At 44.3% G+C, this 288358-nt stretch overlaps 2 protein-coding genes across 2 annotated transcripts; one reads left to right on the top strand and one right to left on the bottom strand.

Moving 5' to 3' along the window:
* Positions 1-136289: 136289 nt before the first annotated feature.
* On the bottom strand, positions 136290-257405 carry WDR75 (WD repeat domain 75). Its single transcript, XM_069733844.1, has 21 exons — positions 257114-257405; positions 238402-238531; positions 195667-195732; positions 195487-195580; positions 189178-189302; positions 187631-187701; positions 181590-181706; positions 179060-179148; positions 177906-178064; positions 172950-173009; positions 169401-169516; positions 167496-167674; positions 162880-163043; positions 161573-161753; positions 160093-160187; positions 151092-151187; positions 149342-149511; positions 145592-145651; positions 140183-140332; positions 139595-139686; positions 136290-136682 (listed from the first exon to the last, which is right to left on the bottom strand). The coding sequence occupies exons 1-21, from the start codon at positions 257197-257199 to the stop codon at positions 136478-136480; spliced, it is 2505 nt and encodes an 834-aa protein (XP_069589945.1). The 5' UTR covers positions 257200-257405; the 3' UTR covers positions 136290-136477.
* A 152-nt stretch (positions 257406-257557) lies between these two features.
* Positions 257558-264944, top strand: LOC138644917 (piggyBac transposable element-derived protein 4-like). Its single transcript, XM_069733842.1, has 2 exons — positions 257558-257636; positions 263051-264944. The coding sequence occupies exon 2, from the start codon at positions 263064-263066 to the stop codon at positions 264837-264839; it is 1776 nt and encodes a 591-aa protein (XP_069589943.1). The 5' UTR covers positions 257558-257636; positions 263051-263063; the 3' UTR covers positions 264840-264944.
* The last annotated feature ends 23414 nt before the right edge of the window (positions 264945-288358 follow it).

Here is a 288358-nt window from a genome sequence, read left to right as displayed (position 1 = left end):
GAAGTGATGGGCAATGATGGTGGGGGGAAGACAATGATGGAGGTGATGGGCAATGATGGTGGTGGGGAGGCAATGATGGAGGTGAGGGGAGGCAATGATGGAAGTGATGGGCAATGATGGTGGGGAGACAATGATGGAGGTGATGGGCAATCATGGTGAGGAAGGGAATGATGGAGGTGATGGGCAATGAGGGTGAGGGGAGGCAATGATGGAAGTGATGGGAAATGATGGTGGGGGAGGCAATGATGGAGGTGATAGGCAATGATGGTATGGGAGGTAATGATGGAGGTGATAGGCAATGATGGTGGGGAGGCAATGATGGAGGTGATGGGCAATGATGATGGTGGGGGAGGCAATGATGGATGTGAAAGGCAATGGTGGTGGTGGGAGGCAATGATGGAGGTGATGAAATGGGCAATGATGGTGGTGGTGGGAGGCAATGGGCAATGATGGTGGTGGGGGGAGGCAATGATGGAGGTGATGAAATGGACAATGATGGTGGGGGAGGAGGCAATGATGCAGGTGGTGAAATGGGCAGTGATGGAGGTGGTGGGGAAGAATGATAGGAGTGGCGGGGGAGAAGACAATGATGAAGGTGGTGATGAGGACAATGATGGGGTGGAGAGGGGCTGCATTATACTTTATGAGGGGGCTACATTATATACTCTGGGGGGACTGCAATATTTTCAGGGGACTACATTATATTATGGTGGGCAATATCATACTATGTGAGGGGGCTACAGTATACTCTATGTGGGTGCTGCATTATATTCTGTGGTGGCTGCATTATACTATATGAGGGGGCTGCATTAAACCCTATCAGGGTGCTACATTATATTCTTTGGTGGGGACTGCGTTATACTTGAGAAGGTTGCATTATATTTTGTGGGGTGCTGCATTATATTCTATGAGAGGGGACTGCGTTATATTTTATCAGGGGGCTAAATTATATTCTGTGAGGGGGCTAAATTATATTCTGTGAGGGGGCTACCCCAACCCTTGCTACATAATTAAGACATGAACTACCTTATATTATACCCTGATATTAGAGCTTTTTACCGCACAATTGGTGGTCTTGTATCTATTTCTATGTAGCTACATAGTGGGCCCCAAGAATGATTTTCTCTGGTGGGCCCAATGTGCTCCAGTCCGACACTGGTCAAATAGGAAGTAGAAACAAGCAAAGGAAGGGACCTGAAGATATAGAGGATCTTGGGAAGTATTATTGATTTTACAATAAGGCACCTTCCCCACCACGATAATACTTTATCATCAAAAAATCTAAGCTCTTTAGAATTGGAAGCAATAAGAGAATCCAAATAGCCCGGAATCTAGGAGCTAAGGTTTCTAGAAAATCTCAGACCCAAATAAACAATATCTGTCTCCGCCCAACACCAGGGCAAAATATCCTTTATACTCCGGATTTGAGAATCAGTGAGGTTAAATTGAAAAATTTTCGACTTGGACTTGTTTATTTTAAAATATGAAAAAAATGAAAATTTTTAAGAAGGGTTTGCAAATGTGGAATAGAACGACAAGGATTGGTAAGGGACAGGAAAATATCATCAGCATATAAACTGATTTTAAATTCCTTACTATCCGTGCGAACTCCCTCTATGGAGGGATTATCTCTAATGAGCTGGGCTAATGGCTCTATGGCAAGGGCAAAAACCAGTGGAGAAAGGGGGCAACCCTGCTGAGTACCATTAGAGATTGGAAATGGGAAAGAAAAGTGATTATTAATATAAATTTTTGCCTTAGGATCGGAATATAAAGCCATAATTTTATTTATAAAGTCCAAATCAAAGCCAAATTTTTGTAGGGAACATTTGAGAAAAGTCCAATTTAAATGATCAAACGCTTTCTCTGCATCAAGGGGAATTAAAGTGGAGTTAATTTTTTGGGAATTAATAAATTTAATAATATTTATCAGCCTCCTGGTACCTTCAATGGATTGCCGGAGCTTGATAAATCCAATCTGGTCAGTGGAAATTAATTTGGGCAAAATAAGGTTAAGGCAGTTAGCTAAGACTTTGGAATAAATTTTGAGATCAGTATTAATGAAATGGGACGGTAATTAAGTATTTGATCAGGACTAGTATAGGCTTGGGAATAAGTATAATTGTGGCATCCAGATTTTCCCTAGGGAAAGAACCAATGGACGCAGCGGCATTGAAAATTTTAACTAAATGGGGGACAAGAATTTCACGGAATGATTTCAATTATTGCTATAACCATCAGGACCAGGGGCCTTATAAGATTTCAATTGTTTTTTTGTGTCACTAATCTCTTCTGCAGTAAAAGGAGCAGCCAAAAAGTCTCCATCCATGGAATCAAGCTGTGGAAGATTGACAGAAGACAAAAAGTCATCAATAGATCTCGCACCTGGAATGGGAAGAGAGGGATCAGACCGCAAATTATATAATTGATTGAAATATTGTGCAAATTTATTTGCAATGTCCTGTGGGTGGGTGAGAGAAATCCTCTTAGGAGAAATGATCTTGTCGATTCGGTTACGTATTCTAACCTTTTTAATTCTATTAAACATAAAACGAGTGGGCTTGTTAAAGGGACATATAGTGATTGATTTTTGTTTGTTTGACCGCAGAGTCATAAAATGAAAAAATTATGGCCCTCAATTCATTCCTAAGATGGGATAAATCAGTCAACGTTTTGGAACAAGGGGTGGGGCTATTGGCCAATGCCAGCTCCAACTCCTTCTCTTTAATCAAGGCTTGTAAACGTTTAATCTTTTGGTGGTTAAAATTTTTAATACGGGAGGAAATATAAATGAGAGTGCCACGAAGAACCGCCTTGTGCGCGTTCTACTGGAGGAATGGTTTGGAAGGGTCATACACATTCTCAGAGAAATAAAGGTTAAGAGATCTAGAAATTTCCTCATGGTATTTAGGATTTTGAAAAATAGAAGCATTACACTTCCACAACGGTTTATTATTGATAGAGTGACCTTCAATCAATTTGGCAATGACAGGGGCATGATCCGAAATGGATTTATTACCAATGGATATAGAGGAAAATCTAGGGAGGGAGAACACATCTGATAATATCAGATCAATGCGAGAAGCTGACAAATAGGAGTCAGAAAAATATGTGCATTCCCTTGAAGTGGAGTTTAAACATCTAAAGATGTCATGAAGTTTGTGAGTAAAAAGCCAATTATTTAAGGAGGGGAAGTTAAGCCTATTTGAGGATGAGGCATCAAGTATATTATCAGGGACCAAATTAAAGTCTCCTAAAAGTAAAAGAATGCCTTTTTTAAGTGGTTCAATTTTTTTCAGCAACTTATCTAAAAATTTAATTTGACCCTTATTAGGAGCGTAAATATTTACAATTGTGTGAATTTGGGAATTTAACAAGGACATAAAAATGAGCCATTCACATCAACCAATTCCTCCAATGGTTCAAACGACAAGGAGTCTCTGATCAGGGTCATAACGGCTGCCCCTTTAGAGGGACCCGAGGCTTCAAAAACATGTGGGTAATGTTTTAGGGCAAATGCAGGATGATTATGTATCTTAAATTTAATCTATAGCAGGCACACCACATCCGCAACAGATTTATTAATTTCCCTCTGAAAGGAAAAACGTCTATTCGGGCTATTAAGACCCCTCACGTTATAGGTAACCAAAGTAAGCACCATGAGAGAAAAAAGAAAGAAAAAATTGGCGTTAGTAGGCAATCACCGACTATAAAGTAACAAGAAAAATAAATCACTACCAAGACTAAATAGACAAAGAAAAGCACAAACTTTAAACTTTACAGTACTAGAGCATTAGAGGGAAACCAAGAAAATGGCTCTCCTTCTTGTACCGGGGGGAAAAGTCCGTGCAGCGCAAGGCCAAGGAGACCCTCATAAGTACCAATAACAAATATTTAAGATTGAACAAATGAATAATAGAAGCACAATATCATACAATATTAGAAAACCCAGGTACGCAAATCAAAAAATGACAAATTGAGCTCAAGTGTCATGGCCTGGACCTGTGGAAGTAGATGCAGGAATTGTAGTCCTGTAGTTTATTTTACCTCAGAAAATTAGTCACTCACAGGGACAAGCCGTTTGATGATGCCATTTTAATTCTGTCATCTTCAAAACAGGATAAACAATCCTAGGATTATCCGATTAAGGCGAAAAATGTCTCAAACTGTGCACAATAAATTTCTGAATAAAAGTAAATATGAATGGAAGTAAAAATTTTCAAAAAAGATTGCGTTATATGTTGCATTAGAGGGTTACCTCAGGAGCTCGCATGTTTTGCGACTTACATCACCTGCGCCTAAGCCAAAAAACATGCATATGTTTCTTTATATATAGAGTATGAAAACTTCTAGATTCAAGTGTATAGGGAGCTCTGAGGTCCTCAATGTATAATAAAGGGCTTTGGAGACCATCATATTGTGTATTGGGGGCTGTAGGACCATCATTCTGCATATACAGATCTGTGTGTGCACTCAGAGGACAATGTTTGTTATAAATGGGGGCATTATTAGCGTTGATAGGGGCACTCAGGGGGAGCATTGTTAACTTTAAGTGGACACTCAAGGGTATTTGTTGCTGGAAGGGGGCACTTGGGATATTATATCCTTCAAAGGAGCATACAGGCCTTTGCACAGTAGAGGCATTAATACTTTATGTAGGACACACAGAAATGACACAATTTTTTTAAATTCCACACCACAGATGCATGCAGAGTGGGGAGTTTTTGTAGGTTGGGAATAGATGGAGACGGCGCTAGAAATATAAGTCAAATGTGTTTTGTATTGTAATCTGTGCAGACAAGTTGTGGCTGGAGAAGTTGTCATGTCGGTCTGGGCCACATGGAAAAAACGGGAAAAGCCAACGACCCAAATCAGAAAGAACGTCGGCTGCAAGTTACTACATATATCTGTAGTGTAATCACCAGGACTGGTATCTACCAATTTACATTTACTGTAAGGTGGGAATACTGCTCTTTTTAGTAGTTTTTTTTCTTTTCTTATTTAGTAATAGCTTAATATAATTCAGTCATAATGTAGTAGAAGGTGTATGGCGGTATAATTGGTCTTTGTATAGAGTGTTTTATGTAAAGGTAATGGTCATATTACAGTATGCATTTGATTTGTAGTGGTGATGGTAGTGGGCATGGTGTAGCCATCTTTTTTGGCTTTTTATAGTAGTAATTTTAGGAATATTGTTCTTTGCATACTGTGTTTTTGGTTAACAACAGTGGTATACTGTAATTTTAAATGGCTGTAGGGGGGGTCGGATGGGGAAAAATGCACTTTGACACTTGGGACCCTGATCTTTTAGGACCTTAGCAATGCCCCTGCCATACTGTGTGTTTACATGTCTGTGTTTCTGGAGATGTATGTATGTAAGATGCGCGTATGTAATAGTGTATTGTGGTGTATGTGTAAAACATTTGTATATTTAGGGCACAACACTAAATCTATAAGCACTTGTTCACATATGTGTTAGAGAATTCCATTTATCTTTGCATGTTTAGGAAAAGACAAGTGAAATTACCCCTTCTTGCATCGTGACGTAACTATATCACCATAAGGCCTCCTTCCCATGCCCGTGTTTCCGGTACGTGTTGTATCCGTTTTTTTTCCTGATACCACATGTACCCATTATAACCTATGGGGCTGCTCACATGTCCGTCTGTTTACATGAACAGCGACTCTATCTGAACCACACTTTTTTTAAGCAGCACAGATGTCAAAGGCCAGTTCGAGTCTATGGGTCTGTGAAAAACATGTACAGTACAGGTATGGTTCAGTACAGTCCGTGTGCTGTACATGTTTAGAAGTATAGGAAAAGCGTTGTAATGTTATTATCTATATACATTGTGGAAAAACACGGATGACACACGTTTTTATACCGTACACATGAATGGGTGTTAAAAAATAAAAACGGATGGCCAAAATTAACTCTGCCACACAAGTACGTGTTTTTATGCATAGTAACATAGTAACATAGTTATTAAGGTTGAAGGAAGACTTTGAGTCCATCTAGTTCAACCCATATCCTAACCTAACATGCCCTAACATGTTGATCCAGAGGAAGGCAAAAAAAAAAACACATGTGGCAAATAGTAAGCTCCACTTTGGAGGAAAAAATTCCTTCCCGACTCCACATACGGCAATCAGACTAGTTCCCTGGATCAGCACCCTAACAAGCAATCTAGTATATATAACCTATAACATTATACTTTTCCAGAAAGGTATCCAGTCCCCTCTTAAATTTAATTAATGAATCACTCATTACAACATCATACGGCAGAGAGTTCCATAGTCTCACTGCTCTTACAGTAAAGAATCCGCGTCTGTTATTATGCTTAAACCTTTTTTCCTCCAAACGCAGAGGATGCCCCCTTGTCCCTGTTTCAGTTCTATGATTAAAAAGATAATCAGAAAGGTCTTTGTACTGTCCCCTCATATATTTATACATTAAAATAAGATCACCCCTTAGTCTTCGTTTTTCCAAGCTAAATAGCCCCAAGTGTAATAACCTACCGTATTTTCCGGCATATAAGACGACTTTTTAACCCCTAAAAATCGTCCCAAAAGTCGGGGGTCGTCTTATACGCCGGGTACGGCTGCAGGGAGCGATCCTGGATGGTTCCCAGGGTCTGAAGGAGAGGAGAGTCTCCTTCAGGCCCTGGGATCCATATTCATGTAAAAAAATAAAGAATAAAAAATATGGATATACTCACCCCTCCGGCGGACCCTGGCTCTCAGAAAGCTCCCAGGCTCGAGTTCATATGAGGACAATCAGCAGAGGGCGCCTCATATGAACTCGAGCCTGGGAGCTTTCTAGGAAAGTTCCCACGATCTAGGAACAACCAGCAGAGGGCGCCTCACCGCAAATGAAGGTAAATATAGGTCATTAACCTACTTTACCTTCATTCCCCGGGGTTTTGCAGCCACGAACAACGTTGCATTAGCAAAGCTCGTGGCTGCAAAATATTTTAACCCCTTCAGATGGATTTACATCATTGGACATTACAGATCTTCGGAAGGTAAGGATATTGTTGGTTTATTTTTTTGTTTTGGTTACAGAACGAGGGTCTTCAGTGACTGGATTGGGCGTTGAATAAAATATTACAACAACCTTTGTGTTTATTTCATTAAAATAATTTTGAATAATGTGTTTGTGTTTTTTTAACCCTTTACTAGTATTGGATTAATAATGGATAGGTGTCATAATTGACGCCTCTCCATTATTAATTTGGCTTAATGTCACCTTACAATAGCAAGGTGGCATTAACCCTTCATTACCCCATATCCCACCGCTACACGGGAATGGGAAGAGAGTGGCCAAGTGCCAGAATAGGCGCATCTTACAGATGTGCCTTTTCTGGGGTGGCTGGGGGCAGGTGTTTTTAGCCGGGGGGGGGGCAATAACCATGGACCCTCTCCAGGCTATTAATATCTGCCCTCAGTCACTGGCTTTACTACTCTGGTGGAGAAAACTGCGCGGGAGCCCACGCCAATTTTTTCCGCCATTTAACCCTTTAATTTAGTAGATAGAATGGCCAAATTTTGCATATACACACTACTAACATTAGTAGTGTGGAATATGCAAAAAAAAAGATGATATGACATGGTTTACTGTATGTAAACCATGTCACAAATCATGTCGGGTTTAGGAAGGAGATAGCAAAAGCCGGTAATTGAATTACCGGCTTTAAAGCTATCTAGCGCCGTATGAAGTAATAATATATATACATATATGTGTCTAATGACACATATATATATATATATATATATATATATATATATATATATATACAGTATATATATATATATATTTTTAACACATGGATCCCTTGTATAGCCATATGTTGGTTTTGCAAGCCTGCGAGAAAAACACGCAGTACGGATGCCATACGGATTACATACGGAGGATGCCATGCGCAAAATACGCTGACACACCCTGCCTACGGAGGAGCTACGGACCACTATTTTGGGGACTTTTCGGTGTATTACGGCCTGAGTATACGGACCGTATTGTCTTACGCCAAGTGTGACGCCGGCCTAATTGTATTTAGCGGGTTCAGGAGCTGTAGTGAGCGCTGAATGGAACATCTCCTAAACTACCACTATGACTGAAAGCAATACGATGCCTAAACAGGCTTTAAACACTATTTACCTGCAGATTGACCCTACATCTGCAGATAAATAGTGTTTCTCAAGGAGACAACTTAACTTTAAAGAGGTGTCTAGAATATTTGTAAAATTTCACAGACTTAACATTGTATAATGTACTATTTGGATTCATCTGTTTTTTCTCTCTTTGCACTCGTCACATCTCATATGTAATTTTTATAGAGACAAGCACTTTCTCTTCTGCTTTTCTAATTGTTTCAGTTGGGTTTACCAGAAAAGAATGAGGTTGGCATGTGATTGTCTTTATGCACACAGCATATGGAGCTGTGATGTGACGAGCCCAGAGACTATGTAAACAGCAATATCCTAACACAGAATCTGAAAATATTTCTTGAGGGTGAAAATAAAGTTTCCAAAAGTATTATTTGTTTTTTTTTAAAGATGTGTTCAAAAAGGCCTCAATAGGTAACTTTTGTATATATACTGAGCTGGGTTATGATACGGTATCTACTGTATATAATAAGCTTAGTTTTTCTCCCGTATCTATGCAGTAAGCTTGGTTATGTTCACATGTCTATATAATAAGCTCAGTAATGGTACCATATTTAAGCAGTTAGCTTGGTTCTGATACAGTATCGATGTAGTAATCTGGGTTCTGGTATCATATGTATGCAGTAAGCTTGGTTCTGTTGCTGTATCTATGTACTATTCTCTGCTTTGCTCCCTTATCTCTTTTATAAGCTAAGTTCTGCTCCCATAGCTCTGTAGTAAGCTTGCTTCTGCTCCCATAGCTCTGTAACAGTACTCTAAGTGTGGTCAAACTAGTGACTTGTATAGAGGTAAAATTATGTTCTCCTCATGTGCATCTATGCCTCTTTTAATGCATCCCATTATTTTATTTGCCTTTGTAGCAGCTGCCTGACACTGGCCACTGAATATGAGTTTGTCATCCACCGATACACCCAGGTCTTTTTCATTGACGGTTTTGCCCAGAGTTTTAGAATTAAGCACATATTTATACATCTTATTACTTCTACCCAAATGCATGACCTTACATTTATCCCCCGTAACGGGGTCTACCAAGCTGGGATACCTCTTTCAGTACCACCCCATGTTTCAGGAGGTCCACTCTGCTTTGGCTGGAGTCTGAATGAAGGACGCTGGCTGGAATTCCTTGATTACCTGGGAGCATATAAAATATCACTGCTTCTCCACGTATTTCCAGTCTCACAACACTTTATTCACAGGACACAGAATATATCACACAGATACAGAGGGCAGGCCAAACATACATTACAATAGCCGCAGGGGGCTGGAGCCTGCCGATATTTACTGTGGGAATTACAAAGGTGGGGGGAGGACAGAAGGGGGATATCAGCCTGTGGGCTGATGCATCTCACATGGAACCTATTATACATACATCTAACTGCACAACATATTCTGGGTGCTGAGTGGTTCCGTAACACATAATATCCCCATTAAAGCTCATTTGCCATTTATCAGCCCAAGCTTCTAGTTTACGTAAATCATCCTGTAATATAAAATTGTCCTCCTGTGTATTGATTACCCTGCAGAGTTTAGTGTAATCTGCAAATATTGAAATTCTGCTCTGAATGCCCCCTACAAGGTCATTAATAAATATGTTAAAAAAGAGGGCCCAATACTGACCCCTGTTGTACCCCACTGCTAACCGCGACCCAGTCCGAGTTTGCTCCATTAATAACAACCCTTTGTTTCCTATTCCTGAGCCAGCTCTTAACCCACTTACACATATTTTTCCCTATCCCCATTATTCTCATTTTATGTATCAACCTTTTGTGTGGCACCGTATCAAAAGCTTTTGAAAAATCCATATACACTACATCCACTGGGTTCCCTTGGTCCAGTCCAGAACTTACCTCTTCATAGAAGCTGATCAGATTAGTGTGACATGAACGGTCCCTAGTAAACCCGTGCTGATACTGGGTCATGAGGTTATTCCTCTTCAGATACTCCAGTATAGCATCCCTTAGAATGCCCTCCAGAATTTTACCCACAGTAGAGGTTAAGCTTACTGGCCTATAATTACAGAGTTCAGTTTTTGTCCCCTTTTTGAATATTGGCACCACATTTGCTATACGCCAGTCCTGTGGTACAGACCCTGTTATTATGGAGTCTTTAAAGATTAAAAATAATGGTCTATCAATGACTGTACTTAGTTCCTGCAGTACTCGGGGCTGTATCCCATGCGAGCCATGTGATGTATGCCTAATTGTATTTAGCGGGTTCAGGAGCTGTAGTGAGCGCTGAATGGAACATCTCCTAAACTACCACTATGACTGAAAGCAATAAGATGCCTAAACAGGCTTTAAACACTATTTACCTGCAGATTGACCCTACATCTGCAGATAAATAGTGTTTCTCAAGGAGACAACTTAACTTTAAAGAGATGTCTAGAATATTTGTAAAATTTCACAGACTTTTAACATTGTATAATGTACTATTTGGATTCATCTGTTTTTTCTCTCTTTGCACTCGTCACATCTCATATGTAATTTTTATAGAGACAAGCACTTTCTCTTCTGCTTTTCTACTTGTTTCAGTTGGGTTTACCAGAAAAGAATGAGGTTGGCATGTGATTGTCTTTATGCACACAGCATATGGAGCTGTGATGTGACGAGCCCAGAGACTATGTAAACAGCAATATCCTAACACAGAATCTGAAAATATTTCTTGAGGGTGAAAATAAAGTTTCCAAAAGTATTATTTGTTTTTCTAAAAGATGTGTTCAAAAGGCCTCAATAGGTAACTTTTGTATATGTACTGAGCTGGGTTATGATACGGTATCTACTGTATATAGTAAGCTTGATTTTTCTCCCGTATCTATGCAGTAAGCTTGGTTATGTTCACATGTCTATATAATAAGCTCAGTAATGGTACGATATCTAAGCAGTTAGCTTGGTTCTGGTACCGTATCGATGTAGTAATCTGGATTCTGGTATCATATGTATGCAGTAAGCTTGGTTCTGTTGCTGTATCTATGTACTATTCTCTGCTTTGCTCCCTTATCTCTTTTATAAGCTAAGTTCTGCTCCCATAGCTCTGTAGTAAGCTTGCTTCTGCTCCCATAGCTCTGTAATAAGCTCGGTTCTGATCTCATAGTAATCTTGGGTCTGTTCTCGTATCTATGTAGTCAGCTTGCTTCTATTGTAGCATCTATCAAGGCAGTAAGCTTAATTATGCTCTTATATTTATGCAGCAAGCTCTGTTCTGTTCTCATATCTATGTACTAGTCTGTTTTTAAAGCCTGTTATTTCTCCTGCTTTAATGCAGCGGCCACAGATAAGCAGGCCAAAGGTGGGCCACCACAACTCAAGGGCCACTGCCTTGTATTTGCCCCACAAACTGAAAGTCCCAGCCAGCCCCTGTTAGGGACCATCCATATTTAAGGTAATCTTGACATAACTGGATGTCTTTTGCGCTCTTTGATCAAAAAACACTGAGTACCTTATGTTTTTAACATTTATAGCAATATTGGAGTTCATGTAGTTATTAATTTCATTATGCTGAAGCATTGTGTATGTACATGACTGGTATGAAGATGAAAAAGTTAAGCCAGATCACCAGGATAAGCATATAGACCAGGTTGCATGATTGCAATTGTTCCCCTACCACCCACTTCAACAAGTGTTTCACGTCTGCTTCATCAGGGAGTGGGAAATCAATCAATGAGGTTACTAATTGTTGTCTGCCATGATGAATGCTTCCGGGCATGCAAATCATCAGCAGATAGCTCCCTTTGCAATTTCCGACCATTGAAATCTAAGATGTGCTCAATGGGAGACCGAAAATGATGAGATTACGGTGGCACATTTAGCTCATGATGCATGCTGCTCATAGTTGCACAAGTAAAATGCAGTCTGGCATAGTTATATTGAAAAATAGCTCCTGAGACACTTTGGAAAATTGCCTGGTTCTGTGATCAAATTAATGTAACACAGAGCTGTTAGTGTATATGGAATGTAGACACAAGAGGTATGGCTACTGTACAGTATGCCACACCAATTCCTTGTGAATTCTTTTCTCTGGCATTGCCCACATGCAGACTCGGACTGGCCCATAGGGTAACAGGGGGATCCCCCGGTGGGCCCCTGTCTAGATCTAGGCCCCCAACCCCACTATATGGGCATAATTCACTTGATTCACTCTGTACAGAAAAAGCAGCCTCTCATTCATTTACCAAACTACCTAGTTTATTATTATATAGAGATAAAAGTAAATTTGTGAAGGAGAGTAGTGTAATATTTGTATACAGGTGAAAAGTGGACCCCCAAAATTACTGTTACTGGTGGGCCTTGAGCACCCCAGTCCGACACTGCCCACATGGTCTACAAGCCAATCTTCGGCTATGATTGTGTCCATGTCAAAAACAGAACTCCTCGCTACAGAGTATAAACTTCCATTTCATTCTCCATTGTGATTTTGATTTGCACCATGATAGCCTTTGATAAGGTGGCGTGAAGTCAATCGGAATATGGGCAACACCATGAAGAGGCGATCACAAGGGAACATCACACCGGTCCTAGAACAGAGATTATGGTGTGGGGTGGCATAATGTACGGAAGCCGGACCCCTCTACTCTTCATTGCAGATACACAACCAGCTTGGCATTACTTTCATTTGGTAATGGAACCAGTGATACGGCCAATAGTTCTTTCTATTATCTGTTCAGACACCATCCGTGAACTTAGCAAAAGTCCTTCTCCTCTCTGAACAGGGTTTTGGCATATTTAAACTCCCAGAGGTGCATTGCATGGCCTATAAGTCGCCGGTTAGCACACTCCACAAGGTGAAACGTTCGTTCTCAGAAATCCAGTCAGCGACCTGTTACCGAGCCAAATCAGATCTCCTGTTTCATACTTTTACATATCTGGACATAGTCAGATACTGGCTGGTGACTGCTTCATGCAGTTTTACATGATTACCCTTATTTATTTATTGTAAAAGATGGATAGACCATACAGTAAAGTCACGTCTTACCTTTTGTGTTTCCCCTATTTTCGTATAGATTGTAAGCTTTCAAGTCCTCACTTCTCTTGCTTGAATTGTTGAAGTATGAAATCTGTAATGTCTGATATTGTTCGTAAATGTCCCCTCTGATTTGTAAAGTGCTGCGGAATATGTTGGCGCTATTGAAATTAAATTAGTATTATTAGCATCTTCACCCACTATACTGTACTGTACTGCCATCTAGTGGTAATTCTATATATTTATAACATATTGCTTATTTTTCATTTTATTCCTAGCTTGACAGATTACTATTACTTTTCTTATTAGATTTTGCTATAGCATGGTGTGTATTATCTCCCAGTTTTACCTACTTTAAGATATCTAATATATAAAGTTGAGTGTATGTGTGTGTTTGTATGTGAGTATGTATGTATGTATCGAGCCACGCCCACTCCACATAGCCACGTCCACTCCATATAGCCACGCTCATTCCCGCATAGCAGGTACAGGCCCAGGGCCGGCGTCAGCACCCGGCGTACCCAGGCAAGTGCCGGGGCCCTGGCGAGATGGGGGGGTCAACTCACGCTGTCTGGGACACAGGTGGCTCACCCCCCGCCATATCCGACTCACCCCCCCACCAGTGGCGACTCACACCCCCTACCAGTGCCAACTCACCCCCCTGACAGCACTGCCACATTCAATTATGCCGGCGAGGTACAGTTCAATGCAATGATGGAGGAGAGAGCATCAGATGATGCTCCCTCTCCCATCATTCCCCTCTGCCACTGACACTGCGGGTGCGAGATGACATCATATCACGTACCTGCTGTGTGCCAGGCAGACTGCAGCCGCTGAGACCGGAGCCGAGCCTGGAGCACCGGGAGCAGCGCGGGGCACGAGGAGAGGTGAGGATTGTGTTTTTTTTTTTAAATCTATCAATGAGTGATAACTGGATTGTGGGGCCATTCTCGGGGGGGCTACATGATATTCTATGGGGGGTGGTATTATATTCTATGGGGTGCTATGCTGTATAATATTCTATGGGTGGTTGTATTATATTCTATGGGGAGCTGTATTATATTCTATGGGGGGCTGTATTACATTACATTCTATGGGGGTTATATTACATTGCATTATATGGGTGGCTGTATTACATTCTATGGGGTGCTGCATTATATTCTATGGGGTGCTGCATTATATTCTATGGGGGGCTGTATTATATTCTACGAGGGGCTGTATTATATTCGATGGGGTGCTGTATTATATTCTATGGGAGGGCTGTATTATATTCTATGGGACGGCTGTATTATATTCTATGGGGGGGCTATATTATATTCTATGGGGGGGCTGTATTATATTCTATGGGGCTGTATTATATTCTATGGGGTGCTGTATTATATTCTATGGGGGGCTGTATTATATTCTCTGGGGATCTACATTATATTCTATGGGGAGGATTGCATCATACTTTTATGGGGCTACATTATATTCTATGGGGAGGTAGGCTGTATTATATTCTATGTATTAAATGTATTCTATGTATTAAATTTATAATATTCTATGAGGGGTGATTGCATCATACTATTTGTGGGGGCTACATTATATTCTATGGGGGGCTGCATTATACTATATGAGGAGGGCTGCATTGTATTCTATAGAGGGGCTACCTTATATTCTATATGCAGGGGCTGCATTATACTATATGAGGGGGCTGCATTATATTCACTGGGGGGTTACATTATACTCAGGAGGCTACAATATATTCTGTGGGGTGGCTGCATTATACTCTGTGAGGTGGCAGCATTATACTATATGTGGGCTGCATTATACTGTATCGAGAACTATGGGGAATACATTGTACAATATAAAGAACTATGGGGTGCATTATACTATGGGAAGTGAATTGTACTACATGGAGGACTATGGCAGTGCATTTTGCTATATGGAGCACTATGAGGAGTGTATTATACTATATGGAGTACTAAGCAGTGTAATATAATATATGGAGGACTATAAGGAGTGTATTATACTATATGGAGGACTGAGGAGTGTATTATACTATATGAAGGACTGAGCAGTGTATTATACTATATGGAGGACTGAGGAGTGTATTATAATATATGGAGGACTGAGGAGTGTATTATACTATATAGAGGACTGTGGTGAACATTATAATATATGGAGGACTATAGGGTGTATTATACTAAACAAACAAAATGCTGCCTATTCATCAAGTTGTATGCATACAGGTGCTGCTCACAAAATTAGAATATCATCAAAGTTAATTTATTTCAGTTCCTCAATACAAAAAATTAAACTCCATATTATATAGTCATTATAAACATAGTGTTCTATTTCAAGTGTATATTTCTGTTAATGTATATTATGGCTTACAGCTAATGAAAACCCAAAGTATTCTACAATGTTGATTTGCCTCTAATATTACAGGTACTGATACCCTGAGACCTGTGGACCTTAGATCACCAGAGTTAGCCATCTGCTAAAGCACAGGATCTACATGTCACCTACTCCAAGAGTGACACAGTGCAGAAACGCCACTATCAGGACTTATTTTCCAGAACACACACGTGGACTAGTAAGTGACTAAGTGACCAATCATCTATATATATATATATATAAACGTCTAAGGTCCATTTCCGTCTGTTTGTCTGTAACGGAAATCCTGCGTCGCTGATTGGTCGCCCCCGGCTGGCAGCGATTAATCAGCAATATTGGGGCGGGATTTAAACACCGCTTCACTTTTTACTATTGATGCTGCCTATGCAGCATCAATAGTACAAAGATATAATATATATAATAATACAATATAATGTTAAAAATAATAATAATAATAATAATAAAAATTGTGATATTCTCATTATATTCTCATTCTTATAATAATATAATGTTAAAAATAATAATAAAAAAATTGTAATATTCTCACCTTCCGGCGTCCCCGGCAGCTTTTCCCCCTCCTCGCGATGCTCCAGTCCCAGTAATGCTTTGCGGTAATGACCCCAGATGACGTAGCGGTCTCGCGAGACCGCTACATCATCACGGGTTATTGCCGCAAAGCATCACTGGGAACGGACTTGGTGGGAGCATTGCTAAAGACCTGGACTGGATCCGGGGTCCGCCGGAAGGTAAGTATATAACTATTTTTAATTTTAATTCTTTTTTTAACAGGGATATGGTGCCCACACTGCTATATACTATGTGGCTGTGTTATATACTACATGGGCTGTGCTATATACTACGTGGGCTGTGCTATATACTACATGGGCGGAGTTATATACTGCGTGGGCTGTGCTATATACTGCATGGGATGTGCTATATACTACGTGGGCTGTGCTATATACTACATGGGCTGTGTTATATACTACATGGGCTGTGCTATATGTTCTACGTGGCTGTGCAATATACTACGTGGCTGTGCTATATGCTATGTGGCTGTGCTATATACTACGTGGCTATGGGCTATGTTATATACTACGTGGTTGTGCTATATACTATGTGGGCTGTGTTATATGCTGCGTGGGCAGTTATATACTACGTGACTGTGCTATATACTACATCGCTGTGCTATATACTACGTGGGCTATGTGTGCTCTAGAATAATTGGCATATAAGGGGTTGACTTATATAAAGCCCCTCTTCTGTATGGTATTGTAGAATTTACAATAGATATCACTCATGTAAGAAGTGAAATCTGGCATTGTACTCTACCTATATTTCTCTGCTGTATCTGTGCATCATTAATCGTGGTATGTGTTAAAGGGGGGGCCCACTGAGACCCTTTCGCCTGGGGGCCTCAAAAACCTGGAGCCGACCCTGCACAGGCCACATCTAGCTCTGTCGTGTCTAGAATGGAGTTGCTTCTGTGCGGCATGACGTGAAGGGAAAGGGAGGAGCCTCATGGATAGAGATGTGAGGGGCAAAATGAGAGATGTCAAGGAGAAAATGAGAGAAGTGAGGTGCTGCTGCAGTATGAGGATGTGACTAGAAAAGGCCGAAGTGCTGCAGGTGGAGGCTGTCTATAAGGCCACATTCACATGTTCAGTATTTGTTCAGCATTTTACCTCAGTATTTATAAGCCAAAACCATAAGTGGGGTAAAAATACAGAAGTGGTCACATGTTTCTAATTAAATTTTCCTCTGATTGTTTTACTCCAAGTTTTAGCTTACAAATACTGACCAAATAGCGTGTGAACAAGGTATAATACAGGACAAAATGACATACAGGTATATACTCTATAAAGGAGAAGATGACATACAGGTATATACTATATACAGGAGGTTAGGACACACATAGAAAAAAGAAAAAGGTAGTCAGCTGTTTGGATTTCTCATCATTCCTTCCCACACAGAAAAAGATTGAGCAACCAGTCCAATGTGCAAAAAACAGACGAATTTCAGCGGAAAAACAAGGATCTTGTTAAAAATTCAACATTTATTTATACATGGTTAAAATGTTATCACATATGGTGCACCACAAAAAATGCTTGAAACTAGCTAATACATCACCATGTACAATATAGCGTTAGGCACAGCATTTACCAACGCGTTTCGACATAGGTCTTAATTATAACCTGTGTCGAAACACATTGGTAAAGGCTGTGCCTAACGCTATATTGTGTATGGTGTTGTATTAGCTAGTTTCAAGCATTTTTTGTGGTGCACCATATGGGATAACATTTTAACAATGTATAAATAAATGTTGAATTTTTAACCCCTTTACCCCCAAGGGTGGTTTGCACGTTATGGACCGGGCCAATTTTTACAATTCTGACCAGAGTCCCTTTATGAGGTTATAACTCTGGAACGCTTCAACGGATCCCGGTGATTCTGACATTGTTTTCTCGTGACATATTGTACTTCATGATAGTGGTAACATTTATTTGATATTACCTGCGTTTATTTGTGAAAAAAACGGAAATATGGCGAAAATTTTGAAAATTTCGCAATTTTCCAACTTTGAATTTTTATGCAATTAAATCACAGAGATATGTCACACAAAATACTTAATAGGTAACATTTCCCACATGTCTACTTTACATCAGCACAATTTTGGAACCAAAAATTTTTTTTTGTTAGGGAGTTATAAGGGTTAAAAGTTGACCAGCAATTTCTCATTTTTACAACACCATTTTATTTTAGGGACCACATCTCATTTGAAGTCATTTTGAGGGGTCTATATGATAGAAAATACCCAAGTGTGACACCATTCTAAAAACTGCACCCCTCAAGGTTCTCAAAACCACATTCAAGAAGTTTATTTACCCTTCAGGTGTTTCACAGGAATTTTTGGAATGTTTAAATAAAAATTAACATTTAACTTTTTTTCACAAAAAATTTACTTCAGCTCCAATTTGTTCTATTTTACCAAGGGATACAGGAGAAAATGGACCCCAAACCTTGTTGTACAATTTGTCCTGAGTACGCCAATACCCCATAAGTGGAGGTAAACCACTGTTTGGGCGCATGACAGAGCTCGGAAGGGAAGGAGCGCCGTTTGACCTTTCAATGCAAAATTGACAGGAATTGAGATGGGACGCCATGTTGCGTTTGAAGAGCCACTGATGTGCCTAAACATTGAAACCCCCCACAAGTGACACCATTTTGGAACGTAGACCCCCTAAGGAACTTATATAGAGGTGTGGTGAGCACTTTGACCCACCAAGTGCTTCACAGACGTTTATAATGCAGAACCGTAAAAATAAAAAATCATTTTTTTTTCACAAAAATTATCTTTTCGCCCCCAATTTTTTATTTTCCCAATGGTAAGAGAAGAAATTGGAACCAAAAAGTTGTTGTACAATTTGTCCTGAGTACGCTGATACCCCATATGTGGGGGTAAACCACTGTTTGGGCGCATGGGAGAGCTCGGAAGGGAAGGAGCGCCGTTTGACTTTTCAATGCAAAATTCACAGGAATTGAGATGAGACGCCATGTTGCGTTTGGAGAGCCACTGATGTGCCTAAACATTGAAACCCCCCACAAGTGACACCATTTTGGAAGGTAGACCCCCTAAGGAACTTATCTAGATGTGTGGTGAGCACTTTGACCCACCAAGAGCTTCACAGAAGTTTATAATGCAGAGCCGTAAAAATAAAACAAAAATTTTTTCCCACAAAAATTATTTTTTAGCCCCCAGTTTTGTATTTTCCCGAGGGTAACAGGAGAAATTGGACCCCAAAAGTTGTTGTGCAATTTGTCCTCAGTGCGCTGATACCCCATATGTGGGGGGGAACCACCGTTTGGGCGCATGGGAGGGCTCGGAAGGGAAGGAGCGCCATTTGGAATACAGACTTAGATGGAATGGTCTGCAGGCGTCACATTGCGTTTGCAGAGCCCCTAATGTACCTAAACAGTAGAAACCCCCCACAAGTGACCCCATATTGGAAACTAGACCCCCCCCACAAACTTATCTAGATGTGTTGTGAGAACTTTGAGCCCCCAAGTGTTTCACTACAGTTTATAACGCAGAGCCGTGAAAATAAAAAATCTTTTTTTTCCCACAAAAATTATTTTTTAGCACCCAGTTTTGTATTTTCCCAAGGGTAACAGGAGAAATTGGACCCCAAAAGTTGTTGTCCTATTTGTCCTGAGTACGCTGATACCCCATATGTTGGGGTAAACTCCTGTTTGGGCACACGGGAGAGCTCGGAAGGGAAGGAGCACTGTTTTACTTTTTCAACGCAGAATTGGCTGGAATTGAGATCGGACGCCATGTCGCGTTTGGAGAGCCCCTGATGTGTCTAAACAGTGGAAACCCCCCAATTATAACTGAAACGCTAATCCAAACACACCCCTAACCCTAATTCCAACGGTAACCCTAACCACACCTCTAACCCAGACACACCCCTAACCCTAATCCCAACCCTATTCCCAACCGCAAATGTAATCCAAACCCTAACCCTAACTTTAGCCCCAACCCTAACTGTAGCCTTAACCCTAACTGTAGCCTTAACCCTAACTGTAGCCTTAACCCTAGCCCTAACCATAACTCTAGCCCTACCCCTAGCCCTAACCATAACTCTAGCCCTAACCCTAGCCCTAACCCTAGCCCTAACCCTAGCGGGAAAATGGAAATAAATACATTTTTTAAATTTTTTTATTTTTCCGTAACTAATGGGGTGATGAAGGGGGTTTTTATTTACTATTTATAGCTTTTTTTAGCAGATTTTTATGATTGGCAGCCATCACACACTGAAAGACGCTTTTTATTGCAAAAAATATTTTTTGCATTACCACATTTTGAGAGCTATAATTTTTCCATATTTGAGTCCACAGAGTCATGTGAGGTCTTGTTTTTTGCGGGATGAGTTGACGTTTTTAATGGTAACATTTTCGGGCACGTGACATTTTTTGATCGCTTTTTATTCCGATTTTTGTGAGGCAGAATTACCAAAAACCAGCTATTCATGAATTTCTTTTGGGGGAGGCGTTTATACCGTTCCGCGTTTGGTAAAATTGATAAAGCAGTTTTATTCTTTGGGTCAGTACGATTACAGCGAGGCTCATTTATATCATTTTTTTATGTTTTGGCGCTTTTATACGATAACAACTATTTTATAGAAAAAATAATTATTTTTGCATCGCTTTATTCTGAGGACTATAACTTTTTAATTTTTTTGCTGATGTTGCTGTATGGTGGCTCGTTTTTTGCGGGACAAGATGACGCTTTCAGCGGTACCATGGTTATTTATATCCGTGTTTTTGATCGCGTGTTATTCCACTTTTTGTATGGCGGTATGATAATAGAGCGTTTTTTTTGTCTCTTTTTTTTTTTTTCTTACTTTGTTTACTGAAGGGGTTAACTAGTGGGACAGTTTTATAGGTCGGGTCGTTACGGACGCGGCGATACTAAATATGTGTACTTTTATTGTTTTTTTTTTTATTTAGATTAAGAAATGTATTTATGGGAATAATATTTTTTTTTTTCATTATTTAGGATTTTTTTTTTTTTTTTTTTTTTACACACATGTAAAAAAAATTTTGAACTTTTTAACTTTGTCCCAGGGGGGGACAATACAGATCGGCGATCTGCCAGTTTGCACAGCACTCTGACAGATCACCGATCTGTCTCAGAGCGCTGCAGCGTTACCAAGTGCCTGCTCTGAGCAGGCACTTGGTAAGCCACCTCCCTCCCTGCAGGACCCGGATCCGCGGCCATCTTGGATCCGGGACTTGCTGCAGGGGGGAAGGTAGGAGACCCCCGGAGCAACGCGATCACATCGCGCTGCTGCGGGGGTCTCAGGGAAGCCCGCAGGGAGCCCCCTCCCTGCGCAATGCTTCCCTGCACCGCCGGCACATCGCGATCATGTTTGATCGCGGTGTGCCGGGGGTTAATGTGCCGGGGGAGGTCCGTGACCGCTCCTGGCACATAGTGCCGGATGTCAGCTGCGATAAGCGATCGCCTATGACGTACTATTCTGTCCTTGGGAAGTAAAGCCCACCCCACATGGACGGAATAGTACGTCTAATGGCAGAAAGGGGTTAACAATATCCCTGTTTTTCCTCTGGAATTCATCTGTTTTTTGCACATTGGACGAGATGACACACAGGTATATACTATATACAGGAGGAGATAACATACAGGTATATACTATATACAGGAGTAGATGGCATACAGGTATATCCTGAGGGGAAAATGACAGGTGTGAGGTCAAAATGACAGGTGTTAGGGGGAAAAATGAGAGGAGTGAGGGGGAAATGAGACGAATGAGGGGGAAAATTAGAGATGTGAGGGGGAAAATGAGAGGCGTGATGGGAAAATGAGAAAAGGGAGGTGTTAAAACTAACCACAGTTAGTTACAATGCCAAGGAAACGCCGGGCTCTTTAGCTAGTTATAAATAAAAATCCAAATTTCACATCTTATCTGTAATCCATATTTTTTATATATATATATGCATCACACTAAGGGCTTGCGCACATGACTGTATTTTCGGTCCAAGTGCTAACCGTTTAAAAAACACATCACACTCAAGTCAATGTTATATTATGTGGCAGTGCAGGAGAACAATTTTTTTCACTGACCAAATCTGCATGTAAAAAAAATAGATTGTTCCGTAAATTAAATGAGACAGTATGGCATCTGATTTTTACGGATACATTGGAGTTCTATAATATAGGAAACTGTAAAAGGTCTAGAGATGGTGATTAATAGATGCTGTAGAAAAAAAGGATTTTACACGCAGTGCACACAGATAGGAAAAAATCTGTAAGAAAAAATGTCTGAAGCACAAATAGCTGTTTTTGTACCTAAAGCCTCATTCACACGTCTTCATTTAACCCCTTAGTGACAGAGCCAATTTGGTACTTAATGACAGAGCCAATTTTTGCAATTCTGATCACTGTCACTTTATGAGGTTATAACTCTGGAACGCTTCAACGGATCCCGCTGATTCTGAGATTGCTTTTTCGTCACATATTGTACTTCATGACAATAAGACACACACTGCACCAGCACTCCTGTGCCCCCGCAGGACTACTGCGCCACCAATACATCCCAGTTGTCACGGTCAGGATAGCGCTCCCCTGGCTGGCTGCAAAACTCCTTCTGGACCATCCACTGAACTGGATATATGTCATCAATTTGAACAAAAACGGTGCCAACATTCTCTCGGTGACCTCTAAGGCGACTATATGATAAAGGCCGGAGTTCGGCCGAAACGTCAAAAATTTTTGTCGCTCCACCCATCACCGTTAATAAAATTTATTCACTTGAAAGCATATCTCTCTACTGAGTGCAGTGATTCTATATTTGATTTGTATTGTACTTCATGTTAGTGGTAACATTTCTTCGATATTACTTACTATTATTTATGAAAAAAACGAAAATATGGCGAAAATTTTTAAAATTTTGCAATTTTCAAACTTTGCATTTTTATACCCTTAAATCAGAGAGATATGTCATGAAAAATAGTTAATAAATAACATTTCCCACATGTCTACTTTACATCAGCACACTTTTGGAAACAAAATTTTTTTTTGTTAGGGAGTTATAAGGGTTAAAAGTTGACCAGCAATTTCTCATTTTTACAACACCATTTTTATTTTAGGGACCACATCACATTTGAAGTCATTTTGAGGAGTCTATATGATAGAAAATAATGGAGTGTGACACCATTCTAAAAACTACACCCCTCAAGGTTTTCAAAACCACATTCAAGAAGTTTATTAACCCTTTACGTGCGTCACAGGAACTGAAACAATGTGGAAGGAAAAAATGAACATTTAACTTTTTTTTGCAAACATTTTAATTCAGAACCATTTTTTTTATTTTCACAAGTGTAAAAACAGAAATGTAACCAATAATTTTGTTATGCAATTTCTCCTGAATACGCCAATACCCCATATGTGGGGGTAAACCACTGTTTGGGTGCACCGCAGAACTTGGAAGTGAAGGAGCGCCGTTTGACTTTTTCAATACAGAATTGGGTGGAATTGAGATTGGACGCCATGTCACGTTTAGAGTCCCTGATGTGCCTAAACAGTGGAAACCCCCCACAAGTGACACCATTTTGTAAACTAGACCCCTTAAGGAACTTATCTAGATGTGTGGTGAGCACTTTGAACCCCCAAGAGCTTCACAGAAGTTTATAACGTAGAGCCGTGAAAATAAAAAATCGCATTTGTTTACACAAAAATGATCTTTTCGCCCACAAATTCTTATTTTCACAAGGGTAACAGGAGAAATTAGACCACAAAAGTTGTTGTGCAATTTTTCCTGAATACGCCAATACCCCATATGTGGGGGTAAACCACTGTTTGGGTGCACGGCAGGGCTTGGAAGAGAAGGAGCGCCGTTTGACTTTTTCTATGTAGAATTGGCAGGAATTGAGATTGGACGCCATGTCGCGTTTGGAGAGCCCCTGATGTGCCTAAAGAGTGGAAACCCCCCACAAGTGACACCATTTTGGAAACTAGACCCCCCATGGAACTTATCTAGAAGTGTGGTGAGAACTTTGAATGCCCAAGTGCTTCACAGAAGTTTAGAATGCAGAGTCATGAAAATAAAAAAAAAACATTTTTCCACAAAAAAGATATTGTAGCCCCCAAGTTTTTATTTTCACAAGGGTAACAAGAGAAATCGGACCCCAAAAGTTGTCCAATTTATCCCGAGTACACTGATGTGCCATATGTGGGGGTAAACCACTGTTTGGGTGCACGGCAGAGCTCGGAAGGGAAGGAGCGCCGTTTTGGAATGCAGACTTTGATAGAATGGTCTGTGGGCATTATGTTGCGATTGCAGAGCACCTGATGTACCTAAACAGTAGTAACCCCCCACAAATGACCCCATTTTGGAAACTAGAACTTATCTAGATGTGTGGTGAGAACTTTGAATGCCCAAGTGCTTCACAGAAGTTTAGAATGCAGAGTCGTGAAAATAAAAAAATATTTTTTTTTCCACAAAAATGATTTTGTAGCCCCCAAGTTTTTATCTCACAAGGGTAACAGGAGAAATTGGACCCCAAAAGTTGTTGTCCAATTTATCCCGAGTACGTTGATGCCCCATATGTGGGGGTAACCCACTGTTTGGGCGCGCGGCAGAGCTCAGAAGGGAAGGAGCACCATTTGACTTTTTGAGCGCAAAATTGGCTGTCGTGTTTGGAGACCCCCTGATGTATCTAAACAGTGGAAACCCCCCAATTCTAGCTCCAACTCTAACCCCAACACACCCCTAACCCTAATCCCAACCCGATCCATAATCCTAATCACTAACCCTAACGATAATTACAACCCTTACCCCAAAACAACCCTAATGTCAACCCTAACCATAACCCTAATCAAAACCCTAAATCCAACACACCCCTAATCCTAATCTCAACCCTAACCTCAAACCTAACCCTAATCCCAATACACCCCTAATCACAACCCTAACCTTAACCCTAATCCCAAGCATAACCCTAATGCCAACCCTAACCCTAATATCAATCCTAATCCAAACCCTAATCCCAACTCTAACCCTAACTTTAGCCCCAACCCTAGCCCTAACTTTAGCCCCAACCCTAAACCTAGCCCTAAGGCTACTTTCACACTTGCGTCGTTTGGCATCCGTCGCAATCCGTCGTTTTGGGCAAAAAACAGATCCTGCAAATGTGCCCGCAGGATGCGTTTTTTGCCCATAGACTTGGATCGTGACGGATGGCCACACGTCGCGTCCGTCGTGCACTGGATCAGTTGTGTTTTGGCGGACCGTCGGCACAAAAAACGTTCAATGTAACATTTTTTGTACGTCGCGTCCGCCATTTCTGACCGCGCATGCGTGGCCGTAACTCCGCCCCCTCCTCCCCAGGACATAGATTGGGCAGCGGATGCGTTGAAAAACTACATCCGCTGCCCACGTTGTGCACAATTTTCACGTGCGTTGGTATGTCGGGCCGACGCATTGCGACGGCCCCGTACCGACGTAAGTGTGAAAGAAGCCTAACCCTAAAATTTAGCCCCAAACCTAACCCTAAATTTAGCCCCAACCCTAACCCTAGCCCTAACCCTTACCCTAATTTTAGCCCCAACTGCTCTTCTCCTGCCAGCCGGCAGATGGTGACAGATGGCGGGCGCACTGCGCATGCGCCCGCCATTTTCTTTTGCCAAGAAGATGCCGGCGGCCAGGAGGAGCAGCAGGAGGACCCAGGGACACTGGTGAGTATAACAGGGTCCCCGAATCCCCCTATTTCTCTGTCCTCTGATGTGCGATCACATCAGAGGACAGAGAATTACACTTTGCTTTTTTTTTGTTTTTTTTGCGGTCGCCGGTAAACAGTTAATTACCGGCGATCGCAAAACAGGGGTCGGTAAAACCGACCCCGATCATGTTCTTTGGGGTCTCGGCTACCCCCGGCAGCCGAGACCCCAAAGATTCTCCCGTGCCGGTCGGCGGGCGCACTGTTGTGAATTCTGTGGCTGAATTCACTCCTGTGGTCACAAGTGGTACTGCAGCTTCTGAGCTTCCTCCCTCAGGTGTTCTGGTGAGCTCGTTGGCTGCTTTGTTATTTAACTCCACCTGATTCTGTTTTCCTTGCTCCTTGTCAATGTTCCAGTGTTGGACCTGAGCTTCTGGATCTTTTCCTGTGGCCTGCTGCTCTGCTTAGATAAGTGCTTCTTTGCTTTTGTTGCTACTTTTTCTGTCCAGATTGTCTATTCGTTTTTGCTGGAAGCTCTGAGACGCAAAGGGTGCACCGCCGTGCCGTTAGTTCGGCACGGTGGGTCTTTTTGCCCCCTTTGCGTGGTTTTTTGCTTTAGGGTTTTTTGTAGACTGCAAAGTTCTCTTTGCTATCCTCGCTCTATCTAGAATATCGGGCCTCACTTTGCTGAATCTATTTCATCCCTACGTTTGTCTTTTCATCTTGCTAACAGTCATTATATGTGGGGGGCTGCCTTTTCCTTTGGGGTATTTCTCTGAGGCAAGTCAGGCTTGTTTTTCTATCTTCAGGCTAGTCAGCTCCTCAGGCTGTGCCGAGTTGCATAGGTAGTGACAGGCGCAATCCACAGCTGCCTTTAGTTGTGTTTAGGATAGGTTCAGGTATTGCGGTCTACAGAGATTCCACGTCTCAGAGCTCGTTCTATTGTTTTTGGGTTATTGTCAGATCACTGTATGTGCTCTGATTGCTGGCACACTGTGTCACTGGATTGCCTTCATAACAGTACAAGGAGCCCACCTAATGATTCTCAATAGAGGGAAAAAAGAAGTTCTGACATCATTTTTTTTTCTCAGCTCTGTGTTCAGTCTTTTTTTTCCCCTAGACATTTGGGTGTTTCAGGACACAGGTGTGGACATGGATATTCAGGGTCTGTGCTCTTCAATGGATAATCTCGTTACAAATGTACAAAGGATTCAAGATACTATTGATCAGAAATCTATGTTAGAACCAAGAATTCCTATTCCTGATTTGTTTTTTGGTGATAGAACTAAGTTTCTTAATTTCAAAAATAATTATTTCTGGCCTTGAAACCTCATTCTTCTGGCAATCCTATTCAACAGGTTTTGATTATTATTTCTTTTTTGCGCGGCGACCCTCAGGACTGGGCATTTTCTCTTGCGCCAGGAGACCCTGCATTGAGTAATGTCAATGCGTTTTTCCTGGCGCTCGGATTGCTTTACGATGAGCCTAATTCAGTGGATCAGGCTGAGAAAAATTTGCTGGCTTTGTGCCAGGGTCAGGATGATATAGAAGTATATTGTCAGAAATTTAGGAAGTGGTCAGTACTCACTCTGTGGAATGAATCTGCGCTGGCAGCTTTGTTCAGAAAGGGTCTCTCTGAGGCTCTTAAGGATGTCATGGTGGGTTTTCCTATGCCTGCTGGTTTGAATGAGTCTATGTCTTTGGCCATTCAGATCGGTCGCCGCTTGCGCGAGCGTAAATCTGTGCACCATTTGGCGGTATTGTCTAAGATTAAACCTGAGCCTATGCAGTGCGATAGGACTATGACCAGAGTTGAACGGCAAGAACACAGACGTCTGAATGGTCTGTGTTTCTACTGTGGTGATTCCACTCATGCTATTTCTGATTGTCCTAAGCGCACTAAGCGGTTCGATAGGTCTGCCGTCATTGGTACTGTACAATCCAAATTCCTTCTGTCCATTACCTTGATATGCTCTTTGTCATCGTATTCTGTCATGGCGTTTGTGGATTCAGGCGCTGCCCTGAATCTGATGGATTTGGATTATGCTAAACGTTGTGGGTTTTTCTTGGAGCCTTTGCGGTGTCCTATTCCGTTGAGAGGAATCGATGCTACACCTTTGGCCAAGAATAAACCTCAGTACTGGACCCAGCTGATCATGTGCATGGCTCCTGCACATCAGGAAGTTATTCGCATTCTGGTGCTACATAATCTGCATGATGTGGTCGTGTTGGGGTTGCCATGGCTGCAAACCCATAATCCAGTATTGGATTGGAACTCTATGTCGGTATCCAGCTGGGATTGTCAGGGGGTACATGGTGATGTTCCATTTTTGTCTATTTCGTCATCCACTCCTTCTGAGGTCCCAGAGTTCTTGTCTGATTATCAGGATGTATTTGAAGAGCCCAAGTCCGATGCCCTACCTCCGCATAGGGATTGTGATTGTGCTATCAATTTGATTCCTGGTAGTAAATTCCCTAAAGGTCGATTATTTAATTTATCCGTGCCTGAACACGCCGCTATGCGCAGTTATGTGAAGGAATCCCTGGAGAAGGGACATATTCGCCCATCGTCATCACCACTGGGAGCAGGGTTCTTTTTTGTAGCCAAGAAGGATGGTTCGCTGAGACCATGTATTGATTACCACCTTCTTAATAAGATCACTGTTAAATTTCAGTATCCCTTGCCATTGTTATCTGACTTGTTTGCTCGGATTAAGGGGGCTAGTTGGCTCACTAAGATAGATCTTCGTGGTGCGTATAATCTGGTGAGAATCAGGCAAGGAGATGAATGGAAAACTGCATTTATTACGCCCGAGGGTCATTTTGAGTATCTAGTGATGCCGTTCGGACTTGCCAATGCTCCATCTGTGTTTCAGTCTTTTATGCATGAAATCTTCCGTGAGTATCTGGATAAATTCCTGATTGTTTACTTGGATGACATTTTGATCTTCTCAGATGATTGGGACTCTCATGTGAAGCAGGTCAGAATGGTTTTCCAGGTCCTGCGTGCTAATTCTTTGTTTGTGAAGGGATCAAAGTGTCTCTTCGGTGTGCAGAAAGTTTCATTTTTGGGGTTCATCTTTTCCCCTTCTACTATCGAGATGGATCCGGTTAAGGTCCAAGCCATCCAGGATTGGACTCAGCCGACATCTCTGAAAAGTCTGCAAAAATTCCTGGGCTTTGCTAATTTTTATCGTCGCTTCATCTGTAATTTTTCTAGCATTGCCAAACCATTGACCGATTTGACCAAGAAGGGTGCTGATTTGGTTAATTGGTCTTCTGCTGCTGTGGAAGCTTTTCAGGAGTTGAAGCATCGTTTTTGTTCTGCCCCTGTGTTGTGTCAACCAGATGTTTCTCTTCCGTTCCAGGTCGAGGTTGATGCTTCTGAGATTGGAGCAGGGGCGGTTTTGTCACAGAGAGGTTCTGGTTGCTCAGTGTTGAGACCATGTGCTTTCTTTTCCAGGAAGTTTTCGGCTGCTGAGCGTAATTATGATGTGGGCAACCGAGAGTTGCTGGCCATGAAGTGGGCATTCGAGGAATGGCGTCATTGGCTTGAAGGAGCTAAGCATCGCGTGGTGGTATTGACTGATCATAAGAACCTTACTTATCTCGAGTCTGCCAAGCGCTTGAATCCTAGACAGGCCCGTTGGTCGTTATTTTTTGCCCGCTTCGATTTTGTGATTTCGTACCTTCCGGGCTCTAAAAATGTGAAGGCGGATGCTCTGTCTAGGAGTTTTGTGCCCGACTCTCCGGGTTTATCTGAGCCGGCGAGTATCCTCAAGGAAGGAGTCATTGTGTCTGCCATCTCCCCTGATTTGCGGCGAGTGTTGCAAAAATTTCAGGCGAATAAACCTGATCGTTGTCCGGCGGAGAAACTGTTCGTCCCTGATAGGTGGACTACTAAAGTTATCTCTGAACTTCATTGTTCGGTGTTGGCTGGTCATCCTGGAATATTTGGTACCAGAGAGTTAGTGGCTAGATCCTTCTGGTGGCCATCTCTGTCACGGGATGTACGTACTTTTGTGCAGTCCTGTGGGATTTGTGCTAGGGCTAAGCCCTGCTGTTCACGTGCCAGTGGGTTGCTTTTGCCCTTGCCGGTCCCAAAGAGGCCTTGGACACATATTTCGATGGATTTCATTTCTGACCTTCCCGTTTCTCAAAAGATGTCAGTCATTTGGGTGGTCTGTGATCGCTTTTCTAAAATGGTCCATCTGGTGCCCTTGGTTAAATTGCCTTCCTCCTCTGATTTGGTGCCTTTGTTCTTCCAGCATGTGGTTCGTTTGCATGGCATTCCTGAGAATATTGTTTCTGACAGAGGTTCCCAGTTTGTTTCGAGGTTTTGGCGAGCCTTTTGTGGTAGGATGGGCATTGACCTGTCTTTTTCCTCGGCTTTCCATCCTCAGACTAATGGCTAGACCGAACGAACCAATCAGACCTTGGAGACATATCTGAGATGTTTTGTTTCTGCTGACCAGGATGATTGGGTGTCCTTTTTGCCGTTGGCTGAGTTCGCCCTTAATAATCGGGCCAGCTCGGCTACCTTGGTCTCTCCATTTTTCTGCAATTCTGGGTTCCATCCTCGTTTCTCTTCAGGACAGGTTGAGTCTTCGGACTGTCCTGGTGTGGATTCTGTGGTGGACAGGTTGCAGCAGATCTGGACTCAGGTAGTGGACAATTTGGCCTTGTCCCAGGAGAAGGCTCAACTTTTCGCTAATCGCAGACGCCGTGTGGGTCCCCGACTTCGTGTTGGGGATCTGGTTTGGTTATCTTCTCGTCATATTCCTATGAAGGTTTCCTCTCCTAAATTTAAACCTCGTTTTATTGGTCCGTATAGGATTTCTGAGATTCTCAATCCTGTGTCTTTTCGTTTGACCCTCCCAGACTCCTTTTCCATACATAATGTATTCCATAGGTCGTTGTTGCGGAGATACGTGGCACCTATGGTTCCATCTGTTGAGCCTCCTGCCCCGGTTTTGGTGGAGGGGGAATTGGAGTATATTGTGGAGAAAATTTGGGATTCTCGTGTTTCTAGACGGAAACTCCAGTATCTGGTTAAATGGAAGGGTTATGCTCAGGAAGATAATTCCTGGGTTTTTGCCTCTGATGTCCATGCTCCAGATCTTGTTCGTGCCTTTCATGTGGCTCATCCTGGTCGGCCTGGGGGCTCTGGTGAGGGTTCGGTGACCCCTCCTCAAGGGGGGGGGGGGGTACTGTTGTGAATTCTGTGGCTGAATTCACTCCTGTGGTCACAAGTGGTACTGCAGCTTCTGAGCTTCCTCCCTCAGGTGTTCTGGTGAGCTCGTTGGCTGCTTTGTTATTTAACTCCACCTGATTCTGTTTTCCTTGCTCCTTGTCAATGTTCCAGTGTTGGACCTGAGCTTCTGGATCTTTTCCTGTGGCCTGCTGCTCTGCTTAGATAAGTGCTTCTTTGCTTTTGTTGCTACTTTTTCTGTCCAGCTTGTCTATTCGTTTTTGCTGGAAGCTCTGAGACGCAAAGGGTGCACCGCCGTGCCGTTAGTTCGGCACGGTGGTTCTTTTTGCCCCCTTTGCGTGGTTTTTTGCTTTAGGGTTTTTTGTAGACTGCAAAGTTCTCTTTGCTATCCTCGCTCTATCTAGAATATCGGGCCTCACTTTGCTGAATCTATTTCATCCCTACGTTTGTCTTTTCATCTTGCTAACAGTCATTATATGTGGGGGGCTGCCTTTTCCTTTGGGGTATTTCTCTGAGGCAAGTCAGGCTTGTTTTTTCTATCTTCAGGCTAGTCAGCTCCTCAGGCTGTGCCGAGTTGCATAGGTAGTGACAGGCGCAATCCACAGCTGCCTTTAGTTGTGTTTAGGATAGGTTCAGGTATTGCGGTCTACAGAGATTCCACGTCTCAGAGCTCGTTCTATTGTTTTTGGGTTATTGTCAGATCACTGTATGTGCTCTGATTGCTGGCACACTGTGTCACTGGATTGCCTTCATAACAGCGCACTGCGCGTGCGCCCACCATTTTGAAGATGGCGGCGCCCATCGGGAGCCACGAGGAGCACCGGGGGAGACAGGTAAGTATTGGGGGGCTACCTGGGACCCCATTTCTCTGTTCTCTGATGTGCGATCACATCGGAGGACAGAGAAATTAAAAAGAAATCGCGTTTTGTTTTTTTTTGCGATCGCCGGTAAACGGTTAATTACCGGCGATCGCAAATGCGGGGTCGGTAAAAACCCCCCCGAATCATGTTCTCTGGGGTCTCGGCTACCCCCAGCAGCGGAGACCCCGGAGAAAATCCGACTCTGGGGGGCGCTATTTACTTTTTCCACAGTGCCGTTAATTAACGGCGCTGTGGTTTAAGTACCCTTAGCGGCCGCCATTAAAAGGCGTATCAGCGGTCGTTAAGGGGTTAAACACATACATGAGAAAATGAAAATGGTAGTGGTGTCACCAGTGTTCGGTCCGTGTGTTCATTTTTACTTTCAGTGTGTCTTCAGTGTTTTCCAAGGAAGGGTAAATAAAAATAAATTACAGGGCTTCTCATATACTTTGCAATGGTAAATGCAGACAGCACACGGATGGACCACAGATGCCACCTGTGTGTTGTATGTGGTTTTCATAGACCCATAGACTTGTATTGACCCTTTTTATCTATGCTGTTTGAAAAAAAAAATGGGTATGTGTCTGTGAGTATTGTATGGACACAAAGTCCGAGAGAAAACACAGACATCTGAATAAAACTGCGATGCCCACAAGGGCCGTGGAGTACTCAGAACCGGGTCGGACAGTTCTTTGGGGAAGACACGAGGCTGTGATCCGACTCCGTGGCCCTGGGAGTGCAATAAAAATGATGCAAGGGGAAAATTTATATGGTTTGGATTCGTGACACCAGCCATGGTATTTGGCAAGGGATTCCCGACGCTGCGGTTCAGGTACACTGGGGCCGATGGTGACGCAGCAAGGATGTTTCAACTCTGTAGAGCGAGGCCCCAGGGCAGAAATAGTGTAGATTAGATTATGGGTACTGTTGCAGTACTGGGCTGGTGATGCAGTAAATAATTCTGAGGGCACAGCAGGGTGCAGTTTTCACACTTTACTCACAGTTTGTTTGGTACAATTGCGTCGCCCTGCCAGGGCCAGGGGGTACTCGGTACCGGGTCCTGCGGTTCACAGGGGGATGTCACGATGGCTGCGACCTGGTCTGTGGCCCTGGGCGCCCATGTAAAAGGGGAAAAGTTTTTAAAGGGAATAAAGTTTATGTTTGTGACATCACCTGTGGTATTCGGTCAGTGGGGATCGACGCTGCTTTAAAGGGTCCACTGGGGTGATGTTATGGCAGCTATATGGTATAGCTTCCCACAGGTGAAGTGTTTCCCCAGGGCTCCCGGTGTGTAGATGGAGGATGGTGAATGGTGCAGTAAAGAATGAGGACACAGGTTTTCAGTCTCTTTACCTTGTTTACTGTCGACTTCAGGCAGCCACAGTCCAGGGCACCAGATCATAGGGAAGGCAGGGTCCGGCCGGCTTGGAGGCAAGTTAGGAATCCCCTTATCCAGGTGGAAATCAAAAGCCTTTCTCTAGCACCATGTTGTAGTCCCTTGCTGCCTAGGGCTTCACATAAGGTCCTCACAGATGTTATCTTTCTCTCTCTGTCCCCCGGATAGGACATAACACATATGACTGGTGGCTTGAGGCTGTTTATAGGGACTCTAGCATGCCCCGGCCTCTGAGGGGTGCCACCGTGCCTCCTGGGTGTTAGGTCGGACAGGTAACTTGGAGTTCAGCTGTCCTGACGGTCTCTGATGTAAGTCATAGAGGTCCTTACAACCTCGGTGTTCCGGCTACCGGTCTCTGCGCCTCAGAAGGAGGCAGCCTGCTCAGGGCTGGTCTCCCCCTGGTATTCTCTCCTGTGCTTTGCTCTCATGTATGCTCTCTGCAATGTATTCTGCTTTCTGAATGTCTATATCCAGGAGCTGCTGCACTGCAGTTACACAGCTCCGTAAAACCTTCTTCTCTGCCTCAGACTGATCCAGTCTGTTTCCTGGCAAGAACTGACTCACTGGAGCTCTGTCAGGAACTAACTAATTTTCCCTACAGACTACCAGTTATATATATATGGGGAGTCACCTAGTGAATAGGATCAAAAGCTCCCCCTGGTGGCCTGGAGTGTGAATGTGTTGCATGTTTGTAGTACCTGGTTACAGTTATCCCTTCTTGCCTTCAAGCGTAACATCACTCTCCCCGTGAGGAAAGCAAAGCTACTGTGAAGACCAGGACCCTGGGGCACCACACAATCACCAGCCGGATACAGTGTCCTCTGGGTCAGTGGTCCAGCCAGTTCTCAGGTAATTTTGGGGAGCACTTTTCCGGTACCCCCTTCTTGTTTACCTTTCCGGGTTGTCTCTCCCTGCGTTGGCCCCCGCTCTCATGCCCTGCGCCTTACACACAGTGTCCCTAGCCAGCAGCCTCAGGTCCTGTCAGGCGATGTCCTCCTGGTCCCCTTGAAGGGTGAATGTGGCTGCCTTTTTAGCTAATGTGCGTAGATTTGGCTGTGGCACATACAGACACCACAGCCTCCGGTTTGCTAGCTGAGTTCTACAGTCTCTCCACTAGTCTGGGGCCGGTCCCCCATTGCGACCTGTTCCCTCCACCTGACTACGGTCGGCATGGAATTGGGCGCCATGGGTGGATTATTCACTTCCCTGGCCCCTAGGACCCCTTCTCTCTTGAGCTCTTCTCACTCCGTGGCTTCTCTCACTTCTTTCCCTCTCCAACCAACTGACTAACTCTGCCTCACTCCCGTTTCCATGGCAACTCCTCACTCCACCCACACCCTCTACCTAGATCCCCCTCCAGCCTGAGATGGGGACCTCCCTAAATAGGGTCCGCCCAGATTCCCTGGCCTGGAGTGGTATTTGGTTGGATGCTAGTATGTGGGTACCGGGTAGTGCCCCTTCTTACCTAGAGAGTGGTATACCACACTTCTGGCTGAGGTGCAGTACCTCTGTGGCGACTGGACCCTCAGGGTGCCACAGAACCATAGGTTATAATGGGTATGTGATGTATCACTGAAAAAAATGGATTCAACACGGACATGTAAATTAAGTCTAAGTCAGATTTTTTAAATGTTTTCTCTTGGTCCAATGTCTAACTGTATATAATGCCCTCCCATGTCCTCGTAAGGCTAGTTTCACACTAGTGTTCGGCAGGGCTGCGGATGGCAGCGTACTTTCTCCCTAAAATACCGCCTATGCTCCGCCTACTTCTCCTTGCGTCCTGCGGTGCCCTGCGTACCTATCTTTATCATTGGGTATGCAGGGACGTAAGCTGTTTTGCGGATGCCTCCGCATGCGCCGTTTGGACGCAACATGTTGCATTTTGTTGCGGTCGACGCAGAGTCCAAACGGCGCATGAGGAGGCATCCGCAAACAGCGTACGTCACTGCGTACCCAATGATAAAGATAGGTATAGTCCATATGTAGAAAAAGAAAATGAGGGCACTCACCGGTCTTCTTAGAATGCAAAACCTTCTTTATTTAACACAACATCCAGATAAAATCTGTGGTCGGGAAACGACGGAGCCGAAGCTAGTGAGCTTCGGCTCCGTCGTTTCCCGACCACAGATTTTATCTGGATGTTGTGTTAAATAAAGAAGGTTTTGCATTCTAAGAAGACCGGTGAGTGCCCTCATTTTCTTTTTCTACATATGGACTATATTATTGGATTCTATCCCACTTTGGGAGGAGCACACGAGGTTAAGAATGCTATGGCTATAAACACATCTGCAAGATACTCTAAGTGGGCTCGTTGATGAGTTTCGACCCCCGTACTAGAGACTGTGCCGCTCTGGCTATTTGATTTTTGATAAAGATAGGTATGCAGGGCACTGCAGGACTCAAGGAGGCATAGGTGGAGCGTAGGCATGGTTTAAGAGAGGAAGTACGCCGCCATCTGCAGCACTCCCGTACGCGAGTCTGAAACCAGCCTTAGATGTCTTGTCAAGTATCATTACTAAAGATGGGCGAACTTGGTCAGAAAATGTTCACCAATTTCAAAATCGTCACGAGCATAGCACATTCGTATTTGGTTTCCCGAGCATTTTTCCTCAAATTCTGCAAAATTCGGTCACAGTTTGGTAAATTATCCCCTTTCCACTAATGCTTTTGTTATGACTATGACTAGGATAGTGGTGCTGTATGATCAGCGGGTAGGACGTGTTTTATTAGGGGAGGGGTGGGGAGAGGTCAGAGGTAAATTTATTTAATTTTTAAAATAACTTACCGTATATACTCGAGTATAAGCCAACCCGAGTATAAGCCGACTCCCCTAATTTTGCCACAAAAAACTGGGAAAACTTATTGACTCGAGTATAAGCCTAGGGTGGGAAATGCAGCAGCTACCGGTTAATGTCAAAAATAAAAATAGATACCAATAAAAGTAAAATTAATTGAGACATCAGTAGGTTAAGTGTTTTTGAATATCCATATTGAATCAGGAGCCCCCTATAATGCTCCATACAGTTCATGATGGGCCCCATAAGATGCTCCATATTAAAATATACCCCATATAATACTGCACAAAGGTTAATAATGGCCCCATAAGATGCTCCATAGAAACATTTGCCCCATACAATGCTGCATAAAGGTTGATGGCACCATAAGATGCTCCACACATTATGGCCCCATAAGATTCTCCACACATTATGGCCCCATGAGATGCTCCACACATTATGGCCCCATAAGATGCTCCACACATTATGGCCCCACAAGATGCTCCACACATTATGGCCCCATAAGAAGCTCCACACATTATGGCCCCATAAGATTCTCCACACATTATGGCCCCATGAGATGCTCCACACATTATGGCCCCATAAGATGCTCCACACATTATTGCCCCATGAGATGCTCCACACATTATGGCCCCATGAGATGCTCCATACATTGTGGCCCCATAAGATGCTCCACACATTAGGGGCCCCATGAGATGCTCCACACATTATGCCCCATACGATGCTCCATACATTGTGGCCCCATGAGATGCTCCACACATTATGCCCCATAAGATGCTCCTCATATATGCCCCATAAGATGCTCCTCATATATGCCCCATAAGATGCTCGTCATATATGCCCCATAAGATGCTCGTCATATATGCCCCATAAGATGCTCGTCATATATGCCCCATAAGATGCTCCTCATATATGCCCCATAAGATGCTCCATACATTGTGGCCCATAAGATGCTCCTCATATATGCCCCATAAGATGCTCCATACATTGTGGCCCCATAAGATGCTCCATACATTTGCCCCATTTGCTGTTGCTGCGATTAAAATAAAAAAAATCACATACTTACCTCTCGTCGCTCAGGCCCCCGGCACTTGCAATAGTCACCTTCCACGATCCATCGCTGCACGCTGCTCTGTCTTCCATCCTCGGCACTGACTGTTCAGGCAGAGGGCGGCGCGCACACTTATCGCGTCATCGCACCCTCTGACCTGAACAGTCACAGCCAGAGGACGGAAGACAGAGCAGCGCGCAGCGATGGAACGTGGAAGGTGACTATCGCGCAATGCTCCCCCTCCCCTGATATACTCACCTGCTCCCTGCGCGGTCCCTGGCAGCGTCTCACTGTCAGATGGTCTTCCTGTGTTCAGCGGTCACGTACCGCTCATTAGAGTAATGAATATGCGTGCATATTCATAACTTTAATGAGCGGTACCACGTGACCGCTGAACACAGGAAGCGCTGCCCGGAGACCATGGGACATTCAGGGACAGCGCCAGGAGCAGGTAAGTATATCACAGCCGTCGCTCCCCCTGCTGTTGTGAATTCTGTGGTCGAGCTCCCTCCTGTAGTCATGAGTGGTACTTCGGCTGGTTCTGTCTATGAGCTTCCTCTGGTGGATGTGAGTGGGGCTGCGGCTTCTGAGTTTCCTTCCTCAGGTGACGAGGTTAAGTCGTTGGGTGCTGCTCTATTTAACTCCACCTAGTTCTTTGTTCCTTGCCTCCAGTCAATGTTCCAGTATTGGTCTTGCTCTCTCCTGGATCATCTTGTGGCCTGTCTGCCCTGCATAAGCTAAGTTCTGCTTGTGTTACGTTTGTTTGCTATTTTTTCTGTCCAGCTTGCTATATTGGTTTGTCTTGCTTGCTGGAAGCTCTGGGACGCAGAGGGAGCACCTCCGTACCGTTAGTCGGTGCGGAGGGTCTTTTTGCGCCCTCTGCGTGGTTGTTTGTAGGTTTTTGTGCTGACTGCAAAGCTATCTTTCCTATCCTCGGTCTATTCAGTAAGTCGGGCCTCACTTTGCTAAAATCTATTTCATCTCTGTGTTTGTATTTTCATCTTTACTCACAGTCATTATATGTGGGGGGCTGCCTTTTCCTTTGGGGAATTTCTCTGAGGCAAGGTAGGCTTATTTTTCTATCTTCAGGGCTAGCTAGTTTCTCAGGCTGTGCCCGAGGCGCCTAGGTCTGGTCAGGAGCGCTCCACGGCTACCTCTAGTGTGGTGTGATAGGATTAGGGATTGCGGTCAGCAGAGTTCCCACGTCTCAGAGCTCGTCCTATGTTATTAGTAACATAGTAGTTTTTTTTCTCTGCACTGTGTTTTGTCTTTCTTTTCCCCTAGACATTTGGATGGTTCAGGACACAGGTGTAGTGATGGACATTAAAGGTCTGTTTTCTTGTGTGGATCAGCTCGCTGCAAGAGTACAAAATATTCAAGATATTGTGGTTCAGAAATCTATGTTAGAACCTAGAATTCCTATTCCTGACTTATTTTCTGGAGATAGAGCTAAGTTTCTGAATTTCAAAAATAATTGCAAACCGTTTCTGGCTTTGAAACCCCGCTCCTCTGGTGACCCAGTTCAACAAGTTAAGATCATTATTTCTTTATTACGTGGCGACCCTCAAGACTGGGCATTTTCCCTTGCGCCAGGAGAACCTGCATTATGCGATATTGATGCGTTTTTTCTGGCGCTCGGACTGCTGTATGATGAACCAAGTTCAGTGGATCAGGCAGAGAAAAATTTGCTGGCTCTGTCAGGGTCAGGATGAGGTAGAGATATAGTGTCAGAAGTTTAGGAAGTGGTCTGTGCTCACTCAATGGAATGAATGTGCGCTGGCAGCAATTTTCAGAAAGGGTCTCTCTGAAGCCCTTAAGGATGTCATGGTGGGATTTCCCATGCCTGCTGGTCTGAATGAGTCTATGTCTTTGGCCATTCAGATCGATCGACGCTTACGTGAGCGTAAAAATGTGCACCATTTGGCGGTATTATCTGAGCATAAACCTGAGCCTATGCAATGTGATAGGACTTTTACCAGAGCTGAACGGCAAGAACACAGACGTCGGAATGGGCTGTGTTTTTATTGTGGTAACTCCACTCATGCTATCTCCGATTGTCCTAAGCGCACTAAGCAGTTTGCTAGGTCTGCCACCATTGGTACGGTACAGTCGAAATTTCTTTTGTCCGTTACTTTGATCTGCTCTTTGTCATCCTATTCTGTCATGGCATTTGTGGATTCAGGCGCTGCCCTGAATTTGATGGACTTGAACTTTGCTAGGCGCTGTGGGTATTTCTTGGAGCCCTTGCAGTATCCTATTCCATTGAGAGGAATTGATGCTACGCCTTTGGCCAAGAATAAGCCTCAGTACTAGACCCAACTTACCATGTGCATGGCTCCTGCGCATCAGGAGGATATTCACTATTTGGTGTTGCATAATCTGCATGATGTCTGTTATGATCTGGTAATTCAGTACCACAATGGACATAGAAGTCAGAGCACATACAGTGACCTGACAATAACCCAAAAACATAGAACGAGCTCTGAGACGTGGGAACTCTGCTGACCGCAATCCCTAATCCTCTCCAACCACACTAGAGGCAGCCGTGGATTGCGCCTAATGCTCCCTATGCAACTCGGCACAGCCTGAGAAACTAGCTAGCCTGAAGATAGAAAATAAGCCTACCTTGCCTCAGAGAAATACCCCAAAGGAAAAGGCAGCCCCCACATATAATGACTGTGAGTTAAGATGAAAAGACAAACGTAGAGATTAAATAGATTTAGCAAAGTGAGGCCCGACTTTCTGAACAGAGCGAGGATAGGAAAGGTAACTTTGCGGTCAACACAAAACCCTACAAACAACCACGCAAAGGGGGCAAAAAGACCCTCCGTACCGAACTAACGGCACAGAGGTACACCCTCTGCATCCCAGAGCTTCCAGCAAGCAAGAAAAAACAAATAAGCAAGCTGGACAGAAAAAAACAGCAAACAAATAGCAAAAGCAGAACTTAGCTATGCAGAGCAGCAGGCCACAGGAACGATCCAGGAGGAAACAGGTCCAATACTAGAACATTGACTGGAGGCCAGGATCAAAGCACTAGGTGGAGTTAAATAGAGCAGCACCTAACGACTTCACCACATCACCTGAGGAAGGAAACTCAGAAGCCGCAGTACCACTCTCCTCCACCAACAGAAGCTCACAGAGAGAATCAGCCGAAGTACCACTTGTGACCACAGGAGGGAGCTCTGCCACAGAATTCACAACAGATGTGGTCGTATTGGGGTTGCCATGGCTACAAGTCCATAACCCAGTATTGGATTGGAAATCTGTGTCTGTGTCCAGCTGGGGTTGTCAGGGGGTACATGGTGATGTTCCAGTTCTGTCTATTTCATCATCCACCCCTTCTGAGGTCCCAGAGTTTTTGTCGGATTACCGGGATGTATTTGATGAGCCCAAGTCCAGTGCCCTACCTCCGCATAGGGATTGCGATTGTGCTATCGATTTGATTCCTGGTAGTAAGTTTCCTTAGGATCGACTGTTTAATTTGTCTGTGCCTGAGCACGCCGCTATGCGGAGTTACGTAAAGGAATCCTTGGAGAAGGGTCATATTCGCCCGTCGTCGTCGCCATTGGGAGCAGGGTTCTTTTTTGTGGCCAAGAAGGATGGTTCGTTGAGACCTTGTATTGATTACCGCCTTCTAAATAAAATCACAGTCAAATTTCAGTACCCCCCCCTTGAGGAGGGGTCACCGAACCCTCACCAGAGCCCCCAGGACGACCAGGATGAGCCATATGAAAGGCACGAACAAGATCGGGAGCATGGACATCAGAGGCAAAGACCCAGGAATTATCTTCCTGAGCATAACCCTTCCACTTAACCAGATACTGGAGTTTCCGTCTTGGAACACGAGAATCCAAAATCTTCTCCACAATATACTCCAACTCCCCCTCCACCAAAACCGGGGCAGGAGGATCAACAGATGGAACCACAGGCGCCACGCATCTCTGCAACAACGACCTATGGAATACGTTATGAATGGAAAAAGAATCTGGAAGGGTCAGACGAAAAGACACAGGATTAAGACCCTCAGAAATCCTATACGGACCAATGAAACGAGGTTTAAACTTAGGAGAAGAAACCTTCATAGGAATATGACGAGAAGATAACCAAACCAAATCCCCAACACGAAGTCGGGGACCCACACAGCGTCTGCGATTAGCGAAACGTTGAGCCTTCTCCTGGGACAAGGTCAAATTGTCCACTACATGAGTCCAAATCTGCTGCAACCTGTCCACCACAGCATCCACACCAGGACAGTCCGAAGACTCAACCTGCCCTGAAGAGAAACGAGGATGGAACCCAGAGTTGCAGAAAAATGGCGAAACCAAGGTAGCCGAGCTGGCCCGATTATTAAGGGCGAACTCAGCCAAAGGCAAAAAGGACACCCAGTCATCCTGATCAGCAGAAACAAAGCATCTCAGATATGTTTCCAAGGTCTGATTGGTTCGTTCGGTCTGGCCATTAGTCTGAGGATGGAAAGCTGAGGAAAAAGACAAGTCAATGCCCATCCTAGCACAAAAGGCTCGCCAAAACCTCGAAACAAACTGGGAACCTCTGTCAGAAACGATATTCTCTGGAATGCCATGTAAACGAACCACATGCTGGTAGAACAATGGCACCAAATCAGAGGAGGAAGGTAATTTAGACAAGGGTACCAAATGGACCATCTTAGAGAAGCGATCACAAACCACCCAAATGACTGACATTCTTTGAGAGACGGGAAGATCTGAAATAAAATCCATAGAGATATGTGTCCAAGGCCTCTTCGGGACCGGCAAGGGCAAAAGCAACCCACTGGCACGAGAACAGCAGGGCTTAGCCCGAGCACAAATCCCACAGGACTGCACAAAAGAACGAACATCCCGCGACAGAGATGGCCACCAAAAGGATCTAGCCACTAACTCTCTGGTACCAAAGATTCCAGGATGACCAGCCAACACCGAACAATGAACCTCAGAGATAACTTTATTCGTCCACCTATCAGGGACAAACAGTTTCTCCGCTGGGCAACGATCAGGTTTATTAGCCTGAAATTTTTGCAGCACCCGCCGCAAATCAGGGGAGATGGCAGACACACTCCCTCTTTGAGAATACCCGCCGGCTCAGATAGACCCGGAGAGTCGGGCACAAAACTCCTAGACAGAGCATCCGCCTTCACATTTTTAGAGCCCGGAAGGTACGAAATCACAAAGTCAAAACGGGCAAAAAACAGCGACCAACGAGCCTGTCTAGGATTCAACCGCTTGGCAGACTCGAGATAAGTCAAGTTCTTATGATCAGTCAAGACCACCACACGATGCTTAGCTCCTTCAAGCCAATGACGCCACTACTCGAATGCCCACTTCATGGCCAGCAACTCTCGATTGCCAACATCATAATTTCGCTCGGCAGGCGAAAACTTCCTAGAAAAGAAGGCGCATTGTTTCATCACCGAGCAATCACAACTTGTCTGCGACAAAACAGCCCCTGCTCCAATCTCAGAAGCATCAACCTCGACCTGGAATGGAAGCGAAACATCTGGTTGACACAACACAGGGGCAGAAGAAAAACGACGCTTCAACTCTTGAAAAGCTTCCACAGCAGCAGAAGACCAATTGACCACATCAGCACCCTTCTTGGTCAAATCGGTCAATGGTTTAGCAATACTAGAAAAATTGCAGATGAAGCGACGATAAAAATTAGCAAAGCCCAGGAACTTTTGCAGACTTTTCAGAGATGTCGGCTGAGTCCAATCATGGATGGCTTGGACCTTAACAGGGTCCATCTCGATAGTAGAAGGGGAAAAGATGAACCCCAAAAATGAAACCTTCTGAACACCAAAGAGACACTTTGATCCCTTCACAAACAAAGAATTAGCACGCAGGACCTGAAACACCGTTCTGACCTGCTTCACATGAGACTCCCAATCATCCGAGAAGATCAAAATGTCATCCAAGTACACAATCAGGAATTTATCCAGGTACTCTCGGAAGATGTCATGCATAAAGGACTGAAACACTGATGGAGCATTGGCAAGTCCGAATGGCATTACTAGATACTCAAAATGGCCCTCGGGCGTATTAAATGCAGTTTTCCATTCATCGCCTCGCTTAATACGCACAAGATTATACGCACCATGAAGATCTATCTTGGTGAACCAACTAGCCCCCTTAATCCGAGCAAACAAATCAGATAACAACGGCAAGGGGTACTGAAATTTAACCGTGATCTTATTTAGAAGGCGGTAATCTATACAAGGTCTCAGCGAACCATCCTTCTTGGCCACAAAAAAGAACCCTGCTCCTAATGGCGACGATGACGGGCGAATATGCCCCTTCTCCAAGGACTCCTTCACGTAACTCCGCATAGCGGCGTGCTCAGGCATAGATAAATTAAACAGTCGACCCTTTGGGAATTTTCTACCAGGAATCAAATCGATAGCACAATCACAATCCCTATGCGGAGGTAGGGTATCGGACTTGGGCTCATCAAATACATCCCGGTAATCAGACAAGAACTCTGGAACCTCAGAAGGGGTGGATGATGAAATAGTCAGAAGGGGTGGATGATGAAATAGACAGAAATGGGACATCAGCATGTACCCCCTGACAACCCCAGCTGGACACAGACATGGATTTCCAATCTAATACTGGATTATGGACTTGTAGCCATGGCAACCCCAACACGACCACATCATGCAGATTATGCAACACCAGAAAGCGAATAACCTCCTGATGTGCAGGAGCCATGCACATGGTCAGCTGGGTCCAATACTGAGGCTTATTCTTGGCCAAAGGCGTAGCATTAATTCCTCTCAATGGAATAGGACACTGCAAGGGCTCCAAGAAAAACCCACAACGCCTAGCATACTCCAAGTCCATCAAATTCAGGGCAGCGCCTGAATCCACAAATGCCATGACGGAATAAGATGACAAAGAGCAGATCAAGGTAACGGACAAAAGAAATTTTGACTGTACCGTACCAATGGTGGCAGACCTAGCGAACCGCTTAGTGCGCTTAGGACAATCAGAGATAGCATGAGTGGAATCACCACAGTAGAAACACAGCCCATTCAGACGTCTGTGTTCTTGCCGTTCAACTCTGGTCAAAGTCCTATCGCACTGCATAGGCTCAGGTTTATGCTCAGATAATACCGCCAAATGGTGCACAGATTTACGCTCACGCAAGCGTCAACCGATCTGAATGGCCAAAGACATAGACTCATTCAGACCAGCAGGCATAGGAAATCCCACCATGACATCTTTAAGGGCTTCAGAGAGACCCTTTCTGAAAATAGCTGCGAGCGCACCTTCATTCCATTGAGTGAGTACGGACCACTTTCTAAATTTCTGACAATATACCTCTATCTCATCCTGACCCTGACACAGAGCCAGCAAATTTTTCTCTGCCAGATCCACTGAATTAGGTTCATCGTACAGCAATCCGAGCGCCAGGAAAAACGCATCGATATTACTTAATGCAGGATCTCCTGACGCAAGAGAAAATGCCCAGTCCTGAGGGTCGCCACGTAAAAAAGAAATAATGATCCTAACTTGTTGAACTGGGTCACCAGAGGAGCGAGGTTTCAAAGCCAGAAATAGTTTACAATTATTTTTGAAACTCAGAAATTTAGTTCTATCTCCAAAAAACAAATCAGGAATAGGAATTCTTGGTTCTAACATAGAATTCTGAACCACAAAGTCTTGAATATTTTGTACTCTTGCCGTGAACTGATCCATACATGAAGACAGACCTTTAATATCCATCGCTACACCTGTGTCCTGAACCACCCAAATGTCTAGGGGAAAAAAAAGGCAAAACACAGTGCAGAGAAAAAAAATGGTCTCAGAACTTCTTTTTTCCCTCTATTGAGAATCATTAGTTCTTTGGGCCTCCAGTACTGTTATGATCTGGTAATTCAGTACCACAATGGACATAGAAGTCAGAGCACATACAGTGACCTGACAATAACCCAAAAACATAGAACGAGCTCTGAGACGTGGGAACTCTGCTGACCGCAATCCCTAATCCTCTCCAACCACACTAGAGGCAGCCGTGGATTGCTCCTAACGCTCCCTATGCAACTCGGCACAGCCTGAGAAACTAGCTAGCCTGAAGATCGAAAATAAGCCTACGTTGCCTCAGAGAAATACCCCAAAGGAAAAGGCAGCCCCCACATATAATGACTGTGAGTTAAGATGAAAAGACAAACGTAGAGATGAAATAGATTTAGCAAAGTGAGGCCCGACTTTCTGAACAGAGCGAGGATAGGAAAGGTAACTTTGCGGTCAACACAAAACCCTACAAACAACCACGCAAAGGGGGCAAAAAGACCCTCCGTACCGAACTAACGGCACGGAGGTACACCCTCTGCGTCCCAGAGCTTCCAGTGAGCAAGAAAAAACAAATAAGCAAGCTGGACAGAAAAAAACAGCAAACAAATAGCAAAAGCAGAACTTAGCTATGCAGAGCAGCAGGCCACAGGAACGATCCAGGAGGAAACAGGTCCAATACTAGAACATTGACTGGAGGCCAGGATCAAAGCACTAGGTGGAGTTAAATAGAGCAGCACCTAACGACTTCACCACATCACCTGAGGAAGGAAACTCAGAAGCCGCAGTACCACTCTCCTCCACCAACGGAAGCTCACAGAGAGAATCAGCCGAAGTACCACTTGTGACCACAGGAGGGAGCTCTGCCACAGAATTCACAACAGATGTGGTCGTATTGGGGTTGCCATGGCTACAAGTTCATAACCCAGTATTGGATTGGAAATCTATGTCTGTGTCCAGCTGGGGTTGTCAGGGGGTACATGGTGATGTTCCAGTTCTGTCTATTTCATCATCCACCCCTTCTGAGGTCCCAGAGTTTTTGTCGGATTACCGGGATGTATTTGATGAGCCCAAGTCCAGTGCCCTACCTCCGCATAGGGATTGCGATTGTGCTATCAATTTGATTCCTGGTAGTAAGTTTCCTAAGGATCGACTGTTTAATTTGTCTGTGCCTGAGCACGCCGCTATGCGGAGTTACATAAAGGAATCCTTGGAGAAGGGTCATATTCGCCTGTCGTCGTCGCCATTGGGAGCAGGGTTCTTTTTTGTGGCCAAGAAGGATGGTTCGTTGAGACCTTGTATTGATTACCGCCTTCTAAATAAAATCACCGTCAAATTTCAGTACCCCTTGCCGCTGCTGTCTGATTTGTTTGCTCGGATTAAGGGGGCTAGTTGGTTCACCAAGATAGATCTTCGTGGTGCGTATAATCTTGTGCGTATTAAACAGGGCGATGAATGGAAAACAGCATTTAATACGCCCGAGGGCCATTTTGAGTACCTGGTTATGCCATTCGGGCTTTCCAATGCTCCATCAGTATTTCAGTCCTTTATGCATGACATCTTCCGAGAGTACCTGGATAAATTCCTGATTGTATACTTGGATGATATTTTGGTCTTCTCGGATGATTGGGAGTCTAACGTGAAGCAGGTTAGAATGGTGTTCCAGGTCCTGCGTGCGAATTCTTTGTTTGTGAAGGGGTCAAAGTGTCTCTTTGGTGTTCAGAAGGTTTCATTTTTGGGTTTCATTTTTTCCCCTTCTACTATCGACATGTACCCTGTTAAAGTTCAGGCCATTTATGATTGGACTCAGCCGACATCTCTGAAGAGTCTGCAAAAGTTCCTGGGCTTTGCTAATTTTTATCGTCGCTTCATCAATAATTTTTCTAGTATTGCTAAACCGTTGACTGATTTGACCAAGAAGGGTGCTGATGTGGTCAATTGGTCTTCTGCTGCTGTAGAAGCTTTTCTGGAGTTGAAGCGTCGTTTTTCTTCTGCCCCTGTGCTGTGCCAGCCAGATGTTTCGCTCCCGTTCCAGGTCGAGGTTGATGCTTCTGAGATTGGAGCAGGGGCTGTTTTGTCGCAAAGAAGTTCTGATGGCTCGGTGATGAAACCATGTGCCTTCTTTTCCAGGAAGTTTTCGCCTGCTGAGCGTAATTATGATGTTGGCAATCGAGAGTTGTTGGCCATGAAGTGGGCATTCGAGGAGTGGCGTCATTGGCTTGAAGGAGCTAAGCATCGCGTGGTGGTCTTGACTGATCACAAGAACTTGACTTATCTCGAGTCTGCCAAACGGTTGAATCCTAGACAGGCTCGTTGGTCGCTGTTTTTCTCCCGTTTTGACTTTGTGGTTTCGTACCTTCCGGGCTCTAAGAATGTGAAGGCGGATGCCCTGTCTAGGAGTTTTGTGCCCGACTCTCCGGGTTTGCCTGAGCCGGCGGGTATTCTCAAAGAGGGGGTAATTTTGTCTGCCATCTCCCCTGATTTGCGGCGGGTGCTGCAAAAATTTCAGGATAATAGACCTGACCGTTGCCCAGCGGAGAAACTGTTTGTCCCTGATAAATGGACGAGTAGAGCAATCTCTGAGGTTCATTGTTCGGTGTTGGCTGGTCATCCTGGAATCTTTGGTACCAGAGATTTGGTGGCTAGATCCTTTTGGTGGCCGTCTCTGTCGCAGGATGTGCGTTCGTTTGTGCAGTCCTGTGGGATTTGTGCTCGGGCTAAGCCCTGCTGTTCTCATGCCAGTGGGTTGCTTTTGCCCTTGCCAGTCCCGAAGAGGCCCTGGACACATATCTCTATGGATTTTATTTCGGATCTCCCCGTCTCTCAAAAGATGTCGGTCATTTGGGTGGTTTGTGATCACTTCTCTGAGATGGTCCATTTGGTACCCTTGTCTAAATTGCCTTCCTCCTCTGATTTGGTGCCATTGTTTTTCCAGCATGTGGTTCGTTTACATGGCATTCCGGAGAACATCGTTTCTGACAGAGGTTCCCAGTTTGTTTCGAGGTTTTGGCGAGCCTTTTGTGCTAGGATGGGCATTGATTTGTCTTTTTCCTCGGCTTTCCATCCCCAGACAAATGGCCAAACTGAACGAACCAATCAGACCTTGGAAACATATCTGAGATGTTTTGTTTCTGCTGATCAGGATGATTGGGTGTCCTTTTTGCCTTTGGCTGAGTTCGCCCTTAATAATCGGGCCAGCTCGGCTACTTTGGTTTCGCCGTTTTTCTGCAATTCTGGTTTCCATCCTCGTTTCTCTTCAGGGCAGGTTGAGTCTTCGGACTGTCCTGGTGTGGATTCTGTGGTGGATAGGTTGCAGAAGATATGGACTCATGTAGTGGACAATTTGACATTGTCCCAGGAGAAGGCTCAACGTTTCACTAACCGTAGGCGCGGTGTGGGTCCCCGACTTCGTGCTGGGGATTTGGTTTGGTTGTCGTCTCGTTTTATTCCTATGAAAGTTTCCTCTCCTAAGTTTAAGCCTCGTTTCATTGGTCCGTATAGGATTTCTGAGGTTCTTAATCCTGTGTCTTTTCGTTTGACCCTTCCAGCTTCTTTTTCCATCCATAATGTATTCCATAGGTCATTGTTGCGGAGATACGTGGCACCTGTGGTTCCATCCGTTGATCCTCCTGCCCCAGTTTTGGTTGAGGGTTAGTTGGAGTATATAGTGGAGAAGATTTTGGATTCTCGTACCTGGTTAAGTGGAAGGGTTATGGTCAGGAAGATAATTCCTGGGTCTTTGCCTCTCATGTTCATGCTGCCGATCTGGTTCGTGCCTTTCATTTGGCTCATCCTGGTCGGCCTGGGGGCTCTGGTGAGGGTTCGGTGACCCCTCCTCAAGGGGGGGGGTACTGTTGTGAATTCTGTGGTCGAGCTCCCTCCTGTGGTCATGAGTGGTACTTCGGCTGGTTCTGTCTCTGAGCTTCCTCTGGTGGATGTGAGTGGGGCTGCGGCTTCTGAGTTTCCTTCCTCAGGTGACGAGGTTAAGTCGTTGGGTGCTGCTCTATTTAACTCCACCTTGTTCTTTGTTCCTTGCCTCCAGTCAATGTTCCAGTATTGGTCTTGCTCTCTCCTGGATTGTCTTGTGGCCTGTCTGCCCTGCATAAGCTAAGTTCTGCTTGTGTTACTTTTGTTTGCTATTTTTTCTGTCCAGCTTGCTATATTGGTTTGTCTTGCTTGCTGGAAGCTCTGGGACGCAGAGGGAGCACCTCCGTACCGTTAGTCGGTGCGGAGGGTCTTTTTGCGCCCTCTGCGTGGTTGTTTGTAGGTTTTTGTGCTGACTGCAAAGCTATCTTTCCTATCCTCGGTCTATTCAGTAAGTCGGGCCTCACTTTGCTAAAATCTATTTCATCTCTGTGTTTGTATTTTCATCTTTACTCACAGTCATTATATGTGGGGGGCTGCCTTTTCCTTTGGGGAATTTCTCTGAGGCAAGGTAGGCTTATTTTTCTATCTTCAGGGCTAGCTAGTTTCTCAGGCTGTGCCCGAGGCGCCTAGGTCTGGTCAGGAGCGCTCCACGGCTACCTCTAGTGTGGTGTGATAGGATTAGGGATTGCGGTCAGCAGAGTTCCCACGTCTCAGAGCTCGTCCTATGTTATTAGTAACTATCAGGTCACTTTGTGTGCTCTTAACCACCAGGTCCATTGTGTTTCAAAACCACCAGTTCATAACACCCTGCCCTGCCGACCTCACACCGACACTGACTCGAGTATAAGCTAAGAGGGTCACTTTCAGCCCAAAAAAGTGGGCTGAAAATCTCGGCTTATACTCGAGTATATACGGTAATATGTGTGCATTGTAGCAACCAACCAGGGCGCAAAAACCATGACACAAGGGCTTCTGTGTTTGCCTGCAGAAGTCACATGTCCTTGTCCATAGAAAAAGCGGACATGTAGTTTTGCTGGCGCCATTTTCTTAATGTAACAGCGCAGAGAGGCTGATCCTGCTGCTGGAGAAGAACTTGTCATTTAGTTATATAGGATCCTGTCCTGTGTGAAATCAACCTTCCAGCACTTAACTAGATTGTGTTAACAGTGTTGTTCAGGCAGGAGTCCACATTTCCTACTCAAAATCGTTTGGGCTAAAAATGTGTTGCAATCAGATCACTGAGAGCCATACTTGCATAAACATGTCCACCTCTATCCGTATAGCAGCCTATTACTGATGCCCCTACTATTACATCAGGTGGGCAGCCAATACCATATGTGCACCCCCACAGGCTAGACACCCCACATTACCCAGCCACCACTAGAAAGACCCAGCCTGCACCCTGGATAAAAATGTGCAAAAAAGATGTAAATAATAGATGTGCTGCTATACGGATAGAGATGCATCTCACATACTAGGTTGAACGACACCCTATGCAGACATGTGCAACAGGAATACTAGACAGCTGCCCCACGGATGTTTGGTGGATGAGTAAGTGGCTTATTTTCAGTATTTTGCACCTGTGCTGCCCCTGCTTTTATCTTTTTTTAAATCAGATTAATTTTTATTAAATATAGCAAAAAAAAAGCAGATATTACATATCACATATCCTTACTCAGTTTACATTTTATGGTAAATTGTTCTGAAAAAGTTCACCAATTTCAAATTTGGTATGAAAATTTGGATTTGTGTTCGCTTTCACGAGCCAAATCATTGCATTTTCACTAATGCTTTTGTTATGACTTTGGCTAGGATAGCGGTGCTGTATGATGAGCATAGGGGACATGTTTGATTATGGGAGGGGGTGTAGAGAGGTTAGAGCAGCGGCGCACCCTTTTTTCCCCTTAACTTCATATGTGGTTTCTGCAGCCAATCAGGTCGCAGAAACCATCCACAATATCCAGACACATGGTGTCATTGGATGCCAAAATCAGATGTCCCTATCCATATAAAGAGCAGACATGTTGTTTTGGCGCTGTTTGGTCAGTGTAGCAGCGCAGAGAGGCCGCTACTGGATAGTCAGAAAGTTATTTTAGCGGTTGATTTTCAGTCAGCTAGTTCCGATACATTGGATCCTGTGTGGTTGTGAAATTGACCTTCCAGCAGATCAATAGTTGTTTGCTCAGTGTGTGTGACACCAGGGCACATTTCAGCATATAACTCTTTTGTGCTGCTAATATTGTACTTGAGCCAGGAGTCCACATGTGAGAATCTAAATTGGTTATTCTAATAGCGTGCTCCATAAAGCAAGGGACATGTCAGTATCTAACAATTTTTTGCTCATATTTTTGCTCCATTCATGAATCCACATGTGAAAATCTAAATAGTTAGTTCTAATACCGTGCTCCAGAAAGCAGAGAGTATGTAATAATTAATAATAATAATCCATAGGCGAAGCTCTCGACACAATGTGGACAGTGTCAGAGGACAGACTGAAGTCTATGTAAAACCAAAAAAAGTATAAAACTTACTTCTTCTAAAAAGTGTACATTTTATTGAACAAATTTAAAAATTGTAATAATCACGACGTAAAGACTTGAAAAAGACAGTAACCAGTATCAGGAGAATGGTGAAGATGAAGACACAAAGTATGTGACAGCATAAACAGGCAGCATTAAATGATAATACAGAGAAAAAATCTAATGTACAATTTTACCTGAATGCCAAGAAGATTCACATAGTTGAAAGTGGATATATGTGTTGCTGAGTCACAGCACCATACCCTGGGCAGATGCTGCTAAGTAACACATAGTAGCAGTATAAGCATTATTGCTTACCCATAAAGTGCAAAAGTTGCCTGTATACTCTGGTGAAAATATTAATTCTTTGTGCTAATACCTTGAAACAAGGCCAAATTTCAGTATATAAATGTCAGGAAAATATGAATTATTTTCCTTTGTTCTGGGGGACACAACCAGAGCTGGCCCACTACTCCTCCCACCATTGGTTTCTGTAGGACCAAATCCTACATACAGCCTCTCTCTCTCTCTCTGTGAATTTCCACCCCCCCTCAAGCAAATGGTCAGCTGGAATGCGGGTTTTATTGCCTGCTAGGACTAGCAGAGCTGAATGCGTTTTCCCTGCAAAAAACTCTGTCTTCTAAGCAAAACACTCAAAATCAAGTTCAATAATACACATTAATCACAGAAACATCAAGAGAATGCAAAGCAGTCATCAAAGCAAAAGGTGACTACTTTGAAGAACCTAGAATAAAAGACATAATTTGAGTTGTTTTACACTTTTTTGTTAACCCCTTTACCCCCAAGGGTGGTTTGCACGTTATGGACCGGGCCAATTTTTACAATTCTGACCACTGTCCCTTTATGAGGTTATAATTCTGGAAAGCTTCAACGGATCCCAGTGATTCTGACATTGATTTCTCATGACATATTGTACTTCATGATAGTGGTAAAGTTTCTTTGATATTACCTGCGTTTATTTGTGAAAAAAGCATAAATTTGGCGAAAATTTTGAAAATTTTGCAATTTTCCAACTTTGAATTTTTATGCAATTAAATCACAGAGATGTGTCACACAAAATACTTAATAAGTAACATTTCCCACATGTCTACTTTACATCAGCACACAATTTGGAACCAAAAATTTTTTTTTTGTTAAAGAGTTATAAGGGTTAAAAGTTGACCAGCAATTTCTCATTTTTACAACACCATTTTTTTTTAGAGACCACATCTCATTTGAAGTAATTTTGAGGGGTCTATATGATAGAAAATACCCAAGTGTGACACCATTCTAAAAACTACACACCTCAAGGTGCTCAAAACCACATTCAAGAAGTTTTTTAACCCTTCAGGTGTTTCACGGGAATTTTTGGAATGTTTAAATAAAAATGAACATTTAACTTTTTTTCACAAAAAAATTACTTCAGTTCCAATTTGTTTTATTTTACCAAGGGTAACAGGAGAAAATGGACCCCAAAAGTTGTTGTACAATTTGTCCTGAGTATGCCGATACCCCATATGTTGGGGTAAACCACTGTTTGGGCGCATGACAGAGCTCGGAAGTGAAGGAGCGCCATTTGACTTTTCAATGCAAAATTGACTGGAATTGAGATGGGACGCCATGTTGCGTTTGGAGAGCCACTGATGTGCCTAAACATTGAAACCCCCCACAAGTGACACCATTTTGGAAAGTAGACCCCCTAAGGAACTTATCTAGAGGTGTGGTGAGCACTTTGACCCACAAAGTGCTTCACAGATGTTTATAATGCAGAACCGTAAAAATAAAAAATCATATTTTTTCACAAAAATTATCTTTTCGCCCCCAATTTTTTATTTTTCCAAGGGTAAGAGAAGAAATTGGACCCAAAAAGTTGTTGTACAATTTGTCCTGAGTACGCTGATACCCCATATGTTGGGGTAAACCACTGTTTGGGTGCATGGGAGAGCTTGGAAGGGAAGGAGCGCCGTTTGACTTTTCAATGCAAAATTGACAGGAATTGAGATGGGACAACATGTTGCATTTGGAGAGCCACTGATGTGCCTAAACATTGAAACCCCCCACAAGTGACACCATTTTGGAAAGTAGACCCCCTAAGGAACTCATCTAGATGTGTTGTGAGAGCTTTGAACCCCCAAGTGTTTCACTACAGTTTATAACGCAGAGCCGTGCAAATAAAAAAAAAATTTCCACAAAAATTATTTTTTAGCCCCCAGTTTTGTATTTACCCAAGGGTAACAGGAGAAATTGGACCCCAAAAGTTGTTGTCCAATTTGTCCTGAGTACGCTGATACCCCATATGTGGGGGGAACCACCGTTTGGGCGCATGGGAGGGCTCGGAAGGGAAGGAGCGCCATTTGGAATGCAGACTTAGATGGAATGGTCTGCTGGCATCACATTGCGTTTGCAGAGCCCCTAATGTACCTAAACAGTAGAAACCCCCCACAAGTGACACCATTTTGGAAAGTAGACCCCTAAGGAATTCATCTAGATGTGTTGCGAGAGCTTTGAACCCCCAAGTGTTTCACTACAGTTTATAACGCAGAGCCGTGCAAATAAAACATTTTTTTCCACAAAAATTATATTTTAGCCCCCAGTTTTGTATTTTTCCAAGGGTAATAGGAGAAATTGGACCCTAAATATTGCTGTCCAATTTGTCCTGAGTACGCTGATACCCGATATATGGGGAGGAACCACCGTTTGGGCGCATGGGAGGGCTCGGAAGGGAAGGAGCGCCATTTGGAATGCAGACTTAGATGGAATGGTCTGCTGGCATCACATTGCGTTTGCAGAGCCCCTAATGTACCTAAACAGTAGAAACCCCCCCACAAGTGACACCATTTTGGAAAGTAGACCCCCTAAGGAACTCATCTAGATGTGTTGTGAGAGCTTTGAACCCCCAAGTGTTTCACTACAGTTTATAACACAGAGCCATGAAAATAATAAAAACAATTTTCCACAAAAATTATTTTTTAGCCCCCAGTTTTGTATTTTCCCGAGGGTAAGAGGAGAAATTGGACCACAAAGGTTGTTTGCCAATTTGTCCTGAGTACGCTGATACCCCATATGTTGGGGGGGAACCACCGTTTGGGTGCATGGGAGGGCTTGGAAGGGAAGGAGCGCCATTTGGAATGCAGACTTAGATTGAATGGTCTGCAGGCGTCACATTGCGTTTGCCGAGCCCCTAATGTACCTAAACAGTAGAAACCCCCCACAAGTTACACCATTTTGGAAAGTAGACCCCCTAAGGAACTCATCTAGATGTGTTGTGAGAGCTTTGAACCCCCAAGTGTTTCACTACAGTTTATAACACAGAGCCATGAAAATAAAAATAAAAAATTTCCACAAAAATTATTTTTTAGCCCCCAGTTTTGTATTTTCCCGAGTGTAAGAGGAGAAATTGGACCCCAAAGGTTGTTTTCCAATTTGTCCTGAGTACGCTGATACCCCATATGTTGGGGGGGAACCACCGTTTGGGTGCATGGGAGGGCTTGGAAGGGAAGGAGCGCCATTTGGAATGCAGACTTAGATTGAATGGTCTGCAGGCGTCACATTGCGTTTGCAGAGCCCCTAATGTACCTAAACAGTAGAAACCCTCCACAAATGACACCGTTTTGGAAAGTAGACCCCTAAGGAACTCATCTAGATGTGTTGTGAGCGTTTTGAACCCCCAAGTGTTTCACTACAGTTTATAACGCAGAGCAGTGCAAATAAAAAATATTTTTTTTTCCACAAAAATTATTTTTTAGTCCCCAGTTTTGTATTTTACCAAGGGTAACAGGAGAAATTGGACCCCAAAAGTTGTTGTCCAATTTGTCCTGAGTATGCTGATACCCCATATGTTGAGAGCTCGGAAGGGAAGGGCACTATTTTACTTTTTCAACGCAGAATTGGCTGGAATTGAGATCGGACGCCATGTCGCGTTTGGAGAGCCCCTGATGTGCCTAAACAGTGGAAACCCCCCAATTAAAACTGAAACCCTAATCCAAACACACCCCTAACCCTAATCCCAACGGTAACCCTAACCACACCTCTAACCCAAACACACCCCTAACCCTAATCCCAACCCTATTCCCAACCGTAAATGTAATCCAAACCCTAACCCTAACTTTAGCCCCAACCCCAATGCTAACTTTAGCTCCAACCCTAACTGTAGCCTTAACCCTAGCCCCAACCCTAACCCTAGCCCCAATGGGAAAATGGAAATAAATAAATAAATACATTTTTTAAATTTTTTATTTTTTTCCTAACTAAGGGGGTGATGAAGGTGGGTTTGATTTACTTTTATAGTGTTTTTTTAGCGGATTTTTATGATTGGCAGCCGTCACACACTGAATGACGCTTTTTATTGCAAAAAATATTTTTTGCGTTACCACATTTTGAGAGGTATAATTTTTTCATATTTGAGTCCACAGAGTCATGTGAGGTCTTGTTTTTTGCGGGACGAGTTGATGTTTTTATTGGTAACATTTTCGGGCATGTGACATTTTTTGGTTGCTTTTTATTCCGATTTTTGTGAGGCAGAATGACCAAAAACCAGCTATTCATGAATTTCTTTTGGGGGAGGCGTTTATACCGTTCCGCGTTTGGTAAAATTGATAAAGCAGTTTTATTCTTCGGGTCAGTACGATTACAGCGATACCTCATTTATATCTTTTTTTATGTTTTGGCGCTTCTATACGATAAAAACTATTTTATAGAAAAAATAATTATTTTTGCATCGCTTTATTCTGAGGACTATAACTTTTTTATTTTTTTGCTGATGATGCTGTATGGCGGCTCGTTTTTTGTGGGACAAGATGACATTTTCAGCGGTACCATGGTTATTTATATCTGTCTTTTTAATCGCGTGTTTTTCCACTTTTTGTTCGGCGGTATGATAATAAAGCGTTTTTTGCCTATTTTTTTTTCTTACGGTGTTTACTGAAGGGGTTAACTAGTGGGACAGTTTTATAGGCTGGGTCGTTACGGACGCGGCGATACTAAATAATTGCACTTTTATTGTTTTTGTTTTTTTTTATTTAGATAAAGAAATGTATTTATGGGAATAATTTTTTTTCTTTATTTAGGATTTTTTTACACATGTGGAAAAATTTTTTTTTACGTTTTTACTTTGTCCCAGGGGGAGACATCACAGATCGCTGATCTGACAGTTTGCACAGCACTCTGTCAGATCAGCGATCTGACTTACAGCACTGCAGACTTACCAAGCAAAAAGAGAGAAGCCAGCGCTGCTTGTGGTCAGAACGCAATTTGAAAAGCGCAAATGCGCATATTAAATTCTGACTGTATATCAAAATGAGATATTTAGCAAACAATTGATCAATTCTTTGAGCCACCCCGCCACGTCACGGCAATCTCTTGGGGCAGTCCTGCTCTACGATTTTTATATTCGCTGTGCCATTACGGCCTCCTTAATATGATGGGAGAAAGACCACATTAGTCCCGCTGTAAGTTTTTTTATGTTTTACTCACTGTGCCATTACGGCCTCCTAAATGTGTTAAAAGCGGGACCATATTGAATGCAAACCGTACCTGTAGCTTTTCCGAATCACTCCCATGGCGCCAGAAAGGGTATGCGACAATAACGGTCGACCAGGTCCAAGCATGGACATGTCAGATCTGACCTCCACAATGCCTGACCAGCACCATGGCTTAAAGAGAGAGACAGGCCCAGGCACAGGTGCACTAATTAAAACAGAGCCCGGGCATTCTTTCAGTTTTCATTGTGATTGATCTAGGCTGCTGTACACACTTACAGCAGCCCTGCCCTGCCCGGGCTCTGTTTTAATTAGCCCACCTCAAAGCAGGGGATCTGCCAGCTGACGTACTATTCCATCAGCTGGCATAAAGGGGTTAAGCTGGTGACCACTTGCACACCACTCAGCCTGGGGTCCCTTCAACTTCACCCCCCACAGCATTCTGACTGCTTTCACTGCTGCAATACTACTTCTTGCCCTGGGCATGGCTGCCCAGGCTCTGCTTACTAACCAGGAAGTCCCTTCACTATATCCCTCTGTCCTGTACTACACCCATCTGTAACTCCTCCCAGCCTGGAAAACCCCTTATGCTATCCCTAATCCTATACACAACACATTACAAGTACATGCACATTACAGCAAGATTACATGAATACTTTAACAGTCATAAACACTATGGAACCGCACACATTTATTGTGAATAATGTCCAAAGAGGGGGAGGCATATTGTCCCCTGTCACCTCCTTACACAGTCCGAAGACTCAATTAGCTACTCCAAATTGTTTATGATAAAACTGTTTGGGTATGTGCACACGTCAGGTTTTTTTCCTGACAAAATCCGGAGATTTCTGGCAGAAAATCGAGTTTTTTTCCGCGTGGATTTTTCGCGGTTTTTGCGCGTTTTTTGCGTGGATTTTTTGCAGATTTTTTTGCGGAATTTTTGCGGAATTTTTGCGTTTTTTTTTAAAATTTTCCTGAAAGTCATTTTGGCTTAGAAATTCGCAAAAAATCCGCAAAAAGAATGAGCATGTCCATTTTTTTTGCGGAATGCGTTTTTTTTGCGGTAAAAAACGCATCCATCTGAACAAAAAATCCGGAATGCATTCTAAATGATAGGATGCATATTGTTAGGACTGGCGGAACGCACCAAGACAGATGATAAAGGTGCGTTCGCAGTCCGGGGTCCACCGTGCAGGTGAGAACCTGCTGCTAGCAATTAGCAGACAATATGGCGGTACACTAAAGTATACACGCGTGGGTTAAACCTCACCCAGCGTGAAGAAAGCGATCCTGTTAATTCACAGGACCGCAGTACCGCACTAGTGCGCGAGCAAGTGGTCAGCGGACTTAACCCCAGAAGGGATTGGAGCCCGATTAGACCCTTGCTGGCGTAACACCGCAACTGGGTGTGTAGAGAACCTTAAGCAATCTGTGCACAAGAGTGCGAGCGATGCCGCACTAACGGACGCCACTAACCACCCAGACTCGGGTATGGAAAGCGCAAGGCAGGCGCACGGCGCCGTACTGGCAGGCACAGCTACAGGACGCTGTGATGTGTGTTAGTGCTGTAGGCTAAGTCGGGCGCTAGGTAGCAGCCATACACCTTCCGCGAACAGACATTCAATAGGGTAGGGGTTTCCAAGGACGACTTGCACTCACAACATACACACATAAGCAATTGTAAAACAATACTAGCGCATGGCCGTGCGGTCATGCGCAGTTTATATAACAGCAGCACAGGAAGTGGCCACAGCACTTTTGCCCTTCTAGGACCTGCCAAGAGGACCAATGGAATGTGCTGCAGAGCCTGAGCACATGACCCTCGATCTCCAACGGGAGACCTTACGCTGGGCATGCTCAGTACATGCAGACAAGGACTTAGTCCCAGAGAAGTCCGCTCGCTGCTGACCAGCACTGACTTTAAAGGCAGAGACTAGAGAAGCAGCACTAACTCTCAGAACAGAGTGAGAATGAGCAAGACGCTGGGACCGACGTCCTTGCTGAGCAGGCTCCACTGCGGCTGGACAAGAATGGGAGACCGCAGCGGAAGTGGCTCGAGATTCCCCCTGTGCAGAAGCGGGAACTCGACCCCTAACATTACCCCCCCTCCTAGGGCCCCCCCCTCCTTGGGCCTCGCTACATTCGAAGGCAGCAATGAGCTGCGGGGCCCGAATGTGCTCAACAGGTTCCCAGGACCTGTCCTCGGGGCCATAACCCTTCCAGTCCACCAAATAAAATTTTTTACCACGCACCACCTTGCACCCCAAAATAGCGTTCACCTCATAATCGTCCGTAGACGAACCCGATGTCCCAGCAGATGACTCGGAAAAGCGGGACATATACACGGGTTTCAAGAGGGACACATGAAAGGTGTCGGTGATACCCAGGCGTGGCGGAAGGGCCAAACGATAGACCACAGGATTAACCTGCTCGAGGACCTTGAATGGACCCAAGTAGCGAGGAGCAAATTTAGTGGACTCAACTCGCAGCCTGATGTTACGGGCGGAGAGCCACACCAAGTCGCCAGGAGCAAAGGTCGGGGCGGGGCGCCGATGAGCATCAGCGGAGGACCTCATTCTCTCCTTAGAGGCCCGAATGGCATCCTGAGTGCGGTCCCAAATATCCCGTGCCTCCACAGCCCAGTCTGCCACCCTGGAGTCGGCGGAAGACACGGGCATAGGCACAGGTACCCGTGGATGCTGACCATAGTTGAGGAGGAATGGGGTTTGTCCAGTGGAGTCGGCAACGGCGTTGTTCAGTGCAAACTCTGCCCATGATAGCAAGGATGCCCAGTCATCCTGCCTGGCTGAAACAAAATGTCGCAGGTATGTGACCAAGGTCTGGTTGGCCCTCTCTACCAACCCATTCGTCTCGGGATGATAAGCGGAAGAGAGATTCAACTCAATACTGAGAAGACGACAGAGCTCTCTCCAGAACCGAGACGCAAACTGGGGACCCCGGTCACTGACAATTTTGTCTGGCATACCATGTAGGCGGAAGATATGTCTGATGAACAACGCTGCCAAGGCCCGTGCAGAAGGTAACCGCGGCAGCGGCACCAAATGCACCATTTTTGAGAAATGATCGGTGATGACCCAAATGATGGTACAGCCGCGAGACTTGGGCAAACCCACAACAAAGTCCATCCCGACCATCTCCCAGGGCCTATCTGCCACCGGCAAGGGATAGAGCAAACCAGCTGGCCTTTGACGCGGAGATTTATTTTTGGCGCAGGAGACACACGCCAGAACGTAATCCCTGACATCCCGGACCATATGCGGCCACCAGTACGTCCTCGCCAGTAGCTCCGATGTCCTCTTTGTCCCAAAGTGTCCACCCACCCTGGACAAATGAGCCCAAGAGAGAACCTCCGGTCGCAAATTAATGGGCACAAAAGTCTTGCCCGGAGGCACAGACTCTAGCGATACCGGCGCCACGGTTCTCAGACTCTCGGAAGGGACAATAAGCCGAGGCTCCTCTTCCTCCTCCTCAGTTGACATAAGGGAGCGAGAGAGAGCGTCAGCACGGATATTCTTCTCCCCGGCGAGATAATGCAGGGAAAAGTGGAACCGGGAGAAGAACAGGGACCATCTGGCCTGGCGAGAATTTAGCCGCTGGGCTGTCTGCAAATAGACCAAATTTTTGTGGTCCGTGTAAACTTGGAAGGGAAACCGCGCACCTTCCAGAAGGTGTCTCCACTCCGAAAAGGCCAACTTCATTGCTAGCAACTCCCTGTCCCCGATGGAGTAGTTCCTCTCCGCTGGCGTGAAGGTCTTGGAGAAGAAGAAGCATGGATGCTTCCGACCTTGAGCATCCTTTTGGTAGAGGACTGCTCCAGCACCAACGGACGAGGCATCCACCTCCAGTAGGAATGGCTTATCCACATCGGGACGATGTAAGATGGGAGCGCTAGCAAAGTGGGACTTAATAGAAGTGAAGGCCTTGGAGACCTCTTCCGACCACAATTTGGGATTCGCTCCCTTCTTGGTGAGGGCTACCAAGGGAGCCACCAGAGTTGAGAAGTGGGGAATGAACTGGCGGTAATAGTTTATGAACCCCATAAAGCGCTGCACCGCTTTAAGAGAATGGGGCTCTTGCCAGTCCATCACAGCCTGTAGTTTGGCAGGATCCATAGCCAATCCCTGGGCGGAGATGATATAGCCCAGGAAAGGTAAGGACTCCTGCTCAAACACACACTTCTCCAACTTTGCGTAAAGAGAGTTTGCCCGTAGGAGGTCGAAGACTCTGCCAACATCTCTCCGGTGGGAGTCAATATCTGGAGAAAAGATGAGAATATCATCCAGATAGACTACAACCGAGGTGGAAAGCATATCCCGGAAGATGTCGTTGACAAAGTCTTGAAAAACGGCAGGTGCATTACAGAGCCCGAAGGGCATCACCAGATACTCATAGTGCCCATCTCTGGTGTTAAATGCCGTTTTCCACTCGTCCCCCTCACGGATGCGAATCAGGTTGTAAGCACCCCGCAGATCTAGTTTCGTAAACACTCTAGCTCCCCGAAGCCTATCGAAAAGCTCAGATATCAACGGCAAAGGGTACTTGTTCTTAACTGTGATAGCATTAAGACCCCTGTAGTCTATGCATGGACGTAGTTCTCCATTCTTCTTCTGCACGAAGAAGAACCCTGCCCCAGCAGGTGACACTGACTTCCTAATGAACCCTCTTGCCAGATTCTCTTGTATGTACTCAGACATTGCCTCCGTTTCCGGGAGAGATAATGGGTAGACTCGACCCCGGGGAGGCTCAGCACCAGGCAAGAGATCGATAGGACAGTCATAGGGGCGATGGGGCGGAAGGGTCTCCGCCGCCTTCTTGGAGAACACGTCTGCATAAGACCAATATTGCTTGGGGAGAGAGGATAGATCTGCGGGTACCTCAGTAGTAGCAACCTGAACGCACTCTCGGTGACACCTACCCCCACATGACTCACTCCATCCCAGAATTCTGCCTGAGGACCACTCGATGTGAGGAGAGTGGTACCGTAGCCAAGGTATCCCCAACAGGACCTCATCAATACCCTCAGGAATGACGAGTAGAGAAATAATCTCCTGATGGGATGGCGACAGGGACAGAGTAACAGGGATGGTCTGATGTGTTATCTGTGCGGGGAGTGTCGACCCATTCACCACTCGTACCGTTACTGGTTGGGATAGCATAACCAGGGGTATTGCGTGACGTTGGGCGAAGGCAGAAGACATAAAATTGCCCTCCGCCCCAGAATCCACGCAGAGGTCTACCGAGTGGGAGGATGAGCCAAAGGTAATTGTCCCCTTAAAGGACAATTTGGAGGCAAACGTCGCAGTGTCTAGTGCACCTCCACCTACTACCACTAGACGCTGACGTTTCCTCGACCGCTGATGACATCTGGTGGCAAGATGTCCTGACTGTTGGCAAACCTGGCAACCCTGGAGTGCACGAGCAGTCTGGGACTTAGATCCCGCTCGTGACACCACCTTAGGTTCCTGAACCTCAGGAGCCTGAACTGGAGATTCCAAAGGTTTGGCGAAGGTGGGAGCCAGCCGAAACCTCTGCCTACACTGGGCTCGCTCTAACCTCCGCTCGTGAAAACGGCGGTCAATGCGAGTAGATACTGCTATTAACTCCTCCAGTGTGGCGGGAATCTCCCTAGTGGCCAGAGCGTCCTTAACGTGGTCAGCCAGCCCCCTCCAAAATATAGGGATAAGGGCTTTATCCGACCACTCCAGCTCAGATGCCAGAGTGCGGAAATGGACGGCAAAAAGGCTGACCAAGGACGAGCCCTGAGTCAGTGCCAACAGTTGGAGCGCCGTGTCATGGGTGACACGAGGTCCAAGAAAGACCTGTTTCAGAGTGCTCAGGAATAACGGAGCACTCTGCACCACATGATCGCCACGCTCCCACAGCGGCGTAGCCCACTGCAACGCCCTGTCCGACAATAAGGAAATTATAAAGCCCACCTTAGCCCGCTCTGTAGGGAAACGAGAGGCCAGAAGCTCGAGATGTATTGAGCACTGACTCACGAAACCCCTACAGGACTTACTGTCACCAGAAAATTTCTCTGGTAGCGGGAGGCGAGATAGCGTCGGTACAGGAGCGGCAGTGGACAAGGTAGCTGCAGCCACACTTGCAGCCTGAACAGCGACAGCAGTAACATCCACAGCTGAGGTTGAACGCTCAAAAGCCGCCAACCTTCCCTCCAGCTGCTGGATGTACCGCTGTAAACGCTGATCGTCCGCCATTTTACTAGCCAGACCCTGGCGCTAGTATTCTGTTAGGACTGGCGGAACGCACCAAGACAGATGATAAAGGTGCGTTCGCAGTCCGGGGTCCACCGTGCAGGTGAGAACCTGCTGCTAGCAATTAGCAGACAATATGGCGGTACACTAAAGTATACACGCGTGGGTTAAACCTCACCCAGCGTGAAGAAAGCGATCCTGTTAATTCACAGGACCGCAGTACCGCACTAGTGCGCGAGCAAGTGGTCAGCGGACTTAACCCCAGAAGGGATTGGAGCCCGATTAGACCCTTGCTGGCGTAACACCGCAACTGGGTGTGTAGAGAACCTTAAGCAATCTGTGCACAAGAGTGCGAGCGATGCCGCACTAACGGACGCCACTAACCACCCAGACTCGGGTATGGAAAGCGCAAGGCAGGCGCACGGCGCCGTACTGGCAGGCACAGCTACAGGACGCTGTGATGTGTGTTAGTGCTGTAGGCTAAGTCGGGCGCTAGGTAGCAGCCATACACCTTCCGCGAACAGACATTCAATAGGGTAGGGGTTTCCAAGGACGACTTGCACTCACAACATACACACATAAGCAATTGTAAAACAATACTAGCGCATGGCCGTGCGGTCATGCGCAGTTTATATAACAGCAGCACAGGAAGTGGCCACAGCACTTTTGCCCTTCTAGGACCTGCCAAGAGGACCAATGGAATGTGCTGCAGAGCCTGAGCACATGACCCTCGATCTCCAACGGGAGACCTTACGCTGGGCATGCTCAGTACATGCAGACAAGGACTTAGTCCCAGAGAAGTCCGCTCGCTGCTGACCAGCACTGACTTTAAAGGCAGAGACTGGAGAAGCAGCACTAACTCTCAGAACAGAGTGAGAATGAGCAAGACGCTGGGACCGACGTCCTTGCTGAGCAGGCTCCACTGCGGCTGGACAAGAATGGGAGACCGCAGCGGAAGTGGCTCGAGATTCCCCCTGTGCAGAAGCGGGAACTCGACCCCTAACACATATTTTTAGCGTTTTTGATGCGGAATTATAGCGTTTTTATAGCGAAAATCCGCAAAAAAAACGCTAAAAATCCGGACGTGTGCACATACCCTTTCAGTGGCAAATCAGAAGGCCACATTTCCACTTAAAAAATGTTAGGTATAACTGTTGTTCAGGCACACTATCTAAGAAAATAAATAGTGCTTATTCATTTAGTGATAGGTGACTGACAGCTGTGGGCCTAAGGTTGTGAAACAGCAGGTTACAAGAGGGGAAGTCAGTCCATAAGGAAAATGAGGTAGATCCAGCACTTCAAATAAAATCCCAAATTTTTATTTTCATAGATTAAAACTTAACTCTAGGGAAAATTCACATTCAAAAATGGATTAATATAACGTTCGAGGAGAAAGTCCCAAAGAGAAATGTAATGTCTTGGTTGACATGTTTCGAAGTGATAGTTATTCATAACCTAATATGAAGAATGCAGCTCACACAAAATAGAAAACTCTCTCCAGGTAACCACCCTTATACACACATGATGCATTAATCTAATTAATAGGTGCAGCACCTGTACAATTGAAAAAGAACACACATGTTATGATAAAACCATATATCTAATAAAGACAGGAAAGAAAATATAAGTCATGGTTAAATTATACCCTTACTAGTAATGTAGAATCAAATCTGTTTGTTTAAGGCCGGCGTCACACTAGCGAGTTTTACGGACGTATGAGCGCATAAATTACATCCGTAAAACACGCCTAACAAACGTCCCAATTATTCTCTATGCCCCTGCTCCTATCTGCCGTATTTTACTGATCAGTATTATACGGCTTTCTATGGCCGTAGAAAATCGCATCATGCTGCGTTTGTCACCGTATTGCGCAAAAAAATGCCAATGAAAGTATATGGAAGCCCCAAAAATACGGATTACACACGGACCAGCAGTGTGACTTGCGAGAAATACGCAGCGGTGTTAGAGAGAAAAGCCGGCAATTCAGTGCGGTGTACAGTAAAATCACACTGACAGCTTACAGTGGAATAGGTAGAATAAATGTGTTCACATAGAATAGGTATATATATATATATATATATATATATATTTATATATATATATATATATATATGTGTGTCAGTGAGACACATATATGTATATATATTATTATTTCATACAGCGCTAGATAGCTTTAAAGCCGGTAATTCAATTGCCGGCTTTTGCTATCTCCTTCCTAAAACCCGACATGATATGAGACCTGGTTTACATACAGTAAACCATGTCATATCCCCATTTTTTTAGCATATTCCACACTACTGTTAGTAGTGTGTATATGCAAAATTTGGGCGTTCTAGCTATTAAATTAAAGGGTTAAATGGCGAAAAATAATGAAGGTAAAGTAGGTCAATGACCTATATTTACCTTCATTTGCGGTGAGGTGCCCTCTGCTGGTTGTTCCTCGAGTGTGGGAACTTTCCTAGAAAGCTCCCAGGCTCGAATTCATATGAGGACAACCAGCAGAGGGCGCCTCACCGCGAATGAAGGTAAATATAGGTCATTGACCTACTTTACCTTCATTCCCCGGGGTTTTGCAGCCAAGAGCACCGCTGCATTAGCAGAGCTCCTGGCTGCAAAATATGTTAACCCCTTCAGATGGATTTACATCGTGGGACGTTACAGATCTTCGGAAGGTATGTATATTGTTGGTTTATTATTTTTTCTTTGTTACAGAGCGAGGGTCCTCAGAAGGATTGAGCGTAGAATAAATTATTACAACAACCTTCGTTTTTATTTCATTAAAATACTTTGAAATAATGTGTTTGTCGTTTTTAACCCTTTACTAGTATTGGATTAATAATGGATAGGTGTCATAATTGACGCTTCTCCATTATTAATTTGGCTTAATGTCACCTGTTATGGACCTGATGGTTAAACTAACAAGGACAAGCTCTGGGAAGTGGGAGCTCTGCTGACCGCAACCCCTAATCCTATCACACACACTAGAAATAGCCGTGGAGCGTACCTAACTCTACCTAGACGCCTCTTCACAGCCTAAGAGCTAACTAGCCCTAGAGATAGAAAATAAAGCCTACCTTGCCTCAGAGAAATTCCCCAAAGAAAAAGGCAGCCCCCCACATATATTGACTGTGAGTTAAGATGAAAGTCACAAACACAGAAATGAAACAGGTTTCAGCAAAGGGAGGCCAGACTTACTAAACAGACTGAGGATAGGAAAGGTAACTTTGTGGTCAGCACAAAAAACTACAAAAGACCACGCAGAGTGTGCAAAAAGACCTCCGCACCGACTCACGGTGCAGAGGTGCCACTCTGCATCCCAGAGCTTCCAGCTAGCAAGGCAAAATCATGATAGCAAGCTGGACAAGAAAACAATGAACAAATAATTAACTAGCAGGGAATTAGCTTCTGCTGGAGTAGACAGGTAACCAGAAAGATCCAGGAGCGAACTGAGCCAGTACAAGAACATTGACAGCTGGCATGGAGTAACGATCTGAGTGGAGTTAAATAGAACAAGCCAGCCAAAGAATAAACTAAATCACCTGTGGAAGGAACCTCAGAAGCAGCAGCTCCACTCACAGCCACCAGAGGGAGTCCATGGACAGAACTCGCCGAAGTACCATTCATGACCACAGGGGGGAGTTCGATAACAGAATTCACAACAGTCACCTTACAATAGCAAGGTGGCATTAACCCTTCATTACCCCATATCCCACCGCTACACGGGAATGGGAAGAGAGTGGCCAAGTGCCAGAATAGGCGCATCTTCCAGATGTGCCTTTTCTGGGGTGGCTGGGGGCAGATGTTTTTAGCCAGGGGGGGGGGGCAATAACCATGGACCCTCTCCAGGCTATTAATATCTGCCCTCAGTCACTGGCTTTACTACTCTGGCGGAGAAAATTGCATGGGAGCCCACGCCAATTTTTTCCGCCATTTAACCCTTTATTTTAATAGCTAGAACGGCCAAATTTTGCATATACACACTACTAACATTAGTAGTGTGGAATATGCAAAAAAATGGGGATATGAGATGGTTTACTGTATGTAAACCATGTCTCATATCATGTCGGGTTTAGGAAGGAGATAGCAAAAGCCGGCAATTGAATTACCGGCTTTAAAGCTATCTCGCGCTGTATGAAATATTAATCTATATATATATATATATATATATATATATGTGTCTACTGACACACACATATATATATATATATATATATATATACAGTATATATGTTGTTGTTTTTTTAAACACATGGATCCATTGTATGTCCGTATGTCGGTTTTGCAAGCCTGCGAGAAAAACACGCAGTACGGATGCCATACGGATTACATATGGAGGATGCCATGCGCAAAAAACGCTGAAACACCCTGCCTACGGAGGAGCTACGGACCACTATTTTGGGGACTTTTCAGCGTATTACGGCCGTAATATACGGACCGTATTGTCTTACGCTGAGTGTGACGCCGGCCTAAACCTTCTGGGTAAGAAGTGTTCAACATTAGAATCCAAAAAGCTTCATGATTCAGCACAGCTATTTTGCAGGCTCTCCCTCTGGGAGAAAGTTTAACCCTTTCCAAACCAAAAAATTGAAAATCTTTTAAGTTACCATTGTGTTCCTTCAAAAAGTGTTTGGAAACATTAGATGGGTTAATTGCCTCAGGGTTCATGGAGTCACATATATCCTCAATAATTCCCTAACTCAGCTTACGGGTGGTGCAGTCGACATATCTACCATTACAGTCCATACATTGAACACAATATACTATAAATCTGCTACTGCAGTTAATGAAATGTCTATGTAATGCATCTTGTCTAATATAATTAAATTTAGTTCTTTAGTTTGCTTTGCATGTTTACAAGGGATGCATTTATCTATGCCGCATTTATAAAATCCTGAAAGTTTTTTGAAGGCTGTGTTATTTTTAGAATGTTCCAAGTTAGTAAATTTTGAAAACAGACCTTCATTCATCTCATCGCTCAGTCCATCAGATGAATCAAAAAAAGTTGAACTGAAACGGACGTTGATAGAACATTTCCTTTCCCCTAGTCTTAGGCTGCGTGTCCACGTTCAGGATGGCCGGCGGTATCGTCGGAGCGGCAAACCCGCTCTGCGCTAAGCTCCGCCCCCTTTCTGGGACGCGATGATGCCGGATGTGTTCATAGCACACATCCGGGATCACCACTCCCCACCATAGGGCCCTGTGCTATATCTTGCGTCGCCGCAGCGTCGCCGCAAGATATACGGACATGCTGCGATCTGAAAAGACGCGCAGCATGTCCGGAGTCGCAGGGCCGCCGCGTGCGTGTTACCACGCATATTGGAGACGGGATTTCATTAAATTCCCTCCACTATGCTGCAACATCTGGACGCTGCGTGTTTGACGCTGCGTCCCTATGCAGCGTCAAACACACAGCGTTTACTGCACGTGGACACATACCCTAATACTTGAGAAACGCAGGGCAAAAAACCTGGCTCACACCTACAGGATTTTATCAATGCAGCATAGAAAAATGCATGAAGTTTTTTGGATTCTAATGTTGAACACTTCTTACCCAGAAGGTTTAACCCCTTCATGACCTTGGGATTTTCAGTTTTTCCGTGTTCGTTTTTCACTCCCCTCCTTCCCAGAGCCATAACTTTTTTATTTTTCCGTCAATATGGCCATGTGAGGGCTTATTTTTTGCGAAACAAGTTGTACTTTTGAACGACATCATTGGTTTTAGCATGTCGTGCACTAGAAAACAGGAAAAAAATTCCAAGTGCGGTGAAATTGCAAAAAAAGTGCAACCCCACACTTGTTTTTTGTTTGGCTTTTTTTACTAGGTTCACTAAATGCTAAAACTGACCTGCCATTATGATTCTCCAGGTTATTACAAGTTCATAGACTCCAAACATGTCTAGGTTCTCTTTTATCTAAGTGGTGAAAAAAAATTTAAGAATTAAGAATAGATTGATCCCTGATATTCTTAAGATAAAAGTGTCCTAATCGACCAGTGTCCCCAGGATATTTATGCCCATCACATATAGTCCTGCATCCGTAACAGAGGGTTTCTCTACCGTCAAGTTTGTCAGACTTACAAGTACGACAGAACCCTACTGCACAACATTTGGACACACATTCTGATTGTAACAGTCATTCTAGTTAGTAAGCAGGCTTCTAACTTTGCTATCTGTCTTTTCTCAGGCTACAGAAAGTTTGTAGGACCAGTCTTCCCCAGTGTTCCTCCCCACCATAATCCAGAACTCACAATCAGACCCATAGTCAGTGTTGGCGACGGTGACACATACATACTTTTGGGTGAGTCTATAAGTGTCCCCACGCTACCACTCCACCCTAGGGCAGGAGACCATGTCTCACAGGTCAAATTTATAACCGATTACAGTGTCTGAGGTATTAAACTAGAAAGTGGTAACTGTCTCCCCATTCTTCAAAGCATAAAGGACAAGGCACAGGGAGTGTGTTCACATAATTTGTTAGCTTTCTTGATCAGCTGTCTTCCTGCAGTATGAGGCATGTATCCAGTTGGACTTTCACTCCAGCTTTTGGCCGTTGCAGTTGTCAGTGGAACTTGTAAGGGTCCATCAAATCGAGGCTCGAGGGCTCTCTTGACGTATGTTTTGATCGCCTGCCAGTCTCTAGGCTACAGGGGGTGGCTCCCTGCCCTAGAATCTGGAAGCAAATAGTAAACTCAAGAGCATATGTTAGACAAGCATTTTGTAAGTGTAATTACATAAGAAGCCAGCCTATCTTGTTGCATCTGGACCTGTTGTGGAAAATACAACCCTAGCCTTGGGGCTGACTCAATTAACACCTCATATGGGTTGAGGCCTGTCTTTTTGTTGAGAGTACACCTGACTGAAAAGAGTGCAGGTGGCAAACATTCTGTCCATGATCTGCCCGTTTCAGCCATGGCTTTCTGGATTTTCAGTTTCAGGGTCCCATTCAATCTATCTACTCTTCCACTACTTTGTGGATGGTATACAGTATGAAAGGCCTATTCAACTCCTAGAGCAGACATTATTTCCTGCAGGTGGGTGCTTTTGTTACTTGCTATGGTCAGAGGCACCCCATAACTGCAGACAACTTCTGAGATCAGTTTCTTCACTGTGGTTTTGGTGGTGGTTTTATATACACGAGCTACGCTTCTGTCAATCTTGAGTAGAGGTCAACACACACAGGTATATCCTTGGGAAGGTGAATGTAGTCTTTCTGAAAGTGCTGGAATGTGTACAGGGGCCTTGTTTTGTGTCTTATAGATGTCTTGGTGGTGCATCCCACATTGTTGAGCACACAGGTCAGAAAGGCGTGAATGTGTATGGCTGCAGGGACACTGAACCCAGGAGCCTACTAATGGCAGTGGATGAGCTCTGTCATGGCAATCTTTGATTGGTGGGTATGGGTGAGTTGAGCCATCATGGGATACAGAACTCGGGGAAGGCAAACTTTGTCCCCCACATACCACAGTCCTTCTGGTAATGGCACAGCTCCCTTCTCTTGCCATCTGGCAAATTCTTCAACACGTCAGTTTTGGCAGCTTCTGGAGAAGGTCGTAGGTCACAGGTGGGTGCATGAAGGAGGCCACTTGTGCAACTGCCACCTTGGAAGGGTAGTCACTAGGTTGGGCAGCTGCAGATTTTGCATTCTGGTTGGTCAGGTGTTGCCTTTAACAGTAGATAATTAATAAGCAGTAGTAATCTTGTACCTAAAGAACATCTCTAGAATCCACTCCTGTCTCCCCATGGACACAATAAAAACCCTCACTGTTGCCCTGATCCACTCACGCATTGACTACTGTAATTCTCTATCAATTGCCCCCCCCCCCCCCCCCCCTTCACTCTACTTTCCTCTCTCCAGTCCATCCTTAATGCAGCAGCCAGGGTCATCTATATGGCTACTCGGACGTGTCCGCTCTTTGCCAGTAATTGCACTAGCTGCCCATTCAGTATAGTATCCAATTTACACTACTTGTTCTCACCCACAAAGCTTTCCACAGTGCAGCACCCCTCTACATCTCCTCACTCATTTCTGCTTATTGACTTACCTGCATGTTACACTCCGCAAGCAACTTTCAACTAACATCCACACCAATCCTCCTCCTGGCTCCAAGACTTCTTCTGAGTTGTGCCAATACCCTGGAATCCTCTACCCCAAGAAATTAATACTAACTCCAACTTATTCAGTTTTAGGCACTCCCTAAAAACACATCTGTTTAGAGCAGCCTACCATTTTTCCTAATCAAAGAACTTTTATTTCTATATTATATATAGCCCATTCACTATTTCTCTGAACATAACTCTCTATCAATCTACACCGCACCCAAAAAGCACCCTGCAGACTGTGAGCCCTCGCGGGCAGGGTCTTCTCTCCTCCTGTACTTGTGTGTGCCTTGTTTTACTCATGTTTATTGTACTTGTCTATATTTGCCCCGTTCACATGTAATGCGCCATGGAATAAATGGCGTTATAAAAATGTATAATAATAATAATAATAAAAGCACCTCAAATATTGGCTGGTGACTAACTCATGCAGTTATCTATCCCCCATTCGCTCAAAATGGCTGGACCATCATTGTAAATATGCATCTGTACTTTGTCGCTCCCCTACCTCATTACAGATTGTAAGCTATTGTTTTTAAAGTTGTTACTTATAACTTGTATATGAACTGTTAAATTGTAAAGCGCTGTGGAATATGTTGGCATTATATAAATAAAGATTATTATTATTATTATTATTATTATTATTAGTTGAGTCGTCCTTTACATGGCCTTTGATTCACTATGGCAACTTTCCCTGGGAAAAATAGGGCATCCATCAGGCATTGGAAAAATATATAATTCCTGATAGGCTTAACTGCCTCTGCAAGGAATAATCAAGTTTGCCATGAAGGTCCATAGTCAAGAAAGCATTGCAGCTGTCTTTATAAATGGTGGCAGTCTGGTCTTTCACCCCTTTACCCCCTAAGGGTGGTTTGCACGTTAATGACCGGGCCAATTTTTACAATTCTGACCACTGTCCCTTTATCAGGTTATAACTCTGGAACGCTTCAACGGATCCCAGTGATTCTGACATTGTTTTCTCATGACATATTGTACTTCATGATAGTGGTAAAAATTCTTTGATAGTACCTGCGTTTATTTGTGAAAAATGGAAATTTGGCGAAAATTATGAAAATTTCGCAATTTTCCAACTTTGAATTTTTATGCAGTTAAATCACAGAGATATGTCACACAAAATACTTAATAAGTAACATTTCTCACATGTCTACTTTACATCAGCACAATTTTGGAACCAAATTTTTTTTTTGTTAGGGAGTTATAAGGGTTAAAAGTTGACCAGCAATTTCTCATTTTTACAACACCATTTTTTTTTAGGGACCACATCTCATTTGAAGTCATTTTGAGGGGTCTATATGATAGAAAATACCCAAGTGTGACACCATTCTAAAAACTGCACCCCTCATGGTGCTCATATCCATATTCAAGAAGTTCATTAACCCTTCTGGTGCTTCACAGGAATTTTTGGAATGTTTAAATAAAAATGAACATTTAACTTTTTTTCACAAAAAATTTACTTCAGCTCCAATTTGTTTTATTTTACCAAGGGTAACAGGAGAAAATGGACCCCAAAAGTTGTTGTACAATTTGTCCTGAGTACATCGATACCCCATATGTGGGGGTAAACCACTGTTTGGGCGCATAACAGAGCTCGGAAGCGAAGGAGCGCCATTTGACTTTTCAATGCAAAATTGACTGGAATTGAGATGGGACGCCATGTTGCGTTTGGAGAGCCCCTGATGTGCCTAAACATTGAAACCCCCCCACAAGTGACACCATTTTGGAAAGTAGACCCCCTAAGGAACTTATCTAGAGGTGTGGTGAGCACTTTGACCCACCAAGTGCTTCACAGAAGTTTATAATGCAGAACCGTAAAAATAAAAAATCATTTTTTCACAAAAATTATCTTTTTGCCCCCAATATTTTATTTTCCCAAGGGTAAGAGAAGAAATTGGACCCCAAAAGTTGTTGTACAATTTGTCCTGAGTACACCGATACCCCATATGTGGGGGTAAACCACTGTTTGGGCGCATGGGAGAGCTCGGAAGGGAAGGAGCGCCGTTTGACTTTTCAATGCAAAATTGACAGGAATTGAGATGGGACGCCATGTTGCGTTTAGAGAGCCACTGATGTGCCTAAACATTGAAACCCCCTACAAGTGACACCATTTTAGAAAGTAGACCCCCTAAGGAACTTACCTAGATGTGTTTTGAGCGCTTTGACCCACCAAGGGCTTCACAGAAGTTTATAATGCAGAGCCATAAAAATAAAACAACATTTTTTTCCCACAAAAATTATTTTTTTAGCCCCCAGTTTTGTATTTTCCCGAGAGTAACAGGAGAAATTGGACCCCAAAATTTGTTGCCGAATTTGTCCTGAGTGCGATTATACACAATATGTGGGGGGAACCACTGTTTGGGCGCATGGGAGGGCTCGGAAGGGAAGGAGCTCCATTTGGAATGCAGACTTAGATGGAATGGTCTGCAGGTGTCACATTGCGTTTGCAGAGCCCCTAATGTACCTAAACAGTAGAAACCCCCCACAAGTGAAACCATTTTGGAAAGTAGACCCCCTAAGGAACTTATCTAGATGTGTGGTGAGCGCTTTGACCCACCAAGGGCTTCACAGAAGCTTATAATGCAGAGCCGTAAAAATAAAACAAATATTTTTTCCCACAAAAATTATTTTTTAGCCCCAAGTTTTGTATTTTCCCGAGGGTAACAGGAGAAATTGGACCCCAAAATTTGTTGTACAATTTGTCCTAAGTGCGCTGATACCCCATAAGTGGGGGGGAACCACTGTTTGGGCGCATGGGAGGGCTCGGAAGGGAAGGAGCTCCATTTGGAATGCAGACTTAGATGGAATGGTCTGCAGGTGTGACATTGCGTTTGCAGAGCCCCTAATGTACCTAAACAGTAGAAACCCCCCACAAGTGACACCATTTTGGAAACTAGACACCCTAAGGAACTCATCTAGATGTGTTGTTAAAGCTTTGAACCCCCAAGTGTTTCACTACAGTTTGTAACGCAGAGCCGTGAAAATAAAAAATAAAAAACTTTCCCCAAAAAATTATTTTTTAGCCCCCAGTTTTGTATTTTCCTGAGGGTAAGAGGAGAAATTCGACCCCAAAAGTTGTTGTGCAATTTGTCCTGAGTACCCTGATACCCCATATGTGGGGGGAACCACCATTTAGGCGCATGGGAGGGCTCGGAAAGGAAGGAGTGCCATTTGGAATGCAGACTTAGATGGAATAGTCTGCAGGTGTCACATTGCATTTGCAGAGCCCCTAATGTACCTAAACAGTAGAAACCCCCCACAAGTGACCCCATATTGGAAACTAGACCCCCCAAGGAACTCATCTAGATGTGTTGTGAGAACTTTGAGCCCCCAAGTGTTTCACTACAGTTTATAACCGTGAGAATAAAAAATCTTTTTTTTCCCACAAAAATTATATTTTAGCCCCCAGTTTTGTATTTTCCCAAGGGTAACAGGAGAAATTGGACCCTAAAAGTTGTTGTCCAATTTGTCCTGAGTACGCTGATACCCCATATGTTGGGGTAAACCCCTGTTTGGGCACACGGGAGAGCTCGGAAGGGAAGGAGCACTGTTTTACTTTTTCAACGCAGAATTGGCTGGAATTGAGATTGGACGCCATGTCGTGTTTGGAGAGCCCCTGATGTGCCTAAACAGTGGAAACCCCCCAATTATAACTGAAACCCTAATCCAAACATACCCCTAACCCTAATTCCAACGGTAACCCTAACCACACCTCTAACCCTGACACACCCCTAACCCTAATCCCAACCCTATTCCCAACTGTAAATGTAATCTAAACCCTAGCCCTAACCCTAGCCCTAAACCTAGCCCTAACCCTAGCCCTAACCCTAACCCTAACCCTATCCCTAATGGGAAAATGGAAATAAATACATTTTTTAATTTTTCCCTAACTAAGGGGGTGATGAAGGGGGGTTTGATTTACTTTTATAGCGAGTTTTTTTAACGGATTTTTATGATTGGCAGCCGTCACACACTGAAAGACGCTTTTTATTGCAAAAAATATTTTTTGCGTTACCACATTTTGAGAGCTATAATTTTTCCATATTGTGGTCCACAGAGTCATGTGAGGTCTTGTTTTTTGCGGGACGAGCTGATGTTTTTATTGGTAACATTTTCGGGCAGGTGACATTTTTTGATCGCTTTTTATTCCGATTTTTGTGAGGAAGAATGACCAAAAACCAGCTATTCATGAATTAAAGGTCAGCGATGTAAGTGGGGACAGCAGTGTTAGCGAGGACAGCGTTATCTGTGGTGTCTCAGTGGGACCCCATTGGTTGTTTCCTGTCAGAGCGTCTTCTCGCCCCCGTCTTCAGTCAGCGCCGCCTGTTATGAAAGGCAATTCAGTACCACAATGGACATAGCGGTCAGAGCACATACAGTGATCTGACAATAACCCAAAATCATAGAACGAGCTCTGAGACGTGGGAACTCTGCAGACCGCAATCCCTAATCCTCTCCAAACAACACTAGAGGCAGCCGTGGATTGCGCCTAACTCTGTCTATGCAACTCGGCACAGCCTGAGAAACTAACTAGCCTGAAGATAGAAAATAAGCCTACCTTGCCTCAGAGAAATACCCCAAAGGAAAAGGCAGCCCCCCACATATAATGACTGTGAGTTAAGATGAAAAGACAAACGTAGAGATGAAATAGATTCAGCAAAGTGAGGCCCGACTTTCTTAACAGAGCGAGGATAGAAAAGGTAACTTTGCGGTCTACACAAAACCCTAAAGAAAACCACGCAAAGGGGGCAAAAAGACCCTCCGTACCGAACTAACGGCACGGAGGTACACCCTTTGCGTCCCAGAGCTTCCAGCAACAAATTAGACAAGCTGGACAGAAAAAATAGCAAACAAATAGCAAAGAAGAACTTAGCTATGCAGAGCAGCAGGCCACAGGAATGATCCAGGGAAAAGCAAGTCCAACACTGGAACATTGACAGGAAGCCAGGATCAAAGCATTAGGTGGAGTTAAGTAGAGAAGCACCTAACGACCTCACCAGATCACCTGAGGGAGGAAACTCAGAAGCCGCAGTACCACTTCCCTCCACCAACAGAAGCTCACAGAGAGAATCAGCCGAAGTACCACTTGTGACGACAAGAGGGAGCTCTGCCACAGAATTCACAACAGTACCCTCCCCCTTGAGGAGGGGTCACCGAACCCTCACCAGAGCCCCCAGGCCGACCAGGATGAGCCACATGAAAGGCACGAACAAGATCGGGAGCATGGACATCAGAGGCAAAAACCCAGGAATTATCTTCCTGAGCATAACCCTTCCATTTAACCAGATACTGGAGTTTCCGTCTAGAAACACGAGAATCCAAAATCTTCTCCACAATATACTCCAATTCCCCCTCCACCAAAACCGGGGCAGGAGGATCAACAGATGGAACCATAGGTGCCACGTATCTCCGCAACAATGACCTATGGAATACGTTATGTATGGAAAAAGAATCTGGAAGGGTCAGACGAAAAGACACAGGATTAAGAACCTCAGAAATCCTATACGGACCAATGAAACGAGGTTTAAACTTAGGAGAGGAAACCTTCATAGGAATATGACGAAAAGATAACCAAACCAGATCCCCAACACGAAGTCGGGGACCCACACGGCGTCTGCGATTAGCGAAACGTTGAGCCTTCTCCTGGGACAAGGTCAAATTGTCCACTACATGAGTCCAAATCTGCTGCAACCTGTCCACCACAGTATCCACACCAGGACAGTCCGAAGACTCAACCTGTCCTGAAGAGAAACGAGGATGGAACCCAGAATTGCAGAAAAATGGCGAAACCAAGGTAGCCGAGCTGGCCCGATTATTAAGGGCGAACTCAGCCAAAGGCAAAAAGGACACCCAGTCATCCTGATCGGCAGAAACAAAGCATCTCAGATATGTTTCCAAGGTCTGATTGGTTCGTTCGGTCTGGCCATTAGTCTGAGGATGGAAAGCCGAGGAAAAAGACAAGTCAATGCCCATCCTACCACAAAAGGCTCGCCAAAACCTTGAAACAAACTGGGAACCTCTGTCAGAAACGATATTCTCTGGAATGCCATGTAAACGAACCACATGCTGGAAGGACAATGGCACCAAATCAGAGGAGGAAGGCAATTTAGACAAGGGTACCAGATGGACCATCTTAGAAAAGCGATCACAGACCACCCAAATGACTGACATCTTTTGAGAAACGGGAAGATCAGAAATAAAATCCATAGAGATATGTGTCCAAGGCCTCTTCGGGACCGGCAAGGGCAAAAGCAACCCACTGGCACGAGAACAGCAGGGCTTAGCCCGAGCACAAATCCCACAGGACTGCACAAATCCCGCGACAGATTTGTCGCACATCCCGCGACAGAGACGGCCACCAAAAGGATCTAGCCACTAACTCTCTGGTACCAAAGATTCCAGGACGACCAGCCATCACCGAACAATGAACCTCAGAGATAACTTTATTGGTCCACCTATCAGGGACAAACAGTCTCTCCGCTGGACAACGATCAGGTTTATTAGCCTGAAATTTTTGCAGCACCCGCCGCAAATCAGGGGAGATGGCAGACACAATTACTCCTTCCTTGAGGATACCCGCCGGCTCAGACAAACCCGGAGAGTCGGGCACAAAACTCCTAGACAGAGCATCCGCCTTCACATTTTTAGAGCCCGGAAGGTACGAAATTACAAAGTCAAAACGGGCAAAAATCAGCGACCAACGAGCCTGTCTAGGATTCAACCGCTTAGCAGACTCAAGATAAGTCAAGTTCTTATGATCAGTCAATACCACCACGCGATGCTTAGCTCCTTCAAGCCAATGACGCCACTCCTCGAATGCCCACTTCATGGCCAGCAACTCTCGGTTGCCCACATCATAATTTCGCTCAGCAGGCGAAAACTTCCTGGAAAAAAAAGCGCATGGTTTCATCACTGAGCAATCAGAACCTCTCTGCGACAAAACAGCCCCTGCTCCAATCTCAGAAGCATCAACCTCGACCTGGAATGGAAGCGAAACATCTGGTTGACACAACACAGGGGCAGAAGAAAAACGACGCTTCAACTCTTGAAAAGCTTCCACAGCAGCAGAAGACCAATTGACCACATCAGCACCCTTCTTGGTCAAATCGGTCAATGGTTTAGCAATACTAGAAAAATTGCAGATGAAGCGACGATAAAAATTAGCAAAGCCCAGGAACTTTTGCAGACTTTTCAGAGATGTCGGCTGAGTCCAATCATGGATGGCTTGGACCTTAACAGGGTCCATCTCGATAGTAGAAGGGGAAAAGATGAACCCCAAAAATGAAACCTTCTGAACACCAAAGAGACACTTTGATCCCTTCACAAACAAAGAATTAGCACGCAGGACCTGAAACACCGTTCTGACCTGCTTCACATGAGACTCCCAATCATCCGAGAAGATCAAAATGTCATCCAAGTACACAATCAGGAATTTATCCAGGTACTCTCGGAAGATGTCATGCATAAAGGACTGAAACACTGATGGAGCATTGGCAAGTCCGAATGGCATTACTAGATACTCAAAATGGCCCTCGGGCGTATTAAATGCAGTTTTCCATTCATCGCCTCGCTTAATACGCACAAGATTATACGCACCATGAAGATCTATCTTGGTGAACCAACTAGCCCCCTTAATCCGAGCAAACAAATCAGATAACAATGGCAAGGGGTACTGAAATTTAACCGTGATCTTATTTAGAAGGCGGTAATCTATACAAGGTCTCAGCGAACCATCCTTCTTGGCTACAAAAAAGAACCCTGCTCCTAATGGTGACGATGACAGGCGAATATGCCCCTTCTCCAGGGATTCCTTCACATAACTGCGCATAGCAGATAACTGGTTCATGCAGCTTTACATGAACACCTGAGCCTTACACTATGGCTGGTCCGAATAACTAAAGCAATTGTTATCATCCACCTCTCGTGTCTCCCCTTTTCCTCATAGTTTGTAAGCTTGCGAGCAGGGCCCTCACTCCTCCTGGTATCTGTATTGAACTATATTTCTGTTATGCTGTAATGTCTATTGTCTGTACAATTCCCGTCTATAATTTGTAAAGCGCTGCGGAATATGTTGGCGCTATATAAATAAAAATTATTATTATTATTATAGCGGCGTGCTCAGGCACGGATAAATTAAACAGTCGACCTTTTGGGAATTTACTACCAGGAATCAAGTTGATAGCACAATCACAATCCCTATGCGGAGTGTTATGGCTGGCAATCAGGCAACACAGCGTGCAGTAATCAGCGCACATACAGAGATCTGGCAATAACCAAAAACAATAGGACGAGCTCTGAGACGTGGAATCTCTGTAGACTGCAGTACCTGATCTATCCTCACACAACTATAAGCAGCAGTGGATTGCGCCTATCACTACCTATGCAACTCGGCACTGCCTGAGGAGCTGACTAGCCTGAAGATAGAAATACAAGCCTGACTTACCTCAGAGAAATACCCCAAATGAATAGGTAGCCCCCCACATATAATGACTGTTAGCAAGATGAAAAGACAAACGTAGGAATGAAATAGATTCAGCAAAGTGAGGCCCGATATTCTAGACAGAGCGAGGATAGCAAAGAGAACTATGCAGTCTACAAAAAACCCTAAAACGAAAACCACGCAAAGGGGCAAAAAGACCCACCGTGCCGAACTAACAGCACGGCGGTGCACCCCTTTGCTTCTCAGAGCTTCCAGCAAAAGTTAATAGCAAGCTGGACAGAAAAAACAGAAAACAAACTAGAAGCACTTATCTAGCAGAGCAGCAGGCCCAAGGAAAGATGCAGTAGCTCAGATCCAACACTGGAACATTGACAAGGAGCAAGGAAGACAGACTCAGGTGGAGCTAAATAGCAAGGCAGCCAACGAGCTCACCAAAACACCTGAGGGAGGAAGCCCAGAGACTGCAATACCACTTGTGACCACAGAAGTGAACTCAGCCACAGAATTCACAACAGTACCCCCCCCTTGAGGAGGGGTCACCGAACCCTCACCAGAACCCCCAGGCCGACCAGGATGAGCCACATGAAAGGCACGAACAAGATCTGGGGCATGGACATCAGAGGCAAAAACCCAGGAATTATCTTCCTGAGCATAACCCTTCCATTTGACCAGATACTGGAGTTTCCGTCTAGAGACACGAGAATCCAAAATCTTCTCCACAATATACTCCAATTCCCCCTCCACCAAAACAGGGGCAGGAGGCTCCACAGATGGAACCATAGGTGCCACGTATCTCCTCAACAACGACCTATGGAATACATTATGTATGGAAAAGGAGTCTGGGAGGGTCAGACGAAAAGACACCGGATTGAGAATCTCAGAAATCCTATACGGACCAATAAAACGAGGTTTAAATTTAGGAGAGGAAACCTTCATAGGAATATGACGAGAAGATAACCAAACCAGATCCCCAACACGAAGTCGGGGTCCCACACGGCGTCTGCGATTAGCGAAAAGCTGAGCCTTCTCCTGGGACAAGGTCAAATTGTCCACTACCTGAGTCCAGATCTGCTGCAACCTGTCCACCACAGAATCCACACCAGGACAGTCCGAAGACTCAACCTGTCCTGAAGAGAAACGAGGATGGAACCCAGAATTGCAGAAAAATGGAGAGACCAAGGTAGCCGAGCTGGCCCGATTATTAAGGGCGAACTCAGCCAACGGCAAAAATGACACCCAATCATCCTGGTCAGCGGAAACAAAACATCTCAGATATGTTTCCAAGGTCTGATTGGTTCGTTCGGTCTGGCCATTAGTCTGAGGATGGAAGGCCGAGGAAAAAGATAGGTCAATGCCCATCCTACCACAAAAGGCTCGCCAGAACCTCGAGACAAACTGGGAACCTCTGTCAGAAACAATATTCTCAGGAATGCCATGTAAACGAACCACATGCTGGAAGAACAAAGGCACCAAATCAGAGGAGGAAGGCAATTTAACCAAGGGCACCAGATGGACCATTTTAGAAAAGCGATCACAGACCACCCAAATGACCGACATTTTTTGAGAAACGGGAAGGTCAGAAATGAAATCCATCGAAATATGTGTCCAAGGCCTCTTCGGGACCGGCAAGGGCAAAAGCAACCCACTGGCACGTGAACAGCAGGGCTTAGCCCTAGCACAAATTCCACAGGACTGCACAAAAGCACGCACATCCCGTGACAGAGATGGCCACCAGAAGGATCTAGCAACCAACTCCCTGGTACCAAAGATTCCTGGATGACCGGCCAGCACCGAACAATGAAGTTCAGAGATAACTTTACTAGTCCACCTATCAGGGACGAACAGTTTCTCGGCCGGACAACGATCAGGTTTATTAGCCTGAAATTTCTGCAACACTCTCCGCAAATCAGGGGAGATGGCAGACACAATGACTCCTTCCTTGAGGATACTCGCCGGCTCAGATAACCCCGGAGAGTCGGGCACAAAACTCCTAGACAGAGCATCCGCCTTCACATTTTTAGAGCCCGGAAGGTATGAAATCACAAAATCAAAATGAGCAAAAAATAACGACCAACGGGCCTGTCTAGGATTCAAGCGCTTGGCAGACTCAAGATAAGTAAGGTTCTTATGATCAGTCAAAACCACCACGCGATGCTTAGCACCCTCAAGCCAATGACGCCACTCCTCGAATGCCCACTTCATGGCCAGCAACTCTCGGTTGCCCACATCATAATTACGCTCAGCAGCAGAAAATTTCCTGGAAAAGAAAGCACATGGTTTGAACACTGAGCAACCAGAACCTCTCTGTGACAAAACCGCCCCTGCACCAATCTCAGAAGCATCAACCTCGACCTGGAACGGAAGAGAAACATCAGGTTGACACAACACAGGGGAACAGCAAAAACGACGCTTCAACTCCTGAAAAGCTTCCACGGCAGCAGAAGACCAATTAACCAAATCAGCACCCTTCTTGGTCAAATCGGTCAATGGTCTGGCAATGCTAGAAAAATTACAGATGAAGCGACGATAAAAATTAGCAAAGCCCAGGAATTTCTGCAGACTTTTTAGAGATGTCGGCTGAGTCCAATCCTGGATGGCCTGAACCTTAACCGGATCCATCTCGATAGTAGAAGGGGAAAAGATGAACCCCAAAAATGAAACTTTCTGCACACCGAAGAGACACTTTGATCCCTTCACGAACAAGGAATTAGCACGCAGTACCTGAAAAACCATTCTGACTTGCTTCACATGAGACTCCCAATCATCTGAGAAGATCAAAATGTCATCCAAGTAAACAATCAAGAATTTATCCAGATACTCACGGAAAATGTCATGCATAAAAGACTGAAAAACAGATGGAGCATTGGCAAGTCCGAACGGCATCACCAGATACTCAAAATGACCCTCGGGCGTATTAAATGCCGTTTTCCATTCATCTCCCTGCCTGATTCTCACCAGATTATACGCACCACGAAGATCAATCTTAGTAAACCAACTAGCCCCCTTAATCCGAGCAAACAAGTCAGAAATCAATGGCAAGGGATACTGAAACTTAACAGTGATCTTATTAAGAAGGCGGTAATCAATACACGGTCTTAGCGAACCATCCTTCTTGGCTACAAAAAAGAACCCTGCTCCCAATGGTGACGACGATGGACGAATATGTCCCTTCTCCAGGGACTCCTTCACATAACTGCGCATAGCGGTGTGTTCAGGTACGGACAAATTAAATAAACGACCCTTAGGGAATTTACTACCAGGAATCAAATCGATAGCACAATCACAATTCCTATGCGGAGGTAGGGCATCAGACTTGGACTCTTCAAATACATCCTGAAAGTCCGACAAGAACTCTGGGATGTCAGAAGGAATGGATGACGAAATAGACAAAAATGGAACATCACCATGTACTCCCTGACAACCCCAGCTGGTTACCGACATAGAGTTCCAATCCAATACTGGATTATGGGTTTGTAGCCATGGCAACCCCAACACGACCACATCATGCAAATTATGCAGTACCAGAAAGCGAATAACTTCCTGATGTGCAGGAGCCATGCACATGGTCAGCTGGGCCCAGTACTGAGGCTTATTCTTGGCCAAAGGTGTAGCATCAATTCCTCTCAACGGAATAGGACACCGCAAAGGCTCCAAGAAAAATCCACAACGTTTAGCATAATCCAAATCCATCAGATTCAGGGCAGCGCCTGAATCCACAAACGCCATGACAGAATACGATGACAAAGAGCACATTAAGGTAATGGACAAAAGGAATTTGGACTGTACAGTACCAATAACGGCAGAGCTATCGAACCGCCTAGTGCGTTTAGGACAATTAGAAATAGCATGAGTAGAATCACCACAATAGAAACACAGTCTGTTCAGACGTCTGTGTTCGTGCCGTTCTACTTTAGTCATAGTCCTGTCGCACTGCATAGGCTCAGGTTTACTCTCAGACAATACCGCCAGATGGTGCACAGATTTACGCTCGCGCAAGCGACGACCGATCTGAATGGCCAAGGACATAGACTCATTCAAACCAGCAGGCATAGGAAAACCCACCATGACATCCTTAAGAGCCTCAGAGAGACCCTTTCTGAACAAAGCCGCTAGTGCAGATTCATTCCACAGAGTGAGTACTGACCACTTCCTAAATTTCTGACAATATACTTCTACATCATCCTGACCCTGGCATAAAGCCAGCAGATTTTTCTCAGCCTGATCCACTGAATTAGGCTCATCGTAAAGCAATCCCAGCGCCTGGAAAAATGCATCAACATTACTCAATGCAGAATCTCCTGGTGCAAGAGAAAACGCCCAGTCCTGTGGGTCGCCGCGCAAAAAAGAAATAATAATCAAAACCTGTTGAATAGGATTACCAGAAGAATGAGGTTTCAAGGCCAAAAATAGCTTACAATTATTTCTGAAGCTCAGGAACTTAGTTCTGTCACCAAAAAACAAATCAGGAATCGGAATTCTTGGTTCTAGCATCGATTTCTGATCAATAGTATCTTGAATCTTTTGTACATTTACAACGAGATTATCCATTGAGAAGCACAGAGCCTGAATATCCATGTCCACAGCTGTGTCCTGAAGCACTCTAATGTCTAGGGGAAAAAAAAGACTGAAGACAGAGCTAAGAAAAAAAAATGATGTCAGGATTTCTTTTTTCCCTCTATTGGGAATCATTGGTGCGGGCTCCTTGTACTGTTATGGCTGGCAATCAGGCAACACAGCGTGCAGTAATCAGCGCACATACAGAGATTTGGCAATAACCAAAAACAATAGGACGAGCTCTGAGACGTGGAATCTCTGTAGACTGCAGTACCTGATCTATCCTCACACAACTATAAGCAGCAGTGGATTGCGCCTATCACTACCTATGCAACTCGGCACTGCCTGAGGAGCTGACTAGCCTGAAGATAGAAATACAAGCCTGACTTACCTCAGAGAAATACCCCAAAGGAATAGGCAGCCCCCCACATATAATGACTGTTAGCAAGATGAAAAGACAAACGTAGGAATGAAATAGATTCAGCAAAGTGAGGCCCGATATTCTAGACAGAGCGAGGATAGCAAAGAGAACTATGCAGTCTACAAAAACCCTAAAACGAAAACCACGCAAAGGGGCAAAAAGACCCACCGTGCCGAACTAACAGCACGGCGGTGCACCCCTTTGCTTCTCAGAGCTTCCAGCAAAAGTTAATAGCAAGCTGGACAGAAAAAACAGAAAACAAACTAGAAGCACTTATCTAGCAGAGCAGCAGGCCCAAGGAAAGATGCAGTAGCTCAGATCCAACACTGGAACATTGACAAGGAGCAAGGAAGACAGACTCAGGTGGAGCTAAATAGCAAGGCAGCCAACGAGCTCACCAAAACACCTGAGGGAGGAAGCCCAGAGACTGCAATACCACTTGTGACCACAGAAGTGAACTCAGCCACAGAATTCACAACAGCGGAGGTAGGGCATCGGACTTGGGCTCATCAAATACATCCCGGTAATCAGACAAGAACTCTGGAACCTCAGAAGGGGTGGATGACGAAATAGTCAGAAATGGAACATCACCATGTACCCCCTGACAACCCCAGCTGGACACAGACATGGATTTCCAATCTAATACTGGATTATGGACTTGAAGCCATGGCAACCCCAACACGACCACATCATGCAGATTATGCAACACCAGAAAGCGAATAACCTCCTGATGTGCAGGAGCCATGCACATGGTCAGCTGGGTCCAGTGTTGAGGCTTATTCTTGGCCAAAGGCGTGGCATCAATTCCTCTCAATGGAATAGGACACTGCAAGGGCTCTAAGAGAAACCCACAACGCTTAGCATACTCCAAGTCCATCAAATTCAGGGCAGCGCCTGAATCCACAAATGCCATGACAGAATACGATGACAAAGAGCAGATCAAGGTAACGGACAGAAGAAATTTTGACTGTACCGTACCAATGGTGGCAGACCTAGCGAACCGCTTAGTGCGCTTAGGACAATCAGAGATAGCATGAGTGAAATCACCACAGTAGAAACACAGCCCATTCCGACGTCTGTGTTCTTGCCGTTTAACTCTGGTCAAAGTCCTATCGCACTGCTTAGGCTCAGGTTTAAGCTCAGGTAATACCGCCAAATGGTGCACAGATTTACGCTCACGCAAGCGTCGACCGATCTGAATGGCCAAAGACATAGACTCATTCAAACCAGCAGGCATAGGAAATCCCACCATGACATCCTTAAGGGCTTCAGAGAGACCCTTTCTGAACATAGCTGCCAGCGCAGATTCATTCCATTGAGTGAGCACGGACCACTTTCTAAATTTCTGACAATATACCTCTATCTCATCCTGACCCTGACAAAGAGCCAGCAAATTTTTCTCTGCCTGATCCACTGAATTAGGTTCATCGTACAGCAATCCGAGCGCCAGGAAAAACGCATCGATATTACTTAATGCAGGATCTCCTGACGCAAGAGAAAATGCCCAGTCCTGAGGGTCGCCGCGCAAAAAAGAAATAACAATCAAAACCTGTTGAACTGGATCACCAGAGGAGCAAGGTTTCAAGGCCAGAAATAATTTACAATTATTTTTGAAACTCAGAAACTTAGTTCTATCTCCAAAAAACAAATCAGGAATAGGAATTCTTGGTTCCAACATAGCTTTCTGATCAATAGTGTCTTGAATCTTTTGTACTCTTGCCGAGAGCTGATCCACAAATGAAGACAGACTTCTAATGTCCATCGCTACACCTGTGTACTGAACCACCCAAATGTCTAGGGGAAAAAAAAGGCAAAACACAGTGCAAAGAAATAAAAATGGTCTCAGAACTTCTTTTTTCCCTCTATTGAGAATCATTAGTACTTTTGGCTTCCTGTACTGTTATGAAAGGCAATTCAGTACCACAATGGACATAGCGGTCAGAGCACATACAGTGATCTGACAATAACCCAAAATCATAGAACGAGCTCTGAGACGTGGGAACTCTGCAGACCGCAATCCCTAATCCTCTCCAAACAACACTAGAGGCAGCCGTGGATTGCGCCTAACTCTGTCTATGCAACTCGGCACAGCCTGAGAAACTAACTAGCCTGAAGATAGAAAATAAGCCTACCTTGCCTCAGAGAAATACCCCAAAGGAAAAGGCAGCCCCCCACATATAATGACTGTGAGTTAAGATGAAAAGACAAACGTAGAGATGAAATAGATTCAGCAAAGTGAGGCCCGACTTTCTTAACAGAGCGAGGATAGAAAAGGTAACTTTGCGGTCTACACAAAACCCTAAAGAAAACCACGCAAAGGGGGCAAAAAGACCCTCCGTACCGAACTAACGGCACGGAGGTACACCCTTTGCGTCCCAGAGCTTCCAGCAACAAATTAGACAAGCTGGACAGAAAAAATAGCAAACAAATAGCAAAGAAGAACTTAGCTATGCAGAGCAGCAGGCCACAGGAATGATCCAGGGAAAAGCAAGTCCAACACTGGAACATTGACAGGAAGCCAGGATCAAAGCATTAGGTGGAGTTAAGTAGAGAAGCACCTAACGACCTCACCAGATCACCTGAGGGAGGAAACTCAGAAGCCGCAGTACCACTTCCCTCCACCAACAGAAGCTCACAGAGAGAATCAGCCGAAATACCACTTGTGACCACAGGAGGGAGCTCTGCCACAGAATTCACAACAGCCGCCCCGTCGCCTCACAGCTGATCTACTCTGACAGGATTCTCGCACGTGTACCTTCCTGCCTGAACTGTTTGAATTTCTGTACACGCATTAACTGTCTGCTTAGCCATGCCCCCTTCTCTCGAGCACAGGGACACCCCAAGCTCTCCCCCCTGTATCCTAGGTGACAGAGCCAACGGTTCTGGACCCATTACAGATGAGGCAAACCTCCCTCATAGTTTCTCCACCTTACATAGGGTATAATATAATAATTTACAAATTGCCGAATGGCAAATAAACCCTAACTAAAGATTCTGATATTTAATAAAATATGTAGTTTATTTATGAAGATTTTAGAATAATACATTGAATACACAGGATTCGGCCAGCCACAACCAATTAGCGAAGAGTGGTTCAAATCCCGTGCCAATTCGCAGCCGGACTGTGCCTGTCGCTGATTGTTCGCGTCCGGCCATGTAGTATATAGCACAGCCACGTAGTATATAACAGCCCACGTAGTATATTGCACAGCCCACGTAGTATATTGCACAGCCCATGTAGTATATTGCACAGGCCACGTAGTATATTGCACAGCCCATGGAGCATATAGCACAGCCTATTGCACAGCCCATGTAGTAAATTGCACAGCCCACGCAGTATATTGCACAGCCCACGCAGTATATTGCACAGCCCACGCAGTATATTGCACAGCCTATTGCACAGCCCACGTAGTATATTGCACAGCCCACGTAGTATATTGCACAGCCAACGTAGTATATTGCACAGCCCACGTAGTATATTGCACAGCCCACGCAGTATATTGCACAGCCTATTGCACAGCCCACGTAGTATATTGCACAGCCCACGCAGTATATTGCACAGCCCACGTAGTATATTGCACAGCCCACGTAGTATATTGCACAGCCCACGTAGTTTATTGCACAGCCCACGCAGTATATTGCACATCCAATTGCACAGCCCACATAGTATATTGCACAGCCCACGTAGTATATTGCACAACCCACGTAGTATATTGCACAGCCCATGCAGTATATTGCACCGCCCACGCAGTATATTGCACAGTCTATTGCACAGCCCACCTAGTATATTGCACAGCCTATTGCACAGCCCATGTAGTATATTGCACAGCCCTCGTAGTATATTGCACAGCCCATATAGTATATTGCACAGCCCACACAGTATATAGCAATGTGGGCATCATATCCCTGTTGAAAAAAAGAATTAAAATAAAAAATAGTTATATACTCACCTTCAGTTGGCCCCCGGATCATGGCGAAGTGATTACCGATGCTCCTTGCGTGCTCCGGTCTCAAGAGTGCATTGCGGTCTCACGAGATGATGACGTAGCGGTCTCGCGAGACCGCTACGTCATCATCTCGCGAGATTGCAATGCATGGAGCGGTCACCGGAACGTCGCGAGCAGCGGGAAAGACCTGTTGTGCATCCGAGGGGCCGACGGATGGTGTGTATATAACAATTTTTTATTTTTTAAAATTATTTTTAACATTAGATATTTTTACTATTGATGCTGCATAGGCAGCATCAATAGTAAAAAAGCTAGTCACACAGGGTTAATAGCAGCGCTAACGGAGTGCATTACACCGTGGTGTAACGCAGCCATTAACCCTGTGTGAGGGATGACTGGAGGGGATTATGGAGCGCGCGCTGACTGCGGGGAGGAAGGAGTGGCCATTTTGCGGCCAGACTGTGCCCGTCGCTGATTGGTCGTGGGCGTTTTGCCACGACCAATCAGCGACTTGGATTTCCATGACAGACAGAGGCCGCAACCAATGAATATCCGTGACAGAGAGAAAGACAGACAGACAGACGGAAGTGACCCTTAGACAATTATACAGTAGACTAGATGGTAGCCCCATTTTAACGCATCGGGTATTCTAGAATATGTATGTAGTTTATAGGATTCGGCAGGCCGCGACCAGTTAGCGAAGCACAGCCCACATAGTATATTGTACAGCCCACGCAGTATATTGCACAGCCCACGTAGTATATTGTACAGCCCACATAGTATATTGTACAGCCCACGCAGTATATTGCACAGCCCACGTAGTATATTGCACAGCCCATGCAGTATATTGCACAGCCTATTGCACAGCCCACGCAGTATATTGCACAGCCCACGTAGTATATTGCACAGCCCACGTAGTATATTGCACAGCCCACGAAGTATATTGCACAGCCCACGCAGTATATAGCAATGTGGGCATCATATTCCTGTTAAAAAAAAAGAATTAAAATAAAAAATAGTTATATACTCACCTTCCGTTGGCCCCCGGATCACTGCGAAGCGGATACCGACGCTCCTCGCGTGCTCCGGTCTCAAGAGTGCATTGCGGTCTCGTGAGATGATGATGTAGTGGTCTCGCGAGACCGCTACGTCATCATCTCGCGAGATCGCAATGCATGGAGCGGTCACCGGAACGTCGCGAGCAGCGGGAAAGGCCTGTTGTGGATCCAAGGGGCTGACGGACGGTGAGTATATAACGATTTTTTAAATTATTTTTAACATTAGATATTTTTACTATTGATGCTGCATGGGCAGCATCAATAGTAAAAAAGTTGGTCACACAGGGTTAATAGCAGCGCTAACGGAGTGCGTTACACCACGGCATAACGCGGTGTAACGCAGCCATTAACCCTGTGTGAGGGCTGACTGGAGAGGATGGAGCAGGCGAAGACTGCGGGGAGGAAAGAGTGGCCATTTTGCGGTCGGACTGTGCCCGTCGGTGATTGGTCGTGGGCATTTTGCCACGACCAATCAGCGACTTGGATTTCCATGACAGACAGAGGCCGCGACCAATGAATATCCGTGACAGACAGAAAGACAGACAGGCAGACGGAAGTGACCCTTAGACAATTATATAGTAGATAATTATGGTTGTCCTAAAACGGGAAAGGTTTATTCTGATTTCATGTTATGTATTGGGAAAAACATGCCTATGTGTCTTTTTATATAGTGAATGTAAGCTTCTGGTTTCAACAGTGCATAAAGCCACACCATACAGGTCCTTCTCAAAAAATTAGCATATAGTGTTAAATTTCATTATTTACCATAATGTAATGATTACAATTAAACTTTCATATATTATAGATTCATTATCCACCAACTGAAATTTGTCAGGTCTTTTATTGTTTTAATACTGATGATTTTGGCATACAACTCCTGATAACCCAAAAAACCTGTCTCAATAAATTAGCATATTTCACCCATCCAATCAAATAAAAGTGTTTTTTAATAACAAACAAAAAAACCATCAAATAATAATGTTCAGTTATGCACTCAATACTTGGTCGGGAATCCTTTGGCAGAAATGACTGCTTCAATGCGGCGTGGCATGGAGGCAATCAGCCTGTGACACTGCTGAGATGTTATGGAGGCCCAGGATGCTTCAATAGCGGCCTTAAGCTCATCCAGAGTGTTGGGTCTTGCGTCTCTCAACTTTCTCTTCACAATATCCCACAGATTCTCTATGGGGTTCAGGTCAGGAGAGTTGGCAGGCCAATTGAGCACAGTAATACCATGGTCAGTAAACCATTTACCAGTGGTTTTGGCACTGTGAGCAGGTGCCAGGTCGTGCTGAAAAATGAAATCTTCATCTCCATAAAGCATTTCAGCCGATGGAAGCATGAAGTGCTCCAAAATCTCCTGATAGCTAGCTGCATTGACCCTGCCCTTGATGAAACACAGTGGACCAACACCAGCAGCTGACATGGCACCCCACACCATCACTGACTGTGGGTACTTGACACTGGACTTCAGGCATTTTGGCATTTCCTTCTCCCCAGTCTTCCTCCAGACTCTGGCACCTTGATTTCCGAATGACATGCAAAATTTGCTTTCATCAGAAAAAAGTACTTGGGACCACTTAGCAACAGTCCAGTGCTGCTTCTCTGTAGCCCAGGTCAGGCGCCTCTGCCGCTGTTTATGGTTCAAAAGTGGCTTTACCTGGGGAATGCGGCACCTGTAGCCCATTTCCTGCACACGCCTGTGCACGGTGGCTCTGGATGTTTCCACACCAGACTCAGTCCACTGCTTCCTCAGGTTCCCCAAGGTCTGGAATCGGTCCTTCTCCACAATCTTCCTCAGGGTCCGGTCTCCTCTTCTCGTTGTACAGCGTTTTCTGCCACATTGTTTCCTTCCAACAGACTTACCATTGAGGTGCCTTGATACAGCACTCTGGGAACAGCCTATTTGTTGAGAAATTTCTTTCTGGGTCTTACCCTCTTGCTTGAGGGTGTCAATGATGGCCTTCTTGACATCTGTCAGGTCGCTAGTCTTACCCATGATGGGGGTTTTGAGTAATGAACCAGGCAGGGAGTTTATAAAAGCCTCAGGTATCTTTTGCATGTGTTTAGAGTTAATTAGTTGATTCAGAAGATTAGGGTAATAGGTCGTTTAGAGAACCTTTTCTTGATATGCTAATTTATTGAGACAGGTTTTTTGGGTTATCAGGAGTTGTATGCCAAAATCATCAGTATTAAAACAATAAAAGACCTGACAAATTTCAGTTGGTGGATAATGAATCTATAATATATGAAAGTTTAATTGTAATCATTACATTATGGTAAATAATGAAATGTAACACTATATGCTAATTTTTTGAGAAGGACCTGTATATACATATGTATCAAATATAGAATATCAAATGCAAAATAAAAGAAAAGAAAAAAAGATAAAAATTAGATAAAAAATATATAAAGAGTGAAAAATAATAAAAACAAAAAATAAAATAACAAAAGGAAACTGATAAAAATACATAAAAGTGAATGGGAAATAAAAATAAATATATACTATACACAGAACAATATAGACATAAATCTCACATGGATATCATGAAAAGTAAATACATAAACACACCACCCAGCAACTATAGAGCAACAGATGTATGTAGAATAAAGTTGTGAGTCTTATACCCCAACACATTTGTCAAAAATACAACATATATTTACATTACATATGCATAAACATAGTCGACGTGTGCATATATGCAATTCAGAGACAAATCCATGTGACAAAAGAACAACACTGCCCACATGGGTCATCGCATATACAGGTCCTTCTCAAAAAATTAGCATATAGTGTTAAATTTCATTATTTACCATAATGTAATGATTACAATTAAACTTTCATATATTATAGATTCATTATCCACCAACTGAAATTTGTCAGGTCTTTTATTGTTTTAATACTGATGATTTTGGCATACAACTCATGATAACCCAAAAAACCTGTCTCAATAAATTAGCATATCAAGAAAAGGTTCTCTAAACGACCTATTACCCTAATCTTCTGAATCAACTAATTAACTCTAAACACATGCAAAAGATACCTGAGGCTTTTATAAACTCCCTGCCTGGTTCATTACTCAAAACCCCCATCATGGGTAAGACTAGCGACCTGACAGATGTCAAGAAGGCCATCATTGACACCCTCAAGCAAGAGGGTAAGACCCAGAAAGAAATTTCTCAACAAATAGGCTGTTCCCAGAGTGCTGTATCAAGGCACCTCAATGGTAAGTCTGTTGGAAGGAAACAATGTGGCAGAAAACGCTGTACAACGAGAAGAGGAGACCGGACCCTGAGGAAGATTGTGGAGAAGGACCGATTCCAGACCTTGGGGAACCTGAGGAAGCAGTGGACTGAGTCTGGTGTGGAAACATCCAGAGCCACCGTGCACAGGCGTGTGCAGGAAATGGGCTACAGGTGCCGCATTCCCCAGGTAAAGCCACTTTTGAACCATAAACAGCGGCAGAGGCGCCTGACCTGGGCTACAGAGAAGCAGCACTGGACTGTTGCTAAGTGGTCCCAAGTACTTTTTTCTGATGAAAGCAAATTTTGCATGTCATTCGGAAATTAAGGTGCCAGAGTCTGGAGGAAGACTGGGGAGAAGGAAATGCCAAAATGCCTGAAGTCCAGTGTCAAGTACCCACAGTCAGTGATGGTGTGGGGTGCCATGTCAGCTGCTGGTGTTGGTCCACTGTGTTTCATCAAGGGCAGGGTCAATGCAGCTAGCTATCAGGAGATTTTGGAGCACTTCATGCTTCCATCGGCTGAAATGCTTTATGGAGATGAAGATTTCATTTTTCAGCACGACCTGGCACCTGCTCACAGTGCCAAAACCACTGGTAAATGGTTTACTGACCATGGTATTACTGTGCTCAATTGGCCTGCCAACTCTCCTGACCTGAACCCCATAGAGAATCTGTGGGATATTGTGAAGAGAAAGTTGAGAGACGCAAGACCCAACACTCTGGATGAGCTTAAGGCCGCTATTGAAGCATCCTGGGCCTCCATAACATCTCAGCAGTGTCACAGGCTGATTGCCTCCATGCCACGCCGCATTAAAGCAGTCATTTCTGCCAAAGGATTCCCGACCAAGTATTGAGTGCATAACTGAACATTATTATTTGATGGTTTTTTTGTTTGTTATTAAAAAACACTTTTATTTGATTGGATGGGTGAAATATGCTAATTTATTGAGACAGGTTTTTTGGGTTATCAGGAGTTGTATGCCAAAATCATCAGTATTAAAACAATAAAAGACCTGACAAATTTCAGTTGGTGGATAATGAATCTATAATATATGAAAGTTTAATTGTAATCATTACATTATGGTAAATAATGAAATTTAACACTATATGCTAATTTTTTTAGAAGGACCTGTATAGCATATGTATGGCTGTGTAATCAAATATATCATCACGCCATTAATTAAAGGTAAATAATTAGCCATCAATATCACATCGTATAATGCCTAATGAAATAAACAATAATAACAATACAAACACATAGTGATAATACATGGTGTGGCAGAGTGTTTAACCCCTTAGTGAGAGAGCCAATTTGGTACTTAATGACCGAGCCAATTTTTGCAATTCTGACCACTGTCACTTTATGAGGTTATAACTCTGGAACGCTTCAACGGATCCCGCTGATTCTGAGATTGTTTTTTCGAGACATATTGTACTTCATGTTAGTGGTAACATTTCTTCGATATTACTTGCGATTATTTATGAAAAAAAACGGAAATATGGCGAAAATTTTTAAAATTTTGCAATTTTCAAACTTTGTATTTTTATGCCCTTAAATCAGAGAGATCTGTCACGAAAAATAGTTAATAAATAACATTTTCCACATGTCTACTTTACATCAGCACAATTTTCGAAACAAAATTTTTTTTTGTTAGGGAGCTATAAGGGTTAAAAGTTGACCAGCAATTTCTAATTTTTACAACACCATTTTTTTTTTAGGGACCACATCACATTTGAAGTCATTTTGAGGGGTCTATATGATAGAAAATAATGAAGTGTGACACCATTCTAAAAACTACACCCCTCAAGGTTCTCAAAACCACATTCAAGAAGTTTATTAACCCTTTACGTGCTTCACAGGAACTGAAACAATGTGGAAGGAAAAAATTAACATTTAACTTTTTTTTGCAAACATCTTAATTCAGAACCATTTTTTTTATTTTCACAAGTGTAAAATCCGAAATGTAACCATAAATTTTGTTATGCAATTTCTCCTAAATACGCCAATACCCCATATGTGGGGGTAAACCACTTTTTGGGCGCATCGCAGAACTTGGAAGTGAAGGAGCGCCGTTTTACTTTTTCAATGTAGAATTGGCTGGAATTGAGATTGGACGCCATGTCGCGTTTGGAGAGCCCCTGATGTGCCTAAACAGTGGAAACCCCCCACAAGTGACCCCATTTTGGAAACTAGACCCCTTAAGGAACTTATCTAGATGTGTGGTGAGCACTTTGAACCCCCATGTGCTTCACAGAAGTTTATAATGTAGAGCCATGAAAAAAAAAAAAATCGCATTTTTTCTACAAAAATTATCTTTTTGCCCACAAATTTTTATTTTCACAAGGGTAACAGGAGAAATTAGACCACAAAAGTTGTTGTGCAATTTCTCCTGAGTACGCTGATACCCCATATGTGAGGGTAAACCACTGTTAGGGCGCACCGCAGAGCTTGGAAGAGAAGGAGTGCTGTTTTACTTTTTCAATGTAGAATTGGCTGGAATTGAGATCGGACGCCATGTCGCGTTTGCAGAGCCCCTGATGTGCCTAAACAGTAGAAATCCCCCACAAGTGACCCCATTTTGGAAACTAGACCCCCATGGAACTTATCTAGATGTGTGGTGAGAACTTTGAATTCCCAAGTGCTTCACAGAAGTTTATAATGCAGAGTCGTGAAAATAAAAAAATGTTTTTTTTTCCACAAAAAAGATTTTTTAGCCCCCAAGTTTTTATTTTCACAAGGGTAACAAGAGAAATTGGACCCCAAAAGTTGTTTTCCAATTTGTCCTGAGTATGCTGGTACCCCATATGTGGGGGTAAACCACTGTTTGGGCGCACGGCAGAGCTCGGAAGGAAGGAGCGCCGTTTTGGAATGCAGACTTTGATAGAATGGTCTGCGGGCATTATGTTGCGTTTGCAGAGCCCCTGATGTACCTAACCAGTAGAAACCCTCCACAAGTGACCCCATTTTGGAAACTAGACCCCCCAAGGAACTTATCTAGATGTGTGGTGAGAACTTTGAAAGCCCAAGTGCTTCACAGAAGTTTAGAATGCAGAGTCGTGAAAATAAAAATTATTTTTTTTTCACAAAAAAGATATTGTAGCCCCCAAGTTTTTATTTTCACAAGGGTAACAGGAGAAATTGGACCACTAAAGTTGTTGTCCAATTTATCCTGAGTATGCTGATGCCCCATATGTGGGGGTAAACCACTGTTAGGGCGCACCGCAGAGCTTGGAAGGGAAGGAGCGCCGTTTTGGAATGCAGACTTAGATAGAATGGTCTGTGGGCGTTATGTTGCGTTTGCAGAGCCCCTGATGTACCTAAACAGTAGTAACCCCCCACAAGTGACCCAGTTTTGGAAACTAGACCCCCCAAGGAACTTATATAGATGTGTGGTGAGAACTTTGAATGCCCAAATGCTTCACAGAAGTTTATAATGCAGAGTCATAAAAAAATATATATATATATTTTTCCACAAAAAAAGATTTTGTAGCCCCCAAGTTTTTATTTTCACAAGGGTAACAAGAGAAATTGGACCCCAGAAGTTGTTGTCCAATTTATCCCGAGTACGCTGATGCCCCATATGTGGAGGTAACCCACTGTTTGGGCGCACGGCAGAGCTCAGAAAGGAGGGAGCACCATTTGACTTTTTAAGCGCAAAATTGGCTGTCGTGTTTGGAGACCCCCTGATGTACCTAAACAGTGGAAACCCCCCAGTTCTAGCTCCAACCCTAACCCCAACACACCCCTAACCCTAATCCCAACCTGATCCATAATCCTAATCACTAACCCTAACCATAATCACAACCCTTACCCCAAAACAACCCTAATGTCAACCCTAACCATAACCCTAATCAAAACCCTAAATCCAACACACCCCTAATCCTAATCTCAACCCTAACCTCAAACCTAACCCTAATCCCAATACACCCCTAATCACAACCCTAACCTTAACCCTAATCCCAAACCTAACCCTAATCCCAAGCATAACCCTAATGCCAACCCTAATACCAATCCTAATCCAAACCCTAACCCTAATCCTAACTCTAACCCTAACTTTAGCCCCAACCCTAGCCCTAACTTTAGCCCCAACCCTAACCCTAAGGCTACTTTCACACTTGCGTCGTTTGGCATCCGTCGCAATCCGTCGTTTTGGACAAGAAACGGATCCTGCAAATGTGCCCGCAGGATGCGTTTTTTGCCCATAGACTTGTATTGCCGACGGATCGTGACGGATGGCCACACGTCGCGTCCGTCGTGCACTGGATCAGTTGTGTTTTGGCGGACCGTCGGCACAAAAAAACATTCAATTAAACGTTTTTTTGTACGTCGCATCCGCCATTTCTGACCGCACATGCGTGGCCGTAACTCCGCCCCCTCCTCCCCAGGACATAGATTGGGCAGCGGATGCGTTGAAAAACTACAGCCGCTGCCCACGTTGTGCACAATTTTCACAACGTGCGTCGGTATGTCGGGCCGACGCATTGCGACGGCCCCGTACCGACGTAAGTGTGAAAGAAGCCTAACCCTAAATTTAGCCCCAACCCTAACCCTAAATTTAGCCCCAACCCTAACCCTAAATTTAGCCCCAACCCTAGCCCTAACCCTACCCCTAACCCTAACCCTACCCCTAAGCCTAACTCTACCCCTACCCCTACCCCTACCCCTAACCCTAACCCTACCCCTAATTTTAGCCCCAACTGCTGTTCTCCTGCCAGCCAGCAGATGGAGACAGATGGTGGGCGCACTGCGCATGCGCCCGCCATTTTCTTTTGCCGGCGGCCAGGAGGATCAGCAGGAGGATCCAGGGACATAGGTGAGTATGATAGGGTCCCCGAATCCCCCTATTTCTCTGTCCTCTGATGTGCGATCACATCAGAGGACAGAGAATTACACTTTACTTTTTTTTTTTTTTTTTGCGGTCGCCGATAAACAGTTAATTACCGGCGATCGCAAAACAGGGGGTCGGTAAAACCGACCCCGATCATGCTCTTTGGGGTCTCGGCTACCCCCGGCAGCCGAGACCCCAAAGATTCTCGCGGGGCCGGCCGGCGGGCGCACTGAGCATGCGCCCGCCATTTTGAAGATGGCGGCGCCCACCGGGAGACACGAGGAGCACCGGGGGAGCTAGGTGAGTGTCGGGGGGCTATCTGGGACCCCCTTTCTCTGTCCTCCGATGTGCGATCACATCGGAGGACAGAGAAATTAAAAAGAGATCGCGTTTTTTTTTTTTTTTGCGATCGCCGGTAAACGGTTAATTACCGGCGATCGCAAATGCGGGGTGGGTACAAAACCCCCCGAATCATGTTCTCTGGGGTCTCGGCTACCTCCGGCAGCTGAGACCCCAAAGAAAATCCGACTCTGGGGGGCGCTATACACTTTTTCCACAGCGCCGTTAATTAACGGCGCTGTTGTTTAAGTACCCTTAGCGGCCGCCGTTAAAAGGCGTATCGGCGGTCGCTAAGGGGTTAAATTGTCCCCAGCATGGCAGTCATCCTAGGCATATAGCTATCCATAGCATCAAATCATCAATATAGACAGAGGATTCTAAACAAGATAAAAGTAAATTAAAAAATATTAAAAACAACAAGATTGCATATCCTAGAGCAAAAATTAAAGAAACAAGACATAGCTAATATTTTTGTTTAAACCTTTCGGGTATAGTGTGTGTCTGAGGTCGAAATCCATCTGGTTTCCAGTTGAGCCAATCTCTGGTTCACTATTCCCCGACGAATACCAACATCAATTTGATCTATGCCCTTCACCCTAAGTAGGATGCTGTCATACTGTATGTATGATGGGTTTTGAAGTGACGTGAGAAAGTCCTGAGTGTAGATACAGTTATATTAAAAAGTTTGGGCACCCCTATTAATCTTAATGTTTTATAAAAATTGTTTTTTTTGCAACAGCTATTTCAGTTTCATATATCTAATAACTGTTGGACACAGTAATGTTTCTGCCTTGAAATGAGGTTTATTGTACTAACAGAAAATGTGCAATCTGCATTCAAACAAAATTTGACAGGTGCATAAGTATGGGCACCCCACCAGAAAAGTGACATTAATATTTAATAGATCCTCCTTTTGCAAAAATAACAGCCTCTAGTCGCTTCCTGTAGCTTTTAATGAGTTCCTGGATCCTGGATGAAGGTATTTTTGACCATTCCTCTTTACAAAACAATTCCAGTTCAGTTAAGTTTGATGGTCGCCGAGCATGGACAGCCCTCTTCAAATGATCCCACAGATGTTCAATGATATTCTGGTCTGGGGACTGGGATGGCCATTCCAGAACAGTGTAATTGTTCCTCTGCATGAATGCCTGAGTAGATTTGGAGCGGTGCTTTGGATCATTGTCTTGCTGAAAGATCCATCCCCTATGTAACTTCAACTTTGTCACTGATTCATGAACATTATTGTCAAGAATCTGCTGATACTGAGAGGAATCCATGCATCCCTCAACTTTAACAAGATTCCCGGTGCCGGCATTGGCCACACAGCTCCAAAGCATGATGGAACCTTCACCAAATTTTACTGTGGGTAGCAAGTGTTTTTCTTGGAATGCTATGTTTTTTGGCCGCCATGCATAACGCCTTTTTGTATGACCAAACAACTCAATCTTGGTTTCATCAGTCCACCTTCTTCCAAGAAGAAATTGGCTTCTCCAAATGTGCTTTTGCATACCTCAGCCGACTCTGTTTGTGGCGTGCTTGCAGAAACAGCTTCTTTCGCATCACTCTCCCATACAGCTTCTCCTTGTGCAAAGTGCGTTGTATAGTTGACCGATGCACAGTGACACCATCTGCAGCAAGTTGATGCTGCAGCTCTCTGGAGGTGGTCTGAGGATTGTCCTTGACTGATCTCACCAGTCTTCTTCTCTGCCTTTCTGATGTTTTTCTTGGCCTGCCACTTCTGGCCTTAACAAGAACTGTACCTGTTTTCTTCCATTTCCTTACTTTGTTCCTCACAGTGGAAATTGACAGGTTAAATCTCTGAGACAGCTTTTTGTATCCTTCCTCTGAACAACTATGTTGAATAATCTTTGTTTTCAGATCATTAGAGAGTTGTTTTGAGGAGCCCATGATGCCACTCTTCAGAGGAGATTCAAACAGGAGAACAACTTGCAAGTGGTCACTTTAAGTAGCTTTTCTCATGATTGCATACACCTGGCTATGAAGTTCAAAGCTCAATGAGGTTAGAAAACCAAAAAAAGTGAAAACCAAGAAAATGATGAGGGTGCCCATACTTATGCACCTGTCAAATTTTGTTTGAATGCAGATTGCACATTTTCTGTTAGTACAATAAACCTCATTTCAAGGCAGAAACATTACTGTGTCCAACAGTTATTAGATATATGAAACTGAAATAGCTGTTGCAAAAAAAAAACAATTTTTATAAAACATTAAGCTTAAGATTAATAGGGGTGCCCAAACTTTTTCATATAACTGTATATCCTTGTGATCGGCAGCCGCATCAATTTCAATAACGTGTTTCCTAACACACACCTTGGTCGTTATTGCTTCACTCTGATAATGACTGTGTACCAGATAGTCTTGCAGATTTTTACAGTGTAAAATTGTAACATCGAGGCTCTCAGGCAAACATTAGATCAGTTTGTAAAATTGGCCACACTTTTCAGAGCCAAACTTTCATACATGAAAAATATGCATGGTAATTTGTAATAAACCTCACTTTGTCAGTGGACCTACTTTCCCTCTGTTTCTATAGTAATGACTGGCATGTGGAATGCTTTGTCCTGTGATATGCCCTCTATGCCATCCGTCTGCTGTACCCTCTTTCATAAAATCTGTTATGGAGGTCACTCGTCAGATTTTCAAAGTCCAGGTCACTGGAGCAAATTCTACGCAGATGGAGAAACTGTCCAAAAGGCACTGATCTTATCATGGATTTAGGAAGAGAGGAGCAGGCGTATAAGAGCATGTTAGTAGATGTACTCTTCCTAAAGATATTAGTCTGTAAAGCAGCATTCTCATCACTCTTCAAAGGAACAACTAGAAAGTCCATTGTATTCTCATCACACTGGTAAGTGTTGCGAAAATTCTTGTCATTCCTATTGAGCATTCCCATAAACTCATGCAGAGACTCAATAGATGAAGTGGAGTTGCTTCAGTTCTCATTGACACACAATTTCTTTATTTTTAAGGGGTCCTTCTACCTGCAGCTCTAGAAAACAACTATGGGGGCATCCTTTGCCCTGACATAAGCCAACCTGTTCCTGAGTCTGTGGGAGAGGGACCTCTGCCTCTCAGATCAGCAGTTGTCGATGGACTGTGTCGCCTTCTGGACGCGGTACATCGATGATATACTGCTGTTCTGGCAGAGATTGATTGATCCTCACCACAGCCACCGGGTCTCGCAGATCGCAATGGTACCAGGAGTATCTGCTGCTACAGTCTATGGAGCTTCGTTCTCTGAATGAGGCTCCATAGCCTTTGGACTTAGGAATTGGTGATCGTCATGGGAATGCCGAGGACTACATCGGACCTGCATTGGAACTTTTTCTTTTTTATTATGTTGTCAACGAGAGACAGAGTCTTGATTTATTTTGCTCTGTGTTTTTTTTTCAGGTTTCCATTGCTAATGCACTACTCCAATGTGTTACTTCTGGGGCAGTTGCAGGCTTGTACTTTTAGGCTGGAAAGGGCCCAATAACCATGCACCTTCCCAGCGTGATAATATCAGTTCTCAGTTGTCTGCTTTGCCTTGGCTGGTTAGCAAAAATATAGAGGACCCCACTTCACTTTTTTAATTATTTATATATTAGGTTAAAGCTAAACAACTTTTAGTGTCACATGAAAGGCACTAAACGGTGCAAGTTTATTATATGAAGGGAACTTGTGAGATTATATATCTACAGGATATCTATTCTATCATATCTAATGTATTTCTATTATCTTTATTCTTTATATAAGATTGCTTTATTAGGTTTGTAAACTAACTAAGTTATATAGAGTATTACAATATGTTTTTATGTGATGTTAAAAACAGATTGCATTCACACATCATACGGATGCTAGGTGAGACGCATGACATATGGAGTGGCATATGCAGGACACTAGCATGACACTTGTCCAACTTTTCAGGATGAAAATAGGAGCGATTTTTTTTATACACACATATGAGCGAGGCATTAGGTTGTGTTTTCAATAGCCCACTCTCAGCTATGAAAGACCAAAGATCAGCTGTATAGAAGCTGATGAATAGTAATTTATTAGGCTAATAAGGCCCAGAATGATGTACTGAGAACAATGATATTTCTGAAAGCTTTAAAATCATTTCACTACACAATTGGGTACTTTGCTTATTTGTTGGGTTATTTCCAGGCTGTTTAGAAAGGCCAACTAGGCAAGCAGGCAATTCTATGAATGTTTATCCCAATAATTGGCCAGTTAAAATCCCGATTTTGGCTTAATGAATATCTTATGGGTTTGGGGGGCTTTCCAGCTGTACCCTGACAGAGCTTGCCTGACTAATAGAAAGCAGTTACAGCAAGAACACTAGGTCTGAGATTGAGCATAGGACTTTCCTATAATGTCTCCTGACACAATGTTTGCTAAACTATTCTGTTTGCCTTTCGTGCCACTTGCTTCTCTTTTCACTTTATATTTTCATTGTTTGTCAGCCATTTTCAGTTCCTGTTTTCCCACAAATATTTTGCATTACTTTTTTTCCTTTCAATTCCTTACTAACCAGCAAATTGTCAGTGTTTTTTTTTGTTAAACGCTTTCACAGCAACATCACTTATCATGTGACTCCATAATACAAGAATCCCTTACTTATTTTCAAATGAATTGTATGTAGTAAGTTTTGGGAATGCAAAACACTTAAGCAAATGGAATAAAACTGTATTTATGGGGCCATCAATCGGTGACAACCCTGTAAAGCAAAGTCTAATCATTTCAACATTTCAGCCCCACTCCTTTTACCTTCTTGACAAGCCACATTTTTGCATTCTGACCAGTGTCAGTGTATGTGGTAGTGACTCTGGAACGCTTCAACATATCACAGATTGTTTTCTTTTCAAGACACATTGTACTTCACAATAGTGGAAAATTTAAGTACGGTAGATATGATTTGTATTTATGAAAAAATTTAAAATTTGATGAAAATGTTGAAAATGTTTTATTAATTGTATCAATTTTTATGCTCTTAAAACAGAAAGTCATATCACTAAATTAATTAATAAATAACATTTAACACATGTTTACTTTACATCGGCATCATTTATGAAGCATCAGTTTTTTTGTTAGGAAGTTATAAGGGTTAAAAACGTATACATTTTTTATTTTTCTGGCAAAACTTACAAAGCCAATTTTTTTTATGACTACATCTTATTTAAAGTGATTTTGTGAGGCCTATGTGACAGAAAATACACAAAAATGACACCGTTTTAACCCCTTTCTGCCATTAGACATACTATTCCATCCATGTGACCCGGGTCCTACTTCCCATGGACGGAATAGTACATCATAGGCGATCGGCCGCGCTCACTGGGGGAGCGCGGCCGATCGCCGCCAGGTATCAGCTGATGATTACAGCTGACATCCGGCACTATGTGCCAGGAGCGGTCACGGATTACTCCTGGCACATTAACCCCCGGAACAATGAGATCAAACATGATCACAACGTTACAGCTGTATAGGGAAGCATCACGCAGGGAGGGGGCTCCCTGTGTGCTTCCCTGAGACCCTCGGAACAACGCAGTGTGATTGCGTTGTTCAGAGGGTCTCCTACCTCCTCCTTCCTGCAGGCCCTGAATCTACAATGGCCGCGGGGCTCCTTCCGGGTCCTGCAGGGAGATGTCTTCCAAGCGCCTGCTCAGAGCAGGCGTCTGCAAGTCTGGAGCACTGCCTGTCAGATCGCTGATCTGACACAGTGCTTTGCAAATTGTCAGATCAGCGATCTGACACTATACTGTAATGTCCCCCCCGGAGCAATGTTATAAAGTAAAAAAAAAAATATTTACATGTGTAAAAAAAAAAAAAAATCTTAAATAATGAAGAAAAAAAACCCATTGTTCCAATAAATACATTTCTTTGTCTAAATAAAAAACAAAACAAGAAAAGTACACATATTTAGTATCGCCGCGTCCATAACGACCCGACCTATAAAACTGTCCCTCTAACGCCTTCAGTGAACACCATAAAAAAACAAAAAAAAAACATAGGCAAAAAACGCTTTATCATACCGCCGAACAAAAAGTGGAATAACACGCGATCAAAAAGACAGATATAACTAACCATGGTACCGCTGAAAACATCATCTTGTCCTGCAATAAAAGAGCCACCATACAGCATCATCAGCAAAAAATAAAAAAGCTATAGGCCTCAGAATAAAGCGATGCAAAAAATAATTATTTTTTATATAAAATAGATTTTATCGTGTAAAAGCGCCAAAACATAAAAAAAATAAATGAGGTATCGCTGTAATCTTACTGACCCGAACAATACCTCTGGTTTATTAATTTTATCAAATGTGGAACAGTATAAATGCCCCCCCCCCAAAAAAAAAATTCACGAATTCCTGGTTTATGTTCATTCTGCCCCACCAAAATCAGAATAAAAAGCGATCCAAAAATGTCATGTGCCCGAAAATGGTACCAATAAAAATGTCAGCACGTCCCGCAAAAAGCAAGACCTCACATGACTCTGTGGACCAAAATATGTAAAAATTATAGCTCTCAAAATGTGGAGACGTAAAAACCATTTTTTTGCAATAAAAAGCGTCTTTTAGTGTGTGACAGCTGCCAATTTTAAAAACCCGCTAAAAAACCCGCTATAAAAGTAAATCAAACCCCCCTTCATCACAACCTTAGGGAAATATAATAAAATTTTAAAAATGTATTTATTTCCATTATCCCATTAGGGTTAGGGTTGTGGCTAAAGTTAGGGTTAGGGCTACAGTTAGGGTTGGGGCTACAGTTAGGGTTAGGGTTGGGGCTACAGTTAGGGTTGGGGCTAGGGTTAGGGTTGGGGCTAAAGTAAGGGTTGGGGTTGGGGCTAAAGTTAGGGTTAAAGTTAGGGTTAGGGTTGGAGCTAAAGATAGCATTTGGATTACATTTATGGTTGGGATTAGGGTTAGAGGTGTGTCAGGGTTAGGGGTGTGGTTAGGGTTATGGTTGTGATTAGGGTTAGGGGTGTGTTGGAGTTAGGAGTGTGGTTTGGGCTGGGATTAGGGTTAGGGGTGTGTTGGGGTTAGGAGTGTGGTTGGGATTAGGAGCATGTTCGGGTTAGGGGTGTGGTTAGGGTTATGGTTGGGATTAGGGTTAGGAGTGTGTTTGGGTTAGGGTTTCAGTTACAATTGGGGGGTTTCCACTGTTTAGACACATCAGGGGCTCTCCAAACGCAACATGGCGTCTGATCTCAATTCCAGCCAATTCTGGGTTGAAAAAGTAAAACAGTGCTCCTTCCCTTCCGAGCTCTCCCGTGCGCCAAAACAGGGGTTTACCCCAATATATAGGGTATCAGCGTACTCAGGACAAATTGGACAACAACGTTTGGCGTCCAATTTCTCTGGTTACCCTTGGAAAAATACAATACAAAACTGGAGGCTAAAAAATAATTTTTGTGGGGAAAAAAAATAATTTTTATTTTCACAGCTCTGCATTGTAAACTGCAGTGAAACACTTGGGGGTTCAAAGTTCTCACAACACATCTAGATAAGCTCCTTGGAGGGTCTACTTTCCAAAATTGTGTCACTTTTGGGGGGTTTCAATGTTTAGGCACATCAGGGGCTCTCCAAACGTGACATGGTGTCCCATCTCAATTCCAGTCAATTTTGCATTGAAAAGTCAAATGGCGCTCCTTGCCTTCCGAGCTCTGCCATGCGCTCAAACAGTGGTTTACTCCCACATGTGGGGTATTGGCATACTCAGAACAAATGGCACAACTTTTTTGGTCCAGTTTCTTGTCTCACCCTTGGGAAAATACAAAATTGTGGTCGAAAAGATCATTTTTGTGAAAAAATATGATTTTTTATTTTTACAGCTCTGCATTATAAACTTCTGTGAAGCACTCGGTGGGTCAAAGTGCTCACCACACATCTAGATAAGTTCCTTAGGGGGTCTACTTTCCAAAATGGTGTCACTTGTGCGGGTTTCAATGTTTAGGTGCATCAGGGGCTCTCCAAACGCGACATGGCGTCCCATTTCAATTCCAGTCAATTTTGCATTGAAAAGTCAAATGGCGCTCTTTCCCTTCTGAGCTGTGCCATGCGCCCAAACAGTGGTTTACCCCCACATATGGGGTATCAGCATACTCAGAACAAATTGTACAACAACTTTTGGGGTCCAATTTGTCCTGTTACCCTTGGTAAAATAAAACAAATTGGATCTAAAATAAAAAATTTTGTGAAAAAAGTTAAATGTTCATTTTTTTAAACATTCCAAAAATTCCTGTGAAATACCTGAAGGGTTAATAAACTTCTTAAATGTGGTTTTGAGCACCTTGAGGGGTGCAGTTTTTAGAATGCTGTCATACTTGGGTATTTTCTATCATATAGACCCCTCAAAGTGACTTCAAATGTGATGTAGTTCCTAAAAAAAAATGGTGTTGTAAAAATGAGAAATTGCTGGTCAACTTTTAACCCTTATAACTCCCTAACAAAAAAAAAATTTGGTTCCAAAATTGTGCTGATGTAAAGTAGACATATGGGAAATGTTACCTAAGTATTTTGTGTGACATAACTCTTGTGAAATTGTGAAATTTTTGAAAATTTTCGCCAAATTTGTTTTTTTCCACAAATAAACGCAGGTAATATCAAACAAATTTTACCACTAACATGAAGTACAATATGTCACAAGAAAACTGTCAGAATCACTGGGATCCGTTGAAGAGTTCCAGAGTTATAACCTCATAAAGGGACAGTGGTCAGAATTGTAAAAACTGGCCCGGTCATTAACGTGCAAACCACACTTGGGGGTAAAGTGGTTAAAAAGTGCATCCCTCAAATGCTCAAAACCACATTCAAGAAGTTTATTAAAAAAATATATGTTTCCCCCCAAAAATGTTGCTATAGCCCTAACTTTTTCATAGCAGAATTTCCTGGAATAGATAGCAGATGCCATGTCACGTTTACAAAGCCCCAGATGTGCCTAAACAGTGAAAGAAAACACAAATGACACCATTTTAGACACTACATCCCTCAAGGAATTTATTTTGATTAGTGATGAGCACCTTGAACCCACATGTGCTTCACAGAATTTGAAGCTTTGAGCCTTCAAAATGAAAATATATATTTTTCCCACAAAAATGTTGCTTTAGCTTCAAATTTTCCATTTTCAAATGGGTAATAGGAAAAAACGTACCCCAAAATTTCTTGAGCAATTTTTTATGAGTACACAGATACTCCATATGTGGTGAAAACCTACTGTTTTGGCACATTGCAGGTATCGGAAGGGAAGGAGCAACATTTGCATTCTGGAGCGCAATGGCTGGCCTAGATAGCAGACGCCATATTGCATTTGAAGTGCCCCTAACATGCCAAAGCAGTAGAAACCCCCACAAATGACCTCATTTTGTTAAATACACTTCTTGAGGAATTCATCTAGAGGTGTAGTGAACATTTTTAACCCTCAAGAGATTTACACAATAGTATAAAATTGGGCTGAGTAAATCCAAAATTATTTATTCCACTAAAATGTTTTGGTCCCAATTTTTTTTATTTCAAAAGGGGTAATAGGAAAAAATAAATGGTGCAATTTGTTATGCAATTTCTCCTGAGTACGCCAGTACTCTGTATGTGGTTGAAAGCTAATTTTCAGATACAGTGCAAAGCTCAGAAGAGAATAGGCGCCGTATTGAAGTGCAGATTTTGCCGGAATGGGTTGAGGGTGCCATATCACATCGGCAGAGTCCCTGACATGCCAGAAAAGCATGCCCCCATAGGTGACACCACTTTACAAACTACATCTCTCAATAAATTAATATGTGCCTCACAATTTTATATCATTGGGTGAAGAAAGAATAATTACATTTTTACCACTAAAATGTTGTTTTTAACCCCAAGTTTTTAATTTTCATAAAGGTTAATAGGAAAAAATGAACTGCACATTTTTCTGTGAAATTTCTCCTGAATGCATCAATATACTACATGTAATAAGAAACTACTTTTCAGGCACAGTGGAAAGCTCAGAAGGGAAAGAGCATCATGTTATAGTGAAGATTTTGCTGTTATGGTTTGCGGATGACATGTCACATTGGCAAAGACCCTAAGGTGCCAGAACAGCACACCCCCGCCCATAAGTGACCACATTTTACAAATTACACCTCTCAATGAATTCATATAAGGGTATAGTTATTATATTGGCACTAATGGTGTGTCACAGAATGTTATACTATTGGGGGGTGAAGAAAAATGATTACATTTTTACAACAAAAATTATGTTTTACCCCCAAATTTTACATTTTTACATGGGTAAATAGGCAAAAATGGCACTAAATTTGTCACACAATTGCAGCTGAATTGTAGCAATATCCAATATGTGGTTGTACAGTACTTCTTAGCCACATGGCGAAACTGAAAAGAGAAGGAGCAGTGGATGTTGCTGCTTGAAAATTGCAAGCTGTATTGTCCAGTACAGATCTGAATAATGGAGACTTGTTTTTATTGTGGATAGAGTTGAAGCTTTTGTTGGGAATATTGATTGTGTGCTCTACGCTGACCACTTACATTGCGACTTTCATCTAAATCTCCGAATGACGTGATTCAGATGAAACTCCAAAGGGATCCATTCACTATAATGAGGCATCAGAGTTACTCTGGAATCCGTCTGGCCTCTGTTCAACTGTGCACTTCTTTTCAGACGTGCACAAAACTGATTACCCAAGTATTGATAGCATTTTATTTTCAACTCATTCAAGAGCCTATTGATAAACAACATTTTTGGTTTTTCCTTCAGGTACAAAGATGGACAGATGTTTGGCAATTCCAACTCTAAAACAGGCCACGTAAAGTTGACCATGAGAAAAGCATGGAGATTGGAAATCGATCCCTACTACTTTCAAGGACTGTCCCTGAGCCTTGTTAATGGACATTGCAAATGCCAGTCGAACTGGAAACGTGAGGCATTTATAATCACAAGGCAAATCAGATGGAATGAGTGGAATTCTTGGAATGAAAAAGTCATCTCCTTTTGCACATCCTATCAAAATGGTTGCTTCAATTACATGTGTAAACAGGTTCAAGAGTCTTGTTCCAATACACAGCTTTGGTGCATCTAATTTTCCCAACAGCAGAATAAGTGTTCCAGGTTTCAGAAAGAGTTTATGCAGACTGTGTATCTAATCCTATCCCGTGTGATACTGCCTGCTGAGCTGTGTATCTAATCCTATCCTGTGTGTTACTATCTGCTGAGCTGTGTATCTAATCTTATCCTGTGTTATACTATCTGCTGAGCTGTGTATCTAATCCTATCCCGTGTGATACAGCCTGCTGAGCTGTGTATCTAATCCTATCCTGTGTGTTACTACCTGCTGAGCTGTGTACCTAATCTTATCCTGTGTGATACTATCTGCTGAGCTGTGTATCTAATCCTCTCCCGTGTGATACTGCCTGCTGAGCTGTGTATCTAATCCTATCCTGGGTGTTACTATCTGCTGAGCTGTGTATCTAATCTTATCCTGTGTGTTACTATCTGCTGAGCTGTGTATCTAATCTTATCCTGTGTGATACTGCCTGCTGAGCTGTGTATCTAATCCTATCCCGTGTGATACTGCCTGCTGAGCTGTGTATCTAATCCTATCCTGGGTGTTACTATCTGCTGAGCTGTGTATCTAATCCTCTCCCGTGTGATACTGCCTGCTGAGCTGTGTATCTAATCCTATCCTGTGTGTTACTACCTGCTGAGCTGTGTATCTAATCTTATCCTGTGTGATACTATCTGCTGAGCTGTGTATCTAATCCTATCCTGTGTGATACTGACTGCTGAGCTGTGCATCTAATCCTAAATTAAATATACATGACCTGGGGATGCAGCATGGACCCAACGCGCGTTCCGCATTTGCTTCTTCGTAGGGGGTTAACGTGAAATTATTTAATTTCACACTGCTATTCCTTTCCTCTGCTGCTATTGAATGTCTTTATTCATCACCACTAGGTACATATGTGCCAGAACTGTGCTACTATGTTCTGCTACTAATACATCTCTTGTATATATATACACACACCCTCTATGCAAATAAAGAGGAAAAAACAGTGAAATGCAAAATCATAAATAACTATAACTATTATATTATTACATAAAATTGAAATATTCAAGCAAAAAATAAATAAAAGAGAGGGCAGGAGCTTGGAGTCACCAAAAAAATCCATAACATTAGTATGCATATAAAGTACTGCACATAATGAAAAAGTAACAAATAAATGGAGCAAAAAATTACTCAAAGAAAAATGCAGAGAAAAGAATGATTGCATATCAATATATATGTGCATAAACAGTGACGCTAGTTCCTATTAATTCATATATGAGCATGTCATAAAGTGCATAGTGCAACTGTGAGCGGCCATAATGAATTAGAACAAGCAGGTGATTCAAATTCTATCCAAAGCATGTTAAAGTGAGTATGTATCAAAATGAAGTAGAGGTGAAATACCTATAAAGTGCAGCGTGCAAAGGAACCCAGCTCCCGCGTCCTCTCACCCTGAAAGCCCCGTTTCGCACAATGCTTCCTCGATGGGGGCATTGAGGAAGCATTGTGCGAAACGGCGCTTTCTGAGTAGACGGTTTTTGCCCTACTTATATAAGACTGTTAATTAATACATCTCTTGGCATACTTTCTGTCATTAATGTCCTACTGGATAACACTGATACATATTTAAGCACTTGGCACTTTATTTATCATTTTAAGAATATATAGGCAACTGAGCAATTTATCCACTTATATTTTTGTGCAAGATCATGTTGATGTAATCTGCATATTATGTTCAGCAAATTTAGACCCCGTTTAAGTGAAGTGATTCCTATGGGAACTAACTTTATTAATTAGGCTGATCAAGCCACAACACTGCTCCCTTGTGAATCACTGACCTTCTAACTGGTCTCCCTATTTGAATACACTACCCAAGTAGATCTTTTTGGCATGAGCTAAATTTGTTTCAAATCTGAATAGGAGAGGAAGGACTACACCCGAATCACTTGATCCAAATATGAACTATTATACTCCCCGTGTATGCAGTTATTTTTGTATCTGTATTATTATTATTTATTTATATAGCACCACTGATTCCATGGTGCTTTACATGAGAAGGGGTTACATACAAGTTACAGATATCACTTACAGTAAACAAACTAACAATGACGGACTGATACAGAGGGGCGAGGACCCTGCCCTTGCGGGTTTACAATCTACAGGATTATGGGGAAGGAGACAGTAGGTTGGGGGTTGCAGGAGCTCCGGTGTTGGTGAGGCGGTAGCTTCGGTAATGATGAGGAGGCAGCGGGGTCAGTGCAGGCTGTAGGCTTTCCTGAAGAGATGGGTTTTCAGGTTCCGTCTGAAGAATCCAAATGTGGTTGATAGTCGGACGTGTTGGGGCAAAGAATTCCCTATCCCTATGATTTTATTATTTATGTGTATTATATGTTTAATGACCAATTAAATTTTTTTCTCTATACTTGGCGTTGACTTCCGTATACATGTAAGACTATATATATTATATATTGTTGGAAGTGTCACTAATCTAGGCCAAAAAATGTTTTTGTGGGTTTTTTTATTTATATTTTACGCCGTTTCTCCTGTGGTCTAAGTGATTAGATGACTTTATTCTTCAGGTCAGCACAATTATAACGATACCAGATTTATATAATTTGTTAATGTTTGGCTACTAACACACGAAAAAAATGCTTTTAAAGAAAAAAATAAGTTTTTGTGTAGCCATATTTTGAAAGCTATAATTTTTCTATATTTCTGCCGACAAATTCATTTTAGGGCTATTTTGTTCAGGATGTGTTGAAGGATTTATTGGTACCATTTTCTGGCACATAACATATTTTGATTGCTTCCTATTCTGATTTCTTGGAGGCGGACTGAACAAAAATTAGCAGTTCAGGAACGGTTTTGTTATTTTTATTTTTTACAGTTCATTGTTTGGTAAATGTGATAAGTCAGCTTTGTTCTGTGGGTCGGGCTACTTTATGTTTTGCTGCTTTTACACAATTAAACAATTTTATAGAAAAAATAATTAATTTTGCATCACTATATTCTGATAGCTATAGCTTTTTTATTTCTCCACTGATAGAGCTGTACTGTAGATTGTTTTCTGCAGGACAAGCTGCTGTTTTCAGCAATACATAATATATGTACTTTTTTGTTTAATTTTGTTTTTACAACAATACAGATATTTTTTGGTGTAATATTTTTTCATTCTGGGAGTTCTTTAAGGGGTGAGTTTTTTTTGTTGGTTTATTTGTTTTAAATATGTTTAACAGTTTTTAAGCTTTTTTTTTATATTTACTTAGTCCCTCTATGGGACTTTAACTTTTATTACTCTGACCACTAGTATAATGCATTGCAGTAAATTACTCCTGTCAGTGTTATACTGACAAAACACCTTTGAGACCATACACTGGGCATGGTCTAACAAGCCACCGTCGCTGGCATTTTCAGAGGTCGTTATTGACCTTTGGTTGCAACTTGCCATTACTATCATCGGCAGCCTGCGTTTACGTCATGGGGGTTCTGAATGGGAGGAAGAAGGAGCATCCATACTCTCTTAGCTTTCTAAAATGTTCAATCATTATTGATCACAGCATTTAAGGGGTTAAGAAGCCTGGGACCCTGTATGCATGACCCCTGGCTGTGACAGCCAGAGATTGGCTATCACTTAAGCCGCTCCCAACTTATGTGGCCTGCACAATCACGATAATGTAACTGTATGGAATTTTGCACAAGAGTTAGTCTTATGTATCACTTATTTCAATAAAACATCACAATCCAGAAATAATATCAACTACATATTCCACAGGAAGACACAGTAGAAGGCTTTTCTCAATTTAGAGCATCATTAGTGCATTATGTTTAACTAGATGGCAGCCCGATTCTAAAGAATCGGGAGTCTAGAATCCATATATACTTGAAATTCGGCAGGAGCTTGAAGAGCAACGTCACTGGGCCCGCCTCCACGCAGTAGAAACTTGCTGTGAGGTAAAAATTCAAAAATCACACCAAAATGGCGGGCGGAGTGTGTCACAGTACGGCACGTTTCTGATTGGTCGCTCGCAGCAGGCGGCAACCAATCAGACACTGGACACTGTTGACGTCACTTATCTCCGGACATTAGCTCCGGACATTAGCTCCGGACAAAGCCACGGAAGTTGGCACAAATTGCAGGAAGTAGTATTCTAGGCAATTATATATAAGAAAAGTTAATTTATTTCAGCTCTTCAACACAAAAAGTGAAACTCATTATATAAAGTCATTACAAACAGAGCGATCTATTTCAAGTGTTTATTTCTGTTAATGTTGATGACTATGGCTTACAGCCAATGAAAACCTAAAAGTCATTATCTCAGTAAATTAGAATAATTTATAACACCAGCTTCAAAAATGATTTTAAAATCTGAAATGTTGGCCTACTGAAATGTATGTTCAGTAAACGCACTCAATACTTGGTCTGGGCTCATTTTACATCAATTACTGCATCAATGTGTCGTGGCATGAAGGCGATCAGCCTGTGGCACTGCTGAGGTGTTATGGAAGCCCAGGTTGCTTTGATAGCAGCATTCAGCTCGTCTGCATTGTTGGGTCTGGTGTCTCTCATCTTCCTCTTCACAATACCCCATAGATTCTCTATGGGGTTAAGGTCAGGCGAGTTTGCTGGCCAATAAAACACAGTGATACTGTTGCTTATAAACCAGGTATTGGTACTTTTGGCAGTGCGGACAGGTGCCAAGTTCTGTGGGAGAATTAAATTTCCATCTCCAAAAAGCTTGTTGGCAGAGGGAAGCATGGAGTGCCTATGGGTATGTCTCTATCAGTTTTGTACATCGAGAGACTGAAATTCTTGCCCATTCTTCCTTGGCCAACAGCTCGAGCTTAGTGAGGTTTGATAGAGATCGTTTGTGAACAGCAGTTTTCAGCTCTTTCCACAGATTCTCGATTAGGCCGGAGTCACAAATGCGAGAAACACGTCCGTGTCTCGCATTTGAAAACCAAGCTCTGGCGCCGGCACTCCAGAGAGGAGCGTGCGGCTGCATAGCAACACATGGAGCTGCACGCTCAGCTCCCAAGTGCCGGCGCCAGAGCTTGGTTTTCACATGCGAGACACGGACGTGTTTCTCGCATGTGTGACTCCGGCCTTAGATTGAGGTCTGGACTCTGACTTGGCCATTCTAACACCTGGATACATTTATTTGTGAAGCATTCCATTCTAGATTTTGGGATCATTGTCTTATTGGAAGACAAATCTCCGTCCCAGTCTCAGGTCTTTTACAGACTCCAACAGGTTTTCTTCAAGAATGGTTCTGTATTTTGCTTCATCCATCTTCCCATCAATTTTAAATGTCTTCCCTGTCCCGGCTGAAGAAAAGCAGGCCAAAACCATGATGCTGTCACCACCATGTTTGACAGTGGGGATGGTGTGTTCAGAGTGATTAGCTGGGTTGCCTTTACACCAAACATATCTTTTGGCATTGTTGCCAAAAAGTTCGATTTTGGTTTCATCTGACCAGAGCACCTTCTTCCACATATTTGGTGCGTCTCCCCAGTGGCTTGTTGCAAACTTTAAACAACATGTTTTATGGATATGTTTGAGAAATGGCTTTCTTCTTGCCACTCTTCCATAAAGGCCAGATTTGTGCAGTGTACAACTGATTGTTGTCCTATGGGCAGACTGTCCCACCTCAGCTGTAGATCTCTGCAGTTCATCCAGAGAGATTATGGGCCTCTTGGCTGCATCTCTGATCAGTCTTCTCCTTGTTTGAGATGAAAGTTTAGAGGGACGGCCGGGTCTTGGTAGATTTGCAGTGGTATGATACTCCTTCCATTTCAATATGATCGCTTGCACAGTGCTCCTTGGGATGTTTAAAGTTTTGGAAATCATTTTGTATCCAAATCTGGCTGTAAACTTCTCCACATTAGAATCACGGACCTGCCTGTTGTGTTCCTTGGTCTTCATGATGCTCTCTGTGCTTTAAAGGGACACTGTCACTTGAATTTGGAGGGAACAATCTTCAGCCATGGAGGCGGGGTTTTTGGGTGTTTGATTCACCCTTTCCTTACCTGCTGACTGCATGCTGGCTGCAATATTGGATTGAAGTTCATTCTCTGTCCTCCATAGTACACGCCTGCGCAAGGCAAGATTACCTTGTGCAGGCGTGTACTACGGAGGACAGAGAATGAACTTCAATCCAATATTGCAGCCAGCATGCAGTCAGCAGGTAAGGAAAGGGTGAATCAAACACCCAAAAACCCCGCCTCCATGGATGAAAATTGTTCCCTCCAAATTCAGGTGACAGTGTCCCTTTAAACAGAAACCTAAGGGTATGTGCACACGTTCAGGAATTTTTGCATTTTTTGTGCGTTTTTTCACGATAAAAACGCATACATTATGCATCCTATCATTTAGAATGCATTCCGCATTTTTTGTGCACATGTTGCATTTTTTTCCGCCAAAAAAACGCATTCCGGAAAAAGAAGCAACATGTTCATTATTTTTGTGGATTTTTTGCGGATTTCCCATTGTTTTGGAGTGTCTGTGAAAAAACACATAAAATCCGCATAAAATCAGGACAAAAAACGCACAAAAAAACCTCGCAAAATCCGCAAAAACAGGCATGCAGAATTCCTGCGGAAAACCTCAGTTTAATCTCAGGAAAATTCTGCATGCATTCCGGACGTGTGCATATACCCTAAATGCTGTTTAGGCACACTGGGGCTCAGAAGGGGGGGGGGAGGCATTTAGATTTGGGAGCAGAGAACTTGATTAAATGAATTTCTTTTGGGGGGCGAGGAGCCATTTAGCTTTTACAGAGCCTTTGTGCTACCAATAATGTGGAAGCCCCCTAAATTTCCGTTAACAGATGATGAATCTGAGTGGGAACTTGCTTTTTTGTGGATTGTGTTTAAGCTTTTATTGGGAACATTTTCCATAACATTTATGATCACATTTAACTGGCAGTCTACAGTGAGCACTTACATCAGGGTTTCCATCTAAATCTCTGAGTGACATGACAGATGAAACCCCCGATGACTCCATTCATTATAATGAGGCAGCAGAGTTATTATGGACTGTCTGGCTTCTGTTCAGCATTGTACTTTTCAGAAGTGCACAAAACTCTGGCCGATGGCCAGAGGCGCAGCTAGGGCTTCAGTTCAGGGCGGGCGAGACATCTGAGTGTGCCCCTAACCCCTGATTACAACTACGGTGTGGCACTGTAAGGGTATGTGCACACGTTCAGGTTTTTTTTGCGTTTTTGTTGCTTTTTTTGCGATAAAACCGCATTTGAAACTGCAGACATATGCATCCTATAATTTACAATGCATTCTGCAATTTTTGTGCACATGATGCGTTTTTTTCCGTGAAAAAAAATATCACCGCGGTAAAAAAAGCAGCATGTTCATTAACTTTGAGGGTTTTTCCAGCTATTCAATGCATTTGGAAAAACGCAAGAAAAAATGCATCAAAAACACATGCGGATTTCTGGCAGAAATGTCAGGTTTTTGTCAGGAAAATTTCTGCCAGAAATCCTGACGTGTGCACATAGCCTTAGCGTCCACATGTTTGGCATTTCTGTAGTGATGAGAGCCCGCCTGATATACAGGTGCGTGTCTCCAGAAGCATGAGCTGGGCATAATGTACTGGTCACTACAACAGCAGTTTGCAATTTTCACTCAGCAACATCCACTGCTGTTTGTTTCTGGAAAACACCCATGGAGTCAAAATCATCACTACACCTGTAGATAAATTCCCAAAGGGGTATAATTTCCAAAATGGGATCAATTGAGGGAGGATTCTGCTTTTCTAGCACTTAGGGGCTCTTTATATGGAATCCGCAAAATATTGTAGGAAAATCTGCGCTCGAGGAGGCACACAGCGCTCCGTCCCTCCGGAGTCTCTCCATATGGCTAAGCAGTACTACACAGCCACATATGGGGTATTATCACATTCAGAAGAAATTGTGGGACAAATTTGGTGCCATTTTTACCAGTTTCCCAGTATGAAAATGTAAAACTTGGGACTAACACACAATCTTGGTGGTAAAAATTTTAATTATTGTTTTCTTCACTGCCCAATTGTATAAAGATCTGTGACACACCTGTGGTGTCAATATAATCACTGCACCCCTAGATGAATTCATTTAGAGGTTTAGTTTGTAAAATGGGGTCACTTATGGGGGATTCTGCTGTTCTGGTTTCTCAGGGGCTCTGCTACTGTAACATGGCACCCTCAAACAAGTGCAGTAAATTCTGCACTGTAATATGGCGTATCTTCTCTTCTGAGCTTTGCACTGTGTCTCAAAAGTAGTTTTCGACCACATGGGGTATCAGAGAGTCGGACGGCGTGGACTTCAAAGGAAGGAAATGTGAGTGAGGGAATCGGGGGGGGGGGGGGAGGGGGGGAGATGAACTGGAAAGCACATTGTGATGAAAGGAGCAAACCAACACCTCCACCCTGCCTGTTCTCAGGTCTGGTGGTATGTGAAAATTTCAGCCCACCAAACGAGTGTGCGGCAGCGCCGGTGGTGTCTGAATGCTGGATCCAGGTTTCTGTAAGCCAGAAGGTTAAGGGAATTAGAGGGGAAAAGATCATGAATGTAAGTTAGTTTGTTACACACAGACCGTGCATTCCAGAGAGCACATTGGAAAGCAATATGAGAAGGCATGCACTGAACGTTAATAAGATTAGCAGGGTTTCTATATGTAGCTGGAGAAGAGTAGTATGCTGGTGGGGGGAGGTCCAGGGTTTGGGGAGATGTCACCTGCAACTAGTAGAAGGAGGAAAAACAGAGAGCAGGTGGTGGGATGATTTGTAGGAACATTTTGAGTGCTGCATGGCGGTAGTGGCTGGTTTGGAGTGGGTAAGAAATGTCAGTACAGCCTCAGAGTTATACATGGGAGAGGGGAGAAGGGAGGGGTGGATATAGAGAGAGTGCCCAGAATGTGTTAAAGGGCAGGCGAGTTGTGGGAAAGCAGAAGTTAAAACAAATAAGAAGCAGATTGATATGATCAATGCATAATGTAGTATGACTGACCAAGAGGCATGATTGTTTGAAAAACAAGCACCTTACCGGTCTCCTGCCCTGTCCAACTGCCATTTTCTAACTGCCAAGCACTTGAAACAGTTGCACACGTGACCCCGTACGCGTGCTATCCCAGCCAGACTAAATATATATGAAATGAAGTGACTGCTAGCATCAGGAACCAAATGGTCACAATCAGCAACCAACCAATTAGCATAAGGCCAGAGCAGGCATTACTATGGATGGTAAACAACCAATGCTGAACAAGGCCATAAAGCAGTGGGACAAAAGGAAAAAAAAGCTTTGAAAACTTGAAATCAGAAACCAAAAAAAAGAAAAATACAGGAGTGATGGATAAAATACCATGTGCAAAGCTTGCGAATTATGGTTCAGTTCACACTTGCAGTCAGCACACAAATGGATGGATGGATAAAATACCTGTGTGAAGAAGAGAAGAGAGGAACATCAGCTTCAATGCCATTTTCTAACTGCCAAGCACTTTAAACTGTTGCACTTAAAATCTGTTGCACACGCAACCCCGCACACGTGCTATCCCAGCCAGACTAAAAAAAAATATTGATGGAAATACAAAATAAAATATGGCTCTAGGAAGAAGGAGGAAAAAACTAAAGGGCAAACACAGAAAATCGCAAGGTCATGAAGGGGTTAAAGAGAAGCTTGCAGGAAAATAAAGATAATTACCAATAGACATATAGGTAATCTGCGGGGATTTACTGCTTCAACCCTTTCCTGGCTATGCAATTTTCAATTTTTGTGCCTTAGTTTGTTCCTCCCTTTATTCCAAGAGTCAAATCTTATATTTTATCATTGACACCGCTGTGTAAGCTTGATTTTTGCAGGACAATTTGCAATTTTGAATGGCATCATCCATTTTATCATGTGATGTACAGGAAAGCATGAATAAAATCCAAATGCAGCAACACAGCAAAAAAAAGCTTAATTACACAATTGTTTTTGTATTTTTTATTTACAGCATTCGTTTTATGGTAAAAATCATCTGGCAACATGATTCTACAGTTCGGTACAATTACAGTGATACCAAACATGCATACTGTTTGATTTAAGTGGTGAAAAAAAAGAGTCTTCGCTACTTATCGGTAACAGGATTTTTCGGAATCCATGACAGCACCATGAGAGAGGGGATCTGCTCACCAAGGACAGGAAACCTACAGGCTAAAAAGCGCTGCACCTCTCTCTCGCATCAGTTGGATTACAGAGTATGAGAGGACCTCCAGTGGTTAATAAAACATAGCCAACGCCCCATAACACCTAAAAGTGTGGCTTTCTAAGATTTTTTTATGTAAAAAACACGGGTATTACATACCTGGTAATGTGTTTTTTCATGAGACATGACGGCACCACGAGAGAGGGGATCCGCCCATCAAGGACAGGAAACCTTCAAGATAAAAGGGGCGGCTCCTCTCTCCACATCAGTTGTTTTACAGAGTACGAGAGGAACTCCGCTGGTTAGTGTACACATAAATAATACATCCTATACGGTTCTATTCACCGATACCCCAGGGAGTGTATAATACAAATAATGCACCCAACTAATGACGTGATCAAAAGGGTGGGAATATAAGGGTGCACACATTACCAGGTATTTAATACCCGTGTTTTTCCATCATACATGACGGCACCACGAGAGAGTTACAGAGATTTGTATTCTCTTCTAGGGAGGGATCACTGCTTGTAACACTCTTCTTCCAAATGTGAGATCAGAGGTAGCAGATAGGTCTAGTCTATAATGTTTAAAAAATGTAGACGGAGAGGACCAAGTGGCCGCCTTACAGATTTGGTCGATGGTAGCATCTGCTCTCTCCGCCCACGACGTCGCCATGGCCCTCGTGGAGTGGGCTTTCAGACCCTGTGGAACAACCCTGCCTGCACTACTATATGCTAGAATAATGGACTCTCTCACCCATCTAGCTATAGTCTGTTTTGAGGCTTTAAGGCCCTTCCTTGACCCCTGGAACGAAACAAATGAAGCCCTCTGCTTCCTCCAGGATTTTGCCACCTCTAGATACTGTAGGATACATCTCCTAACGTCTAGGCAATGGAGTCTCTCCTCTTTTTTGTTACTAGGATTGGGACAGAAAGAGGGTAGGGTTATATCCTGAGCTCTATGGAATCTCGATACCACTTTGGGGAGATATGCCAGATCTAATTTTAATACAACCCTATCGTCCATAATTTGTGTGTAAGGGGGGTCAGCTGACAACGCGTGTAAATCCCCCACCCTACGGGCCGATGTAAGTGCCACTAGAAAAGCTGTTTTTAATGTTAGTATTTTATCAGAAGTTGTATTTAACGGCTCAAAGGGGCTTTCCGTCAGGGCTGTTAACACTAAATTCAGATCCCATGGTGGAGGAGTAGGAGATGGAACAGAGTCAGCTCTACTACAGGCTCGGATAAACCTCACCACCCACCTATTACTTGCCAGGTCACAGTTGAATAGGGCTGCTAAGGCTGAAATGTGTACTTTGATGGTACTAACAGCTAACCCCAGATCTAAGCCCTTCTGCAGGAACTCCAGTATTGCCACTATCGGGACCTCCCCTTCACGTATTGGCCCTGAGCTGGATAGGAATTTCTTCCATATCCTCCCATAGATCTTGGTCGTTACTGGTTTTCTGCTGCTGAGCAAGGTGGATATTAACCCAGCTGAGAACCCCTCTTTCTCTAGTAACGACCGCTCAAATGCCAGGCTGTAAAATGAAGCCCGGAGTTCTGCGGGTGGTTGAAGGGACCCGGAGTTAGAAGGTCCTGGTCTTCCGGGAGAACCCATGATGGTCCGTCACTGACATCACTCTCAACCAGTAAAACCACGGTCTTTTCGGCCAGAAGGGAGCTATCACAATCACTCTGGCCTTGTCTTCCCTGATCTTCCTCAGAACTGCTGGGATTAGACATATCGGTGGGAAGGCATACAGGAGTCCTGACGTCCATTCTACGCTGACTGCGTCTACTGCCAACGGCCTGTCTGCAGGGTTCAGGGAGCAGAACTTTTGGACTTTCTTGTTGACTTTTGAGGCAAAGAGGTCCACCCTGGGTTTTTCCCACATGTGCACTATCCGTTGAAAAACAGACTTTTTTAGGGACCATTCCCCTTGCCTCAAGTGGTTCCTGCTTAAAAAGTCTGCCTTTATGTTGTCCACACCTCGGATATGCAGGGCCGATAATGACAGGAAGTGCCTTTCGGCTAGAGACATGAGTCTTGTGGTTATGTGCATCAGTGCCCGAGAGCGGGTGCCTCCCTGGTGGTTCACGTATGCGACCGCCGTTCGGTTGTCCGATAGGACTCTCACATGATGCCCTGCCAAGTGTGGAAGTAATCTCTCTAGCGCCTTTTCTATTGCTAGGAGCTCCCACTCGTTTGAGGATAGATCTTTCTCCTCTTGCGCCCAGGGGTCTTGGACCCATAGTGTGTCTGAGTGAGCTCCCCATCCCTATGGACTGGCGTCCGTTGTGATTATCATGGAGGCTGTGAATGTCCAGGGAACTCCTCAAGCCATAGAGTGGCCTATCTTCCTAAAGAGGCAAGTCTGTTCCATAGACTACAAGAAGTCATCCTTTGCTCCCTTCCAAACTGAAAAAACAGAAGGAGGATAAATTGCATGCGTTAGAGTTTAGAAGATGTGTAGTTAGGTACCTTTCAGCCACCAAAGAGTAGAAAGGATAGGTCTTTTTTCATATCCTTCCAAGGGGCTAGAAAGGGGTGTAGAGCCTCAAAACCTACTATTGCAAGATGGATTAGATAGGCTGTTTCTCTAGCCTATTCAAGTGGCAAGGAGGTCCCAGAAGATTTGAAGTTTTATTCCACCTGGGCCGTGGTAACATCCTGGGCAGAGATGTCTCTATAGAAGAGATTTGTAAGGCTACTACCTAGTCCTCTCCGTCTACATACTATAGGCACTATAGATTGGATATGGGTGCTTCTGCTTAGTTACTTAGTCTTAGTTACTTACCAGTAACAGGATTTTTCATAACCCATGACAGCACCCTTATATTCCCTCCCTTCACGTGTGGGTAAGCGCTTATTTTTCAATCATACATGACGGCACAACGAGAGAGGGGATCCGCCCATCAAGGACAGGAAACCTTCAAGATAAAAGGGGCGGCTCCTCTCTCCACATCAGTTGGTTTCCTGTCCTTGACGGGAACCCTCAAGATGGAAGACATCTGATGAAGATTGAAGAGGATGCCAGGATCTGGGTCGGGTGGATTTGGGCAGGCGCTGTCTGCTGCACCCGTCATCAGGTACCCGTAGTCGCCTCGGGGGTCAATGTATACCATGCCCCCGCTGAGCGAAGCATGGCCACAGCTCGCGAGGCGAACGCCCGGGTGAAGATACTCCACGGGGGCCGCAGGCGCACTCCCCCCCTGTCGAGTAGAAATCCTGCCTGTCCACGGGGGTCACTTTATGGTGCCCCCCTGTTGACTACTGGTGGCCATGCAGCCTGTGAGGCACATCGGTGCCCGGGCCAGGTAAGCTCCTTGGTGGGTTTTGGGGCCCTCCCTGTCGAGCGTGAAGATGCAGGTCTCCCCCTCCTCCCCGCTCCCCGGGTACCTGAAGCATGGAGCGGTGTCCGCACTAAAGGGGACATTTGACGGAGGTATGTGCGGCGCTGCCTTCTGAAGTCCGTGGTGTGAGCCCTTCTCACCGGGCATCAGTGCTGGAGCACAGTTCAGCAGCGAGGAAAGCGGAACTTTTCTCGGGGGCTAAGGGGCAGGGGGACCGAAAAAGGCGGCGCACACTGGAAGTGATGCGCTCCTGCAGCACAGTTCAGCAGCGCGCACCCGAGGTAAGTCCGGGTGTGCGCGCGCTGGCCGTCGGATGGCAGGATCAACCAGGTGGTATAATTGATTAAGGAGCGCGCACCGGAAGTGGTTGCCGGGTGCGCGCTCAGGTATCACTCTGCGGCGCACGCATCGCGCTGGGCGGCCGGCAGGATCAGCCAGGTAAATGGTGGCTCTAGTAGCGCGCACCGGAAGTGGTTGCCGGGTGCGCGCTCTGACATGTTTTTACAGCGCAGGCGTTGCGCTAGCGATGGCAGGATCAACCAGGTGATTGATTGCATATAGGAGTACCGGAAGTGGTGCAGGCACGATCAGCCAGGTAATCATTCAGGACAGGTGCAATTATACACCTGATCACTGAAGCGACCAGTAAAGGCAGGATCAACCAGGTGATCCATTAAGAAAAGAAAAAAAAAAAAAGGGTGAACCTATTTAAACAAGCCAGTTGCGCTGCCCTGTGTCACTAAACCAGGCCAGGTTGAAGGTGACTACTCTTGTTGCGTGCTGGTGTGTATAATGGAGAGTTTCTCGCCAGAGCATTTGATGCCACAGTAAGAGGTGCAGGAGAGGCGGTCTCGCTCAAGCGAAAAGAGCCAGACCCGCCATGGCAGCAGCAGAAGCCGCTCGGACAGTATACGGACGGATCGGCATACCAAGGAGGGGTCCCTAGTCTCATTGGGAGACACAGAGAAAACCAGTCAACCTCCTGATCCGGTACCCATACTTTGAAAACGTTCGAGTGGTGAGTGAACTGCGAGAAAGTCCAGCATGCTAATGTCTGTTCTTTTCTCTTATCTCCTCTCTCCCCTCTTTTCTTACATACATTGCGGGGTGGAGTATAGGAGGTCCCCAAAAAGTATAAGGCGAAGACTAAAAACAGAGAATGTCCCTTATGTAAAAAGCCTTTAATGTCATCTTGGGGTAAAAGACTGTGTCAGGACTGTATTAACCAGACTGTGGCGGAGGAAACACCCTCCTTTACGGACAGCCTAAGATCTCTGATTCAGTCCGGAGTCTCTAAGTCCGTAAGAGCATTACAGACAGCTGACACAGATGCCAGATCTAGGGACAAATCCAGCCCCTCTGTAGCATCCCAAAGGGATTCCTTGGGGTCAGAACAGGATTCAGATACGGCCCGCTGTTCTGATAGTAGCTCAGAGGAGGAAGACACTTTTCCAGCAGAGGCTACAGATAAACTTATTAAAGCTGTTCGCGCTACCATGGGGCTGGTAGATGAGAAGGCCAAAAAGACATCCCAAGAACTTATGTTCAGTGGCCTACAAAAGAAAAAACGGAGATCATTCCCTGTTAACGATCAAATACAAGAACTGATTAAAAGGGAATGGCAAAAGCCAGAAAAAAGGTCCCAAATAACTACCTCCCTAAAAAGAAGGTATCCCTTTGAAGAGGAAGCGTCCTCATCTTGGAACAGAGCCCCAAAAATCGATGTGGCGGTCTCAAAAGTGGCCAGGAAGTCCTCCCTGCCGTTCGAGGACCTAGGTTCTCTAAAAGAACCTCTGGACAGGAAGGTGGACAGTTCCCTGAAGACAGCTTGGGAAGCCTCAGCAGGAGCACTAAGGCCAGCTATCGCGGCCACTTGTGTCGCCAGATCCCTTAAAATCTGGATAGACAACCTGGAGGAACAGGTAGAGCAAAAAGTTCCCAGGGAAGCTATTCTAGAGTCACTACCAACCATGAGGGCAGCGGCTATGTTTCTGGCTGAAGCATCAGCAGGCTCGGCTAGGCTGGCAGCAAAATCAGCAGCGTTAGCTAACACAGGACGCCATGCCATATGGCTTAAATGCTGGCCAGGGGACACTCAGGCAAAAATGAAGCTTTGTTCTTTGCCTTGTGAGGGAAACTTCCTGTTCGGACCGGCATTAGACGAGGTATTGGAGAAAGCCGGTGATAATAATAAGAACTTTCCAAGACAGCCATTTCAGCCTTTTCGTCGCTCCTTTCGGAGAGGCGAAAAGTTCCGAAGGCAGCAATACAGAGACCGAGACAGGAGCAACATGGACAAGCGACCCAGGGGAGGAAAGGGCTTCTATTTTGGCAAGTCCCCCAGAGACACCAAAAAACCCTCCCAGTGACGGTCCTTCTCAGGTGGGAGGGAGGCTCTCTCACTTCCTTTCAGCCTGGGAGAGGATCTCCTCCAGCATATGGATCCGGCAGATCGTAGGATCAGGCCTAAAGCTAAAATTTCACCACTGGCCTCCAAGAAGATATACAGTGGGGCAAAAAAGTATTTAGTCAGTCAGCAATAGTGCAAGTTCCACCACTTAAAAAGATGAGAGGCGTCTGTAATTTACATCATAGGTAGACCTCAACTATGGGAGACAAACTGAGAAAAAAAAATCCAGAAAATCACATTGGTTTTTTTTTTAACATTTTATTTGCATATTATGGTGGAAAATAAGTATTTGGTCAGAAACAAACAATCAAGATTTCTGGCTCTCACAGACCTGTAACTTCTTCTTTAAGAGTCTCCTCTTTCCTCCACTCATTACCTGTAGTAATGGCACCTGTTTAAACTTGTTATCAGTATAAAAAGACACCTGTGCACACCCTCAAACAGTCTGACTCCAAACTCCACTATGGTGAAGACCAAAGAGCTGTCAAAGGACACCAGAAATAAAATTGTAGCCCTGCACCAGGCTGGGAAGACTGAATCTGCAATAGCCAACCAGCTTGGAGTGAAGAAATCAACAGTGGGAGCAATAATTAGAAAATGGAAGACATACAAGGCCACTGATAATCTCCCTCGATCTGGGGCTCCACGCAAAATCCCACCCCGTGGGGTCAGAATGATCACAAGAACGGTGAGCAAAAATCCCAGAACCACGCGGGGGGACCTAGTGAATGAACTGCAGAGAGCTGGGACCAATGTAACAAGGCCTACCATAAGTAACACACTACGCCACCATGGACTCAGATCCTGCAGTGCCAGACGTGGCCTACTGCTTAAGCCAGTACATGTCCGGGCCCATCTGAAGTTTGCTAGAGAGCATTTGGATGATCCAGAGGAGTTTTTGGAGAATGTCCTATGGTCTGATGAAACCAAACTGGAACTGTTTGGTAGAAACACAACTTGTCGTGTTTGGAGGAAAACGAATACTGAGTTGCATCCATCAAGCACCATACCTACTGTAAAGCATGGTGGTGGAAACATCATGCTTTAGGGTTGTTTCTCTGCAAAGGGGCCAGGACAACTGATCCGGGTACATGAAAGAATGAATGGGGCCATGTATCGTGAGATTTTGAGTGCAAACCTCCTTCCATCAGCAAGGGCATTGAAGATGAAACGTGGCTGGGTCTTTCAACATGACAATGATCCAAAGCACACCGCCAGGACAACGAAGGAGTGGCTTCGTAAGAAGCATTTCAAGGTCCTGGAGTGGCCTAGCCAGTCTCCAGATCTCAACCCTATAGAAAACCTTTGGAGGGAGTTGAAAGTCCGTGTTGCCAAGCGAAAAGCCAAAAACATCACTGCTCTAGAGGAGATCTGCATGGAGGAATGGGCCAACATACCAACAACAGTGTGTGGCAACCTTGTGAAGACTTACAGAAAACGTTTGACCTCTGTCATTGCCAACAAAGGATATATTACAAAGTATTGAGATGAAATTTTGTTTCTGACCAAATACTTATTTTCCACCATAATATGCAAATAAAATGTTAAAAAAACAGACAATGTGATTTTCTGGAATTTTTTTTCTCAGTTTGTCTCCCATAGTTGAGGTCTACCTATGATGTAAATTACAGACGCCTCTCATCTTTTTAAGTGGTGGAACTTGCACTATTGCTGACTGACTAAATACTTTTTTGCCCCACTGTATGCAGACCCCGGTACAGTCCTCCCAAGAAAAGCAAGACAGTCTGGAGGGGGAAGTAACATCACTCCTAGACAAGCACGTCTTAGAGGAAGTTCCTATAGAGGAAAGGAGGGAAGGATTTTATTCCCCTCTTTTTCTCATAAAAAAAACCGGACAACTCTTGGAGGACAATTATAAATCTAAAAGGCCTCAACAAATTTCTTGTAGTCCCATCGTTCAAGATGGAAACCATAAAATCGGCGGTGAAACTTCTCTATCCCCAGTGCTACATGTCCGTCCTCGACCTCAAGGACGCTTATTATCACGTCCCAATCAGACAACAAGATCGTCAGTTCCTTAGAGTGGCAGTTCAGATGGGGTCCCAGCTGCGTCACTTCCAGTACAGGGCTCTGCCCTTTGGGATAGCAACCGCCCCACGCGTATTTACGAAGCTGATTGCAGAGGTCACAGCACATCTCAGGGAAAAAGACACTAATAATTCCCTACTTGGACGACTTCCTGATCGTGGGAAAGAACTTTTCTCACTGTCAGGAGCAGGTCAGAATAGTGATGGACACTCTTCAGACACTGGGATGGCAACTAAATCTCAAGAAGTCCAAGCTAGAGCCGGCAATGGTCCAGAATTTCCTGGGGATAACGGTAGACTCCGTGGCACAGGAGTGTCGCCTCCCAGAAGAAAAAGAAGGAAAAATCAAACAGATGATTAGGGCCACATTAAAAAAAACGGAAATGACTTCAAGAAGGGCCATGTCGGTGTTGGGGTCCCTAACCTCCTGCATACCGGCAGTAAAATGGGCCCAGTTCCATGCAAGAGAACTGCAATGGTGTGTGCTGCAGAACGACCGAGAACTTCAGGGGCAGTTAGAGCAGAAGCTCACTCTCCCACTCTCTGTGCTCCAATCTCTCAGATGGTGGTTACAGATAGAGTCCCCAGAAGATCACTCTATCCTTTAGGACTTGGGCAAATGGCAGAGCTATGGAAAGGGCCTGAATATCACTAGCCCTCCTGGTTGAAGTTAATGCTACAAGGGCAAGCAGGGCTGTCTTGAAGGAAGGATCGTGAGGGTTGCAGACTATGGGTTCAAACTGTGTGTTCGTTAGGGCTGTTAAGATCACATTTAAAGCCCAAAGTACTAAATTTACTTTTGAAATAGGTCTTGATCTCAAAGATGCCTTAATGAATCTCGATACCCAATAGCTACCCTCTAAGTCACAACTGTACAGTTCCCTGAGACCTGTACTTTTAGGGTGCTGGTGATAACCCTAACACAGGGCCTCTCTGCAGAAACTACAAAATCTTTCTCATTAGTGCCCCCTGCTCCACTCGAACCAGATAAAAACGTATTTCAATTTCTAGTGTATATCCAAGTTGTGATCGGTGTTCTACTTTGAAGCAGTGTAGATATGACATTGGCGGAAAAACCTCTGTTCTGTGTCCTTTCGAGTTCCATGCCGTCAAGCGGAGGCCAGTTACTTGTGGATGGAATATCGGCCCTTGGACAAGGAACTTCGGGATTTCTGGTAATATCCATGGCTTTGACACTGACATCCCTCTTAAGCATGGGATAAACAGTCTCTTCGGCCAGAAGGGGGCAATCAAGATGATCCGTGCGTTGTCTTCCTTGATTTTCCTTACAACCAGCGAGATCAATGAAACCAAAGGAAAGGCATACGCTAGGCTGAAATTCCAGGGAATCAGGAGAGCGTCTACAGTCAAGGGATCATCCTTGAGGTTTAGGGAACAGCACTCTCTCACTTTCCGGTTTAGTTTTGTGGCAAACAGATCTACTACTGGGAGGCCCCACATCCAGACTATTTTGTAGAATGCAGCTGGATCCAGCTCCCATTCCCCTTTTCTCAGGATTGCGATTTAGAAAATCCACCTGTGTATTCTCCTTCCCCCTTTTATGAATGACTGCCAGGGAAAGGAGAAGCTCCTCTGCTACCTGAGAAGATATGTCACCCTCCAACACCTTTGACCAGGTATCCCCCACAAACAGAAACTCGATTATCTCAGAGAATCTTGACACTGTGGCTCTGTAGAGATAGAAGGAATGCACTTACAGCCCGTTTTATGGCCAGCAACTGTAACATCGCAAGAGAGGCTTTTTCCAATTCAGTCCAGATTACCTGGACCACCTCTCCCCCACCCAGTGGGGACTGGGACTGGCATCTGTAGTGACTATCTTGAGTGATAATATCCACCAAGGGCACCCCCCTGGAGATGTTTGACTCATCTAGCCACCATTGAAGGGACTGTATACACCAAGGAGATAGTCATTTTTACCTCTAAGTGTCCCTTAAGAGGGACCCCATTAAGTTACACATCCCAACTGGTGTTGCAGTGACTGGGTGGGGAAACAAGAGGATTGAAAAGAAAAATGAAAAGAAAAAAAGGTCATAGATTATAAGAAATGGTGTTAAAATTGAGCAGATAGAAAAGCACATTTACATTGTAATGTAAATAATGCGAGAAACAAATGGATAGGTAACCTCCATTCTTTCTTATAGACCACTTTTGACAGCCTTCCATAGGGCAATCTGAGAGCCCAAGACCTACATAAGATAAAACTACCATAAGGTGGACCATACTATGTATTCACTTACCTTTATTTATGTGCTTTTCTATCTGCTCCATTTTAACACCATTTCTTATAATCTATGACTTTTTTCTTTTCAATCCTCTTGTTTCCCCACCCAATCACTGCAACACCATCTCACTTTCACAAGTGGTCTCAGCATGCACGCCAGATAACGTTATATAGAAATATCATATGTAGAATACGTGAGATAATTAAAACTTGTACCTATGTTTTCTCTTGTTTACTATTCTCTTGATTTTGATTGTAATATATGCCTTTTTTGTTATTACATATGAACAGATTAACAGATTGTCTTCCTGACGAAGGCTCGTGCCTGAGCCGAAACGTTAGAAACCATTCTCTTTCATACAAAATATATTAAAAAAAACTTTGAAACTTTGAAAGCAACAGTTCTGTCTTCACGTTTTTGAAGTGTGCCGGGGTAAGATCTTTTGCATTGTACACACACACACACACCTTTTAACGCGCTCCCTCGCAGCAGCCGGCAGCTTCTATTCCCGCGCTGAATGATGTTATCCAGCCGCACCGCTGACTGCTAACGTTGTTTCAGCTCCGGTATGCCTCTGATAAAGACCTCTCTGTGTCTCCTGTGCCAGTCTGTCAGATTGAGGAGCAATATCTGCTCCGATCCGACACAGCTAGCGTCCGCTCCGCACACCTCGAACACACGCGGCTCCGCTCACATGGGGCTCCGCACACACCTCAAACACGCGGCTCCGATCCGCGCACACACGCGGCTCCGCACACCTCGTACACACGCGGCTCTGCTACATCCACACTGTAAACACCTCCTGAACCCAAACAAACTTACCCTCATCCAGCACCATGACAACCAGCAGAGTCCTGCATGCATACACGGAGGCCCCAATCATGTGACCCCTGACTCCTCCCCTCCCGTGACCTCATCACAGGTCCTGTGCACACAGAGCAGCCATATTTGCGTTGTGCTGCTCTGAGGGTGGATGAGCAGACCTCCCAACCGTCCCGGATCCAGCAGGGAAGTCCCGATGAGGCGGAGGCTGACACTGCAGTGCGGGAAAACTAATGTACCGCCCGTGACCGTGGGGAAGACTGTCAAAATCGGGACTGCCCCGCTGGATTTGGGATGGTTTGGAGGTCTGACTAAGTGTCAAACAAAACAAAAAAGAAAATTAAATCAATAATTAAATCAGTAAATGAGTAATTAAAATACTTCGCTTTAATAATAATCCTGAATGGTATGCCCAACTGACCCAGGATGAGAATAATGTGGTTTCTGGACGTTTTCAGATTCCGAATGCCCTCTAGTCTCTCTCCCCAAGAGTTCAGTCTTGGAGAGAGAGCAGTTAAAAGCATTGATCTTCCATGGAATGCAAGAAAAAAACAAACAAACCCACAGATAAGCTTTCACAAGACCACCTCTCTGGGAAAGTTAAACACCCAATCTAATCAGTTACTCATACTTAAAGTGTGAAGCTTATCAAGAGAATGCCAAGAGTGGGCAAAGCAGTCAAAGCAAAAGGTAGCCACTTTGAAGAACCTAGAATATAAGACATTTTCAGTCGTTTCACACTTTTTTGTTAAGTATATAATTCCACATGTATTAATTCATAGTTTTCATGCCTTCAGTGTGAGTTTACAATTTTCATAGTCCCGAAAATACAGAAAAATCTTTAAATGAAGGTGTGTCCAAACGTTTGGTCTGTACTGTGTGTGTATATATATATATATATATATATATATATATATATATATATATATATATATATATATATATATATATATATATATATATATATATATATATATATATTGAACTGATTGATCAATATCTAGGATTACAGTCCTGAAGGAGGAATCTGGTTTGGAAAACCGATAAAGTGGAGAGTAAAAACCCCTCTTTTTGGGACTCTGGAACTTCTACCAGGACAGCCTTCTGGACTAGTTCCAGGACCACATTTTGTAAGGCTAACTGCTCCCTCGGGGGAGGAATGGGAAGGGCTGAGGACATACCTATCTTGGGGAATTCGAATGGAACTGGAACCTCAGACCTGACTTAATCAGGCTAAGGATCCAGTGACTGGCAGTAATTCTTTCCCAGGCAGGGAAGAAGTAGGAAAGCCTCCCCCATGCCTGGAATTGGCGTAATTGACTCGATCTCCCGGGCCCCTAAAACGAGAACATGAATAAGAGTCCTTTACCTCTGCGCTCTTCCCATCTGTCCTGATCCATAGAAGGCTCTCTTCGGAAAAATCTTTTCCTCCAGAAAGACAGCCTATAGGTAGAAAGATTAAAGGGTAACCTTTCTTTACATCTCCCGCTTTTTCAAGGATCTCTTCCAGAGCCGTGTCGAAAAGAAATTCTCCCTCACACGGGATGAACATAGTCTTGTTCTGGACTGGGTATCCTCTGGCTAACACTTCAGTCACAAAGCCCTATGGCAGTGTTTCTCAACTCCAGTCCTCAAGACCCACAAACAGGTCACATTTTCAGGATTTCCTTAGTATTGCACAGGTGATAATTTCATCACCTGCTCATTCATAAATTCTATCGCCTATGCAATACTAAGGAAATTCGGAAAACGTGACATGGTGGGTCTTGAGGACTGGAGTTGAGAAACACTGCCCTATGGTCAGCATTGGATGTGGCTGCTGCTCTAGCTGTAATTCTCACAGAGTGTGCTGAAGCATCCACCAAGAAGGTTGCTGCCCCTTGCATCAGCGGAATGGTGAACAAGGTATTCTTTCTTGCCCCCCCTCCCCGTCCTTCAGCTGAAATTCTAGCTGTTCCAGCCAGATCATTAATCTGCCAGTGCATAAAGAAGGAAAGAAAGGCACCACACTATAGCTATAACTATAATGACCCGAATAGACACACAGACGCAATAGACAATCTGGCAGTGTACGTTGCTGCTACTGCCATCTTTAACCTTCATCAGGCTGCATAATTTGACAACGTTAGGCTGCAGAGGTACAATTGTACCTTCATATATACCTCCACTGTGATATTTGGCAAATATATTCTGGACCAAAACTGCAGAGATATCACGAAATTTCAGCCCTCTATGGCTTTTCGAAAAAAAGTTATTGCAATTATAAAACGGAATAGTTACAATTGTACCTAGTCAGCCGGACGAAGGTTAAAGTACCTGATGAAGTTTCCCACGTGCCTCTCAGAAATGTATTTGCTTTTCTGTTAAGTGGATCTTCTAAAGCCCCCACATAAAAAGGAAGAGGTTTCTCTTGGACACCTTATTAATCGCCACAACCAGCCTTGGGGATCGTCTCAACGGGACTCTTCAAAGGGGTATTTCCTTTTGAACAAAGGAGGAAAGGAATCCTTAGTTTCCGGCTTTGCCCATTTATTACGTACCAGCCCCAGGATCTTATGATTTAAAAGGAAACACCTTTTGATCTAGGCCAAGGAACATCAGATCCTGCACTGACCTCTCTGGCCTAGCGCCACAATGCCCTTAGTAGAACGGACCGCCTTAACCAGTCCATCAATCTAGTTTAATGGAAAACAATGGTGCGCTGCACCACCATCCAAGGGGGCGGCCGATGATGAGGAACCCACAGAGCCATCTTCATTGTCCGATACCAGGGAGACATTCCTATCCATTTCCTGCTTGTGTTTCACTTTCTTAGTCTAAGTACACATTTGTGTTCGGCAGCCCTGCGTAGGGCTGCGTACCTATCTTTAACATTGGGTATACAAGGACATGCATACCCGTGCGGTCGGCGGGCACGTCAAAACGACGCATGCAGACGCATCCGCAAACAAACGCATGCCCCTGCGTACCCAATGTTAAAGATAGGTACGCAGGACGCATGCGCAGCTGTGCGGATACGAAGGAAAAAGTATGCAGCCCTACGCAGGGCTGCCGAACGCAAATGTGTACTTATTTTTAGAGAGGGCCTTACTGGCTTCAGCTTTAATAATGGATTTTAAGTCATAAGTAAAACTAGGTCTCCTCTGCCTGCCACTGTCTCCTGAATGCAAGCCTGACACAGCCTTTTCTGACAGGAGTCCGCTAATAGGGCCCTACACATAGTACACTTTGTGCTTGGTCTTAACACACTTCTTTCCCTGGCAAAGATAGGCAAGAAAGAAGGGAACCTCTATTACAAAGTTAACTTCCACGAAGATCACTTACCATGCGGGCTCAATCAAAAAAGTTCCAATTTGGAGGAACGGTCCTTTCTCAGCCAAGAGATCATCTCTGGAGGCTGCTGAATCATCCACCTTGCTGGAGCTTCGATGGCTGGACCTGCTTGCAGAATCACATCTTTCCATGGTTTGGCTACCCCTACTGATCCGCAACGATGCTCCATGGGCTTCCCGTGCAGTCGCTGCAGCTTCTACTGCTCCATCTCCAAACTTAACGGGGATAGCTGGGCTGAGAAGCCCTGAGCAGTGCCGCCAGCCTTTTCTTTTTTTTATATCAACTCCTGCACACACTTGGGTCCTGCGTATCTTCTGGGACCTGGCATCCTTCTCTCCTCTTTTTCACACCCACCTGGTGGCACCCACCTCACCAGTGATGATCTGGAGCGACCGCCCCTTAGACACATCACCTGTCATGTCTCAGCACCTCCCCTGTGACATAACCAGGTGCACACCTGGTCGTCACCGCATGCTGCGCCCGTCTCTTCTGGGAAAGCAGCACTTGTGGTTTAGGGTTCACGTGTCAACAGGAAGGATCTTCGGATGCGGCGGTCAATTCCTACCTGCCACCTGCGCCATCCTGGAGCTGCTGATCTCCAGGCAGGGGACACTGCTCACCTCTTATATGCTGCACATGCCCCCTTTGGAGCGCAAGGTGGAGCCTTCAGGGACCCCACGCCTGCCAAGGCAGATAAGGAATCCCTGCCCGAATCGGTCGACTGAGGCCTTGACGATATCTTACACAGGTAAGAGGAACAGGATTGCTGAATATCACAGCCATAATTTGCCAGGAAAAGTGCAGGCTTGGCTTGGGAAACCACATCAAAATCAGGTATAGTAAATGTGATGTACTGAGTCAAGGCGCAGCATGTCAGTAAAGGAGGAGATGTGTACTGAGCGCTGTTTGCCATTCCAGTTTTTACTGTATACAAACACAATAGGGTCTTATCCAAATTACAAAGTAAAAAGGCATTTGATCACTTGGGGGCAGAGGGAGTTGATAGTCACATCCCCCTAGTTAGATTGCATGAAAAACAACTACTGCAGATATACTAAATAAAGGTACAAACTAGACCACACTGCTGAGGATCCAATATACAATAATAGACCAGGTGCAGTATGGATGCGGTTTTTGTTGTCAACGCGTTTCAAGGTAATCTAGCACATCCATTAACCCCTTTCTGACATCTTGCGTAATAGTACGCCAATGTCGGACTCCCTCACTGTGATGTGGGCTCCGGCGGTAAGCCCACATCTATCCCGGGACATGTCAGCTGTTTTGAGCAATAGCTGTGGGTGGAATCGTGCTATTAACCACTTAAGCGCCACTGTCAATCACTGACAGCAGCATTTAACAAGCGCTTCCGGTAATCGCGCTCAAAATGCGCCCATGCGGGTCACCGGTGTGTTGGCATGACAACTGGAGGTCTCCTGGAGACCTCTGTGGTGGTCAATGCCAGATTGCTGTGAGCGCAGCCCAGTGGTCGGCGCTCATAGCAAGTGAGCAATTCTGCTATATAGAAGTGATCTGATCATCTCCTCTATGTAGCAGAGCCAATTGGGTTATGGCAGCTTCTAGTCTCCCATGGAGACTATTGAAGCATGCCAAAAGTAAAACAAGAAAAAATGCTTTTAAAAATATAAAAAATAAAATAAAAAATAAATAAAAAGTTCAGATCACCCCCCCCCCTTTTGCCCCATTCAAAATAAAATGTAAAAAAAAAAAAAAATCAAACATACACTTATTTGTTATCACCGCCTTCAGGATTGCCCGATCAATTTAAAAAAAAAAAAAAAAAAAGGATTAACCTGATCGTTAAATGGCGTAGAGAGAAAAAAGTAAAAACGCCAAAATTAAGTATTTTTGGTCACCGTGACATTGCATTAAAATGCAATAACAGGCGATCAAAAGAAGGTATGGTATCTGCATCAAAATGGTGTCATTAAAAATGTCAGCTCGACACTCAAACAGTAAGCCCTCAACCGACCCCAGATCACGAAAAATGGAGACGCTATGGGTATCAGAAAATGGCCCTTTTTTTTTTATTTAAACAAAGTCTGGATTTTTTTTCTCCATCACTTAAGACACCAAATATGTCTAGGTTCTTTTTAATCTATGAACTCGTAATGACCTGGGGAATCATAATGGCAGGTCAGTCTTAGCATTTAGTGAACTTAGTAAAAAAGTCAAACAAAAAAAAAAGTGTGGGATTGCACTTTGTTTGCAATTTCACCGCACTTGGAATATTTTTTTTTCCTGTTTTCTAGTACACGACATGGTAAAACCAAATTGTGTCATTCAAAAATACAACTCGTCCCGCAAAAAACAAACCCTCACACGGCTATATTGACGGAAAAATAAAAAGTTATGGCTCTTGGAAGAAAGGAAGCGAAAAACAAACGCAAAACCGAAAAAAAGCTTCAGGGGTTAAGAGGTGAACACAGCTGCTTCGTTCCCCATTTTGCTTTCGCATTAGATCTGCAAACACTAGTATTTTTAGTTCTATAATTTTTTATTGAATTTATATCTGCTTTTTAAGTTTTTATAATAGTATTATGCATTACTTCAATAAAATAACATGATATGCAGGTCATATGACCATGGACTGTTTTCTTCTGTGCTCCTCTTTAATTTGTGGTCTACTTATTCCTGCATTTTTGCTAGTTGTACCCCACCATTGTGGTATGTCCTGATGAAGAGGTATGATTAGCTCAAAACGCGCTGAGAAAACCACATCCATACTGCATCTGGCATCTTACCACATGTCGGATCCTTGACCGTATGGGTTTACATCCACTTCACCTCCAAGTCTGTACCTTCTGTGCTGACTGCTCACATTCCCAACACAGCCCCTTGACCAGAAACAAGCCCTCTCTTTTTCCTATAGCAATACTTCCAATTACCGTATTGGCAAGACTGTTTATCTGCAGATTACTGCTATAAAAGAAGGCAAGTACTCTTTCATCGAGAGGTTCCATTTAATGGAAGATTCAAGTAAACCACAGTCAAAAAAAAAAGTCACACAAAATAATTTACATAGTGAGATGGTTAAAACAACTAAAATAAAAAATAATGCGATTTACTTTGAAATTTGAAGGAATTTTGCAATTATACAACATAAAAAAATATATTTAACATTAAAGTATTTTACAAAACTGACACCCAAGAAAAATCTCTTTTTTTTATTCTTCTTAGTTCTTTTTCTTCCGATTTTTGAAGTCTAAGAGGATTTGCATCAGAACAGGTGTTTAGTATAAGATCAAGACTTTTGGGAGCCTCATGAAGATCTTCATCAGAGTCGTCATCTGCTTTCTCACTATCCATGTCAATATCTGTGTTATCTTGCTCTGTACTGTATAAAAAGATAGCAATAACGTGTCACTTTTTTGGAAACTTGTACAAATTTCCTGCTAACGTCAAATGCAAAATATGCAAAAAGTGCAGTTTAAGTTTACAAAAAGTATTTTCCTATAAATGGCATTTCTGGAAAATCCATGTTAATATATTAGAACAGATTTGTTTGTAATTCCATTAGCAAAAAAACAAAAGAAAAGACAGTACCCCAGGCACTACAGAAGAAAAATTTAGTCAGAATAGAAATGTTTTATGGCATTCATGATGAACCATTCTAGTGACATACAGCAGATCAGATACAATTAGGTTAGATTCCCATTTCTCTTTTTAATCCTGGCAGAAGGGTGGGCACCAAACTTGTTCAGAAACCTATCTGACATTGCAGTATATAACCAATTACACAAATATAGCTATATAATACCAGGCCCCGCACATTGGCATCTATGGCGTCCTCTTTGGAGGAAACGTAAGCCAATGCAAACCCCCAGAAACACCAGTAACCTCACTGGGACGGATGTCAAATGAAATATGAATTACATACTGAAATTTATCTATGAGCACAATAAAAAAAGCAAACTAGTTAACCCCTTCATGACCACCAGAACATCTTTTCCTGATCTAGGATATAAGTGAATAGCATGCAGCTGTCAGCTGTACACTATGGCCAACATCCTGCTGCGTCAGCCATGATTGGTGTTGGCACAGACCATGGCCATTTAACTCCCTAAATGCTTCTAATGACAGCAGCATCTAGATAGTTAACAGTGTGAGGGCTCCCTATTTAGCCCCAATGACACTCAGATTGTGATTGTGTGGTCCGGATAGTTGCCATGGCGTTCCAAGGCCAAGTCGTGGCCCTAGGGTCTGCCAGATATAGTGGCCTGCTCATTTTAGTGGGAAAAACAATTTTTCATTCCCGTCATTCCATATGAAACAATTCCTGAAAAACACCAGAATAGTTAAACTACCCAACAGCAGTTTTGGATATGTTGAAGGGTGTGGTTTTTAACCCCTTAACGACCAGAGGTATTTTTGGTTTTGCATTTTCATTTTCTGCTCCCCTTCTTCCCAGAGCCATAACTATTTTTTGGTCAATATGGCCATGTGAGGGCTTGTATTTTGCGGGACAAGTTGTACTTTTGAACGACACCATTTGTTTTACCATATCGTGTACTGGAAAACGGGAAAAAATTTCCAAGTGCGGTGAAATTGCAGGAAAAAAGTGCAATCCACAATTGTTTGTTTTGCCTTTTTACTAGGTTCATGACCTGGAGAATCATAATGGCAGGTCAGTTTTAGCATTTATAGACACCAAACACGTCTAGGTTCATTTTTATCTAAGTGGTGAAAAAAAATTCCAAAGTTTGTTAAAAAAAAAAATTGTGCCGTTTTCCGATACCCGTAGCATCTCCATTTTTCGTTTTCTCGGGTTGGGTGAGGGATTATTTTTTGAGTGACGAGCTGAAGTTTTTAATGACACCATTTTAGTGCACATACAAACTTTTGATCGCTTGTTGTTGCATTTTAATGCAATGTTACGGCGACCAAAACAACGTAATTCTGGAGTTTTCTTTTTTTTTCTCGCTACGCCGTTTAGTGATCGGGTTAATACTTTTTTTTTTTTTTTTTTATTGATCGGGCGATTCGGAACGCATCAATACTAACTATGTGTATGTCTGATTTATTTATATGGTTTTATTTTGAATGGGGCAAAAGGGGGGTGATTTGAACTTTTATTTTTATTTATTTATTTTTTTTAAACATTTTTTTCACTTTTGGCATGCTTCAATAGTCTCCATGGAAGACTAGAAGCTGCCATAACCCGATAGGCTATGCTACATACAGGCGATGCTTGGATCGCCTATATGTAGCAGATTGCTAGGGCAGCATGGTGGCTCAGTGGTTAGCAGTGCAGCCTTGCAGCGCTGGAACTCTTGGTACTCTGGTTTCCTCCAACATTCCAAAGACATACTGATAGGGAATTTAGATTGTGAGCCTCATCGGGGACAGCGATGATAATGTGTGCAAAACTGTAAAGAACGGCGGAATATGTTGGTGCTAAATAAAGAGATTATCATTATTGCTGACTTGCTATAAGAGCCGACCACCATAGCAAACTGGCAGTGACAACCCATCAGTAACTAACGGTCATGTGACACAGAAGCCGATGGGCAGGATTTCTGGCACGTTGCTGGAAGCGCGTGTTAAATGCTGCTGTCAGAGTTTGACACTGGCATTTAACGGGTTAACAGCCACAGGTGGTTCGCGATTACACCCTCGGCTGTTGCCAGCACATATCAGCTGTTCAAAACAGCTGACAGGTGCTGGAAAATATGTAGACTCACTGCCAGATCCCACATCAAAGGGAAGGTGTGTCAGACATCCGCGTACTATTATGCCTGATGTCAGAAAAGGGTCAAAATAGTATGACTTTTAGGGTTTATCCAATAAGTAGAGTTCCCCCAAAGTCACTTCAAAACGGAATAGCTCCCCAAAAAAGGTTTTGTAAATTTCCTTGAAAAAAATGGTGATAAATTTTAAACCTCCTTAGATATTAACATAATGAAAGGGCATTTTACAAATTATGCTGATGTAAAGTAGACATAAGGTAAATGTTATTACCTGTGTTGTGTGGTATGACTAACATGATTAAAAAGGCATAAACATTCATTGGTCATTTTTTAACATTTTGTAAAATTTCTGATATTTTATTAAATAAAACAAAACCTTAATTTATCATCATAAAGTACAACGAGTCACAAAACCACAGTCACGGAATCACGGGGATCCGATGAAGCGTTCCATTGTTCTTGCCTCAAAGTGACATTAATCAGTTTTGAAAAATTTGCCCTGGTCACTACGGAATAAACTATAAGACAATATTGAAGCTGGAATTTAGAAAAGGCTTACCATTTGTGATGTTGAGAGATCAGTAATGAAACGACAAATAAGGAACACAAGATGGCTGCAGGCGGTAACACGTGCGCTGGAGTGTGAAGAAGCTAAACAAAGAAGAGCAATGTAAGTAATCTGCTAAGTTTCCATCACACATAGTCATTTGTCCACATCTTAAATGCAGAAACAATTCATATCGGCAAGATCTCATTCACACATCCCTGTTAAAACACGTACGTGAAAAAATGGTACCGTGACATCAGTGTTTTCGATCTGTAGCTGTTTCTACCACCCATGTGTTATCAGTATCTTTCACAGATGGAAAAATAAGTGACAAATCTGTGTTTCTTCTGCAATGTTAAATACAGAAAGCACACGCCATCCGTGTGCTGTATGCCTTTTTTCACAGATCCAAAAACAACACGTACATGTCTTCGTGATATTTGCATGCACACACGGTCAATGAAAGTACTTGGAAATGTGAATAGCACCATAGATTATAAAGGGTACTTGCTGTATCTGTGACAATATCGGATACCAGACCTATGTGTGAATGAGGCCCAATATATACTCGGGGCTTGATAAACGGAAAGCAATACATACCTCTCTAACAGCGACATTTTCTCGAGTTTTGCAACCCACTGAAGCAGATTTTTCCAGTTGTATGTCTACCGTCGACTCCATCTGCTTTTGTTGCCGTTTTTTCTCCAACATGAAGAAAGGTGTAAAAGGTAAACTTTCCTCTGGTGCCAACTGAAGACAAAAAACAAAACAAAACTGTAATATTAAACATGTTCTGATATTCGTGAACAACGTACCAGTTGTTCATTAATCGAGGAGAATTATGACGGATGAGCAAACTGCTAAGCTGTACTAAATAAAAACCATCAATGTCTGATTTTGCTCTTCTCAGACTAGACTGAATTATGCCATCATAGATACTTGATGGCTGAGCACACAGGGATTTGTTTTAGGATGGGTTCAAAACCTCAAATGGAGCCACTTACAATTGTGGTGCCAACTGAGTCAATTTGGACACTGTCTGGTCTTTTGTTCTGATGTCAAAACTCAGAACTAACAGAACAACCAGACGCACACAACATGAGACTTGGTCAGGCGGATGGCTAGCACAACAAGCAAGGCCTGCTCCCTTATCTTTAACTGTAGGGAAAGACTTGGTCAGGGAGGTGGCTTGATCAGGAGGATGGCTAGCACAAGAAAGCTCTGACCCTGATCTGTGAATGAAGGGAACGAGACTTGGTCAGGGAGATGGCTTGGTCAGGAGGATGGCTAGCACAAGAAAGCTCTGACCCCTGATGTGAGACTGAAGGGAACAAGACATTGTCAGGGAGGTGGCTTGGTCAGGAGGATGGCTGGCACAAAAAAGGTCTGACCCTGATCTGTGAATGAAGGGAACGAGACTTGGTCAGGGAGATGGCTTGGTCAGGAGGATGGCTAGCACAAGAAAGCTCTGACCCCTGATGTGAGCCTGAAGGGAATGAGACTTGGTCAGGGAGATGGCTTGGTCAGGAGGATGGCTAGCACAAGAAAGCTCTGACCCCTGATGTGAGTCTGAAGGGAACTAGACTTGGTCAGGGAGGTGGCTTGGTCAGGAGGATGGCTAGCACAAGAAAGCTCTGACCCCTGATGTGAGACTGAAGGGAACAAGACATTGTCAGGGAGGTGGCTTGGTCAGGAGGATGGCTGGCACAAAAAAGGTCTGACCCTGATCTGTGAATGAAGGGAACGAGACTTGGTCAGGGAGATGGCTTGGTCAGGAGGATGGCTAGCACAAGAAAGCTCTGACCCCTGATGTGAGCCTGAAGGGAACTAGACTTGGTCAGGGAGGTGGCTTGGTCAGGAGGATGGCTAGCACAAGAAAGCTCTGACCCCTGATGTGAGACTGAAGGGAACAAGACATTGTCAGGGAGGTGGCTTGGTCAGGAGGATGGCTGGCACAAAAAAGGTCTGACCCTGATCTGTGAATGAAGGGAACGAGACTTGGTCAGGGAGATGGCTTGGTCAGGAGGATGGCTAGCACAAGAAAGCTCTGACCCCTGATGTGAGCCTGAAGGGAACGAGACTTGGTCAGGGAGATGGCTTGGTCAGGAGGATGGCTAGCACAAGAAAGCTCTGACCCCTGATGTGAGCCTGAAGGGAACTAGACTTGGTCAGGGAGGTGGCTTGGTCAGGAGGATGGCTAGCACAAGAAAGCTCTGACCCCTGATGTGAGACTGAAGGGAACAAGACATTGTCAGGGAGGTGGCTTGGTCAGGAGGATGGCTGGCACAAAAAAGGTCTGACCCTGATCTGTGAATGAAGGGAACGAGACTTGGTCAGGGAGATGGCTTGGTCAGGAGGATGGCTAGCACAAGAAAGCTCTGACCCCTGATGTGAGCCTGAAGGGAACTAGACTTGGTCAGGGAGGTGGCTTGGTCAGGAGGAAGGCTGGCAGAAGAAAGGTCTGACCCTGATCTGTGACTGAAGGGAAGGAGACTTGGTCAGGGAGGTGGCTAGGAAAAAAAGCAAAGAGCAAGACAGGCCCCCTGATCTGTGACACAGCATCCTGGAATCAGAGCTTTCTGGAGCAGCATCTCCATTACAGTGAGTAGTTTTAACCCCTTCATGACACATGCTGTACATCTATGGACTGAATCGCAAAGGCTCAATCAGAGCAGCGGTGAGATCAAAAGTGGGTGTCAAAGCTATAAAAGACACTTCAATGCCCACAATATTTTATAGTACTGATCGTGTGCATTTAACCCCTCTGATGCCACTGTCCTTAGAGACAGCGACATCGATCGGCATAGCAGAAGGAGGGAGCTCCCTCTCTGCACAGATTAGCACAACGCGATTGCGATCATATTGTGCCGATGCACTAAATGGTGACCCCTCTAAATATGGTTGAGGGCTCACGATGGCCTGTAAGCACCTGCTAAGAGCAGGAGCGGACACGCCACCTGTCTGATTCACTGATCTAATGGCCTGCAATACAAAAGCAATGCAGAGTATTATATCAGCAATCAGGCCAGGGAATGTTGATGTCCTATACTAGGAAATAATAAAAAAAAAAGTTAAAGTTTTTAATTACTAAAATATATAATTTGAAAAAAATGGAAAAATATCAAGTAAATAGAGATTTAGATTTTTTAAAAAAAAGTACACATTTATTATCGTTGTGTCAAGAACAACCCGACCTATAAAACTCCTTCAGTGAAGGCAGTAAAAAATAAAAGTGGCAAAAAACTATGCTTTTTCATCATGCGGCTGAACAAAAAGTAGAATAAAACTGAATAAAAAAAGTAGAATGTACAAAATGGTATCATTGAACATGTCATCTTGCCCCGCAAAAAACAAGCTACCATAAAGCTCAATCAGTGGAGAAATAATAAAAAAAAAATATAGCACTCAGAATAAAGTGATGCACAATTCTTTTTTCTATGACAGTTATGTAAAAGCGCCAAAAGCAAAAAAAATTATATAAAATGTGTTATCGCTGTTAGGCTACGTTCACATTTGCGTTGTTGGGCGCAGCGTCGGCAACGCGACGCAACCAACGCCGCATGTACACAACGCAGCGTTTCGCGACGCATGCGTTGTCATGAGATCCTACAGATCAGGAATTTCGGCGCAGGGAAAACGCTACAAGTAGAGTACTCTGCGCCCTGTCTTGTGCGTCTATATGACGCATGCGTCGGAAAACGCAGTACAACGCATACCGGCGCATGTCCATACGCCCCCCATGGTAAAGATAGGGGCGCATGACGCATGCGTCGACGACGCTGCGCCCAACGACGCAAATGTGAACGTAGCCTAATCGTACTGACCCAAAGAATAAAATTGCCTTATCTTTTTACCATATGGTGAATGACAAAGAAAAAATTTTTCCTGAATTACGTTTTTTTTTCATCCTTCCTGTCAAAGATCAGAATAGAAAGTGATTAAAAAAAAAAGTTATGTGAATGAAAATGGTGCCAATGAAAAAGTAATCCTGTCCTACAACAAACAAGCCCTCACATGACTATCAGAAGAAATATGGAAACATTATAGCTCTCAAAACATGGCGATGCAAAAATTTTGTTTTGCAAAAAAGCATTATTTAGTGTGTGATAGAATGAAAACATAAAAAAAAAAACCACGATATAAATCTGGCATCGACCTGAAGAATTACGTTGTCTAATCACTTATACCGCAAGAGGAACATTGTAAAAAATAAATAAAACCAATTCATCATCTGCTGATTTTTTCATTCTGACTCCCAAAGAACGCAGTAAGGCTCAGCGCACATTTATCCTGCGCTCGGCACGGAGCGCTTACTCCGGGGTCTCTGTGATAAGCAAATCAGATTCCTATAATGAGGCAGATAGACGCACTGTGGTCTTTATAGGAGTGCTTAAAAATGACTTGTCCACAGTTTTGTGCACTTCTGAAAAGAAGGAAGCCACTGAAGAAGCCTGACGGAGCCCAGAGTAACTCTGCTGCAGCATTATTGTGAATGGATCCCTCAGGGCTTTATCGGAATCACATTGTTTGGAAATTGAAATGGAAACCCCAAAGTAAGTGCTCAGCGTAGAGCGACGGATAAATGTTATGTAAAATGTTCACAATAAAAGCCTCAACTCAATCCACAAAAAAAGCAAATCTCCACTCAGGTCATCTGCAAATTGAAATATAGGGGGCTTCAATGTTATTGTTAGCACAAAGACTCTGGAAAAGCACTATGGCTCCCCCAAACCTCAAAAGAAACAAGCAAATTTTGAGCTCCCAAATCCAAATGCCCCCCTTCTTCTGAACAGTCATCATCCATGTTTAGAATTTCTGTTTCTGAGAGTGCGCTAAATTTACAGGGTTCATGTCTCCAGAAGCATGAACTGGGCAAAAAGTATGGACAGAACAACATACTGGTCACTACAACGGCAGATTTGCAAATTTTCACTAAGTAACATCAACTGCGGCTTGTTTCAGGCAAACATGGGGGTCAAAATTGTCACTATACCTGTAGATAAATTTCCAAACTAGGTCACTCAAGGGGGGAGTTACTGCACTTCGACACTTAGGGGCTCTGTATATGGAGTCTGCAGACTATTCTAGGAAAATCTGCACTCCAGGAGGCAAATAGCGCTCCGTCCCTCCCAGACTCACTGTGCAGCTAAGCAGTACTGTACAGCCACATATGGGGTATTTCTACATTCAGCAGAAATTGTGGGACAAATTTTGGTGCCATTTTTACCCATTTGACAATATAAAATTTGGGGATAAAACAATTTTTTTTGTGTGGTAAAAATGTAATTCTTCATCACCCATTTATATCAAATTCTCCGACACATCTTTGGTGTCAATATTTGTAAAATGGAGTGTCAGAATCACAGATTGTGGTTGTATCGTGAGGAAGAAGCTTGATAACTTCAAAATGCACCAATAAAACCGCATTTCTTTTACCTCTTGCGTGTCCTAGATCCCTTTCTGCAAAAAACTCTTAATATAACATAACAGCATTCTTCTGATTTTGCGACCAGTGGATCTGCAGTAGCCGACTTCCCCATGGTGTAGGTACACTACCCTAATAGGCGAGCAGCACTCCCTACTTATATACTGGTGGTTGGTTAAACCCTATTGCACTGATCTCCTCCCCAGCTCTTGCTGAATGATGAAATTGGTATCTGATCTGCAGGCAGGATATTATAGAGCAGGAGGAGCAGATACATAGATCAATCTTATGTGGGAGAAGTCTCAGTAAACCTTGTTTTTAGTCAATGTTCTTATGCATAAGTGTGCAGTGGGCTGAAAGTCTTTCTTGGGTCAATCATGGAGTGGGACCACCCACTGGCCTCGAGTGCATGTAAACACCAAGGATTTCAGTGAATAAAAAAAAAGTTAGAACACATTTTCCCAACAAAACAAATTTATATCATTCTGCTCAGGTTCTCTTTGCCTTCTCTATACCTAGATGCCCACACATCAGACTGCATGTATAAGATGACACTTCTTAAACCTAAAAAGATCAACACATACCTGTTTGCCTAAAGGTATTAACTTCTTCTCTGGAGTTTTTGTACTAAATGTCATCAGATCCTGAAAGAATAAAGACCATTATGTTTATAGACAAGAGTACAGTTTGCTCCCCGAAAACAAATTATTAAAATAGTAAATGCACGATTCATCAAAACTGGAGTTAACCATGCCAGCCTTGATGAGGGGGATGGACTGGAGTGCAGGGTGCAAAGGAAGCAGACCATTGTGCGCTCCGAAGACGCTCGTAATCAGTATAGATGATCAATAAAGTATTGTGAAAGCCAAATAGCAGGATACTTGAAACAAAGCAGCTTTATTTACAATGGGACATACTGCAAAGATAAACGGCAGCGTTAAAGACGCAATAAAAATACATAGAAAAAAAATGCACTCAAAAGTACCATGAAAAACGCAAGTAACCAAATGTCTAGTAGGTGCAGAAATGCTGCACAAAATCTGCAACTTAAGAAAGTGAATCCTAGATTTAGCAGAAGAGTTTTTTTTAAGAGGTGACTGACATTTATATTGATGGAAATTTGGCTTTATTCATAACATCAGTCTTACCAAATACTCATCGTGGGAACATAGCCTTATACAGGCTGTTCAGAGAGGAAAACTACCCCTAACAATGAATGAAAAATGCATATAAAAAGGCTCAATATGACAGAAGTAACGCTGGGAACAATAAAAAAAAAAAAAAAAAAAAAAAGACTAATCCTGCAATGTGATTTCTACTTTAAACAGCTCACAGAAAAATGAAATATACATTAAATAAAAAATATGATATATTTCAAGAAGATCCATTCCTAAAAAAAAAACTTAAAAAAAAAACATGAATTACTTAAAGGGAACCAGTCACCCCCCAAATCGAAGGTGAGCTAAGCCCACTGGCATCAGGGGCTTATTTACAGCATTCTGTAGATGCTGACCCTAACCCTATAATTGTTTTTGCATCGCTTTATTCGGAGAGCTATAACTTTTTTATTTTTCTGCTGGTCATGCTGTATGGAGGCTTTTTTTTTTGCGGGACAAGATGACGTTTTCAGCGGTACCATGGTTATTTATATCTGTCTTTTTGATCGCGTGTTATTCCACTTTTTGTCCGCCGGTATGATAATAAAGCGTTATTTTTTGCTTCGTTTTTTATTTTTTTGCAGTGTTCACTGAAGGGGTTAACTAGTGGGATAGTTTTATAGAGCGGGTCGTTGCGGACGTGGCGATACCAAATGTGTACTTTTATTGTGTTTTTTTAATTTACATAAATAAATGGATTTATTGGGAAATTTTTAATTTTTTTTTCTTTTTTTCCTGTACATCCTATTTTTTTTTTCACTTTCTAACATTGTCCCAGGGTGGGACATCACTATATTAGATCAGATCGCTGATCTGACACTTTGCATAGCACTGTGTCAGATCAGCGATCTGACAGGCAGTGCAGGAGGCTTTTCGGCGCCTGCTCTGAGCAGAGGCTGGGAAGCCACCTCACTTCAGGACCCGGAAGGAGCCCCGTGGCTATCTTGGATCTGGGGACTCCTTCCATAACACCGCGATCGAATCGCGTTGTTTCGGTGGCAGAGCGCAGGGAGCCCCCATCCCTGCGCGATGCCCCTCTATGTCGCTGTCACTACTGACAGCGGCATCGGAGGGGTTAATGCCCATGAACGGCGCTAGCACTGATTGTAGGCATTGCTGCAGGGTGTCAGCTGTCATGTACAGCTGACACCCCGCGCGATCGTGCCGCCGTACTAGTACTGCGGTTTGTGGGAACTCAGTTCCCGCAGAGCAGTACTAGTACGGCGCATGTCGGGAAGGGGTTAAAGGAAGTCCTATTATAAATTAGCAGTCAAGGATTACGATAACACATTTAAAAGGTATTTTCCCACAAAGAAAGTTCATTTTAAATCAATACATCTTAGAATAAGAATTTCCAAAATTTGATGTGTGTAAATAAAATGTTCCTGTGCTGAGATAATCTTATACATGTGCCCCTGCTGTGTACTGTGAAATGGCCGTGTCTGACCGTGCAGGAACATGGTCTGATCATTACCCAGCTCCTGGGCAGTACACAGAAGATGTGTGTGTGTATATAATAATATACACACAGGGAACGGTTTTAGCTCACAGAAAGAATCAGCTGTGATCCCGGCAGTCCGGTCGGTATCATTTATTGCTTCCCCCCCGCCAGGAGCTGTGGTATGATCGGACCATGTTTCTGTACTGTCAGACCTGATGACAGGTTCACTTTAACCCTTTAATTAATTTAGAAAAAACTTTATTTTATGCTTTCCATGTTCTAATTTATTATTTCATTTGTGCATTTATTTAAATCGTTTCTAAAGCAATATAGCTGTACTATATATTTTATCCTATTTGTGCTTCAATTATTGAAAAGGTGCTGAGATTAATATGAGCTCAAGCCATCTTCCTTTCTAAAGGGGCTATTTGCATACTCAAAGTCCCAGAGCAGCAGTGCATGGCTTACAAGCCTCCTTATGCCGGGTTGGCACTCTCCATAGTGGGGAAGGTTCCATCTGATACTTGGAGAAGTAGGGGAATGCCAGAGTTCTTGGGTTCTCCATAAGATTTAAGGCTAGGTTCCCATTGCTTAAAGGGACCGCGCTAACGGACAGCGTTGCACGGCGAAATTAACGCCGTGCAACGCGTCCGTTAGCGCGCCCATTAACAGCAATGGGGACGCGCATCACTAGCGTGTGCCATTTTCGGCACGCGCTAGCGATGTGCCGGTGTTTTGTGGCGCGCCGTGGACGCTGCTTGCAGCGTCCGAGGCGCGCCCGCGGTCCGTTCCCCGCTCTCGCAGATCAGAGATCTGTGAGAGCGGGGACGTTTAACGCGACCCCTTTAAAACACATTGCGTTAGCGCAATCCGCTGGCGCTATGCGCTAAACGGATTGCACTAACGCAATCTGAACCTAGCCTTATGATACCTTATCACTTCTCGTCCTTTTGCTTAAGATCAAAGGAATCTTTCAAAAAAAGTGCCTTAGAGAGCGGCCCCCTGGTAGATGGCTACATTATGCCTTCTAGTTGGTACGCTGGACAGCCTATACAGTCATCCAGTGGAAAGTCTGGCCTTCCAGAGGACGGGGCTTGCACAGATTAAGAGCGTAACTTGCCGATAGTTGCCACTTGTGCATGCGCAGACACCATTTTGCTGGAGCAAAAGGCTTTCTGAAAATGGCACCACAAAAAGTTTTATTATACTAAAGTAATAATACTTAAAACTATATTGATTTGGAATCACTTTAAAGAGAACCTGTGATCAGGTGAAGAGTAGCCAGGATTTGCCCCAATGTTATTCCCACTACTCTCCCGAGTATTCCGTACAAACCCACAAAAACAGTTGCAAAGATGTGTGCCGTCTACTTAAGTGCTGATTTTTGTGCTCAATAGAAGGTGTCGCTCACAATGTAATAATGCAGAGCAGCCTATATACACGCACCGCTCCCTCAAAGGCGGCTGGAGGCCATGCCCACTTGGTGGGACAAAAAAATTGGCACTTGATGAAATTGCCCATATCACTAGAGCCATAAGGCAGATTTACATAAAAACAAGAATATGGAATCCTCGGGAGTAGTGAAAATAAAATGAGAAAACCTGGCGACACCTGACATGGAGACCGGTCCCCCGTAATCAGACTGGGATAGACAAATACATTTCAAGTTGTAGACTTTTCAAAACTGAATAAAGAACTAAAAAAACTAAACTTAGCTGCACTTTGGCTTTTGTTACCTGCTTTTCTGTGAGGAAATACAGCTGAGATTTACTTAACCACTTTTGGTTATTTGAATGGAAAACTTCCGGTAGATCTCTTGGCACAAACACAGCCCACTGCACAGTGCCCGGACAGATATTGGCATGCACATAAAGGGGTAGGGGGTCCGCAGGGTTGAAGATAAACACTGAAAAAAAAATGTATAGAATTAAAATCATGTTTTTAGAGCCATCAGAGGACATGAGCCAAAATCAATGTTAAAAAAGTGTTGTCCTAAGAAGAAATAAGGAATGAATAAAAGTGTCCTCCATTAGCACTCATTTACTGGTGGAGGTGGCGAAACACTGCAAACAGTGGTGAATATATAATAGCACGGACAGCATGAACCAGAGAGACCACAGACAGAGCAGTGACACAATGGGGAAAACACAGGTTATACTGCAGCATTACTCCGTCCTCTAAAACATGCTGCCTGCAGATTTGACTGCATTTTCATGGCGACAATAAAAGTAAAAATCTCCTGACCATTTCGAGTTCTTTCATATTTAACTTTGTAAAGAAAGAAAATTGCACCACTATATTTGTGAGTGGTCAGGGCTGGTTTCTTTACATGAACTCCCTTTTTAGCTTAAATGTTACAAAAGTAAAGATACTGAACTGACTGCGTTCAATGGGAATTTCAACCTGATTTATAGAACAAAAAGCACTTTACAATGTGTCAGTCCACAACCTAGTATAGCCTTTGGTGTTCCCCATAACACGTGCCCATTACCACATTGGACTAACAGCAACAGAACAGCAAGAAGATACTTGGTAAAGGGAATCGGTCATCAAGACCAGTGTCCCAACACACCCCAAGGCCAGATATATGGGCATACAAACTCAAGGACATCTTTATATCTTCTATCTAGAATTACATCAGCGCTCCAGGCATAACCGAGCACTTCCGGAACCCAGGAGATTCCCTCTAACATCAGGAGCCTGAAAATAAGACAATGAGTAATCGCCAAAGAGACCGGTGCTAGGCAGGGAAATAACCTGGAAGAACAGCACAGGAAGTGCCCCGTCACGCCCAGAGCACTTGACTCCCCAAATGCATAAAAATGAATAAAAAACAACAAAGATTTATTGGGAATACAGCAACAGATTGAAAGATAAATCCATGGACTCCTTTGATTCCAAGAGGTTTTCCCACTTTCAGAAAAAAGGACCCCACATGCTGTAGAATACCTAAAACAACAGGGCAGGCACTCCGCCCTCCACGGTTCCAGTGTCAGCACCCCATCACTGCTCGGGTCTTGGTGTTTGGCTGCAGCAGTCACTTCACATTGATTTTTAGTCATCGGTGATGTCCGCTGCCCAACACGGATCTCTGCTATACTGCAGTGATGTGAGCTGTCAATGTGACACCGCCACACCACGATCTGAGCAGTGGTGGGGAGCCAACGCTGGACCCACAGAGGCGGAGGAACTACTGCCCTGCGTTTTACACCAATTGGGCTACACTTTGCAGAAGGAAGAAAAAACCCTATAATACTGGCACAACATATGGAGAAGAGTGCAGCTTCGAGCAGTTCCACATTTATCTCCATGTCCAGGGTGATCGCCCACAGGCTTAAAACTATTCTTTTATTTTCAGGAACCCTTCCAATTATTTTTTTTATATATATTTTTTTATTTCTAATGGAATGGCAATATTATGGTGTGTGCGGCAGGTGAAGGTGCTTTGTGCATTGCAGAAGTGATTTTTGCTCCGTGTGCACTTACTGGCTGAACTTCCAGAAACAGAAGAAAATGCAGCGATATATTCTGAAAGCGCGTCGGGCTGCAGAACACCGGCATTAAGCTGAGCCTTCCATGTTACTGGGAAGATATAGAAGAAAAGTTAGAATTCAACAGTTTACACTGCAAACAACCAACTACATAATAATCTCTAAAATATATCATACTTAGAAAATACACTTTACTATAAAAGTCTCCAGGTTATGTGGCGCTTCTAGATTAGAATAGCACTATATATAACACTTCATTAGAGCCAGTAATTCAGGGCTTCAGGCTAGAACGTTTTTTCACAAGGACAGCCAAACCCCCGACTGTGAGCAGTAACTGAAAGCCAGCAGCTCCAGGGAGAAGTCCGGCTTATTTCCTCCGGTTGGGCACATTTCTAACACTATTAGCAGTATTATCTGACATGACAGACTGCCACTAACTATTACTATAAAAATGTAATTTGTAACAAAAACGCTGAGTAAAACATGCATGTTTTTTACATGCATTTTCCCTATTCATTTGACGGAGTAAAAAATACTGAAAGAATTGATGCAGATTTAAAACTGGAAGGATAAATGAGCAGCGTGTGCACGAGTCCAGGTATCACACTTCTCTTCCTGACGCAAGAAATTGCAGTGTTTGGGCGCAGAAATTTTATTACAATTCTACTTAACAAGCGCACATACCGTAACACACAGCGGGTGGTAATGATAGCGCCAGTGTGATACATGTTGCCAACATGCGCACATACCGTAACACAGCGGGTGGTAATGATAGCGCCAGTGTGATACATGTTGCCAACATGCGCACATACCGTAACACAGCGGGTGGTAAAGATAGCGCCAGTGTGATACATGTTGCCAACATGCGCACATACCGTAACACAGCGGTTGGTAATGATAGCGCCAGTGTGATACATGTTGCCAACATGCGCACATACCGTAACACAGCGGTTGGTAATGATAGCGCCAGTGTGATACATGTTGCCAACATGCGCACATACCGTAACACAGCGGTTGGTAATGATAGCGCCAGTGTGATACATGTTGCCAACATGCGCACATACCGTAACACAGCGGTTGGTAATGATAGCGCCAGTGTGATACATGTTGCCAACATGCGCACATACCGAACACACAGCGGGTGGTAATGATAGCGCCAGTGTGATACAGGTTGCCAACATGCGCACATACCGAACACACAGCGGGTGGTAATGATAGCGCCAGTGTGATACAGGTTGCCAACATGCGCACATACCGAACACACAGCGGGTGGTAATGATAGCGCCAGTGTGATACATGTTGCCAACATGCGCACATACCGTAACACACAGCGGGTGGTAATGATAGCGCCAGTGTGATACATGTTGCCAGTGGCTCAGGGCAGAATGAATCACATGGCAGGTTCCCTTAAAGGGTTTTTCACAAAAAAGCAGATTGCTAGGGGGTTTTAACTGCTAGAACCCCCAAGTAAAGCCGGGGTCACAGGACTGTAGAATCTCTCATCTGATAGAATTGGGTCAATAATGCCAATGACATGTCAGCATAGTGTGATCTGGAGCAGAGGAGAACAACATTTCTCCAGCTTCTCCATACTATGAGTCCGCAGTTATCAGACTGCACTCAGATGTAATCCGAGCGCAGTTTGATGTTTCCCATGCACTCATAGCCCTGAATGGGTGAGTGTTTTCTGATTTCAGAATGTTTTTTTTTTTTTTCAGACAGATTGTCAATAAAAAGAAAATTGGTCATGAGCACTGCCCTACTGAATAACACTGGTGTGAGCGCACTTGTCCGATATATACACTCGTGCAGCCCTGGCCTGATCGGGAGTGCTGTACAGTACATGCTTGTTCTCTGCTCTAGACCTCTTATGGTTCATAATCCAAAAAAGGGGCAAAACAATGATCCACGCTCTGCCATGTACAATACAGAAAACCGAAAAAAAATGGACACGAGCTAATTAACCCCTTCACCCCGAAGCCTGTTTTCAACTTCCTGACCAGGCCATTTTTTTCAATTCTGACCACTGTCCCTTTATGAGGTCATAACTCTGAAACGCTTCAACGGATCCTGGTGATTCTGAGACTTTTCTTGTGACATATTGTACTTTATGATACTGTAAAATTTCTTCGGTTTGACTTGCGTTTATTTGTGAAAAAAATGGAAATTTGGCGAAAATTTAGAAAATTTTGCAATTTTTAAACTTTTAGTTTTTATGCCCTTAAATTAGAGTCATATCATACAAACTAGTTAATTAACATTACCCACATGTCTGCTTTACATTACCACAACTTTGGAAACAATTTTTTTTGTTAGGAAGTTATAAGGGTTAAAAATTGACCAGAAATTTCTCATTTTTACAACAAAATTTGCAAAACCTTTTTTTTTTTTTTAGGGACCACCTCACACGAAGTGACTTTGAGGGGTCTATATGACAGAACATGCCCAAAACTGACACCATTCTAAAAACTTCACCAGTCAAGGTGCTCAAAACCATTCAAAAAGTTTATTAACCCTTCAGGTGCTTCACAGGAATTTTTGGAATGTTTAACCCCTTCCCGACCTGTGACACAGCGTATGCGTCATGAAAGTCGGTGCCAATCCGACCTGTGACGCATATGCTGTGTCACAGAAAGATCGCGTCCCTGCAGATCCGGTGAAAGGGTTAACTCCAATTTCACCCAGCCTGCAGGGACAGGGGGAGTGGTAGTTTAGCCCAGGGGGGGGTGGCTTCACCCCCCCCCCGTGGCTACGATCGCTCTGATTGGCTGTTAAAAGTGAAACTGCCAATCAGAGCGATTTGTAATATTTCACCTAAAAAACTGGTGAAATATTACAATCCAGCCATGGCCGATGCTGCAATATCATCGGCCATGGCTGGAAACACTAATGTGCCCCCACCCCACCGATCGCCCCCCCAGCCCCCCGATCTGTGGTCCGCTCCCCTCCGTCCTGTGCTCCGCTCCCCCGTCCTCCTGTCCGCTTCCCCCGTGCTCCAATCACACCCCCCGTGCTCCAATCAAACCCCCCCGCACTCAGATCCACCCCCCCGTGCTCCGATCCACCCCCCCGCACAGCGATCCCCCACCCCGTGCTCCAATCCACCCCATGTTCCGATCCACCCCCCCGTGCTCCGATCCACCCCCCCGTGCTCCGACCAGCCCCCCTCCGTGCCCTGATCTCTTCCCCCCTTATACTTACCTAGCCTCCCGGGGTCCGTCCGTCTTCTTTCCTGGGTGCCGCCATCTTCCAAAATGGCGGGCGCATGTGCAGTGCGCCCGCCGAATCTGCCGGCCGGCAGATTCGTTCCAAAGTGAGTTTTGATCACTCAGATATAGCCTATCTCAGTGATCAAAATAAAAAAAATAGTAAATGACCCCCCCCCCCCCCTTTGTCACCCCCATAGGTAGGGACATTAAAAAAAAATAAAGAATTTTTTTTTTTTTTTTGTTCCACTAATGTTGGGGTAGGGTGAGGGGTAGGGTTAGGGGTAGGGTTCGGTATGTGCACACGTATTCTGGTCCTCTGCGGATTTTTCCGCAGAGGATTTGATAAATCCGCAGTGCTAAACCGCTGTGGATTTATCGCGGATTTACCGCGGTTTTTCTGCGCATTTCACTGCGGTTTTACAACTGCGATTTTCTATTGAAGCAGTTGTAAAACCGCTGCGGAATCCGCAGAAAGAAGTGACATGCTGCGGAATGTAAACCGCTGCGTTTCCGTGCAGTTTTTCCGCAGCATGTGTACAGCGATTTTTGTTTCCCATAGGTTTACATTGAACTGTAAACTCATGGGAAACTGCTGCGGATCCGCAGCGTTTTCCGCAGTGTGTGCACATACCTTTAGAATTAGGCTATGTGCACACAGTGCGGATTTGGCTGCGGATCCGCAGCAGTGTTCCATCAGGTTTACAGTACCATGTAAACATATGGAAAACCAAATCCGCTGTGCCCATGGTGCGGAAAATACCGCGTGGAAACGCTGTGTTGTATTTTCCGCAGCATGTCAATTCTTTGTGCGGATTCCGCAGCGTTTTACACCTGTTCCTCAATAGGAATCCACAGGTGAAATCCGCACAAAAAACACTGGCAATCCGCGGAAAATCCGCAGGTAAAACGCAGTGCCTTTTACCCGCGGATTTTTAAAAAATGATGCTGAAAAATCTCACACGAATCCGCAACGTGGGCACATAGCCTTAGGGTTAGGGTTGGGTTGGAATTAGGGTTGTGGTTAGGGTTAGGAGTGTGTTGGGGTTAGGGTTGTGTTTAGGGGTGTGCTGGGGTTAGGGTTGTGATTAGGGTTATGGCTACAGTTGGGATTAGGGTTAGGGGTGTGTTGGGGTTAGTGGTGGAGTTAGAATTGAGAGGTTTCCACTGTTTAGGCACATCAGGGGGTCTCCAAACGCAACATGGCGTCACCATTGATTCCAGCCAATCTTGTATTCAAAAAGTCAAATGGTGCTCCCTCACTTCCGAGCCCCGACGTGTGCCCAAACAGTAGTTCACCCCCACATATGGGGTACCAGCATACTCAGGACAAACTGTGCAACAATTATTGGGGTCCAATTTCTCCTGTTAACCTTGAGAAAATAAAAAATTGCTTGCTAAAACATCATTTTTGAGGAAAGAAAAATGATTTTTTATTTTCACGGCTCTGCGTTGTAAACGTCTGTGAAGCACTTGGGGGTTAAAAGTGCTCACCACATATCTAGATAAGTTCCTTGGGGGGGTCTAGTTTCCAAAATGGGGTCACTTGTGGGGGGTTTCTACTGTTTAGGCACACCAGGGGCTCTGCAAACGCAACGTGACGTCCGCAGACCATTCCATCAAAGTCTGCATTTCAAAAGTCACTACTTCCCTTCTGAACCCCGACGTGTGCCCAAACAGTGGTTTACCCCCACACATGGGGTATCAGCTTACTCAGGAGAAACTGGACAACAACTTTTGTGGTCCAATATCTCCTGTAACCCTTGGGAAAAAAAAAAATTCTGGGCTAAAAAATTATTTTTGAGGAAAGAAAACGTATTTATTATTTTCACGGCTCTGCGTTATAAACTTCTGTGAAGCACTTGGGGGTTCAAAGTGCTCACCTCACACCTAGATAAGTTCCTTTCGGGGTCTAGTTTCCAAAATGGGTTCACTTGTGGGGGGTTTCTACTGTTTAGCCACATCAGGGGCTCTGCAAACGCAACGTGACGCCCACAGAGCATTCCATCAAAGTCTGCATTTCAAAACGTCACTACTTCACTTCCGAGCCCCAGCATGTGCCTAAACAGTGGTTTACCCCCACATATGGGGTATCAGCGTACTCCGGAGAAACTGGACAACAACTTTTGGGGACAAATTTCTCCTGTTACCCTTGGGAAAATAAAAAATTGTGGGCTAAAAAATCATTTTTGAGAAAATAATTTTTTTTTTTTTATTTTCATGGCTCTGCGTTATAAACTTCTGTGAAGCACTTGAGGGTTCAAAGTGCTCACCACACATCTAGATTAGTTCCTTTGGGGGTCTAGTTTCCAAAATGGGGTCATTTGTGGGGGATCTCCAATGTTTAGGCACACAGGGGCTCTCCAAACGCGACATGGTGTCCGCTAATGATTGGAGCTAATTTTCCATTTAAAAAGCCAAATGGCGTGCCTTCCCTTCTGAGCCCTGCCGTGCGCCCAAACAGTGGTTTACCCCCACATATGGGGTATCTGCGTACTCAGGACAAACTGGACAACATTTGTGGTCCAATTTCTCCTATTACCATTGGCAAAATAGGAAATTCCAGGCTAAAAAATCATTTTTAAGAAAAGAAAAATTATTTTTTATTTTCATGGCTCTGCATTATAAACTTCTGTGAAGCACCTGGGGGTTTAAAGTGCTCAATATGCATCTAGATAAGTTCCTTGGGGGGTCTAGTTTCCAAAATGGGGTCACTTGTGGGGGAGCTCCAATGCAAAGGAACACAGGGGCTCTCCAAACGCGACATGGTGTCCGCTAACAATTGGAGCTAATTTTCCATTCAAAAAGTCAAAAGGCGCGCCTTCCCTTCCGAGCCCTGCCGTGTGCCCAAACAGTGGTTTACCCCCACATATGAGGTATAGGCGTACTCGGGAGAAATTGCTCAACAAATTTTAGGATCCATTTTATCCTGTTGTCCATGTGAAAATGAAAAATTTGAGGCTAAAAGAATTTTTTTGTGAAAAAAAAGTACTTTTTCATTTTTACGGATCAATTTGTGAAGCACCTGGGGGTTTAAAGGGCTCACTAGGCATCTACATAAGTTCCTTGGGGCGTCTAGTTTCCAAAATGGGGTCACTTGTGGGGGAGCTCCAATTTTTAGGCACACGGGTGCTCTCCAAACGTGACATGGTGTCCACTAAAGAGTGCAGCCAATTTTTCATTCAAAAAGTCAAATGGCGCTCCTTCCCTTCCAAGCCCTGCCGTGCGCCCAAACAGTGGTTTACCCCCACATATGAGGTATCAGCATCCTCAGGACAAATTGGACAACAACTTTCGTTGTTCAGTTTCTCCTTTTACCATTGGGAAAATAAAAAAATTGTTGCTGAAAAATCATTTTTGGACTAAAAAGTTAAATGTTCATTTTTTCCTTCCATGTTGCTTCTGCTGCTGTGAAGCACCTGAAGGGTTAATAAAATTCTTGAATGTGGTTTTGTGCACCTTGAGGGGTGCAGTTTTGTAGAATGGTGTCACTTTTGGGTATTTTCAGCCATATAGACCCCTCAAACTGACTTCAAATGTGAGGTGGTCCCTAAAAAAAATGGTTTTGTAAATTTCGTTGTAAAAATTAGAAATCGCTGGTCAAATTTTAACCCTTATAACTTCCTAGCAAAAAAAAATTTTGTTTCCAAAATTGGGCTGATGTAGAGTAGACGTGTGGGAAATGTTATTTATTAACTATTTTGTGTCACATAACTCTCTGGTTTAACAGAATAAAAATTAAAAATGTGAAAATTGCGAAATTTTCGCCAAAGTTCCGTTTTTATCACAAATAAACGCAGAATTTATTGACCTAAATTTACCACTAACACGAAGCCCAATATGTCACGAAAAAACAATCTCAGAACCGCTAGGATCCATTGAAGCGTTCCCGAGTTATTACCTCATAAAGGGACACTGGTCAGAATTGCAAAAAACGGCAAGGTCTTTAAGGTCAAAATAGGCTGGGTCATGAAGGGGTTAAAAAAAATTGAACATAACTTTTTTTCACAAAATTTTAACTTCAGATCCAATTTGTTTTATTTTACCAACGGTAACAGGAGAAATTTGCACTTTGGCACTTTTTATGATTCAATCATTTGTTTGATACATTGAGCATGTGTGTATATATATATATATATATATATATATATATATATATATATATATATATATATATATATATATATATATATATATATATATATATATATATATATATATATATATATATATATATATATATATATCACTCTAGCTTCATGAATCAGGCCATTTTGACTTTTTGATAGAATTGTTTGATTCTCTGTTCTAGCCGTTCGTTATTATCCTGTGGTCTTTCTCAGTGTTATTCGTGTTTCCTGTTTCTCTGATGCAATACTAGGTTGTTCTTTATCACTTTCTTTGTTGCATCTACTACCAAATTTTTATTACGTGTTCTTAAAATATTTACAATTAAAGTTTATATTATGTTTAATTAGCTAGTGTCCATTTTTTCGGTTTTCTCTTATGGTCCATGCATAAACCTCAGTTAATTGCTTTTATATACTACTCGCATCCAAAAACATGCAAATGTCAGCAGAAAGCATGATCATACATCACATTTTACAGACAAAGTGGTCACACTATAACCACCCTCAGTCTTTCATGTAGAGTTTCTCTTTTAGCCAAAGTGCAGCTGCCTGACACCAGATAAAATAGAGCGCTCTCCCAGACTGTGTGATTTCGGGGAGCACCCCTTGCTCAAGCAGGTGAATACAGGTTACCTGTGGGGTTTACAACATGCGCACTATGTGACCACTTTAAAAAATAAATTCATTACATATCAACCTGTTACACCGCAGCATAGAAAGACATGCTTTAATTCACATATATGTAATAATTATATTCAGGTGATATTTGTGGCAATTTTTCGGGAAAATGATGTATGATCACCCTTTAATGTAACAATTGCATATATTTGATGGATACTAAGTACAGTATATAAAACAACTATACATTTCCTTACGCGAGCTCCAACTTCTTTCTTGAAGGACACAGTGAAGGCTCGTGGGGCGGGAGCTTTTTGGAAGCAGTAACTGAGTATTATTGAGGAGTTTTTCTAAATTCGGCCACGTTCCCGCAATGAGCTTTAGATGCATAAGATTTTCGGCAGCATTTCTAGACTTTAGTGAAGCACTTGCATTTTTCCATTGTTTCTCGTGGTTGTGTTGTGGTTTAAACAATGTTTGGTTTTTCACGCTCCCTGGAATTTGGCTTTGACCGTCACGTGCAGATCACTGTTTTGGATCCGTAGCCGCTGGGGAAATGCACTAAACACATGTGTGAGTTTTTATCTGCAGATTTTTTGCATTTAACGCAATTCTACTGGTAAAATCTGCAAATAAAACAACGCGTACCTGAAGGAGAAATTGACATGTTGTGGATTTGAAACCGTGGGCATGATTTTTCTAATCCCATCCACCCTGCTGGAACTGTAAGACACTATTTTTGATGCAGCAATGATGCAGAGTCAAAAACTCATCATGGCTACGTAGCCTTACTAATCAGAACCGGTCACCTCCCCAGAGCCTCCGAAACCGCCACCATAACCAGACACAAGCCTATGTAAGATAGCCAGGACAAGGACAGCAGGAAGGTGAGAGTGGTCCTGCCTCGGATCTTGTAACCACCCCGAGGGGAGGGTGACCGACAATCATCACACGGGCGGCAATGACCCGATCCTCTGCAGCTGGTTACATGCGGTCCTGGTAATTGGTGACATTACACTTTATTCACACACTATATACCTACAGCTGCAAGTAAGGAGGTCCCAGCAGTTTATAAATCCATTGTCCGTCGAAGCCAAAAGATATTTGGAAGAACCCATCCTCCCAAAACACAGGCTCCTGGGAACGAAAAGAACACAATACTATTTCACTTGGAAACTAATTTGGCAAAACTTATTACAGCACATTACATTATTATAAAGGGCTACTCAATGGCGGTAAATGCTGGAATGATGCCTTTTAAACATTGTTCCAGGGTGTGAAAGCTGCGAAGTGGCTAAAAAAGTGATATGTCCATTCTCCAGGTGACTTCCTCTGCGAAGCGGACAATATTTCATATGCAATAAAAAAAAAAACCCCCTCTTTTTTTTTTATTAGAGAATGAATTCAAATTCAAGAGAGCGGATTGAAAGCCAGATAACACCAGACACACGTAAATCGCTGGTCGATCCCACCATGGAATCATGGCTGTGCACTCCTCTATCAGACAGGACAAGTCTCTGATTTCATAAACATATAACAAAATGTTTCTCTGTGGAGCTGGATTCTTCCTATGCGGTTTTCCTATGCTCCAGAAGCACATGGGCAATGATGGTGGTTCTGTCGATCAATATACAAGCCCTGGACAACCCCTCTATTAATAATCCTGGTTATTCTTCTACTCACGATATTCAGCATGATTCCTACTCACTGGTCCCCCCGCCCCGCAGTGGGGGTTAAAGTTTTGCTACAGTGCCGGAGTCATGAAAGCCCCACTCCAGCACATTTGTTACACAACAAAAAGAATAAGTATAAGATATACATATTTTGCGTATGACCAAATCACCATAAACATATTTGTCACATTTAGCAAGAAAATCACAAATGTATACAATAAGTTTTTTTTGCAATGCAGATCATAGTATATGGAACGAGTCATACAAATCTTAAAAGTATCACACATTGTCTAGGATACTTATACTAAAACCTTAGAAAAAACAAAAGGAACAAAACATAACCCTATCCTGCTGCCAAAACCATCCCCACGATATCGATTGTGTAATATTGAAACTAGGCGTGATCCAATGTTCACTACAGCATGCGTGCTTATTGTACTGCTGGATGTGGTCACTAATGTCAGGCCCCGGCCCCCTAGTTCCCAGCACCAGCAGTTGGTGATCTGCCGGATCTCTCCAGGGTGATCCAGAAGTCACATCTGAGACCAGAACAAGGTTGGCACAGACTTCCATTGAGCGCTGGTTACCTCTGACTTCCGGTCAGTCACATTTCAGTGACAAGATGGTGGTGCAGGTCCTGAGCTGAAGACAGCGGAATACTAGGAACAGGGAACTTCCATTAATGCCACTACTACTCCAGCTCGGAAATAAAAGTGGGCTTTGAAGTGAGGAAAGCATTCGTATTCTCCCTTGATAGATTCACAGATGTGTTCGGTAGATTTACTTAGAACATTCTTCAGAAACATTATTATTTGCTTTAGGAAAAGACAGACACAGAATGTTACTAACCTGATTTTGCCAGGTGGTTGACAGAATGTATGTTGCAAACCCCAAGAACCAGAGTCCCAAATCGTTACTATGTCTTCAAAACTAACAGCAAGAAGAGAGCCATCTGCAGAGAAACTGCAAGCAGAAGCTGGGAATCCATGATAGCTGCCAAGAAACTCGCAGCTCCAGCCAGTGCTTTTCCCTGAGAAACAAAAAGTACCAAACTAAATTACTGAGAACAAAAAATAGGTGGATAAGAATTTCCATTCATTTGTCACAATTAGCAGTAGGATACCAATTTAAACAGCTAAAGTTGTCACTCCCAAAATCAGAGATGTGGTGTGTAGTCTGGCTCCCTTATTTACTGACAGCGCTGGCGTGGCCAGAGTGAGTGTCCTGTAAAGAGTCCTCTGTGCTGCAGGTCCAATGTAAATCAATGTTTTATCAGAAGGAGATTATCACTACATAACGAGCGGTCATGCCTCCTGGTAAGCTGCTGCACATATCCACACTACAACCACTCATTAGCAGCTTTCTGTCAATGTACAGTGTGCACAGAAAGTGGTGTGCGTGGGCAAAATGATAGCATGCAGACCAGCAAGTGACGCATTGTTGGAATCAGGGTCTCGACCCCTACATCATGCTGCTCTCATATTATAAAGCACAAACCTGCTGATAGATTGGATTTAACGTAGAATTATAGTTATTTCCTGTTTCACAGATGGATAGTCAGATATAGTGCTTAAAAAAAAAAAAAAAACTTTTCCAATTCACTGCTCATTAAAATTTGCAGTCGTTTCAAAGATTAAAACTTTGTCTACAGCTCATTTCCTAGGAGACCGACCACTGCTGGAGTCTAGTTTACGAGCAATGTGCTGAAACTGGCCGGGATTAGCATATTGTAAGTAATCCAAAACAGCGCTTACAAGTGCAACATAAAAGAGCCCGCTAGCACTGCGCACGTTCTGCTGTCTGACAGCCAGATTTCATCTAACACTTAGATGTTCTCCTTCAAGACATCAAAAAAAGAGAAAAAAAAAATGCGTCAAAATCTGAAAAAAAACAGAAGAAAAAAAAAAGAGATGCGAAATCAGGAGACATCGCCTCTAAAACTTGAGCCATGTTGACACCAGTATCTTCAAAATCTGTGTGAATCCGGACACTAAAGTTTGCTTTTCTGTTAATTTTAGAATGTAAATGTTAATAAACCCTTATCAGAAGGCTACCCACAAAATAACATTACACAGTGAAGAGGGAAAGTGAAGCAGCAGCGGTACATCATGTACTACCATGAAAATACACAGATTGGACTTATATACTAGACTTACGGTAAATGTCAGAATTGTCCTGCAGGACCCACACTTTAAATATGCCATCAGCCCCCGTAGTCACCAAAGTGGGAGCATCTTCTTCTGAAACATACCCACACTGGAAAGTAAGGGACGTGACTTGGTTCTCATGCGGAGAGTCGATTGTGGTGTTCAAGACAAAGCTTTAAAATAAAGACAACATTTACTAGAAAGATGCAAATAATAATGTGAGGAGACCAATCACATGGCTCTACAGGGAATCCGTCAGCAGGTTCTTGCTATGTAGTCTGAAGATCGCATGGGGTCGGGGTTAAAACACTGATCAGCCACGAGAGTGGTTACAATGGCTAAGGCCTCCTTCACATTTCCGTCGGTACGGGGCAGTCGCAAACCGTCGGCCCAACGTACCAACGGACGTTGTGCAAATAGTGCACAATATGGGCAGCGGATGCAGTTTTCAGACGTATCCGCTGCCCATTATGAGTTCCGGGGAGGAGTTCCAGCCGCGCATGCACGGTCGGAAATGGCAGTTCCGACGGATGAAAAAACGTTACCATGAACGCTTTTTCGTCACGACGGGCCTCAAAATCACGACGCATCCGTTGCACGACGGATGCGACGTGTGGCCATACGTCGCAATACATTGCTAATGCAAGTCTATGGAGAAAAACTCACTCTGCGGGCAACTTTGCAGGATGCGTTTATTCTCCAAAACGACGCATTGCGACGTTGGCCAAACGACGGAAGTGTGAATGAGGCCTTAGTACCAGTAGCTCATTGCTGGGACTGGCTGGACGTCTGAGCCCTGGTCCCAGATGCCCCTCCTGTGATGGGCAACGGCAGCTTTTCAGCTCAGCTTCACTCCTAACTCTAAAAGCCCCGGCCTGATGAAGGCAAAGAGTAGCCGAGTACAACGATGGATCACAATCAATCTCAAATGACCTGCAGACCTGCTGACAGATTCCCTGCTTCCTGCCCCTCTAACACAGAATCTGAGCTGGGTATTTATATCAGAATTAAGCAATGATTGGGACGGAGCACCATGCTGGAGACATATTGCTGGATACGACATTCTACATCGCTAACTTTCTGCAAGTGACCAGAATAGGAGAGGTGATGGGCCAGATGGAGGGGCCAGAGGCTGGATCAGTAAAGGGCAGAGAGCTCCACTCCGACTCAGACGTCAGCAAGGTGGAGGTGGGGTACTGGGATGGGCTGGTATCATCAAAGATGAACTTGTGGGACCTTTTCGGGTTGAGGATGGAGTGAAGCTCAACTCCCAGACCTACTGCCAGTTTCTGGAAGACAACTTCTTCAAGCAGTGGTACAGGAAGAAGTCGGTATCGTTCAAGAAAAACATGATTTTCATGCAGGACAATGCTCCATCACATGCCTCCAACTACTCCACAGCATGGCTGGCAAGTAAAGGTCTCAAAGAAGAAAAAATAATGACATGGCCCCCTTGTTCACCTGATCTGAACCTCATAAAGAACCTGTGGTCCCTTATAATATGTGAGATCTACAGGGAGGGAAAACAGTCCACCTCTCGGTACAATGTCTGGGAGGCTGTGGTGGCTGCTGCACACAATGTTGATCGTAAACAGATCAAGCAACTGACAGAATCTATGGATGGAAGGCTGCGGAGTGTCATCATAAAGAAAGGTGGCTATATTGGTCACTAATTTTTTGGCGTTTTGTTTTTGCATGTCAGAAATGTCTTTCTAAATTTTGTGCAGTTATATATTGGTTTATCTGGTGAAAAACAAGTGAGATGAGATTATATTTGGTTTTTATTAAGTTGTTTAATAATTCTGCACAGTAATAGTTACCTGAACAAACAGATATCCTCCTAAGATAGCCAAATCTAAAAAAAACACCCCAGCTTCCAAAAATATTAAGCTTTGATATTTGTGAGTCTTTTGGGTTGATTGAGAACATAGTTGTTGATTAATAATAAAAATAATCCTCTAAAATACAACTTGCCTAATAATTCTGCACACAGTGTATATAGGAGGCTACTCACTGTATACTGAGGTTATGTGGGGTCTCCTACTGTATATAGGAGGCTACTCGCTGTATACTGGAGGTTGTGTGGGGTCAACTACTGTATATAGGAGGCTACTCATTGTATACTGAGGTTATGTGGGGTTTTCATACTGTATATAGGAGGCTACTCACTGTATATTGAGGTTAAGTGGGGTCTCACTGTGTATAGGAGGCTACTCACTGTATATTGAGGTTAAGTGGGGTCTCACTGTGTATAGGAGGCTACTCACTGTATATTGAGGTTAAGTGGGGTCTCACTGTGTATAGGAGGCTACTCACTATATTGGAGGTTATGTAGGGTCTCCTACTGTATATAGGAAACTCACTGTATATTGGAGGTTATGTGGGGTCTCACTGTATATAGGCGGCTAGTCACTATTGGGGGTTATGTGGGGGTCTCACTGTATATAGGAGGCTACTCACTGTATATTGGAGGTTATGTGGGGTCTCATACAGTATATAGGAGGCTACTCACTGTATATTGGCTATATGGGCTCACTATATTGAGAGGATAAGTTGGGGCTCACTACATATAGGAGGCTATGTGGGCTCTCGCAGTATATATAGGATGCTACTCATTAAGTTTGATGGTTATGTGGGTCTCGCACTGTATATAGCCTATATGGGCTCACACTATATAGAGAGGATATATAGCAAGGCTATGTGGGGGCTCACACTATATAGGGGGCTATGTGGGGGTTTACACTGTATATACAGGTGCTATGTGGGGATTCACAACACAAATAGGGGTGCTGTGTGCAGACTCATTGTATATAAGGGGTCTATGTGCGGGCTCATACGATATATAGGGGGATGGGTAGACTTATACGGTATACAAGGGGGCTGTGCGTGGGCTCATACAGCATATAGGGGAAAGTGTTACTATTAATACTGAAACAGAATGCATTTCAGCCCTCCACAACAGTCATAATCTCTCATGTGGACCCCATGGGAAAACTAATTGCTTACCCCTGCCGTAAAGCAAAGTCGACAGATTAGGCTACTTTCACACTTGTGTTTTTTTGAATCCCCTCACAATCTGTCGTTTTTGAGAATGCAAAAATTTTTTCCCATAGACGGATGGCCATCGGTTTCATTCATCGTGCACTGGATCCGTCGTAAAATATCAGTCCATCATGCAGAGAAAACATTCATAGGAGCGTTTTTTGTGCACGTTGGAAAATCGGTCAGCGACGCATCCTGCGCTGCCTGTCACTAGCTACAATGGAAGCCTATGGACGCAGGATCCGTCGCTGACAGTCACACACAGGAATCCAGCGACGGATCCAGTTTTTCCCTTCTGAGCATGCCCGGAAGGATTTTTCAAGCCCGGGAAGTCAGTCAGTCAGTCTCTCTCATCCCCGTATATTAGAATTCCGGAAATTGTTCCATTGACAAACACAAACGACGCATCCGTCATTTCACAGGATCTGTCGCACACGTTTTTCACTATTTGCATGACGTCCGTCGATACGTCCTTTCAATGCACGACGACGGAAACCAAAAAACGCAAGTGTGAAAGTAGCCTTACTTGAATTTTACTTACTCAGTTGCTGCACCGCCTCCCAAAAAATGCAATTAAAAGCAATCATAACATTGTATTGTGTGTACACTATAAATAGATGGTCCAACAATTCACGTGACATTGTTGTCACGTGCGAAGTGCAGCCTTCACAATGGGGTTGTCCTAGTAGTGGCCTTCCACCTTTAAAACAGCTGTTTACTACTGAGTAGAGTTATGGTCTGCACAGGGTGGGTTCAACCGGCTGGGGCAGCTTGTTTTTTGTGGTTAGGTTTTGCCTAGTATTTCGATTTTCAAAGTGAACCCGTCAGCAGGATTGTGACCAGTAACCTACAGACAGTGTCAGGTCGGTGCCGTTATACTCATTAGGCCGGGATCACACAGCGAGATTCGGCCGAGTCTCGAAGGTTAAAACCAAGCTCTGGCACCGGTACTCCAGAGCGGAGCGTGCGGCCGCATAGCAATACATGGAGCCGCACGCTCCGCTCCGGAGTGCCGGTGCCAGAGCTTGGTTTTAACCTGCGACACTCGGCCGTATCTCACTGTAGTGTGACTCCAGCCTTACAAGGATACCGCGCGGTTGATAAAATCCATCTTGTGGTTGTTGTGTAATCTGTAGGGGGCAGGTCAGTGAGAGATCAGTGACCTGTCAGAAGCCATAGTGATGAATAGCTAAGCAGAGCACCACATGAAGACCCCCCCACAGGCCGACCCCGAGCATATCATTAACTCAAAACTGAAAATAAAGATTTAACAACCACAAGACGGACTTCATCACCAGGTATCATTGTAATCAGTATAATGGCACCGACCTGACACTGTCTGTAGGTTACTCAGCACAATCCAGGTTCCCTTTAAATGAGGAGCATACTACTACTACCACCAATAATTCTGGCTGACTTAACATATAGAAAACGCACAAATATTTTATATGTTGAAATAAAGTAATGTATTCATACATTTTAGCAGATCTTGCCCAGTTTTGACCATTGTAGCTTCAGGATTAGAAAAAAAAACCTAGCGTATTTGCTCTTGGTTTTGCTATAATCTAGGAATAAAAGATTACCTCTGCAGCTTGTTGTTGTATTCCCAGAACTTCATCTGTACTTCAAGTTGCTCTGCTCCTTTTCTTTTAAACTCTTCAATAGTTGCTAGCCAGTTGCCTTTCGCATTGAACGCAGCCTTTACCAAATCTATATGCTGCAGACCGGCCTGGTTGACAAACTCTTGTTGTACTATGTCGAGCTGTGTGCAACAACACTCATGTTACCATAAAGTGAGCAGTTCTTACATAGAGAGTCACATTTCTCTGAAAAAACACAATGCTTGTATTCAAGTGAATGGCTTCATCAGGGTTCCCATTAGAATACAGTTTTTTGGAGATTCTGACGGAAACCTTGACAGTGTTTGGAGGAGAGCACTGTATAAGTCTGAACCTAGCTTTAGCCAAAAAGCCTATGGATGAGTATTCGAGGTGTAAAAGACTAATTGTGGTCTTCATTTTTAGCTCATGAGAGTATTCGAGGAATGATTTGTGACCAAGCAGACTTTTTGGTGGAAGGGAGCTAGCGGTGTCCCTCACCTATTGTCAGTGGAGCATTTAGGTTCTCTCTCTGTATTTATTGCAGTGGTGTTCACTTAAACACATTTCTACTTATTTGTTAAGGCACCAGCATACTCAAAATCAGACATCATTACCCAACAACTCAAACAAGGAGTAAAGGCCCCGCTTGTAACCATATGATGTAGGAATAGCGTATGTGAGGCTATGTGGTGGCACATTTCTGTATGGCAGTACATTGAGCATAAGCTGAGAATTACGGAATAAAAATGTGTATCTAAACACACGCTGGCTAAAGACCAAACTAGGAGCATTTATCAGGCACTAAGCTACTTCTGAAGGCATGTCAGTCTCTTGAAATTGCATGGTCTGGGCCATGGATGACCACAAATAGGTTTCCCAGAACACACGGATCACTGTCCATTTTGGCCATAAAACAATTTGCATGTTATCTGCAAGTCTATGTGTCCCCAATAACACAATGGACACCAGTGGCAGCAGTGTAACGCATACAGCTCAACTTCAGAACTAAAAAATGGGACACACCATGCTAATTTTCTGGAGACCTCCTGACCAGGCCTCCAAGCCATACCATTTTATCTTCCCATGGCGGGCCACAGAGAAAATGCCGAAACATGATGGACGACCTCTAAGCCTGTGTTCACAATACTGCTACACCCTTCTGGTGTCCTGTTCCATTACAGGAGCAGAGCAGCGGAGACAGCTGGGGATGGACTCGGACACATTAGTCCAGCCCAACTGTCCCCACTGACTACAGTGAGCTGACCAGCAGATTGCCATTTCAAGTTCTTGTTCTTTTAAGTTCAGGCGCACGGCGCATTGATCCACTCTGCTGTCACACCAAGGAATGTCACAACTGTGTATGGCACAATATTCTCTGGACCAGGGGCTGAGGGGACCAACTTCTAAGGGGCAGTCTTTAAAGTGATGGCCTTCCGCTGCTCTAGCAGTGGCTCTCCGAGGCTGCGTCTGGTGCTAGCTTACAAGCTGCGGGGCGACGACAACTAAAGCAATTCACTGGGCTTAGTGGTAATGGCAGACAGTACAAGTGCCGGGATCTGGAAATAATCACTAGCAGCAGCAGAGAGGCGGTGCTGGTGTATAACGGGTTTATAGCATAACGCTGAAAGACAGCTGTGACAGGAAAATCTAGACTTTTTATGTGTTTTGATTTCACATCTGCATTTTAATAGAGATGGAACTAAAAAAAAAAAAACTGACAGCTTGTAGAACGCTATGATTCCTGCAGGAAAGACTGCATTTAACATCTTAGAGGTACATAGAACCAATTTCTATTTCTAAGTTAACGCAAATATAGAAAAGAAGCAATTTTGGTACAGAAGTGTAAAAAGGTTATCGCTACATTATGGTTCTACAGTAGAAACTTACATTATACAGCTGCTTGTCATCATGTAGCGAGTAAAACTGGAGATGGCCCGGTTTACCATTGAGAACTAAAGTTTTGCTTCTAGGATCAAATATCAGGCCAGTTTTCACATCATTTCCTGGAAAACAAAGCAGAAATATCAAACTATCAAATTTTAACCCCTTTGTGAAGGAGTACATTTTGACAAATTTTTTAGATCTGACCAGTGTCACTTTATGTGGTAATAACGCTGGAACACTTCAACAAGTCCCACTGATTTGGAGATGGCCTTTTTGTGACATATTGTAATATAAAAAATTTCACAATTTTTAAACTTCAAATTTTTATGCCCATCAATGATAAATAAATAACAAATACGGTACTTTTTTTTTTAAGGGACTATATGACAAAAAATACCCAAAAGTGACACCATTCTAAAAACTACACCCCTCAAGGTGCTCAAAACCACATTCAAGAAGTTTATTAACCATTTAGGTTCTTCACAGGAACTTCACATGAAAGATGAAAAAAAAAAAAAAATGAACATTTTATTTTTTTTCACAAAAAATTTACTTTAGAAACAATATTTTTACTTTCGCAAAGAGAAAATGAACCCCAAAATCTGTTATGCAATTTCTCCCGAGTACGCCGGTAGCCCTTATGTCGGGGAAATCCACAGTTTGGGCACATTGCAGTGCTCAGAAGGGAAAGAGCACCATTTGACTTTTTGAATGCAAAAATGGCTGGAATCAATAGCAGATGCCATGCCGCTTTTGGAGAGCCCCCATTGTACCTAAACAGAGGAAATCCCCCAGAAGTGACACCATTTTGGAAACTACAGCCCTCGAGGATTTTATCTAGGGTAGTGAGGATTTTTAACCCAAAGGGATTACACAATTTGATAACATTAGGTCGTCATATTGAATATTTAGTCATTCGTGTTGATCGCAAGTGCTCGCTAATCGAGTTTGCATCGGGGTACACATAGCGATTCAGCCTGGACGGTCACATCTTGGCACAGCCCTGGTTAAAAACCACTTATCGCAGACATGGATTACGGTGTACGACGGACAGGTGAAGGATATGGGTTTTTTTTTGGTTTTTTTTTTTCATTTTACACGAGACCAGGGCTTCCATTGAATGGGTGTTAAGCGAGTAAAACATTTTTTATTTTTTTTAAATAAAGTAAAACTGTACATAAAGGACTTTATTCTACTGTGTGTTTATCTACAATTTCACTATGGGGTTCGTAATGGAGAGGCGTCCTGTAGATGCCTCTCCATTACTAACTTGTGAGTTGATATCAACGGCCATAAAGCAGCTGACATCAACATCACAAATATAAACCCAACTTGCCACCGCCACAGGGTTAGTGGGAAGAGCCATGAAATAGATGCGTTTTTTTCTGTGGACTGCTATTTTTAGGATTTGGGGGGGGGGGGGGGGCAATAGCCATGGCTCCTCTCCAGCCCCCAGCTATCTGCTTTAGCTTTTTTTATTTATTAAAAAAAAATTTATTACTATTCTTGATAATTCTTGATAACCAGCCATAATAAAGCTAACAGCTGAGGGTTGAAGCCCGCAGCTGTCCGTTTTGAAATGCTAGTTATCAAATATAGAAGAGACCCCCACAACGGATTTATTTATTTATAGCACAGGCTGATGAATACTCCCAGCTGGCACCTGCTCTCCCAGTTATCAGCCGACACCTGTTCCTGCTGCTGGCTCATGTCATGTCATCGTGAGAGCCTCAGCGGTATGACCAGTTGTAATAATCTTACCGCCGTTGAGAACCGCTGGTATTTTTAGCGCTGTCATGTAGAAGACAGCATGGGAAACACCTGATGTTCGGGGTGCCAAACTCAAACAGTAACACGTACCTGAACAGTAGGTGTTTGGCACGGACCTCAAACTATAATATTCGGGTTTGTCATCCAAAAAGAAAACAACCCTATAAAAATTAACTTTTAATAAATCCCCCCTACTCTGGAACTCTCTACCACAACATATCAGACTCTCGCCTACCATTGGAACCTTCAAAAAGATCCTGAAGACCCACCTCTTCCGACAAGCCTACAACCTGCAGTAACCACCGATCGACCAAACCGCTGCATGACCAGCTCTACCCTCACCCACTGTATCCTCACCCATCCCTTGTAGACTGTGAGCCCTCGCGGGCAGGGTCCTCTCTCCTCCTGTACCAGTTATGACTTGTATTGTTCAAGATTATTGTACTTGTTGTATTATGTATACCCCTCCTCACATGTAAAGCGCCATGGAATAAATGGCGCTATAATAATAAATAATAAAATAAATAAATAAATAATACTGGATTAAAAATTTCCAAAAAGATTTCTATAAAAAATAATCATCACCAACACCTCTCGGGCTCTTAGAGTAACGGAATATATTACAGGGAAAGGGACAATTTAACAGTGTAATGCCACAGTCCTATCCTGACCCTAATAGGTCCATATTAAGCGGATCACCTTCCTAACAGCGGAGGTTGGCAACCTAAATTTCGATGTGGTGCCCCCACTCAACGCACGGCTGTCCCTTATATTCCCTGTAATGCCCTAATTATTACCCGTGCCCGAACAGACCCTCAACAAGCACACAAAAAACACTTGGATCTCTGAGAACTTTATCTTGTATTGTCTAATGAAGGAGAACAGCAATAGGGTTGATCTAGTCCAGATCAATCCCCTTTATCAGATATCTCTAGAGCTGTACCATAGCTTGGGTAATATTAGGTGCATCTGAGCTCAATGTGAACAGTGTGATACCACAATATATCAATTCAAAAACATATGATAGTCAGAGGGTAGTTTCAGAGGTCATATGTGATTCACAGCAATTCAAATACCAAAACCACAATATCACACTTCCCTCAGAGTAACCTTCAAAATAAATAGCACTTTTCCCTCTCCACAGTCGTGTCACAACTAGGGATAAAGTGCACCTGTGCTCAATATAGGCAAAACAATACCACAATACATTGCCTCAAACACATGTACTTTCAGGTATACCGGTAATCATCACCGAGTAATCTCAGAGATCATAAAAATAAAAAAAAAATCAATAGCATGTTGAAACAGAGACCACAGGATGAATTTAAGTTACTTCATATCCCGGCTCTCTGCCTTTGATGCGGGCTCAGAAACAGAGTCTGCATCTTTCCGGCAGATGATGGCCATCTGAAGCTATTGACCTGTTAAATGCTGACCGCAATCTGACAGCGACATTTACATCACATTAGCAGGTGGCACATTGTTTCATGTGCCCATCGGCGTTCCTGTGATACCCTCGTGCTACCGTGCTGGTCATGAGGGTACTCCTGTGAAAACCAGCCTGGTCTGGCTGGTGTCCATAGGAAACCAACTTCTGCTGAAAAAATTCACAAATTATGTTTGAGATTTTTTTTTATATACATAAAAATAAACTGGCATTCTAACAGGGGTGTGTACATTTTTTTTTCTTTATATCCACTGCATACAGAAGAAAAAAATAAATGCATGAACAGAACGTATTAAACATTTATTAGCACTTTAAAAAGTAATTCAGAATGATACCTTTTACTAGGCCTTGGACAATTCCTTTCACTTTTAAATTGGCATCAATGATTGTAATTTCTGAGGGAAAAAAAATTCAGAACTTAAATAAATTCAGAAGGAAAAAAGGAGTGAACTGTAACAACTAAACACATTCAAAAAGCATTATATGCATATACTGCTAAGATATAGATATATATACACACATATATACAGTTAGGTCCATATATATTTGGACAGACAACATTTTCTAATTTTGGTTATAGACATTACCACAATGAATTTTAAACAAAACAATTCAGATGCAGATGAAGATCAGACTTTCAGCTTTCATTTGAGGGTATCCACATTAAAATTGGATGAAGGGTTTAGGAGTTTCAGCTCCTTAACATGTGCCACCCTGTTTTTAAAGGGACCAAAAGTAATTGGACAATTGACTCCAAGGCCATTTCATGGACAGGTGTGGGCAATCCCTTCGCTATGTCATTCTCAATTAAGCAGATAAAAGGCCTGGAGTTGATTTGAGGTGTGGTGCTTGCATTTGGAAGGTTTTGCAGAAAAGTAAACATGCGGTCAAAGGAGCTCTCAATGCAGGTGAAACAAGCCATCCTTACGCTCCAAAAAAACAGATAAAATCCTTCTGAGAAATTGCTACAATATTAGGAGTGGCAAAATCTACAGTTTGGTACATCCTGAGAAAGAAAGAAAGCACTGGTGAACTCATCAATGCAAAAAGACCTGGGCGCCCATGGAAGACAACAGTGGTGGATGATCGCAGAATAATCTCCATGGTGAAGAGAAACCCCTTCACAAGAGCCAACCAAGTGAACAACACTCTCCAGGAGGTCGGCGTATCAATATCCAAATCTACCATAAAGAGAAGACTGCATGAAAGTAAATACAGAGGGTTCACTGCATGGTGCAAGCCACTCATAAGCATCAACAATAAAAAGGCTAGACTGGACTTTGCGAAAAAACATCTAAAAAAGCCAGCACAGTTCTGGAAGAACATTCTTTGGACAGATGAAACCAACATCAACCTCTACCAGAATGATGGAAAGAGAAAAGTATGGCGAAGGCGTGGTACAGCTCATGATCCAAAGCATACCACATCATCTGTAAAATACGGCGAAGGCAGTGTGATGGCTTGGGCATGCATGGCTGCCAGTGGCACTGGGTCACTAGGGTTTATTGATGATGTGACACAGGACAGAAGTAGCCGAATGAATTCTGAGGTATTCAGAGCCATACTGTGTGCTCAGATCCAGCCAAATGCAGCCAAACTGATTGGTCGTCGTTTCATACTACAGATGGACAATGACCTAAAACATAAAGTCAAAGCAACCCAGGAGTTTATTAAAGCAAAGAAGTGGAATATTGTTGAATGGCCAAGTCAGTCACCTGATCTCAACCCAATTGAGCATGCATTTCACTTGTTAAAGACTAAACTTCAGACAGAAAGGCCCACAAACAAACAGCAACTGAAAACCACCATAGTGAAGGCCTGGCAGAGCATCAAAAAGGAGGAAACACAGCGTCTGGTGATGTCCATGAGTTCAAGACTTCAGGCAGTCATTGCCAACAAATGGTTTTCAACCAAGTACTAAATATTAACATTTTATTTAAAATTATTGAATCTGTCCGATTACTTTTGGTCCTTTTAAAAACAGGGTGGCACATGTTAAGGAGCTGAAACTCCTAAACCCTTCATCATATTTTAATGTGGATACCCTCAAATGAAAGCTGAAAGTCTGAACTTCAACTGCACCGGAATTGTTTTGTTTAAAATTCATTGTGGTAATGTCTATAACCAAAATTAGAAAAATGTTGTCTCTGTCCAAATATATATGGACCTAACTATATAAATTCACACTGAAGGCATCAAAACTATGAATTAACACATGTGGAATTATATACTTAACAAAAAGTGTGAGACAACTGAAAATATCTCTTATATTCTAGGTTCTTCAAAGTACCGTAGCCACCTTTTGCTTTGATGACTGCTTTGCACACTCTTGGCATTCTCTTGATGAGCTTCAAGAGTCTGTGTCTTTCTGTCACAGATATTCATTGGTTCCGGCATCTGTCCGTCATGGAATCCAAGTCGCTGATTGGTCTCGCCAGCTGCCTGTAATGGCTGCCGCGACCAATCAGCGACGGCCACAGTCCGATTATTCCCTCCCTACTCCCCTGCAGTCAGTGCCTGGTGCCCGCTCCATACTCCCCACAGTCACCGCTCACACAGGGTTAATGCCAGCAGTAACAGACCGCGTTATGCCGCGGGTAACGCACTCCGTTAACGCTGCTATTAACCCTGTGTGACCAAGTTTTTACTATTGATGCTGCCTATGCAGCATCAATAGTAAAAGGATCTAAAGATAAAAATAATTTAAAAAAAAAATAAAAATCATTATATACCCACCTTCCCGCTCCTCGCGACGCTCCGGTAACCGCTCCATGCAAGCAGCAGTTTCCGGTGGCAAGGATGGTATGCGACAAGGACCTGCCATGACGTCACGGTCATGTGACCGCGACGTCATCACGGGTCCTGCGCTACCAACCCTAGGACAGGAAGCTGCCGCGTGCACCGCACACAGGCAACATGACTACAAGGGCTCCTTCAGAAGGTGAGTATATGTTTATTTTTTTAACCTGTGACCTACGTGGCTGGCCAATATACTACGTGGCTGGCCAATATACTACGTGGCTGGCCAATATACTACGTGGCTGGCCAATATACTACGTGGCTGGCCAATATACTACGTGGCTGGCCAATATACTACGTGGCTGGCCAATATACTACGTGGCTGGCCAATATACTACGTGGCTGGCCAATATACTACGTGGACATGCATATTCTAGAATACCCGATGCGTTAGAATCGGGCCACCATCTAGTCTATATATATAATTGCCTAAGGGTTTTTCCGTCTGTCTGTCCTGGAAATCCCAGGTCTCTGATTGGTCGACGTAGAAATCCCGCGTCTCTGATTGGTCGAGGCCGCCAGGCCTCGACCAATCAGCGACGGGCACAGCGACGATGATGTCATAAAGGACGTAGACATCCTGCGTCTCTGATCCAGCGACGGGCACAGTATCGACGTAGATGTCATAATGGTTGCCATGGCGACGACGATGTCATAAAGGTTGCCTCGACCAATCAGCGACGGGCACAGTCTGCCGCGAATTCTGGAATCATCATTGTCCATATACTACAGGGACATGCATATTCTAGAATACCCGATGCGTTAGAATCGGGCCACAATCTAGTAGTTCTATAAGTATCATGTTGCCAGCCAACTCAAAGTCTGTGCTCCAGAATCCACTTCTACCCTTCAGAGCCTAGCTGAGGAGCTAAATAGTAGCTTCTGACTACAAAGTAGTACTACATGGTTCTGGTACACTCATGAACACTGCATCCATTGTGGCGTGCTTTTTCTGTCATTACTGCTTGGGAAAATGAAGACAATGGAGCTAAATACATTTTGGTGGGGAGGAGTTTTCTACTTTCAGCGGCGTCGGTTTGTAGCTACAGGACCATGATTATAAGCTGTACGCATGACGGCATTTGACATGAAGCACTTACACTGAATACATGCGCACAGGATTCCTACCTGCTCTCCCCAGTGCGTTCAGCAGCAGGATGCTACATTAGGATGAGGAGTTACTGCCTATTATTACTAGCACTTTAGCCTGGTCTCTATGGATGGACTTAATGTCTACGTATATTTATTAATCTGTGCATGCTTCTGCATGGTCATGGATGCTTAGTGACAATATTACTTGCTTATTTCTATTTCAAATGTGATTTTATCCCTAAAAAATGGATTTGTAAATCTTGTTAAGGGCACAAATTAAACGTTTGAATGTTGCAAGTTTGTAACAAATATCTGATATTTTCACAAAGAAATGCAAAAGGTATGGTCCTATATTTACCACTAAAAGTATATGTCGTGGAAAAACAAAACAACAACAAAAACACATTCTCAGAATCACTGTGTTCCACTGAAGCGTTCGAGAGTCACGGCTCTAAAACAGGGAGCGTGGCTGAAATCACTCCCCGACACACTGGCTGACAATCTGCTCTGCCCACACGTGCCGCCCACACGCATTTCTATATTTCTAGGAGACATATTACAAACTTTTTCATTTTTTCATATATTATTGATTTATGAAAAATAAGTTCAATCTATGGTTACCCTCTAATTTTATCCCCTTGGCCACTGCTCCAACAAGTCAGCCACATAGAATTTAAAGACAGTTTACTTGCAGATTAACCCTTCATTGGCAGGCAAATCATTTCTGGGGGTTAAAGGTTTCCTTTAAAGGGAACCTGTCACCCCCAAAAATCGAAGGTGAGCTAAGCCCACCGGCATCAGGGGCTTATCTACAGCATTCTGTAATGCTGTAGATAAGCCCCCGATGTCACTGAAAGATGAGAAAAAGAGGTTAGATTATACTCACCCAGGGGCGGTCCCGGTCTGGTTCTGGTCCGATGGACGTCGCGGTCCGGTCCGGGGCCTCACATCTTATTACAATGACGTCCTCTTCTTGTAGTCACGCCACGGCTCCGGCGATCTTTGTCTGCCCTGTTGAGGGCAGAGCAAAGTACTGCAGTGCGCAGGCGCCAGGAAAGGTCAGAGAGGCCCAGCGCCTGCGCACTGCAGTACTTTGTTCTGCCCTCAACAGGGCAGAGAAAGAACGCCTGCGCCGGGGCGTGAAGAAGAGGACATCGTAAGAAGATGGGAGGCCCCATACCGGACCGCGACGCCCATCGGACCAGAACCGGACCAGGACCGCCCCTGAGTGAGTATAATCTAACCTCTTTTTCTTATCTTTCAAGATACATCAGGGGCTTATCTACAGCATTCCAGAATGCTGTAGATAAGCCCCTGATGCTGGTGGGCTTAGCTCATCTTCGATTTTGGGGGTGACAGATACCCTTTAACTAGTACATACAGAAGAGAAGTGATCTTACTGTTATCCACATGGGATGTGCATAGCAAAGATCCATCAGGGGAAATGGTGATGTGTTCAATAGCGGCCCCAAGACGAGGGAGAAACTCTTTCTTGTGTTCCAAGCTGTAAGACCACTGAACCAACACAGATTCAACACCACCACTAAACAGTATGGTACCTGCAAATAAAAAAAAACAAAAAAAAAAAACACATAATTTGTAGTGCCTATAGTACTAAATTTGACTCATTTTTTTAGACATTGTTTTAAAATACTTATAAGATAACCTATCACCAGTTTTTTGGCCCATTGCCTTTAAGATCATATTCCTGCAGTGCGCAGGCGCCGGGAAAGGTCAGAGGCCCAGCACCTGCGCACTGCAGTACTTTACTCTGCCCTCAACTGGGCAGATAAGTACGCCTGCGCAGGAGCGCGATGCCGGGGAGCGATGAATAAGCTGGAGGGCAGCAACCATAAGATAGGAGGTGCCGGACCTGCAACACCCATCGGACAGGCTCGCCCCACGCGCGCGAGTATAGTAAAAGTTATTTTTCTTCTCTTCCAGGTTGGATCGGGGCCTATATACAGAATTATAGAATGCTGTAGATAAGCCCTGAGAGGCAGTGGCCGTAACTTGTATCCCTTTAAGATCATAAGCCAAAAAACTGGTGACAGTTTCCCTTTAAGAGTTCAATAAAACAAATACTTTTTTTGGCACTAAAAACTGAAGGACTCCCAGAGATCCTCGGCCTAGGCATGCCGAGGCCAATACACTTTGTAACAGAAAGGTGCTAGCGCTCTTGGTTCCACTCATAAAATGCTCGTTTTATTAACAGGATTATACAAGCATTCTGACAAGGATCAAATCTAGGAGAACGGTCTAAAACATACAGTTTGCATTGGGTTGTCGGAAGGCTAATCTGTGCTCGGCCTTTTAGAAGTAACTGTCCAGGTAGAGGCAGGGGGTCTACAACACCCTCTGGGGCGGTAAGCATTGTCGGAGTTCACTATACCTCCCATCTTAGCCATTTAATGCCTCTGCTGTTCCAGTCAATGAAAACTAAAAACATAACAAAAGACCCAGGTCTTCCACATTAGATTTAAATGGACCCTAAAATGGAAACCATTTATAAAGTAATCTTTTTAACAACTTTTATACATCAGTTACCACAAACCTTGAGCAGAAAAGACGAGATCCGCAACAGAATCGTGATGCCAGTGCAGAGACGAGTAAGTGTAGTCTTGCTTATGGTGAAAATTTCTCCTAGAAAAGAAAAAATAAATAAAAATTGTAATCTTGATTGTACTGAACTCCATTGCATCACGAGTTAGTAAAGAAGCTACTCACTGGCAATTACTAAAGGATTTGTTATACAACACAAAGTCTTTTATTAGAGACCCGAGTGGATCAGATATACATTTTTTATCCCACCAAGTGAACACAACAAAAATATTATATTTGTTTAGCAAATGAAGAAAAATATTAAAAAAACTTTTTGGTATTCTCATTTTATTGACTGTCAGAAATAAAGTGGCACATAATGATATTGAACGCTGTACCCGAACGGAGGACCAATAAAAGCGAAACCTTGTGATCACGCAAAAATAAGCTCTCGCATAGCTCTGTTACCGGATAAGTATTAGGGTAGGACTCAGAAAACGGCAGCACACACATTTTTTCCTTTTAAACAGAATATTGTAAAAAAAATAAATAAAAAAAATTGGAAAAAAAAATTTGGAAAAAACTACATAAAGTTGTATTGCCATAAACTCAGTGAGCCACAGATTAAAGTAAATAATTTATCTTTAAAAACGTAAAACATGAAGTGTCAAAAAACAGCAGAATTGGTGTATTTTTCTTTCTATTAGATTGTGTGTACCTGGGCATGCTGACACTAAAATAATATATTGAAGAAAAATCAAGCCGAATCATTATTGAGGTTAAAGATGTACCAGCAGAGTACTGTAGTAAGTTTATACTCTTGGGTGAGCTAAAGGGATTTTCTAGTGGAAAAGTTATAAAATGTAGAAAAAAATAAAAATAAAATACCAGTAAGATATCACTGAAAATGCATTGCCCTGCCAAAGCTATATAATTACATACAGTGTACACCATAAGAAAAAAAAAATACCATTGCTGGATTATGCTCATCTAGCCTGACAAAAAAAATTAAATTGTCACAAACAAACAAAAAACAAAACAAAAAAAAAACAAAACAAAAAAAAAACACATATGAACCCAAAACTGGCACCAGAGAAAATTACAACTTGCCTTGCAAAAAATGGTCCCACACAACAGTTTATGGAAAAATAAAAAATGATTTGTTTTGGAATATGGTGAACCAATAATAAAAAATATAAAAATATAGGTTATGTGAGTTTTCAAAAACAAACCAAAAAATATGTAAATTGTGTGTTTATATCAGATCAACACAGAAAAAAGTTAAAATGACAATAAACAGGAATAGTGAACAGTTTAAAAAAAATTAATCATATGTAACCGGAAATGGCATCACTGAAAACTACATCTTGTCACTTACAGAAATCGGCCCTTACACATCTCCGCTGACTGAAAATTGTATAGCGTACAGCTTTTTCAGTGACTTATTGTACAAAACTAGTGGATTACCATAATTAATAATATTTGCCAAATGCCAGAATAATGAGAGAGAATCGAGAAAACCACACATTATATAAAAAGACACATGTGCATGTAAACTTCAGGTTCACACACGGACTAGGAAGTGCTGGGAGAGGAGAGCCACAATAATCACTTGTCAGATAGAGAATTATTACTACGGATAGCCACTAACTGCCACTTCAGTCCTCCTGGGAAGCTCGGCCACGGATGGATCTCCACAATGGAACCACCATCACAGGGACATCTTGTGCTGTGCACACACCCTGCAGAGAAGGCCGACCAAGTGCCAGGCAGTGATTACAGAGCCCCCTGATGCAGGCAGAATAGAAGTTAAGGTACCGTCACACAACGATATCGTTAACGATATCGTTGCTTTTTGTGACGTAGCAATGATATCGTTAACGAAATCGTTAAGTGTGACAGCGACCAACGATCAGGCCCCTGCTGGGAGATCGTTGGTCGCTAGAGAAAGATCAGAACTTTATTTCGTCGCTAGATCTCCTGCTGACATCACTGAATAGGCGTGTGTGACACTGATTAAGCGATGTCTTCAATGGTAACCAGGGTAAACATCGGGTTACTAAGCGCAGGGCCGCGCTTAGTAACCCGATGTTTACCCTGGTTACCGTTGTAAATGAAAAAAAAAAAAAAAACACTACATACTTACATTCTGGTGTCTGGTCAGGTCCCTCGCCTTCAGCTTCCCACACTGACTGATGAGCGCCGGCCGGCCGTAAAGCAGAGCACAGCGGTGACGTCACCGCTGTGCTTTACGGCTGGCGCTCAGTCAGTGCAGGGAAGCTGAAGGCGAGGGACCTTCATTAACATAGGCAGGATACTTATTCCATTTACCTGCAGATTAACTCTATATTGCATTTAAAAAGGAAAAGAAAAAAAAAAAAAACACTTGCCTTGAGCTGGTGGCTGCTTTCCTGTTAGTGAGTTGGGACTGGATGGAAACGGTAGTCAGCAGCAAAAATATTTTACTTATTCAAATAATATTTGGTAAAAGAGCTTTTGAAAACAAGCATAACTGCAAAAATCCCAAAATAATCTATATTTACCATAATCTAATTTTTCCATCTTTATGTCCTGTAGCAATGCAATCGTCAAAAGGATGACAGGTAACCACAGTGAACGTATTATTTGCCCCCTTTTTGCTTGTAGCACTTAGTGGGAACCTGAAAAAAAGTGATAATATTTTAGCATGCTTACAAATAGAATAGGTAATTAAAAATCATATTTTATTTTATTTTAATATACTTATAGTATTATCCTAGCACTACATGTCCTGATTGGACGGACCTGGGTGTTCACTGGTCAGTCAGCTGGGGGAGCGGAGCAGAGCGGGTTGTGTTGGGAGAGAAGCCAGAATCTGAGAATAGACTGCAGAGGCCGTGTACCAAGCCACAAGTATCACTGGTAGTTCTGTGTGACCGAGCGGAGGCTAGCCCAGCCATGTCCGAGTAGCCAAGGTCAATATTGGTCATTGCCTGGACAAGGCTAGGGGTTTTAGGTTTACGGTTTTGCTTCAGTATTGTACACCAAGTGGAAATAAAAACTATTCAGAGTGTGATATAAAAAAAACCCTGTGGTTTGTGTTACAAACAGCTAACCGAAAGCGAGACCCCCTACAACAGGGGTGTCAAACTGCATTCCTCGAGAGCTGCAAACAGGTCATGTTTTCAGGATTTCCTTGTACTGCACAGGTGATAATTTAATCACCTGCACACAATGATTGCAGCACCTTGTGCAAAGCTAAGGAAATCTTGAAAACACGCATGGTTTGCGGCCCTCGAGGAATGCAGTTTGACACCCCTGCTCTACAATACAGTGCACATACACACATCAAGGCACTCTACCCGTGCGCCGCTACACACATCCAGGCACTCTACCCGTGCGCCGCTACACACATCCAGGCACTCTACCCGTGCGCCGCTACACACATCCAGGCACTCTACCCGTACGCTATATATACACACGCTCTACACATAATATACATACACACACTGCAAGTATAATATACATACACACACTGCACGTATAACATACATACACATACAGTGATATGAAAGCGTTTGCTCCCTTTCTGATATTTTATTCTTTTGCATGTTTGCAACATTTCAGATCACCAAACAAATTTACCGTATATACTCGAGTATAAGCAGACCCGAGTATAAGCCGAGGCACCTACTTTTGCACCTATATTTGCGTCTGTGCGAGCAGCGTTTGTTCCCCATAGATCCGCATGCGTCATGCGTACATATATTTAACATCGTGTACGCATGGACATGCGTTTGCATGCTTTTGCATACACCTGCATCGTTTCGGAGTGCGGCGGGACATGGCAAACGCAACATGTTGCATTTTTGGAGGCGTCAAAAAATCCGTCAAATATGTGCAGGCATGCGCATGAGTGCGCCAAAAAACACATTAAGGTCTATGGGAATGCATGTGTACGTATGTGTTAGATGCGCTTGCGTACTTTGCACTGCGCATGTCCGGGAACCGATTGAGACACGCCCATTTTGACACACCCTCCTGGAAATATCGAACGCATGCGCACAAACAAACACAGGCACAAACGCATACAAACAGGCACAAACGCATGCACACGCATGCACACGCAGCTTCTTTTTGGCCGTGATGTGTAAGCTGATGTAGATAGACGCTACGTAAACATGCACTTGGGCATGCGTTTGTGTATGCAGAGGATACGCTGCGCACATATACGCAGATGTGAACTTAGCCTAAGAAGGAGCGTTGTAGACTACGTCATTACAGCATGCACCTGGCAAATATCGGTGTGTTCATTGTCACCCCACAAGCGCACATGACAGATCACAGGCAAATTTTTCTGTTTATGAAATCTACAAAGAATTCAACAGAAAAGCCTCAGCAGAGAGGCCTCTTCAACCTGCCTCCATCCTATACATGGTCCAAGACATAGGCAATAAAATATAAAGAAGTTTCAAACAGACCCAAAATACAAGCAATGCATCACCACTTCTGCAACTACAGGTCAACCCCAGAAGCATTGAGTAAATCTAGAAAAGACCTCAATGATATATTCTACATTGTGGCCGAATTGTCAGACCTTAAAATAGTTAACTACAAGAGGCCAAAAGAAAAACAGATCAACATTTGGTTTAAAAGAATGTAAAGCCGTTCAGAAGACCCTAAGCAGCCTCAAACAGAGACCCCAACCACCTGAGTCTGAGATGCCCATGACACCATACGAAGGCAATACAAAGGCAACCTCAGGAGGAAGAAGCAGCTACATCTCCACCAAACTTAACCAACTCCAATGACTACCTTCAAGACAACTTCTTTTGGGAACCATGGAACCACACGGGCAAAAAAAGGAAGAAAAGCAACATCCAGCTCCAGAGACCTCTACAAAATATCCCAAAGGAAGGACAAAGCCTTAAACAGAAAAACATAATTGCAAAACTAAAAGCAATGGAGGAAAAAGTGAAACATGTCCCAAACCCTCTGGATACACCAATCATAATAGCGGAAGTTACAGAGAGAATCTCTTCTATAAGGTGCAGATAAGCCAGTAGCCTGGATGGAATCCCACCAGAAGTGCTGAAAGACAGCCCACCGGAAATACAGGCAGCAATGGCTAGACGGTTTAATATTGTGTCAATCGATAGCGACGTCCCTCATACCTGGTACCAAGGCCTCATCACACCCATTCACAAGACTGGGGACAGGTTTGGCCCTGCCAACTACAGAGGCATATATGTCAGCAGAAATCTGGGGGAAACTGTTCAACAACATCCTGAACAAGAGGATCCTCAGGTTTCTCAGCGAGCACAACATCCTTAGCAAAAGCCAAGCATGGTTCATGCCAAGCCACAGGTTGATCAGAGCAACGGCCCCTACACAAAGCATGTGAAGATATACGCTTGTTTTGTGGACTTTAAGGCCTTCTACTCAGTATGGTATCTGGGACTGTTTCTGAGACTGCTGGAGAGCGGAATAGGAGGAAGGACACATGATGTTATCAAAAGCTCCTACACGGAGAACTGGTGTAATGTGAGGGTGAACAGGAAAAGAATGGTTATTTCCAGCAGAGTCACGGAGTCAGACAGGACTGCAGTCTAAGAGTAACTTCACACTCAGCGACGCTGCAGCGATACCGACAACGACGTCGATCGCTGCAGCGTCGCTGTTTGGTCGCTGGAGAGCTGTCACACAGACAGCTCTCCAGCGACCAACAATCCCGAGGTCCCCGGGTAACCAGGGTAAACATCGGGTTACTAAGCGCAGGGCCACGCTTAGTAACCCGATGTTTACCCTGGTTACCAGCGTAAAAGTAAAAAAAAACAAACACTACATACTTACCTACTGCTGTCTGTCCCCGGCGCTGTGCTTCTCTGCACTCCTCCTGCACTGACTGTGAGCACAGCGGCCGGAAAGCAGAGCGGTGACGTCACCGCTCTGCTTTCCGGCTGACCGACGCTCACAGCCAGTGCAGGAGGAGTGCAGAGCAGCTGAGCTCCGGGGACAGACAGCGGTAGGTAAGTATGTAGTGTTTGTTTTTTTTACTTTTACGCTGGTAACCAGGGTAAACATCGGGTTACTAAGCGCGGCCCTGCGCTTAGTAACCCGATGTTTACCCTGGTTACCAGTGAAGACATCGCTGGATCGGTGTCACACATGCCGATCCAGCGATGTCAGCAGGAGTCCAGCGACGAAATAAAGTTCTGGACTTTCCTCAGCGACCAACGATCTCCCAGCAGGGGCCTGATCGTTGGTCGCTGTCACACAGAACGATTTCCTTAACGATATCGTTGCTACGTCACAAAAAGCAACGATATCGTTAACGATATCGTTATGTGTGAAGGTACCTTTAGTCCAACGCTCTTCAACATCTACATCAATGACCCACCAGGCGTCACATTGCGTTTGCACAGCCCCTAATGTACCTAAACAGTAGAACCCCCCCACAAGTGACCCCATATTGGAAACTAGACCCCCCAGGGAACTCATCTAGATGTGTTGTGAGAATTTTGAACCCCCAAGTGTTTCACTACAGTTTATAACGCAGAGCCGTGAAAATAAAAAATCTTTTTTTTTTCCCCACAAAAATTATTTTTTAGTCCCCAGTTTTGTATTTTCCCAAGGGTAACAGGAGAAATTGGACCCCAAAAGTTGTTGTCCTATTTGCCTGAGTACGCCGATACCCCATATGTTGGGGTAAACCCCTGTTTGGGCGCACGGGAGAGCTTGGAAGGGAAGGAGCACTGTTTTACTTTTTCAACGCAGAATTGGCTGGAATGGAGATCGGACGCCATGTCGTGTTTGGAGAGCCCCTGATGTGCCTAAACAGTGGAAACCCCCCAATTATAACTGAAACCCTAATCCAAACACACCCCTAACCCTAATTCCAACGGTAACCCTAACTGCACCTCTAACCCAGACACACCCCTAACCCTAATCCCAACTGTAAATGTAAACTAAACCCTAACCCTAACTTTAGCCCCAACCCTAACACTAGCCCTAACCCTAACCGGAAAATGGAAATAAATAAATTTTTTTAATTTTTCCCTAACTAAGGGGGTGGATGAAGGGGGGTTTGATTTACTTTTATAGCGGGTTTTTTAGCGGATTTTTATGATTGGCAGTCGTCACACACTGAAAGACGCTTTTTATTGCAAAAAATATTTTTTGCGTTACCACATTTTGAGAGCTATAATTTTTCCATATTTTGGTCCACAGAGTCATGTGAGGTCTTGTTTTTTGCGGGACTAGTTGACGTTTTTATTGGTAACATTTTCGGGCACGTGACATTTTTTGATCGCTTTTTATTCCGATTTTTGTGAGGAAGAATGACCAAAAACCAGCTATTTATGAATTTCTTTTGGGGGAGGTGTTTATACTGTTCCGCGTTTGCTAAAATTGATAAAGCCGTTTTATTCTTCGGGTCAGTACGATTACAGCGATACCTCATTTATATCTTTTTTTATGTTTTGGCGCTTTTATACGATAAAAACTATTTTACAGAAAAAATAATTATTTTTGCATCGCTTTATTCTCAGGACTATAACTTTTTTATTTTTTGCTGATGATGCTGTATGGCGGCTCGTTTTTTGCGGGACAAGATGATGTTTTCAGCTGTACCATGGTTATTTATATCTGTCTTTTTGATCGCGTGTTATTCCACTTTTTGTTCGGCGGTATGATAATAAAGCGTTGTTTTTTGCCTCTTTTTTTTTTTCTTCCGGTGTTTACTGAAGGGGTTCACTAGTGGGCCAGTTTTATAGGTCGGGTCGTTACGGACGCGGCGATACTAAATATGTGCACTTTTATTGTTTTGTTTTTTTTTTTATTTAGATGAAGAAATGTATTTATGGGAATAATAATTTTTTTTTTTTTTTACACATTTGGAAAAAATTTTTTTTACTTTTTTACTTTGTCCCAGGGGGGGACATCACAGATCAATGATCTGACAGTTTGCACAGCACTCTGTCAGATCATTGATCTGACTTACAGTGCTGCAGGCTTCACAGTGCCTGCTCTGAGCAGGCTCTGTGAAGCCACCTCCCTCCCTGCAGGACCCGGATCCGCGGCCATCTTGGATCCGGGTCTGGAGCAGGCAGGGAGGGAGGTAAGACCCTCGCAGCAACACGATCACATCGCGTTGCTGCGGGGGGCTCAGGGAAGCCCGCAGGGGGCCCCCTCCCTGCGCGATGCTTCCCTGTACCGCCGGCACATCGCGATCATCTTTGATCGCGGTGTGCCGGGGTTAATGTGCCGGGGGCGGTCCGTGACCGCTCCTGGCACATAGTGCCGGATGTCAGCTGCGATAAGCAGCTGACACCCGGCCGCGATCGGCGGCGCTGCCCCCGTGAGCGCTGCCGATTGCATATGACGTACTATCCCGTCGAGGGTCAGATAGGCCCAGGGCACCTCGACGGGATAGTATGTCTAAGGTCAGAAAGGGGTTAAAGAACAGTGTGCTGGTCTTTCACCTATCTGACATGATATGGACAATGCGAGAGACATCAATAACACCCAAGAAGTGTGATCACATTTAATTTCATCCCAATTATAAAAAATGAAATTCAATTAGTTACAAAATAAGTAATCTTACCTGAATATCTTTTTGTTTTTGAAATAATAGACGAAGAGGAATAATCCTTTTACTGTAACAATATACTCCCCCTGGAAAAACAGAACATTTATATTGGCTGGCTGCAAAAAGTGCTTACAGGCTATACTTGCAAAAAGAGGAGCCATTAGGTACTAGCCATGCAGGGGGCCCAAACTTTTGCATTGGCCTATTTTCTTTTTGTAATTTTTAAGATTTAAAGAATAGAATTAGACATAACGATAATTTGTCTTCTAAGACCTTCCAGGCTCCACAGCAGCCCCATGGGAGGTTGCCTCACTACCCCAATTAGGGACAGGAAACACAAGAGGTTAACTATATATAGGAGGTTATGTGAGGGCTCGTGCTGTATATAGGAGGTTATGTGAGGGCTCATGCTGTATATAGGAGGTTATGTGAGGGCTCATGCTATATATAGGAGGTTATGTGAGGGCTCATGCTGTATATAGGAGGTTATGTGAGGGTTCATGCTGTATATAGGAGGTTATGTGAGGGTTCATGCTATATATAGGAGGTTATGTGAGGGCTCATGCTGTATATAAGAGGTTATGTGAGGGTTCATGCTATATATAAGAGGTTATGTGAGGGCTCATGCTGTATATAGGAGGTTATGTGAGGGCTCATGCTATATATAGGAGGTTATGTGAGGGCTCATGCTATATATAGGAGGTTATGTGAGGGCTCATGCTATATATAGGAGGTTATGTGAGGGCTCATGCTATATATAGGAGGTTATGTGAGGGCTCATGCTGTATATAGGAGGTTATGTGAGGGTTCATGCTATATATAGGAGGTTATGTGAGGGCTCATGCTGTATATAGGAGGTTATGTGAGGGTTCATGCTATATATAGGAGGTTATGTGAGGGCTCATGCTGTATATAGGAGGTTATGTGGGGGTTCATGCTGTATATAGGAGGTTATGTGAGGGTTCATGCTATATATAGGAGGTTATGTGAGGGCTCATGCTGTATATAGGAGGTTATGCGAGGGCTCATGCTGTATATAGGAGGTTATGTGAGGGCTCATGCTATATATAGGAGGTTATGTGAGGGCTCATGCTGTATATAGGAGGCTTTGTGAGGGCTCATGCTGTATATTGGAGGTTATGTTAGGGTTCATACTATATAGAAGAAGTTATGTGCGGCTCATCTTGTATATAGGAGGTTATGTAAAGGCTCATGCTGTATATAGGAGGCTATGTTGTATACAAGAGACTGTGGGCTCATACGCTATATAGGGGGATATCAAAATACTTAATTTTGCTCAATATTAAGTGAAACAATTAAATATAAATAATTATAAACCAATATGTTAATATTAATATTGAGCAGAATTAATTTCAGTCTATTGGGTTGGCCCGCCACAAGACACGGTATTCATGTGGCCCCTTGAGAGAATTAATTGCCCACCCCTGCAGTAAAGGCTTGCTAGGAACAAACAGAATCTTGTATCAAGATTACAGATCCACATATTTAATTTGCCAGGATAATAAACACACACAAAAAAAAAAAAAGTTATTAACACTCACATTTCTTCCAACAGCTGTAGATTTTGGTGATTGACTGACATCTGTAAAGAGTAATGTCCTTTCTTTCGCATCACATTCTTGTTCTGTGGTCTTTGGCAGCTTTACAGACATTAACTGAAAAGTTTCTGTAAATTAAGATTTGATTGTCATTATGGATTGCTAAAATTATCACATAGCAAAGTCCACAACAGTTCTGAGTATAAAGATCATCCATATGGGGGATGGTGCAAGACAAAAACATCCCACATACATATGTGTTTACCTGTAATGGTAATCTCTACTCTCCATTAGTTACCCCTAAAAACAGACAGGTGTAAGATTTAAAGAGATCCGGCATATGGATAACGAATATTAGTTTCATGTAGCCCTCCAATCAAAGTTTTTATTCTCTTAAAGGGAACCTGTCAGCAGGATTGTGAGCAGTAACCTAGAGACAGCGTCAGGTCGACGCCATTATATGGATTATAATGATACCTGGTGATGAAATATGTCTTGTGGTTGTTGTTAAATCTTTATTTTCAGTTTTGGGTTAATGAGATTCTTGTGCTCGGGGCGGCCTGTGGGGGTCTCCATGTGGTGCTCTGCTTATGTATTCATCTATATGGCTTCTGACAGGTCACTGATCCCTCACTGACCTGCCCATTAATATATAATATCATATAATATCTATATTATCTTCAGCAGGCGTCGCAGCATGATCACATGTATAATGTGCATTTAATAATTTTATTATTTCATTATAAAAAAAAAACAGGTATCATTGTAATCAGTATAACGGCGCCGACCTGACACTGACACTGTCTGTAGGTTACTGCGCACAATCCTGGTGACAGGATCCCTATAATATATCAGAGTCATCATATTATAGAGCACTGTGTACTTTACAATTGCTCATTTTCCCCTTCTAACGCAGGTAATTCTTCACTTTTCCATTAGGTCTATGCCCACACATGATAACAAACAGACCAGCTGAATCCTTCAAAGCTCCATGTAAAACAGGAAGTATATTTTCCACAAATATGTACGAGACAAGAGTCAATGCAAAAGTATTACAAATATTAAACCCTCTTGCCACCACCACAGGGCAAGCGGGAAGATCCAGGTGAAGCACCAGAATTGGGGCATGTAATACAGGTCCTTCTCAAAAAAAATAGCATATAGTGTTAAATTTCATTATTTACCATAATGTAATGATTACAATTAAACTTTCATATATTATAGATTCATTATCCACCAACTGAAATTTGTCAGGTCTTTTATTGTTTTAATACTGATGATTTTGGCATACAACTCCTGATAACCCAAAAAACCTGTCTCAATAAATTAGCATATCAAGAAAAGGTTCTCTAAACGACCTATTACCCTAATCTTCTGAATCAACTAATTAACTCTAAACACATGCAAAAGATACCTGAGGCTTTTATAAACTCCCTGCCTGGTTCATTACTCAAAACCCCCATCATGGGTAAGACTAGCGACCTGACAGATGTCAAGAAGGCCATCATTGACACCCTCAAGCAAGAGGGTAAGACCCAGAAAGAAATTTATCAACAAATAGGCTGTTCCCAGAGTGCTGTATCAAGGCACCTCAATGGTAAGTCTGTTGGAAGGAAACAATGTGGCAGAAAACGCTGTACAACGAGAAGAGGAGACCGGACCCTGAGGAAGATTGTGGAGAAGGACCGATTCCAGACCTTGGGGAACCTGAGGAAGCAGTGGACTGAGTCTGGTGTGGAAACATCCAGAGCCACCGTGCACAGGCGTGTGCAGGAAATGGGCTACAGGTGCCGCATTCCCCAGGTAAAGCCACTTTTGAGCTACAGAGAAGCAGCACTGGACTGTTGCTAAGTGGTCTCAAGTACTTTTTTCTGATGAAAGCAAATTTTGCATGTCATTCGGAAATCAAGGTGCCAGAGTCTGGAGGAAGACTGGGGAGAAGGAAATGCCAAAATGCCTGAAGTCCAGTGTCAAGTACCCACAGTCAGTGATGGTGTGGGGTGCCATGTCAGCTGCTGGAGTTGGTCCACTGTGTTTCATCAAGGGCAGGGTCAATGCAGCTAGCTATCAGGAGATTTTGGAGCACTTCATGCTTCCATCGGCTGAAATGCTTTATGGAGATGAAGATTTCATTTTTCAGCACGACCTGGCACCTGCTCACAGTGCCAAAACCACTGGTAAATGGTTTACTGACCATGGTATTACTGTGCTCAATTGGCCTGCCAACTCTCCTGACCTGAACCCCATAGAGAATCTGTGGGATATTGTGAAGAGAAAGTTGAGAGACGCAAGACCCAACACTCTGGATGAGCTTAAGGCCGCTATTGAAGCATCCTGGGCCTCCATAACATCTCAGCAGTGTCACAGGCTGATTGCCTCCATGCCACGCCGCATTGAAGCAGTCATTTCTGCCAAAGGATTCCCGACCAAGTATTGAGTGCATAACTGAACATTATTATTTGTTGGTTTTTTTGTTTGTTATTAAAAAACACTTTTATTTGATTGGATGGGTGAAATATGCTAATTTATTGAGACAGGTTTTTTTTGGGTTATCAGGAGTTGTATGCCAAAATCATCAGTATTAAAACAATAAAAGACCTGACAAATTTCAGTTGGTGGATAATGAATCTATAATATATGAAAGTTTAATTGTAATCATTACATTATGGTAAATAATGAAATTTAACACTATATGCTAATTTTTTGAGAAGGACCTGTAGATGCGCCTTTTCTTGGCTGTTGTGGGCTGCTATTTTTAGGCTGGGGGGGGGGGGGGGGAGGCAATATCCATGACCCCTTACCAGCCTGAGAATAACAGCCCCCAGCATTCTACTTTAGCTTGGCTGGTTGTCAAGTATGCAGGCTTTTTTTTTTTAATGAAATTTTAAGGGGAACCTGTCACCCCGTTTTTGCAGTATGAGATAAAAATACCGTTAAATAGGGCCTGAGCTGTGTGTTACAATAGTATATTTTTTGTCCCTTGATTCCCCATTTATGCTGCCGAATACCTTACCAAAGTCGCCGTTTTCGCCTGTCAATCAGGCTGGTCTGGTCAAAAGGGCGTGGTGGAATGGCTGCTTCTCCCCCACCTCTTGCTTCCCGGCGTTGGCGTAGTGGTTCTCGCATGCGCAACAGCCGAAAAAGCGCGCGATCTGTGCTATTCCCCTGGTTATCGGTGGGGACGGCCATCTTCCTGAGGCTGCGCGTGCGCAGATGAAGTGTTCTGCTGCCCGGGGCTTCAGGAAAATGGCCGCGGGATGCCGCGAGTGCGCAGATGGAGATCGCGGCGGCCATTTTCCTGAAGCCAAGTTCGCATCTCTGCTTCAGGAAGATGGCCGCCCCTACCGATAACCAGGGGAATAGCACAGATCGCGCTCTTTTTCAGCTGTTGCGCATGCGAGAACCACTACGCCAACGTCGGGATGATAAGCAAGAGGTGGGGGAGAAGCAGCCATTTCACCACGCCCTTTTGACCAGACCAGCCTGATTGACAGGCGAAAACGGCGACTTTGGTAAGGTATTCCGGCAGCATAGGTGGGGAATCAGGGGACAAAAAATATACTATTGTAACACACAGCTCAGGCCCTATTTAACGGTATTTTTATTTCATACTGCAAAAACGGGGTGACAGGTTCCCCTTAAAAAACTGCGGAGAGCCCTCTATTCTTAACCAGTCATGATCAAGCTGACAGCTGAGGGTTGCAGCCTGCTTCTGTCAGTTTTGCGATGCTGGTTATCAAACATAGAACAGACCCCACATAATAAAATTATTTATAGCGCAGGCGCCAGCCATCAGTGGCGCCTGCACTCGCTGTTATTAGCAATAGCAGGCATAGGCTAATGAGAGCAGTACTTGTAACAGCCGCCGCCTGTGACTGGAGGTAAACCGTTTACCGTTGGCTACAGCTGCTGGCTCACATGGTCATCTGACAGCGTGGGACCGCAGCTCTCTGACCGGTGGTAATGCTCATACCGTCGATCAGAGCCAGTGTTTTCTGTCATGCACAACAGAGTGGCAAACACAAGATGTTCAGGCCCCCATTCATGTGAATGGGGTCCGGGTTGGGGTACTGTTCTGGTACCCGAACCAAACTTTTTTATATATAAATGTTCGTCCAAACCCAAACATGCAGCGATTCACCAATCACTACTCAGAAAAGGTAGTGTCCCACTAAAAACAGCATTTTCTAACTATCGTACATCTCAATACTGCTAACACAGCAGTGATCCCGCTTGTGTAGATTACAGAGGACAAAATCTGTACAGGCTATATGCTGACAATGTGGAGTCAAGTATGTTTCAAGCTTGTTTGTTCCCAGGATGAAAGAGCACCAATAGGGCTAGAATTAGACATTTTATTTTCATAGTGATTGGTCGTACAATGTCTCTTTAGCACCAACCACTATACAAGGGCCAAATGTGCTGAGGGATGTGGTACACCACGTGACTGGTCGTATAGTGTCTCTTTAGCCCCATCAATCCCTATAGGAGGGCCGAATGTGCTGAGGGATGTGGTACACCACGTGACTGGTCGTATAGTGTCTTTTTAGCCCCATCAATCCCTATAGGAGGGCCGAATGTGCTGAGGGATGTGGTACACCACGTGACTGGTCGTATAGTGTCCCTTTAGCCCCATCAGTCCCAATATGAGGGCCGAATGTGCTGAGCGATGTGGTACACCACGTGACTGCTCGTATAGTGTCTCTTTAGCCCCCATCAATCCCTATATGAGGGCCAAATGTGCTGAGGGATGTGGTAGACCACGTGACTGGTCGTATAGTGTCCCTTTAGCCACATCAGTCCCTATATGAGGGCCGAATGTGCTGAGCGATTTGGTACACCACGTGACTGCTCGTATAGTGTCTCTTTAGCCCCCATCAATCCCTATATGAGGGCCAAATGTGCTGAGGGATGTGGTACACCACGTGACTGGTCGTATAGTGTCCCTTTAGCCCCCATCAATCCCTATATGAGGGCCGAATGTGCTGAGCGATTTGGTACACCACGTGACTGGTCGTATAGTGTCCCTTTAGCCCCATCAGTCCCTATATGAGAGCCAAATGTGCTGAGCGATGTGGTACACCACGTGCCTGGTCATGCAGGGTTTCTTTAGCCCCACCAATCCGTATATGGGGGCAGAATGTGTGAAGCGATCCCCCATCAATCCTTATATGGAGGGGCAGACTTGCCAAGAGATGCTGGATCACTATACAGGTTTCCAGTCTGGCAAGGAAGAAACTGAAATGTGCGCAAAAAAACGATCATTTATATTTATATTAATAAAGATTATCATTTGCATAATATATAAAAGGGACAATGCAAAGGTGTGAAACACAAGCAAATTCTAAAAAGTATTTCCATGGACCTGCAGGGAGCAGAGGCTTACACGTAGACTGCTGGAGTGATGTGTAGGAGGCTAAAAAGGTGGCACTTTGTTTATATGGGAAAAAGCGGGTGGCAGGTTTGTGTAAGTGCTTCAACAGCAGCACATCAGTGATCGTTCCAATCGCTGCAATTAGAAACACGTGCTAATTGTATAACACAGCCAGCCCATGGTAGACATGCAATTTTCTAACATGACAAAGATCCAAAACAAACATCTAAGGTGACTTATTTCTCAAGAAGATGGGGTGAAAGTGATTGAGGGGCCAAGTAGGCTCTGATCCAGCCCGAACACCATGTCCCGTCAGCCCCATCCGGAGCAGAACAGCCCACTACATCACTATATAGTTCCTATACCAAGTACATCCTTCTTTGTCCCACTTCTATTCACTCGTGCAGCTTACACTTGGCGCTACAACCAAATTCACAATTTTAATAGAAACCAGAATAGTAAGTAAATTGTTCTTTTGTGGGATAAAATATCAGCTCACCCAAAGGTTCCTTTGGTTTAGAACCCAAGAGTCCTTCAGAAGGGATGTACGAATAAGGAGTCCCAGTTTACCAAAATAATAGACTTGTAATTATTTCCAGAACAAAAATACACACGTTAAGAAAAAAAAAGTGTGTATTTTTTATACCTTTTGTCAATGACTGATTACAACTTTATTAATCTTTTGCGGGACGACGATGTAGTGCACAAAAGTCAACCACGGAATAAAAAATACAAAAAAAAATACAAAGTATACAGACTCCTAACCCCACAAATTCTACCAAATTGAATTTATTTGGGCAAATGGCGGCTAAAAGGAGCCCCAAGGACATTTCCAACTTGTTAAAGTGAATTTCCAGGGGACACACTTCCTGTAAATGGTGGTGTTTGCAGGTTGTGTGGAATGAGGACATAAAGCACAGAGCAGAACAGATTCTCACCTGTAGAGTCCTGGTTTTCTGCTGCGATAACATACACACAGTCCTGTTTTGAAGTAGCATAGAGGCCAAACAATTTGAGCCCAATGTGAAAAGTCTAAAATACAAAAGTAAAATGGATGCAGTGAATAAAAAAATAAAGCGCAAACTGTTTAGCTAAAGTTGAAATGACACCAAGGGTACCTTTATTAGAATGCCATCAATGAAGTCCCATAACTTAATGGTTCCATCCAGTGAGCAAGAGTAGAGCTGTAAAATAAGTATTAAAATGAAATATTATAAATGCAAAAAGTGTGTAAGAACAAGCTCTAAAGGTACCTTCACACTGAGTGACGCTGCAGCGATACCGACAACGATGTCGATCACTGCAGCGTCGCTGTTTGGTCGCTGGAGAGCTGTCTGTGTGACAGTTACTAAGCGCAGGGCCGCGCTTAGTAACCCGATGTTTACCCTGGTTACCAGCATAAAAGTTAAAAAAACAAACACTACATACAGTGGGGCAAAAAAGTATTTAGTCAGTCAACAATAGTGCAAGTTCCACCACTTAAAAAGATGAGAGGCGTCTGTAATTTACATCATAGGTAGACCTCAACTATGGGAGACAAACTGAGAAAAAAAAAAAAATCGAGAAAATCACATTGTCTGTTTTTTTAACATTTTATTTGCATATTATGGTGGAAAATAAGTATTTGGTCTGAAACAAAATTTCATCTCAATACTTTGTAATATATCCTTTGTTGGCAATGACAGAGGTCAAACGTTTTCTGTAAGTCTTCACAAGGTTGCCACACACTGTTGTTGGTATGTTGGCCCATTCCTCCATGCAGATCTCCTCTAGAGCAGTGATGTTTTTGGCTTTTCGCTTGGCAACACGGACTTTCAACTCCCTCCAAAGGTTTTCTATAGGGTTGAGATCTAGAGACTGGCTAGGCCACTCCAGGACCTTGAAATGCTTCTTACGAAGCCACTCCTTCGTTGCCCTGGCGGTGTGCTTTGGATCATTGTCATGTTGAAAGACCCAGCCACGTTTCATCTTCAATGCCCTTGCTGATGGAAGGAGGTTTGCACTCAAAATCTCACGATACATGGCCCCATTCATTCTTTCATGTACCCGGATCAGTCATCCTGGCCCCTTTGCAGAGAAACAGCCCCAAAGCATGATGTTTCCACCACCATGCTTTACAGTAGGTATGGTGTTTGATGGATGCAACTCAGTATTCTTTTTCCTCCAAACACGACAAGTTGAGTTTCTACTAAACAGTTCCAGTTTGGTTTCATCAGACCATAGGACATTCTCCCAAAACTCCTCTGGATCATCCAAATGCTCTCTAGCAAACTTCAGACGGGCCCAGACATGTACTGGCTTAAGCAGTGGGACACATCTGGCACTGCAGGATCTGAGTCCATGGTGGCGTAGTGTGTTACTTATGGTAGGCCTTGTTACATTGGTCCCAGCTCTCTGCAGTTCATTCACTAGGTCCCCCCGCGTGGTTCTGGGATTTTTGCTCACCGTTCTTGTGATCATTCTGACCCCACGGGGTGGGATTTTGCGTGGAGCCCCAGATCGAGGGAGATTATCAGTGGTCTTGTATGTCTTCCATTTTCTAATTATTGCTCCCACTGTTGATTTCTTCACTCCAAGCTGGTTGGCTATTGCAGATTCAGTCTTCCCAGCCTGGTGCAGGGCTACAATTTTGTTTCTGGTGTCCTTTGACAGCTCTTTGGTCTTCACCATAGTGGAGTTTGGAGTCAGACTGTTTGAGGGTGTGCACAGGTGTCTTTTTATACTGATAACAAGTTTAAACAGGTGCCATTACTACAGGTAATGAGTGGAGGAAAGAGGAGACTCTTAAAGAAGAAGTTACAGGTCTGTGAGAGCCAGAAATCTTGATTGTTTGTTTCTGACCAAATACTTATTTTTCACCATAATATGCAAATAAATTGTTAAAAAAACAGACAATGTGATTTTCTGGATTTTTTTTTCTCAGTTTGTCTCCCATAGTTGAGGTCTACCTATGATGTAAATTACAGACGCCTCTCATCTTTTTAAGTGGTGGAACTTGCACTATTGCTGACTGACTAAATACTTTTTTGCCCCACTGTACTTACCTTCCACTGTCTGTCCCCCGGCATTCTGCTTCTCTGCACTGTGTAAGCACAGCGGCCGGAAAGCACAGCAGTGACGTCACTGCTGTGCTTTCCGGCTGGCCAGCGCTCACAGTCAGTGCAGGAAAGCAGAGCGCCGGGGACAGACAGCGGAAGGTAAGTATATAGTGTTTGTTTTATTAACTTTTACGCTGGTAACCAGGGTAAACATCGGGTTACTAAGCGCGGCCCTGCGCTTAGTAACCCGATGTTTACCCTGGTTACCAGTGAAGACATCACTGAATCGGCGTCACACACGCCGATTCAGCGATGTCAGCAGGAAGTCCAGCGATGAAATAAAGTGCTGGACTTTCTGCAGCGACCAACGACATCACAGCAGGATCCTGATCGCTGCTGCGTGTCAAACTGAACGATATCGCTAGCCAGGACGCTGCAACGTCACGGTTCGCTAGCGATATCGTTCAGTGTGACGGTACCTTAACCCTGCCTAGCAGACCCTAAAAGATGACTTGGCATCTAACGCGTGCATTGGGGGCTGCAGATATGGCTGCTGCATACACCAGGAGCTTTAGCAATGCATATGTATAGTGCCTTGCAAAAGTATTCATCCTGTGTGAACTTTTACACAATATTTCATGCTACACCCACAAACGTTTGCTTGGTTTTATTGTAGAGCTTTTATGTGATACACCGACACAACAGTAGCAAATATTTGTGAAATGTAAAGAAAATACAGGGTTTTCTAAATATTTTAGAATTCTGCATCTGAAAATTGTGACGTGCATTGGTATTCAGCCTCAATGAGTCAATACTTTGTAGGACTACCTTTTGCTGCAATTACTGCTTAATGTCTTTGGGGTACATCTATCAGCTTGTTTTACCAATTTTTCTTTGCAAACTAGCTCTAGCTGCTAGGCACTGCTCCTGATAGCCAGTTTCCTACTCCACACTGATGAGGGGCAAAAACCCAGAAACAGCTGTCTGTGGATGGATACCATGCTTGGCATAGGTGGTTTTCCTTTATTGGATGTTTCCTTTATTGGATGCTGCCCTTCCCGTGGTTGTTCCTTCCCGGGGAAAGGCCTGGCTATTCACTGCCTGCGTTGAGAAACACGTGATGGTGTCTCCGCAGCTCCTCTACATGCATTTGCATATTTGGGGGCAGTGTTCTGGATCACTGCGTTGAGAAACACGTGATGGTGTCTCCGCGGTGTTGGATGTTTTGGTCTCCACGAGGTCAATCATCCGTGCCTTTATAGCTCTAGCTGAGTGATATTGGATGGAGGAGTCTGAACAGCAAATTTTCAAGTCTTACCACAGATTCTCAATGGGATTCAGGTCTGGAGTATGATTGGGCCATTCACACACATGAATAGGTTTTGATCTAAACCATTCCATTGTAGCTCCTGCAGTATGTTTAGGGTTCATGTCCGGCTGGAAGATTAACCTATGCCCCAGTCTCAGGTCTTTTGGAGGAAAATCTGTTACAAGATTGCCCTGGACTTCGCTCCATGCAAATCAACTCTGAACAGCTTTAATGTCTCTGCTGAAGAAAAGTATTCCCACAGCATGATGCTGCCACTACGTTTGACAGTAGGGATGCTGTTTTCAAGGTGATATGCAGTGTTCCTTTACTACCACATAGTGTTTTTGTATTTGGCCCAAAAAGTTCTACATTGGTCTCATCTGACCAGAGAACCATCTTCCACAGTCCGCAATCAGGACTTCTTATGACTTGCTTTCAAAAAATGGCTTGTTCCTTGCCATTCTTCCATAAAGGCTAGACTTATGGAGTGCATGACTAATAGTTGTCCTGTGGGCATATTCACTCACCTGAACTGTGAATCTCTGCAGCTCATCCAGAATGACCATGGGTTTCTTGGTTGCTTCTCCAATTAGTGCTATCACTGCTTGGGATCAGTTTAGGTTGACGACCATGTCTTAATAGGTTTGCAGCTGTGCCATACTCCTTCCATTTTTGGAAGATACATTGAACAATGCCCTGTGACATGTACAAAGCTTGGGACTTTTTTTTTTTTTTTTATTTAAAACATAGCCCTGCCATTACCTCTTCTCCACTACTTTAACTTTTACTTGCCTGGTGTGTTCCTGGTTTTCATGATGCTTTTTGATTTTAATGTTCTCAAACAAACCTCTGAGGCCTTCACAGAACAGGAGTGGTAATACTGAGAAATAAAATCTTTGTGAAATGTATTAGGTATATCAGACTACAGGGGGCTGAATACAAACGCACATCACAATTTTCAGATTTATATATTAAAAATATTTAGAAAACCATATTTTTTTTTTTTTACACTTCACAAATGTGTATTACTTTCGGTTGGTATATCATAAAATCCCAATGAAATACAATTAAGTTTCTGGGAGTAACAAAAATATGTGAAGAAGTTCTCGCGGTAGGAACACTGTCACAGCACTATAAGCAAAATAATTTTACACAGTTTAACCCCTTTCTGCCAGCTGACGCAATAGTACGTCAGCTGGCAGATCCCCTGCTTTGAGGTGGGCTCCGGCGGTGAGCCCACCTCAAAGCTGCGACATGTCAGCTGTTTTGTACAGCTGACATGTGCACGCAATGAGCGCGAGCGGAATCGCGATCCGCCCGCGCCCATTAACTAGTTAAATGCCGCCGTCAAGCACGGACAGCGGCATTTAACTAGCGCTCCCGGCCGGAAGTGCTTGCACCGCTGACCCCCCTCACATGATGGCTGATTGCTTTGAGCGCCACCCTGTGGTCGGCGTTCAAAGTACACCTGCATTTCTGCTACATAGAGGTGATCTGTACTTCACCTCTATGTAGCAGAGGCAATCGTGTAGTGCATGCTTCTAGCCTCCTATGGAGGCTATTAAAGCATGCCAAAATTAAAAAAAGTGTTTAAAAATATTAAAAAAATAAAAAAAATATATAAAAGTTCATATCACCACCTTTCGCCCCAATCAAAATAAAACAAAAAACAAACAAAAACAAACATACACATATTTGGTATCGCCGCGTTCAGAATCGCCCGATCTATCAATAAAAACAAAGGATTAACCTGACCGCTAAATGGCGTAGCGAGAAAAAGAATCAAAACGCCAAAATTACGTTTTTTTAGTCGCCGCGACATTGCATTAAAATGCAATAACGGGCGGTCAAAAGAACGTATCTACACCAAAATGGTATCATTAAAAACGCCAGCTCGGCACGCAAAAAATAAGCCCTCACCTGACCACAGATCACGAAAATTGGAAACGCTACGGGTATCGAGAAATCGCACAATTTTTTTTTTTTTTTAAGCAAACTTTGGAATTTTTTTTCACCACTTAGATAAAAAATAACCTAGACATGTTAGGTGTCTATGAACTCGTAATGACCTGATGGTTGTAGCATTTAGTGAACCTAGCAAAAAAGCCAAACAAAAAACAAGTGTGAGATTGCACCTTTTTTGCAATTTCATCACACTTGGAATTTTTTTTCCCCGTTTTCTGTTACATGGCATGGTAAAACCAATGGTATCGTTCAAAAGTACATCTCGTCCCGCAAAAAATAAGCCCTCACATGGCCATAATGAATAAAGAGGAAAAAGTGACATATGGACGGCACTGCCCCAAACAAATCCATAATCTTCAAAGAAGCCGGTATAAAATAGCATATCCTATCAGCAATAGCCATACCAAAAAAGATGTCGGGTGCAAAACCATAGAGATAGCATATGTGTTCCAGGCAGCAGAAGAAAAAAAACAGGATGCACTCACCAATCTTCAAGATAGCAATTTTTATTGAGTCTTCACACGTAAAAAACTTCATGGCCGGGGGAAGAGGAAAGGAGCTCGTGTGAGCAGGAGGAGACAACTGCCGTTTTGTGCGATCCTTGTGCTTCAACAGGTCTGCCTACCCGTTGAGGATCTGAGTGTCTTCGGTATCAGAGGAAGAGGCGGAAATGCGTACAGGAGACCTTCTCCCCAATGCTGAGATAAGGCGTCTACTCCTGCAGCTCCATCTAGAGGATTGAGAGAGAAAAATGCTCTTGTCTTCGTATTTGACCTGGTGGCAAAAAGATCTACCTGAGGTGTTCCCCACTGCTGGCATAGACTTCTGAATATTTCTGGGTTTAGTTCCCATTCTCCGGGATGTACAGGCGTTCTGCTCAAGAAGTCCGCTACCTGATTTTTGGCACCTTCCATCTGAAGATCTGGTCTGCTAGGTGTTGCAGCGGTGGATGTTTTGGACCTCCTTGGCGTCTTAAAAATGCTACTGCTGTTACATTGTCGGACAGTATCCTTACGTGTGTGTCTGACCTGTGACTGGGCCTGATATAACATTGCAGATTGTAAAAAGATCCCTGAAATTTGACGACCTTGCACCATTCTGAGGACTCCATTCTCCCTGGTAATATGTCCTTTCTATAGGTCCGCCCCATCCGAATTGACTGGCGTCTGTGGTAATAGTGACATAGGGATCAAGGACCCATTGAACTCCCTCTTTTTAGGTCCTTCGGTGTGGTCCACCAGGTTAGGGATTTCTTTCCTGATGGAGAAACCATCATCTTATTGTCCAGGGAGTTCTGTCTCCTGTTCCAAGATTTCAAAAACTCTCTGGAATTGGCTACATTTCACACAGGGTATGCATGTCGTCATTAAGTCCAGAATTCTCATTGCCGCTCTTATGGAGGGGGTACTCCGTCTGAATTGGTGTATGTGCCTGATCAAGGCCTTCTGTCTGTCTTCTGGTAAGAACGATGTTCTGGCGTTGGAGTCTAATATGACACCCCAAACTTTCATTCTGGAATTTGGGACCAGGCATGATTTTTTCCAATTCACAATCCATCCCAGGTCCTGTAGAATGGAGAGTGTGAAGCTGCAGTCTATCTTCAATAGTTTCTCTGATCTCGCCATTATTATAAAGTTGTCCAGATATGGCACTATGGCAATATTCTGGTTCCTCAGATAGGCTACTACTTCCGACATTAGTTTGGTAAATATTCTGGGCGCAGAGGCAAGCCCGAAGGGGAGACATCTGAAATGGAAGTGATACATTACTCCCTTGTTCATTAGGGCGAATCTCAGAAACTTTTGGTAGGAAGAGTGTATTGAGACATGGTAGTATGCATTGCTTAGATCTAAGGTGTGCATCACCATGTCTTTGAGAGGCGTTGTGGACCTTATGGATTCCATCCTGAATCTTTTGTACTGGACCCACCTGTTTAAGGATTTTAAATTTATGATCGTTCGGGAGTCCCCCGAAGGTTTTTTTTTATTGAAAACAAGTGAGAATAATGGGCCTTGCCTCTTTCTGAGATGGGTACCGAGATGATTGCCTCTAACAACTCCTGGATGTTTGTCCACATAGGGGAGTCAGAGCGGACAGGGTCTGGTTACTACAAATCTTTCTGGGGGACGGTTGGAGAACTCTAGTTTGTACCCCTGAGCAATTACCTGCAGAATCCAAGGATTTTGGGATATTTTCTGCCAACCCCCTAGAAATTTCTGTAACCGACCTCCCACCTTGATGTCATTTGTTTGGCTTTCCTGCACCTGTGCTTGGGAAGATGGATTCTCTACCTTTTCCACCCTTGGGATAAGACCACCTCCCCGATTTCCCTTTCCCTTTGTAGTCTGTCCTCTGACCAGGTCAGGATCTACGAAAGGGTTGGAACTTTGTTTTTTCCTCAGGGAACCCTTTCTTTTAATCTGAGGCTTTTTCTAAAATGTCATCTAGAATAGGCCCAAATACTTGACTCCCAGAGAATGGGATTCCACACAGTTTATTTTTTGATTGGATATCCCCTGACCAAGTCTTTAGCCAGATAGCTCTTCTGGCCGTGTTCGACAAAGACTCGCTTCTGGCGGCAAAGCGTACAGATTCTGCTGAAGCGTCCGCCATAAAGCCTGTTGCGAGTTTTAGTAATGGAAGGGATTTGAGAATAACATCTATAGAAGTCTTAGCTTTGAGATGCTGCTCCAAATCGTCTATCAACAAATGCATGGACCGGGCTACCGAAGTTGCCGCTATACTGGCCCGTATTATTGCCGCCGAGGATTCCCAAGCTCTCTTGAGCAGTTCATCTGCCTTGCGATCCATTGGATCTTTTAAAGCGGAAGAGTCTTCAAATGGAATTGACGTCTTCTTTGCCACCTTTGCTAATGGCACATCTATCTTGGGAACTTCATCCCACACCTTAATATCCTCTGGATTATAGGGTAAACGGAGTCCGGAGTCCAAAGTCCCTAAGAACTACTAGTTTATTTTCTGCTTCCTGCCACTCCTCCAAAATCATGGAACGGATATGATGGTTTACTGGAAACACTTTTGTGACTTGAGCATGTAAACCGCCAAACATTTTATCCTGAATTGAGGTCTCCTCAGGCGTATCCTGTAACTGCATGGTGCTACGTACAGCATGTAGGAGTTCATCCGTATCTGCCACTAAGAGATACCTCTTTCCACTCCCTAATGGTTCCTCTCTTCCTTCTCGGTCTGATTAAACTGAATCCTCTTCCTCCGAAGAAGGACTAGAGTCTCTGGGTCTTTTCCGCGATGTTTGCGGTTCCGTCTGGCTGGTGTGGGGAAGATTCAGGCTCGAGATGGATGCCTGAACTTCCGGACGTATCTTTGTTCTCATATTACTTAAAGAAGTTTGTTCTTCTCCAGCGATTTTGGATGTGCATGACTTGCATAGTGGGTTTTGCCAATTTTCCGGGAAATTAGCTGAACAAATAGGGCATTTACTTTTTCCGGATTTTTTCTTTTCAGGCGCAGGGACTGGAGGCTCAGCCTAAAACATAGAGATCCTAGTATGTAGAGGAGTAGGGGAAAGGATAAGAAGCCTTGTGGTATGGCTTTGATTTAGCCCACTCACGTGCCTTTGTGGCTGATCTGGCCCCTCAGGTCTGGCTGCCTTCTCCATTGTAGTGATACCTTAGCCGGGGTGCACCTTATCAGGATGGCCGGCGGTATACAGACCCCCATACATTGCTTATATATGTTTTACCTGGATGATCCTGCCCTCCTTACCGCGTCCTCGCGGCTGAATGTGCTGAAAGGCCTCTCCTGAGGCCGGCGCTGGCGTCGATCTCACCGGCGCTTGCTGGAAGTGACGCGGCCGCTGTACCTGGAGGCGGCCTCCGCTGATGGAGCGGCCGCATGCCGGAATCGCCACTGCGCTGGCAGTAGCGCCACACTCACCCCCCAGCTGACGAGCACTCAGACCGAGAGCCTCCTGTACAGAGGAAGCGGACCCGACCCCAGGAGCAGCGCTACACTGGGGAGGATGAGGGAATCCCACATAGCAAATATCAGCCGCAGATACTTGCAGCGGGGAAGGGAAAGGCTGGGCCCCCCCCCCGATCCACACCATCTGCACAGCACCTTCGGAGGAAAAGCTTCCCGTTCCTATCCACAGTGGGACAGGAAAAACACTGGTGGGTGGAGTGGGGAAGGCCCTTTTAACCGCTTGTTGTTCCTGTCCCACTGAGGGTAAGAAGGACGTCCTCCAATTGTGCTGTCAGGTGGTGAACTGGAAGTTGTAGGTCCGACAGATGGAGAGAACGCACAGAAGAATTTGTGTGTGTCAGTTTAAAAAATGGCCAGCGACGGATCCGGCGCCATGCGGCTTTTGCTATAATGGAAGCCTATGGCGCCGGATTCGTCAAATGGGTGACTCTCTCCCCCTGGACCAGCTAGTGCATGGATATCAGCTAGTCGAATCCGTTGCATCAGTTATTCACAATTTGCAACGGAACCGTTTTTTTTTTCCAAAAGTCGCCGGATTCAGCCTGAGGGCTAAAACCTGATGAGTGAAAGTAGCCTTACACAGTCTCATTATGCCCTGGTCTGATACCCAAAAAGGGTTCAGAACAGGACATGCTCTGAGTATCTCACAAAGTCTATAATTTCATGGATGTGAGAATAGATCCATGAAACTTTATGGTGCCATTTTCCAGCCAATCAAAAAATTGGGCAACAAATGGGACGTTTCACACAGATGTGAGAATTTTGCAAAACACTGAGGTAGCAATGACTGACAGCGCTCCCAAAGTTGAGGGGTGACAGTACAGAGAGCACAGATGATTAACCTTCATTTAAATAAAAAAAAAAAAAGCTCACATTCAGAGGTTAAAGGCTAATTCAGGCATCATTGAAGAAGGTATTAGTCGGCTAACCACCTCCATAACAATTGTTTTGCCAACGTACTCTTTAAGGCTACTTTTACACATCAGGTTTTCAGTGTCAGGCTAAATCCGGCAAATGTTGGAAACACTGGATCTGGCGCAGATTGTGAAAAACTGATGCGACGGATCCGTTTTTTTGATGGATCCGGCTAGCCTATCTAGATTATTGGATTAAAAAAAAAAAATTTTGGAGCATGGTTAGTTTAAAAAAAACCGGATCAGGCCGCCGGATGCACCTTTTTCCGGATCCGGCAACTTCCGGCTCCCACAGGCTTCCATCCTAGCAAACAGCCGGAAGCGCCGGATCCGGCCCTTCAGGCTTTTTCACCGGAGACAAAAAACGTTGCTATGGACGTTTTTTCAAGAAATCGGAAGCAGCAGATTTGCCGGATCCGGGGAAAACTGGACGAAACGCAAGGTCATCCAGTGCAATCCAGCACTAATACATGTCTATGGGAAAAAAACCTGATCCGGCGGCAAAATTCGCCCGATCCGGTTTTTTGAAAATTTTCTCCCAATCCTCTCATACCATGCACTGTCCTCCCTCCCCCACCGTATCTAGCTCACTCTCTGTCCTTGAACCAGTCACGGAAGAAGTCACTGCATCATCTCGCCCTACCTCTTCCACAATCTCCTTCTGTTCATTTCCCATTCTGTCACTACTCACCTAACAAAAATATTCAACTTCTCTTCTGGTATCTTTCCCTCATTGGAAAGATGAGGAGTTCAGACTTGTCCATATTGAGTTTGAGGAAGCGAGAGGAGAAGAATGAGGATATGGCTGATAGACACTCCAGGATTCTGGACAGCAGGGAGGTGACGTCTGGGCCAGAAAGGTAGATCTGAGTGTCATCAGCATAAAGGCAGTACTGGAATCCATGAGACTTTATGAGTTGTCCCAGGGCGAGTGTATAGATTGAGAAGAGTAGGGGTCCTAGAACAGAGCCTTGGGGAACTCCAACAGAGAGAGGGTGGGATGAGGAGGTAGTGTGGGAGACGCTGAATGTGCGGTTGGAAAGGTATGAGGAGATCCAGGATAGGGCGAGGTCTTTGATGCCAAAGGAGGAAAGGATCTGTAGTAAGAGGCAGTGGTCATCTGTGTCGAAAGCAGAGGACAGGTCTAGAAGGAGGAGTACAGAGTATTCTCCGTTAGCTTTGGCTCTAAGTAGGTCGTTAGTGAGCCATAACTTTTTATTTTTCCCGTCAATATGGTCATGTGAGGGCTTATTGTTTTGCGGGACAAGTTGTACTTTTGAATGACATCATTGGTTTTACCATGTCTTGTACTAGAAATGGAAAAAAATTCCAAATGCGGTGAAATTGCAAAAAAAAAAAAAAAGTGCAATCCCACACTTGTTTTTTGATTGGCTTTTTTGTTAGCTTCACTAAATGCTAAAACTGACCTGCCATTATGATTCTCCAGGTCATTATGAGTTCATAGACACCCAACATGTCTAGGTTATTTATTATCTAAGTGGTGAAAGAAATTCAAAACTTTGGTAAAAAAAAACTACCCATAGCATCTCCATTTTTCGTGATCTGGGGTCGGGTGAAGGCTTATTTTTTGCGTGCCGAGCTGGCGTTTTTAATGATACCACTTTTGTGCAGATACGTTCTTTTGATCATCCGTTATTGCATTTTAATGCAATGTTGCATCAACCAAAAAAAAAACGTAATTCTGGCGATTCTCATTTTTTTCTCGCTACACCGTTAAGCGATCAGGTTAATGCTTTTTTTTATTGATAGATCGGGCGATTCTGAATGCGGCGATATCAAATATGTGTAGGTTTGATTTTTTTTTATTGTTTTATTTTGGATGGGGCGAAAGGGGGGTGATTTAAACTTTTATATATTTTTTTCATATTTAAAATTTTTTTTTTTTTTAACTTTTGCTATGCTTCAATAGCCTCCATGGGAGGCTAGAAGCTGGCATAGCCTGATCGGCTCAGCTACTGTACATAGCAGCGATCATCAGATCGCTGCTATGTAGCTGAAATGCAGGCTTGCTATGAGCGCCGACCACAGGGGGCTCAGAAAAATCTGCACTTGCACTATAATATGGTGCTTGTTCTCATCTCAGCTTTGTATTGTCCTGGAAAAGTATTTCCTGTTTACATGTAGGGTATTGGCGCACTCAGGTGAAATTTTTACAACAAACGTCCATTTTTTCCTATTAGCCCTTAGAAAAATTAAAACTTGAGGCTAAAACATTTTAGTGGTAAAACTCTCCACTGCCCAATAGTATAAAAAAAATCTTTAGGAACTTGAGGTGTCAATATGATCACTGCACCACTAGATGAGTACATTGGGAAGTGTAGTTTGTAAAATGAGGTCATATATTGGGGGGGGAGGGGGGGGAGGTTCTAGCACCTCAGGGGCTCTGCCAATGTGACATGGCACCCTCAAACTATTCCAGCAGAAACTCAACTCCAATATGGTGCTTCTTCCCTTCTGAACGCTGCACTGTGGCTCAAAGGTTTTCGACCACATATGGGGTATCGTACTTGGGAGACATATGGGGTATCGTACTTGGGAGAAATTGCACAACACATTTTGGTGTCAATTTTCTCCTGCAATCCTTGTGAAAATTATTTAAAAAAAAAAAAAAGGGACTAAAAACAGTTTTGTGGGGACTTTTTTTCTTCAATTGCACAGAGCAGCGTTGTAAAATTCTGTGAAACATCTAGGAGTTCAAGGTGCTCATCACACATCCAGATACCGGTTTTTACGTACCGGTAATAGGATTTTACGGAGCCACGACAGCACCCCTACGAGAGAGGGGTTCCGCCCACCTTCCGGACAGGAACCTACAGGATTTAAAGGGGCGGTCCCCCTCACCACTCCAGTTTGTGTTTCAGAGTATAAGGGACACCGCCATTGAGTTAGTACATAACATATATACTTAACCCCTTTCTGCCATTAGACGTACTATTGCGTCCATGTGGGGTGGGCTTTACTTCCCAAGGACGCAATAGTACGTCATATGCGATCGGCAGCGCTCACGGGGGGAGCGCCGCCGATCGCGGCCGGGTGTCAGCTGTTTATCGCAGCTGACATCCGGCACTATGTGCCAGGAGCGGTCACGGACCGCCCCCGGCACATTAACCCCCGGCACACCGCGATCAAAGATGATCGCGATGTGCCGGCGGTACAGGGAAGCACCGCGCAGGGAGGGGGCCCCCTGCGGGCTTCCGTGAGCCCCCCGCAGCAACGCGATGTGATCGCGTTGCTGCGAGGGTCTCACCTCCCTCCCTGCTCCCTCCAGCCCCGGATCCAAGATGGCCGCGGATCCGGGTCCTGCAGGGAGGGAGGTGGCTTCACAGAGCCTGCTCAGAGCAGGCACCGTGAAGGCTGCAGCGCTGCATGTCAGATCAGTGATCTGAGAGAGTGCTGTGCAAACTGTCAGATCACTGATCTGTGATGTCCCCCCCTGGGACAAAGTAAAAAAGTAAAAAAAAAAAATTTCAAATGTGTAAAAAAAATAAAAAAAAAATATTCCAAAATAATGAAAAAAAAAAGAAATATTATTCCCATAAATACATTTCTTTATCTAAATAAAAAAAAAAAAACAATAAAAGTATACATATTTAGTATCGCCGCGTCCGTAACGGCCCGACCTATAAAACTGGCCCACTAGTTAACCCCTTCAGTAAACACCGTAAGAAAAAAAAAAAAAAAACGAGGCAAAAAACAACGCTTTATTATCATACCGCCGAACAAAAAGTGGAATAACACGCGATCAAAAAGACAGATATAACTAACCATGGTACCGCTGAAAACGTCATCTTGTCCCGCAAAAAATGAGCCGCCATACAGCATCATCAGCAAAAAAATAAAAAAGTTATAGTCCTGAGAATAAAGTGATGCAAAAATAATTATTTTTTCTATAAAATAGTTTTTATCGTATAAAAGCGCCAAAACATAAAAAAATGATATAAATGAGGTATCGCTGTAATCGTACTGACCCGAAGAATAAAACTGCTTCATCAATTTTACCAAACGCGGAACGGTATAAACGCCTCCCCCAAAAGAAATTCATGAATAGCTGGTTTTTGGTCATTCTGCCTCACAAAAATCGGAATAAAAAGCGATCAAAAAATGTCACGTGCCCGAAAATGTTACCAATAAAAACATCAACTCGTCCCGCAAAAAACAAGACCTCCCATGACTCTGTGGACCAAAATATAGAAAAATTATAGCTCTCAAAATGTGGTAACGCAAAAAATATTTTTTGCAATAAAAAGCGTCTTTCAGTGTGTGACGGCTGCCAATCATAAAAATCCGCTAAAAAACCCGCTATAAAAGTAAATCAAACCCCCTTTCATCACCCCCTTAGTTAGGGAAAAATTTAAAAAATGTATTTATTTCCATTTTCCCATTAGGGCTAGGGTTAGAGTTAGGGTTAGGGCTAGGGTTAGGGCTAGGGTTAGGATTAGGGTTAGGGCTAGGGCTACAGTTTGGGTTGGGGCTAAAGTTACAGTTAGGGTTTAGATTACATTTACGGTTGGGAATAGGGTTGGGATTAGGGTTAGGGGTGTGTCAGGGTTAGAGGTGTGGTTAGGGTTACTGTTGGGATTAGGGTTAGGGATGTGTTTGGATTAGGGTTTCAGTTATAATTGGGGGGTTTCCACTGTTTAGGCACATCAGGGGCTCTCCAAACGCGACATGGCGTCCGATCTCAATTCCAGCCATTTCTGCGTTGAAAAAGTAAAACAGTGCTTCTTCCCTTCCGAGCTCTCCCGTGTGCCCAAACAGTGGTTTACCCCAACATATGGGGTATCAGCGTACTCAGGACAAATAGGACAACAACTTTTGGGGTCCAATTTCTCCTGTTACCCTTGGGAAAATACAAAACTCGGGGCTAAAACATATTTTTTGTGGGGAAAAAAAAGATTTTTTATTTTCACGGCTCTGCGTTATAAACTGTAGTGAAACACTTGGGGGTTCAAAGTTCTCACAACACATCTGGATTAGTTCCCTGGGGGGTCTAGTTTCCAATATGGGGTCACTTGTGGGGGGTTTCTACTGTTTAGGTACATTAGGGGTTCTGCAAATGCAATGTGACACCTGCAGACCATTCCATCTAAGTCTGCATTCCAAATGGCGCTCCTTCCCTTCCGAGCCCTCCCATGCGCCCAAACAGTGGTTCCCCCCCACATATGGGGTATCAGCGCACTCAGGACAAATTGGACAACAAATTGTGGGGTCGAATTTCTCCCGTTACCCTCGGGAAAATACAAAACTGGGGGCTAAAAAATAATTTTTGTGGGAAAAAATTTTTGTTTTATTTTTACGGCTCTCCATTATAAACTTCTGTGAAGCCCTTGGTGGGTCAAAGCGCTCAGCACACATCTAGATAAGTTCCTAAGGGGGTCTACTTTCCAAAATGGTGTCACTTGTGGGGGGTTTCTACTGTTTAGGTACATTAGGGGCTCTGCAAACGCAATGTGACACCTGCAGACCATTCCATCTAAGTCTGCATTCAAATGGCACTCCTTCCCTTCTGAGCCCTCCCATGTGCCCAAACAGTGGTTCCCCCCACATATGGTGTATCATCGCACTCAGGACAAATTGGGCAACAAATTTTGGGGTCCAATTTCTCCTGTTACCCTCAGGAAAATACAAAACTGGGGGCTAAAAAAAATAATTTTTGTGGGAAAAAAATTTTGTTTTATTTTTACGGCTCTGCATTATAAACTTCTGTGAAGCACTTGGTGGGTCAAAGTGCTCACCACACCTCTAGATAAGTTCCTTAGGGGGTCTACTTTCCAAAATGGTGTCACTTGTGGGGGGTTTCAATGTTTAGGCACATCAGTGGCTCTTCAAACGCAACATGAGGTCCCATCTCAATTCCTGTCAATTTTGCATTGAAAAGTCAAACGGCGCTCCTTCCCTTCCGAGCTCTCCCATCCGCCCAAACAGTGGTTTACCCCCACATATGGGCTATCAGCGTACTCAGGACGAATTGTACAACAACTTTTGGCGTCCAATTTCTTCTCTTACCCTTGGGAAAATAAAAAATTGGGGGCGAAAAGATAATTTTTGTGAAAAAATAGGATTTTTTATTTTTACGGTTCTACATTATAAACTTCTGTGAAGCACTTGTTGGGTCAAAGTGCTCACCACACCTCTAGATAAGTTCCTTAGGGGGTCTACTTTCCAAAATGGTGTCACTTGTGGGGGGTTTCAATGTTTAGCCACATCAGGGGCTCTCCAAACGAAACATGGCGTCCCATCTCAATTCCAGTCAATTTTGCATTGAAAGTCAAATGGCACTCCTTCGCTTCCGAGCTCTGCCATGCGCCCAAACAGTGGTTTACCCCCACATGTGGGGTATTGGCATACTCAGGACAAATTGTACAACAATGTTTGGGGTCCATTTTCTCCTGTTACCCTTGATAAAATAAAACAAATTGGAGCTGAATTAAATTTTTTGTGAAAAAAAGTTAAATGTTCATTTTTATTTAAACATTCAAAAAATTCCTGTGAAGCACCAGAAGGGTTAATAAACTTCTTGAATATGGTTTTGAGCACCTTGAGGGGTGTAGTTTTTAGAATGGTGTCACACTTGGGTATTTTCTATCATATAGACCCCTCAAAATGACTTCAAATGAGATGTGGTCCCTAAAATAAAATGGTGTTGTAGAAATGAGAAATTGCTGGTCAACTTTTAACCCTTATAACTCCCTAACAAAAAAAAATTTTGTTTCCAAAATTGTGCTGATGTAAAGTAGACATGTGGGAAATGTTATTTATTAAGTATTTTGTGTGACATATCTCTGTGATTTAATTGCATAAAAATTCAAAGTTGGAAAATTGCGAAATTTTCATAATTTTCGCCAAATTTCCGTTTTTTTCACAAATAAACGCAGGTACTATCAAATAATTTTTACCATTGTCATGAAGTACAATATGTCACGAGAAAACAATGTCAGAATCACCAGGATCCATTGAAGCGTTCCAGAGTTATAACCTCATAAAGGGACAGTGGTCAGAATTGTAAAAATTGGCCCGGTCATTAACGTGCAAACCACCCTTGGGGGTAAAGGGGTTAAACATTACTAAATACCATCACCTTCTAAAGAGTGATTTTTTTAACAAGCACACTTTCCCCAAAGGGTGCAGAAACCAGTGAATAACTACGGGGGGGAAAATGTGCGGGTGCTGTCGTGGCTCCGTAAAATCCTATTACCGGTACGTAAAAACCGGTTTTCCTATCGCCACGACAGCACCCCTACGAGAGATTTTCAAAGATCAATCACCTGGGAGGGACTACAGCACTAAGTACTGTACGGCCAAAAACTAAATTGGCCTCTGAAGAGAAGTCAAGACGATAATGTCTATAAAAGGTGGAAGGAGATGACCACGTTGCCGCCTTACATATTACGTCTATGGAGACGTCCGCTCTTTCCGCCCAGGATGAGGCCATGGCTCGAGTGGAGTGGGCCCTGATGCCATCTGGTGGTGTCTGGCCTTTAGCAGTATAAGCAAGATATATGGCATCTATTATCCATCTGGCGATAGACGCTTTAGTTACACTCGCCCCTTTCCTTGGATTCTGAAAGGAAACAAACAGAGCCCTACTCTGCCTCCATGGTTCTGTTTTGTGTTGATATTCTAATAGAGTTCTTCTGACATCTAACATGTGATATTTCTGCTCGTCAGCTGAATTCGGATTGTCACAGAAAGATGGTAAAATTATTTCCTGACTTCTATGAAATTTGGAAGCTACTTTTGGTAGGTATGCTGGATTAAGGTTTTAACACTACCCTGTCCTGAAAGGCCATTAAATAAGGAGGATCTATCGACAAAGCTTGTAAGTCACTCACTCTTCTAGCAGAGGTCAGGGCTACTAGGAAGGCAGTTTTTAAAGTTAAATTTTTTATGGAGACAGAATCTAATGGCTCAAAGGGGGGTTCTGTTAAGGCGTCTAAAACCAAATTTAAATCCCATGGTGGTAATCTAGGAATATACACTGGGTTACTACGTTCAGTGGCCCTAATAAATCGGGAAACCCATCTATTTCCCACCACATCGCTGTTATATAACGCTCCCAAAGCTGATACTTGGACTCTAAGGGTATTTACCGCCAAGCCCAATTCTCGGCCTTTCTGTAAAAACTCCAGAATAGCCGGAATTGGGACCTTGCCAGAAAAGGGATTTTGGTAGAAGGCAAGGAACGTTTTCCAAGTTTTAGCATAGATTTTAGTGGTAACTTCTTTCCGGCTATTTAAAAAGGGTAGATATGAGAGCCTCTGAAAACCCTCTTCTCCTCAATAACTCCCTCCCAAATTCCACGCCATCAGATGCAGGGATTCCACATTGGGGTAACGGAATGGACCCTGAGAAAGAAGCTCCGTGCTGGTCGGCAGTACCCAGGGGTCGGACACAGACATTGCCCTGAGTAACGAGAACCATGCCCTCCTGGGCCAAAAGGGGGCAATCAGGATCACTCTCGCTCTCTCCTCCCTGATCTTCCTGAGAACTATAGGGATCAGACACATTGGGGGGGGAACGCATAAGCCAGAGAGAAATCCCAGTGTATTTGAAGGGAGTCTATTATACAGGGCTTGTCCGCCACCTGAAGAGAAGCGAACTTCCTGGTCTGTCTGTTCTCTCTCGTTGCAAATAGATCGATAACGGGCAACCCCCATAGGTCTACTATCTGATTGAACACCCGTCGATTCAGAACCCATTCTCCCTGACGTAGAGAATGACGGCTGAGGTAATCTGCTTCTGTGTTGAGCTCTCCCCGAATGTGAACAGCTGATAGAGAGCGAAAGTGGGCTTCGGCTACTTTGAGTATGTCTGTGGCGGTGTTCATTAGGGATCTTGACCTTGTACCCCCTTGATGGTTGAGATACGCCACTACTGTGGTGTTGTCTGTCTGGACTCTTACATGTGAATCCTGCAGAGATGGAAGCAACCTGAGTAAGGCCTTCTTTACTGCTGTGAGCTCTTTCCAATTTGAGGACTCTTTGAGCCTCTAAGAGAGACCATTGCCCTTGAGTCCAAACTTCTCCTATATGAGCTCCCCAACCTATTGGACTGGCATCGGTTGTGACAGTGTTGTCTGGTACTACACTCCAGCGTACTCCTTTTTCTAAATGTCTCCTGTTTAACCACCATCTCAGACTGTGTAGAGTGGCGGTGGACAGCCTGAGTCTTCCGCCTAATTGCCCTTGAAGACTCCTCTTTGCATCCAAGACTTGGGCCTGCAATACCCGAGTGTGGAATTGAGCCCACTGGACGGCTGGTATGCAAGACGTTAGGGATCCCAGAAGGGACATAGCGTCTCTTAAAGTCAGATCTGGCTTCCTTGTTACCGTACTGACTTTGTGCACAATCCTCTGCTTTTTGTCTTTCGGAAGGAAACATTGTTGCTCTTCCGAATTTAGCAGAATACCCAGGAAGGTCTGAGTTGTTGAAGGTTCCAATCTCGATTTTTACATATTGACTATCCACCCCAAGTCCTGTAAGGAAGATATTACATGATTTAGGCGAGTACTACACTGAAAAAACGAATTTCCCACTACCAGGAAGTCATCCAAGTAGGGTACAATTAATGTATCCTGTTCTCTGACATGGGCCATTACTTCCGCCATGACTTTAGTAAACACCCTCGGCGCCATAGATAGACCAAATGGCATTGCAGTAAACTGAAAGTGTCTGACCTGGTCGTTTAAGCGCACCGCCATTCTGAGGAATTGTTGATGATCCTGGTGAATGGGCAGATGGTAATACGCATCTTTTAAATCCAGGACTGTCATATAACATCTGGGAAAAAGAAGTTTAGTCGCCGTTTTAATAGATTCCATCTTAAAGGCATGATACTCTAGATGTTTGACAATCTCCGTAAATTTATGATGGTTCGAAAGGATCCATCTGGCTTGGAGATTAAAAATAAAGGGGAATAGAACCCTTTCCCCTGCTGATGTTTTGGAACCTCCACTATAACTTCCTTCCGTCTTAACATATGGACCTCTTTTTCAAGGGCCTTTTGTTGGTCTAAGGAATCAGGGGCAGTTAAGGTATAAAAATCAGAAGGTTTTTCCCGAAACTCTAATTTTAACCCTGAATCAATTATACCTAAAACCCAATTACTCGCAGTTATTTTAGCCCACTGTGCATAGAAATATTTTAACCTGCCCCCTACTGGAAGATCTTTACTAGCGGTAATTTCTTCTTGAGGAAGATGATGAGGCATTAAAGTCCGAACCTTTCTTTTTCGGGTCTGTTGGTTCCCAGTCTCGGTTGTGGTAAGGTCTTCGGTATTGGAAGCGTCTCCTGAAGGTATTCCTAAAGGTAGGATTGAAAGCTTTAGGAAAACCTCTCTTTTTATCTTCCGCCTTAGCTAGGATATCATCCAATACCGGGCCAAACAGGTACTCACCCCTACACGGTATTGTACACAGTTTAGCTCTCGCCTGGGCATCTCCTTTCCAGGTCTTAAGCCATAAGGCTCGGCAAGCAGCATTTGAGAGGCCTGCTGATCTTGCCGCTAGTTTTAAAGAATCCACTGATGCATCCGCTAAATACGCCACCCCTTCCCGTATTTGCGAAAGGGAGTTCAGCATCTTGTCTCTGGGCACCTTGGATTTTAGCTGTTCCTCCAGCTGAGATATCCACACCATGACGGATCTAGCCGTACACGTGCTAGAGATGGCAGGTTTGAACGCCCCTGCAGATGACTCCCATACTTTTTTCAAATTTTACTTTTTACATATCCGCCTTCCTATCTGACGGATCTTTCAGAAGGCCCACGCTTTAGACGTAGAAGCCACCGCTGCATCCACATTTGGAACTTTCATCCATTCCGCCAGATCATTGTCGTCAAAGGGATATCTTCTCTTGGCTGGCTGATGACAGCAGGAAACCTTTATCCTGCTTATCCCATTCCCGCTTTATAAGGGACTTAACTGTATCCACAACCGGGAATGCCTTACGACTCCTCTGGCACAAGCCCGCAAACATTATGTCCTGTGCGGACCTTGGTTCCTTGCTCTCTGCAACACCCATGGTTGCTCGGACTCCTTTAACTAACATTTCCATGTTTTCCACCGAGAAACAAGGCCTTCCCTCTTCATCTGAGGAGGATGGAGATGAGGAGCGGGAACATTCCCCTTCTTGCAGGGACAGACTAGATCCTGGAGATACGTCCCTGCCCGACCTTTCCTGGCGGCTGCCTCTAAGGGAATAACTTATTTCCTCCCTGATGACCGCTCTAAGGTCTGATGACCGAAGGGGAGCTTCCTCTTCTAAGGTCTGACAGATACAAGCCTGACAAAGCCTCTTGGTATAACTGTCAGGCATTGGAGTCATGCATAGAGCACATTGCTTGTGCTTAGATTTAGCTGTTTTTTTCCCCTAAAACAAAGCACAAATAACAGACATATCAGCACCAGGTGTTTAGTTAACACTCACCATTAAGGCTGACTCTGAATACCGGTTCTGGAGGAGTGGGATCCAAATGTGACGCTGGGGCGCTCGCACGCTGCTGCCCCCGTACCACGCTGCTGCTGCTTCTCCTTGAGCAGCCGCTACCGCTCTTACTGCGCTGCTCCGTTCCCTCTCCGTGAGGGTGCTCGGCGTCCCCTACTGAGAACATGGCTGCACAATCTCATTCCATAGGCGCCGCTCTTTAACAGCGCTGCAGCGCTCCTCCCCCAGCTTACCCCGGAAGTGTACTAACTGCTTCCGGGTTCACCAGCGCCGGTGTGGACGCTGCACACCGCGCCCAACTGCGGACCAGGACGGCACTGCCCGACTCCTGGGACGCGCTCCACATGGCCAGATGAGGGGGGGGTCTGCGCGCAGGACACCCCCGACGCTGCTTCCGAGCCCCCGATTCTGCCGTTCCTTGAAGATACCGCGCAGAGGCATGGAGGCCCGGGTAAGACTGCTGCTGCAGGCTCCTGCCGTCCGGACAGGAACCCAAACTGGAGTGGTGAGGGGGACCGCCCCTTTAAATCCTGTAGGTTCCTGTCCGGAAGGTGGGCGGATCCCCTCTCTCGTAGGGGTGCTGTCGTGGCGATAGGAAAAAATATCTTGAGGGGTCTAGTTTCCAAAATGGGGTAACTTGTGGGGTTTTTCCACCATTTAGACACACCTGGGGCTCTCCAAACATGACACCTGAACACAATTCCATCAAAGTGTCAGTTCCAAAACCTCTCTTCCTTTCCGAGCCCTGTCATGCTCCCAAACCAGTTTTCCCCCATATATGGGGTATTGGCCTACTCATATTTTCACGGCTTAATGTTATAAACTGTGAAGCATTTGAGGTTCAAGGTGCTCACCACACATCCAAATAAGTTCCCTTAGGAGTATAATTTCCAAAATGGTGTTACTTGTGGGGGGTTGCACCGTTTGGGCACATCACTCTCCAAACTTATTACAGCAAATTTTGCATTCAAAAAGTCGAGTGGCACAGCTTCCCTTCCGAACCATGCCATGCACCCAAACAGTGGTTTTCGCTACACATATGCGGTATCTGCATGATTATGAGAAATTATACAACAAATTTTGGGATCTATTTTCTCCTGTTACCCTTGATCAAATAAAACTTTTTGGTCTAAACTAAAATTTTGTGAAAAAAGTATTATTCTTCCTGTGAAGCACCTGAAGGGTTAGTAAACTTCTTGAAAGTGGTTAAGTGGTTTTGAGCAACTTGAGTGGTGCAGTTTTTAGAATGGTGTGACTTTTGGGTATTTTCTGTCATAGATAGACCCCTCAAAGTCACTTCAAATGTAACGTGTCCCCTAAAAGAGAGGTTTTGTAAATTTTGTTGAGAAATCGCTGTTCAAATTTTAACCCTTAAAAAAAAATTTGTGCTGATGTAAAGTAGACATGTGGAAAAAGTCATTTAGTAACTATTTTGTGAGACATAACTTTCTGATTTAATTGCATACAAATTAACCCCTTCATGACCTTGGGATTTTTTGTTTTTCCGTGTTCGTTTTTCACTCCCCTCCTTCCCAGAGCCATAACTTTTTTATTTTTCCGCCAATTTGGCCATGTGAGGGCTTATTTTTTGCGGGTCGAGTTGTACTTTTGAACGACATCATTGGTTTTACCATGTTGTGTACTAGAAAACGGGAAAAAAAATTCCAAATGCGGTGAAATTGCAAAAAAAGTGCAATCCCACACTTGTTTTTTGTTTGGCTTTTTTGCTAGGTTCACTAAATGCTAAAACTGACCTGCCATTATGATTATCTAGGTCATTACGAGTTCATAGACACCTAACATGACTAGGTTATTTTTTATCTAAGTGGTGAAAAAAAATTCCAAACTTTGCTAAAAAAAAAAAAAAAAAAAAAAATGCGCCATTTTCCGATACTTGTAGCGTCTCCATTTTTCGTGATCTGGGGTCGGTTGAGAGCTTTTTTTATTGCGTGCCGAGATGACGTTTTTAATGATATCATTTTGGTGCAGATACGTTCTTTTGATCGCCCGTTATTGCATTTTAATGCAATGTCGCGGCGACCTAAAAAACGTAATTCTGGCGTTTCGAATTTTTTTCTCGCTACACCGTTTAGCGATCAGGTTAATGCTTTTTTTTAATTGATAGATCGGGCGATTATGAGCGCGGCGATACCAAATGTGTGTAGATTTGATTTTTTTTTATTGATTTATTTTGATTGGGGCGAAAGGGGGGTGATTTAAACTTTTATATATTTTTTTTTTTTCCCTTTTTTTAACTTTTTTTTTTTTTTTTACTTTTGCCATGCTTCAATAGCCTCCATGGGAGGCTAGAAGCAGGCACAACTCGATCGCCTCTGCTACATAGCAGCGATCTGCTGATCGCTGCTATGTAGCAGAAATGGAGGTGTGCTGTGAGCGCCGACCACAGTGTGGCGCTCACAGCCACCGGTGATCAGTAACCATAGAGGTCTCTAGGACCTCTATGGTTACCATCCTGACGTATCGCTGACCCCCGATCATGTGACAGGGGTCGGCGATGACGTCATTTCCGGCCGCCCGGCCGGAAGCGGTAGTTAAATGCCGCTGTCTGCGTTTGACAGCGGCATTTAACTAGTTAATAGGTGCGGGCAGATCGCGATTCTGCCCGCGCCTATTACGGGCACATGTCAGCTGTTCAAAACAGCTGACATGTCCCGGCTTTGATGCGGGCTCACCGCGGAGCCCTGCATCAAAGCAGGGGATCTGACCTCGGACGTACTATCCCGTCAGAGGTCAGAAAGGGGTTAAGAGTTTGAACATTAAATTTCCTTGTTTTCAACAAATAAAACGCAAGTCATAACAAAATTGTTTTACCACTATCTTGAAGTATACAATATGTCACGAGAAAACACTCAGAATCCTTGGGATACGTTGAAGTGCTCCAGAGCTATTGTGTCAAAGTGACACTGGTCAGAATTTGTAATATTTGGCCTGGTCATGAAAGTGCATACAGCCGGGGGGCTAACTTCCTTCCTTACAAAACAGTATGTTTAAAAAAAATTATGCTTATATGAAGTAGAAATGTGGGAAGTGTTACGGTATTTATATTTTGTGTGGTATTACTCTATGGTTTAAGGGAATTAAAAAAAAAAAAATTGCAGCATTTTCTAATTTTGACAAATTGTCCATTTTTTCATAAATAAAACGTGGTATCGACCTAAATTTACCACTAACATGAAATACGATGCATCACGAAAAAACTGGGATGTGTTGGAAGAGTTCCAGAGTATTACCTCAAAGTGACACTGGTCAGATTAGAAAAAGGAAAAAAAATGGCCTGATCAGGTTGGGGGTGAAAGCACAAAACTGAAAAATATGCAGTGGTTTCACAAATACAGGTCCTTCTCAAAAAATTAGCATATAGTGTTAAATTTCATTATTTACCATAATGTAATGATTACAATTAAACTTTCATATATTATAGATTCATTATCCACCAACTGAAATTTGTCAGGTCTTTTATTGTTTTAACCCTCCGTCACATACAACTGATCTGACAGGCGCTTCTCTTTTACTTTCATTTCTCCTTCGTCACCAGATTGTGAGGAAACCCCCTCCCTCCAGGTAGTCTCCTGTCTCTTGAAAGTCTGTGAAACCTGATATCACAGTTGGATTTCAGAGCTTCAGGGGAGAGGATATAGCTGCACAGATCTCTCAGGCTCATTGTATGTGAATACGTCACATTCAGTAAGGTTGGTATTTTATGTTTTTATTCTTCACAATAGTTTATTTAGCTTGTTTTATGAATGTATAGCACAAAATGTGAGGATATTTCATAGAAATAAGGGAGATTTTATAAAAGAAAGTGTGCTGCTCAGGCATATACAGTAGTTCCCTAACATATTCCTTCTCTTGCTTCAGATTATCTGCTGAAATGGAGAGGAAAATGTACAATTTATCCAAACAACTTGATGTTGAGGAAGTAACAAACATGCTGTTAGATGATAGAGACCTCACACTGAATGAGGATTTAGGAGAGGAAAGTGAGATTGATTCTCATGATGAGGTGGAAGAATGTGTCCTGGATTCTGAAACAGAGCAAGATGGTGACAGTGGTGAGGATGAAGAAGTTGGATCATATTATATTGGAAAAGATAAAAATACTAAATGGAACAAGAAACCATTCCAGAAAAAACGTAGGGAACCTTTAAACATTATTACTCACCTTCCTGCAGTAATAGGAACTGCACGTAATGCAAAAACTGCAGTTGAATGCTGGAACAGTATATTTACAGATGACATTCTGGACTCTATTGTCACATACCAACCAATATATAGACATTATAAAGGACAAGTACATCTGCAACAGAACCATCAAGCCCACAGATGAAATAGAACTGCGTGCTTTTTTTGGATTACTATACCTTATAGGGCAAATAGACAAAGTTTGGAGGAACTTTGGGGTAAAGATGGGGATGGAGTTGAAAAATTTAGCCTTGTTATGTCCATAAACAGATTCAAGATTCTAATTCGTTGCCTTCGGTTTGACGACAGAACTACCCGAACCGAACGCAAAACACATGACCGACTTGCTCCAATTCGTGATATATTTCAAAGATTTGTTGTAAACTGTAAACAAAGTTATTACCCTGGAGAGAATCTCACTATTGACGAAATGCTCCCTGGTTTTCGTGGTAGATGTGCCTTTCGTCAATATATTCCATCAAAGCCAAACAAATATGGAATAAAAATTTATGCCCTTGTTGATGCCAGTAAGACCTACACTTACAACCTGGAAGTTTATGCAGGAAAACAACCAGAAGGTCCTTACTGTGTGAGCAACAAACCCATTGATGTTGTAAAAAGACTGGCTGAACCCTTATTTGGATCGGGTCGCAATATTACAGCTGACAATTGGTTTACAAGTTGTGATCTGATTGATTATCTGAAAATTCAGAAGCTGTCATATGTGGGAACTGTAAGAAAAAACAAAAGGGAATTGCCGCCACAGTTTGTAAGTGTGAAAGAGAGACAACAGTACAGCAGTATGTTTGCATTCCATAATGGAAAGGCTTTAGTTTCCTATGTACCACATGCCAAAAAAATCGTACTTCTTCTATCAACACTTCATGATGATGCTGCCATCGATCCTGGGACTGGGGCAGAAAAAAAAACGGAGATAATTACATTTTACAATGCCACCAAAGGGGGTGTGGATACAGCAGATCAGATGTGCTCCACTTTCAACGTCAGCAGAAACATCAAACGCTGGCCAATGGTCATATTTTTTGCTATGTTGAATTTGGGTGGTATAAATTCACAAGTAATTTATCTTGAAAACAAGCTTGAACCACTCCGTAGACGATTGTATCTGAAAAAATTGGTCCATGAACTAGTACTTGGAGAGCTACGCAGGAGAAGCGTGAAAACAATCGGTATCCCCTCTCGCCTTCAAGTTCAGCTCAAAAGGTTCCGCCCAGAAGATGATGGTGAAAAGTCACCATCTGCACCACCTCACAAAAGAAGGAGATGCACCACCTGCCAAACGGAAAGCGGAACCAGAAGGCTTTCAAATTATGAATGTCTCAAATGTCATAAAGCAATTTGCCTGACACATGCAAAAATGGTGTGTAATTCTTGCTATTTGCTCTGCAAGTGTGACTTTTCTGGGGAAACCTCAGCATCTACTTCTGATTGAATATGTTTTTAATAGTACTTAAGGTACCTTAAAATTAAGTTTGTGTTCAAAAATTTTCTTTGTACATTTTTTTGAGAGAGTCGAACTGGGGACTATTTGGCGGGAGTTTTGAAAAGTTTGTATTTCATAGTTATTAGTTTTCTGTTAAGTAAATGGTTTTTTTTGCAACTGATTATGTGTAGTCTCTTTTATTACATCCCTATGAAGGTCACTGATCACTTTTAGAGCACTGAAATTGCAAACATTAGATATTATAGGTATTTTTCCAGCAGGCGCCTGACAGGCACATTGCATGTGAACTCATTAGTCCGAATATTGTATGTGACGGAGGGTTAATACTGATGATTTTGGCATACAACTCCTGATAACCCAAAAAACCTGTCTCAATAAATTAGCATATCAAGAAAAGGTTCTCTAAACGACCTATTACCCTAATCTTCTGAATCAACTAATTAACTCTAAACACATGCAAAAGATACCTGAGGCTTTTATAAACTCCCTGCCTGGTTCATTACTCAAAACCCCCATCATGGGTAAGACTAGCGACCTGACAGATGTCAAGAAGGCCATCATTGACACCCTCAAGCAAGAGGGTAAGACCCAGAAAGATATTTCTCAACAAATAGGCTGTTCCCAGAGTGCTGTATCAAGGCACCTCAATGGTAAGTCTGTTGGAAGGAAACAATGTCGCAGAAAACGCTGTACAACGAGAAGAGGAGACCGGACCCTGAGGAAGATTGTGGAGAAGGACCGATTCCAGACCTTGGGGAACCTGAGGAAGCAGTGGACTGAGTCTGGTGTGGAAACATCCAGAGCCACCGTGCACAGGCGTGTGCAGGAAATGGGCTACAGGTGCCGCATTCCCCAGGTAAAGCCACTTTTGAGCTACAGAGAAGCAGCACTGGACTGTTGCTAAGTGGTCCCAAGTACTTTTTTCTGATGAAAGCAAATTTTGCATGTCATTCGGAAATCAAGGTGCCAGAGTCTGGAGGAAGACTGGGGAGAAGGAAATGCCAAAATGCCTGAAGTCCAGTGTCAAGTACCCACAGTCAGTGATGGTGTGGGGTGCCATGTCAGCTGCTGGTGTTGGTCCACTGTGTTTCATCAAGGGCAGGGTCAATGCAGCTAGCTATCAGGAGATTTTGGAGCACTTCATGCTTCCATCGGCTGAAATGCTTTATGGAGATGAAGATTTCATTTTTCAGCACGACCTGGCACCTGCTCACAGTGCCAAAACCACTGGTAAATGGTTTACTGACCATGGTATTACTGTGCTCAATTGGCCTGCCAACTCTCCTGACCTGAACCCCATAGAGAATCTGTGGGATATTGTGAAGAGAAAGTTGAGAGACGCAAGACCCAACACTCTGGATGAGCTTAAAGGGAAGGTGCCATCAAAAAAATTTTTTTTTCAGAAATTGTAAAAATGTAAAGAATGATTATATTTTCTTAAAAAATATTATCATTTGTTTATAATTTAGTAAAATATGAAAAATAATTTGAAAAGTTTTGGAATTTCCACTTTTCAACACTAGGGGGAGCAGCTGCTGAAATTTCAGAAAAACCTAGTGTAGAAATAGCTCACATTACTGCACTGCAGTAAATATGGGCGGAGTCTGCTGACGTGTGTGATGTCTCCTCTCCTCTCCTTCTGAGTGTGTCTGCTAAGGGATTAGAGAGGATGATATTCAGGAACCCAGTGAGCAGCCATTTTGTTGGTGACTGCAGAGTATGGCTGCCGTCACGCTAGCAGTATTTGGCCAGTATTTTACCTCAGTATTTGTAAGCCAAAACCAGGAGTGGAACAAATAGAGGAAAAGTATAATAGAAACATGTGCACCACTTCTGCATTTATCACCCACTCCTGGTTTTGGCTTACAAATACTGAGGTAAAATACTGACCAAATACTGATAGTGTGACGGCAGCCTTAGGCTACTTTCACACTAGCGTTGTTGGCTGTACGTTGCAATGCGTCATTCAGGAGAAAAAAACGCATCCTGCAAAGTTGTCTGCAGGATGCGTTTTTTCCCCACAGACTAACATTACCGACGCATTGCGACGTATTGCCACACGTCACAACTGTCGTGCGACGGTTGCGTCATGTTTTGGTGGACCGCCGCCACAAAAAAAGTTACATGTAACGTTTGTGCGTCGAGTCCACCATTTTCGACCGCGTATGCACGGCCGAAACTCCGCCCCCTCATGCCCAGACCTAACAATGGGGCAGCGGAAGCGTCGTAAGACTGCTTCTGCTGTCCACATCGGACATTTCTTTCACAGCATACGTCGGTACGACGCACTGCGAAAGGCTCGTACCGACGCTAGTGTGAAAGCAGCCTTATACTGACAAGTAGATGGTCACCGAGGATGGCAGGCAGCAAGGATTCTGGGAGATATGTGGTGGAGGGAGCAGGGTGACAGCAGCACAGAGTATTTCAGGAGAGCAGTGTGCTGGTCTATGGGGGCCCCCTGTTTGGTGCACGGAGCAGTCAGGGATTGTACATAGAGCGCTGTCTTTTATACACATGGATGGACCGTCTGCTCCACAGAAATCCAGGAAACATTTCTGCGGATTGATGGCCTGGTCTGATCCAGACTTTGCATGCAGACCCCATTCCTCTCCTCAGATCCTGTCTTCTCCATCCTGTCCTGGCGATGTGTGAAAGCGAGGCGACAGGCGAAGTACGGGGTGATGCTGGGAAGGAAATGTAGCCATATAGTAACGATAAAAATGAGACCCCTCTCTTCAGCTACCTCACCAGCCTTCCCCTGACTGCACCTAACTGGAGGTCATGCTGCCCCCTCTATTACCCCAGACCCGTGTGCAGGTGCTCAGCCAGAACCACCATAGAATGGGTCCGCTTTCTGAAGATAATACTGCCATAGTGTTCTCACATAATACCGCCATATAGATCACACACAATACTATCAAATAGATCACACAATACTGTCATACAGTTCTCACATAATACCACCATATAGATCACACATAATACCGCCAGTGTTCTCACATACCGCCATATAGATCACACATAATACCGCCAGTGTTCTCACATACCACCATATAGATCACACATAATACTGCCATAGTGTTCTCACATAATACCGCCATATAGATCACACATAATGCTGCCAGTGTTCTCACATAATACCGCCATATAGATCACACACAATACCACCATATAATTCTCACAATACTGATCAAGCATAATACCACCATACAGATCACATAATACCGTCATATAGATCTCACATAATGCCATAATACAGCATGACGCTCGCAGCTCCTGTTATCGTACACATTGAGTTGCGTGTGCAATGGGGAAAGATATGCAGGGGGGAGAGGAGTGCATAGAAGTGGATTAGATACATGGTTCACCAGACTGTATCACACAGGAGAGGATTAGATACACGGCTCAGCAGTCAGTATTTCACAGGATTAGGCTATGTGCACACGTCAGGATTTTTTCCTGACATAATCCTGAGAATTCTGCCAGAAATCCGCGTGCTTTTTTCGCGCGGATTTCTTGCGGAATTTGCGCGTTTTTTGCGCGGATTTTTTGCTTTTTATTTTTATTTTCCGGAATGTCCTTTTTGATAGGAAATCCGCAAAAAGATAGAGCATGTCCGGATTTTTTGCGGTATGCGTTTTTTTTTTGCGGAAAAAAACGCTAACATCTGCACAAAAAATGCGGAATGCATTCTAAATGATAGGATGCATAATGTTAGCTTTTTTTAGTGCATTTATAGCGTTTTTATGGCGAAATTCCGCAAAAAAAAAAAACGCTAAAAATCCGGACGTGTGCACATAGCCTTAGATACACAGGTCAGCACAGGATAGGATTAGATACACGGTTCACCAGACAGTATCACACAGGAGAGGATTAGATACACGGCTCAGCAGACAGTATCACACAGGAGAGGATTAGATACACAGCTCAGCAGACAGTATCACACAGGATAGGATTAGATACACAGCTCAGCAGACAGTATCACTCAGGATAGGATTAGATACACGGCTCAGCAGACATTATCACACAGGATAGGATTAGATACACAGCTCAGCAGACAGTATCACTCAGGATAGGATTAGATACACGGCTCAGCAGACAGTATCACTCAGGATAGGATTAGATACACGGCTCAGCAGACAGTATCACTCAGGATAGGATTAGATACACGGCTCAGCAGACATTATCACACAGGATAGGATTAGATACATGGCTCAGCAGACAGTATCACACAGGAGAGGATTAGATACATGGCTCAGCAGTCAGTATTCCACAGGAGGATTAGATACACAGGTCAGCACAGGATAGGATTAGATACACGGCTCAGCAGACAGTATTACACAGGAGATGATTAGATACACGGCTCAGCAGACAGTATCACACAGGATAGGATTAGATACACGGCTCAGCAGACATTATCACACAGGATAGGATTAGATACACAGCTCAGCAGACAGTATCACTCAGGATAGGATTAGATACACGGCTCAGCAGACATTATCACACAGGATAGGATTAGATACACAGCTCAGCAGACAGTATCACTCAGGATAGGATTAGATACACGGCTCAGCAGACATTATCACACAGGATAGGATTAGATACATGGCTCAGCAGACAGTATCACACAGGAGAGGATTAGATACATGGCTCAGCAGTCAGTATTCCACAGGAGGATTAGATACACAGGTCAGCACAGGATAGGATTAGATACACGGCTCAGCAGACAGTATTACACAGGAGATGATTAGATACACGGCTCAGCAGACAGTATCACACAGGTTAGGATTAGATACACGGCTCAGCAGACAGTATCACACAGGAGAGGATTAGATACACTGCTCAACAGTCAGTATTCCACAGGATTAGATACACAGGTCAGCACAGGATAGGATTAGATACACGGTTCACCAGACAGTATCACACAGGAGAGGATTAGATACACGGTTCACCAGATAGTATCACACAGGAGAGGATTAGATACACGGCTCAGCAGACACTATCACACAGGAGAGGATTAGATACACGGCTCAGCACACAGTATAGGATTAGATACACGGCTCAGCAGTCACTATCACACAGGAGAGGATTAGATACACGGTTCACCAGATAGTATCACACAGGGGAGGATTAGATACACGGCTCAGCAGACAGTATAGGATTAGATACACGGCTCAGCAGACAGTATCACACAGGAGAGGATTAGATACACGGCTCAGCAGACAGTATAGGATTAGATACACGGCTCAGCAGTCACTATCACACAGGAGAGGATTAGATACACGGCTCAGCACACAGTATAGGATTAGATACACGGCTCAGCAGACAGTATCACACAGGAGAGGATTAGATACACGGCTCAGCACACAGTATAGGATTAGATACACGGCTCAGCAGTCACTATCACACAGGAGAGGATTAGATACACGGCTCAGCAGACAGTATCACACAGGAGAGGATTAGATACACGGCTCAGCATACAGTATCACACAGGAGAGGATTAGATACACGGTTCACCAGACAGTATCACACAGGAGAGGATTAGATACACGGTTCACCAGACAGTATCACACAGGAGAGGATTAGATACACGGCTCAGCAGACAGTATCACACAGGAGAGGATTAGATACACGGCTCAGCACACAGTATAGGATTAGATACACGGCTCAGCAGTCACTATCACACAGGAGAGGATTAGATACACGGCTCAGCAGACAGTATCACACAGGAGAGGATTAGATACACGGCTCAGCATAGTATCACACAGGAGAGGATTAGATACACGGCTCAGCATACAGTATCACACAGGATAGGATTAGATACACGGCTCAGCACACAGTATAGGATTAGATACACGGCTCAGCAGTCACTATCACACAGGAGAGGATTAGATACACGGCTCAGCAGACAGTATCACATAGGAGAGGATTAGATACACGGCTCAGCAGACAGTATCACATAGGAGAGGATTAGATACACGGCTCAGCAGACAGTATCACACAGGAGAGGATTAGATACACAGGTCAGCACAGGAGAGGATTAGATACACAGGTCAGCACAGGAGAGGATTAGATACTTGGCTCAGCACAGTATAGTGATAGATGCAGGGTCTGATGTCCTGTGAGGAGCTATAGTGAGACAGGGTCGGAGCAGCACAGAGATTCTCCCCCTCCCCCTATGTTACCTCTCTGCAGCTCCTGATAAGAGGACATCAGACCACAGCACTTCACCCTCTCTAGCGATTCTAGAGATTACAGGCAGCAGAGGACAGGGAATGGCCGCTGAGTGTGAGAGGAGACAGATGGAGCTGCTCCTCCAACAGCACGGCTCTACAGTGGAGCTCACAGTCAGGTACACTCCACTGTAGGCTAAAGCAAGATGGCGCCGACCTCCTGCCTCTGCTGTGATGTGGAGACCGCCCAGGGGGCGTGGCCACATCAGAGCAGAGAAGCTTATAATGGTAGCTATGGGGTCGGACGCCGACTGCTGAGTCCTATGCCCAGGGCAGCCGTATGTGAAGACTGTAAGTGTCGTGCAGCTACACTTACAGTCCTGAAAATCAAAATGGCGGCGCCCAGTGGCAGAAAAAAAAATGAATAAAAAAAAAACAATAAATACTATGCACTTGAAACACAGGTATTACATACCTGGTAATGTGTTTTTTCATGAGACATGACGGCACCACGAGAGAGGGGATCCGCCCATCAAGGACAGGAAACCTTCAAGATAAAAGGGGCGGCTCCTCTCTCCACATCAGTTGTTTTACAGAGTACGAGAGGAACTCCGCTGGTTAGTGTACACATAAATAATACATCCTATACGGTTCTATTCACCGATACCCCAGGGAGTGTATAATACAAATAATGCTAATAATGCACCCAACTAATGACGTGATCAAAAGGGTGGGAATATAAGGGTGCACACATTACCAGGTATGTAATACCCGTGTTTTCCATCATACATGATGGCACCACGAGAGAGTTACAGAGATTTGTATTCTCTTCTAGGGAGGGATCACTGCTTGTAACACTCTTCTCCCAAAAGTGAGATCAGAGGTAGCAGATAGGTCTAGCCTATAATGTTTAAAAAATGTAGACGGAGAGGACCAAGTGGCCGCCTTACAGATTTGGTCGATGGTAGCATCTGCTCTCTCCGCCCACGACGTCGCCATGGCCCTCGTGGAGTGGGCTTTCAGACCCTGTGGAACAACCCTGCCTGCACTACTATATGCTAGAATAATGGCCTCTCTCACCCATCTAGCCATAGTCTGTTTTGAGGCTTTAAGGCCCTTCCTTGACCCCTGGAATGAAACAAATAAAGCCCTCTGTTTCCTCCAGGATTTAGTCACCTCTAGATACTGTAGGATACATCTCCTAACGTCTAGGCAATGGAGTCTCTCCTCTTTTTTGTTACTGGGATTGGGACAGAAAGAGGGTAGGGTTATATCCTGAGCTCTATGGAATCTCGATACCACTTTGGGGAGATATGCCGGATCTAATTTTAATACAACCCTATCGTCCATAATTTGTGTGTAAGGGGGGTCAGCTGACAACGCGTGTAAATCCCCCACCCTACGGGCCGACGTAAGTGCCACTAACAAAGCTGTTTTTAATGTTAGTATTTTATCAGAAGTTGTATTTAACGGCTCAAAGGGGCTTTCCGTCAGGGCAGTTAACACTAGATTTAGATCCCATGGTGGAGGAGTAGGGTTTGGGACAGAGTCAGCTCTACTACAGGCTCGGATAAATCTCACCACCCACCTATTACTTGCCAGGTCACAGTTGAATAGGGCTGCTAAGGCTGAAATGTGTACTTTGAGGGTACTAACAGCTAACCCCAGATCTAAGCCCTTTTGCAGGAACTCAAGTATTGCCACTATCGGGACCTCCCCTTCCCGTATTGGCCCTGAGCTGGACAGGAATTTCTTCCATATCCTCCCATAGATCTTGGTCGTTACTGGTTTTCTGCTGCTGAGCAAGGTGGATATTAACCCAGCTGAGAACCCTTCTTTCTCTAGTAACGACCGCTCAAATGCCAGGCTGTCAAATGAAGCCCGGAGTTCTGCGGGTGGTTGAAGGGACCCTGAGTTAGAAGGTCCTGGTCTTCCGGGAGAACCCACGGGTCCGTCACTGACATCACTCTCAGCCAGTAGAACCACGGTCTTTTCGGCCAGAAGGGCGCTATCACGATCACTCTGGCCTTGTCTTCCCTGATCTTCTTCAGAACCACTGGGATTAGACATATCGGTGGGAAGGCATACAGGAGTCCAGATGTCCATTTTATGCTGAAGGAGTCTACTGCCAACGGCCTGTCTGTAGGGTTCAGGGAGCAGAATTTTTGGACTTTCTTGTTGACTTTTGAGGCAAAGAGGTCCACCCTGGGTTTTCCCCACATGTGCACTATCCGTTGAAAAACGGACTTTTTTAGGGACCATTCCCCTTGCCTCAAGTGGTTCCTGCTTAGAAAGTCTGCCTTTATGTTGTCCACACCTCGGATATGCAGGGCCGATAATGACAGGAAGTGCTTTTCGGCTAGAGACATGAGTCTTGTGGTTATGTGCATCAGTGCCCGAGAGCGGGTGCCTCCCTGGTGGTTCACGTATGCGACCGCTGTTCGGTTGTCCGATAGGACTCTCACATGATGCCCTGCCAAGTGTGGAAGTAATCTCTCTAGCGCCCTTTCTATTGCTAGGAGCTCCCACTCGTTTGAGGATAGATCTTTCTCCTCTTGAGCCCAGGGGTCTTGGACCCATAGTGTGTCTGAGTGAGCTCCCCATCCCCATGGACTGGCGTCCGTTGTGATTACCATGGAGGCTGTGAATGTCCAGGGAACTCCTCTGGGGGATGACTCTATCTGTAACCACCATCTGAGAGATTGGAGCACAGAGAGTGGGAGAGTGAGCTTCTGCTCTAACTGTCCCTGAAGTTCTCGGTCGTTCTGCAGCACACACCATTGCAGTTCTCTTGCATGGAACTGGGCCCATTTTACTGCCGGTATGCAGGAGGTTAGGGACCCTAACACCGACATGGCCCTTCTCAAGGTCATTTCCGGCTTTTTTAATGTGGCCATAATCATCTGTTTGATTTTTTCTTCTTTTTCTTCTGGGAGGCGGCACTCCTGTGCCACGGAGTCCACCGTTATCCCCAGGAAATTCTGGACCATTGCCGGCTCTAACTTGGACTTCTTGAGATTTAGTTGCCATCCCAGTGTCTGAAGAGTGTCCATCACTATCCTGACCTGCTCTTGACAGTGAGAAAAGTTCTTTCCCACTATCAGGAAGTCGTCCAAGTAGGGAATTATTAGAGTGTCCTTTTCCCTGAGATGTGCTGTGACCTCTGCAATCAGCTTCGTAAATACGCGTGGGGCGGTTGCTATCCCAAAGGGCAGAGCCCTGTACTGGATGTGACGCAGCTGGGACCCCATCTGAACTGCCACTCTGAGGAACTGACGATCTTGCTGTCTGATTGGGACGTGATAATAAGCGTCCTTGAGGTCGAGGACGGACATGTAGCACTGGGGATAGAGAAGTTTCACCGCAGATTTTATGGTCTCCATCTTGAACGATGGTATTACAAGAAATTTGTTGAGGCCTTTTAGATTTATAATTGTCCTCCAAGAGTTGTCCAGTTTTTTTATGAGAAAAAGAGGGGAATAAAATCCTTCCCTCCTTTCCTCTATAGGAACTTCTTCCAAGACGTGCTTGTCTAGGAGTGATGTTACTTCCCCCTCCAGACTGTCTTGCTTCTCTTGGGAGGACTGTACTGGGGTCTGCATATACCTTCTTAGAGGCCAGTGGTGAAATTTTAGCTTTAGGCCTGATCCTACGATCTGCCGGATCCATATGCTGGAGGAGATCCTCTCCCAGGCTGGAAGGAAGTGAGAGAGCCTCCCTCCCACCTGAGAAGGACCGTCACTGGGAGGGTTTTTTGGTGTCTCTGGGGGACTTGCCGAAGTAGAAGCCCTTTCCTCCCCTGGGTCGCTTGTCCAGGTTGCTCCTGTCCCGGTCTCTGTATTGCTGCCTTCGGAACTTTTGGCCTCTCCGAAAGGTGCGACGAAAGGGCTGAAACGGCTGTCTTGGGAAGTTCTTCTTTTTATCACCGGCCTTCTCCAGTACCTCATCTAATGCCGGTCCGAACAGGAAGTTTCCCTCACAAGGCAAAGAACAAAGCTTCATTTTGGCCTGAGTGTCCCCTGGCCAGCATTTGAGCCATACGGCACGGCGTCCAGTGTTAGCTAATGCTGCTGATTTTGCTGCCAGCCTAGCAGAGTCTGCTGATGCTTCAGCCAGAAACATAGCCGCTGCCCTCATAGTTGGAAGTGACTCTAGAATAGCTTCCCTGGGAGCTTTTTGCTCCACCTGTTCCTCCAGGTTGTCTATCCAGATCTTAAGGGATCTGGCGACACAAGTGGCCGCGATAGCTGGCCTTAGTGCTCCCGCTGAGGCTTCCCAAGCTGTCTTCAGGGAACTGTCCACCTTCCTGTCCAGAGGTTCTTTTAAAGAACCTAGGTCCTCGAACGGCAGGGAGGACTTCCTGGCCACTTTTGAGACCGCCACATCGATTTTTGGGGCTCTGTCCCAAGGTGAGGATGCTTCCTCTTCAAAGGGATACCGTCTTTTAAGGGAGGTAGTTATCTGGGACCTCTTTTCCGGCCTTTGCCATTCCCTTTTGATTAGTTCTTGAATTTGATCATTAACAGGGAATGATCTCCGTTTCTTCTTTTGTAGGCCACTGAACATGAGTTCCTGGGCTGTCTTTTTGGCCTTCTCCTCTACCAGCCCCATGGTAGAGCGAACAGCTTTAATAAGTTTATCTGTAGCCTCTGCCGGAAAGGTGTCTTCCTCCTCAGAGCTACTATCAGAACAGCGGGCCGTGTCAGAATCCTGCTCTGACCCCGAGGAATCCCTTTGGGATGCTATAGAGGGGCTGGATCTGTCCCTAGATCTGGCATCTGTGTCAGGTGTCTGTAATGCTCTTACGGATTTGGAGACTTCGGACTGGATCAGAGATCTTAAGCTGTCCGTAAAGGAGGGTGTTTCCTCCGCCACAGTCTGGTTAATACAGTCCTGACACAGTTTTTTACCCCAAGATGATATTAAGGGCTTTTTACATAAGGGACATTCTCTATTTTTAGTCTTCGTTTTATATTTTTTGGTGACCTCCTATACTCCACCCCGCAATGTATGTAAGAAAAGAGGGGAGAGACGGAGATAAGAGAAGAGAAAAGAACAGGCATTAGCGTACTGGACTTTCTCGTAGTTCACTCACCACTCGGACGTTTTCAAAGTACGGGTACCGGATCCGGAGGTTGGCTGGTCTTCTCCGTGTCTCCCAATGAGACTAGGGACCCCTCCTTGGTATGCCGTATACTGTCCGAGCGGCTTCTGCTGCTGCCATGGCGGGTCTGGCTCTTTTCGCTTGAGCGAGACCGCCTCTCCTGCACCTCCTGCTGTGGCATCACATGCTCTGGCGAGAAACTCTCCATTATACGCACCCGCACGCAACAAGAGTAGTCACCTTCAACCTGCCTGGTTTAGTGACACAGGGCAGCGCAGCTGGCTTGTTTAAATAGATTCACTCTTGTTTTTTTTTTTTTTTTTTTTTTTTTTAATGAATCACCTGGTTGATCCTGCTACCATTGGTCGCTTCATTAATCATGAATGATTACCTGGCTGATCGTGCCTGCACCACTTCCGGTGCACGTGAAACAATCAACTACCTGGTTGATCCTACGCCTGTCAGCGCGACCCTGCGCTATATGCATATGTCCAAGCGCGCACCTGGCAACCACATCCGGTGCGCGCTTTAATATCCACCATTTACCTGGTTGATCCTGCCTCTGTCTGAGCAGTGCGCGCGCATCCGGACCTTACTTCCGGTGCGCGCCTTCATATCCCCCATTTACCTGGTTGATCCTGCCTGGCAGAGCAGCGCGCGCGCACCCGGCCTCACTACCGATGCGCGCCGCTGTATTATGCTCCAGGCGCGCGCCGCCTTTTTGGGTCCCCCCGGCGCCATGCTCCTGCACGAGGGTTCCCGCTGCCGCCGGCTTCAGCGCTTTACCTCCAGGCGCGCACCCGGCTCTGCCTGCGGTGCATGCCGAAGAATCTGTCCCCCCCCTGCTGCGCCCATACCTCCCCGGATACCTGGTGTCAGCTGGAGGGACGTCCGGGAGTATCCACGCCACAACGTCAGGCAGCGCCTCTTCACTCACAAGACTCTGCTTCAAACCTCTGCCTCAGGTACCGTCAAGGAGGAGGGGGAAGGGGGGAGACCTGCACTCGACAGGGAGGGCACCAAACCTCCGAGGAGCTTACCTCGCCCGGGCACCGATGTGCCTCACGGGCTGCATGGCCACCTTTGGTCAACAGGGGGGGCACCATAAAGTGACCCCCGTGGACAGGCAGGATTTCTGCTCGACAGGGAGGGGGAACGCGCCTGCGGCCCCCGTGGAGTATCTTCACCCGGGCGTTCGCCTCGCGGGCTGTGGCCATGCTTCGCTCAGGGGGGGCATGATATACATTGACCCCCGAGGCGACTACGGGTACCTGGTGACGGGTGCAGCAGACAGCGCCTGCCCAAATCCACCCGACCCAGGCCCCGGCATCCCCTTCTGTCTTCAGACTACTTCCATTTTGAGGGTTCCCCGTCAAGGACAGGAAACCAACTGATGTGGAGAGAGGAGCCGCCCCTTTTATCTTGAAGGTTTCCTGTCCTTGATGGGCGGATCCCCTCTCTCGTGGTGCCGTCATGTATGATGGAAAAAATAACTTATGAAAATAAGGAATTAAAGAGGTTTTTTTTTTTTATTTACAATATTAAAACGCGGCACCTTCCCTTTAAGGCCGCTATTGAAGCATCCTGGGCCTCCATAACATCTCAGCAGTGTCACAGGCTGATTGCCTCCATGCCACGCCGCATTGAAGCAGTCATTTCTGCCAAAGGATTCCCGACCAAGTATTGAGTGCATAACTGAACATTATTATTTGTTGGTTTTTATGTTTGTTATTAAAAAACACTTTTATTTGATTGGATGGGTGAAATATGCTAATTTATTGAGACAGGTTTTTTGGGTTATCAGGAGTTGTATGCCAAAATCATCAGTATTAACCCCTTACCGGCATCGGACGTACTATACCGTCCGATGCCGGCTCCCCTGCTTTGATGCAGGGCTCCGCGGTGAGCCCGCATCAAAGCCGGGACATGTCAGCTGTTTTGAACAGCTGACATGTGCCCGTAATAGGCGCGGGCAGAATCGCGATCTGCCCGCACCTATTAACTAGTTAAATGCCGCTGTCAAACGCAGACAGCGGCATTCAACTACCGCTTCCGGCCGGGCGGCCGGAAATGACGTCATCGCCGACCCCCGTCACATGATCGGGGGTCGGCGATGCTTGTATATTGTAACCATAGAGGTCCTTGAGACCTCTATGGTTACTGATTGCCCGTCGCTGTGAGCGCCACCCTGTGGTCGGCGCTCACAGCACACGTGCAATTCTGCTACATAGCAGCGATCAGCAGATCGCTGCTATGTAGCAGAGCCGATCGTGCTATGCCTGCTTCTAGCCTCTCATGGAGGCTATTGAAGCATGGCAAAAGTTTAAAAAAAAAGTTTAAAAAATGTGAAAAAAATAAAAAAAACATTAAAGTTTAAATCACCCCCCTTTCGCCCCAATCAAAATAAATCAATAAAAAAAATATCAAATCTACGCATATTTGGTATCGCCGCGCTCAGAATCGCCCGATCTATCAAATAAAAAAAAGTATTAACCTGATCGCTAAACAGCGTAGCGGGAAAAAAACTCGAAACGCCAGAATTACGTTTTTTTGGTCGCCGCGACATTGCATTAAAATGCAATAACGGGCGATCAAAAGAACGTATCTGCACCGAAATGCTATCATTAAAAACGTCATCTCGGCACGCAAAAAATAAGCCCTCAACCGACCCCAGATGATGAAAAATGGAGACGCTACGAGTATCGGAAAATGGCGCATTTTTTTTTTTTTTTTTTTTTTTTTTTTTTTTAGCAAAGTTTGGAATTTTTTTTCACCACTTAGATAAAAAATAACCTAGTCATGTTTGGTGTCTATGAACTCGTAATGACCTGGAGAATCATAATGGCAGCTCATTTTTAGCATTTAGTGAACCTAGCAAAAAAGCCAAACAAAAAACCAATGTGGGATTGCACTTTTTTTGCAATTTCACCGCACTTGGAATTTTTTTCCCGTTTTCTAGTACACGACATGCTAAAACCAATGATGTCGTTCAAAAGTACAACTCGTCCCGCAAAAAATAAGCCCTCACATGGCCAAATTGACGGAAAAATAAAAAAGTTATGGCACTGGGAAGGAGGGGAGCGAAAAACGAACACGGAAAAACGAAAAATCCCCCGGTCATGAAGGGGTTAAAACAATAAAAGACCTGACAAATTTCAGTTGGTGGATAATGAATCTATAATATATGAAAGTTTAATTGTAATCATTACATTATGGTAAATAATGAAATTTAACACTATATGCTAATTTTTTGAGAAGGACCTGTACCTTCCATATACAGCATTTTTCTTCAGGTATAAGGCTGTGTGCACACGTTCAGGATTTTTCACGTTTCTTTGCGATAAAAACGTGAAAAAAAAATATCATACATTAAGCATCCTATTATTAGAATGCAATCCGCAATTTTTGTGCACATGTTGCATTTTTTTCCGCGGCGGAATCGCATTCCGGTAAAAAAAAACGCAGCACGTTCATTCTTTGTGCGGAATCGTGGGGATTCCGCACACATAGGAATGCATTGATCAGCTTAATTTCGACATGGGACTATGCCCACCATGCAGGAAGTAAGCGGATCATGTGCGGTTGGTACCCAGGGTGGAGGAGAGGAGACTCTCCTCCAGGCCCTGGGAACCATATAATAGTAAAAAAAAAATAAAAAACAAAAAGAGAATTAAAATTATTCGTGATATTCTCACCTTCCGGAGTCCCCAGCAGCGTTACCGCTCCTCGCGATGCTTCCGTTCCCAATAATGCATTGCGAAAAATTACCTGTGATGACGTAGCTGTCTCGTGAGACCGCTACGTCATCACAGGTCATTCTCGCAATGCATCACTGGGAACGGGAGCATTGCGAGGAGCGAGAAGACTGCCGGGGATGCCGGAAGGCGAGAATATCACAATTTTTTATGTATTTTTTATTATATTTGACGTTCTATCCTTTTACTATTGATGCTGCATACGCAGCATCAATAGTAAAAAGTTGGTCACACTTGTAAAACACTATGTTTGACAAGTGTGACCATCCTGTCAATCAGTTTTCCAAGCACTGCTACAGATTGCTTGGAAAACGCTAGCATTCTGCAAGCTAAAAAACACTTGCAAAACGCTAGTGTTTAGCGGGAATACGCATGCCAATTACGCATGCGTTTTACCTGCAGCTGGAGTTGCGGAATTGCCGCGGAAATTTCCGTGGCAATTCTGCAATATGTGCACATAGCCTTAAGGTTCTTGTAAAAGCATTGCTGGTTCCTTACCTGCAGAGGATTATTGGGATTGAGTTCAATGCCAGTGACCAAATCACTGTGACTCCACAATAAGTGTATGCACTCCTGTGTGACGGTGCTAAATACTCTGATGGCATCACCGGAGACGCAGAGAAGATACCTGATAAAAGAAAACAAAACCATCACTGAAATTACAAGCGCAAGAATTACAGCCAACGAGTGCAAGAGAAATATTCTGGAACAACCAGTGCTTGTTAGACTACATTCACACTTGCGTACCGGGGCTTGCGGACGGCTGCGTAGTCCCTCCCTGAAGCTCCACCCACTTCTGCATTTCTGCACAAGTAGTGTTCCCTTGCGGCCGCATCAAAACGAAATATCCGCATACATCCGCATGTCCTGCGTACCCAGTGTTAAAGATAGGTACCCAGGACGCATGCATTAGTAGGCAGACCTAAACGGGAGAAGTGCAGAAGTGGGCAGCGCTTCAGGGAGGAAGTACGCAGCCGTCCGCAAAGCCCTGGTACGCAAGTGTGAACGTAGCCTTAAAGACAATCATCCTGATTCTTCAAAGCAAAGAAACCAGACTTCTGGCATAAATTGGTTTGAAAAGTTGCAAAAGGAGGCATGCAGGGAGAGAGGAGATGCTCACCCTAGCTATCCCTTCTCCTTGGAAGGGAGTGGGGCATTTGAATTTAGGAGCACAGATTTTGCTGGATTTTCTTTTTGTGGGGAGACATGGTGCTTTTCCAGAGCCTTTGTGCTACCAGTAACATGGAAGCCCGCACTTTTATGCATGCTTAACCCCTTAGTGACAGAGCCAATTTGGTACTTAATGACCGAGCCAATTTTTGCAATTCTGACCACTGTCACTTTATGAGGTTATAACTCTGGAACGCTTCAAGGGATCCCGCTGATTCTGTGATTGTTTTTACGTGACATATTGTACTTCATGTTAGTGGTAACATTTCTTCGATATTACTTGCGATTATTTATGAAAAACCGGAAATATGGCGAAAATTTTTAAAATTTTGCAATTTTCAAACTTTGTATTTTTATGCCCTTAAATCAGAGATATGTCACGAAAAATAGTTAATAAATAACATTTCCCACATGTCTACTTTAACCCCTTTACCCCCAAGGGTGGTTTGCACGTTAATGACCGGGCCAATTTTTACAATTCTGACCACTGTCCCTTTATGAGGTTATAACTCTGGAACGCTTCAATGGATCCTGGTGATTCTGACATTGTTTTCTCGTGACATATTGTACTTCATGACAATGGTAAAAATTATTTGATAGTACCTGCGTTTATTTGTGAAAAAAACGGAAATTTGGCGAAAATTATGAAAATTTCGCAATTTTCCAACTTTGAATTTTTATGCAATTAAATCACAGAGATATGTCACACAAAATACTTAATAAGTAACATTTCCCACATGTCTACTTTACATCAGCACAATTTTGGAACCAAAATTTTTTTTTGTTAGGGAGTTATAAGGGTTAAAAGTTGACCAGCAATTTCTCATTTCTACAACACCATTTTATTTTAGGGACCACATCTCATTTGAAGTCATTTTGAGGGGTCTATATGATAGAAAATACCCAAGTGTGACACCATTCTAAAAACTACACCCCTCAAGGTGCTCAAAACCATATTCAAGAAGTTTATTAACCCTTCTGGTGCTTCACAGGAATTTTTTGAATGTTTAAATAAAAATGAACATTTAACTTTTTTTCACAAAAAATTTAATTCAGCTCCAATTTGTTTTATTTTACCAAGGGTAACAGGAGAAAATGGACCCCAAACATTGTTGTACAATTTGTCCTGAGTATGCCAATACCCCACATGTGGGGGTAAACCACTGTTTGGGCGCATGGCAGAGCTCGGAAGCGAAGGAGTGCCATTTGACTTTTCAATGCAAAATTGACTGGAATTGAGATGGGACGCCATGTTTCGTTTGGAGAGCCCCTGATGTGGCTAAACATTGAAACCCCCCACAAGTGACACCATTTTGGAAAGTAGACCCCCTAAGGAACTTATCTAGAGGTGTGGTGAGCACTTTGACACAACAAGTGCTTCACAGAAGTTTATAATGTAGAACCGTAAAAATAAAAAATCATATTTTTTCACAAAAATTATCTTTTCGCCCCCAATTTTTTATTTTCCCAAGGGTAAGAGAAGAAATTGGACCCCAAAAGTTGTTGTACAATTTGTCCTGAGTACGCTGATAGCCCATATGTGGGGGTAAACCACTGTTTGGGCGGATGGGAGAGCTCGGAAGGGAAGGAGCGCCGTTTGACTTTTCAATGCAAAATTGACAGGAATTGAGATGGGACGTCATGTTGCGTTTGAAGAGCCACTGATGTGCCTAAACATTGAAACCCCCCACAAGTGACACCATTTTGGAAAGTAGACCCCCTAAGGAACTTATCTAGAGGTGTGGTGAGCACTTTGACCCACCAAGTGCTTCACAGAAGTTTATAATGTAGAACCGTAAAAATAAAAAATCATATTTTTTCACAAAAATTATCTTTTTGCCCCCAATTTTTTATTTTCCCAAGGGTAAGAGAAGAAATTGGACCCCAAAAGTTGTTGTACAATTTGTCCTGAGTACGCGGATACCCCATATGTGGGGGTAAACCACTGTTTGGGTGGATGGGAGAGCTCGGAAGGGAAGGAGCGCCGTTTGACTTTTCAAAGCAAAATTGACAGGAATTGAGATGGGACGCCATGTTGCGTTTGAAGAGCCACTGATGTGCCTAAACATTGAAACCCCCCACAAATGACACCATTTTGGAAAGTAGACCCCCTAAGGAACTTATCTAGAGGTGTGGTGAGCACTTTGACCCACCAAGTGCTTCACAGAAGTTTATAATGCAGAGCCGTAAAAATAAAACAAAATTTTTTTCCCACAAAAATTATTTTTTTAGCCCCCAGTTTTGTATTTTCCTGAGGGTAACAGGAGAAATTGGACCCCAAAATTTGTTGCCCAATTTGTCCTGAGTGCGATGATACACCATATGTGGGGGGAACCACTGTTTGGGCACATGGGAGGGCTCAGAAGGGAAGGAGTGCCATTTGAATGCAGACTTAGATGGAATGGTCTGCAGGTGTCACATTGCGTTTGCAGAGCCCCTAATGTACCTAAACAGTAGAAACCCCCCACAAGTGACACCATTTTGGAAAGTAGACCCCCTTAGGAACTTATCTAGATGTGTGCTGAGCGCTTTGACCCACCAAGGGCTTCACAGAAGTTTATAATGGAGAGCCGTAAAAATAAAACAAAAATTTTTTCCCACAAAAATTATTTTTTAGCCCCCAGTTTTGTATTTTTCCGAGGGTAAAAGGAGAAATTCGACCCCACAATTTGTTGTCCAATTTCTCCTGAGTGCGCTGATACCCCATATGTGGGGGGGAACCACTGTTTGGGCGCATGGGAGGGCTCGGAAGGGAAGGAGCTCCATTTGGAATGAGGACTTAGATGGAATGGTCTGCAGGTGTCACATTGCATTTGCAGAGCCCCTAATGTACCTAAACAGTAGAAACCTCCCACAAGTGACACCATTTTGGAAACTAGACCCCCTAAGGAACTCATCTAGATGTGTTGTGATAGCTTTGAACCCCCAAGTGTTTCACTACAGTTTGTAACGCAGAGCCGTGAAAATTAAAAAAAAAAATCTTTCCCCCCAAAATTATTTTTTAGCCCCCAGTTTTGTATTTTCCCGAGGGTAAGAGGAGAAATTCGACCCCAAAAGTTGTTGTCCAATTTGTCCTGAGTACGCTGATACCCCGTATGTTGGGGGAAACCAACGTTTGAGCGCATGGCAGAGCTCGGAAGGGAAGGAGCGCCATTTGGAATGCAGACTTAGATGGAATGGTCTGCAGACGTCACATTGCGTTTGCAGAACCCCTAATGTACCTAAACAGTAGAAACCCCCCACAAGTGACCCCATATTGGAAACTAGACCCCCCAGGGAACTAATCTAGATGTGTTGTGAGAACTTTGAACCCCCAAGTGTTTCACTACAGTTTATAACGCAGAGCCGTGAAAATAAAAAATCTTTTTTTTTCCCACAAAAAATATGTTTTAGCCCCGAGTTTTGTATTTTCCCAAGGGTAGCAGGAGAAATTGGACCCCAAAAGTTGTTGTCCTATTTGTCCTGAGTACGCTGATACCCCATATGTTGGGGTAAACCCCTGCTTGGGCACACGGGAGAGCTCGGAAGGGAAGAAGCACTGTTTTACTTTTTCAACGCAGAATTGGCTGGAATTGAGATCGGACGCCATGTCGCGTTTGGAGAGCCCCTGATGTGCCTAAACAGTGGAAACCCCCCAATTATAACTGAAACCCTAATCCAAACACATCCCTAACCCTAATCCCAACAGTAACCCTAACCACACCTCTAACCCTGACACACCCCTAATCCTAATCCCAACCCTATTCCCAACCGTAAATGTAATCTAAACCCTAACTGTAACTTTAGCCCCAACCCAAACTGTAGCCCTAGCCCTAACCCTAGCCCTAACCCTAGCCCTAACCCTAACCCTAGCCCTAGCCCTAACCCTAACCCTAGCCCTAACCCTAGCCCTAACCCTAACCCTAGCCCTAGCCCTAACCTTAGCCCTAACCCTAGCCCTAACCCTAGCCCTAACCCTAACCCTAGCCCTAACCCTAGCCCTAGCCCTAGCCCTAACCCTAGCCCTAACTCTAACCCTAGCCCTAATGGGAAAATGGAAATAAATACATTTTTTTAATTTTTCCCTAACTAAGGGGGTGATGAAGGGGGGTTTGATTTACTTTTATAGCGGGTTTTTTAGCGGATTTTTATGATTGGCAGCCGTCACACACTGAAAGACGCTTTTTATTGCAAAAAATATTTTTTGCGTTCCCACATTTTGAGAGCTATAATTTTTCTATATTCTGGTCCACAGAGTCATGTGAGGTCTTGGTTTTTGCGGGACGAGTTGATGTTTTTATTGGTAACATTTTCGGGCACGTGACATTTTTTGATCGCTTTTTATTCCGATTTTTGTGAGGCAGAATGACCAAAAACCAGCTATTCATGAATTTCTTTTGGGGGAGGCGTTTATACCGTTCCGCGTTTGGTAAAATTGATGAAGCAGTTTTATTCTTCGGGTCAGTACGATTACAGCGACACCTCATTTATATCATTTTTTTATGTTTTGGCGCTTTTATACGATAAAAACTATTTTATAGAAAAAATAATTATTTTTGCATCGCTTTATTCTCAGGACTATAACTTTTTTATTTTTTTGCTGATGATGCTGTATGGCGGCTCGTTTTTTGCGGGACAAGATGACGTTTTCAGCGGTACCATGGTTAGTTATATCTGTCTTTTTGATCGCGTGTTATTCCACTTTTTGTTCGGCGGTATGATTATCAAGCGTTGTTTTTTGCCTCGTTTTTTTTTTTTTTTTCTTACGGTGTTTACTGAAGGGGTTAACTAGTGGGCCAGTTTTATAGGTCGGGCCGTTACGGACGCGGCGATACTAAATATGTGTACTTTTATTGTTTTGTTTTTTTTATTTAGATAAAGAAATGTATTTATGGGAATAATATTTTTATTTTTTTTTTCATTATTTTGGAATATTTTTTTTTATTTTTTTTTACACATTTGAAATTTTTTTTTTTACTTTTTTACTTTGTCCCAGGGGGGGACATCACAGATCAGTGATCTGACAGTTTGCACAGCACTCTGTCAGATCACTGATCTGACATGCAGCGCTGCAGCCTTCACAGTGCCTGCTCTGAGCAGGCTCTGTGAAGCCACCTCCCTCCCTGCAGGACCCGGATCCGCGGCCATCTTGGATCCGGGGCTGGAGGGAGCAGGGAGGGAGGTGAGACCCTCGCAGCAACGCGATCACATCGCGTTGCTGCGGGGGGCTCAGGGAAGCCCGCAGGGAGCCCCCTCCCTGCGCGGTGCTTCCCTGTACCGCCGGCACATCGCGATCATCTTTGATCGCGGTGTGCCGGGGGTTAATGTGCCGGGGGCGGTCCGTGACCGCTCCTGGCACATAGTGCCGGATGTCAGCTGCGATAAACAGCTGACACCCGGCCGCGATCGGCGGCGCTCCCCCCGTGAGCGCTGCCGATCGCATATGACGTACTATTGCGTCCTTGGGAAGTAAAGCCCACTCCACATGGACGCAATAGTACGTCTAATGGCAGAAAGGGGTTAAATCAGCACAATTTTGGAAAAAAAATTTTTTTTTTGTTAGGGCGTTATAAGGGTTAAAAGTTGACCAGCAATTTCTCATTTTTACAACACCATTTTTTTTTTATGGACCACATCACATTTGAAGTCATTTTGAGGGGTCTATATGATAGAAAATAACGAAGTGTGACACCATTCTAAAAACTACACCCCCTCAAGGTTCTCAAAACCACATTCAAGAAGTTTATTAACCCTTTATGTGCTTCACAGGAACTGAAACAATGTGGAAGGAAAAAATGAACATTTAACTTTTTTTTGCAAACATCTTAATTCAGAACCATTTTTTTTTTTATTTTCACAAGTGTAAAAACAGAAATGTAACCATAAATTTTGTTATGCAATTTCTCCTGAATACGCCAATACCCCATATGTGGGGGTAAACCACTTTTTGGGCACACCGCAGAACTTAGAAGTGAAGGAGCGCCGTTTGACATTTTCACTGCAGAATTGGCTGGAATTGAGATCGGACGCCATGTCACGTTTGGAGAGCCCCTGATGTGCCTAAACAGTGGAAACCCCCCACAAGTGACACCATTTTGGAAACTAGACCTCTTAAGGAACTTATCTAGATGTGTGGTGAGCACTTTGAACCCCTAAGTGCTTCACAGAAGTTTATAACGTAGAGCCGTGAAAATAAAAAATCGCTTTTGTTTACACAAAAATGATCTTTTCGCCCACAAATTTTTATTTTCACAAGGGTAACAGGAGAAATTAGACCACAAAAGTTGTTGTGCAATTTCTCCTGAGTACGCTGATACCCAATATGTGGGGGTAAACCACTGTTAGGGTGCACCGCAGAGCTTGGAAGAGAAGGAGTGCCGTTTTACTTTTTCAATGTAGAATTGTCTGGAATTGAGATCGGACGCCATGTCGCGTTTAGAGAGCCCCTGATGTGCCTAAACAGTGGAAACCCCCCACAAGTGACACCATTTTGGAAACTATACCCCTTAAGGAACTTATCTAGATGTGTGGTGAGAACTTTGAATGCCCAAGTGCTTCACAGAAGTTTATAATGCAGAGTCGTGAAAATAAAAAAATATTTTTTTTTTCCACAAAAGATATTGTAGCCCCCAAGTTTTTATTTTCACAAGGGTAACAGGAGAAATTGGACTGCAATAGTTGTTGTCCAATTTATCCCGAGTACGCTGATGCGCCATATGTGGGGGTAAACCACTGTTTGGGCGCACGGCAGAGCTCGGAACGGAAGGAGCGCCTTTTTGGAATGCAGACTTTGATGGAATGGTCTGTGGGCATTATGTTGCGATTGCAGAGCCCCTGATGTACATAAACTGTAGTAACCCCCCACAAGTGACCCCATTTTGGAAACTAGACCCCCCAAGGAACTTATATAGATGTGTGGTGAGAACTTTGAATGCCCAAGTGCTTCACAGAAGTTTATAATGCAGAGTCATAAAAAATATATATATATATATTTTTCCACAAAAAAAGATTTTGTAGCCCCCAAGTTTTTATTTTCACAAGGGTAACAAGAGAAATTGGACCCCACAAGTTGTTGTCCAATTTATCCCGAGTACGCTGATGCCCCATGTGTGGGGGTAACCCACTGTTAGGGCGCACGGCAGAGCTCAGAAGGGAGGGAGCACCATTTGACTTTTTGAGCGCAAAATTGGCTGTCGTGTTTGGAGACCCCCTGATGTACCTAAACAGTGGAAACCCCCCCAATTCTAGCTCCAACCCTAACCCCAACACACCCCTAACCCTAATCCCAACCTGATCCATAATCCTAATCACTAACCCTAACCATAATCACAACCCTTACCCCAAAACAACCCTAATGTCAACCCTAACCATAACCCTAATCAAAACCCTAAATCCAACACACCCCTAATCCTAATCTCAACCCTAACCTCAAACCTAACCCTAATCCCAATACACCCCTAATCACAACCCTAACCTTAACCCTAATCCCAAGCGTAACCCTAATGCCAACCCTAACCCTAATACCAACCCTAACCCTAATACCAACCCAAATCCAAACCCTAACCCTAATCCCAACTCTAACCCAACTTTAGCCCCAACCCTAGCACTAACTTTACCCCCAACCCTAACCCTAGCCCTAAGGCTACTTTCACACTTGCGTCGTTTGGCATCCGTCACAATCCATCGTTTTGGACAAGAAACAGATCCTGCAAATGTGCCCGCAGGATGCGTTTTTTGCCCATAGACTTGTATTGCCGACGGATCGTGACGGATGGCCACACGTCGCGTCCGTCGTGCACTGGATCAGTTGTGTTTTGGCGGACCGTCGGCACAAAAAAAACGTTCGATGAAACTTTTTTTGTACGTCGCATCCGCCATTTCTGACCGCGCATGCGTGGCTGTAACTCCGCCCCCTCCTCCCCAGGACATAGATTGGGCAGCGGATGCGTTGAAAAACTACAGCCGCTGCCCACGTTGTGCACAATTTTCACAACGTGCGTCGGTATGTCGGGCCGACGGCCCCGTACCGACGTAAGTGTGAAAGAAGCCTAACCCTAAATTTAGCCCCAACCCTAACCCTAAATTTAGCCCCAACCCTAGCCCTAACCCTAGCCCTAATTTTAGCCCCAACTGCTGTTCTCCTGCCGGCCAGCAGATGGAGACAGATGGCGGGCGCACTGCGCCCGCCATTTTCTTTTGCCGGCGGCCAGGATGAGCAGCAGGAGGATCCAGGGACACAGGTGAGTATGATAGGGTCCCCGAATCCCCCTATTTCTCTGTCCTCTGATGTGCGATCACATCAGAGGACAGAGAATTACACTTTTTTTTTTTTTTGCGGTCGCCGGTAAACAGTTAATTACCGGCGATCACAAAACAGAGGTCGGTAAAACCGACCCCGATCATGCTCTTTGGGGTCTCGGCTACCCCCGGCAGCCAAGACCCCAAAGATAGTCGCGGGGCCGGCCGGCGGGCGCACTGCGCCCGCCATTTTGAAGATGGCGGCGCCCACCAGGAGCCACGAGGAGCACCGGGGGAGATAGGTTAGTATTGGGGGGCTACCTGGGACCTTTTTTCTCTGTCCTCCGATGTGCGATCACATCGGAGGACAGAGAAATTAAAAAGAGATCGCGTTTTTTTTTTTTGTTTTTTTTTTTTGCGATCGCCGGTAAACGGTTAATTACCGGCGATCGCAAATGCGGGGTCGGTACAAAACCCCCCGAATCATGTTCTCTGGGGTCTCGGCTACCCCCGGCAGCTGAGACCCCGGAGAAAATCCGACTCTGGGGGGCGCTATTTACTTTTTCCACAGCTCCGTTAATTAACGGCGCTGTGCTTTAAGTACCCTTAGCGGCCGCTGTTAAAAGGTGTATCGGCGGTCGCTAAGGGGTTAAAGGGAACCTGTCACCACCAAAATTTTAGGTGAGCTAAGCCCATCGGCATCAGGGGCTTATCTACAGCATTCTGTAGTGCAGTAGATAAGCCCCCGATGTATCCTGAAAGATGAGAAAAAGAGGTTAGATTATACTCACCCAGGGGCGGTCCCGTTGCTGTCCGGTCTGATGAGCGTCGCGGCACCGCCCACGTTCTTACGATGACATCCTCTTAATGTATTCACACTGCGGCTCCGACGTACTTTGTCTGCCCTGTTGAGGGCAGAGCAAAGTACTGCAGTGTGCAGGCGCCGGGAAAGGTCAGAGAGGCCCAGCACCTGAGCACTGCAGTACTTTGCTCTGCCCTCAATAGGGCCCGGGACGCCCATTGGATCGGGCCACATGCGTGAGTATAATCTAACCTTTTTCTCATCTTTCAGGATACATCGGGGGCTTATCTACAGCATTACAGAATGCTGTAGATAAGCCCCAGATGCCGGAGGGCTTAGCTCACCTAAGATTTTGGGGGTGACAGGTTCCCTTGAAAAAGAACACCACCGCCAGATCACAGGCTAGACATCGCCCAGTGTCTCCATCTTACTCATTATAGGGAATCTTCTGCCGGGGGCTCCGTCTGTATTATGTACAGTACAGACCAAAAGTTTGGACACCTCATTTAAAGATTTTTCTGTATTTTCATGACTATGAAAATTGTACATTCACACTGAAGGCATCAAAACTGTGAATTAACACATGTGGAATTATATACTTAACAAAAAAGTGTGAAACAACTGAAATTACGTCTTATATTCTAGGTTCTTCAAAGTAGCCACCTTTTGCTTTGATGACTGCTTTGCACACTCTTGGCATTCTCTTGATGAGCTTCAAGAGGTAGTCACCGGGAATGGTCTTCCAACAATCTTGAAGGAGTTCCCAGAGATGCTTAGCATTTGCTGGCTCTTTTGCCTTAACTCTGCAGTCCAGCTCACCCCAAACCATCTCGATTGGGTTCAGGTCTGGTGACTGGAGGCCAGTTCATCTGGCGTAGCACACCATCATTCTCCTTCTTGGTCAAATAGCCCTTACACAGCCTGTTGGCGTGTTTGGGGTCATTGTCCTGTTGAAAAATAAATGATGGTCCAACTAAACGCAAACCGGATGAATGGCATGCTGCTGCAAGATACTGTGCAGCCATGCTGGTTCAATATGCCTTCAATTTTGAATTAATTCCCAACAGTGTCACCAGAAAAGCACCCCCACACCATCACACCTCCTCCATGCTTCACGGTGGGAACCAGGCATGTAGAGTCCATCCGTTCACCTTTTCTGCGTCGCACAAAGACACGGTGGTTGGAACCAAAGATCTCAAACTTGGACTCATCAGACCAAAGCACAGATTTCCACTGGCCTAATGTCCATTCCTTGTGTTCTTTAGCCCAAACAAGTCTATTCTGCTTGTTGCCTGTCCTTAAGGTACCTGCGCTTAGTAACCCGATGTTTACCCTGGTTACCCGGGGACTTCGGCATCGTTGGTCGCTGGAGAGCTGTGTGTGACAGCTCTCCAGCGACCACACAACGACCTAAACAGCGACGCTGCAGCGATCGGCATCGTTGTCTATATCGCTGCAGCGTCACTAAATGTGACGGTACTTTTAGGAAACCACTGCTAACAGCTATTTTACCATGAAGGTCTGCTGCACAAAGTCTCTTCTTAGGCTACTTTCACACTAGCGTTAACTGCAATCCGTCACAATGCGTCGTTTTTTCTCCATTGACTAACATTACGCGATGCATTGCGACGGATTGCCACACGTCGCAACCGTCGCGCGACGGTTGCGCCGTTTTTCGGCCGACCGTCGGCCGCAAAAAACGTTCCATGTAACATTTTTTGCAGCCGACGGACCGTCTTTTCCGACCGCGCATGCGCGGCCGGAACTCCTCCCCCACCTCCCCGCACCTCACAATGGGGCAGCGGATGCGCTGAAAAGCAGCATCCGCTGCACCCGTTGTGCGGCGGAGGCAACGCTAGCGTCGGTAACCTCGGCCCGACGCACTGCGACGGGCCGGGCCCGACGCTAGTGTGAAAGAAGCCTTAACAGTTGTTGCAGAGATGTGTCTGCTGCTAGAACTCTGTGTGGCATTGACCTGGTCTCTAATCTGAGCTGCTGTTAACCTGCGATTTCTGAGGCTGGTGACTGAGGCTGGTGACTCGGATAAGCTTAACACAAAGAGAAAAAAAGAGCCAGGGGGCACTACCAATGGGCAAGAAACCAATCAGAACCTATGACGTAAATATGAGCAGGGGTGCAACCTGATGCACAGCAGCAAAATGTACTAGAAGAGCAAGAGAAAGAACCATGCATATAGAGTGTGCACTCCCAAAATATAATCAAATTACAAAAATGAAAAATTTATTGAAAAAGACAGTGAACACAATAAAAACCATGTTAAAACACAAACAACAACACTGCTGGTGCCCCTTAAGGCACAATAATAAATAAATGATACCACGTATATGAACAAAAAAATGGCTTTTTCTTATATGAATATACACAATAAGGCAATAGGTATAGTCTGGGTGTCCCCAGAAAACCATATAGTGAAGGGTTACCCCTGTACAGGTAAGGGTGCAAATGCTAGCTATAGGGACCCAATAAGCCCCAAAAAATTTTACCGCACGAAATAAGCATAAACCATCTAAGAAGCGACTCCTATGTGTGAGGAAACAAGGCTACAGATATAATAGAAATATCAGTCCAATAAATAGTATGGAGACGCTTAGGGTTCACATGCCATCAAATGAAGGAATTGGGGGGGGGGGGGGGGGATGGGGAGACACAAAAACCTATGCCAAAGGGTTAAGCCGAGAGGCTGTATGTAGAAAAGACCACCATGTCAGGCGGTCCAGTACGTGGCGATAGAGGGGAGGAATAGTCCCGGGACAAAAACAGTGTGGGGGGAGCCCCACGCGTATCTCTGCAGGATGCAGCTTTGTCATCGAGCTTCGCTTCATGGTTTTTGCCACTGCACTTGGGGACACTTTCAAAGTTTTCCCAATTTTTCAGACTGACTGACCTTCATTTCTTAAAGTAATGATGGCCACTCGTTTTTCTTTACTTAGCTGCTTTTTTCTTGCCATAATACAAATTCTAACAGTCTATTCAGTAGGACGATCAGCTGTGTATCCACCAGACTTCTGCACAACACAACTGATGGTCCCAACACCATTTATAAGGGAAGAAATCCCACTTATTAAACCTGACAGGGCACACCTGTGAAGTGAAAACCATTCCCGGTGACTACCTCTTGAAGCTCATCAAGAGAATGCCAAGAGTGTGCAAAGCAGTAAAAGCAAAAGGTGGCTACTTTGAAGAACCTAGAATATAAGACAATTTCAGTTGTTTCACACTTTTTTGTTAAGTATATAATTCCACATGTGTTAATTCATAGTTTTGATGCCATCAGTGTGAATTTACAATGTTCAGTCATGAAAATACAGAAAAATATTTAAATGAAAAGGTGTGTCCAAACTTTTGGTCTGTACTGTATATCAGATTTATGGGGAAACCCCGGTGTGCTCAGCTTAGAGCACAAGATAAAGATGAGCCTAAGGCTGGAGTCACACTCAGCGTAAGACAATACGGTCCGTATATTACGGCCGTAATACGCTGAAAAGTCACCAAAATAGTGGTCCGTAGCTCCTCCGTAGGCAGGGTGTATCAGCGTATTTTGCGCATGGCATCCTCCGTATGTAATCCGTATGGCATCCGTACTGCGTGTTTTTCTCGCAGGCTTGCAAAACCAACATACGGCTATACAAGGGATCCATGTGTTAAAAATAAAAAAAATATATATATATATACACACATATAGGTTTTTTTGTGCGGCTCCGCAGCGTTTTTTGTGCGTTTTTGCTGCTGTTTTCTTGCGGATTTGCTGCGTTTTTTACCCATGCGGTTTTCTATAATGGAATGGGTACAAAAAAGCTGCAGATTCACAAAAAAGTAGTGACATGCTACTTCTTTTAAACCGCGTTTCCGCAGCGGATTTTCCGCAAAGTGTGCACAGCATTTTTTTTTTCTCATTGATTTACATTGTACTGTAAATCAATTGCAGATCTGCAGCGTTTCTGCACTGCAAAAAACGCTGCGGATCCGCAGAGAATCCGCAACGGGTGCACATACCCTGATAGTAAGGGAAAGGATCCCATCTTCCTTTATTTTTCCTCAGGTGATACTGAACCACCAAACAGACGCCCCAGGACAGAAAATGAATCAGTAACCGTTACTGAGCCCGTATGGATCTCACCCCTCGAATATTACGAGCCACCGATTCCTGATTTTGTGGCGCAATCAGGAATCAAATTTGACAACACCGGCCCCAAAGAAATTGACTTTTTCAAAGTATTTTGTTGAAGATTTTGTGAACCTGGAGTTGTAGACAAATTTGCATGCCCAGCAATTTTTGCACAAAACCGCCCTTCATCATTTTCTAACTGGACCCCTGTGGACACAGTAGAAGTGATAATGTTTTGGAGCCAAGTCCTTCACATGGGGTAAAGGTACCGTCACACTAGACGATATCGCCAGCGATCCGTGACGTTGCAGCGTCCTCGCTAGCGATATCGTCCAGTGTGACAGGCAGCAACGATCAGGCCCCTGCTGTGCTGTCGCTGGTCGGGGAAGAAAGTCCAGAACTTTATTTGGTCTCTGGACTCCCCGCAGACATCGCTGAATCGGCGTGTGTGACACCGATTCAGCGATGTCTTCACTGGTAACCAGGGTAAACATCGGGTTACTAAGCGCAGGGCCACGCTTAGTAACCCGATGTTTACCCTGGTTACCATCCTAAAAGTAAAAAAAACAAACAGTACATACTTACCTACAGCCGTCTGTCCTCCAGCGCTGTGCTCTGCTCTCCTCCTGTACTGGCTGTGAGCGTCGGTCAGCCGGAAAGCAGAGCGGTGACGTCACCGCTCTGCTTTCCGGCCGCTGTGCTCACAGTCAGTACAGGAGGAGTGCAGAGCACAGCGCTGGAGGACAGACGGCTGTAGGTAAGTATGTACTGTTTGTTTTTTTTACTTTTAGGATGGTAACCAGGGTAAACATCGGGTTACTAAGCGCGGCCCTGCGTTTAGTTACCCGATGTTTACCCTGGTTACCGGCATTGTTGGTCGCTGGAGAGCGGTCTGTGTGACAGCTCTCCAGCGACCAAACAGCGACGCTGCAGCGATCCGGATCGTTGTCGGTATCGCTGCAGCGTCGCTAAGTGTGACAGTACCTTTAGGGAAGAAGCCAGAACTTGGCAATATTGGAGTGCTGATGTTTTATACAACACTCCACTAATCCCCATGACTGACTCGTCAACGCTTTGAGGCCATCCACAAATTCTTGCATTAGTGATCAAGCACAATGTCCACCCTGAGTTGACCCAAACTTTGACAGACTTTTCAAAGTTTGCCTGGTGACTGAGCACTTCAGCAACAAATTTGCTGAGGTGTATGTGTCCCAATAGGACATCTGAGTGGACGAGTCCTTAATACCTTTCAAGGAGAGGCTGAAATTCCGTCAATATCTGCCCGGTAAGAGGGCCAGGTATGGAATTAACCTGTACAAACTGTGTGAGAGTACCTCATGGTACACCAACAAGTTTAGGGTTTATGAAAGGAAGGACTCTTGGATTGAACCCCCTGAATGTCTCCCTTTCCTGGGAGTGAGTGGGAAAATTATGTGGGATTTGCTGCACCCACTGCTGGATCAAGGTCATCACCTCTACGTAAATAACTTTTGTACCAGTATTACAATTTTCAAGTCCCTCTCGGCACCAGGTACCGCAGCCTACAGTACTGTCTGCAAAACTCAGAGAGGACTCCCCAAGATGCTAACTGGGAAACTGCTCAGATGAGACGGTGAGAGCAGAGCCCAATGTAGCGACAACAGGCTGGTGGTCAAGTAGCCGAAGGAAGGATGTCCTTTTCTTGACCACCATACATGGAGATGGCAGCACCCCTACTGCTGTATGAGGTTCCTCTACACAGATCACTAAACCAGACTGTGTACTGAGGTACAACAAGAACGTGGGGTGTGTGCCTAAACAGCGATTTTCCCTCACATATGGGGCAACAGTGTACTCCGGAGAAAATGGACCCCAAAATTTGTTGTGCTATTTCTCCTGTTACCCTTGTAAAAATAAAAATCAGGTTGAAGTAAAATTTTTGTGAAAGCTAAATGATCATTTTTTCCTTCCACATTGCTTCAGTTTCTGTGAAGCGCCTAAAGTGTTAATAAACGTCGTGAATGTGGTTTTGAGCACTTTTGAGGTGCAGTTTTTAGAATGGTGCCACTTGTGTATTTTCTGTAATGTAGACCCCTCAAAGTCACTTCAAGTGTGAGTCCCTAAAAATGGTTTTGTAAATATTGTTGGAAAAATGAGAAATCGCGGGTTAACTTTTAACCCTTCTACCTTCCTAACAAAAAAAATAAAAATTATGTTCCAGAACTGTGCTGCTGTAAAGTAGAGATGTGAAATATGTTATGCATTAAGTAATTTTTGTGACATCTCTCTGATTTAAGGGCAAAAAAATTCAAAGTTAGAAAGTTGCAAAATTTTTTACGTTTTCACGAAATTTTTTTTTTTTTCTTCCACAAATAAAACACAAGTCATATCAAAAAAATTCTACCACTATCATGAAGTACAATACTGTACTTCCTGTGTTATGATGAGGGTCTGTATGGAAGAGGGGGGGTGATAATGAAGGGCTGTGTATGGAGAACGGGGAGCGATGATGAAGGGCTGTGAGGAGAACAGGGGGTGATGATGTAGGGCTGTGCGGAGAACAGGGGGTGATGATGAAGGGCTGTGCGGAGAACGGGGGGCGATGATGAAGGGCTGTGCGGAGAACAGGGGGTGATGATGAAGGGCTGTGCGGAGAACAGGGGGCGATGATGAAGGGCTGTGCGGAGAACAGGGGGCGATGATGAAGGGCTGTGCGGAGAACAGGGGGCGATGATGAAGGGCTGTGCGGAGAACAGGGGGCGATAATGAAGGGCTGTGTGGAGAAGGGGGGATGATGAGGGGCTGTGTGGAGAAAGGGGGGTGTTAAGAAGCTGTGCGGAGAAAGGGAGGTGTTAAGAAGCTGTGCAGAGAAAGGAGGGTGATGAAGATCTGTGCGGAGAACAGGGGGGTGATGAAGTGCTGTGAGAACAGGGGGGTGATGAAACGCTGTGCGGAGAAAGGGGGTAATGATGAGGGGCTGTGCGGAGAAAAGGGGGGGGGTGATAAGGGGCTGTGCGGAGAAGCAGACCAAGGGAGCCCCCGACCCCCAATGTGTGCAAAGTTACTTTCACACAAAAGGTTTTTTGTTTCAGGCACAATCCAGCAAGTTTTGAAAAAGATTCATCCTTCTTTTTTTTTTACGCTGGATCCGTTTTTTTCTCATAGTTGTATTAGCGCAGGATTGCGCCTGATGGCCAGATGTTTCATCCGTTTTTTTCCGGATGCATCCAAATAGTTGTTTCCGGCAGAGAAAAAGTCCAGATGAACGTTTTTTTGTCAGGCGAAAAAAGTGCACAGTGAAGGAGTCTGCCAAAAACGCAAATCATACACATTTTCCATTCTGGGTCAAATTCACTGTAACTCCATGTTAAAAAATAGAAAAACGGATCCGTTGCATCAGTTTTTTCATTATTTGCAACGGATCCGTTTTTGGAACATTAGCCGGATTGTGTCTGACACAAAAATCCTGATGTGTGAAAGCAGCCAACACACAGAGCTCGGGCACACACTTAGGTCCAAGAACACTTTTAGGCTATGTGCACACGTTGCAGATTCTCTGCGGATCTGCAGTGCTTTTTGCAGTGCAGAAACGCTGCAGATCCGTAATTGATTTACAGTACAATGTAAATCAATGAGAAAAAAAAAATGCTGTGCACACTTTGCGGAAAATCAGCTGCGGTTTCAAAGTAGCATGTCACTTTTTTGTGAATCTGCAGCGTTTTTGTACCCATTCCATTATAGAAAACTGCAGGGGTAAAAGACGCAGCAAACCCGCAAGAAAACCGCAGCACAAAACGCTGCGGAACCGCACAAAAAATGCGACAAATCGCAGGTGCGTTATCTGCCAGGAGAGACAGCATCCGCACCATAAATTCCTGAGCCTAATCCACAACGTGTGCACATAGCCTAAGGCTATGTGCACACGTAGGTTCGGGTAGGTGCGGTTTCCGCTGAGGGTTTTACTCCTGCACTGGTTTTACTATTGATGCATATGCAGCATCAATAGTAATGTTAAAAAAAAATAATAATAATAATGGTTATACTCACCCTCTGACGTCCCGATCTCCTCAGCGCTGCAGGCGGCGGTCCGGTTCCAAAGATGCTGTGCGAGAAGGACCTTCGTGACGTCACGATCATGTGACCGTGACATCACCGCAGGTCCTGGTCACATAGCAAACCTGAGACCGGACGGCCGCGTGCAGCGCTGGGAGGTGAGTATAGCATTATTTTTTATTTTAATTCTTTTTTTTTTTACTCAAATATGGTTCCCAGGGCCTGGAGGAGAGTCTCCTCTCCTCCACCCCGGGTACCACCCGCACATTATCCGCTTACTTCCCGCATGGTGGGCACAGCGGATCAATACATTCCTATGGGTGCAGAATCGCTGCGATTCTGCACAAAGAAGTGACATGCTGCGGGTTGTAAACCGCTGCGTTTCTGTGCGGTTTTTCCCGCAGCATGTGCACAGCGGTTTGCGGTTTCCCATTGGTTTACATGTTACTGTAAACGCTATGGAAACTGCTGCGGACCCGCAGCTGCGAAATCGCCGCGGTTCCACGGTAAAAACCGCAACGTGTGCACATAGCCTTATATGGACCTCGAAAAAGAAACCTGCAGCCGGCGGGAGTCTGCACTCAGGATGGAGGGGCCGGGACCAGAGCCAGACATGTGCAGCGGACTGCGGGCAGCAGGAGGACAGTGGCGGCACCGGCAGGTCCGCGCCTGCGCACGAGCAGCGCCGCAGCCACAATGTGCGGCCCGGTAGTTACCGATCATGTCTTCTAAACACCAGATGCTTTTTCTTTTGCTAAAATCGTTCTACCAAGCGGCCGTACAGCCTGAGCGGAAGCCTGGCGGACATGTTATGCGGGGCTGCGCTGCAGCTGGCCGCCATCACTGAGCCCTGCGCTGCTCACCTGCTGTCCGCTGACAGGAGAGGCCTCCGGTAATAAATCCGGTTCCCACCACATTGAATCACGTGAACTTCGGGATCAACCAGCATTTTACTTCACAGCTCCGTCCTCACACACAACACACGTGGTAAAGTTACAGTAAGAAGAGCGGAAACACTCCGGTGTGGGCGGGCCATCACACAGGAAGCGAGCGCCGGCGGACATCTTTAGTTCTGGCATCTTGCCCATGAGCAGACAGGACGTATACCGGCCGGGCACGGCGGCCAGCCGCTATGGCTCAGCTCACTCACCGTATACTAGACTTTCTCCAAATATTAAGTTTACATATGAGCGGTGTCAGCAATGGGGCAGACGGGGAGGGGCTAGAAGGGAGCTGATGGTTTCAGGTAATGATGTCACCGGAGGGGGAGGAGCCTCCAGTCCAGCGCCAATCCGATAGCAGCAAGTAGCAGCTGCTGGAGTGGTGAGGACCGCGCTCAGAACCAGGGACCTGTGAGAAGCTGGTGGCGAGTGCTCAGGACTCAGTGTGGGTAGAGCAACATGCAGGGATGGACTAGGGCTAGGTTCCCATTGCGTTAATGGGATAGCGCTAACGGACAGCGTTGCACGGCGAAATTAACGCTGTGCAACGTGTCCGTTAGCGCACCCACTGGCAGCAATGTTAACGCGCATCGCTAGCGCGTGCCATTTTCGGCACGCACTAGCGATGTTCCGTTCTTTTGTGATGCTTGCAGCGTCCGAGGCGCGCCCGAGGTCCGTTCCCCACTCTCGCAAATCGGGGATCTGCGCTAGCGGGGACGTTAAACGCGACGCCAAAAAATACATTGCGTTAGCGCAATCCGCTAGCGCTATGCGCTAAACGGATTGCCCTAACGCAATGGGAACCTAGCCTTAGGCTTCTTTCACACTTGCGTCGTGTGACGTCTGTCACATTGTGTCGTTTTGGGGAAAAAATGGATCTTGCAAATGTGCCCGGGAACGCTTGGGCTACTTTCACACTTGCGTTGGTACGGGTCCGTCACTATGCGTTGGCCTGACGTACCGACGCACGTTGTGAAATTTGTGCACGACGTGGGCAGCGGATGCAGTTTTTCAGCGCATCCGCTGCTCATTCTGAAGTCCGGGGTGGAGGGGGCGGAGTTCCGGCTGCGCATGCGCGGTAGAAAATGGCGACGCAACATACGAAAAAACGTTTCCTTGAACGTTTTTTCATGACGACAGTCCGCCAAAACACGAAGGATCCGTTGCACGACGGACGCGACGGGTGGCCATCCGTCGCTAATACAAGTCTATGGGAAAAAACGCATCCTGTGGCACATTTGCAGGATCCGTTTTTTTCCCAAAGCGACGGTTGCCAAACGATGCAAGTGTGAAAGAAGCCTATGAGACGGACCCGTACCAACGCAAGTGTGAAAGAAGTCTTAGGCTACTTTCACACTTGCGTTTTTCAGCTTCCGTCACAATCCCATCGATTTTTGAGAATGCAGGATCCTGCATTTTCCCATAGACTTCTATTAGCGACTGATGGCCATGCGTTTCATTCGTCGTGCACTGGATCCATCGGAAAATAACGGTCCGTCATGCGGAGAAAACGTTCATAGGAACGTTTTTTCTGCACGTTGGAAAATCGGTCAGCGACGCATCCTGCGCTGCCCGTCGTCGGCTATACTGGAAGCCTATGGACGCAGGACCGTCGCTGACCATCACACACAGGAATCCAGCGACGTATCACATTTTTCCTCTCTGAACATGCCCGGAAGGATTTTCATATCTGGGAAAAAGTCTCTCTCTCTCTCATACATTGCGAAATCTCGCGAGAAGTCGCGGTCTAGCGACACTGCGACTTCTCGCAAGATTTTGCAATGTATTACTAGGAACGCTAGCTGCTGGGAGCATCGGTGACGCTGCGCGGGACGTCGGTAGGTGAGAATATTGCGACTTTTTTTTTTTTTTTTTTTTTTAACATATCATGTTACTATTGATGCTGCAAAGGCAGCATCAATAATAAAGAGAGAAAGAGAGCGAGCGAGAATTTCCCTGATGGGAAATTCTTACACGCATTCTCAGTTTGAAAAGACGGGACCCGTCGCTGGATTCCTGCTTTTCACAGTCAGCGACGCATCCTACGCCCATAGGCTTCCATTTTAGCCAGTGATGGGCAGCGTCAAAAAACGACGGATTGTGACGGGAGCTGAAAGACAGATGTGTGAAAGAGGCCTAATTCAGTCCTGGCATTTGAAATCACAGGCCCATGCTCTCCCCGTCCCCATGAACCAGACGGGATATAATCACTATTATTACCCTGGATGAAGGGAAGTGAGATTGTCTACAAAGACCAGTATTTCTAATGATACCCGTGGGCTACTGGGGTAAGTGATGGAATCAGCGACTTTGTGCTCCATCACAGCTCTTAACAGTATGGGTGTCTTGAGAACACTGATTCTGTTAACAACGTAGCTGTCAAGGCAGCCCACAACCAGACAGGCCCCAGCCTCCCCTCTCCTCACGCCAGCAGCCTCCCCTCTCCTCACGTCAGCAGCTTCCCCTTTCCTCACGTCAGCAGCATCCCATCTCTTCACTTCTGCAGCCTCCCCTTTCCTCACTTCAGCAGCCTCCCATCTCTTCACTTCAGCAGCCTCCCATCCCCACTCCTGCAGCCTTCCATCTCCTCTCTTCAGCAGCCTCCCATCTCCTCACATCAGCAGCCTCCCATCTCCTCACTTCAGCAGCCTCCCATCTCCTCACTTCAGCAGCCTCCCATCTCCTCACTTCAGCAGCCTTCCATCTCCTCACTTCACCAGCCTTCCATCTCCTCACTTCAGCAGCCTTCCATCTCCTCACTTCATCAGCCTCCCATCTCCTCACCTCAACAGCCTCCCATCTCCTCAACTCAGCAGCCTCCCATCTCCTCACTTCAGTAGCCTCCCATCTCCTTACCTCAGCAGCCTCCCATCTCCTCACTTCAGCAGCCTCCCATCTCACCTCTGCAGCCTCCCATCTCCTCACCTCAGCTGCCTCCCATCTCCTCACCTCAGCTGCCTCCCATCTCCTCACCTCAGCAGCCTCCCATCTCACCTCAGCAGCCTCCCATCTCGCCTCAACAGCCTCCCATCTCCTCACTTCAGCAGCCTCCCATTATTATTATTTATTATTATAGTGCAATTTATTCCATGGCGCTTTACATGTGAGGAGGGGTATACATAATAAAAACAAGTACAATAATCTTAAATAATACAAGTCATGACTGGTACAGTAGGAGAGAGGACCCTGCCTGCGAGGGCTCACAATCTACAAGGGATGGGTGAGGATACAGTAGGTTAGGGTAGAGCTGGTCGTGCGGTTTGGTCGATCAATGGTTACTGCAGGTTGTAGGCTTGTCGGAAGAGGTAGGTCTTCAGGTTCTCTTTGAAGGTTTTGATGCTATGCGAGAGTCTGATATGTTGTGGTAGAGAGTTCAAGAGTAGGGGTGATGCACGAGAGAAATCTTGTATGCGACTGGGAAGAGGAGATAAGAGGGGAGTAGAGAAGGAAATCTTGTGAGGATCGGAGGTTACATGCAGGTAAGTACCAGGAGACGAGGTTACAGATTTATGGAGGGGACAGGTTGTGGATGACTTTGAATGCCATGGTTAGGGTTTTGAACTGGAGTCTCTGGGCAATGGGGAGCCAGTGAAGGAATTGACAGAGGAGAGATGCCGGGGAATAGCGGGGGGACAGGAGGATTAGTCTTGCAGCAGAGTTTAGAATAGATTGTGGAGGGGTGCGAGAGTGTTCGAGGGGAGGCCACAGAGCAGGAGGATGCAGTAGTCAAGTCAGGAGATGATGAGGGCATGGACTAGGGTTTTTGCAGATTCGTGGTTTAGGAATGTACGGATCTGTGAAATATTTTTGAGTTGAAGTCGGCAGGAAGTGGTAAGGGCTTGGATATGTGGTTTGAAGGAGAGATCAGTGTCAAGGATTATCCCGAGGCAGCGACCTTGTGGGACTGGGTAGAATGGGCAACTGTTTACTGTAATGGATAGGTCCGTTGGGGGGATCGCGTGAGATAGGGGAAAGATGATGAGTTCTGTTTTGACATTGAGGGATTCTGGTTAGTAGGGTGGTGATATCTGGTCCAGAGAGGTAGATGTGTATCATCAGCATAGAGGTGATATTGAAAGCTTTGAGATTTTATGAGCTCTCCCAGGCCAAAGGTATAAATGGAGAAGAGCAGGGGCCCTAGGACTGAACCTTGCGGGACTCCGACAGATAGGGACGAGGTGAGGAGGTGGTGTGTGAGTGGGAGATGCTGAATATCCGGTTTGTTAGGTATGATGAGATCCAGGAAAGGGCCAAGTCTGTGATGCCAAGGGATGAGAGGGTCTGTAATAATAGGGAATGGTCCACTGTGTCAAAAGCAGAAGACAGGTCCAGGAGGACAGAGTAGTGTCGCTTACTCTTGGCGGTTAATAGGTCATTGGTGACCTTAGTTAGGGCAGTTTCAGTGGAGAGGTGTGACCGAAAGCCAGATTGTAAGCGGTCAAAGAGGAAGCAGGAAGAGATAGGAAGACAGCTCAAGATGGACATGTTGTTCCAGTAGTTTTTAGGCATAGGGGAGAAGTGATATAGGGCGATAGCTAGATACAAAGGATGGGTCAAGAGAGGGCTTTTTGAGGATAGGTGTGATTGAGGCATGTTTAAAGCTTGAGTGGAAAACACCAGTTGTTAGTGATAGGTTGAAGAGATGGGTTAGGGTTGGAATGAAGACTGTGGCGAGGTTTGGGATGAAGTGGGATGGGATCGGGTCAAGTACACAGGTGGTGAGATGCGATCTTGAGAGTAAAGTAGATCTTCTGTAATGGTGGAGAAGCTGGTTTTGGAGGTGAGGGCAGGGAAGTTGGGAGGAAGAGCTCTGGGGGTTGTCGACTAAAACTGTCTGTGATGTTCTCAATCTTTTGCTTGAAAAATGAGGCAAAGTCTTCAGCTGAGATGAGTGGGGAGGGAGGAGGTGCTGGGAGATGGAGGAGAGAATTGAATGTGTTGAATAACTGTTGTGAGACAGGGAGGATATGAGAGATGAGAAGTTTGTTTAGCTGTGGCGAGTGTGGCGTTGAAAGTAGTGAGTGTTTGAATACGATAAAGTGCTCGTTGGAGTGGGTTCTTTTCCATCTCCGCTCAGCAGCCCTGGAAGCTCACCACAGTTCTTTGGTCAGGCTGGTGTGTTAGGGCTGACTGTTCATTTTGCGAGCTTTGGAATGTGTGAGAGGGGCAACAGATTCTAAAGCTACAGCTATTGTGGTGTTATATAGTGCGGCATCCGCATTGTGTAGAGAACTTATTTCTGTAAGAGGGAGAAGAGATTCGGAGAGTGAGTGTAGATCGAGGTGTTTAAGATTTCTGTGAGGGTGTGCAAGTTTCTGGGTTGGGGATTGTAGACAAGGAGTGGAGAGGGAAGAGAATGTGAGTAGTTTGTGGTCAGAAAGAGGAAGACGTGAGTTAGAGAGGTTAGATAGGTGGCTGCAGGAGACCATTGAGTGAGGCCAAAGGAGGAAGTGAGAGATAGAAGTTTAACCCTCCGTCACATACAACTGATCTGACAGGCGCTTCTCTTTTACTTTCATTTCTCCTTCCTCACCAGATTGTGAGGAAACCCCCTCCCTCCAGGTAGTCTCCTGTCTCTTGAAGGTCTGTGAAACCTGAGATCACAGTTGGATTTCAGAGCTTCAGGGGAGAGGATATAGCTGCACAGATCTCTCAGGCTCATTGTATGTGAATACGTCACATTCAGTAAAGTTGGTATTTTATGTTTTTATTCATCACAATAGTTTATTTAGCTTGTTTTATGAATGTATAGCACAAAATGTGAGGATATTTCATAGAAATAAGGGAGATTTTATAAAAGAAAGTGTGCTGCTCAGGCATATACAGTAGTTCCCTAACATATTCCTTCTCTTGCTTCAGATTATCTGCTGAAATGGAGAGGAAAATGTACAATTTATCCAAACAACTTGATGTTGAGGAAGTAACAAACATGCTGTTAGATGATAGAGACCTCACACTGAATGAGGATTTAGGAGAGGAAAGTGAGATTGATTCTCATGATGAGGTGGAAGAATGTGTCCTGGATTCTGAAACAGAGCAAGATGGTGACAGTGGTGAGGATGAAGAAGTTGGATCATATTATATTGGAAAAGATAAAAATACTAAATGGAACAAGAAGCCATTCCAGAAAAAACGTAGGGAACCTTTAAACATTATTACTCACCTTCCTGCAGTAATAGGAACTGCACGTAATGCAAAAACTGCAGTTGAATGCTGGAACAGTATATTTACAGATGACATTCTGGACTCTATTGTCACATATACCAACCAATATATAGACATTATAAAGGACAAGTACATCTGCAACAGAACCATCAAGCCCACAGATGAAATAGAACTGCGTGCTTTTTTTGGATTACTGTACCTTGCAGGAGCTTATAGGGCAAATAGACAAAGTTTGGAGGAACTTTGGGGTAAAGATGGGGATGGAGTTGAAAAATTTAGCCTTGTTATGTCCATAAACAGATTCAAGATTCTAATTCGTTGCCTTCGGTTTGACGACAGAACTACCCGAACCGAACGCAAAACACATGACCGACTTGCTCCAATTCGTGATATATTTCAAAGATTTGTTGTAAACTGTAAACAAAGTTATTACCCTGGAGAGAATCTCACTATTGACGAAATGCTCCCTGGTTTTCGTGGTAGATGTGCCTTTCGTCAATATATTCCATCAAAGCCAAACAAATATGGAATAAAAATTTATTCCCTTGTTGATGCCAGTAAGACCTACACTTACAACCTGGAAGTTTATGCAGGAAAACAACCAGAAGGTCCTTACTGTGTGAGCAACAAACCCATTGATGTTGTAAAAAGACTGGCTGAATCCTTATTTGGATCGGGTCGCAATATTACAGCTGACAATTGGTTTACAAGTTATGATCTGATTGATTATCTGAAAATTCAGAAGCTGTCATATGTGGGAACTGTAAGAAAAAACAAAAGGGAATTGCCGCCACAGTTTGTAAGTGTGAAAGAGAGACAACAGTACAGCAGTATGTTTGCATTCCATAATGGAAAGGCTTTAGTTTCTTATGTACCACATGCCAAAAAAATCGTACTTCTTCTATCAACACTTCATGATGATGCTGCCATCGATCCTGGGACTGGGGCAGAAAAAAAACCGGAGATAATTACATTTTACAATGCCACCAAAGGGGGTGTGGATACAGCAGATCAGATGTGCTCCACTTTCAACGTCAGCAGAAACATCAAACGCTGGCCAATGGTCATATTTTTTGCTATGTTGAATTTGGGTGGTATAAATTCACAAGTAATTTATCTTGAAAACAAGCTTGAACCACTCCGTAGACGATTGTATCTGAAAAAATTGGCCCATGAACTAGTACTTGGAGAGCTACGCAGGAGAAGCGTGAAAACAATCGGTATCCCCTCTGGCCTTCAAGTTCAGCTCAAAAGGTTCCGCCCAGAAGATGATGGTGAAAAGTCACCATCTGCACCACCTCACAAAAGAAGGAGATGCACCACCTGCCAAACGGAAAGCGGAACCAGAAGGCTTTCAAATTATGAATGTCTCAAATGTCATAAAGCAATTTGCCTGACACATGCAAAAATGGTGTGTAATTCTTGCTATTTGCTCTGCAAGTGTGACTTTTCTGGGGAAACCTCAGCATCTACTTCTGATTGAATATGTTTTTAATAGTACTTAAGGTACCTTAAAATTAAGTTTGTGTTCAAAAATTTTCTTTGTACATTTTTTTGAGAGAGTCCAACTGGGGACTATTTGGCGGGAATTTTGAAAAGTTTGTATTTCATAGTTATTAGTTTTATGTTAAGTAAATGTTTTTTTTTTGCAACTGATTATGTGTAGTCTCTTTTATTACATCCCTATGAAGGTCACTGATCACTTTTAGAGCACTGAAATTGCAAACATTAGATATTATAGGTATTTTTCCAGCAGGCGCCTGACAGGCACATTGTATGTGCACATTGTATGTGAACTCGTTAGTCCGAATATTGTATGTGACGGAGGGTTAATGGCAGCTGAGAGGGAAGTGTCAATGGGGATGTTGAAGACACCCAAGATTATAGTGGGGATGTCAGCGGAGAGGAAATGAAGTAGCCAGGTGGTGAAGTGGTCAAAGGAGATGATGGCTGGCCCTGGGGGGGCGGTAAATGACAGCCAGTTGGATGGGAGTAGATGCGCACAGAGTGCACCTCAAAAGAAGGGAGGGTAACAGAGGGTTTTAATTGGAATGGGATGAAGGAGCAGTTATCTGACAGGAGAAAACCAACTCCTCTACCATGCTTGCTGCTGGGGTGGGGTTTGTGGGAAAGGTGGAATCCACCCTACAAAAGTGCAGCAGGAGAGGCTGTGTCAGAAGGGGTGAGCCAGGTTTCGGTGATGGTGAGGAAGGAAAGTTTGGTAGTAACAAAAAGATCATGAACCTATTCCAACACCCTCATCACCTCACTGTCCAAAAACCCTTAACGTCTCTGACACTTTTCATTCTCCACTCAACCCAAGAGTGCAGGCCCCAACTACGGATCTCCATGCTGACGATCTGGCTAATTATTTCAAAGAAAAAGTGACCATATCTGACAGGAAATTATCTCCCAATCTCCTCATATCATGCATATTGATTTATTTTGAATGGGGCGAAAGGGGGGTGATTTAAACTTTTATATATTTTTTTTTTTCACATTTTTTTTAACTTTTTTTTTTTTACTTTTGCCATGCTTCAATAGTCTCCATAGGAGGCTAGAAGCTGGCACAACGCGATCGGCTCTGCTACATAGCAGCGATCATCAGATCGCTGCTATGCAGCAGAAATGCAGGTGTGCTATGAGCGCCGACCACAGGGTGGCGCTCACAGCAGGCCGGCATCAGTAACCATAGATGTCTCAAGGACCTCTATGGTTACAATGCAGAAGCATCGATGACCCTCGATCATGTGACGGGGGTCGGCGATGCGCTCATTTCCGGCCGGAAGCGCCGGTTAAATGCCGCTGTCAGCGTTTGACAGCGGCATTTAACTAGTTAATAGCGGCGGGTGAATCGCGATTTCACCCGCCGCTATTGCGGGCACATGTCTGCTGTTCAAAACAGCTGACATGTCCCGGCTTTGATGCGGCCTCACCGCCGGAGCCCTGCATCAAAGCGCGGTATCTGACCTCGGACGTACTATCCCGTCCGAGGTCAGAAAGAGGTTAAGGATACCATTCTCTCCTGGTTTTCCCCCTATTTCTCCGACCACTCTTTCAGTGTATCTTTTGATGATTCCTCCTCCTCTCATCTTAGCCTTACTGTTGGGGTTCCTCAAGGATCAGTCCTAGGCCCCCTCCTCTTCTTTGTATACCGCCCCTATTGGATAAACAATCAGTAGATTTGGGTTCCAGTATCATCTATGCTGATCACACCCAATTATACACTTCTCCTGATATCACGCCTGCCTTTTTAGAAAACACCAGTGATTGTCTTAACGCTGTCTGTAATATCATGTCCTCCCTCTATCTGAAACTGAACCTGTCACAACCTGAACTCCTTGTGTTTTCTCCCTCTACTAACCTACCTTTGCCTGACATTACCATCTCCATGTGTGGTTCCACCATTACTCCCAAGGAACATGCCCGCTGTCTTTGGGTCATACTTGATTCCAAGCTTTCATTCACCTCCCCACATCCGGTTATTTGCGCCTCAAAAACATTTCTAGAGTTCAACCTTTTCTTACTTTCGACTCTGCAAAACCTTTCTTACTATTTCTCTTATTCATTCTCATCTGGACTATTGTAACTCTCTACTAATCGGCCTCCCTCTTACCAAACTCTCCCCACTCCAATCTGTCCTGAATGCTGCAGCTAGGATCATATTCCTCACCAATCGTTATATTGATGCCTCTACCTTCTGCCAGTCATTACACTGGTTACCCATCCACTCCAGAATCCAGTACAAACATATTACCCTCATCCACAAATCCCTCTACGGCTCAGCACCACCCTACATCTCCTCCCTGGTCTCAGCCTACCACTCTACCCGTGCTCTCCATTCTGCTAATGACCTGAAGTTAACATCCTCAACAATCAAAACCTCCGACTCGCGTCTCCAAGACTTTTCATGTGCTGCGCCAATTCTTTGGAATGCACTACCCAGGTTAATACGATTAATCCCCAATCCCCACAGTTTTAAGTGTGCCCTAAAAACGCATTTGTTCAGATTGGTCTACCGTTTCAACGCATTAACCTAACTATCCCTGTGTGGCCCATTCAAAAAACTTAAACCATAATCAGGTTCCTCGCATCATGTTCTGTTACCATCCACTTCTCGTGTCTCCCTTTTTTCCTCATAGTTTGTAAGCTTGCAAGCAGGGTCCTCATTCCTCTTGGTATCTATTTTGATTATTATTATGGCGCCATTTATTCCATGGCGCTTTACATGTGAGGAGGGTATACATAATAAAAACAATATTCTTGAGCAATACATGTCACGACTGGTAGAGGAGGAGAGAGGACCCTGCCCGCGAGGGCTCACAATCTACAAGGGATGGGTGAGGATACAGTAGGTAAGGATAGAGCTGGTCGTGCAGTGGTTTGGTCGTTCGGTGATTACTGCAGGTTGTAGGCTTGCCTGAAGAGGTAGGTCTTCAGGTTCTTTTTGAAGGTTTCGATGGTAGGTGAGAGTCTGATATGTTGTGGTAGAGAGTTCCAGAGTAGGGGTGATGCGCGAGAGAAATCTTGTATGCGATTGTGGGAAGAGGAGATAATAGGGGAGTAGAGAAGGAGATCTTGTGAGGATCGGAGGTTGCATGCTGGAAAGTACCGGGAGACGAGGTCACAGATGTATGGAGGAGACAGGTTGTGGATGGCTTTGTACGTCATGGTTAGGCTTTTGTACTGGAGTGTCTGGGTAATGGGGAGCCAGTGAAGGGATTGACAGTGGGGAAAGGCCGGGGAATAGCGGGGGGACAGGTGGATTAGTCGGGCAGCTGAGTTTAGAATAGATTGGAGGGGTGCGAGAGTGTTCGATGGGAGGCCGCAGAGCAGGAGGTTACATTAGTCGAGGCGGGAGATGAGGGCATGGACTAGGGGTTCTGCAGATTCTTGGTTTAGGAATATACGGATCCGTGAAATATTTTTGAGTTGAAGGCGGCAGGAAGTGGAAAGGGCTTGGATATGCGGTGTGTAGGAGAGATCAGTGTCAAGGATTACCCCAAGACAACGAACTTGTGGGACTGGGGAGAGTGGGCAGCCGTTTACTGTAATGGATAGGTTTGTTGGGGGGTCGCGTGAGATGGGGGAAAGACAATGAATTCTGTTTTGTCCATGTTAAGTTTTAGAAATCTAGCGGAAAAAAAGGATGAAACAGCGGATAGACATTGAGGGATTCTGGTTAGTAGGGTGGTGATATCTGGTCCAGAGATGTAGATCTGTGTGTCATCAGCATAGAGATGATACTGAAAACCGTGAGATTCTATGAGCTGTCCCAGGCCAAAAGTGTAGATGGAGAAGAGCAGGGGCCCTAGAACTGAACCTTGCGGGACTCCGACAGATAGGGGGCGAGGTGAGGAGGTGGTGTGTGAGTGGGAGACGCTGAATGTTCGGTCAGTTAGGTATGACAAGATCCAGGATAGGGCCAAGTCTGCGATGCCAAGGGATGAGAGGATCTGTAGTAATAGGGAATGGTCCACTGTGTCAAAGGCAGAGGACAGGTCCAGGAGGAGGAGGATATAGTAGTGTCTCTTGCTCTTAGCGGTTAATAAGTCATTGGTGACCTTAGTTAGGGCAGTTTCAGTGGAGTGGTGTGACCGGAAGCCTGATTGTAAGCGGTCGAACAGGGAGCAGGAAGATAGATGGGAGGACAGTTCAAGATGGACGTGTTGTTCCAGTAGTTTTGAGGCATAGGGGACAAGTGATATAGGGCGATAGTGTTATGACCTGGTGGTTAAGAGGCCACACTGATATGACCTGGTGGCTAAAACGCAACATGGGACGAGCTCTGAGAAGGTGGTATCTCTACTGACCGCAGTCCCTAATCCTAACAACAACACTAGAAATAGCCGTGGGATGTTCCTGACTCTCCCTAGACACCTCTTCACAGCCTAAGAAATAACTACCCCTAAAGAAGAAAATAGAAAGCTATCTTGCCTCAGAGAAACCCCCAAAAGGAAAGACAGCCCCCCACAAATATTGACTGTGAAAGGAGAGGGAAATGACGTACAAAGAAATGAAATCAGAATTCAGCAAAGGAGGCCAATACTAAACTTGATAGAGAGAAAAGGATACTGTGCGGTCAGTATAAAAAACTACAAAATCCACGCAGAGTTTACAAAAATGAACTCCACACCGACTCACGGTGTGGAGGGGCAAATCTGCTTTTCCAGAGCTTCCAGCTAGCCTGAATAAGACATACAGTTTGGGCCAGAAATATTTGGACAGTGACACAAGTTTTGTTATTTTAGCTGTTTACAAAAACATGTTCAGAAATACAATTATATATATAATATGGGCTGAAAGTGCACACTCCCAGCTGCAATATGATAGTTTCCACATCCAAATCGGAGAAAAGGTTTAGGAATCATAGCTCTGTAATGCATAGCGTCCTCTTTTTCAAGGGACCAAAAGTAATTGGACAATGGACTCTAAGGGCTGCAATTAACTCTGAAGGCGTCTCCCTCGTTAACCTGTAATCAATGAAGTAGTTAAAAGGTCAGGGGTGGATTCCAGGTGTGTGGTTTTGCATTTGGAAGCTGTTGCTGTGAGCAGACAACATGCGGTCAAAGGAACTCTCAATTGAGGTGAAGCAGAACATCCTGAGGCTGAAAAAAAAGAAAAAATCCATCAGAGAGATAGCAGACATGCTTGGAGTAGCAAAATCAACAGTTGGGTACATTCTGAGAAAAAAGGAATTGACTGGTGAGCTTGGGAACTCAAAAAGGCCTGGGCGTCCACGGATGACAACAGTGGTGGATGATCGCCGCATACTTAATTTGGTGAAGAAGAACCCGTTCACAACATCAACTGAAGTCCAGAACACTCTCAGTGAAGTAGGTGTATCTGTCTCTAAGTCAACAGTAAAGAGAAGACTCCATGACAGTAAATACAAAGGGTTCACATCTAGATGCAAACCATTCATCAATACCAAAAATAGACAGGCCAGAGTTAAATTTGCAGAAAAACACCTTAAGAAGCCAGCTCAGTTCTGGAAAAGTATTCTATGGACAGATGAGACAAAGATCAACCTGTACCAGAATGATGGGAAGAAAAAAGTTTGGAGAAGAAAGGGAACGGCACATGATCCAAGGCACACCACATCCTCTGTAAAACATGGTGGAGGCAACGTGATGGCATGGGCATGCATGGCTTTCAATGGCACTGGGTCACTTGTGATTATTGATGACATAAGAGCAGACAAGAGTAGCCGGATGAATTCTGAAGTGTACCGGGATATACTTTCAGCCCAGATTCAGCCAAATGCTGCAAAGTTGATTGGACGGCGCTTCATAGTACAGATGGACAATGACCCCAAGCATACATCCAAAGCTACCCAGGAGTTCATGAGTGCCAAAAAGTGGAACATTCTGCAATGGCCAAGTCAATCTCCAGATCTAAACCCAATTGAGCATGCATTTCACTTGCTCAAATCCAGACTTAAGACGGAAAGACCCACAAACAAGCAAGACCTGAAGGCTGCGGCTGTAAAGGCCTGGCAAAGCATTAAGAAGGAGGAAACCCAGCGTTTGGTGATGTCCATGGGTTCCAGACTTAAGGCAGTGATTGCCTCCAAAGGATTTGCAACAAAATATTGAAAATAAAAATATTTTGTTTGGGTTATGTTTATTTGTCCAATTACTTTTGACCTCCTAAAATGTGGAGTGTTTGTAAAGAAATGTGTACAATTCCTACATTTTCTATCAGATATTTTTGTTCAACCCTTCAAATTAAACGTTACAATCTGCACTTGAATTCTGTTGTAGAGGTTTCATTTCAAATCCAATGTGGTGGCATGCAGAGCCCAAATCGCGAAAATTGTGTCACTGTCCAAATATTTCTGGCCCTAACTGTAGGGACAAGCTGGACAAAAAGAGACATATATGCAAAGCAATAGTGTCCAAACAAATGGACAAACAAAAACTAGCAAAAACTTATATTTTGCAGACAAGGACTGGCCATATGAGAAATCCAAGGAGGGAACAAAATCCAACCAAGAACATTGACAGCACGCATGAACTAAAGCCCAGAGCAGGTTTAAATAACAAACCAGGCAAGGCGATTAGTGAAGGCAGCTGCTACAGCTACCTAAAGAAGCAGCAGTTCCACTCGAAAGCACCAGAGGGAGCCCAAGGGCAGAACTCACAAAAATACCATTAGCAACCACAGGAGGGAGCTCCAGAACGGAATTCACAACAGTACCCCCCCTTGAGGAGGGGTCACCGAACCCTCACCAGAGCTCCCAGGCCGATCAGGACGAGCCAAATGGAAAGCACGAACCAAATCGGCAGCATGAACATCGGAGGCAACAACCCAAGAATTATCCTCCTGGCCATAACCCTTCCACTTGACCAGATACTGAAGCTTCCGCCTCGAAAAACGAGAATCCAAAATCTTCACCACATATTCCAATTCCCCCTCTACCAACACCGGAGCAGGAGGATCAACGGAGGGAAACATAGGTACCACATATCTCCGCAACAAGGATCTATGGAACACATTATGAATGGAAAAGGAAGCTGGAAGGGCCAAATGAAAAGACACTGGATTGATAATTTCAGAAATCTTATAAGGCCCAATAAAGCGAGGCTTGAACTTAGGGGAAGAAACCTTCATAGGAACATGATGAGAAGACAACCAGACCAAATCACCAACACGAAAACGGGGACCAACACACCAACGACGGTTAGCAAAACGTTGAGCCTTTTCCTGAGACAACGTCAAATTGTCCACCACATGAGTCCAAATTTGCTGCAACCTGTCCACCACGGAATCCACACCAGGACAGTCAGAAGGCTCCAGCTGCCCTGAAGAAAAACAAGGATGAAAACCAAAGTTACAAAAGAAAGGCGAAACCAAGGTAGCAGAACTAGCCCGATTATTAAGGGCAAACTCGGCCAACGGCAAAAAGGTCACCCAATCATCCTGATCAGCAAACACGAAGCATCTCAAATAGGTTTCCAAGGTCTGATTGATTCGCTCCGTTTGGCCATTTGTCTGAGGATGGAATGCTGAAGAAAAAGACAAATCAATGCCCATTCTAGCACAAAAGGACTGCCAAAACCTAGAAACGAACTGGGAACCTCTGTCAGACACAATATTCTCCGGAATACCATGCAAACGAACCACATGCTGAAAAAATAATGGAACCAAATCAGAGGAGGAAGGCAACTTAGGCAATGGCACCAAATGGACCATCTTAGAAAACCGGTCACAAACCACCCAGATAACAGACATCTTCTGAGAAACAGGAAGATCAGAAATAAAATCCATGGAAATATGCGTCCAGGGCCTCTCAGGAATAGGCAAAAGCAACCCGCTGGCACAGGAACAGCAAGGCTTAGACTGAACACAGGTCCCCCAGGACTGCACAAACGAACGCACATCCCGCAACAAGGAAGGCCACCAAAAGGACCTAGCCACCAAATCTCTGGTACCGAAAATCCCAGTGTGACCAGCCAACACCGAACAATGAACCTCAGAAATTACCCTACTAGTCCATCTATCAGGATCAAACAATTTCCCCACAGGACAGCAGTCAGGTTTATCAGCCTGAAACTCCTGAAGTACCCGCCGCAAATCAGGGGAGATGGCAGAAAGAATCACCCCCTCCTTGAGGATCCCAGCCGGCTCAAGAACTCCCGGAGAATCAGGCAAAAAACTCCTAGAAAGGGCATCAGCCTTCACATTCTTAGATCCCGGAATATACGAGACCACAAAATCAAAACGTGAGAAAAACAGAGACCACCGAGCCTGTCTAGGATTCAACCGCTTAGCAGACTCGAGGTAAATCAGATTCTTGTGATCAGTCAAGACCACCACGGGATGCTTGGCTCCCTCAAGCCAATGTCGCCACTCCTCAAATGCCCACTTCATAGCTAACAACTCCCGATTGCCGACATCATAATTACGCTCAGCAGGCGAAAACTTTTTGGAGAAGAAAGCACATGGTTTCATCAAAGAGCCATCAGAATTTCTCTGAGACAAAACGGCCCCTGCTCCAATCTCAGAAGCATCAACCTCAACCTGAAAAGGGAGAGAAACATCTGGCTGACGCAACACAGGGGCAGAAGTAAAACGACGTTTAAGCTCCTGAAAGGCCTCAACAGCCGCAGAGGACCAATTCACCACATCAGCGCCCTTCCTTGTCAAATTGGTCAGAGGCTTCACTACACTAGAAAAATTAGCAATAAAGCGGCGATAAAAATTGCCAAAGCCCAAAAATTTCTGAAGGCTCTTTACAGATGTAGGTTGAGTCCAATCATAAATGGCCTGGACTTTAACAGGGTCCATTTCAATAGCCGAGGGGGAAAAAATGAAACCCAAAAAAGAAACCTTCTGAACTCCAAAGAGGCACTTAGACCCCTTCACAAACAACGCATTAGCACGAAGGACCTGAAATACCATCCTAACCTGCTTCACATGAGACTCCCAATCATCGGAGAAAACCAAAATATCATCCAAATTCACAATCATGAATTTATCCAGATAATTCCGGAAGATATCATGCATAAAGGACTGAAATACCGATGGAGCATTAGAGAGCCCGAATGGCATCACACAAGATATTCAAAATGGCCTTCGGGCGTATTGAATGCTGTTTTCCATTCATCACCTTGTTTAATACGCACGAGATTATACGCCCCTCGAAGGTCGATTTTAGTAAACCAACTGGCACCCTTAATCCGAGCAAACAAATCAGAAAGTAAAGGCAAGGGGTACTGGAATTTGACAGTGATCTTATTGAGAAGGCGATAATCTATACAGGGTCTCAAGGAGCCATCCTTCTTGGCAACAAAAAAAAAAATCCCGCTCCCAACGGTGACGAAGACGGGCGAATATGCCCCTTCTCCAAGGATTCCTTTACATAACTCCACATAGCAGCATGCTCTGGCACAGACAGATTGAAAAGTCGTCCCTTAGGGAACTTACAGCCAGGAATCAAATTAATGGCACAATCGCAGTCCCTATGAGGAGGCACGGAACTGGACTTGGGCTCATCAAATACATCCTGGAAATCCGACAAAAACTCAGGAACTTCAGAAGAAGGGGACGAGGAAATGGACATCAAAGGAATATCACTATGTATCCCCTGACAACCCCAACCAGTTACAGACATAGATCTCCAATCCAGCACTGGGTTATGTACCTGTAACCATGGAAAACCCAGCACAACAACATCATGCAAATTATGCAACACCAAAAAGCAAATATTTTCCTGATGTGCTGGAGCCATGCACATGGTTAACTGAGTCCAGTACTGAAGTTTATTCTTGGCCAATGGCGTAGCATCAATCCCCCTTCAGGGAATAGGACTCTGCAAAGGCTCCAAGGAAAAACCACAGCGCTTGGCAAATTCTAAGTCCATTAAGTTCAGGGCAGCGCCAGAATCCACAAATGCCATAACAGAAAAGGACGACAATGAGCAAATCAGTGTAACAGACAAGAGAAATTTAAGCTGTACAGTACTAAAGGTAACAGACCCAGGAACCCTCCTAGTACGCTTAGGGCAATCAGAAATAGCATGAGCAGAATCGCCACAGTAATAACACAGGCCACTCTGACGTCTGAATTTCTGCCTTTCTGCTCTAGTCAAAATCCTATCACATTGCATAGGCTCAGGACTTTGCTCAGAGGACACTGCCATATGGTGCACAACCTTGCGCTCACGCAAGCGCCGATCAATCTGAATGGCTAGAGACATAGATTCGCTCAAACCGGTAGGTGTAGGAAAGCCCACCATAACATCTTTAAGGGTTTCAGAAAGACCTTTTCTGAAAATAGCAGCCAGAGCCTCTTCATTCCATTTAGTGAGCACAGACCATTTTCTAAATTTCTGGCAGTATAACTCTGCCGCTTCTTGACCCTGACACAGGGCCAACAGTGTTTTCTCAGCATGCTCTACAGAGTTAGGTTCGTCATACAATAATCCGAGAGCTTGAAAAAATGCATCTACATTCAATAATGCCGGATCCCCTGTTTCAAGAGCAAAAGCCCAGTCTTGAGGATCACCACGCAGTAAGGATATGATAATTTTTACTTGCTGAATGGGATCACCAGAAGAACGGGGTTTCAAAGCAGAAAACAATTTGCAGCTATTTTTAAAGTTCAAAAACTTGGATCTGTCCCCAAAAAACAAATCAGGAGTAGGAATTCTAGGCTCTAGAGCCGGAGTCTGGACAATATAATCTTGGATACTCTGGACTCTTACAGCAAGTTGATCCACACGAGAAAACAAACCCTGAATCTCCATACCAGAGCATATATCCAGCACCACCCAGATATCAAGAGGAAAAAAAAGACAGAACAGAGCACAGAAAAAAAAATGGTTCAGAACTCTTTTTTTTCCCTTCTTTTGAGATGCATTTAATTCATTTCTGGCCTGCTGTACTGTTATAACCTGGTGGTTAAGAGGCCACACTGATATGACCTGGTGGCTAAAACGCAACATGGGACGAGCTCTGAGAAGGTGGTATCTCTACTGACCGCAGTCCCTAATCCTAACAACAACACTAGAAATAGCCGTGGGATGTTCCTGACTCTCCCTAGACACCTCTTCACAGCCTAAGAAATAACTACCCCTAAAGAAGAAAATAGAAAGCTATCTTGCCTCAGAGAAACCCCCAAAAGGAAAGACAGCCCCCCACAAATATTGACTGTGAAAGGAGAGGGAAATGACGTACAAAGAAATGAAATCAGAATTCAGCAAAGGAGGCCAATACTAAACTTGATAGACAGAGAGAAAAGGATACTGTGCGGTCAGTATAAAAAACTACAAAATCCACGCAGAGTTTACAAAAATGAACACACTGACTCACGGTGTGGAGGGGCAAATCTGCTTTCCCAGAGCTTCCAGCTAGCCTGAATAAGACATAGGGACAAGCTGGACAAAAAGAGACATATATGCAAAGCAATAGTGTCCAAACAAATGGACAAACAAAAACTAGCAAAAACTTATCTTTTGCAGACAAGGACTGGCCATATGAGAAATCCAAGGAGGGAACAAAATCCAACCAAGAACATTGACAGCAGGCATTAACTAAAGCCCAGAGCAGGTTTAAATAACAAACCCAGGCAAGGCGATTAGTGAAGGCAGCTGCTACAGCTACCTAAAGAAGCAGCAGTTCCACTCGAAACCACCAGAGGGAGCCCAAGGGCATAACTCACAAAAATACCATTAGCAACCACAGGAGGGCGCTCCAGAACGGAATTCACAACAGATAGATACAGAGGATGGGTCAAGAGAGGGCTTTTTGAGGATAGGTGTGTTAGGGCTAGCGGAACGCACCAAATAATAAGACAGATAGAGTATGGTGCGTTCGCAGCCCGGGGTCCACCGTGCAGAGATGGAACCTGCTGCCAAGTAATGACGGACTATATGGCGGTACTCATAAGTATACACACGTGGGTTAAACTTCACCCAGCGTGAAGGAAGCGATCCTGTTGCGTCACAGGACCGCGGTACCGCACATAGAGCGCGAGCAAGTAGTCAGCGAACTCAACCCCAACTAGGATTGAAGTCCGATTAGACACTTGCTGGCACAACACCGCAACTGGGTGTGTAAGGAAACTAAATAATAATATTAAGGCACAAGAGTGCATGCAGTGCCGCACTGACGAACGCCACTAACCACCCAGGCTTGGGTAAGGAAAGCACAGAGGAAGTGCACGGCGCCGTACTGGCGGTCACAGCAACTGGACGCTGTAATGTGTGATTCGTGCTGTAGGATAAGTCGGGCGCTAAACAGCAAACATACACCTTCCGCGAACAGACATTCAATAGGGAGGGTTATTTAAAGAGCGACTTTCACTCACAACATACACACATTAACAATTGTACACTAGCGCATGGCCGTGCGGTCATGCGCAGTTTATATAGTTGCAGCACAGGAAGTGGCCACAGAAACTTTGCCCTTCCAAGACCTGCCAAGAGGACCAATGGAATTGACTGCAGAGCCTGAGCACATGACCCTCGATCTCCAACGGGAGATCTTGTCCTGGGCATGCTCAGTGTGTGCAGACAAGGACTTAGTCCCAGAGAAGTCCGCTCGCTGCTGACCAGCACTGGCTTTAATGGCAGAAGCTGAAGAAGCAGCAGTAACTCTCTGTACAGAGTGAGACTGAGCAAGACGCTGGGACCGACGTCCATGCTGAGCAGACTCCACTGTGGCTGGATAAGAATGGGAGACCGCAGCGGAGATGGCTCGAGATTCCCTCTGTGCAGAAGCGGGAACTCGAGACCTAACAAGGTGTGATTGAGGCATGTTTAAAGCTTGAGGGGAAAACACCAGTTAATAGTGGTAGGTTGAAGAGATGGGTTAGAGTTGGGATGAAGACTGTGGTGAGGTTTGGGATGAAGTGGGAAGGGATCGGGTCAAGTGCACAGGTGGTGAGATGCGATCTTGAGAGTAGAGTGGAGAGTCAATCTTCTGTAATAGTGGAGAAGTTGGTTTTGGAGGTGGAGGGCTGGGTAGTTGGGAGGAAGGGCTCTGGGGGTTGTCGACTAAAACTGTCTCTGATGTTCTCAATCTTCTGCTTGAAAAATGAGGCAAAGTCTTCAGCTGAGATGAGTGGGGAGGGAGGAGGTGCTGGGGGACAGAGGAAAGAGTTGAAGGTGCTGAATAACTGTTTAGGGTTGTGAGACAGGGAGGAGATGAGAAGTAGGTTTTTTTTAGCTGTGGCGAGTGTGGTCTTGAAAGTAGTGAGGGACTGTTTGCGATAAAGTGCTCGTTGGAGTGGGATCTTTTCCATCTCCGCTCTGCAGCCCTGGAAGCTCGCCTCAGTTCTTTGGTCAGGCTGGTGTGCCAGGGCTGTCTGTTGATTTCGCGAGCTTTGGTATGTGTGAGAGGGGCAAGAGATTCCACAGCTGCAGCTATTGTGGTGTTATATAGAGTGGCAGCGTACTCCGCATTGTGTAGGGAACTTATGTCTGTGAGAGGGAGGAGGGATTCAGAGAGTGAATGTAAATCAAGGTGTTTGAGATTTCTGCGAGGGTGTGCAAGTGTGGGGGGTAGGGATTGTAGACAAGGAGTGGAGAGGGAAGAAAATGTGAGTAGTTTGTGGTCAGAAAGAGGAAGAGGTGAGTTAGAAAGGTTAGATAGGGAGCAGAGGCGGGTGAAGATGAGGTACAATGTGTGGTCATCTTTGTGGGTGGTGGCAGAAGACCATTGAGTGAGGCCGAAGGAGGAAGTGAGAGATAGAAGTTTAGTGGCAGCTGATAGGAAAGTGTCAATGGGGATGTTAAAGTTGCCCATGATGATAGTGGGGATGTCCGCAGAAAGGAAATGAAGTAGCCAGGTGGTGAAGTGGTCAAAGAAGGTGGTGGCTGGCCCTGGGGAGCGATAAATGACAGCCAGTTGGAGGTTGGTTTGGCATAGATGCGCACAGAGTGCAGTTATCTGACAGGAGAAAACCAACTCCTCCGCCATGTTTGCTGGTGGGGCGGGGTGTGTGAGAAAGGTGGAAGCCACCATACGAAAGTGCAGCAGGAGAGGCTGTGTCAGAAGGGGTGAGCCAGGTTTCGGTGATGGCGAGGAAGGAAAGTTTGGTAGTAACAAAAAGATCGTGGATGTAGGAAAGCTTGTTGCAGACAGAGCAAGCGTTCCACAGAGCTCCTGTTAGTGGGACTGGGAAAGTGGGGGCTGGGCGAATGAGTATAAGGTTAGAGAGGTTACGGAAATTTGTGATGGAGCGTTTATGGGAGGTAGAACTGACTGTGGGGATATGGTGAGGAGGACAAGGATTTGAAGAGATATCACCAGCAGTGAGAAGGAGCAGAGAAAGTGTTAGCAGGTGGGAGCAGGAGAGGGCATGAGGTGGCTGCCTGTTCTTGAAGACAGAGGATTGTATGTTAAGCAACAGTTCTGAGGAGGAGGTGAGATGGATGGGGAGGATTGAAGAGGAGATGAACAGTTCTTTACTATGAGTAGGGATTAGGGGAGTTGATCTGTGTTTATTGTTATGCTGTAATGTCTATGGTCTGTACAAGTCCTCTCTATAATGTAAAGTGCTGCGGAATATATTGGAGCTATATAAATAAAAATTATTATTATTGTTACACACCGCAGACTAAAGACTTGGCAGACTTGTGCTATGCAATATATGTGCTACAAAGTGCATTCAGGTGTCAAGCAGAGAGGAGTGGTCTCTTTTCATCTTGGTCAGAGAATTAAGAGTGGACCAGATGCATATAATCAAGCCAAAAGTAAACAAGGCCATAAATAACACTGGGGTAATGCAGGGCTTAGTTGAAAGACATACCTTGTGAATACTAGGAGCAGAGGTAAGAGTGTGTGTGGAAAGTTGGGTGACGTATCATGTGAATACTAGGAGCAAAGGTAAGTCTGTGTGGAAAGTTGGGTGACGTACCTGTAGGGAGAACAGACATGCTGGTCACTTCAGCAGCCTCCCATCTCCTCACCTCAGTAGCCTCCCATCTTTCACCTCAGCAGCCTCCCATCTCCTCACCTCAGCAGCCTCCCATCTCCTCACTCACATCAGCAGCCTCCCATCTTCTCACTTCAGGAGCCTCAAATCTCACCTCAGCTGCGTCCCATCTCCTCACTCACATTAGAAGCCTCCCATCTCCTCACCTCAGCAGCCTCCCATCTCCTCAGTAGCCTCCCATTTTTTCCAGGACGTCCCCCTGACAGCACGCTGGAGGAAGTCCTCCTCCTCCTTGCAGGGACAGGAAAAACAACATGAGATGTTAAAAGGTCCCACTCCGCCCCCTTTCCTTTAGTGTTTTTCCTGTCCCTGCATGGAGGGACACACGAGAGAGCAGCGCAGAAGCTTACCAGTCCGGAGGGCTCAGGGGATCGTGCGGCTGGGCCAATATCCTTCCCCCGCGATAATAGCCCGAGGCAGAAACTTCCCGGTGCCCAGAGACCAGTCGAGCGGATGAGCTCCTGGGTAGAGCCGCTTCCTCTCGTTGGGGGGCTCTCAGCTCAGGCGCCAGGTGAGCAAGAGGCGCCACATGGAGAGGAGAATCCGGCGGCAGCAGCAGGCTCAGCGTGCGTTCCACAAGGTGGAACGCGGAAGTAAAGAATCATATACCTAAAGCGCTTCCGGTGACATCTCAGAGTAAGGTGACGTCATATCCGGGGTGGCGGCATCTCGGTGTGCGTTCCACCTCATGGAATGCGGAAGTGCGCGTATTAAGGTGTGCAGACCGGAGTTGCCGCAAATATTCCGCCCAGCATTCCTCTGTGTGAGGGAAGGAGAAGGCGCCAAATTTGAATACCTTGGGGGCACGGTACTTTCGTGGGACAGTCCGTGCTAGCCAAGCACTTAGCTGTTACGGATGCCGGAAACTAAGAGTGAGTGCAGCAGAAGCTGCTATATCCTTTATTTGATTAAAGAGATTACACATTTATCCTGTGTATCTCTCAACAGAAGATATGGAGGCCAGAAGTGAGGAGGCAGGGGTAAGTGCGCAGAGTTACGTACATACGCCCGCACACACACTAAGCAGTTCCTATTCTTATGTTTAGGATAAGGAGGCAACTCAGACACCCCTCCCTCTGACAAAAAAGCCTGGCAAGGTATCATCAAAGTCTAATATGTAATGTGAAGCTTCCAGAAGCATACAAGAAAGCTCTCTGCAGCTCTTGTATTACTAAGATTGTCAGAGATGAACAACCTACTTTGTTATCAGAGATGAGGAGTCTAATCCGGGAGGAGGTCCAAAATTCTTTGGCCTCAATATGTCTCAACGGGGTCTGTCCAGTCCGGTTTCGGCTCGTAAGAGACCAAGAAGTGATTCAGACCAAGAGGATTTGGATGGTTCCTCGGAAGAAAAATCGGAATTTAAAGAGCTGGTTCAAGCAGTAAGAAATAGGGTTGAGCGAAACGGGTCGGCCAGATTCAGAAGTCGTTGACTTTTGGCAAAGTCGGGTTTCATGAAACCCGACCCCTGTGTGGGGTCGGCCATGAGGTCTATATCTTTAAGATATCGGGAATAGGTATCGGAATTCATAGTTAAGTGTAAAATAAAGAATAAAAATAAAAAAATATTGATATACTCACCCTCGGACGCGCCCTGGTTCTCACCGGCAGCCTTCCTTCCTAAGAATGAGCGCTTGAAGGGCCTTCGATGACGTCGCGGCTTGTGATTGGTCGCGTGAGCGGTCACATGGGCATCACGCGACCAATCACAAGCCGCGACATCATCTAAGGTCCTTCAGGCGCTAATTCTTAGGAAGGAAGCGTCCGAGGGTGAGTATATTCCTAATAGGTATATACTCACCCTCGGACGCGCCCTGGTTCTAACCCGCAGGCTTCCTTCCTAAGAATCAGCGCCTGAAGGACCTTCGATGACTTCGCGGCTTGTGATTGGTCGCGTGACGCCCATGTGACCGCTCACGCGACCAATCACAAGCCGCGACGTCATCGAAGGTCCTTCAGGCGCTCATTCTTAGGAAGGAAGGCTGCCGGTGAGAACCAAGGTGCGTCCGAGGGTAAGTATATCAATATTTTTTATTTTGATTCTTTATTTTACACTTAAATATGGATCCCAGGGCCTGAAGGAGAGTTTCCTCTCCTTCAGACCCTGGGAACCATTAGAAACCCAATGCACTGCATTGGGTTTCGTGTTTTGGCCGACCCGACCCCGACTTTTCTATAGGATCGGCCGATTTCACTCGACCCGACTTTTGAAAAAGTCGGGTTTCGTGAAACCCGACCCGATCCTATAAAAAGAAAAGTCACTCAACCCTAGTAAGAAATACTATGCAGATAAAGGAAGAACCACGCCCAAGATTTAGACAAGATCAGATGTTTGGAGGTCTCACATATCAGGAACAGACAGTGTTCCCAGTGAGCGAACACATTCGTCTGATGATATCACAGGAATGGAAAGATGCGGAACGTAGATTGGTGATGTCTCGAGAGTTTAAAAACCGTCTACCATTTGACCCAGAAGAGATCGACTTGGGAAGAAATTCCTAAAGTGGATGTTCCCATAGCCAAGGTTACAAAGAAGACATCCATTCCTTTTGAGGATTCATCCAGCCTCAAGGATGCAATGGATCGCAAGGCGGATATCCTTTTACGTCGAGCCTGGGAAACCTCAGCGCCTCTAATAAAGACTAACATCGCAGCCACGCCGGTAGCAAGGTCCATGTTCCTGTGGATGGGACAATTGGAAGAACATTTAATTAATAAAACCCCGCGGGCAGATATAATTGCTTCCCTGCCTATCGTAAAGTCAGCCACGGCCTTCATGGCGGACACGTCAGCTGAGTCCGTTAGATTTGCAGCTAGAAATAGCTCCTTATCTAATGCAACCCGCAGGGCTATTTGGCTTAGATCTTGGTCGGGGGATAATGCATCTAAAAATAAGCTGTGTGCTATTTCATTCACAGGCTCCAGGATATTTGGTCAGGCTCTAGATGACATTTTAGAATCTACATCAGATAGTAAAAAAGGGTTCCCTGAGGATAAAGGTGTGTCCAACAAAATGGGTATTGAATCAGGAAATTTTTCAAATACTATGCCACCGTTGGGGAACTCCCGGGATAGATTTGTTCACCACAAGGAAAAATTCGAAGGTGCCCAGATTTTATTCCCTCAACCCTTCAGACATGCTAGAAGCAGTCGATGCCTTAAGTCAAACATGGAACAAACCTCTGTCTTATGCCTTTCCCCCAATAGCACTTATACCAGTAGTGCTCAGGAAAATTCAAGAGGACCAGGCAACAGTACTAACAATTATACCATTTTGGCCAAAGAGAAGCTGGTTCCCATTGTTGGGAGCCATGACAACGGAAAACCCTATTAAACTCGCGTTATGGAAGGACATCATTCATCAAGGGCCTGTATTACACCAAGACCCGGGGAGATTACATCTATCAGCATGGATCCTGAGAGGGACATTTTGAAAGCCAGAGGTCTATCTGATGAAGTAATTACAACCATCTAGGCTAGTAGGAAGCCTGTGACCGCAGCCATCTACCACAAAATCTGGAAGAAATTTTGTATGGAAAGTGGCAGGTCGGCCGTGATACCGGGAGCCTTGGATGTTCCTAGAGTTTTGAATTTTCTACAATCTGTCTTTAACATGGGGCTTAGGCCGAGTATTCTTTAAGTTCAGATCTCGGCCCTCAGTACTTTCTTGGTTTATCCATTGGCCTCCCACCCTTGGATAATTAGATTTGTGAAAGCCATCCAGAGATTACGTCCTACATTAAGACAGCTAGCTCCTACATCTAATATACAGTATAAAGCTGAATGTGTGTGTGTATGTGTGTATGTATGTATGTCCGGGATTGGCATCTGCACTGTCGCAGCGACAGCCACAAAATTTTGCACAGTCACACGTCTGGACCCCGAGAGCGTCATAGTCTGTGTTGTGAAGCGAAATTTTAACCCCACGCGTTCCAATTCACCAAACAATTTTGCCCCTATCTACATAATGGGGAAAAAAGTGAAAGGAAAAGTGTTGCAGGCGTCGCAGCTACAGCCACAAAATTTTGCACAGTCACACGTCTGGACCCTGAGAGCATCATAGGCTATGTTGTGAGGTGAAATTTTAACCCCGCGCTTTCCAATTCACCAAGCAATTTTGCCCCTATCTACATAATGGGGAAAAAGTGAAAGGAAAAGTGTTGGAGGCGTCGCAGCTATAGCCACAAAATTTTGCACAGTCACACGTCTGGACCCTGAGAGCATCATAGGCTATGTTGTGAGGTGAAATTTTAACCCCGTGCTTTCCAATTAACAAAACAATTTTGCCCCTATCTACATAATGGGGAAAAAGTGAAAGGAAAAGTGTTGGAGGCGTCGCAGCTATAGCCACAAAATTTTGCACAGTCACACGTCTGGACCTCGAGAGCGTCATAGGCTATGTTGTGAGGTGAAATTTTAACCCCGTGCTTTCCAATTCACCAAACAATTTTGCCCCTATCTACATAATGGGGAAAAGTGAAAGGAAAAGTGTTGGAGGCAAATTGACAGCTGCCAGATGTGAACAAGGGGGACTTAAAGAATGAGAGCGATGGCGCCAAAAAGTATATACCATACAGTTGCTAAGGTGGGGCCCCGACATGGGATACTCACCACACACGGGGATATGAACACACACACAAAATGCGCCACACACTGCCACGTGCTTGAACACATATTACCCTCAGCACACATTTCACTACACATACACCAACCTCGCCACATAAAAGTCAAAACACAAAAGTCGCCACTCAAAACTCGCCACGCGCAAAACTCGCCACATGCAAAAACTAGGCTCACGCAAAACTCGCCACAAGTGCAAAACTCACCTCATGGAAAACTCGCCTCACGCAAAACTTGCACACGCGGAAAAATTGCCACATGCACAAAAGTTGCAACACATGCAAAAGTTGCCTCACACAAAACTTGCACATACTCAAAAGGCACCACACATAAAACTCGCCACGCGCAAAACTCACCATGCGCAAAACTTGCTGCACACAACTTGCTACACTAACCTGTCACATGCAACTCGACACACAAAAAGTTGCTACACGCATGTTGCCACACAAAACTCATCTCACAAAAGTCGCTACATGCATGTCGCCACACACGCAACTCAACACACAATTTGACAAACGAAACTCGCCCTAAAACACACACAAGTCTGGTATTATCCTTCAAAAATAAAAATCTGATTAATAAGCAGACAAACTACAAGAGCAACAAATGTACCATATAGGAAATAAGGCAGCTGTCAGTCACATGACCTGTCTATTATGTGTATGTGTGAGCTAATATATACGCCAGGGGGAGGGCTTCCTATTGGCTGGGGATTTATCAGGCTACCAGTTTAGCTTACAAATACTGAGGTAAAAATACTGAGCAAATAACGTGTGAACGAGGTCTAATACAGGAGGAGATGACACACAGGTATATACTATATACAGGGGAGATGACACACAGATATATACTATATACAGGAGAGATGATACACAGGTATATACTATATAGAGGAGGAGATGACATACAGGTACATACTATATACAGTAGGAGATGACATACAGGTATATACTATACACAGGAGGAGATGACACACAGGTATATACTATATACAGGAGCAGATGACCTACAGGTATATACTATATACAGGAGGAGATGACATACAGGTATATACTATATACAGGAGGAGATGACATACAGGTATATACTATATCTAGGAGGAGATGACATACAGGTATATACTATATACAGGAGGAGATGACACACAGGTATATACTATATACAGGAGGAGATGACATACAGGTGTATACTATATATAGGAGGAGATGACATACAGGTATATACTATATACAGGAGGAGATGACACACAGGTATATACTATATACAGGAGGAGATGACATACAGGTATATACTATATATAGGAGGAGATGACATACAGGTATATACTATATACAGGGGAGATGACACACAGCAGGTATATACTATATACAGGGGAGATGACATACAGGTATATACTATATACAGGAGATGACATACAGGTGTATACTATATATAAGGGAGATGACAAACATGTATATGCTGAGGTGAAAATGAGAGGTGTGAGGTGAAAATGAAAAGGTGTGAGTGCAAAATGAGAGGAGTGAGGGAAAATAGTGGAGTGATCGGAAAATGACAGATGTGAGGTCGAAATGACAAGTGTTAGGGGGAATGAGAGGAGTGAGGGGGAAAATAAGAGGAGTGAGGGGGAAAATGAGAGCTGTGAGGGAGAAAATGAGAAATGTGAGAGGGAAAATGAAAGATGTGATGGGGAAAATGAGAGGCGTGATGGGAAAATAAGAGAAGTGAGGTGCTATAACTAACCACAGATACTTACTATGCCCAGGCAACGCCGGGCTCTTCAGCTAGTGGGACTTAAATCTGGTCCTCAGGGCTCTATGTAAAAATCCTTATACTCTTGAGGAGGACATGCCTATTTCAATACGTACCTGGAAGACGGCCTTTTTAGTAGCGATTACAACAGCTAAACGCATAGGCGAAATTCAGGCTCTATCAATCAAGGATCCATACCTTCAGGTCCGGGAGGACCATATAATACTAAAATTAGATCCAGTATTTATCCCTAAAATAGCCTCAGTAAAAAATCGAAACCAGGAGATAATTTTACCTTCCTTTTGTGAGAACCCTTCTAATGAAAAAGAGCAAGCGTTACACTCCCTTGATGTCAGACAGGCAGTATTAAACTATTTAGAGGCCACTAGCTCCTGGAGGAAGGATTCTAATCTTTTTATTCTGCTTGGGGATAAGAATAAAGGTAAAAAAAGCTTCCAAAAAAGCTTCACGACTATAATTTCAAAAGCCTACTCAGCAGAAGGGATAGATTGCCCAACAGGAATTAAAGCACATTCTACTAGGGCTGTTTCAGCATCATGGTCTGAACGAGCAGGGGCATCCCTAGATCAGATTTGCAAGGCCGCAACTTGGGCCAGGGTAAACACATTCTGCAAGCATTATAAATTTGATGTATTAGCAGCCCAGCAAACATCATTTGGGAGAAAAGTTCTCTAAGCAGTTGTCCCACCCTAAGGGCAGTCTCACACGTCCAGATAATTCCGGTACCGGAATTATCCGGCCCGTGTGCCGGTGCATTTCTGTGGCACATCAGTGCGGCACACGTGTGCCTCCCCTGTGCCCACTGGGTACCACACGCACCGTGCAGGAGACAGCGCTAAAGTTTAGCGCTGTCCCCTGCATCTGGTGCTGAAGCCGCGATTCATATCTTCCCTGCAGCAGCGTTTGCTGTAGTGAAGATATGAATAATCGTGTTTAAAATAAAGATCCTTGATGACGGCCCTGCCTGCAGCAGCCGAAAGACTGAGGTGGGTGGGCGGGCCGACCCTTGACTAAAGAAAAAAAAACCTGGCTCAGGTGCCCCCCCTGCATTTTGGCGCCCTAGGCTCGTGCCCTCAAGGGCCTAGTGGCCAATACGGCCCTGTATTTACAAGCACTGAGTTCAGGCCGCTAAACGAGCTGATTGACAATATTAGGCTATGTGCACAGGTTGCGGAATTTGTTGCGGATCCGCAGCATTTTTTCCTCGCAGATTTGCACCAAATCGGCAAGAGAGCTCAGGCATTGTTAATCAATGGTAATCCAGAATTGGTGTGCACATGCTGCTAAAAATTCCGCATTGATTCTCAGCGTTTTATTTTCCACAGCATGTCAATTCTTTTTGCGTTTCTGCAGCTATTGACTTACACTGAGTCAGTCAACTCCGCAGCTAAACCGCAGGTGTAAAAAGGTTTCCAGGTTAGCTGCGGATTTGCTGACAAAAATGCTGCAAAAAGGAAGGAGGAAGAGAGTGTGGGCAGAGACTGAGCAGAAAATATGTGGTGTCTGTGTGTATCTGTGCGGGTCTGTGTGTCTGCAGGTGTCTGTAGCCAGGGCTCGTCTGGTGGGACTACTCCCCTCCGGCTATGTCTGAGGTCACATATAACAGTGACAGCAAGAGCCGATGATGGGACAGTAGTCCCATCATCAGGCGACTCTGTTCCAAGTTTAAAAAAAAACAAAAAACATTTACATAATCACAACATTCATACTCACCAAACACCTAATTCCCTGACACCTTCGATCTCCTGCAATAAAAATAAATTGATAAACCAACATATACTTACCTTTCCGCCGTAGTCAATTTAATATTGAGTGTCCCATGATGGGAGATGTGACCGCTCTACATGGCTCCGGCGATACACTGACAGGAGCTAATCAACCCATTAGTATATCACTGTGCCACCATGCGCCGGAGTTTGTGCTGTCACTTGCGGAACTGCTATCTCCTGTCAGTGTATTACTGGAAGCTGTGTAATGCAGTCACATCTCCCAATGTGACTGTTCTTCACGTGAGATCGTCGTGGGACACTCAGTAAATGGACTATGGCAGACAGGGAGTATTTCTGTTGGTTTATTTTATTTTTGCAGGAGATCGAGGGAGTTGGGGATTAGGTGATGCAGTAAGTATGGTTAATTAAGATTAATAAAGGAGTCTGTGTGATTATT

The sequence above is a fragment of the Ranitomeya imitator genome, chromosome 7, assembly GCF_032444005.1.
Source record: "Ranitomeya imitator isolate aRanImi1 chromosome 7, aRanImi1.pri, whole genome shotgun sequence".
Classification (NCBI taxonomy): Eukaryota; Metazoa; Chordata; class Amphibia; order Anura; family Dendrobatidae; genus Ranitomeya; species Ranitomeya imitator.
This window is presented reverse-complemented; position numbering and strand designations above follow the sequence as displayed.

Coding starts and splice junctions, on each gene's coding strand:
- LOC138644917 (XM_069733842.1), top strand. CDS start 263,064: ATGGAGAGGAAAATGTACAATTTATCCAAACAACTTGATGTTGAGGAA.
- WDR75 (XM_069733844.1), bottom strand. CDS start 257,199: ATGCTGGTTGATCCCGAAGTTCACGTGATTCAATGTGGTGGGAACCGG. Junction 181,707..187,630: donor AAAAACAAAAAGATATTCAG/GTAAGATTACTT, acceptor ACTTTTTTTCAG/GTTCCCACTAAGTGCTACAA. Junction 149,512..151,091: donor TGTTTCTGGAAGTTCAGCCA/GTAAGTGCACAC, acceptor TTTTTTTTTCAG/TGTTTATCTTCAACCCTGCG.